This window comes from Xyrauchen texanus, chromosome 38, assembly GCF_025860055.1.
Source record: "Xyrauchen texanus isolate HMW12.3.18 chromosome 38, RBS_HiC_50CHRs, whole genome shotgun sequence".
Classification (NCBI taxonomy): Eukaryota; Metazoa; Chordata; class Actinopteri; order Cypriniformes; family Catostomidae; genus Xyrauchen; species Xyrauchen texanus.
In genome coordinates this window covers 10,370,679-10,621,940 of record NC_068313.1, presented here as the reverse complement: position 1 = coordinate 10,621,940, position 251,262 = coordinate 10,370,679, and the positions used below count along the sequence as shown (strand labels likewise).

Below are 251,262 nucleotides of genomic sequence, written 5' to 3'. Positions count from 1 at the left end.
CGAAAACCTTCTCCAGAGTGCTCTGGACCTCAGACTGGGCCGAAGGTTCACCTTCCAACAAGACAATGACCCTAAGCACACCGCTAAAATAACGAAGGAGTGGCTTCACAACAACTCCGTGACTGTTCTTGAATGGCCCAGCCAGAGCCCTGACTTAAACCCAATTGAGCATCTCTGGAGAGACCTGAAAATGGCTGTCCACCAACGTTTACCATCCAACCTGACAGAACTGGAGAGGATCTGCAAGGAGGAATGGCAGAGGATACCCAAATCCAGATGTGAAAAACTTGTTGCATCTTTCCCAAAAAGACTCAGATTAGAGTCAATTAGATCAAAAGGGTGCTTCTACTAAATACTGAACAAAGGGTCTGAATACTTAGGACCATGTGATATTTCAGTTTTTCTTTTTTAATAAATGTGCAAAAATGTCAACAATTCTGTGTTTTTCTGTCAATATGGGGTGCTGTGTGTACAATAATGAGGAAAAAAAATGAACTTAAATGATTTTAGCAAATGGCTGCAATATAACAAAGAGTGAAAAATTTAAGGGGGTCTGAATACTTTCCGTACCCACTGTATTTATATATGTATATATACAGTATAGCTGCTGTGATTCGGCCGCAGGTAATCACAGCAGTGCTGATGTAGGGCCATATTGCACGATTGCGAGTGTGATATTGCTTATATACAACAGTTCAACAAACAAGAAAATAAAAAAAGAGAGATAAAAAAATGCACTTGTGCATGGAACTACTTTCTTACGCCACAGAGCAGGATGTGCTGTTGCAATTCAATGCAATTTTTGAAAGCTGGCAGCTGGTGACAACAACCTAGTGCGTTTGCTGGTCCTTGGGACCATTGTACACATTTATTTGTACATTCCCGTTAATGGTACATCCTGTGAAGTAGTCATTTGGAGATGGAGTTTTTGTCAATTTGCTGGTATGGTTTCCTCCTGATCTGCTATGACTATTGTCAAGTGATGGTTTCCAATACAACTTAAGCGAGCTTTCTGACCTATACAAATAAACAACTTTTGCTTTAAACCAGAACATTCGTTTTGCATTATGTTAATCAATTAAAGTACATTTAAATAGTAATAATAAGTAAAAACAAACAGCACACAAACCTGTGCCCACTGACGGCCATGATCTCTCTTGCTTCCAAGCCTGCATTGGAAAGTTTCTGAATCGTAGTGGCCCTGATACTGTGGTTCGTGTATGATGAATGCGTCTCGGCTTCTTGACAAATTCTCGGCAGCATTTGACATAGCTGATTTACTCCCAGAGGAACAGCGGTGTACCAGATATTATCATTGGCCTTAAACGTCTTTCTTGGCTGCAGGTAGAGTGCTTTTGTGTCGGGTGGGATTTTGTGGAGATATTTCTCCAGTGAAGAAACTGGACACAAGAGGTTACCAGGCTCTTCAAACATAGCACCCCTCAGATTTTCTCTGTCCATCTCTAGTGGGTTTTTGTGGGTCTTTGTTTCCTCGTTGAAAGTCATTATAAAATATTTTCATCACGTTTTTGAGCAAACGAGTCCAGTTTAAGTTGTCTATTACCCTCCTTCCCCCTTCGTCTAAAGTGTAACTGTATGTCATACCAAATTTTATTTATTAGTCCTTTCAGGTTACCAGGGTCCAATGTAGCCGAATTCTTCAGTATTTGCTGGTCTTTGGGTGAAATTGTAGGGTGGTGTGTTGATTTATCCTTACCGGCTCATCGGATCTGTTTTACAAGGCCATTAAAAACATTGTTGGTTTGTGAATTCGGAGTCTTGCATTAAATTCCATCCACGGCTAAGAGGAGGCTCATTGATGTGCCGATTCAACGCACCCCGCAGACTGAGGTATCTGCTAATGCCGTACATTTCTCCCTTATTCGTCCGAATGGATGCGTAAACATCTCGCAACACCGAGCTTAGTAGTGATTTTTCGATGGTTTTAAGGTCTGTTTTTCATCTAGCCAAGTTTTGAAACAATTCACAGCCCACAGTGTTTGCCGCACAGTGTTAGGTTCATGTCGGGTTTTCTCCAAGTTGTCTAAATCGTTAAATGTGACGGTTATAATTCTTGAAGTTTGTGCTGTTAAAGCCGGGTTTCCTCCTGACGAGCTTTCGTACTTTAGGTCAAATAATATATTCTTTAAAAAAGTATAATTTGCCATGTCCGCTGAGGAAAACTTTGATGTATCAAGTGTTGCTAGCCCCTTGTTTTAAAAGGTTAATTTGGCAGAGTGATACACACACAGTGAAGTGTCTGAGTGCTGATGTTGTCAGACCATTTGTGCTCGTGGAACGTGTCTCGTCCAATCAGATTCGAGGACCGAAACTAACTGTTGTGTGTGTGTGTGTGTATGTATATATATATATATACACACACACACAACCCATATTCTGAAAAAATGATAGAAAAGTATGAAAAATGCTAATAAAAACAAAAAGGAGTGATTTGTAAATTTATACTCACCCTTTGCTATATTGAACGAACTTCAACTGCACCTTATATTATGTTTTTCCTTGTGAATTTCATTGTATTTTGAAAATGTGCAGTAATTTCAAATCAGACAATTGCAACACGCTTCATAAAAGTTGGGACAGTTGAGTGTTTACCACTGTGAAACATCACCATTTCTTCTAATAACACTTATTAAGCATTTAGGCACTGAAGACACAATTTTGTTAAGTTTAGAAAGTGGAATTGTTCCCTATTCATCCATTATGAAAGTCTGTAGCTGCATAGTTGTACGGGGTCTTCGTTGCCATATGGTGTGCTTCATAATGTGCCACACATTCTCAATTGGAGATGGTCAGGACTGCAGGCAGGCCAATCTAGCACCTGCACTCTCCGATTACACAGCCATGCACTTGTAATATGGGCAGTATGTGGTTTGAAGTTGTCCTGCTGGAAAATGCAGGGATGTCCCTGGAAAAGATGGTGCTGGATGGCCGTATATGTTGCTCCAAAATGTTTACATATCTTTCTGTATTCATGGTGTTCTCACAGTTACCCATGCCATGGGCACAGACACACCACTGACATATACAGACACTGGCTTTTGGACCTGATGTTAATAACAGTTTGGATGGCCCTTTTCCTCTTTGGCCCGGATAACACAGCGGCTTTGTTTTTCAAAAACTCTTCTGACCAAAAAAAGTTTTACATTTACGTACCGAGAGGGGGGGGCATGGTCGTGTGTCGGTCTGCGAGAGAGAGAGAGAGAGCGGTAAGGCTTGTCACCTGGTTTGTAATTATCTCTAACACCTGTGTCTTGTTGTAGTGATACGGAGAGAGACATTTAAAGAGACGCCAAGTGTCGAGAGGGAAAGAGAGAGTGGATCCAGAAAGCTTGACAGACTGAGTGTGATATTGTTTGTTTGTTTCCATTTCAACGGCGGTGACCGTCGTATGTACGAGAGAAAAATTAAAGTACTAACCTCAAACCTGCTTCGCTGTCTCCTGACTCCTCCATTGCTCAACGAACCTGTTCACAATAACTTTGTAAATGTATTCAAAAGAAAAAACTGAAGTATTACATTGGCATTAGTATTCAGACCCTTAACTCAGTACTTAGTTGAAGCAACTTTCGCAGCGATTACAGCCTCAATTGTTTTTGGGTACAAGCTTTGCACACTTTTGCAAATACATACAGTTTTGCACATCACACACACACACAGACACACACACACACACACACACACACACACACACACACACACACACACACACAGCCAATTCTGTGGGAGCAGTGCAATGAATAAAATCATGCAGATACGGGTCAGGAGCTTCAGTTAATGTTCACATCAACCATCAGAATGGGGAAAAATGTGATCTCAGTGATTTAGACAGTGGCATGTTTATTGGTGGCAGATGGGTTGGTTTGAGTATTTGTTACTGCTGATCTCCTGGGATTTTCACACACAACAGTCTCTAGAATTTACTCAGAATGCTGCCTAAAACAAAAATACATTCAGTGAGGGGCAGTTCTGTGACAAAGTCTATGGTAACTCAGATAACCATTCTGTACAACTGTGGTGAGAAGAATATAATCTCAGAATGCTATTCTGAGATGTGGGTTGGTGCTGTTTTGGCGGCACTTCTTATATATAAGAAGAAGAAATAGAAAATCCTGCACACAAAACAATTTGGCATTTGTCACACTTGCCATTTTTGGGAGGAAACATGTAAATTATTATAGACATTCCTTATTACACAATACTATTATAATAACCAATAAACCAATGGATGATTGTTATGATGAAAGCAACAGTCAACATCATTGTTTCACAATGCCAGACATAATCTCATGAATGAGTAACCTGACTCCACCCAGTACTACTATCAGCCCTCTGATGTAGTACACAATGTAATCGTGTCTCCGGCCAACAGAGATTATGCTGAATATTTATGACTGAGTTACTGCCTTCCTGACACTCAACAACAAAAACAAGAACAGCAACAGCATCACCTTAAAAACCAAAACAATGGCCCACGCCATAACAACAGCACATGAGTCTGAAGTGGGACTATGTGGAAATTATTTACATGGTTTTGTGAAGGTTCCAGGAATTTGGACATAGTGTGCACATCGGCTAAGCAAACACAATTCTTTGGGGCTGAGAGGAAAAGATCTGCACAAATGAATAGGGCATTGCCAGCATGCTTGGTACTGTAAAAGCATTTTGGGGCACTGTTAGGGGTGTACTGTAAAAAATACACAAGCAAAGTGCATTAACCTAATTGATTCTTCCCTGTTTTAAAGAAACATCTTCGTCTTTGTTTCAAATGTTTCTTCTTAAATTTCTTAGGAGAAATAAACAGACACAAATGAGAGCATAGATATTTAGTATAAGAATTATCTCTGAGCACAGTTTAAGACATCTTCTGAAATTCAAGAAATGTGAGATACCTGGAGACTTTTGCTCAGAAGATATGTTGAAGAAGAGAGGTAGGAGAATGTCTCCATTTGATCTCAATTTAATCTCCCTGCTGCCTAGAAAGATTGAAAGAGATCTCATATGTGATTTGCTTTTCATTTCTTTAACTCTTCATGCATCTGACCCATTTATAAGTGAGGAGTGTGCAAGACAAATGTAATTGTCTTCTTATGCAAGAGTAGTGCATCTATTTTAGCCTTCAAATTAAAGGGGAATTGAAAACTGCAGTATCATATTAACGTGGCATTGAATGGTACAAATTAGTTTGAGGGTGTTATAAAAAGTTTCATTTCTGGCATTTAGTGTCAAAAGCGCTGGCTGGGTTTTTTCTTTTTTTTTCTTTTTTTTTACAGCCCTTTAGAGTTGGTCCAACCATGAGCATCTGGCCCTCTGACAGAGCAATGAATAACCACATGCATGAGAGAACTAAACTAAACTTAACTAAAATCCCTTATTCATGCTCCCTACCATAGGGACGCAATGTTTCTCTGTTTTATGTCACATTAGATATACTCTCACACTTTTTCACAAATATTTTATTCACTCTGGTAATAAAGCTCTAATAATACTTCACTTTGTCTCTCTAAAGTCTCAGCAGAAAAATATCACCATTCTGAGATTGATTTATTAGTGATGTTTGCAATACTACTCATATTTAGGGTTAGGGATTTAAACAAACCCCTAAGCATTAAACTTCATAGCATAATTCGTGTTTTTGCTCCGATACCTGAAATTATGCAGCTTATTGAGGAGTGGTGTGCTTTTACTTTTTAAGAAATCATACTTAATATTCTTGCCTGTTGGATGATAAAACGCACAAAATAATAATAATAATAATAATAATAATAATAATAAAAATACATTTAAAGGAGGAATCCAAGATAAAGTGTAAGGGTTAGGTTAGGGTTAGGTATATTATGGTGTACAATCTTTGTCGGACTGGGTGGGTGCACATTCGGGACCTCAATTTATTTTTCGCTACAATTATTATTATTATTATTATTGCCCCGTGTTACATTTTAATGCTTAACTAAACAACTTAATGACCCTTTTATCAGTGGAGTTGGTAGACCTGTTCATGTATCAAAATATTAGGCTTAATAATTATTGATAAAATGTTATTAAATTATTTTGCATTCATAATTATTTTCCAAAACATGCTAAAATGAAAAAATAAAAAGGTGGGATAAATTAAACTATACAGGAAAATTGACATAAAATTTGTTTTATGCAATTATGAACAAGAGGTAGAAAAAAAGTTTGCGCTGTTTCCTCAGACGCATCTATTGAGAGTGCGCGTTTAATCTGAAAGGACGTTTGTAACACATTGGTTATTATTATTATATTAATTACAATTGATTATTCAATTCTGTAATTGATGCTTTAAAGTTTCAGCATTATATTGATGCATTTTTACACCACTGCATACCATTATTAAGCGTAACAAAAAAAAAAACATGCTTTCATTTTGTGTGGCCTTTGCACACCCTGGCACACCTGTAGCTATGCCACTGCTCCGTTGGAGAGGCACCTCACTAAAAGTACAGGGGCTCAAGCCCATAGAGCCATCCCCTCTGCATGTGCCTGCCTAGCAACCACCCACAACACTTTGGCAATTGCATATTATTAACACTTTAAAAAAACACTTAAAAGACCTTAGAAGCTGAAATGTTAAGCAACATCCAAGAATAACTGTATTATTAAAAATTAGACTCTTGTACTAAAATGATATTGGACAAAACCATCTAAATTTGGTTAGTAGTGAATTTCACAAGTCTCCCAATTATAGTCAGAAAGGCTTATTAGAGGTCACAAATTAGAGGTCACAAATTAGAGGTCACATATGTTAACCAATATCTTTTGAAGCGCCTCAAAAGCAGACCTGTAATTAACTTATATTATCGCTGTCAACCTGTATGTGATGGTCATCAAAATGGGTAGCGTCATAGAACGTTCTGTGAATTATCCTAATTTCCCTCATTAAATGAAGCAGGTGATACCGAGAATGCACATTACATAACCAGCTTTCATTCTAATACGATTAATGCAAAAAGGGGAGCTGGTGAAGAGGATGCAGGTGCCAAGATTAACCGAACAATAGCAAATAGCAATAGTAAATTTGGCTGAGAAGGTGGATTCCTGCAGGAAAAGGTCTCGGACACAAGGCACAAAAGGAGGAAAGCACAAATCTAGTGCTGGAGAATGAACTAACATCACATATCACCTTGGAAAACAGATCGCTGTTATTGACAAACTGATAATCCAATATCCCATTCAGAAATTTGATACATATCCATGTTTTATATATATATATATATATATATATATACACACTCACCTAAAGGATTATTAGGAACACCATACTAATACTGTGTTTGACCCCTTTCGCCTTCAGAACTGCCTTAATTCTACGTGGCATTGATTCAACAAGGTGCTGAAAGCATTCTTTAGAAATGTTGGCCCATATTGATAGGATAGCATCTTGCAGTTGATGGAGATTTGTGGGATGCACATCCAGGGCACGAAGCTCCTGTTCCACCACATCCCAAATATGCTCTATTGGGTTGAGATCTGGTGACTGTGGGGGCCATTTTAGTACAGTGAACTCATTGTCATGTTCAAGAAACCAATTTGAAATGATTCGAGCTTTGTGACATGGTGCATTATCCTGCTGGAAGCAGCCATCAGAGGATGGGTACATGGTGGCCATAAAGGGATGGACATGGTCAGAAACAATGCTCAGGTAGGCCGTGGCATTTAAACGATGCCCAATTGGCACTAAGGGGCCTAAAGTGTGCCAAGAAAACATCCCCCACACCATTACACCACCACCACCAGCCTGCACAGTGGTAACAAGGCATGATGGATCCATGTTCTCATTCTGTTTACGTCAAATTCTGACTCTACCATCTGAATGTCTCAACAGAAATCGAGACTCATCAGACCAGGCAACATTTTTTTTCCTAGTCTTCAACTGTCCAATTTTGGTGAGCTCTTGCAAACTGTAGCCTCTTTTTCCTATTTGTAGTGGAGATGAGTGGTACCCGGTGGGGTCTTCTGCTGTTGTAGCCCATCCGCCTCAAGGTTGTGCGTGTTGTGGCTTCACAAATGCTTTGCTGCATACCTCGGTTGTAACGAGTGGTTATTTCAGGCAAAATTGCTCTTCTATTAGCTTGAATCAGTCGGCCCATTCTCCTCTGACCTCTAGCATCAACAAGGCATTTTCAGCCCACAGGACTGCCGCATACTGGATGTTTTTCCTTTTCACACCATTCTTTGTAAACCCTAGAAATGGTTGTGCGTGAAAATCCCAGTAACTGAGCAGATTGTGAAATACTCAGACCGGCCCGTCTGGCACCAACAACCATGCCACACTCAAAATTGCTTATCACCTTTCTTTCCCATTCTGACATTCAGTTTAGAGTTCAGGAGATTGTCTTGACCAGGACCACACCTCTAAATGCATTGAAGTAACTGCCATGTGATTGGTTGATTAGATAATTGCATTAATGAGAAATTGAACAGGTGTTCCTAATAATCCTTTAGGTGAGTGTATATATATATATATATATATATATATATATATATATATATATATATATATATATATATATATACACACAGTAATATGTAAGACTGCATAGAAACATGTCATATATGTATATTTGACACATTGTGTTAAATATGCAACATATAAAGATTAAGAATAGGTTTCAGTTTCAAGAACATGTCTGACATCATTCTGAGCTCGTGGCAATACTGGCCAAAGTCCCACACTGCTCATTGATTCAACCATTGCTTCCTATTGAAGAGGTTTATCACCTCTCATTGAATTGGCCTTTCAATGCACTTTCAATATCAACTTGTCCAAATCTTGACTTTGGTGCTCTGTATGGCATTCTATTTGCATACTATCCATCCTAAAAAGTATGCAAAATAAGAGTTAGTTCATTCCAAATTATAGTTTATAGTTTTTATAATTTGTATAGCGTCTTTTACAACATCATTTCAAAGCACCTTTAGTAGTTCATATGGAATAGTCAGTCAAAGGAGCCCGTATGATTTTTTTTTACACATGCTTTTCAGCTAATATTGCCAGCAACCCCAAAGCATATTCACTTTCAACTTTTTCAGTTGAACAAACTTTTAAAATTTGTGATGTTTAAATTTTTTTGATTTCATATCAAAGATTAAAGTGTAGAGCAACTACAAGGCCAGAAACATATTTCACGCAAGTTCTGTTTGCATACGAAGATGCGAGTGCTTGGCCAACACATTCTTGCGTTATTGTGGTAGTAACAAAACTCAGTACTCAAAGGGGCAATAGAGTTGCCATCAAACTTTACTATAAATAAAAGCTGCTATGAATATATTGACTTTACATTACTTGCTCAGCAGTATTCTCTTCAAACTGTTGCCTGCCATTATATAGTAGTTAGTAGTTATAGTAGCCATAGTGGAATAATAGATAGTAGTTGACTTGAAAGAGAAAACTCACTGTAGAACTGGACAGTTCACACTAATGTCCCTTCTAGCGCCCCTTGCTGCAACGTTTAGAGTGCAATGCATACTTGAGTCGAGTTATGAATTGCAGTCATTTTGGAATGCACCAACAGACAAAATCAAATGCATGGGGGGGCTTGGGTAGCTCAGTGAGTAAAGACGCTGACTAAAATGCATGGATTGACGGTCTCAGGCAACTGAGATTTGTCCTCCGCCACCCTGATTGAGGTGAGTCATTACGCTACCACGAGGACCTAGAGCACATTGGGAATTGGCCATTCCAAATTGGGGAGAAAAAAAAAAAGACTCAAATGCATGACAGGATGGTATAAAATCAGTAATGTTCTAATACTTGCATCTTACTACACACACAAAATTATATTATTTCCCGTCACCAACAAAGCACATACTTCTAGTATGTAGTAGAAGTATGTAAATTGAGAAACAGTCTGGGGCAAACCATTCCAATAGAAACTTTACAGCTAATCACCTGCAAGAAGAAAAGTTAATATCGAAACAAGCTTCAACACAAAGTAGGTCAAAGGGCCAACGCAAGCCATTTCCACCCTGGTAAATTAAGAGACCACAGACAGCAAAATGGACGGATAGATTAATAGATGGATGGATGGATGGATGGATATATCAGCCATATGCACTGACGTGTTAACTCAGTGTTAATGGTTCCTCTAACACCTGCTCATAGAACACAACATCTGTTGAACATCAGTGAGTCTGCCGTGCATCACATGCTAATGGGAAGTTGTGAGTGTGTGTGTGTGTGTGTGTGTGTGTGTGTGTGTGTGTGTGTGTCTAGTTAAACACAGCCATGTTCCTCATTGCACACTGATACATGCACAAACCCAAACCACCAGCTGGTGCGATACTCATTAACCTAGAACACTTCCACTTACATGAGCAGGTATAAAGGTTTATGGGACACTTACATATCTTTTTACAAACCTTAATGAAGACTTTTGGAGCTAAAGTGTAAAATCATAACTGATAACAAGCGGCCAATCAAAAGAGTCGTGCTTGGGTCAGGAAATACAAACTATCACTATTAAATCCATAGGTGTTAACCAATGTTGATAATCAGAGTTGGAGTCAAGGCCTGACACTCCCAGACCAATACAAGACCCTCCAAACCCAAATAAAAATCAGACCCTTCAAGACTGAGACAGTACTAGACCCTACAAGACCCGGACCAATACCACACCTTCCAAGAACTAGATCAATACCAGACCCTCAAAGAACAAGACAAATAACAGACCCTGCAAGACCGAGTACAATACCAGACACTCCAAGAGCCAGACCAATACCAGACACTCCAAGAGCCAGACCAATGCCAGACCCTCGAAAACCCAGATCAATACCAGACCCTCCAAGACCCATATCAATACCAGACCCCCCCCCAAAACCCAATCACTACCAGATCTCCCAAGACCAAGACTAATACCAGACCCACCAATACCAGACACTCCGATACCCAGAACAATACCAGACCCTCCAAGTCCCAGACCAATACAAGACACTCCAAGATCCTTATCACTACCAGATCAATACCAGACTCACCAAAGCCCAGACCAATAACAGACACTTCAAGACCCAGACAATACCAGAACCTCCAAGAACTAGACCAATACCAGACCCTACAAAACCTAGACCAACACAAGACTCCCCATGATCCAAACCAATATCAACCTTCTAAGATCTAGTTCTAGACCAACTCGCTAAAGCCGCCTTTTCACTCTCTCCAACATTCACATACGACTGTGGTATATCTCCCTCTAGTGGCAGTCCTGCTTAACTATACGCAGTCGTTGAGTTACAATGCTCAAAGTCCAATGCTCTATATGAGTTGAGCTACCAAGCAAGCTGAAGGCATTGGAATAAGTGTGTACAGTAGGTGGGTCTGTAATACAAGCATTCAAATGTTTTGTTTTTCAAATCATGATAACAACGGGGGTGAGTAATACATTTAAAAATATGTTTTAATAAAATCTAAATCAGCAATTGTAGTCGTGGTTTGTGTGACAATGTTTAAACCACATAGTTGTTGTAGCCTTCACAAGGAAACTGCTGCAAAACATAGAAAGCGGCACATAAAGGCATGTTTGCAAAAAAAAAATAGAGAGTAACGTTCAATCTATGAGACCAGGTTGGCTTGATATGTTGGTCAATGATGTCTATTAATTATATATATATATATATATATATATATTGTAAAACAGTTCAATGGAAAGGAAGAGGCGAGAACAGGCTTGAGAATATTAATAATATTTTAATCAAGAACTGAACCAAAAGGACACACACAGGTGTTGGGCAGCTGCCCGTAACTCTCTCTCAGTCGCAATGCCATCTCCGCTAGCCTTTATCCCTCTCAGGCTTCATCAGCCTTATTAGGGGCCGGGTGTGCGGAATCACGACCCAGCCCCACCCTCCGCCCTGCCACATTCCTCCTTTGTTCTCTCAGGCCGGGGAGTCCCTGGCATGACGTCTCCCCCACCACTGGCAGTGGTCCTCCTGCTCCAGGCGGTTGGCCAGGAGCCCCTCCCCGCTCATGGTTGGTGGTCTCAGACCCCGCAGCGTTTCAGCAGCTGGTAGGGGTCATTTACTGCTCCAGGTGGTCGTTTAGGAACTCCTCCTCCCCTTGCGGTCAGTGGCCATTCCACCGCTCTCAGGCGGCCGGGCTCCTCCGTCCCCTGGTGGATGGCCACGGCTGCTCCGTTGGGGGTGGATGGTAGTGGCGAGGACTCTACTACGGCGGATCCCTCCTCTTTCCCGGGTTTTAGACCCAGGGCCGTAGCTAGCAGGGCAAAAGTTGGTAAAAAGGAACGGGGCCCTGAGCAATAGACAGTCAGGGGGCCCAGAATACCTTTCTACGGCCCTGCATACACCTTAGCGAATACATTTCAACTCAGTTTTTCACAATTCCTGACATTTAATGTCCCTGTCTTATTGCATACTGTGGCAACCCAAAACAAACACAAAGACAATGTTAAGCTTAATATAATGAACAAAACAGCTTTCAACTGTGTTCGATATAATGCCATGAGATTTTCTAGTATCAAATTTAGCAATTTAGCATGATTACTCAAGGATAAGGTGTTGGAGTGATGGCTGCTGGAAATGGGGTCTGTCTAGATTTGATCCTTTTATCAAATAGTGATGGTGCTGTTTTTTTTTTTTACAACAGTAATGTCCTGACTATACTTTTTTGATCAGATAAATGTCACTTTGGTGAATTAAAGAAACAGTTTCCTTCCGAAACAGCAAAATCTGTACATTATTCTTAAGTTTTGGCCACCAGTGTAATATATATATATATATATATATATATATATATATATATATATATATACATACATACATATATATATACACCCAACCCAGATGTGTATGACTTTTCTTATTCAGCGAAACTGAAATGAAGATTTTTATAAGCCCATTTCAGCTCTGTTTGTCCATACAATGCAAGGAAATGATTGCTATCAGGCTGCTGGCTGTTTGACGGTCCAAAAGGCATATTTAGGCAGCATAAAAGTAATCCGCACTACAGTTGATCAGTTAATGTCTTCTGAACCAACTCTATACATTGTAAAAAACAAATCAATGATTAAACCTTTACATTTTAAAAATTGCTTCCTGCTAGCAGTCGACGCATCATGTTACCATCACATGACATAAGCACTATGACACATTCACGCGAGAAGTCGGAAGTGAGTGCCTTGTTTACAACAGAGGAATGAATGTCACATGAGATTTAAGTCATTTCAAACAGCAATCCAGAGCTGGCCGGAAGCAACGATTTACTTTCGATTAGCTTCAGTCCACATTCATTGATGTTGGGTCTGAGTTCAAGCATGGTCCTAATGCAGCTCTTGTGGTCAGCATAGAAAATTTGTTGGTTTAATCTTGAGCCAACAAGAAGGTAAAAGTTTCAATATGCTGCACCTTAAAGAACAGGTACTAATAACTGTCTGCTTAGTCAAGTTCCCAAAGAGCTTAGTCTTTGTACTGTATGTGAATGTTTATTATTAGGTAGTCCCCTACATATTTGAGTGTATGTGCCAGTCATATTTAGCAAGCACTCGCATGGCTACAGTCAGCCATGTTATATTTTTAACACTAGGTCTATTATAGTCATGTTCTAAAGCAAATGAATCATTTCACAGTGTTGCAAAAGATAAATATAAAATCTATATTTATGAATGAAGTTTGACTTAAAAATGAAGCTCATTTGTTATGCTTGTTATAGTCCAGATACTATTCAAACACCTGCTTGTTGCAGCTTGACAACAAAATGGCTTGCTGTTAGTTAAATCACGATGACTTTTAAATAAATAGATTTAGCAGTCTTAAGTTTTACCTTTTTACTTAAAGGTTTAGTTCACCCAAAAATGAAGATTCTCTCATGATTTACTTACCTTTAAGATGTGTATGACTTTCTTTCTTCAGCAGAACCGAAGTGAAGATTTTTAAAGCCTATTTCAGCTCTGTTTGTCCATACAATGCAAGTAAACTGGTTCCATCTTGCTGCTGGCTGTTTGACGGTCCAAAAGGCATATTTAGGCAGCATAAAAGTTATCCACATCAATTAATGTCTTCTGAAACAAATCGATTCAAACATTTTTTAACTTTAAATTGTTGCTTCCGGCCAGCTCTGGATTGCTGTTTGAAATGACTTAAATCTCATGTGACATTCATTCCTCTGTTGTAAACAAGGCACTCACTTCTGACTTCTCGAGTGAATGTGTCATAGTGCTTATGTCATGTGATGGTAACATGATGCGCCGACTGTGATTTTTAAAATGTAAAAGTTTTAATTATTGATATGTTTTTTACAATGTATAGAGTTGGTTCAGAAGACATTAACTGATCGACTGGAGTGCGGATTACTTTTATGCTGCCTAAATATGCCTTTTGGACCGTCAAACAGCCAGCAGCCTGATAGCAATCATTTCCTTGCATTGTATGGACAAACAGAGCTGAAATAGGCTTATAAAAATCTTCATTTCAGTTTCGCTGGAGAAGGAAAGTCATACACATCTTAAAGGTAAGTAAATCATGAGAGAATCTTCATTTTTGGGTGAACTAACCCTTTAAGTAAAAAGGTAAAACTTTGGACTGGTAAATCAATTTATTTAAAAGTCAACGTGATTTAACTAACATACAGCAAGCCATTTTGTTGTCAAGCTGCAACAAGCAGGTGTTTGAATAGTATCTGGACTATAACAAGCATAACAAATGAGCTTCATTTTTAAGTCAAACTTCATTCATAAATATAGCTTTTATATTTATCTTTTGCAACACTGTGAAATGATTCATTTGCTTTAGAACATGACTATTATAGACCTAGTGTTAAAAATATAACATGGCTGACTGTAGCCATGCGAGTGCTTGCTAAATATGACTGGCACATACACTCAAATATGTAGGGGACTACCTAATAATAAACACTCACATACAGTACAAAGACTAAGCTCTTTGGGAACTTGACTAAGCAGACAGTTATTAGTACCTGTTCTTTAAGGTGCAGCATATTTAAACTTTTACCTTCTTGTTGGCTCAAGATTAAACCAACAAAGTTTTCAATTCTGATCACAAGAGCTGGATTAGGACCATGCTTGAACTCAGACCCCCCCCCCCCATCCATTACTCCTAACCATTCGTTTGTTGGACTGAAGGTCTGAGCTGATTGTGGGTTTGGAGTGGATGGGGTGGGTGGGTTAGTCTACATAAGCCATGATGTCATCACATAGCAGAGTTAAACACCTCTGTGGTGACCCATCTTAGAAAACGTCTCATGTTGTAACACTTAAAGAGCAAGCAAGGTTAAGATTGGGCATGGCTAGATAATGTGACATCATTGTGCAGCCTTCAAGAAACATAATATTCTAACTGTATATATAATATTTAGTGGTTAAAGAAAAGACCTTGTACATTCTGAAGCAGATGATACACATTGGGAAATCATTTAGACACGTTCACAGACAAGTGTTATATCGTGGCCCCTAAAGTATTTGGACACATAGAACATGCTTCATTTATGAAGTCACTGGTTTAAATATAACATCAAACAAAATGTATTTTAAAAAAGGTAGCATAAGTATACTTTTCAAGCAACTTATTTCATGTTTGTTCAAAATGATTACAAGAAGTATTCGGAAACTTTCTGGATGTTTAACCTAGTGAAACATGCCTATGGTTAATATAAACTACACCTGTGGTTACTCTGCAAAGTACTTTTTAGGGCCACTGTATTTAGAAAAAGGAAATGCTTTCAAAATCTTTCAGACTAACATTGGGCTGCACGCAAACCTTTTCAGTTCAAATGGAGTGTTTCAGGTTTAGATGCCGTCTATAACCCAAATGGGTTTCCGTGGCTTCTGCAAACATGATCTGGTTAAAAATAGCCCTCTAAATTAATAACCCATTTTACAGAACACCACACCAAAGTGTCACTTTTGTACTTCATGGGGAGAGTCCCTTTACTGTGGCCATGTGACACGCTCAAAATGTTACCCCAGATGAGAGGCCATGTGGCCCCTGGCGACTCTCACACACTGAGCTCACTGTAGTCTCTTGCACCCGAACAGCCTTTATCTGTGACCCTAAGTTTCAGCCTTACTATTCTGTCTCTTTCAACTTCAGAACTAGTACAAACCTCTATTAATGGTCAGAGAGTACAACAGTGTTTTTTTATTCACTGTTTTTCAGCATTTCGCTAAATTTAGTTGACAAGCAAGGGCTGACGGGTGTTTTGTTGGCAATTAAAGGGTGGCGTGACTGCCCATTGGGCTGCTAACATGAAAGCACCATTGTCTGAGAGAATGCATTCAACTCACTCCCCATTGGTCTGCTCCTTCGTTGGGTGGCCGCAAAATTTCATTTAACTATCTCTTTCAAAAGAGGCAGAGAGGGAAGAAAACAGCAAGACAGACAAGCCTGTGAACATTTAGGTGTACTTTAATGCACTTAAGAAAGAAAAAAGATTTCATGAGAAGAAAGGGAGAACTGTTTCAGATTACAGACTGTAGCTGAGTCATATCAGGATCTCTATGGCCATGAAAGTGTTTGCGTGTGCAAAAACAAAATCCCTGTGTATGTAATGTAATGACTGTATATATATTTGAGTGCACGTAAATGTGTGCGGCAATGAAATGGTCTGTAGTTTGCTTCGCCAAGCCTGCTAGTGGGGATCTATTTTCATGTGGGGAGGAAAAATAATTAAAAAACAATCTTAGTGGGATTTGTTCTCTCTTCTCTTCTGGCAAACAGCACTGTCCACCGAGTGCCATGCGATCCAGAGATGAGATTGCTGGGAGAAATCCACAAATTCTGTGCACTTGCTGTTGTTTAAGTATCTTTATGTCACATCTTTACAATTAAAAGGTCAAAAGCCCAGTCCCATCACCAGATGATACCACTTGAACACATTCTTGTGGCCAGAATCCACCATTAGTTGCAGCACATTGGGTAATTGTGGCTGGTTACAGTCTGCATTGTGTGTGTGCTTCACATTTAGGACAGCAGGGTTTGTACCTGCTGTGGAGATCTGTGTAGGACAGATTCAGGTTCTTTATATGTGTTCGCAGGGTTGGTGATGGCTTTATATACCTCTCCATATGCACGACACATAAGCTCTGTAGATTGTTTGAAGATTTGCTCCCTGAGAGAGGAAGAGAAGAAGAAAAATATTATTCTGAATATATTACTCTAATTAACACATTTAAATCAAGTACTTATTGATAAAAATAAAATCACAATAAATAAGGTCAGACTTTTCATTACAGTGCCCATGTTATCAAGCAAGTACATATTTACTAAATAATACTAATTAACACCATATATTAAAAATGAATTTTTAATAATGTATTATACTTTTTGTGTGTATTTGTTTATTGTATAATGATTAGGGCTGTCAATCGAGTAAAGAAGAATTAATTGCATGGCATGCAGATTAATAAATAGGATTAATCACGATAAATCGCACACTTCAATATTTGCAGAGAAAGCCCCACTAAATAAAGATAATTCTATAACACTTTATATTTAGGGTCCACAATAATGCACTAGGACAGTAATTAATAATTACTCAAAGTAGTGTAAGGTTACCTTAGCCATAGTTTACAATTTATTAAATGTCTACTAGGAACTACTACACTACTACTACTTTGAGTAATTATGAATTATTGTCCTATGTACTTGCTTGATAACATGGGCACTGTAATGAAAAGTCTGACCTTATTTATTGTGATCTTATATTTAATTTTTTATCAAGTTTCACTTTTAATTGACTATATCACAATTCCAGTGGGTCAGATGTTTACATACACTAGGTTAACTGTGCCATTAAGCAGCTTGGAAAATTCCAGAAAATTATGTCAAGCCTTCAGACAATTAGCCAATTCGCTTCTGATAGGTGGTGTACTGAACTGGATGTATACCTGAGGATGTATTTTAAGGCATATCTTAAAACTCAGTGCATCTTTGCTCGACATCATGGGAAATTCAAAAGAAATCAGACAAGACCTCAGAACATTTCATCCTTTTGGAAGCAATTTCCAAACACCTGAAGGTACACGCTCATCTGTACAAACAATAGTAGGCAAGTATAAACACCATGGGACCCCACAGCCATCATACCGCTCAGGAAGGAGACTCATTCTGTCTCCTAGAGATGAACGTAGTTTGGGGAGAAAAGTGCAAATCAATCCCAGAACAACAGCAAAAGACCTTGTGAAGATGCTGGAGGAAACAGGTAGACAAGTATATATACTTCATAATGATGAACATTATGTTTGGGGGAAAATAGTTGAGGCTTGCAAGCTTAAGAACACCATCCCAACCATTAAGCATGGGGGATACTTTGCTGCAGGAGGGACTGGTGCACTTCACAAAATAGATGGCAAAAAGAAGTAAATTATGTGGATATATTGAAGCAACATCTCAAGACCTCAGCCAGGAAGTTAAAGCTTGGTCGCAAATGGTTCTTCCAAATGAACAATTACCCAAGCATACCTCCCAAGTTGTGGCAAATGGCTTAAGGACAACAAAGTCAAGGTATTGGAGTTGCCATCATAAAGCCCTGACTTCGATAGAAAATTTGTGGGCAGAACTGAAAAAGTGTGTGTGAGCAAGGAGGCCTGCAAACCTGACTCTGTTACACCATTCTGTCTGGAGGAATGGACAAAAATTCCAGCAACTTTTTGTGAGAAGCATGTGGAAGGCTACCCAAAATGTTTGAACCAAGTTAAACAATTTAAAGGCAATACTACCAAATACGAACAAAGTGTATGTAAACTTCTGACCCACTGGGAATGTGATGAAAGGATGGTGAGCAGGGCGTGGCCGAACGAAGACGATGCGTAGTGAGGCTTTTGCAGAGAACTGTATATATATATATATATATATATATATATATATATATACACACTCACCTAAAGGATTATTAGGAACACCATACTAATACTGTGTTTGACCCCCTTTCGCCTTCAGAACTGCCTTAATTCTACGTGGCATTGATTCAACAAGGTGCTCATATTGATAGGATAGCATCTTGCAGTTGATGGAGATTTGTGGGATGCATATCCAGGGCACGAAGCTCCCGTTCCACCACATCCCAAAGATGCTCTATTGGGTTGAGATCTGGTGACTGTGGGGGCCATTTTAGTACAGTGAACTCATTGTCATGTTCAAGAAACCAATTTGAAATGATTCGAGCTTTGTGACATGGTGCATTATCCTGCTGGAAGTAGCCATCAGAGGATGGGTATATGGTGGCCTTAAAGGGATGGACATGGTCAGAAACAATGCTCAGGTAGGCCGTGGCATTTAAAGCCCAATTGGCACTAAGGGGCCTAAAGTGTGCCAAGAAAACATCCCCCACACCATTACACCACCACCACCAGCCTGCACAGTGGTAACAAGGCATGATGGATCCATGTTCTCATTCTGTTTACGCCAAATTCTGACTCTACCATCTGAATGTCTCAACAGAAATCGAGACTCATCAGACCAGGCAACATTTTTCCAGTCTTCAACTGTCCAATTTTGGTGAGCTCTTGCAAATTGTAGCCTCTTTTTCCTATTTGTAGTGGAGACGAGTGGTACCTGGTGGGGTCTTCTGCTGTTGTAGCCCATCCGCCTCAAGGTTGTGCGTGTTGTGGCTTCACAAATGCTTTGCTGCATACCTTGGTTGTAACGAGTGTTTATATCAGGCAAAGTTGCTTCTATCAGCTTGAATCAGTCGGCCCATTCTCCTCTGACCTCTAGCATCAACAAGGCATTTTCGCCCACAGGACTGCCGCATACTGGATGTTTTTCCCTTTTCACACCATTCTTTGTAAACCCTAGAAATGGTTGTGCGTGAAAATCCCAGTAACTGAGCAGATTGTGAAATACTCAGACCGGCCCGTCTGGCACCACCAACCATGCCACGCTCAAAATTGCTTAAATCAACTTTCTTTCCAATTCTGACATTCAGTTTGGAGTTCAGGAGATTGTCTTCACCAGGACCACACCCCTAAATGTATTGAAGCAACTGCCATGTGATTGGTTGATTAGATAATTGCATTAATGAGAAATTGAACAGGTGTTCCTAATAATCCTTTAGGTGAGAGTGTGTATAATATATATATATATATATATATATATATATATATATATATATACAGTTTTCTGCAAAAGTTTTGGAACTTCTTGGAGAATCTGCAACACTTCTATAAATTATATATATATATATATATATATATATATATATATATATATATATATATATATATATATATATTATACAAACCAGTCAAGGGTAATTTTGCAAACACATTTTACATTTTGTGACCAAAAGTACTAAACCAATCAAAACACAATCTACAAAGACTTTGGAAGCCATAACTTCTGCTGTTTTGGTTTTAAGGGTTCTTCTGTTGATGTGCGTTTTTGAAAACACATCACATATACATCAAGTCTAATTGAAAACTACATAAACTGGTCAGAGTGTTGCTGGTCGAGTAAGCACAGACAGTAGAGCCACACACTGCACTGATCTGAGTTCAGTTCAGGACAAACACTGCCCTCTACAGATGCACTGCTACCAGCACAGCTTCATACTGTATGCTGCTCTGCCCCCCTCTGTTGCTGTTAATCCCTCAGGCATGCTTAACAGAACATATCATTGGAATGGGCATTTCTGTGAACAGCACGATTTTCAATAAAAAGTGTTCATAAAGTGGTACAAATGTAATGGATATTACTCTTATGTTGGCTTTAATTAAGTGTGACAATAGACAGCATTTTTATCTGATGTTAAATAATGCTAAATTATGTCGTAACACTATTAAAACTGTTGAGACTGTGAATCAGAATCAAGGCGAATGCTTGTCAAACTGAAATGAAAAGAGATAAGCCTCGTTTTATAGTGATTACAGCTGAAAACAGTGCAAGTGGACAGAACTGTCCCTAATGTTTCAACATACTTAGTATTACTATTATTGCCTCAATTATGACAAAAATCAGTTCATAAATGAGTTAATGTTAAGTGATGTTACATTAATTATCATTGGAGCAAATTTTAGGTACTTTACAGATGTTACTGGGAATGAGGGCTGACACATCCAGTAGTTTTATCCACAACATGCACTTTTTAAATTGTATTTAAAGATTTAGAAGAATACTGTATGTATCCTCTATGGATACCTTGTGTCACAATTATTAGTGCTTCTGCAAAAATATTTTACCAAAAATGTCAATACATTTTGTTTAATACTATCCAAAACACAGGACTTCCACAGACTTGCATTAGAGCCGAGCAAAAGCTTGTCTGATAATCTGGCAGATGTGAACAGTTGCTTAAGTAAGATTGCTAAGTAGTTTTATAAGGCGGGTCAATTTACATGCATGTAAACATTTATCTTGCTTATAAATATGCCTTATGTCTCAGTAAGACTTGGCTTTAAAAAATCAGTTAAAACAAAAATGAAAATAAGGTACTAATATGTACCCTTTAGCAATATATATGGTACAAATACATTTCTGTCTATCATAGGGTCCATGTATGTACTATTTTCCCCAAAAGAGGAACAAAATACTGTTATCAAATGATTTGCCTGGTGGGGGATGTGGTGGTTCAAGGCTGCCAAAGCCAAACACTTCAAGTGAGGTTTGAGATGTGCGCGGACCGACCCTCGTAACATGATGATGGATCTCTGACTGGCGACGGAGGATCTTCTCCTCAATTTAAAACAACCTGGAAGTCACTGAAGAATCACATAAATTCAGAGGTACGTTTTACTTTGAGTTGTTATAATTGGTATTTTGCTTGTATATCATGTATTTTTACAATTGTTGTGTTTGTAGGTAGTAATTTTCTTTGACAGGGCCGTTGACGTTTTCACAAGCTAACCAGATTTGCCCTCTCACCAAAATACGTATTTAATTATACAGGCTTGAGAAAGCCAACACATTGTTTTTCTATTTCAGTTTAGTATGGAATAATTGATGAGGTGCCATCAAATTATTGACAATTATTGGACTCCCCATATTGGTAATCGCATTGCGGCCGTTATGCCTCGGTTTGCATTCATTTTCAATAATTCAACATTCGTGACAATCATTCCACTTATACCAAAGCTACTACAACTCTTTTGTCATGCTTTCTTCATTTATACTGCTTTTTTGTACCATGTATTAAGCATGTAACTGTACGTGTCCACACCCATTCAGTAGGAAAGATACCAGCGTTAATTCAGAATGGAAAAAGTATTAAAAAACATTGTTGATTTACTACATGTACAGCTGTGGCCAAAAGTATTAGAAGTGACATAAATGTTGTGTTTCGCAATGTTTTCTGCTTAAGTTTTCGTGGTGTTGATTCACATTGTTTCCAGATTATTGCGCAGAGTGATCAGATGCATTTTAAATAATTGCAAAAATCTTCATTGGCCAAACAAATTTACTTAATCACAAAAACCCACATTTCACTGTTTTTTGGTCCTGGCATAAAATGACCAGCTAACATAATTTCACTAATCATATCAGCAGCACCTGGGAAAGTGTGAACGAATACTAGTCAAGTAAAATCACTCTACCATTCTGATTGGATTTTAAGAGCAGACTGATTGCTATAAAAGGAGGGAAGAGGTGCTCCAATCATTGTGTTCTTGTTAGCAATGGTTACCTCTAAAGAAAGACGTGCATCGATTTGCAACAAAATAGCCTCACATGCAAGGAAATTGCTGCAAAGAATATTGCACCTGAAAGAACCATTTACCAGATCATCAAGAACTTCCGACTGTTTGGGACGTCTGGAAAATTGATAGTCCGGAGAAGAAAAGGTGAACGCTACCACGAGTCCTGTGTCGTGCCAACAGTGAAGCATCCTGAATCAACATTGCTTTTCATCCAAGGGAGTGGGCTCTCACAATTCTGGCCAAAAACACTGCCATGAAAAAAGAATGGTATCTAACTGTCCTGCAAGAGCAACTTCTCCCAACGATCCAGGAGCAATTTGGTGATGATCTGTGCATTTTCCAGCATGATGGAGCACCATGTAACAAGGCAAGAGTGATAATGAAGTGGCTCGGAGATCATTACATTGAAAATGTGGATTTTGGCCAGGCAAATCCCGGATCTTTATCCCATTGAGAACCTGTGGTCAGTCCTCAAAAGGCTAGTGGACAAGCAGAAGCCCACAAATTGTGATCAACTCCGAGCACTAATAAGGCAAGAATTGATCGGCATCAGTCAGGATTTGGCCCAGAAGCTGATATCCAGCATGCCAGAACGAATTGCAGAGGTTATGAAGAACGAAGGGCCAACACTGTAAATATTGACTTTTTGCATTAATTGAATGTTTTTGCCAATAAAAACCTTTTTGAAATGCGTATCACTGTTTTCCACTATACCATAGAAACATGTGAAAAAATAATCTACAAATACTGAGCAGCAAACTTTGCAAAACACAAAATGTATGTCACTGCCAATACTTTTGGCCACGGCTGTAGAGTATGCTTCCCCACCACAGTATTGTCACAATAAATCCAATTATTATGACATTTATTGCCTGTAATCCTTGATCATGCTTAAAAATGTGTTTCTGTTTTTGTTAGCTTATATGGCGCACTCTCTTGGAGCATGTACCTCTAATTCTACATGTAAATATTTTGCATGTACTGTATGGCAAGATGCTACTAGATACCTTGTTGGTTAAAAACCAGATGCAGCAAACTTTTTAATGGTGGAGAAAGATGGAATGACTGGTGGATTAAAAACTCTCCAGTGTAATATCACAGATAATTTTGTCAATTATCAGCTTAAAATGAATGTATCATTTCAATGTCGCACATGGAACAGTAGGTTAGAACTACATTGTAAAGACTGGGGGGGCATGAAAATGAGAGGGTCAAAGAATATTTCTGTCACTTGGGTATTTTAAAAATGGCAGAAAGGTTGGTGAATATTTTATCAAAAAAGGAAAATTCTGTCTTTTACACACCCTAATGTAATTCCAAACCAACATGACTATTTTCTTCATTGTAAAACAAAAGGTGAATTTCTGGTGGCGGGACATATACCACAGTAAAAGTACTTTAAATCAATGGTGCAATGTATTCCAAGTTTTCTGTAGTGATATGATCACAAGTCCTTTAGGACATCTACTTTGTCCATGACAAAAGTTATTTTTCCAACAATTCTTAACAGATAGATTGTTTCACTTTTAATTGACTATCACAATTCCAGTGGATCAGAAGTTTACTTAACTAAGTTAACTGTGCCTTTAAGCAGATTGGAAAATTCCAGAAAATTATGTCAAACCTTTAGACAATTAGTTTCTGATAGGAGGTGTACCTGTGGATGTATTCTAAGGCCTACCTTCAAACTCAGTGCCTCTTTGAAAATCAAAAGAAATCAGCCAAGACCTCAGAAAATAAAATTGTGGACCTCCACAAGTCTGGTTCATCCTTGGGAGCAATTTCCAAATTCACGTTCATCAGTACAAACAATAGTACGCAAGCATAAATACCATGGGACCCCACAGCCATCATACCGCTCAGGAAGGAGACTCATTCTGTCTCCTAGAGATGAACGTAGTTTGGGGAGAAAAGTGCAAATCAATCCCAGAACAACAGCAAAAGACCTTGTGAAGATGCTGGAGGAAACAGGTAGACAAGTATATATACTTCATAATGATGAACATTATGTTTGGGGGAAAATAGTTGAGGCTTGCAAGCTTAAGAACACCATCCCAACCATTAAGCATGGGGGGTGATTTTCTGCAGGAGGGACAGGTGCACATCACAAAATAGATGGCATCACGAGGAAGATTATGTGGATATATTGAAGTAATATCTCAAGACATCAGCCAGGAAGTTAAAGCTTGGTCACAAATGGGCCTTTCAAATGGACAGTGACCCCAAGCATACCTCCAAAGTTGTGGCAAAATGGCTTAAGGGCAAAAAGTCAAGGTATTGGAGTGGTCATCACAAAGCCCTGACCTCAATCCGATAGAAAATTTGTGGGCAGAACTGAAAAAGCATGTGTGAGCAAGGAGGCCTACAAACCTGACTCAGTTACACCAGTTCTGTCTGGAGGAATGGGCCAAAATTCCAGCAACTTATTGAGAGAAGCTTGTAGAAGGCTACCTGAAATGTTTGAACTAAGTTAAACAATGTAAAGGCAATGCTATCAAATACGAACAAAGTGCATGTAAACTTCTGACCCACTGGAAATGTGATGAAAGGAATAAAAGCTGAAATAAATCATTCTTTCTATTATTATTCTGGCATTTCACATTCTTAAAATAAAGTAGTGATCCTAACTGAGCTAAGACAGGGAATGTTTTCTATGATTAAATGTCAGGAATTGTGAAAAATGTTAATGTTTTTGGCTAAGGTGTATTAAACTTCTGACTTCAACTGTACATGATTGGAGCGACGTAAGGGTTAATTTATAAGGGAAATAATAATTTCCTTTTAGGGTGAACTATTTCTATAAGACTGGTGTGACCAATTTAATGTCAAGTTAATGTGAATGATTAACTTTCCATTACTATAATTCTTTTTCAGTTATGTGATGAAATTGACCGAATCCATTCATCAACTGTCCAGTGCTTCAAGGAGGGCTTCACTAGCTTGCACCAAGAATAATCCTTTTGGCCAAAATATACATTGAAGCAAGAGAGGAGATGTTTGCAGAAAATCTTCCAGGTATTTACTGTGGCATTACTGCAGATTATATGAGTAGTAAATATTGTCAAAAAAAATTTTTGTTTCGTCAGAATGTTGTAACACATGCTTTTAATACTGTTCTAACATTGTTTTCCTCTTACAGTGTGATGCTGATACACCATATGAAAATGGATTTCACCAGGATGGCTCAAGTCCTGATCAACTGTATGGTGTGCAAGGGAATAAGATTCAAGAGGGTAATTACAAACTTCAGTGCATACTTTGTTTTAACATGACTTCTTTTGCCCTATATAAATAATATGCTCACTTCCTGCAGCATGCTATTGCAAAGATATGAGTCAAGAATCAAAGACGTCCTGTGTAGAGACTATTAACACTGAAAAATAAAACAAATATATCATATTTTACTAAACCTCATGATGTTTCAAATCTGTATGATTTTTCTTTTGTGGGGACAGAAAAGGAGATATTTTAATGAATATCACAGCCCACCCATTTAATGCACTGGCAGTGGATAGAGCTTCCACTGAAAGTTTAGAGGGCCCAAAAGTTGTCATAAAAGGCGTCCATGTGACGTGACTTGTGTGTCTATTTCAAGTCGTCTGAGGGCATATGATATTTATTTATTTTTTAAACTTAACCTGAAATGAGAGAAGCTCCTTCGAAGTGGTTTTGTGGTTTTTTAAGCTTTAAAGTGAGGTACTGTCAACTGTTCAACTGGGTTGAAAAGATGTTCATTAAAACCTCTCCTTTTAGGTGCTCCTAAAATGTATTTTTGGGTGAGTATTAAAGGGTACTTAAGGTCAAATGAAATACTGTATATAGTACTATTTTTAAAGCAAAATGGCATATATATATATATATACCTGTATATTCTGTGACATTGTCAAAAAAAATGTGAGAAATGTGAAATAATTGAATGTTTCATATTATTAAATAAATGTGATTAACATCAAGTTGGCAGTTTTTTAAATCTGTTTTAATGAGTACAAATTTGCCATTCATAAGGTACATCATGCTTGCCACTGGGGCAGTACCCTTAATAGGCCAAATTGCACCTTTTCCAAAGGAACATTATAGTACCATATCACTGCGGTCCAAGTTAATCACCAAGGGTACATATTTGCCTCTTAAAAGGTACAAGATGTAAGTGTACACAAATGTACCTTTGAGGGTACTGCCCCAGTGACAAGCCATTGTACCCCTAAAGGTACAAATTTTGCACTTTTTTTCTGACAGTGAAGGTGGACAATCTTACAGGTTTGGAACGACATGAGGGCGAGTAAACGATGGCCAAATTTGAATATTTGGGTGAACTATTCCTTAAACGTGAAATGCATGAGATGTTGTATTGAAGAGTGTTTGCATTTAACAAAAACCATATGTGTGTGTGTGTGTGTGTGTGTGTGTGTGTGCTGATCCATCTCTATTTAGTTACATTTGTTGTACCTCACGCAGAGTTGTGTCACGTGTGGCTAATTTATGTGTGGAAGAGTGTGGTAGGGAGAGAAAGAGAGAGAGAGAGAAATGAACCAGGAGCTAATTAGTTGTGCCAAGCCCATACATGAGTCCATCTCCATTAATAGAGAACATTAACCTGAGGGACAGTGAGTGCTTCTCAAGCCTGATACATTTCCCAGTAACAATGTGACTCAGTGTTGCGTGCCTCTCTACCGCTCAAATAGCAACATCGCACTGATGCGCTGATGTTAAAAGCATGCTCTTACTGAGAGGAAGAATGAAACATGACAAATGCGTGAGAAACCTCTCATGTTCATCGTTCTGTTAATGCGATGGCGCTTGACTTGAAATTATTGGCTAAAACCAATCAGTTGTTTAGGTCTAAGCGAAAAGAATAGTGTGGCTGAACAGGAAAAGCCATCAATGAAAAACTGGTGAAAAAAACAACAAAGTAAAAAAAATGGCAGTGAACCAAAACAAAACACAGAGAGAGAAAAACAAAAAACAAAACAAATCTAAACTAAACAAAGCAAAAAAATGAATCCAAACAAAAACAAAAAAACAAAACAAACTTGTTTGATTGTCAAATTCTATTGGTTTTAAAAATTTTAATTATGATGCAAACTGTGGAAATGTAAATGTTAGAAGTGAAATGCTTAAAAGAGGCCTTATTTTATCATTATTGTGCACACTTCTATAAATGTTATGTAAAATGTATGTATTTTGCATAATAATTATAATTTTTTTTTTTTCAAAATGTAGTTTTACATGGAGGGAAAAAAGTCATACACGATTGGAATGACGTGAGAATTAATTCTGTTTTTATTAAGTTGGGGTAAACTGTGTAGTGAATAGTTCTATTGTTTTGATATGCTTCATGTTTTTTTTAAATCTGTATTAAAGATGAAAGGTGTGCTGACTCATACTTAATAGCAGCGCTGAGCAGGAAGTTGAGCTGCGGCATCACAATCATATCAGGAGAGGCCAAATAACGGTCAAACTGAACCTATAAGTAAAACAGACACAAAAAACACATAAAAAGACAAACAAACAACAAGGCAAAAAAAGCAGAGGTGATATTAAAAAAAGAAATATGCCTCACCATGGCTGTTTTTAAGGATGTGCTGTCCATGCCAGGAAGGTTGGCCAGAGGCCCCTGAGAGAGAGAACACAGCAAAACATGAGTAAAGGACACACATCACATCCCCTGAACTGCAGCAAACAAGAGCTGTGAATTTAAAGAGCCTGCAGCACAGATTTAACATATGAACAAAGACGAGAAGGAATGGGTGGAACAGGACCGCTTGAAATTTAGAATTTATTAACAACAAGAATCATTATTGTTGGTCAATAATCATTTTAAAATGCTAAAAATCTAATTAATCGTGAATCGACAAATCAGTGAACAACCATTTTTAAATATATAAACATTTAATTAGTTACTCACACGATTTAATAGAGATGTGTGGCGTTGTTCTCTAGCCCTGCTTTTCTCTTTAATTATTTGTATTTGACGCCTAATGTTACTTTAATGCTGCCATTTTTGGGGGGCCAGGGTTGCACAGCGAGTAAAGATGCTGACTACCATCCCTGGAGTCACAAGTTCGAATCAGGGCGTGCTGAGTGACTCCAGCCAGATCTCCTATGCAACCAAATTGGCCCGGTTGCTAGGGAAGGTAGAGTCACATGGGGTAACCTCCTTGTGGTCGCTATAATGTGGTTCGCTCTCGGTGGGGCGCGTAGTGAGTTGTGCATGGATGCCACAGAGAATAGAGTGAAGCCTCCACACACAGTATGTCTCCGTGCTAACACGCTCAACAAGTCACGTGATAAGATGCGTGGGTTGACGGTCTCAGACACGGAGGCAGCTGAGATTCATCCTCCTTCACCCGTATTGAGGTGAGTCACTATGCCACCACGAGGACTTGGAGCGCATTGGGAATTGGGCATTCCAAATTGGGGAGGGGAAAAAACAATTTGTTTTGGATTGATATACTCATTTTTTTTTTATTGTGTTTTCAGGCCTGGAAAATTCATGCAAATTAATAAAATATTTAAAAAAAATCATGGTATTTATATAGTGAAATATGGAATACTTTTGTAGTTCTGCTGTATTCCATGAAGCCTGTATGTACATGTATTATATGTGCTTTTGGTGTAATAAACTATCTTGAGTATTCTGTCTTTCTTTTTCTGGAAATCTTTGTAATCCAATTTGATTTAAATTAATTGTGTATTGAATCGAATCGTTCTGAATTAGCAAAAATTCAAATGTTTGAATTGAATCGAGAACTTATGAATCGTCAATCGAACCCAAATATTCACACCCTTAACTATATTCCAAGTCTTCTGAAGTCAGACAATAGCTTTGAATTTGGAAATTTAAGTTGTTATTTGCTGAAAATTGTCCTCTCTTCCACATCTCTCCAATCTCATTCATGCACATAACAATACAGCACAACTGGTTTGCAAATGACATCAAGCGGCATAGGTTCTTATTAATCACGGTCAAATGCAACACTCCAAATAACAAGGTTGAAACATAAACAAGACTGATATTTCCAGTGGAGGGCTAACTTTTGTAACTTTTTGTCTGTTGCTCACATAAAGGAAGACTATTATGGTACTTGTTTGTCCTTTTATGAGCGAAATCGCCCCTTGTCAATGTACGCAAAAAAACAGCATTAACTTTTTTTTATTATTATTTATTTTCTCCCCAATTTGATGCGTAATTCCCAATGCGCTCTAAGTTCTCATGGTGGTGTAGTGACTCAATCCAGGTGGCGGAGGACAAATCTCTGCATTTGAGACCATCAATCCGCGCATCTTATCACGTGGCTTGTCTCCCATGGAGACATAGTGCATGTGGAGGCTTCACGCTATTCCCCGCGGCATCCACGCACAACTCAACGTGCGCCCCAGCAAGAGCGAACCACATTATAGTGACCACAAGGTGGTTACCCCATGTGACTCTACCCTCCCTAGCAAATGGGCCAATTTGGTTGCTTTGGAGACCTAGCTGGAGTCACTCAGCATGCCCTGGATTCGAACTCGCGATTCTAGGGGTGGTAGTCAGCGTCTTTACTCGCTGAGCTACCAAGGCCCCCCTCAAAATGACACCTTTTGAGTTTGGCAGTAAACGTCATATACTGTAGGTTTGCAACATGAGTGTAAATTATGACAGAATTTTTATTTTTGGGTGAACTAATCTTTTACCCGTGGTAATATTATTGAAATGCATGACCTTGAATGGCTTTTTACTTTAATGAATAACAGAGGACAAAGATTTATAAAGACTGGAAACAGGAACTTCAGATGCTGTGTCTAGTGGTATGTCTTGCATACAAACCTTGGAGGGCCATAATATTTTTAAAATGATGCCATTGAAATGAGACACAACGTTGACTTTTGAGGGCCAGCTTCATTTATCATGACTGTTGTGGGCAGCAGGAGCCATATAAAGCAGAAACAGGCTGTAATTAACAGCATGAGTGGACAGTGAAGACATTGATGCCGTAGGCGAGACAGTTGTGTCCTGTGCTGGTGGACAGCAGGTGTCCAGAGACGCTTAGTCACACGCCAGCCTTTTACGGGGGTGTGTGATGAGAACAGGCTTGGAAATGCCCAGATTGCACTGCAGTGCCAAGACCCACACACACAGACACGCGTGCTTACTTTCTGTGCTTTCACATTCACGCCTGTCTTCTGTAACATAACACCTTGCTTAAAGGGCCGGCACGTGTTCCTAAGAGTCACAGAGTTTGCTAGAAACTTCGTAACCTGACAATTACTGAGTTGAATTTAAAAGATTCTGGCTGCTAGGGAATGCAAAACGAGAGAGATGAACTAGATTTTTACATTTTCAGAAGATAATGTAAATGGTGCCTGCTTTTGCAAAACTGGCTGCCACGATGCTAGGGGTGTTGTGCCTATAGATGTTTTGGTTTATATGGTTCAAGTCCCTCCTTAAAGGGGTAGTTCACCCAAAAATCATAATGTCATCATTTACTCGTCCTCATAACATCTCAAACTCATACGACTTTCTTCTGCGGAACACAAACAAAGACATTTTGATTGGACATTTCAGGTATTTCTATCCATTCAATGTAAGTCAATGGGGTCCAAACTTTCAAGCTCCAAAAAGGACAAAGGCAGCATAAAAGTAATCCATTCAGTAATCCCTATTTTTTAAGTTGTGTGATAAGGAGGAGGGCAGGGTCGGGCCATGAGGACACACGCCCGGCCCTGAATTGTGCTTCTCAGCCAAGATAGGGATAAAGACGAGTTGAAGGCGCCAGTTCAGGAGAGAGAGACACACGCGAGCAGCCATTGTGAGTGTGCGTCTGTGTGTTTTAAGTTGTTTTAAGTTCAATTTATGTTATTGAAACTTACGTTGACTGTTCAGATAGTTCTCGCCTCCTTCTTGCCCACCTTACCCCATTACAAGTTGCTATTCGCTGAAAAACTTTATCTCCATCTGAACTGAATGTGAGTGAGAATGAGATTTGACAGCGAGGAGGGGAAGCTCTTAAAGGGATAGTTCATCCAAAAATGTAAATTCTCTCATCATTTATTCACCCTAATACCATCCCGGATGTGTTTGACTTTCTTTCATCTGCTGAACACAAAAGAAGAATTTTTAGAAGAATATCTCAGCTCTGTAGGTCCTCAAAATACGAGTGAATGGGTGCCAACATTTTGAAGCTCCAAAATGCAAATAAACCGAATAAAAGAAATCTATAAGATTCCAGTGGTTCAATCCATACCTTTTGAAGCAATACGAAAGGTGTGGGCGAGAAACAGTTCAATATTTAAGTCCTTCTTCTTTTGTTTTTGGTGATTTTCATTCTTTGTGTACATCACCCCCCACTGGGCAGGGAGGAGAACTTAAATATAGATTTTTTTTCACACTCAAACCCATCATATATCTTCAAAAGATATCTAGTTAACCACTAGAGTCTTATAGATTACATTTATGCTGACTTAATGTGCATTTTGGAGCTTCAAAAATTTGACACCCATTCACTTGCATTTTTATGGACCTAGAGAGCAGAGATATTCTTCAAAAAATCTTCGTTTGTGTTCTGCAGAAATTTCATTTTTGGATAAACTATCACTTTAAGTGAATACAGTTGCAACTTGAATTTAATTTCCTCACACAAATCAATCGTATGGCTTTAGGAGACATGGAAGCACACAGATCGTATGGATTACTTTTATGTTTTTTGTTTTTTTTGCCGTAAACAATGACAGAATTGTCCTATAAACATCTTGATTCAGAAATGAACCATAAATAAAATGGGTGATATGCACCTTATAAAGTGCATGATACAAAAGTTCGAGTTTTGTAAATCCATTTTATACAATAACAAACCAAATGTGGAAAGACAAATTATTTGGTCCATCAAATCTCTAAATACATAGGTTGCTGTATATGTGCAACAGATGTGTACGAGTAAATCATGTTTACATTATACACTCTATTTTGTGTTCTTTTCAATCTCAGGCAATTTCCTGCCATGTGATGAACTTGAGTGAAAATCCACGCTCACCCATTTCATTAATGAGACTCTAACCATAGGGTAACCATGGTAATAAGGTCTAAATAAGGGCCATATAACCAATAGAGACTATTCCTGTAAAATGAGAAAAAGATAATAAGGTAGTAATGTGTGCTATTAGTGTATGTGTGTTAGCTGGAGGTAACAGACAAGAGAAAAAATGGTCAGAAACGGTCACTCTGTAAAACTGAGCTGCAGAAGGACGAACTGTCAGAAGTCAGCCTCACAAACTTTTTAAGTTGCCATTAAAGCAATAAGCAACTTCACTATGCATCATGTGTATAAAATGGGTATAAAATCCTTTGAAGATGAGATGTTATGTTAAGTTGATGGTATAGATATTTTTAGAGAGCTTTGAATACATGCATACATATATATGCGCACTTGCGGCCATAAGTTTGGAATAATGTACAGATTTTGCTGTTTCGGAAGGAAATTGGTACTTTAATTCACCAAAGTGGTGTTCAACTGATCACAAAGTATAGTCATGACATTACTGATGCAAAAAACAGCACCATCACTATTTGAAAAAAGTATTTTTGATCAAATCTAGACCGGCCCCTTTTCCAGCATATATATATAGTATACACACATCGATCTGTCACAACATTAAAACCACCTGCTTAATATTGTGTAGCTCCCCCTCGTGCCGCCAAAATAGCGCCAACCAGCTTCTTAGAATAACATTCTGAAATTATAGTCTTCTCACCACAATTGTACAGAATGGTTATCTGAGTTACTGTAGACTTTGTCAGTTCGAACCAGTCTGGCCATTCTCTGTTAACCTCTCAACAAGACGTTTCCATCCACAGAACTGCCGCTTGCTCCATGTTTTTTGTTTTTTGGCACCATTTTGAGTAAATTCTAGAGACTGTTGTGCATGAAAATCCCAGGAGATCAGCAGATACAGAAATACTCAAACCAGGGTTCTTACAGATGTTTCAGGTTAAATTCAAGGACTTTTCAAATACATTTTTATTTGTTTTCAAGGATTATGCTCGAGATGTCATTAAAATTATTAATTTTTTTGTTCATTTTAAATAAATATATTTTATTCATTCAGTTAATGTATTTTTATAAAAAGTATAATATTACAATTACAACATATCTCAATGAGCATCTTTAACTACATATTCTTAGTAAAAATTATTGGTTTATTCAGGACGAAATTGATGAGAGGCACCAGACTTTCCAACTTACAAAATATTAACATTTTCCATTCAGTTCAGTTTTTGCCTATAAACGCTGAGGGTAAACATTTAGTAACATGTTGACATTCATTTTGTATTCATAAAGGACAACTTGGCTGTTGTTCTTTCTTTTATTATTACATTTTCACAGTTTAACAAATGAAGTTAACACTAATGAGGGTTAAACCTCTGGGGTCTGAGGGTGTTTTGGGCCCTGGAGAAGTTTTGACATGCCTTGACATTTGTGCTTTTTTCAGTTGCTTACAAACACATGAATGGCTAAAGTCTGATAACACTGTATTCAACACAAACTGGGCTACAATAATATGTGAGCAACATGTATGTAAAGGTTTGTATTTTTGAGAAAATAACGTTTATGAAAATAAAAACATTTTAAGTCACTAAAATAAGGCCATATAATACTAAAAATGTGTCCACAAGTGTTTTTGCTACAAAATGATGTGAAAGTCATCCTGATCACTCATTCATACAAAACAATATAGTAATTTAACTTTTGTAAGACACTTTTAGTGTTAGAAAGGTCATATGTGAGGAGGTGTGAACTATGATGAATATTGATGTGTTTCACACTTGAGGAGACAAAGGACTCCTCCCCTGGGCCTATCAATGAGGAATGTGACAGAAAGAGAATGAATGTGAGGAGACTTATTGATCAAAATCAAGATTTAAGTTAAAAGAAGTAATCTGACTATACATTTTCTTTACATAAAGACTTTACTTAATTTTAGACCTACACTACCATTTAAAAGAAGTCTCTTCTGCTCACCAAGGCTGCATTTATTTGATCCAAAATACAGTAAAAACAGTGATATTGTAAATAGTTTTCTATTTGAATATATTGTAAAATGCAATTTGTGATCAAAGCTGAATTTTCAGCATCATTACTGCAGTCTTCAGTGTCACATGATCCATCAGAAATCATTATAATAAACATTATAAATCATTTAACCTGAACACATATTTGCAAGCACAAGCTTCATTGATGATGAGGCAGCATAAACACTAGTTAAAATATAATTTTATACCATATTATATACTTCAGCCGAAACAGCATTTAAATGTAACAAAATCTTGCCTATTATGACACATTTCAAATTTCAATACTCTGAATCCTGGCTGGCAAGTCTGGAAACAGTCCCACTAGTAAAATACTATATGCACATGTTTATATAAAATAGCATGTCAACTAATAGTCCCGCTCTTCTTCTGAGGAAAATGTTAACTCTTCATCACTATCCAGGAGCTTTCTCGTGAATGAACTTTGTTTTTAAGACACTGTCGGGGGCGTTTACCATTTGCATTGATCATCTCAGCACATTACGGAATGAATAGCGCGCTCTGCCCGTAGGTGTGATCACATTAGGGATAATTAGCTGAGCCAGGAGAAAATGTACATCGCTTTGTTTCATACAGATTACACTGCAGGAGAATATTTGTTTTAAATTTGAATTGTTTTATTTAAAAGTAGACATTTTATACTTTTTTTAGACATATGTTTCATGTTTGTGCAATAAGTATTCGCAGAGTTTCAGTTCATTTTTTGAAGTGTTTCAGAAATATGCTCGTGAACATAGAGACTGCTGAAAGCTCACCCTTTTTATTTTCTTTATTTTACAAAAGCACATGGTTTTGTTGTTATTGTGAGTGTACACAAATAAACCTAGACACTTTATAGTCTCAAATGATGTCTTACATTTATCTGTATGCCCCAAAATGATGGAGAATTTTATGTTGTTTCCGCTGTAATGATGAAAAAATCCAACAGGACACGCCGGCGTGTCCGTCAACCCCAGAGGGTTAAATGGGTTACAACACCACATTTTGAAGGTTCAATGGGGTACACCAAATATTTTTATGAAAATATCAGTTAAAACGTGAATTAATAACTTTTTAACATGCTGGGAAAAATCCCTACAAGCATATTTAAACAGCCTCTGAACATGGACCTTAAAATTATTTTCCACAACCTTTGGTATTTTTTAAATATTTTAAAACATAAAAGAAAGGTTTTAACACTGATAACACCAATGACATGAAATCAAGGTAAAACAATCTTTTTAAATAATTTATTATAACATTATTTTGATTTTTTGCACACTTGTTTGGCCTTGCACTAATGCTTGTATTAATATAAGTACAAAATAAACACGTAAATAACTTTAAATGGCATAGAAGTGGTGTACCAGACTGAAAGGGACAATGATTGTTTTCATATTTTAAAATATATTTTCTAAAAAATTTGCAAAACAGTGTCAAGCCATTTCAAATCATTAAAGGTTAGGTTATAGAATGATACCTTTTATTAAAAATGTTTTTTTCGCTATTTGAAAGTTTTTTCATGACTAAAAAAAGTCAAAGGACATGTTTGTCATCATAACTTGATATTGACCCAAATGTCATCAGAAATACCTACTTTGTGAGATGCAAAGCTTTCTCTACACGAGGGGGTGCTAGACAGCTCGCAAAACTGAATCCTCCATCGATCTACTTTCAAATCTCAGAACGTTTTACATCTCATCAAATTTTTTTACTCTGGAGAGTCATTTTTTATTACAACTTAGAGTTGCAAGGACTTAAACTTGTTAAACCCACCACAGCAGTATCTATATAATATATATTTTTTAAATCCTCCAGTAACAATTGATTGTGTTTGGCCCATTCTGAACAGCGCTGCCAAAAGTAACAGGTGCCATGTAACAGCGCCATCCATGCGCTGCCTAGCGTGGTCTTGTGGTCTGTCGTCATGTTTTTCGGAAAATAAATGAATACATTTAATTTATTAAATGATTTAAGCAATGTATTTTATGATTTTCTATAATTCAAGAACTTTTTAAGCACCTCTTGGTAACAATTGCTATTTTCAAGGGTTTTCCAGGACTTCAATTTGAAAAAGCCAAAATCAAGTACTTCAAGCACCTTGTACAAACCCTGTCAAACCAGCCCGTCCGGCACCAACAATCATCTGATTATCTAATCAGTCAATCTTGTGACAGCAGTGCAGTGCATAAAATCACGCAGATACGGGTCAGGAGCTTCAGTTAATGTTTACATCAACCATCAGAATGAGGAAAAATCTGTATCTCAGTGATTTGGACTGTGGCATGATTGTTGGTGCCAGTTGGGCTGGCTTGAGTACTGATTTTCACACACAACAGTCTCTAGAATTTACTAAGAATGGTGCCAATAACAAAAATAAATCCAGTGAGTGGCAGTTCTGCAGATGGAAATGTCTTGTTGATGAGAGAGGTCAGCAGAGAATGGCCAGACTGGTTAGAAATGATAAAGTCTACGGTAACTCAGATAACCACTCTGTACAATTATGGTGAGAAGAATATCGGTTGCCGCTGTTTTGGCGGCACAAGGGGGACCTACACAGTATTAGACAGGTGGTTTTAATGTTGTGGCTGATCGGTGTGTATCTACAGTATATATGTATGTATATACAGTGCCTTGCAGAAGTATTCAGACCCCTGACCAATTATCTCATATTACTGATGTTTTATTTTAAATAGACATTGGTTTTATGTTGGGAAATATAAAAAAATAAATACAAAACTGAAATATCTTGCTTGCATAAGAATTCAAACCCTGTGCTGTGGCATCTACCAGGTTACACCGATGAAAGAAATTGCCCTAATGAGGACACAATTACTTTTACCATTGGCATCCACCTGTGAATCATTAAAGTTGCAATCACATTTTCTGGATAAAAAACCCATTGTTGAAGGATCATTGGTCAAGCTGTGAATCTGAAGGAAAATGAAGACCAAAGAGCATTCCACAGAAGTTAGAGATAAAGTAATAAAAATGGATAGATTAGGGAAAGGGTACATAATATCATGCAAATGTTTGGATATCCCTGTGAGCACAGTTGGATCAATAATCAGGAGGTGGAAGCTGCACCACACCACCCAGGCACTGCCAAGAAATGGCTGTCCCTCAAAACTCAGCGCTCTAACATAGAGGAGAACTTGTGAGAGAAGCCACAGAGAGGCCAACTATCACTTTGAAGGAACTAAAGAGTTCAGTCAACCATATCAAGAGCACAGCATAACGCTGGCCTGTATGGGAGAGTGGCAAGAACGAAGACGTTACTCAAAAAGTACCATCTGAAAGCACCTCTGGAGTTTGCCAGAAAGCATGTGAGTGACCTAGCTGCAATGTAGAAGAAGGTTATGTGGTCAGATGAGACCAAGATGGCCAAAACTCAAAGTGCAATATGTGGCGCAAACCAAACATTCCTATGCCTCAAGACACACAATCCCTACAGTGAAGTATGGTGGTGGCACCATCACGCTGTGGGGATGCTTCTCATCAGCAGGGACTGGGCATCTTGTTAGAATTGAAGGAAGAATGGATTAAGCAAAATATAGGGAAATACTGCAAGAGAACCCTTTTCAGTCTGCTAAAAAACTGAAGCTTGGGAGGAAATTCACCTTTCAGCATGACAATGATCCCAAGCACAAGGCCAAAGCAACATTGGAGTGGCTCAAGAACAAAAAGATAAATGTTTTACAGTGGCCCAGTCAAAGTCCTGATCTCAGTTCTATTGAGAATCTGTGGCACTATTTGAAAATTGCAGTCCACAAGCGTCACCCAACCAACCTGAACAACCTGGAGCAAATCTACCGAGAAGAATGAGCCAAAATCACTTTGTTACTGTGTGCAAAGCTGGTACATATGTACCCCAAAAGACATAAAGCAGTTATTGCAGCAAAAGGAGGCTTGACCAAATATTAATGTGTGGGGGTTGGATATTTATGCAAGCAAGATATTTAAGTTTTTCCCAAAAAACCATGTCAGCTTACAATAATTGATTTTGAGTTTCAGTGTTTCAATGAAATTTCACCATTTGTAATTCGGTAATATGAGAGAATTGGTCAGGGACTTGAATAATTTTGCAAGACACTGTGTGTATAAATATAGTTTTTTTCATACTAACTATAAATACTATTAATACTATTAATAATATAAATAGTTTACCAAAACATCAAAGATAAAATGTTTAATTAAAAACTAATGAAATACTGGACTTTTTTTTAAAAGCGGCATTACATAAGCCAGTTCAAGTTGGCTTCAAGCTCTAATCCAAGAACAGCCGTTTCTTACCTGTATCCTGAGTGCTCTGGAGAACATAGCGAACAGGAACAAGAGAGTTTTCAGTAGTTCTCACCTGCTCTGCTGTGTGCTGCTGAACGCAGCTGTAGATATGACTCAGTCCAGCTCTGGTGAGCACGTATGATGCCTGCTCATTGATTATAGTGTCCAAGTGAGCTTCAATCTACAGCATAAGGCCAATAACAACAATTAAGAAAGATAAATGAGACAGAATCAATAGCATCTCAAAACACAAGCTTATGACTTTATTAGATATTGCAATGTTATATCCCACTAACTTTTTGAACTGTTGCCTTCTGGCCGGCGCTACAGAGCTCTGAGCACCAGAACCATCAGGCACAAGGACAATTTTTTCCCTCAGGCTATTAGTCTCATGAACAGTTAAAACTGCCCAATTGTGCAATAATTACACACAATTCACAGCTTAGTCAATTATATTTATTAAACATATCCTACCTCTTCTGCATTACATTCCCTTGCACTGTTAATAACAGATTTGTATTTGTACATTCTTATAATATATATAAATATATTTTGTCTTATTGTGTGTATTTCTATATATACTTACTATATATTTTCTATTGGCTTTATTATTCTTATTAGTCTTATTATTATTATTATCTCTGTCTTGTTGCTGTATTGTTTGTGCACTGAAAGCTTATGTCACCTTTTATGTGTAAGCATACTTGGCAATAAAGCTCATACTGATTCTGATTCTGAATATGGAGGACGAAATGTAAAGAAAAGCACAGCATTGTCACAATTGTTTTAGGAAAAACAATATTAACAACCAATAATGCAGCAGTCTAACAATCACGATCCGATCAAATCCTGTTGAAAAAATAAAGTCCCATCCTACATTCTTTCCAGCTGAAAAGTCTGTTTCACTTAAATATGTCACATTACGGAAGTACACATTGCCTTTAAACCCTTTACACATTTTAGAGCACTGATACCTGACTCTAATAAAAATCTTGATCTCACTACAAAAATAAGGTTGGTCAGTTGGAGTAACCTACTGTTGTTATTACCCTTTATCATAGAATGAGCAATATACTCAGTTAAAATGTCAACACACCTGAAACTCAAGCATTTCTAAGCGTTTGTCGGTGAACTCAAAGAGAGCCAGTGTTGTCTTCATCATGTAGAGTGAGTTCACCATGTATGTAGCCATATCTGCTGTGCCCAGGTTGCTGGCCGACACAGTGCACAGCTGCAACAATGGGTCGAGGATACAGGACAACACCTAAAAATAAATGTACTGCATAAACAAATATGAACAGCGCTTTGTGTATTATTGGAACAATCTAATAGTGCATAATGGGTTCAGACCGAAGACATTCTTGTGCAAAAAAAAAGCCAGATGCAATTTTAAATGTTTTTAATTTTTAAATGTGGTTCTCCCATGCTAAAATAAAAAAAAAAAAAAAAACAGCAAGGTGCAGAGCAACAGTTCAAGATGTCCATCTGGGACAGGAAAAGTCCCGGTTCTCCCAATGGCCAGTATGCCCTAGACTGATTGAATGGGGTTTAACAATGTTTTCCTTTTTTGATTTAGGCATCCTGAAGTGTGCTTACAGCAGGAATGTTTAAAGAAAAAAAAATATCTTTCCTGGTGTTTTGAAAGGGAAAGAATGTATGAAAATTGGGAAAGAGCACTTGTGCTTATTATACATCGAATTCTGTTATGCCAGTCCTGAAACACTTGGCCATGGGGACAGAGGCCAAATTTAATCAAGCAATTATATAAAGAAGTAACCCTGAAGGTATTTACAGCAGAGGATGCCAGATAACCCATCTTCCCAAGCACAGAAAAATGTGCGAACATGGAAGAAATTGAGATCAAGCAGGGTTGCCACAACAGCCACAGCATTATTATGGTATGGTGTGGGGAGGGGAGGAGGGGAAACAGTGTGTGATGTTTATGAAAGTGTGATTTGTGAACACTTTAGCTTTTTATACATCAAATTCCATTATGCTTGTCACAAGACCCTTGGCTATGGGGACAGAGGCTGAATTCAATCAGGTAAATATAACAAGGGGTCACTCTGAATGTAGCAACAGCAGAGGACCATCGTCCCTAGCATTAGAACAGGGAAACGTGTAAACATGGGAGGAATTGAGAGAAAAGCAGGTTTGTCATAATGGCCCCAGCATTTATTATGGGGGGAACAGTATGTGACATTTAGGAGTGTGTGATTTGTGAACACTTGTTCTTATTATACATTGAATTCCATTATGCCTGTCCCAAGACCATTGGCTATGAGGACAGAGGCAGAATTCAATGGGGCAAGTATAAAAATGGGTCCCTCTGAATGTATTTACAACAGAGCACACCAGATAAACCATCTTCCCTAGAATTAGAATGGGAAAGAATGTGTGAACATGGGAAATAAATAAAAGAAAATGTATAACTTGCTCCCCAGCGTAAGTCGCAGGGGAAAACTGAGCCATAACCTACCTTTGATAGGCAAATTTTTATACCAATTGGCCTCCATTGGAGAATTTGTATTCCAATGTGCCTCCATTGGACAATTTGATAACAAATGGTCTGGCCTCCATAGGAGAATTGTGATACGTATTTGCCTCCATATAAAAAGTATGATCCAATGGTTTATATAGAGCCCGTGACGTGGATCCCTATGGGTGTTGCTTAAGCGCCATCAGCCAATAATTTGGCGTGATTTTATACAGGCTTCAAACCACATGAGACCACTGACTTAGTTCCAATTGCATCATTATGCACCGTTGATGTTTCCTTGAAAGGGAACATCTCCTTTTGTACTCCATGGAATTATTAATTGTGAAAGTTTTAGTAAAATGTTTCTAAATGTGTTTAGGCTATTTGTTGTTCATCACAAATACTGTAGTTTATTTTTTAGAAAGACTATGTACATTAGCCAAACAACAGTAATGTGGAGCCATCCATGGTCTGTCCTGTAATTATGACCTTATTATTACAAATGCCACAGTTAAAAAATGGAAGACCAATGGTAACATTTCTTGAAGGCAAATACCATTTTAAATGGTTAATGGGGTTAAAAGGGGTTCAAATCTGGACTTCTATGGACAAATGGAACAAATTTTGGACAAAGTTTTCCCCCTGTTCTATCCTTGTCCTGATCTAACTGGTCATGTTTGTCTATAGATATTCTAAGAGATTACTTAAAACATTAGGCCTGTGTTCTGCTGAATTTTACTGCTCATTTAACCTAGTTTTGTTTTTGTTGTTGTGGATGAATAATAACCATAACTGGCAACTTCATCTTTTCATTTTGTACATCAGGGGTACTACAATATTCTTGAAAATGTTGAATGATTTTTAGCTTTTGGTACACATCTTTGTTTTGAGTCGATGAAGGTGTACTTGAGCTATACTGATGCTGTCGTGGGTGTACTTACAGGTCTTTAAGAATAAAGTTGTGGCTACATCCACTTTGGGTTTTGTAACAAAAGGTTTAAATTCACCTGGGCAAAGTCAGCTTGACGGGCATCAAGAGGCAGAACTGAGGAATCATGGGAGGCCAAAACATCTCTGAGGAGTGACAGAGTCTTAGTGAGAGAGGCAGTGGGACCCAGATCAGGAGGAGGAAGCTCTACCTGATAGAGAGAATGAATACGTCATAGGGTCAGTCACAATGATGCAGCATTACACACAAGGAAAAGTTTTCCTTTACAGATGCCATTGTAGAAATCCGCAGTGAGTCACGATTAATTTACTCAGCGAGTGAAAGTGTCCAATTGCAGGGAATTATTGAGATAAAGCATATAAAATTTGGCTGGTCATTTGATCTCAACATGCGGCACTCTTGAATGTGCTGCCAGCAACATATGTAGAATAAAGCAGCTTTCACTCTAATGACTGATCATTGTAAACATTTTTTAGGTCTGTCGATTTAATGTGTTAATTTAATATGAATAATTACATGAAAAAAATGAGTAATTGCATAAAAAATTAGGCAATTACTCATTCCCCTGACCTGTATGTATTCCGTATTAATCCGTATTCAATTCCGTAATAAGGAATGTTCTACTATCGTAGCAATTCAAGCTTGATTGGTACCACCTTGATGCAGTAGGGGGCAGTCAGCTCCAGCTGTTCGTACAGACATCATGTCTTATCAAACCAACAAGAGCAAAAGGCAGCACAGACATGCTTTTGCGCTCAAAGACAGCTATACTGAGCTAGGATCTTGAGACACATTTTTCAAAGTTTCAAACACAGTGCTTATGAAAAGAGGCGAGACGCTAGTGAGAAGAAATGACTCAACTCACTTTACTAAACTCATTTGTATTGCCACACAAGTGAAATGATGTCCAGACACTGCAGACATACTTGTAAACAATGTACAATATAACACTATACAGAATAACAATATAACAATATAACACTATACAAAATAACAATACACAGATGTTTACACAGTTTGCATGTTAACAATACACATTAAACAATATACAAACTGAACAGTGGCAGCTGCTCTGAATTGAATTAAGTACAGTATACATAGTATACATAATGTGCAGTGATATGTGGCATATGCAGTACTATTCTGTTACCATTAATTCTCAGATGTGCTTGAAAGGGTAGATATGAATTAATAATAGATGTGATAAATATATACATATTGAGTCCAGTGAAATCCAGTGTATTTATTGTTAAGGTCCTAGGCCCTAGGGTATAGTGTTGTTAGCAGTTCAGCAGTTTGATGGCCTGAGGGAAAAATCTGTCCCACGGCCTGCTGTTGCAGGCTCTGATGCTGCGGTACCATCTGCCAGATGGTAGCAGTGAGAGTAGTCTGTGGCTTGGATGGCTGGAGTCTCTGATGATCCTCCATGCTTTCCTTACACATCGCCTGGTATAGATGTCCTGGAGGGAGGGACACTCACCACCAATGATGTGTTGGGATGTTTGTGCTACTCTCTGCAGCGCTTTGTGTTTGAGAGCAGTACTGTTCCCATTCCAGACGGTGATTCAGCCAGTCAGAATGCTCTCCACAGTGAAAGTGTAGAACGATCTGAGGATGTTGTGACTCATCCCAAACTTCCTCAGTCGTCTCAGGAAGAAGAGCCGCTGGTACGCCTTCTTCATGACAGCCTCTGTGTGGACGGACCATGTGAAGTCATCAGAAATGTGAACTCTGAAGAATTTGAAGCTGCAGACCCTCTCCACTGGTGCTCCGTCAATAATGATGGGGCGGTGTTCTTTGTCCAGTCTCCTGTAGTCCATCACAAGCTCCTTGGTCTTGTTAATGTTGAGAGAGAGGTTGTTCTCCTGGCATTAGTGTGTTAGGGAATGCACCTCCTCTCTGTAAGCATCTCGTTGCCATCTGCGAATGGCCTACCACCGTCGTGACATCTGCAAACTTGACAATGATGTTGGAGCTGTGTGTGGCCACGCAGTCGTGGGTGTGAAGAGAGTACAGGAGTGGGCTGAGAACGCAGCCCTGCGAAGCTCCGGTGTTGAGGGTCAGTGGAGTAGAGATGCTGCTGCCCATTCTGACCACCTGGCGTCTGCCTGATAGGAAGTCCAGGATCTAACTGCCCAGCGAGCGTTTCAAGTCCAGGTGTTGAATGCTGAACTATAGTACTGCATTGTCACATGTGATCCTTTTGTCCAGGTGGGAGAGAGCAGTAAGAAAAGTGAAAGCCATTGCATCATCAGTGGAACAGATGCCACGGTAAGCAAACTGTAATGGATCCATAGAGGCAGGCAGCAAAGAGCATATGTGATCTCTGATTAGTCTCTCAAAGCATTTGTTGATTATGGGAGTCAGAGCAACAGGGCGACAGTCATTCAAGCAGGTGATTTTAGTTTGCTTCAGTACAGACACAATGGTGGACATTTTGAAGCATGTGGGAACTGTAGACATGGAGAGGGAGAGGTTGAGACCACTAGTTGGACCACGCATGTTCTGAGGACGCAACCCGGGATGCGTTCGGACCTGCTGCCTTTCAAATGTTCACGTTTGAGAGATCGGGTTAAATCTGCTACAGAGATGAAGTAGCAAGTGAAGTAACCTCTGCTGTGTCGGTCGTGGGATCTCTCTCCATGAGGGCGTGTTGTTTACCTCAAAGTGAGCGTAGAAGGTGTTAAGCTTGTCCGGAAGAAAGGCGTGGTGTTTTTTTGGGAGTGTCTATTCTGTTTTATGTCCGTGATGTTACTGATTCCCTACCACAATCTTCTCGTGTCGCTGGTGTTAAATTGTAACTCCACTTTGTCCATGTACTGATGTTTTGCTGCTCTAATGGTTTTACAGAGGGAATAACTGGCTTGTTTTTGCTCCTCCTAGTTCCAGGTCTGCGCATTTAGTGCTGCACGGACATTGCCGTTAATCCACGGTTTTCTATTGGAGTAGACCCATATTGTTTTGGTTGGCACCACGTCTTCTATGCACTTCCTGATGAAACACGTTACAGAATCTGCGTAGACCTCGATGTCATCATCTGAGGTGAACCGAAAAACATCTCCCAGTCCATGCGATCAAAACAATCCTTTAGCATAGAATCCGAATGGTCCGACCAGCACTGGATAGTTCTGAGAGCGGGTGATTTCTGTTTCAGATTCTGCCTGTAAGCGGGCAGATCAGAACAGAACAGTGGTTCAATTTGCCGAACGGTGCACGATTTCCTGTCTGCTTATGTTAACGTGCAGTTCCTTGAGACAATATTGTAAGGTATTCCAGATCAGGGGAGCAAAAGGACTTCATAGAGTGCACATTCTTTTGGTTGCACCAAGTGTTGTTGATCAGGAAACATACACCTCCTCCTCTACTTTTCCCTGAAAGATCTTTAGCTCTGTCCGCACGGTGAACCCAGTGGGCATGATAGCCGAGTCTGGAATCTCCGTTGACATCCAGGTCTCTGTGATTATGCAGCAGTCCCAGAGACCTTGATGTTTAATTTAGTTTTCTTGGGGTTATACAATTTGACAGCCCAAACTAACCTTACCATACCTTGAAAGGGGTCTGATATTTTATACAAATGTTAGAGTTATCTGGCAGTAGAATGACCCAGCTGCCTTTTTCCATAAATGATAGTGAATAGTGATCACAGCTGTCTATGGTCCTCATGCACTTTCATTGTATGAAAAGATCAGTTTGGACATTCTGCTAAATGTCACTTTTTGTGTTCCGCTGAAGAAAGTCATTCAGGTTTGGAATGACATGAGGATAAGTAAATGATGACATCTCCCTTTGATCTTAATTTAATAAATGATTATGGATACAAAAACATATGATCATTTCTGAGCAGTTTCAGACAGAGGAGGGATCCTGTTCATTTCAATAACATCTTCTCTTTTAAATCCACCTGCTAACGTTAAGTTTAAAGAGCCGTATTTACCCTTGTAACTCATGATCAAGACACTCAGAATCAAGGCAAACGTGTCTGACAGTGAGACTGACACCTCTCATAACAGACTAATAAACACCCTGCTAGGCGAGCGATATCCTGCTGCCTCTAATAGGGCTCATTAGCTCTGACTTGTGTTCCTGGCACTGGGCTGTGTTAGTGAGCGAGACGTTACGTCCTAAGCCAAAGGTGAATTGATTAGCACACTTCTAAGGCGATAATTCTCTCAGAAGTGTGGAGCGGAGGCCAGCTTGTTCTGGCTATTGATCCACTTGTCGATGAAGTGTTTTTTCAAAGTAACCTGTGCGTGTTCAGGGATATTTTGGGGCTAATTTACAATCCCTGGTGTGAGAATGCTGTTTTTCAGCCTAGTGATAAAACACAAGGAAACAAACTAGCTGATGAGGGACATTTCCATTAGAAGGTGTTGTGTTGACTTCAAGAAAGTGAGAATCTGAATGGCTGCAAAGTATATGAATTGTGCCATACACCTCGGTGGCCGGGGGAGAGGACGTCGTAAGCGGTGTGCGAGAAAGCGGAAGCGCGGCTCGATGGGCTCGCCTCGTTTCATGCCGACAGAAATACAGCTCTCTGCGGTAAGACTCGCGGTGGTGGCTTGTGTGTTTACATCAACACGGAATGGTGCAAGAACTCTATGCTAGTCTCTAGTTACTGTTCATCGCTGTTGGAGCTTGTGACTGTTAGATGCAGACCTTTTTATCTACCACGGGAATTCACCACTGTTTGCATAACCGAGTTTACATTCCCCAGCGCTAACGCTAAGGAAGCGCTCTGTGAACTGTATGGGGCTATGAGCTGAACTGCAGAACGCTCACCCCGACGGACTGTTTATTGTCGCCGGAGATTTAAACCATGCAAATCTCAAGACAGTGCTCCCTAAATTCCATCAGTATGTGGACTTTGCAACGAGAGGGGCGAACACGCTTGATCTTGTTTACACAAACATCCCAGGCGTGCACGGTGGAGCCCCGCCCCCACCTCGGCTACTCAGACCACATCTCTGTTATGTTAATTCCAGCATACAGACCGCTCGTCAGACGCACAAAACCGCTTCAGAAGCAGGTGAAAACCTGGCCAGCAGGAGCCATCTCTGCTCTTCAGGACTGTTTTGAGTGTACTGACTGGCACATGTTCAGGGAGGCTGCAACATATGGCGATTCTACCAACTTGGAGGAATACACAGCATCAGTGACCAGCTACATCAGCAAGTGCATTGATGATGTCACTTTCTCCAAGACCATCACCACACGCTCCAACCAGAAGCCGTGGATGACTGCGGAGGTGCGCACACTGCTGAGGTCCCGAGACTCCGCCTTCAGAGCAGGCGATAAGGCAGCCCTAAGAACAGCTAGGGCCAAACTGTCATGGGTAATCAGAGAGGCAAAGCGTGCACACGCCTAGAGAATCCACAGTCACTTCCAGGACAGCGGTGACACGCGGCGCATGTGGCAGGGCATCCAGGCCATCACCAACTACAGGACAACATCAGTTGCCTGTGACAAAGATGCCTCCCTTCCAGATGCGCTGAACGACTTCTACGCTTGGTTTGAAGTGCAGAACGACGTGATGGCGAGGAAGTCCACCCCTCCTCCCAACGACCAGGTGCTCTGTCTTACCACGGCAGATGTGAGGAAAACTCTACGTAGAGTCAACCCACGGAAGGCTGCTGGACCAGACAACATTCCTGGCAGAGTGCTCAGAGGATGTGCAGACCAGCTAGCAGATGTTCTTACCGACATCTTCAACATCTCTCTGAGCAGCGCCGTCGTTCCAACGTGCTTCAAGGCCACCACCATCATCCCCATGCCAAAGAAGTCTTCAGTGTCCTGCCTCAACGACTACCGTCCCGTCGCACTTACACCCATCATCATGAAGTGCTTCGAGAGGCTCGTCATGAGGCAGATTAAGACCCAGCTGCCCCCCTCACTAGACCCACTGCAGTTTGCGTGATCGTTCAAACCGTTCAACGGACGATGCCATCACCACAACCCTCCATCTGGCCCTCACCCACCTAGACAATAAGGACTCATACGTTCGAATGCTGTTCATAGATTTCAGCTCAGCATTCAACACAATCATTCCCCAGCACCTGATTGGAAAGCTGAACCTGCTGGGCCTGGACACCTCCCTCTGCAACTGGATCCTGGACTTCCTGACTGGGAGACCTCAGTCAGTCCGGATCGGGAACAGCATCTCCACCACCACCACACTGAGCACTGGGGCCCCCAGGGCTGTGTGCTCAGTCCACTGCTGTTCACTCTGCTGACTCACGACTGTGCAGCAATGCACAGCTCGAATCACATCATCAAGTTCGCCGATGACACGACCGTGGTGGGTCTCATCAGCAAGAACGACGAGTCAGCATACAGAGAGGAGGTGCAGCGGCTGACGAACTGGTGTAGAGCCAACAACCTGTCCCTGAATGTCGACAAAACAAAAGAGATGGTTGTTGACTTTAGGAGAGCACAAGGTGAACACACTCCGCTGAACATCGACGGCTCCTCTGTGGAGATCGTCAAAAGCACCAAATTCCTTGGTGTTCACTTGGCGGAGAGCCTCACCTGGTCCCTCAACACCAGTTCTATCACCAAGAAAGCCCAGCAGCGTCTCTACTTTCTTCGAAGGCTGAGGAAAGCACATCTCCCAACCCCCATCCTCACTACATTCTATAGAGGGACTATTGAGAGCATCCTGAGCAGCTGCATCACTGCCTGGTTTGGGACTTGCACCGTTTCGGACCGCAAAGCCCTGCAGAGGATAGTGAGGACAGCTGAGAAGATCATTGGGGTCTCTCTTCCCTCCATCAAAGACATTTACAAAAAACACTGTATCCGCAAAGCAACCAGCATTGTGGACGACCCCACATACCCCTCACACAAACTCTTTACCCTCCTGCTGTCTGGCAAGAGGTACCGAAGCATTCGGGCCCTCACGGCCAGACTTTGTAACAGCTTTTTCCCCCAAGCCATCAGACTCCTCAATACTCAGAGACTGGTTTGACACACACGTGTCCTGAGTTGCACTTTAATTACTGTCACTTTATAACTGTCTGCTACCTCAATAACTGCTATGTGCATAAAACATTATCTCAAAGTATGTTATGTTTACATTTTTAGAAACTGTCATCTTTTTGCACTACTGAGTACTGGTCGGCGCTGCACTGTCTATTGTCCTGTTCATTGTCAGAAATTTGTTGTACTGTCCTGTACTTTTTGCACATGTTTGCACGTGCACTTTATATAGGTATATGTAGGTTTTTTTATATAGGTATTTTATTTCGTTGTGTTGTCTCTTGTGGTCCTGTGTTGGTCCTTTGTTGTTTTTATGTAGCACCATGGTCCTGGAGGAACGTTGTCTCGTTTTGCTGTGTACTGTACTAACTGTATATGGTTGAAACGACAATAAAAACCACTTGACTTGACTTGACTTGACTTGTAGCTCTAAAAATCATATAAAGAAAACATGAAAGTAATCCATTTGACGCCCGTGTTTAAATCCATGCCATCAGAAGTGATATAATAGGTGTGGGTGAGAGACAGAACAATATTTATGTCCTTGTTTACTCTAAATCTCAACTTTCACTTTCAGATGTGCAAGTGAAAGTGGAGATTTAGAGGAAAAAAAGGACTAAACTTTAATCTGTTTCTCTCCCCCACCTATTATATCGCTTCTGACGATATAGGTTTAAACATTGGAGTCGTATGGATTACTTCTATGTTTCCTTTATGTGAATTTTGGAGCTACAAAAGTCTGTGGCTCTGTTGGTAGAGCGGGTCGGCCACTAATCGCAGGGTTGGTGGTTCGAATCCCAGCCCAAAAGACTCCACATGCCGAAGTGTCCTTGGGCAAAACACTGAATCCAAAGTTGCTCCCCATGGCAGGCTAGCACCTTGCATGGCAGCTCTGCCAGCATTAGTGTATGAACGTGCGTGTGAATGGGTGAATGAGTCACAGTGTAAAGTACTTTGAATACCGTTAAGGTTAAAAAGGCGCTATATAAGTGCAGACCGGTTACTTCACAATAAGAGCTTCCCTTTTGCCCATCGGTAAATGGTCATATGCAATCTTAAACAGTCACTTGTTCAACTGCTTATGATATATCCAGCACAGAGGTATCCATATGCATGAATACATTTTTTAATGTCTGTGTAAAGAGATTAATGGTAAAGGAGGCGGCGAGAACCGGCTTAACATTATAAATAATATTTAATTAAATAAAAAGACACACACAAACACATACAGGTGTTGGACAGCTGCCCATAAATCTCTCTCTCTCTCTTGCACTGAAGTTTCCAGTCAGCCTTTATTCCTCTCTGAGGCTTGATTAGCCTGATTAAGGGCCGGGTGTGTAGCATCATGACCCGGCCCTGCCCTGCCCTCCGCCCTATCGCAGTGTGAAACTTAACAGAATGGACATACAGAGCTGAGATATTCTTCTAAAAATCTTTGTTTTCTGCTGAAGAAAGTCATAAACATCTGGGATGGCATGAAGGTGAGTAAATGATGACATAATTTTATTTTACTTTAAGCACTGAACATGAATACAATTTATGTAAGACTGTACTTATAATGACTATGAAATATTATTATATGTCAAGTACTCACTTTATCCATGAGGCGACTGGCGTGGAGACTGAGACTGTTGAAGAACATCTTCTTACTGAGCATGTGCATCTCATCCATGGTCATCAACAGAGAGGACACACTGGTACCCATGATTCCACTGCGAAAACCACAGACACATGCATTCAGTAAAAAAGAGGAGCATCTTGAAACATTGAATGCGAAGGCCAAAACTGGATTTATGTTTTGTTTTTGTTTGAATTCTATACTGTTATGGCTGCTAAACAAAATTTTACATTTCTGGAGCCAAGTAAAAAAACAACACCATGAAAAATAACTGATAACATTTGCCCTTCTGTCAAGTGTAGTGTGACATTAAGACAATAAACTCATTATAAAGGCTATTCACTAAGCTGTGGTTTTTGTACCTGATGGTGTGATGGTAGAACTTGAGAATATTGGAGAGTTTATACAGAAGAACAGCACCTGGCTCAGCAACAATCACCTGTTCAATACGTACCTGATGAAGGGATAAAAAAAACGCAAATCAACAAAACAATTTTGAGGTCCACTTATGCAAGTCAGTGTGAGCATGCTGAAATAAGAATTTTTCAAATATGAAACTGTGGCAGGGCGGAGGGCGGGGCCGGGTCGTGATCATACACACCTGGTCCCTTAACAGGCTAATCAAGCCTCCGAGACGGATAAAGGTCGACTGCGGAGGATTGTGCGAGAGAGAGAGAGAGAGAGAGAGATAGTTTACGGACATCCGCAGTCCGACCTTTATCCTTCTAGGAGGCTTGATTAGCCTGATAAGGGACCGGGTGTGTATGATCACGACCCGGCACCGCCCTCCGCCCTGCCACAGATACATAGGCCTTAGGAGAGTGAAAAACTGCTAAGGGGCCAGCACACTCATGGCGAAGAGCTTTTTCATTATTTGTTCAGAGCCAAAAAAAGATTCAAAACAGCTGAGCAACGGCATGCTGTTTGCGAACATTCAGGTACTGGTCACACCGCTGGGGGAGGCGTTCAGAGGAGCATTTAAATATGAGGATGCTCAAGACTACATGTCAAACCTTAACTATGTGACATATAATCGTGTTATCAATTACTTCATGACTCATTCTATGAGTCAAATGTATACAAGATCAGTAAAAGAAGCTGTTTTAACCACTCGATGATGATTTAAAGTAATATATATGCAGTAGATAATGTGTAATTTGTAATGTTTACCTTTTGCATTCATGGCGCTAATGTGCTAACAAGCTATCAGCGGCCATAAAATGTGCCGATTACACTCTGTTACTGAACTTTGTTGACACTGATACTCCTGCAAAGATGGGTGTATAAAAGAGTGTTAATGGGTGGAATACAATTATTAAAAGAGAGGCCTATCTTCCTCTGGGCAGATGTGTAAATGGCTTTTGGCTGCAGACAGCACAAGTTAAGCAGCATGTAAAACAACAGTGTGAATGGGTACTTAAATATATTTAAGTACATTTTATTTCTTATGTAGACTAATTAAAAAAAAAAATTATAATAATTCTTAAGTCACACATACCGATGACATAGACCAATAGAAGTAAGTAGACGTTTAGCAGCAATTAAGAAGTTTTCCTGAAAGTTTGCACTGACGAGCTGTTACGAACCAATGAAACAAACTAAAACACCTTTGATTTGGCAAGATTTGCATGAAGTGTACATGGGCCTTATGAAATAACTTTTAACCATTCTGACTTCATGAGCTCTTTAAATACAAGTCTTCTTTCTTTTTATTTAGTCCATTTCGCCACATTTGTAGATCAGAGTACTCGAGAACACAGGAAATGATGGAATGGGATTAAGAAATGACACAGACTTGAACTTGAGTTACCCGCATGATTCCGCGGTTCAACTTGTGTAATGGCATGATATCAGTTGATATTCTGAAAGTTTATGTGGCAGTCAGTGGTCATTATTTCCACATCAATCTCACCTTGAGTGGTCTGCACACTCCTTCGGTGATGTGGCCAACTACTTCCTGCATGTTTTCTTCAACCCCTGCACAAACACAACATGACAATTTAACAACCGAACAAGTACATTCAGGAAGTGAGATTTACGGGTCAATGAAGTGACACTATTAAGTTATACAAAAATATATTTTTAACTGCAATTCACACAAAACCATTCCTTAAATACACCTCTATTACGCTGAAACTGTTTTAGATTTTATTTCAGTCATTTTGATCAGGGCTGTCAGTACTTGGACCGTAATATGGAATATTCCTTCCTACCACTGGTGTAATTCAAGATTAAATTTCCACCTTTTTCAGCAGGGGGCAGTAAGCGATCCTCCAGCTGTATAAGCAACAAGCAGCTGTGCAGATAACAAACCACACTCAGGCTTGTTTGACACTAACGACTGCACAAGCTGAGAATGCGTTCTTATGTTCAAAAGCAGCTGGACGGAAAGCAATTCCGAATGCAGGGACTTCTAGATTTCAAACTACATTTAACTTGACACGGCAACTTAAATACCCAGTGTTTATGACACAATGCAACCAAAGTGAGACTCTCCAAAAGTATCCGTATGACGCACGTCCTTTGAAAAACCCTTATAATAAATCTCCGAGAGATTGACAAGTTCAATTGCAAAATTGATTGCTGTGGATGGTCAGCCACTGAATACGGGAGGCAGATTCTGCAAATTTAAAAAAATTAATTAAAGGATAAAAATGTAAACCTGATTAACCATTTCATTATTAAAAAGTGTCTGCAAAATATGTGCCAAAATTTTAAATAAAAAGCAGCAACTATCGGGGATCAAGCAGCATAAGGCCTTTAAGTGCATGTGTCACGATGTTCAAGCATTATTCAGATAGATTGTAAGCACCTAAAATATAGCTTAAGCAATATAATTGTAATTGTTTTTTTTTTATTTATTTTAATATGATATTTATGCTGGTTTGGTCAGCATGAATAAAAATAGCAAGCAGCAATTAAAGGGCCAAGCAAACCATCAGCATGTAAGGAAATATGATTGGACATTTCTGATGATGATTTTGAGAAAAGCTGTAAAAAATTTAATAAATAGAAATGTATATACCAAACATTTCATGATAACTTTTGACCAATAGGTGGCATGTTCACCGAATTTGTGTGGTGCTGTCAGGGTTTGATGCCAATGAGACACACAAAATTCCATGTCATCACAGCAAAGCATCACCAAGAAACAGCCTCTGATGCTTTTTGGCATCTTGCCATCTAATTCAATGAAGTACTGTTAATGAACCATTTAGCCTATCAAAAATATTTTGATTACTTTTTGTTAACTCACCAAAACGGAGAAATGAGCAGCGTGTCATCTAAAGATTAAGCCGCTGTCTTCCACCGGCTGCTCATGGGCACGAACCGCATGAAACAATAGTCGCCATCTTTTAATCACTGTCGCTATGGTTACAACTATTAGAATGTGACTTCGGTTGTTCGTTCATACAGACAGCATTTGAACTGCTAATGTATGCTGTTGTATGAATGGGACATTTCAAGACTCACACCTGTACGATAATACGGTTGATAATCCCAAACACTGACTGTGTGAACGTAGCCTTTTAGTAGCGTGTAAAGGCGGTTATACACAGTATACGGAGGCACCTCTGCTAGTCATGCTCATTCAAAAGAACTAGTTTGCATCTATCACAGAACCCACTGCAATAGATAAAATTTTATATATTTGTGTGTGTGTCATTGGCTAAGATCTGTTCATGGTTAAAATGTTTTATGGAGAAATAACACATTTTATGGGTATAGAAAAGTAATCGGGGAAGAAGTAACAACAATGAATTTTCTAGGGTTAGATGGATGCTAACAGATTTGAATGACATAAAGGCGAACTCAGCAGCATCCGTCCATATTTATCTATGGTTTGTGGTGTGAACACAGCAGCATAAAGCAATAAGCGTTATCTTAAGTTACAAAGCTACATTTTTTGGTGTCTATTGCTGACCAACATTGCTGACAGGTGCTGCGTTTACAGGCTTTTTACCAATGTGTCATTTCGATGGCAATTAAAAGGTTAAATATTACAGGGGAGTTTATAGTAAGTAGATAAAACATTCAGCATTAATATTTTGATATTTATTTTTTTCCCAGCATGGGAATGCACACTCTGTAAAAAGTGAGTGAGTACTGGTATCAGGTTACATCTGCACAAAGCGCTTCTTTGTCAAACATAACCTTCTCATATGCAGATCTAAAACAAATAATTAACTTGAGAAGACAAGGAAATAACTTTGATGATAAATGCATGGGAAATTCTTATGTTATACCCATGCCAAATTGATTACATTTTGCATGTTACCTCAGAATGTTCTTTTGAGCATGCATACTAAGTTTTAAGTATAAAATATGTGCTCACAAAATATGGGTCAATTAGAGGTACTGATGGATTCACAGAAATATAAATTTTTTTTTATCCTATACAGTTTTGGTGTTAATTCAACTGCTTGAATTTAGTATATAGGATTTTATTAATTTATAGTGCCACCTAGCATAAAACATTTTTAAAATCTTGGCCTGTTACCTCAGAGTGTACTCTTGTCTATGTGTACAATGTTTTATTTGAAAATTGCTCAAGATATAGGATAATTAGTCATTATAGGCCACGCCCCTAAACAAGTTTGCTTATATCTTCAGAATGATTTGAAGTATCAAAATTCTTTTGATAATTTATTGTCAGGAGGGTCTGTACATGATGTATACCACGTTTTGTGCGAATTGGGCAAACGGCCTAGGATGAGTTTGAAAAGTAGTTTTTTGAATAAATCAAAATCGTAGAAAACACTTATTGTGGAAATATTAATTCAAGTGACCATATGATTTGGGGACACTGGTGGATTCAGAGAAGATACAAATTGAGTTATTAGCAAAAGGGCAAATTAACAAATTAAAAATCCACCGTGTGGCCGATTGACACCTTGCTTGTGTACAGTCATTTCCATAATCTTTGCCAATTCACAATACGAGTTATAAGGTGCTGAAAATTTATATTTATTTTTAATTGATTCATTGATAATTTTTTTTATATATTTTTTAAGAATATGTTAGCACTTTAACCAAAGTAATTTTAACTGTGTCGCTCAAATGGCTGTTAAGTAATGTCAGTTTTTTTGTTGTAGCACCCCCTAGGGGCAGAATTGTATTAAACTTTCCTGACATCTAAACATCCTGTTGACTATGTAAACCGGGTTTGGTTACATTTGGAGTTTGCTTTGAGCAGATATAGATCAATTACTCAAATTACAATGTTAATATATTCGGAACGTTTGTACGTATCGAAAATCTTTTGCAAATGTTTTGTCAGTGTTCGAAAAATTCGTTTTTTCAAAAAATGTTCAATGAAAATATCAGCTGAGGACATGTGAGGCGTCTATTTCTCAAACTAGAGACTCTGATGTACTTATCCTCTTGTTTAGTTGTACATCTGGTCTTCCACATATCTTTCTGTCCTTGTTAGAGCCAGTTGTCCTTTGTCTTTGAAGACTGTAGAGTATACATTTGTATGAAATCTTCAGTTTTTTGGCGGTTTCAAGCATTGTATAGCCTTCATTCCTCAAAACAATTATTGACTGATGAGTTTCTAGAGAAAGCTGTTTCTTTCTTGCCATTTTTGACCTAATATTGACCTTAAGACATGCCAGTCTATTGCATACTGTGGCAACTCAAAAACAAACAAAGACAATGTTAAGCTTCATTTAACTAATCAAACAGCTTTCAACTGTGTTTGATATAATGGCAAGTGATTTTCTAGCACCAAATTTAGTAATTTAGCATGATTACTCAAGGATAAGGTGTTGGATTGATGGCTGCTGGAAATGAGGTCTGTCTAGATTTGATCAAAATTAACTTTTTTCAAATAGTGATGAGCGGTTTTAACATCAGTAATGTCCTGAAAATACTTTGATCAGTTGAATGCCACTTTGTTGAACTAAAGTACCAATTTTCTTCCAAAACAGCAAAATCTGTACATTATTTCAAACTTCTGGCTGACAGTGCAGCTGCAAGAGACAATTATGAGGGTCCAAGCATTTAAGGCAATAAATATGCAACAGATATTATATATTAATTAGACAGTCTGTTAACACCAAAACATGCTAAAGAGCCTTGATTTTCAGAAACATGGTAGCACTGAGATTTTTTTACATTTCTGACTGTTATAGCGCCACCAAGAGGCATAGGTGCGCAATTATTTATATGTCCTCATATTGACCTCGTACATAAGTGTAAAACATTTGGTGATAATATCTCATTCCATTTATTAGTTATAATCATTTAAGTTAAAGGGGCCACTCCCACCTAGCACGTTTTAGCATAACGTTCCAAGGATGAATCGAAAGTTCGAATTCATTTTGATAATTATTGATATTGGGAATGTCTCTGCACTTGTTTGGTTCCTATCGGGTGAATGGCCTACGAGAAGTTAGAATTTTTTTTTAATAATCTCAAATATTTAATGAACGATTTGATTGACAACAAATGTTCTTGAGACAAAGTTGTTCAGAAAGAGGACATGTATCATATGATATGAATAATGCGTGTCTCTGTGAAACACAGTGGCATATACAACCATTTACTTGCATTTTAAACATGATAGCGCCTTCTGGAGCCAAATATTTTCCAATTTTGCAAAGGCCAAGAGACAAATAGGCGTGCCAAGTTTCATTCCAATCAGCCTTACTTAACCCTATATAAAAGCTGCTGAATGTTGATTGGTTGATAGCGGCCATGTTTGTCAAGATATGCGACTGTCCTCATAGACCTTGATGTCACCTTGGACAAAGAGACTGCATGCAAAATTTCCAAGTCAATCGGACAAACAGTACCACAGTTAAAGCCATGTTTAGATTTTTATTATAATAGCACCACCAAGAGGCAGACGCGTGCAATTTTGTGTGTGTGTGTGTGTGTGTGTCCTCAGAATGACTCCATAAATAAGAGTACCAAATTTGGTGATATCTAATTCCGTTATAACCATTTTAGTAAACGTGGCCATTCCTACTACATCCGTTTTGGCATACCGTTTGACAATGAATGAACATTTCAAAATTTCTTTGATAACTTTTCATATTGGGAATCTACAGAATCTTTGTGCACTGGTTTAGTTCTGATCGGGCGAACGACCAAAGACTAGATCTTTTTAAAACAATTTAAAACAATAAAAAATTGCGGGAAAACAAGGGGGCAGAGCCAAAATTGGACAGAGCTTAATGAGATAATTTTTTTGTGCTCACTATAGCACCACCTATGGGCCGATAAGCCTGATTCCATGCGTATGGCTAGCCAGCCGAAGTACTACCATCCCTGAAAGTTTCAAGTCTCTAGGCCTTACTGTTTGGTCTGCACAGTCAGTTTTAGGGCAGAATAATAATAATAATAATAACAAAAACAATAGGATTTCAACCCCTAATTAAATTATTTGATTTTCATTTAATTTTTCACTATAACAATGCATCATCCGTCAATTAAAAAATAAACATTTTATTAAATTAAATTGAATAGGCAAATGTGAATAAGAAATCGCAAATACATTTTTTCTAAAGCATTTTCTTAATATTCACACAATAATAGTGATAGAATTTCAGTTAAAATGCAAAGTTCAGATTGAATTTTATTTTAAATTTATCTTTTATTTTTCAATTTCAATTTTCATTTTCATGTTTCATCATGTCAATTCTATGTTAATGAGTGGGTGGTGCTCAAGAAAGGATACTTTGCTTCTCACACTAGGGGGCGCAGAGAGGTTGCAAGGGAGATGGTCATTTTATGTGTCCTCCTGTGAAGCCGAAAATCCTTGATACAGTGCTTTTCGGGCTGTGACATCAAGTTCATATTTCAAAATACCAACCAAGCATTACAGAAAAAATGCAGTAATGATTAATGTTTTGCCAGCCAGCTGAATAAATGAACATAGCGTTGGAATCACACTAATAAATATGTGCATCATGCTTGCAGCAGGCTTTATTTTGCAGACGTTACAGGTAAAATAAATACGTTAATTCAGTCTGATTGGATTATTTCCCATCACAGCAAATTAAAACCCCAATATCCCCTTTATCATAGTATCAAATCGAGAGAAGGCATATATGAGTGCTTTGTTTTATTGGCACAAGAGCAAGCTTAATAAGTAATATGCGCTATCTTTCCTAACACAGCAAAATGAAAATGAAACGTTTGATCTGATTGGATCTGACATATGGCATAATCATAAGCGTTCCACACTGACAATGTTATGCCACGATCCAGAAGTGAGAGAGAGTCTCAAACTCATGGAATGTGTCTGATGAATTTATTTTCACCAAAGTCAGTGGTCTCTTTCTATTGGGATGCTTCTAGGCTAAATATGGATGCAGTTATGAAAAAAAGGAAGTTTCAAAATTGGATGAATCAGAATGAACTTTATTGCCAAGGATGCTCTGTACTTTCACGTACACTGTATGGAGACCTTTCCGGTCTGTTTTGACATAGTTTGACAGTATGACACTCATGTGTAAGGCTGGACATGGGCATGATGTCTGTATTAATGAAGATAGGTATCGATAGGAAATTCTGATTTCCATTCCGGGATAACGCTGCTTGTAAATCCTGGTCTAGGATCAAATTTCCCACCACAAATTCAAAACGTAATTACTTGTGAGAACAGAAAATCAGACTCTAGATCAGTGGCTGCAGCGGATTCCTGTTACATAGCTTGAGTGGCAGCGTGCATACAAGTGGTAATGACTTCATTTCTGAAATTATTGAAACTTTTAAAGCAAATATTGAATAGTGTAATTCTCAGATATAAACATATTTATTGCATTATGGTAGTATTGAAAATGAGTTCAATTGCAGGTCTCTCCATAGTGCAAATGTATCTTATATGCAATATCCTAACTCATTTTATTTTGTACATACACTTACCTCTTCTCACATTCATTTTCACATATCAGTATATACCCTACACATGTTATTCTGCCTGTCTTATAGTGTATTTCTATATATTTCTATTATTCATGTTTTGTTTGTCACATTACTTGAGCTCTGGAAGCTGTCACCAAGACAAATTCCTTGTGCGTCCTTGGCAATAAAGTTCATTCTGATTGTGAGTTCATCCAAGTTTGAAACGTCCTTTTTTTCATAACTGCATCCATATTTAGCCTAGAAGCATCCCAATAGAAAGAGACCACTGACTTTGGTGAAAATAAATTCATCAGGCACATTCCATGAGTTTGAGACTCTCTCTCACTTCTGGATCGTGGCATAACATTGTCAGTGTGGAACGCTTATGATTATGCCATATGTCAGATCCAATCAGATCAAACGTTTCATTTTCATTTTGCTGTGTTAGGAAAGATAGCGCTTATTACTTATTAAGCTTGCTCTTGTGCCAATAAAACAAAGCACTCATATATGCCTTCTCTCGATTTGATACTATGATAAAGGGGATATTGGGGTTTTAATTTGCTGTGATGGGAAACAATCCAATCAGACTGAATTAACGTATTTATTTTACCTGTAACGTCTGCAAGCATGATGCACATATGGGGCCGCAACTGGCTAAACTGATGTCCTACGCAAGGGGTCGTGCCAAGGGTGTAGATTTGGCTTGAAAATTGGGGAATTACAGTGTGAAGAATTTACAAGTTTCGATTGATCATGATATAAATATTGGGGTGGGGGGGGGGTTGTACTTGCTTGATTTTATTATTGGGAGGGTTACCTCCCCCCTTCCACCCTGGAATCTAAGCCCCTGTGGAGTGCCATTTTTTATTTTCCTGGTCAATGGCTGTGCCGATCCCTTAAATCGATCCCATGTGCCATAGGTCACATCAAATGAACATCTCCTTTACAACCTCTCTGCGCCCCCTAGTGTGAGAAGCACTGTATTAAAGTATCCTTGAGCACCACCCACTCATTAACATAGAATTTATGAATATGAGAAGATTCAATAAAAAATACAAATTAAACCTGAACTTTGCATTTGAATTTAAATTGAAATTCTGTCACTATTATTGCGTGAATATTAAGAAAAAGCTTAGTAAAAAATGTATTTGCAATTTCTTATTCACATTTGCCTTTTCAATTTAAAATTGGCAGTATTGCCTCGAGATCGTCGTGAAAATTAAATGTCAAATCATCAATTGTATTTTACTATTTAATTTGACAGGGATGATGCATTGTTATAGTGACAATTCAAATGAAAATCAAATCATTTAATGTTATTTTGGCACATATTTTGCAAACACTTTTTAATAATGAAATGGTTAATCTGGCTTTCATTTTCATTTATATCCTTTTATTCATTTATTTAAAACTGGAACAATGTGCTTATGCTCATAAATATGAAAATAAAAAAATCTATCACATTTCGTATTGTCTTATCAATGCTTTACTCGTCAGCCACTATAACAATGTTTTTTAATGATCTGAATTATTTTTTTTATAATATATATTGTATTTAATAATTATTGAATCATTATTTATTGAATTATTGTTAAATTGAGGGGCTTTCTCAGAAAATATGAATAAATGCGATTAAATGTGCTTTTTTCGATAATTAATTTGCATATCTCATGTAAATATTTAAATTAACCCCTAATTTTGACATCTTTTTTATTTTAAATTTCCAAGCCTAACAACAGCAATTCCCTGATACTTTGGGGTTTTCCATGATTATGAGAACCCTGTATTTAAATATTCTGTATAGTAAAGAAGTGGCTAAAATAACAGATTCTTCGATTATATTAGGAACAAACTAGCTGTGTTACAACGCACCACTTGCTTCCAGTGTATAAGCAGGGATTGCTGGGTAGAGTTGAATGGAATGACATGTACCTTGCACAGTAACCTGTTTGAGCAAAGCTTCCAGATGTTCCTTCTCTGAGGCTGTGGCTTGATGGAGCCAAGCCAGCATGTCCCCAACATACCTGGCAGAATGATTATATATGAAAACAGACATATACGCATACATATTGATAAAAACACACAAACGTTAACTAAAACCCACTAAACCAACCCTACATAAAACTATATTGTAATGAGTGATGGATTGAAATTAGATTTACTCAAATCCCTTCTTCAATATAAGTCTATGGGGTTTTTGACACATTTTATCACTCGCCAGGTGAAAATGATTAGTCCGATCACTAAGAAAAATAATAGCACAATTCTGCCCAACAAGTCACATGATTTGAGGTATAAACAGTGCAGGATGGGTTTCAAGTTAAATATTTTGGGTTGGAGCCTTGAGCAATAACCACAAGTATGAACAACAGTGATAGTGATGCTTGCCTTAAAAAACACCACTATTATTATACAGATGGGGCCAAGCCTGCCACAGGTGGAAACTGAATGGCTAGATAATTCATTATTTAGAACATTGCATCTATATATCGAGAATTGGAGTTACATCTAGTTGTGTTATAGATTTTCAGATATCTGAGGCTATCACCCAGTCGGCTATCATTACATTGCCTTTGCAGTATCCTTTAACATGGGACACTGGGTGGAAGTGGCATTCTGAGAACCGCTGTTTCCCACTTTTATTGACGTTCCGCCAAGAACCTCATGTTCTCTCATCGGGTTCCTGACGGGAGGGGGGAGCAGGGCGTTCGAAAGCTTAACAGGGGTTCTGGCCTAGAGCATGTACTGCGATCCATAAATCTCAACAGCCCAACCTTTGTCTGAACTCACGCTAAGTAATTCTCTGAAAGAGGAAGCACTTTCCTGAGAGAATCAAGTAGGGTCTAATGTGCTTACAGGCTGAATTGGATTTGTAGCTTTGGTAGATGTAGCAGTGGCACACACAGGCAGGGTTATTATCATTTAGATTTTTGTTTTTTTTTCACTGAAGTTTTCACCTCGACCACACTAGTTATAAAGATATATGTTTTATCCTTTAATTTAAAAAAGTGCCCACCTAGGCAAGAAGTAGATCTTGCTTATATTGGCATTATATTCATGATATATAGCCAGAGGGGAACTGGCTCCCCCCGTTGAGCCTGGTTTCTCACAATGTTGTTGTTGTTGCTTTCATTAACTAACATCTTATGGAGTTTTGTGTTACTTGCATCAGCACACTTTGGCTTGCTCTCTAGGGGCCTAAAGACAAATCGTTTTAAGGCATTATTTGAAATCAAGTTATTCATTTAAACCACACAATGAGGTTTTACAGACATTACAGAATCATTTTCTGATACAGCATATTTTTTTTTTGAAAAGCGCTATACAAATAAAAATGACTCATTGTCACAATAATCCGTTTTAGTTTTAAACGTCACTGGTTTCCAATGTATGCAGTGGAGAGCATTTTGTTTTTGGTGGATGAAAATGCCATTCTAGTGTGGATGACATGCATAAACATGTTTTCGACACAAAATGTTTTAGTGTGGATGTGGCCATAGTGTTTTAGGGCTGGCAAAGTGTCAATTATTTCCCTTAACATTTGCAATTAATTTCAGTTAATATAACTGACATTAAAATACTTCTTTTGGTGGGGCATTTGCATGCATTTGCTACACATCCAAACAGAGAAATGTGTTTCTCTGAATTGTTGTTTTATACATCAGTGAATAAAAACATTGACTGAATGGACAAGTTCACATTGACCCATTCAGCAACATGAAAAACAAAACTGCTATTCAGACTTTGAACATATCATACACAGAAATTGAGCAACTGAACATGTCTGAGACATGATACTCAACCGCTGCAAAAAGATAAATGAAAATAAAATAAAAAACATGGATATTGACAAGGGATAGTTCACCCAAAAATGAAAATTCTCTCATCATTTACTCACCCTCGTGCCATCCCAGATGTGTATGACTTTCTTTCTTCTGCTGAACACAAACAGAGATTTTAGAAGAATATCTCGTACAATGTTCACACAATGCAAGTGAATGGTGACCAACATTTTTAAGCTCCAAAAAACATGTAAAAGCAGCATAAAAGTAATCCATAAGACTCCAGTGGTTAAATCCATATCTTCCGAAGTGATATGATAAGTATAGGTGAAAAACAGATCAATATTTTAGTCCTTTTTAACTAAGTTCTTCTCCCTGCCCAGTAGGTGGTGATATGCACAAAGAATCAGAATCGCCAAAAACAAAAGAAGAAAGTGAAAGTGGAGATTTATAATAAAAAGACTTAAATATTGATCTGTTTCTCACCCACACCTATCATATCACTTCTGTCAGACCAAATACTTATGGGGAAAATCATGTATTGATGTCAATCTTAACACAAAGTTCTGTTTGTGTGACAGAACTGTATACCTGAAGAACAATAGTGATAGCACCTCCCTGAAAGGCCCCCAATAAAGAAGACACACAAGATATCTCCATATGATCCTCCTGGGAGGAATTGATTGCTCTTGAGTTTCTGGTCCCTTTGGTTCACACCTTTACAGACACAGATGCAACTCTAACAATGTAGACTAAAGATGAATAAAATACACATAATCCTTCACTTCTGAATATATGGATTTAACCACTGGAGTCTTATGGTTTGCTTTTATGCCTTTGTGCTTTTTGAAACTTCATATTTTGGACACTGTTGACTTGCATTGTATGGACCTACAGAGTTGAAATATTCTTCTAAAAATACACATCTGGATGGCATGAGGGTGAGTAAATTATGAGAGAATTTTCATTTTTCATTCAGGCAGGTTATAAAAGTTTAAATTATTTTAAATACTTGATATCAAGAACTGAAATGAATTTGTGGTCATTTTAATTATTTATTTTTTAGTTTTGTAGACTTGAAAACTCCAATGTTTTAGTTAAGTCAAACTTTTTCCAATTATGTTAGGTTTTATTTTCATTTCGGTTAAGGACATTTCATAATTGATGGTTATAACATTGCATAGAGAAAATTAAAGTATGAGCAGCACAGAAACACGGACCCACTCTTTTCTGTGTGTGAGGATGTTATTCAGCGATGGAGAGGCTTTTAGTGGTTAACAACGCTGTGACCTTAAAAATGACCCACAATTATAGCGGCTGCGAAGTGATTATTTTTAACATGGCAAAGTGGAAATGTCATCCATTGTGTTTTCTGCATGCTGTTGAATGGAATGATTGGATGGGAGGGGTAGGATGTGCACTTGTGATGGAGTTTCACCTCATCGGATCGTGAGAGTGCATCTCAATGGGTCTCGGGGTGCCGCAAGGGCCACCACGTGTCAGGGCGTCGATAAACCCTCGAACCACGGCTGATCGTCTGGCTGTCCCAAATTCATCAAGTGTGTACCTGAGAGAAGTAAAACAGGAAGCAAGAGTTAGAGAAAGAAACAAAGGCAGTGAAAAAACGTACAGATATTGGTTCCGATTCCAAGTCCACTGAACGATTCCAGATCCTTAACAAGTCTATTACAGAGTCTATTAAGAAGCATTACATGAATAATTTTGGGATTGAAGAGAGACTGGCTGCAAGCAATTGTGTGAGAAGGCAAAATTTATAGTGGCATTACGTCAACTAATGCTCTGTTTCTATTGGACCAAAATGTAAAAACGAACTTATAAAAATCTATAACTTAAAGGTTATACACATGGTTCACCCAAAAATAAAAATGTTCTCATCATTTACTCACCCTCATGTCATTTCAGATGTGTATGACTTTCTTTTTCTGCAGAACAGAAAACCAAAGATTTTTTTAATAATATTTCAGCAAGTGAATGGTGACCAAAACTTTGAAGAACAAAAAGCATATAAAGGCAGCATAGAAGTAATCCATAAGACTCCAGTGGTTAAATCCATGTCTTCTGAAGTGATATGATAGGTGTGGGTGAGAAAATTATTAACATTTATGTCCTTTTTTAATAAAAATCTCCAATAACACTTTCACTTTCACATTCTTCTTCTTTTGTTTTTTGGCACGTAGAATGCCTACTGGTTGGTGCTGGTCAAAGGTTGAGATTTATAGTAAAAACTTAAATATTGAACTGTTTCTCACCCACATCTATAATATAAATATATATATATATATATATATATATATATATATATATATATATATATATATATATATATATATATATATATATATATATATATATATATATATATATATATATATATATAAACGATATAATATAAACTTCTGAAGACATGGATTTAACAGCTGGAGTCTTATGGATTACTTCTATGCTGTATTTATGGGCTTTTTGGAGCTTCAAAGTTCTGGCAACCATTCACTTGCATTGTATGGACCTTCAGAGCGGAAATACTCACCTAAAAATCAGTACAGTAAGTCATTCATATCTGGGATGGCATGAGGGTGAGTAAATAATGAGAATTAAAAATTTTGGGTGAAACATTCCTTTAATTTTTAAGATCATGCAGAAGAATGTGAAACAAGTGAGTAAAAGATCACAGTATATTATAGTTTTGTATTGTAATACACTATACATAATGAATCACACTATTATTGCATATCAGTATAACATCATATAGCCAGGTTTATGATTCGAAATAGAGACAAAAATGTACAAACAAGATTAAACGCCCAGTCATAGCATAAAAACAGGCACTGTGAGAGCTACAGTCTCTGAGGTCAGTGCGGGGCAAAATACTTCAGGTTAGAGAGACCCAGGGTCACACACACACACACAGACAAAAACAATGGAGGGCCCCGTTTGGAGTTAGGAAACGCGGCTGTGTTTTGATCTATGGGCTGAGAATGACCCTGTGCAGACTAAACAGAAGCGACCACAGCAGCCAGAGAGAAAAGAAGGAGAGGAGGGATGGAGAAATTTGGCATAGATTCCAGGAACTCAGGGGGCCCAGACTTGCTCTTTCTCTCCTCTGCCCTTGGACTCCCACAGATAAAATCACTGCGGGCAAGGGGGTGAGAGCACAGAATAAAAGAGAGGGGGGTGACACAGAGACAAAGAGAGACAGAGAGCAAGAAAGCATTAAAGAGTGTGAGAAAAGATGCTGAATGACAAGAAACCAGTAAATGCACAAGCACATTTGACATTATTGTAGCAACTTGGAAAACTGTATTGTCTATGAAAAGATAAACCAAAGTTTAAGGAAAGATATGTTCAAATATTGGCACCACCGTTACTGTGGTTGAGAGAATGCAGGGGAGGATGTGTGAAAATCTGATTATTTTGGCGAAATGAGCATTTGGCATTGCTTTACAGCGAGAGAGATGCACATGGATGTTTTCACGGATTGACTGGGCAGGAGATGGCGATGGACGAATATATAAAAGATCATGGTCACTATTTAAAGGGATATTTTTTTTAAATACATATACATACATACATACATATATATATATATACATATATATATATATACACACACATTTACAGTATCTCACAAAAGTGAGTACACCCCTCACATTTTTGTAAATAATTGATTATATCTTTTCATGTGACAACACTGAAGAAATGACACTTTACTACAATGTAAAGTAGTGATTGTACAGCTTGTATAACAGAGTAAATTTGCTTTCCCCTCAAAAAATGTCTAAACCGCTGGCAACAAAATTGAGTACACCCCTAAGTGAAAATGTCTAAATTGGGCCCAAAGTGCCAATATGTTTTGTGGCCACCATTATTTTCCAGCACTGCTTTAACCCTCTTGGGCATGGAGTTCACCAGAGCTTCCCAGGTTGCCACTGGAGTCCTCTTCCACACCTCCATGACGACATCACGGAGCTGGTGGATGTTAGAGACCTTATGCTCCTCCACCTTCCGTTTGAGGATGCCCCACAGATGCTCAATAGGGTTTAGGTCTGTAGAAATGCTTGGCCAGTCCATCACCTTCACCCTCAGCTTCTTTAGCAAGGCAGTGGTCGTCTTGGAGGTGTGTTTGGGGTCGTTATCATGCTGGAATACTGCCCTGCGGCCCAGTCTCCGAAGGGAGGGGATCATGCTCTGCTTCAGTATGTCACAGTACATGTTGCCATTCATGGTTCCCTCAATGAACTGTAGTCTCCAGTGCCGGCAGCACTCATGCAGACCCTGACCATGACACTCCCACCACCATGCTTGACTGTAGGCAAGACACATTTGTCTTTGTATTCCTCACCTGGTTGCCGCCACACACGCTTGACACCAACTGAACCAAAAAGTTTATCTTGGTCTCATCAGACCACAGGACATGGTTTCAGTAATCCATGTCCTTAGTCTGCTTGTCTTCAGCAAACTGTTTGCAGGCTTTCTTGTGCATCATCTTTAGAAGAGGCTTCCTTCTGCGACGACTGCCATGCAGACCAATTTGATGCAGTGTGCGGCGTACGGTCTGAGCACTGACAGGCTGACCCCCCACCCTTTCAACCTCTGCATCAATGCTGGCAGCACTCATACATCTATTTCCCAAAGACAACCTCTGGATATGACGCTGTGCACGTGCACTCAACTGCAGCTCAGTGTCAGGGTCTTGGCAATCTTCTTATAGACTAGACCATCTTTATGTAGAGCAACAATTCTTTTTTCAGATCCTCAGAGAGTTCTTTGCCATGAGGTGCCATGTTGAACTTCCAGTGACCAGTATGAGGGAGTGTGAGAGCGATGACACCAAATTTAACACACCTGCTCCCTATTCAAACCTGAGACCTTGTAACACTAATGAGTCACATGACACCGGGAGGGAAAATGGCTAATTGGGCCCAATTTGGACATTTTCACTTAGGGGTGTACTCACTTTTGTTGTCAGCGGTTTAGACATTAATGGCTGTGTGTTGAGTTATTTTGAGGGAACAGCAAATTTACACTGTTATACAAGCTGTACACTCACTACTTTACATTTTAGCAAAGTGTCATTTCTTCAGTGTTGTCACATGAAACAATATAATCAAATACAGTGGGTACGGAAAGTATTCAGACCCCCTTAAATTTTTCACTCTTTGTTATATTGCAGCCATTTGCTAAAATCATTTAAGTTCATTTTTTTTCCCTCATTATTGTACACACAGCACCCCATATTGACAGAAAAACACAGAATTGTTGACATTTTTGCACATTTCTTAAAAAAGAAAAACTGAAATATCGCATGGTCCTAAGTATTCACACCCTTTGTTCAGTATTTAGTAGAAGCACCCTTTTGATCTAATACAGCCATGAGTCTTTTTGGGAAAGATGCAACAAGTTTTTCACATCTGGATTTGGGTATCCTCTGCCATTCCTCCTTGCAGATCCTCTCCAGTTCTGTCAGGTTGGATGGTAAATGTTGGTGGACAGCCATTTTCAGGTCTCTCCAGAGATGCTCAATTGGGTTTAAGTCAGGGCTCTGGCTGGGCCATTCAAGAACAGTCACGGAGTTGTTGTGAAGCCACTCCTTCGTTATTTTAGCGGTGTGCTTAGGGTCATTGTCTTGTTGGTCCAGAGCACTCCGGAGAAGGTTTTCGTCCAGGATATCCCTGTACTTTGCCGCATTCATCTTTCCCTCGATTGCAACCAGTCGTCCTGTCCCTGCAGCTGAAAAACACCCCCACAGCATGATGCTGCCACCACCATGCTTCACTGTTGAGACTGTATTGGACAGGTGATGAGCAGTGCCTGGTTTTCTCCACACATACCGCTTAGAATTAAGGCCAAAAAGTTCTATCTTGGTCTCATCAGACCAGAGAATCTTATTTATCACCATCTTGGAGTCCTTCAGGTGTTTTTTAGCAAACTCCATGCGGGCTTTCATGTGTCTTGCACTGAGGAGAGGCTTCCGTCGGGCCCTTCTGCCATAAAGCCCCAACTGGTGGATGGCTGCAGTGATGGTTGACTTACTACAACTTTCTCCCATCTCCCGACTGCATCTCTGGAGCTCAGCCACAGTGATCTTTGGGTTCTTCTTTACCTCTCTCACCAAGGCTCTTCTCACCCGATAGCTCAGTTTGGCCGGACGGCCAGCTCTAGGAAGGGTTCTGGTCGTCCCAAACGTCTTCCATTTAAGGATTATGGAGGCCACTGTGCTCTTATGAACCTTAAGGGCAGCACAAATGTTTTTGTAACCTTGGCCTGATCTGTGCCTTGCCACAACTCTGTCTCTGAGCTCTTCAGGCAGTTCCTTTGACCTCATGATTCTCATTTGCTCTGACATGCACTGTGAGCTGTAAGGTCTTATATAGACAGGTGTGTGGCTTTCCTAATCAAGTCCAATCAGTATAATCAAACACAGCTGGACTCAATTGAAGGTGTAGAACCCTCTCAAGGATGATCAGAAGAAATGGACAGCACCTGAGTTAAATATATGAGTGTCACAGCAAAGGGTCTGAATACTTAGGACCATGTGATATTTCAGTTTTTCTTTTTTAATAAATGTGCAAAAATGTCAACAATTCTGTGTTTTTCTGTCAATATGGGGTGCTGTGTGTACAATAATGAGGAAAAAAAATTAACTTCAATGATTTTAGCAAATGGCTTCAATATAACATAGAGTGAAAAATTTAAGGGGGTCTGAATACTTTCCAGTATCCACTGTATTTACAAAAATGTGAGGGGTGTACTCACTTTTGTGAGATACTGTATATATATATATATATATATATATATATATATATATATATATAAATGCTGTCGATTTCATGTGTTTGTCACGAACCCCTTTCCTCTGCCCCATCTCAGCTTCCTCACACACGCACACATACACTTCCCGCTCCGCCCCCAGCGTACGCTCTTTTTTCCTCCCTCGAGCACTCACGCTCGTTATGCTATCATGAGCTCTCGCTCAGTAAACCCTCTCCCCTCTGACTCATGTTCGCGACTCGCTATCAGCCTAAACATTATGACCACTTGCACTCACGCGCTTCCTACCTTCACACATTGTTTACACCTGCACTCACGCGCTTCTTGTCCCCACACATTAGTTACACCTGCACTCGTCTCGTCACCTGTCATTGTTTACACCTGCACTCGCCCCTATATATATCACTGCCCTTTCGTCTCACTCTGGTTGGTTATTGTATTTAGATTCCCGTGTTTTGACCCCCGCTAGTCACGTCTAGTTTTGACTTCCCCACTCTTGATTATCCCCTTAGTTTGCCAACTCCCTATTCCTCTCGTTTCCCTGTCTTTGTTCCCGCTAGTCTCGTCTAGTTCATCGCCCTACTTGTTAACTGTTTTTCCCGCTATCGTTCACCTCCCTCATTAGATCTGCCCCCTTGTTCATCTCTTTGATTCCCCGGCTTTTGACCCTACGCTTCCCACGACTACTCTTCCTTGGATTTGCCCCCTTGTTTGTACGTTTGTCTGGACTGCTTTTTTATTTAATAAAGCGGTTTTCAACCAACATTGTGACTGTCTCAACTTGTGTTCGTTACAAAATAACCAACCTCACCGTTGACAGTCACAATGCCCCGCGCTAAGGAGTCGCGCAGCTCACTAGAGCGGAGGTGCACGTCACATTCGGCGCGCGGAGCTACAGTGTGGAGAGATGACCACGCGCTCACGGCCCAGGGGCAGCAGGTATGCGCTATTTCTGATTTTTTTTACCCGGTTTCACCTGTGTCTGCCCCTGAGCCCGTTTATGCATGTCTGAGCGCCGTGAACTCTCCACCCCCGGAGAGGTTTTATGGCTCTTCCGACGCAGACCAAGGGGTTTCTATGCAAGGCAGCGGTTATGTAACTCATAACCCCGCCCTCGACATTATGGACCCAGCGGCCCAACTCGTGGGTTTGCGTCAGGGGAGCCAAACCGTGGAGGCTTATATTATGGATTTTTGTGTCCTGGCGTACCAGGTGAATTTTAATGAGGTGGCTCTGAAGACCATTTTTCAATGTGGTCTGAATGAGCCAACCTCATCATTAATGCCTGGTGGTCGCTGCCCCCTTAACCTGGCTCAGTTTATTGACCTCGCCCTACTGTACTCTGGTTCCTCGTTCACTGTGGGGGAGGCAGACACTGAACCAGCGCTCCACACCAAGACCCCCGTCTTGAAGCCTGACACGGCCCCAGTCACGAGGCCTGACACGGCCCCAGTCCCTAAGCCTGGCACGGCCAGCGAGCCAGTGCCCATGCCCGCCACGGCCAACGAGCCAGCGCCCATGCCCGCCACGGCCAACGAGCCAGCGCCCATGCCCGCCACGGCCAACGAGCCAGCGCCCATGCCCGCCACGGCCAACGAGCCAGCGCCCATGTCTGCCACGGTCAGCGAGCCAGGGCCTGTAGCCTCGACCGTCCCCATGGCCACGTCCCCTGTTGGCCGAAGACGTAAGAGAAGGAAGAGGGCCCCTTCTCCCCAGTCTCGTCTTGTGCTCAAGACCGCAGAGGGTCCCGCAGAGTCTCCCACGGCTCTGCAGACCTCTGCTCCGCCCCCAGAGTCTCCCACGGCTCTGCCGGGTTCTGCTCGCCCCTCTGAGCCCTCCCGGGCTCCGCCTCACGAGTCTCCAAGGGCCCCTCACGAGCCTCCCAGAGCTCTACCCCTCAAGTCCCTCAGGGCTCCACCCTTCAAGCCTCTCACGGCTTCCCCCCTCGAGTCTCTCAAGGCTCCATCCCTCGAGTCTTTCATGGCTCCACCCCTCAAGCCTCTCACGGCTTCGCCTCTCGAGTCTCTCAAGGCTCCATCCCTCGAGTCTTTCATGGCTCCACCCCTCAAGCCCCTCACGGCTCGCCTCTCCGAGTCTCTCAAGGCTCCATCCCTCGAGTCTTTCATGGCTCCACCCCTCAAGCCTCTCACGGCTTCGCCTCTCCGAGTCTCTCAGGGCTCCATCCCTCGAGTCTCTCATGGCTCCACCCCTCAAGCCTCTCACGGCTTCGCCTCTCGAGTCTCTCAGGGCTCCATCCCTCGAGTCTTTCAGGGCTCCACCCCTCAAGCCTCTCACGGCTTCGCCTCTCGAGTCTCTCAGGGCTCCATCCCTCGAGTCTTTCATGGCTCCGCCCCTCAAGCCTCTCACGGCTTCGCCTCTCGAGTCTCTCAGGGCTCCTCCGCCTCTCAGGGCGTCCCCTCTCGAGTCTTTCATGGCTCCACCCCTCAAGCCTCTCACGGCGTCGCCTCTCGAGTCTTTCATGGCTCCGCCCCTCAGGCCTCTCACGGCTCCGCCCCTCGAGTCTTTCAGGGCTCCGCCCCTCGAGTCTTTCATGGCTCCGCCCCTCAAGCCTCTCACGGCTTCGCCTCTCGAGTCTCTTAGGGCTCCATCCCTCAAGCCTCTCACGGCTTCGCCTCTCGAGTCTCTCAGGGCTCCTCCGCCTCTCAGGGCTCCGCCCCTCCGAGTCTCTCAGGGCTCCTCCCCTCTCAAGCCTCTCAGGGCTCCCCCTCTCGAGTCTTTCAGGGCTCCTCCTCCTCTCAAGCCTCTCAGGGCTTCGTCTCTCGAGTCTCTCAGGGCTCCTCCCCCTCTCAAGCCTCTCAGGGCTCCCCCTCTCGAGTCTTTCAAGGCTCCCCCCCTCAAGCCTCTCGAGCCTCCCAGGGCTCTGCCTCCCGAGCCTCCTATGGCTCTGCCTCCCGAGCCTCCTACGGCTCCCCCTCCAGAGCCTCCTACGGCTCCACCTCCCGAGCCTCCCAGGGCTCGGCCACTAGAGGCTCCTATGGCTCTGCCTCCCGAGCCTCCTACGGCTCTGCTCCCTAAGACTCCAGAGTCTTCTAGAGATTCGCCTCCCGAGCCTCCTACGGCGCCACCTCCCACGGCGTCACCTCCCCCGGCTCTGCCTCCAGAGCCTACCAGGGCTTCACTCCTGGAGCCTTCTACGGCGCCACCTCCCATGGCGTCACCTCCCTCGACTCTGCCTCCAGAACCTACCAGGGCTTCACTCCTGGAGCCTTCTACGGTGCCACCTCCCACGGCGTCACCTCCCTCGGCTCTGCCTCCAGACCCTACCAGGGCTTCACTCCTGGAGCCTTCTACGGTGCCACCTCCCACGGCGTCACCTCCCTCGGCTCTGTCTCCAGAGCCTACCAAGGCTTCACTCCTGGAGCCTTCTACGGCGCCACCTCCCACGGCGTCACCTCCCTCGGCTCTGCCTCCAGAGCCTTCCAGGGCTTCACCTCTGGAGCCTCCTACGGCGCCACCTCCATGGGCTCCACTTCCAGAGCCTTCCAGGCCTTCACCCCTAAAGCCCCCCTTGGCTCCACCTCCAGAGCCTTCCAGGCCTTCGCCCCTGGAGCCTCCTTCGGCTCCACCTCCAGAGCCGTCCAGGCCTTCGCCCCTAAAGCCTCCTTCGGCTCCACTTCCAGAGCCTTCCAGGCCTTCGCCCCTAAAGCCTCCTTCGGCTCCACCTCCAGAGCCCACCAGGGCCTCGCCCCTGGAGTCCTCCACGACTCCGCCTTTCACGGCTCCGCCCCCTGAAACCTTTCCTCACTGGGTCTTGCCTGCTCCTCTTGTGACCGTTCCTCTCCCTACCCCCTGGCCTCTTCCCTGGCCTCCTGACCTTGTCCGGTGGCCTCCTGACCAGAGGGAGCCTCTTCCCTGGCCTCTTCCCTCTTCCTCTTCCTTGTGGCCTCTTCCCTGGCCTCCGGACCCTATTCCTGTCCGGTGGTCACCTTCCAGACCTCCGGACCCAGTCCCTGTCCTCCAGTCGCCTTCCAGACCTCCTGACCCAGTCTCTGCCCTATGGCTGTCCCCTAGACCTCCCGACCACCCGCCTGTCCACTATGTTCCCCCTGACCTTGCCTTAAACTGCCCATTGACCCCGATGGACTGTTTCATTCCCTTTGTGCTTTCTGTTCCCCGCGAGATCACACTCTCGTTCTGTTCCCCGCGAGATCACACTCTCGTTCTGTTCCCCGCGAGATCACACTCTCGTTCTGTTCCCCGCGAGCTCACACGCTCGGTCTGTTCCCCGCGAGCTCACACGCTCGTTCTGTTCCCCGCGAGCTCACACGCTCGTTCTGTCCCCTCGAGCTCACACGCTCGTTCGGTCCCCTCGAGCTCACACGCTCGTTCGGTCCCCTCGAGCTCACACGCTCGTTCTGTCCCCTCTCACTCCTCGCAGCCGAGCGCGGCCGTCAGGAGCCGTCCTATTCAGAGGGGGGAGTACTGTCACGAACCCCTTTCCTCTGCCCCATCTCAGCTTCCTCACACACGCACACATACACTTCCCGCTCCGCCCCCAGCGTACGCTCTTTTTTCCTCCCTCGAGCACTCACGCTCGTTATGCTATACTGAGCTCTCGCTCGTAAACCCTCTCCCCCTCTGACTCATGTTCGCACTTCGCTATCAGCCTAAACATTATGACCACTTGCACTCACGCGCTTCCTACCTTCACACATTGTTTACACCTGCACTCACGCGCTTCTTGTCCCCACACATTAGTTACACCTGCACTCGTCTCGTCACCTGTCATTGTTTACACCTGCACTCGCCCCTATATATATCACTGCCCTTTCGTCTCACTCTGGTTGGTTATTGTATTTAGATTCCCGTGTTTTGACCCCCGCTAGTCACGTCTAGTTTTGACTTCCCCACTCTTGATTATCCCCTTAGTTTGCCAACTCCCTATTCCTCTCGTTTCCCTGTCTTTGTTCCCGCTAGTCTCGTCTAGTTCATCGCCCTACTTGTTAACTGTTTTTCCCGCTATCGTTCACCTCCCTCATTAGATCTGCCCCCTTGTTCATCTCTTTGATTCCCCGGCTTTTGACCCTACGCTTCCCACGACTACTCTTCCTTGGATTTGCCCCCTTGTTTGTACGTTTGTCTGGACTGCTTTTTTATTTAATAAAGCGGTTTTCAACCAACATTGTGACTGTCTCAACTTGTGTTCGTTACAGTGTTAATTCAGTGTGATTATTAATTATACATTTATAAAACAAAAATAAACTAATTATAAAAAATTTGAAAGGAATAAAAAAATATTTTAAATATTTTATGTTATTGTAATTATATTTATTATATTACATATAATATTCAATACAAATAAAAATAAATCAATAATATTATTGAATTACCTTTATTTGGGGTGCTTTCTCAGCAAATATCGCTTTGTGCAATTTATCAAGATTAATTTGTTTAATTAATCTGAATACCATGTAATTATTTTGATTTAAAAACAAAAATATTGACAACCCTTAAAGTAATTCTGAAAAAAAATGTCAGTGATGCTTGCTTGTGCAAAAGTTACTGCCACGATGCTAGGGTGTTATGGGTTGTCAGGGCATTGCAATGTGGTTGCTAAGGTGTTCTGAGTGGTAGTTATCATGTTGTTATGCAGTTGTTTTGGGTACATTGAGGTGTTGCTTTCTGGTCAGGGAAAAAGAGCCCACATTTCTGGTCACTAGATATTAATTGGATTCCCTTTCAATGCAACAATGGGATTTTTTTATTTGTTTTTTGGTCTGTTTTTAAGTCTGATTTTAAGTAAAAGCATAACTCCCCTCAACAAGCCACACTATTTGAGGTATCATTCGTGAATGTATCAAACATCATTTGAGTTATGTGTCTACGTGTAATAGTTAGGGGCTGGGGTTTGTTCTAGCTGGTTGTAGCAATAGTAATAGTGACGTTTGCCTTAGCAATATTTAAATAACAGTGTGTTTAAAACTGTGAGGGCTTCACCAAAATAGGTTGTGTAACATATCTTGATGAATTGAAAACATACTGAAGTGAGTTTATTTACTTTGAATCTTGATGTTATTTCATTCAACATTCATCATGCAAACAAAGTTGTTATTGTATTTTATTAACATTGTTCATTAACTCAAACACACTTATCAATCCTGACAGTTGTTTTCCCTTTCGGAAGTCTGACCATTCATAATGTACATTCAGAGAAAGGTAAACACGGTGCTCGTGAAACTGCTTCAACGTGGACGGGTGAGACACTTTGTGGCGCAAAAGTGGAAATGCTACCTGATTCAATGCAGCTTATATGAGAGGACAGGACTAGTTCAGACAAAAAAAGATCCAAAATATTGTCTTCAATAGTTACTTCACATCCCATCCTGGTATTTCTGCACAGATACCAAATGAATGCAAATGGGATTCGTTTTTTTAGCCGTGCATGATATCAGTTCAAATATTGGATGTAACTTAACACAGCTGGTAAATATTTGGTAAATGGTTTAAATTAATTTCATGACCATTTAGTAATGTACGTTTTTTGGTAAGCAGCTGAGTAAAAATTGGGATTATGTACAGACAGTCGGTCATTATGTCAAAGTAAACAACAGGGCGATTAGGAACACAACGTGAAGTGGAGGGGTCTTCTATCACTCTAAAGAGGTTTATTTTGCAAGAGTGACCCCGGCTTATTGCATATTGTCCCATTTATTACACAGCTATTTACCAAATAAATAAAGACAATGACACTCATTGTTTTTGTTTTGTTTTTTGCTGAATCTTTCAAGTTATTAAAAAATACATAAAAAAATGCAATTCAAAGACAACAATAACTTGAATAAACGTCTACTATGATGAAAATCCAAAATCATGTTGCAACAGTATGGAGATATACAAAAAAAATTAAAAATAAATAAATAAAAACATAAGTCATTAAATGCTAAAATAATTTCTTTAAAAAAAAAAACAAGATGGCATAAATAGTTGGATATAATAATAAAACATAATAGTGTTTTCTTCAAAATAATAGTGACAATGTTTTGTTTAAAAATATATTTAATATTCAAAAAAATATTTGCCCAGCAATTCAAAATCATGCAGGTAGCCATTGTGTCATATGTAAAAATAAAAAAATAAATAAATAAAGCGAGGATCCCTTTAGACCGCATGAGAAGTTTAAAATAAAATAAAATAAATGAAATCAGATATTTTGACATTTTAATGAAAAAATAAATTTTGTTCAGGTCAAATGGAATAACCCTAAGAAAACTTATTATTAGTTTGTGATCATTTAAATTTGTTGTATTTATTTTTTTCTTGAAAAATATTAAAACATTGAAAAAATTTTTTGGAAATGAATGATCAAATTTGTGTACACTCATATATATTCAAGGTGCAAGGTATGTATTTTTAACATGTTTACATCTAAACAACTTAAACAATGCTGCGACTGACCAATCAAGTTATCCAGAGAGCCATGTAAGCGATTTTATCCCACCAGTCTGATGCTAAAACGTGTGACGTTTAAGTGTTAAGTGTAACAGTTGCATTAACTTAATAAATAAAAGTAAATATGGATGGATGGATGGATGGATGGATGTTTCTAAGCAGCCACTGCAGCCATTCATTCAGTTCAATGCAGAAGTGCAAAATAAATGATGGAGAGATTGAGAGAGAGAGAGTGTGTGTATGTGCTGTGTGTGTGTGTGTGTGTGTGTGTGTGTGTGTGCTGTGTGGGACAGAACTCACTTATAAAGAACAGGCCGGTCCTGGAGGGCTTCCATTGCCTGACTCAACACTGAAGAAACATCACAAGTTTCCTGAGTCAACCCTCTGCTCTCATCTACAGACAGACAAAGAGAGAGAGATAAAAGAACACAGAGAGGAAAGACAGAGACACAAAGAGAAACATCTATAAGTTATCCTTTAAGTAACAATTTATACAACCATTAGTTCTGGGACGCTTCACTGTTTTGCATCACTCCGATTCCCTGTGTTCTAGTCTTTCAAAATAGTGGTGAGGATTTTGGCTTATCTGTCATTTTGATTCAATGTGCTGATCAATTCAGTGACTAATTCTGGAGATTGCATATTTATGCCAATAAATGGTGACAAATAAGTGTCTTTTATGTTATGAGTGAGTAATTCAATGATTGAGTGAAAGGGATAGTTCACCCAAAAAATGTAATTCTTCTCCTCATTCACTCACCCTCATGCCATACCAAATAAGCATGACTTTCTCTCATTTGCTGAACACAAATAAATATTTTTAGAAGAATATTTTAGCTCTGTAGGTCCATACAATGCAAGCGAATGGATGCCAAAACTTTGAAGCTCCAAAATCCACATTAGGGCAACATAAAAGTAATCCATAAGACTCCAGTGGTTAAATCCACATCTTCTGAAGCGATATGATAGGTGTGGGTGAGAAACAGATCAATAATTAAGTCCTTTTTCATCCTGTTTTTAATGATTCACATTCTTCCTGCATATTTCTCCTTACTGGGCAGGGAGGAGAATTTATGACAAAAAATGACTTAAATATTGCTCTGTTTCACACCCACACCTATCATATTGCTTCTGAAGACATGGATTTAACCACTGGAGTCTAATGGATTACATTTATGCTGCCTTTATGTGGATTTTGGAGCTTCAAAATGTTGGCACCCATTCACTTGCATTGTATGGACCTACAGAGCTGAAGAATTGTATATTATATTAAGTAAAAATGTTCATTTGTGTTCTGTAGAAGAGTCAGTCATCATATCTGGGATGCCAGTAGCTTGAGTAAACCATGAGAGAATTTTTTTTTTTTGGGTGAACTATTCCTTTAACTGATTTATTAAAAATGTATGTATTAAACATCAAAATGATGGAAGAATGAATCATTTACTTAAAAGATTTGTTCAAAAACACTGATTTGTTTACGAACTAAACACCACTGGTTCTAGTTTCAGTGCAAAGCAGAAAGCGAGTTGTGCTTGACACTTTGGTTTCTTCTGGAACTATTTTTTGTTGCCAGAGAAGGACAAACTAACTGGCCTGTTTTTGTCTGAAACGTAAGTTATTTTATGTTATTTACTTGTTTGTTGAACTGTTGAATAAAATCAATGTCACACTCTCAATCGTGCAGTTGTTCCATGTATCAGCCTGTGATTACCTGCGGCAACCTGAGGCTGATACTGATACTCCCTACAAGAGCTCTTCTGCTTGTGTGATATTGTTTAGATAATTATGCAAGAATTGGATAGTGTAACTTTTCAAGTACTGTATTATTATGTCATCATGAATGTAAAGCTGTAGTTTTATAAGTCTGCGAGTCACTTTTCTTTTCCACATTCTCACACGAACTGTGTGTGTGTGTGTGTGTGTGTGTGTGTCTGTGTGTGTGTGTGTGTGTGTGTGTGTGTGTGTGGTCCAGAGCACACACTCACTCTGAGCCCAACGATAGAGCTGCTCATAAGCCGTCTCCTGTAACACAGCCATCTGCTCCATGATCTCCAGCCTACAAATAAACACACAGATATCACTCAGTGTTAAACAGTGGATCAGACACCAAACACATCCACAGAACGTGAACACACTGAAAAATACACACAGACTGATCTAGTCAGAAAGGAACTTCAAGACATTCTCTTTAGACTGTCCATTCTTTTCCATCACTTCCTGATTTTTTTTTTTTGGTGAGTGCAAATGTTTTGTTTTGGTTTTTACTATTAAAAAAACAAAACAAAAAAAGATTTTTTTATTTTTTATTAATGCATATTGTTAAGTTCATTTTTGTCCCCCAAAAGAAAAGCAGTTTGTTGAAGTTACCATATTTTGAAACTTTTCTGGTAATGTTTGTGACTCAAACAGAATTAAAATATCACGTAATGTTATTTTATACTTACATTTTATCTTATGAGTAATGTTAGTGTGTGTAAGAGTACTCGACTACAAAAATACTCTAAAATGCCCATCGCTAGTATTTGGACGCAAATTTTGGTCTCTAGCATTGAAGATAAAAACACCAAGACATGAATACAGTTTCCGAAATGCGCATGAAAACCTATAGGTTAGCTTTAAGTGGAAACATTTAGTTATTTGTTGACATGCGCAAATATTCAAATAGAATTTTCAAATGAATACACAGTAGATGCTCGTCAATAAAATTGATACTTTGCATTGGAGTGGTGTGTGTGTGTGTGTGTGTGGGGTGGGGGGTATATGTGATTCTAAATGAGAACACCCCCAAAGTTGTTGACCGTGGGGTGGGGTGTTCCGATTGTGTTCTCTTAAAAACATGGGCTGGAAATGCTGCTTTAAAAATAGTTTTGTGATATTCTGACTTTTTGCATAATTACATTTTCAACTTTGACAGAAACATTGCTTTTGTTTAATGTTTTCATTTCATTTCATTTCTTTACTTTTCCTTTCTTTCTTTCTTTCTCTCACCCTGCTGTTTGCTGGTTGGTTCTCAGTAGGATCTTCACATCTTCATGGATGTTCTTCACACGATTCAGAGCTCTGAAGAAGTCCTACACAGTAAAACACAATGAGTTTAACACACCAGCATTAAATCACAGCTTAACACATTACTTTTTTAAAAGTCATGTTGTCCCTTTTCTGATACTAAATCGACTGGCCTGATCCTGAGACCAGAGAGGCTTAGTGTGTCTTGTAAATTCATGTTTTTATTGAAAAATATACTTTGATGCCTACAATGGACATGAATTAAAAACGTGGACAGCAGAACTAAACTACAAATGTTGATTCAGGCTGAATGTATTTTTCCATTAGTCTGCAAGAGTTTCATCCACCAGCGAACAGCAAATTTCTCAAAAAATATTTATAATTAAAAAAATGGTGGCATCCCAGCAAATACAGAATGCTCCCCAAACGTTAGTGTATGGTTGACCTTTGTTTTATTTATTTTTTACAATTCCTAACATTCTAGGAACAATCTGTTTAGGTTTTATTTTTTATAACCATAATGTAACATTCCTAGAACATTGCAGGGAGGAGTTGGCATGACAAACTAATAAGAACTTATTCTGAACTTGGTTATTTTTAGGTTTTATTATTTTATTTAACAAAAAGAAAGTTTTGAGAACCAAAAATTGTCAGTTGGGATTACTCATCTACTGTTTGTTTTTTTTGTTCCAGCGAACACTGGAAGATTAAATTAAGAAATGTTTCTGGACAAATATATGGTCAGCTACCCACGCCATCTAACTTGTCGGGACAAGTGGAAGTTAATAAAAATGTATTTATCATCTTTATCTAATGTATCATTTAAGATGGAAATACTGCTGGCCAAAGAAATGTCATGATGTGGCTGATTTTGTGGGAGTTAGAGAGATCTGTTGTATGATGTTGATGTGAGATCACCTCAGTCACAGGACCATCTCGAGCAGTGCGTAATGTGGCCATCTCAGCGGTGGACAGCTGGAACTTTGACAGAAATGCCTGGGCCACCTGACCTCGAACCTCCAACTGATGGCTAGAGAGAGAAACATGCAGTTATAATACAAACTAACTTAATATAGCAATTTCATAATTTCATCAGGAGGAAATTCTGTTTCTTGATGGTCATTCTTTCATTCTTTGACATTGGCAAGTACTTTTTATTTTAAGTAATTACTATGAGTCTACACTAGATGGCAGCATTACTCAACTCAAAAACAAAACCACATGCACGCTTCCAACACTTGACATAAACATATCATAAGACTTTCATCTACATATCAGCTGCAGGTCTTTTTTTAGAAGAGAGAACAATAAGATGAAATCTAAAAAAAAAAACACAAAAAGGTAAATGGTCTCATGGCTACATTGTTTGAACAAGAATACCAGCACATCTATAAGTGTGTCATCAGAACAATAGCACTCCTGATGACTGGGGTGCTTAAAGAGCAAATCACTGCTGATTTAGCTCTCTTGCTTTTTCATATTTTTTCCTCTCAATATCTCCATTTTCAGACATAAATCCTAAAAGGATTCAGTTCAATTACATTACACATACTCACAACACACTATATGGGGTGAGTTGTCACAATTTATACTGCCATTAAACAGCCTATTAAAGTAAATAAATAAGTAATTTTCATTAAACCAGTCAAGAAAATGTCCTGGTCCTATTTTACTCCAAAATAAAAATAAATCATATTTTAAATACAAAAAATTAAGGACCCATTTTAGGACCATTGAGATTTGTTTACATTGTGACATTAGTTTCATGCATGACAACTATGCACATTTAACCACCACTTCTCATGGCCACAATGCGAGAAATAATGGTCAATATGTTATTATCATTACCTCAATGTAAAAAAAATAAAAATCTATCACATAAATTGTAAAGTTTGTATAATGTACGTATGTTTTCACCTCTTTTCCACACCAGGAAAAGAGTTCCCTTAAGATTCAGTTCACTTGAAATTGAGTCACTAAGTTAACTCTATGGGGAGTGTCCTTCTACACAACCTAGTTGAAACCCTTCTACAATAATGCAAATTCTAAAATTGGCTATGGTGTTTAAGCCCATTTAGGCACGAAGCTGTTCGGTATAAAAGAGGGCATGCGAACACCATTCCTCAGAATGATCTTCCTTCAAGACTGCGAGCATCTCTCTCATCTAGAAGCCCTCTACATCTTCGCCATTGACATACACGAGTCAGCAGGTGGGATATTCATGGCAACGAGAAGACTCTCCGCTCCCCTGCAGTGTTCCAGGAGTGTTAACATCTACTCTGCCTCGCCACTTGACGCTTCGCTGGTGAACGGGGCACTTCAGCATCCTGAATCCCTGCAGTGATTCTGCAGGTTTTTTGTAACATTATAAGTTTATTGTTGAGATTGTGGGTATATATATATCACAAAAGGGCTGCTTGCGTGTATGCGTCTTTTTAAAGATCTCATTTCGCAAGTGTGACTGTCACATCCAGTCATCAGACGGTCATGAGAGTTGTGTTTGTTGCTTGGGCTGCGGCCACACCGAAGCAGCTCTTATGGAGACAGATTGGCTCTCACTGTGAGATCATGAGTCTCAAGACGCTTCGCTCTCGAATCGACCTCGTTCTGAGAGACAATCACACTCAAGGTGTGTATATAGAATGCTGTCACCGTCCTGTGTGGTCTGTGACATCCAAATTATTTTAATCCCTCCAAAATTCACTAGGTGGGGAAATTAATCATTACAAATCACACTTGAGGTCTGTATTGGATGCTATCACCACTCTGTGTCAATGCACAGAAATTTTGTTTCAGTGCATTGTGTTCAATAAGAATGTTCTCACAAAAGAGCAAAACATTCATTGCATGAGATGCGCACACAATCGCATTCTGCTAAACAATCTGGACAGGTGCGAAGAAGGCATGGCACATCAACCACCAGGAACTGTAAGCCATCTTTCTAGCCCTGAAGGCTTTTCATTCTGAGATACAGAATCACCATGTGCTGATTCAGTCAAACAACATGACGGTGGTGGTGTACGTAAATCGCCAGGGCGGATTTAATTCAATGACAATGATAAGCCTGCCGAGGCACCTTTTCCTGTGGCTCGAGCGCCATCTCCTCTCCCTACGAGCGACATATGTCCCAGGCTGTTTGAATTACAATGCAGAGCTGTTGTCACACCAAGGAGCGATGCCAGGTGAATGGAGGCTTCATTTGGGAAATATTCTTCAAAATGGAGATCGATTTATTTGCATCCGCGGAGAATGCCCCCCTCTGGTACTCCAAGTACCAAGCTCTGCTAGGAGTGGACACAATGGCCCAAAAATGGCCTGTGAAACACAAATACGCGTTTCCCCCGGTGTGCCACCTTCACTCTGTCATATGCAAAGTTCAAGAGGACTAGGAAACGATTCTATTGGTTGCATCGAAGTGGCCCAATCAGTCCTTGTTTATGGAAATTATAAAGATTCTGGATGGCCCTCCATGGGAAATACCGTTGAGGAGGGATCTCCTCTTACAAGCGCAGGGCACAATCTGGCATCCTCAGCCCAAGCTGTGGAATCTGTGTACAGAGCGCAATAAATGTACCAGAATTGACTTGGTGATGAACACCTTTGTACCAGTTAGAGTGCCATCTACGAGACGCCTTTATGCACTGAAATTGAATATGTTCACTAATTGGTGCTTTTCATGTGGCAAAGACCCAGTGAACTGCCCCATTCCTGAAATTCTTACATTTCTTCAAGAGTGATTGGTTGCAGGGCTCACTCGGTCAACACTCAAAGTTTATGTAGCAACTATCTCTGCATATCATGCACCTGAAACCGGCATCTCTATAGGCAAACATGATTTGATCATAAAGTTCCTTAGGGGAGCGAGGCAGCTAAATCCCCCTTATCCGGCTACAGTCCCGACTTGGGACCTAACTTTGGTCCTACAAGCACTCGCAGGACGCACCCATCGATCTTCTGGACTATGAATTGCGTGTGCTTTGTCTTAATACCGCATTACTACTGGCTCTGGCCTCAGTATAACGGGTTGGTGATTAGCAAGCGCTATCAGTCGACAAGTCATTTCTGGAGTTTGTCTTTCAAAAGCCACCATCAAATCCAGAAAAGGTTTTATCCACACATTTCAGAGCTCAGGTGGTTCACCTTCAAGCCTTTCTCCCTCCTCCATTTCAGTCGGATGAGGAACAGTCCTTGCATTTGTTATGCCCAGTGCGAACGCTACCCACAAACGTTGAGCGCACCAGGCAGTTCAGGGTATCTGACCAGCTCTTTGTGTGCTCTGGAAGGCACACAAAAGGAATGTCCCACTGGATTGTTGATTCGATCGCCCTGGCTAACAACATTATGTTTCCTATCTGGGAGTATTATGTCGTGTAGTGCTGCGTGACGGGACTCTGTTCCACATAGTGTCAGCTTAGTGACGCAATGTCAAGTTAACTGAATCGTAAGGAAATGTCTCAGTTATGTATGTAACCTCGGTTCCCTTAGATGAAGAGAACGAGACATTGCTCAAGTTGGCCACCCAGACTTTTTTTGTGGTGCAATACGCTCTTTGTCACTCAGTTAGAAAATTTGAGGAATGGTGTTTGTGTGCCCGCTTTTATACCAGACAGCTTCAAGACTAAAAGGGTGGGGCTTAAACACCAGAGCCAATCTTAGAATTGGAGTTACTGTAGAAGGGTTTCATCTAGGTCGTGTAGAAGGACACACTCCCCATAGCGTCAGCATAGCGACCAAATGTCTCATTGCCTTCATCTCAGGGAACCGAGGTTACATATGTAACCGAGATGATTTCCTCTGTTGAAAAGTTTGATATTTTTGGGGGGAGTTTAGGAAGTTTTCAAAACTCTCTCTATACTCGAACTTTAAAAAATTACGGCAAGTAAAATAAAAACAATTAAAAACATTTAATTTGAAAACGCATTTATTTTGCTTCTTATCGACACTCTGAAAAAATGTCATCCACTGAAAATGGAGCGTTACCAGAGACTTCCAGTATGAGCGAATGCTGGAGTGTTTGGCTGCCGTTGCTCTCCGGCCTTTTCTAAGTTGGATTTTAAGCTCTGATATGGGCTATTTAAACTTTTATTGAGACGGTCGCTCGTGGAAATAAGTTTTGATCTGGTCATGGATGGTGAACTCTTCCATTGTTTGGGATTTACTTCACTTTTGAACTGAACACTGTATCTATCTGTGCAAAGCCTCTACTAGCCTACCTGGAACCCTCACAGCCCCAGTGCATTATAAAGACTCCGGTGAGTGAATGTACATTTCCCCACTTGTCGCTGGCCATTTGGTGGTTCAGTTATGAGAAGCCTATGGCAGGCTACTTGACCGCTTCCTCAGCTGCATCGGGGTGTGTGTGGGCTTAAGTGGACTGAATTTTGGGTCTTTGAAGGGCCGGTAATGATGGATTATTTTTGGTGGTTTGCTCTGGCCTTCTGGATCTACGCTATCTGGAAATATGCTGCTCTGTAACGGATTCAGGTTCTGATTCTCTTTTCAATATGGTTTTTAATTATTCATCCATGGACATCCACATATCGCCTCTCCGCTGGAATCTACAATCAATGTGCTGCCCTGGAAATCACACACCGACCACGGTATGTCCACAGAGGAACTCGTCATCATTCGAATCGGCTTGTGTCGGCTGTCTCCACTGATGATTTCCGCATACCGGTGATGTGGTCTTTCATTCGCCATCCCTGCCCGGGACATGGATAATCGAGGTGTTAATCCTGTTAATCTCTGTATACTGAAGCATTCTACTCCTATTTCTACATGGACGTGGAGCCTACTACCATTAATATGGCCCTAGTAAATGCAAGGTCAATATTGAATAAATCCTTTGTTATAAATGACTTGTTTATGTCAAATTCTTTAGACTTTTTATTTGTGATGTAGACTTGGCACAGCCCTGGTGACTTCATTACTCTCTGAGAACTGTCTCCCCCAGACAGTGTGTTCTTCAGTTCTCCAAGGACATCTGGACATGGCGGTGGCATTTCCACTATTTTAAAAACAATTTTAGATGTAAAATTCTGCCATCATGGGTCCTGTGCTATGTGCTTTGGTGTACAGACCTCCAAAATATCAAGGACTTCATCCATCAATTTTCTGATTTTCTCTCTGATGTAGTATCTCATAGCGATAGACAGGTGATTCTCTGTGATTTTAACATCCGCCTTTGATGTCCATCCAAACCTCTGGTGAAGGATTTTTTGTGGTACGTTCTGCATAACGTGGCGGCTCATTTTAGCTTATAGAGGCCCTTTCACCCCGTTTCGCAACCGACCCACCGGCCCACTGCCAGTCCACCCCTGATCGGCCCCAAAATGCGTCGGCCCACCAGGAAAATGCCCGGTATGCCAGATTAGCCGTCCAGCTATGGCCACCCTATAATGATAAAAATCAACCCAGTCCTTTTTCTTTTAATCCCCATTAATTATAAGCACTGTCTCAGATCAAGCCGTTAACAGATTCTGTACAATGTAACCTTACTTTGAACAGGTCTTGCCCACGACTGTTGACGAACACTGCCGACAGACATATTTGTTTGTGTTTTGTTTCATTATAGCGCATAGCGAATGTTGTAACAGTATTTGTGTATGTTGCTCATCCATCATTGAAAACTGCTGACAACTCTACAACAAATAAATAAATTTATCAAATAACCATTCAGAAACTTCCTGGTTCATTCTCAAAGTTGTTACTTCTGAGTCTCTCCCTCATGAGTGTCTGACTCCGGTTCAAATATATAGGGCTGAACACCACTATTTCGCTGTCAGTCATATTGCTTGTGATGTCTAGTTATCCGAAGCAGAGATGTCAAAACTCCACCCTATTCTGGATACGAGCCGGGAACACACACACACAAAAACAGCTCTTTATTATCACCACCCAAAAATTGGCATTTTCAACATGGTATAATAAATTATCTGTAGGATATTTTGAGCTGAAACTTCACAGACACATTCTGGGGACACCAACGATTTAAATTACATCTAGTGAAAAGGGGCATAATAGGTGCCCTTTAAATTTTTCACTGAGAAATTCCAAGAAATTAAGGCCTCAATTCAGCCAGCGAAATTCCATTCACCACTGATATTCCAGCCACTCAGCTCTCTAACTTACTTTCAACCAGTCTCTTCAGTGCATCTTGTTGATTTAATTTCTAAGTGTAATGAAGTAGGGTGGGCAAGGAGGAGGCAGGAACCAGCTAAACCGTCACCGTAAAGTTGAAGTAGAACTCAACATAAAACAAACATAAACAAACACAGACACACATGCAAACCGGCCATATGTGTCTCTCTCTCTCCCTCTAACTGGTGCCTCCAGCTACTCTTTATCCCCCTCCCAGCTGATTAGCCTGTTTCAGGGCCGGCAGTGTGTCCTCACGGCCCTGCCCCACCCTTCTCCTCATCACACTAAGATGAAGTTTTCAAGTTGTAAAATGGATATACTGCCTGCTTGTCTTTTCAAAGATGTCTTCGAAATTATGAGCTCTGATGTGACTGCGATTATTAACAGCTCTCTAGCAAATGGGGTAATCCCAGCTAGTTTTAATGCAATTGTGCAGCTTCTGCTTAAAAAAAAGCAACTCGATCCCACTGTTTATACCTAATACAGGCCTATCTCCAAGTTGCCATTAATCTCAAAGCTTATGGAGAAAGTTTTTTATATACAGTTATACTCATACTTGAATTCGTGATAGAATTCGTGATAGAGCTGGTGTTGAGGGACCAGGTGAGGTTCTCCGCCAGGTGAACACCAAGGAATTTGGTGCTCTTGACGATCTCCACAGAGGAGCCGTCGATGTTCAGCGGAGTGTGTTCACCTTGTGCTCTCCTAAAGTCAACAACCATCTCTTTTGTTTTGTCGACATTCAGGGACAGGTTGTTGGCTCTACACCAGTTCGTCAGCCGCTGCACCTCCTCTCTGTATGCTGACTCGTCGTTCTTGCTGATGAGACCCACCACGGTCGTGTCATCGGCGAACTTGACGATGTGATTCGAGCTGTGCATTGCTGCACAGTCGTGAGTCAGCAGAGTGAACAGCAGTGGACTGAGCACACAGCCCTGGGGGCCCCAGTGCTCAGTGTGGTGGTGGTGGAGATGCTGTTCCCGATCCGGACTGACTGAGGTCTCCCAGTCAGGAAGTCCAGGATCCAGTTGCAGAGGGAGGTGTCCAGGCCCAGCAGGTTCAGCTTTCCAATCAGGTGCTGGGGAATGATTGTGTTGAATGCTGAGCTGAAATCTATGAACAGCATTCGAGCGTATGAGTCCTTATTGTCTAGGTGGGTGAGGGCCAGATGGAGGGTTGTGGTGATGGCATCGTCCGTTGAGCGGTTTGAGCGATCACGCAAACTGCAGTGGGTCTAGTGAGGGGGCAGCTGGGTCTTAATCTGCCTCATGGCGAGCCTCTCGAAGCACTTCATGATGATGGGTGTAAGTCGCGACGGGACGGTAGTCGTTGAGGCAGGACACTGAAGACTTCTTTGGCATGGGGATGATGGTGGTGGCCTTGAAGCACGTTGGAACAACGCGCTGCTCAGAGAGATGTTGAAGATGTCGGTAAGAACATCTGCTAGCTGGTCTGCACATCCTCTGAGCACTCTGCCAGGAATGTTGTCTGGTCCAGCAGCCTTCCGTGGGTTGACTCTACGTAGAGTTTTCCTCACATCTGCCGTGGTAAGACAGAGCACCTGGTCGTTGGGAGGAGGGGTGGACTTCCTCGCCATCACGTCGTTCTGCACTTCAAACCGAGCGTAGAAGTCGTTCAGCGCATCTGGAAGGGAGGCATCTTTGTCACAGGCAACTGATGTTGTCCTGTAGTTGGTGATGGCCTGGATGCCCTGCCACATCGCCGCGTGTCACCGCTGTCCTGGAAGTGACTGTGGATTCTCTGGGCGTGTCGGCGCTTTGCCTCTCTGATTGCCCGTGACAGTTTGGCCCTAGCTGTTCTTAGGGCTGCCTTATCGCCTGCTCTGAAGGCGAGTCTCGGGACCTCAGCAGCGTGCGCACCTCCGCAGTCATCCACGGCTTCTGGTTGGAGCGTGTGGTGATGGTCTTGGAGAAAGTGACATCATCAATGCACTTGCTGATGTAGCTGGTCACTGATGCTGTGTATTCCTCCAAGTTGGTAGAATCGCCATATGTTGCAGCCTCCCTGAACATGTGCCAGTCAGTACACTCAAAACAGTCCTGAAGAGCAGAGATGGCTCCTGCTGGCCAGGTTTTCACCTGCTTCTGAAGCGGTTTTGTGCATCTGACGAGCGATCTGTATGCTGGAATTAACATAACAGAGATGTGGTCTGAGTAGCGAGGTGGGGGCGGGGCTCCGCCCGATGCAGCGCCTGGGATGTTTGTGTAAACAAGATCAAGCGCGTTAGCCCCTCTCGTTGCAAAGTCCACATACTGATGGAATTTAGGGAGCACTGTCTTGAGATTTGCATGGTTGAAATCTCCGGCGACAATAAACAGTCCGTCGGGGTGAGCGTTCTGCAGTTAGCTCATAGCCCCATACAGTTCACAGAGCGCTTCCTTAGCGTTAGCGCTGGGGAATGTAAACTCGGTTATGCAAACAGTGGTGAATTCCCGTGGTAGATAAAAAGGTCTGCATCTAACAGTCACAAGCTCCAACAGCGATGAACAGTAACTAGAGACTAGCATAGAGTTCTTGCACCATTCCGTGTTGATGTAAACACACAAGCCTGGTCCCTCAACACCAGCTCTATCACCAAGAAAGCCCAGCAGCGTCTCTACTTTCTTCGAAGGCTGAGGAAAGCACATCTCCCAACCCCCATCCTCACTACATTCTATAGAGGGACTATTGAGAGCATCCTGAGCAGCTGCATCACTGCCTGGTTTGGGACTTGCACCGTTTCGGACCGCAAAGCCCTGCAGAGGATAGTGAGGACAGCTGAGAAGATCATTGGGGTCTCTCTTCCCTCCATCAAAGACATTTACAAAAAACACTGTATCCATAAAGCAACCAGCATTGTGGACTGACCCCACACACCCTCACACAAACTCTTTACCCTCCTCCCGTCTGGCAAGAGGTACCGAAGCATTCGGGCCCTCACGGCCAGACTGTGTAACAGCTTCTTCCCCAAGCCATCAGACTTCTCAATACTCAGAGACTGGTTTGACACACACGTGTCCTGAGTTGCACTTTAATAACTGTCACTTTATAACTGTCTGCTACCTCAATAACTGCTATGTGCATAGAACATTATCTCATAGTATGTTATGTTTACATTTTTAGAAACTGTCATCTTTTTGCACTACTGAGTACTGGTCAGTGCTGCACTGTCTATTGTCCTGTTCATTGTCAGTAATTTGTTGTACTGTCCTGTACTTTTTGCACATGTTTGCACGTGCACTTTATATAGGTATATATAGGTAGTTTATATAGGTATTATTTCGTTGTGTAGTCTCATGTGGTCCTATGTTGGTCCTTTGTTGTTTTTATGTAGCACCATGGTCCTGGAGGAACGTTGTCTCGTTTTGCTGTGTACTGTACTAACTGTATATGGTTGAAACGACAATAAAAACCACTTGACTTGACTTGACTATTATTTAATATCTTTGATAAGTACCAGTCTGGTTTTAGAACCTTACATAGTACTGAATCTGCTCTTCTGAAGCTCACAAATTACACTTTGCACTCACTTGACTCAGGATCAAGTGCTGTTTTGATTTTATTGGATCTGAGTGCAGCATTTGACACGATTGATCACAAAATACTTTTAAACTGGTTGAAGTGTATGGTGTGTATTCAGGGTCTGGCTCTGCTGATGTTTGCCTCCTATCTGAGAGAGAGGACTTTCTCTGTAAATATAGGTAATTTTTCCTCTACAACAGCCACCCTATCATCAAGTTTCGACTTTTATTGGTCACATAGATAACCATACACAGTACGACATGTAGTGAAACTCTTGGTACAACTTTTCTCCCCACATTTTACGATAACATTTTATATATCTATATATATACAGAGATATAGATAAGGAGTAGAAATAGAAGTAAAAACACAATAAACACAATTGACAACACAATAAAATACACAATAAAATAGGAGAAAGAAGAAATATAATGTATGTACAAAATACGCATATGAAATAGTGCATAATGACAGATGCAGAGGTGGTAGCAGCAACAGTTTGACTGGAAATATGTACATTGAACTAATCTTGCGGTGTGCCCCAGGGTTCTATTCTGAGACCATTATTGTTCACTCTCTATATGCTTCCGCTGTGCTCCATTTAAAAAAAATATAATGTCTCCTATCACTGTTACACAATGATTCACAATTTTATTTACCAGTTAGGCCTGAAAGCAGCTGCTCTGTTGGTCCTCTACTTATGTGTTTTGAGGAAATTAAATTCTGGATGTCAAATAAGTTTTTGCAACTGAACGAAAGCAAAACTGAAGTATTGATTTAGGCTCTGCCAGGACTTCATCTGTCAATGAAGCCCAGTTGGTCTGCTCTCCTCCAATATACATATGCATGTCAAAATTCTTGGGGTAATTTCTAACAAATCATTATTGTTTGACAAACAGATTAGTGCCATTACTAAAGGAAGATTATTTCCATTGAGGTCTATTGCTAAATTAAATCATTTTCTTTCTGGTAAAGACCTTGAAACTGTAATTCATGCTCTGATTACTTCACGGCTGGATTATTGTAACTCTCTGAAATCTGATCTGCCTCAGTTTGCTTTATCTCGTTTACAGATGGTTCAAAATACCGCAGCCCGATTTTCAACTGGGACTAAAAAAAGGGATCACATTACCACTGTATTGGTTGCTCTTTATGGTCATCCTGTCAAGGCTAGAATTGATTTAAAAATTCTTATCTGTGTGTACAAGGCCCTATCTGGTCTGGCTCCTCAATATATTACTGAACTTCTGCACCCTTTTTCGCCTCCTACAATTCTTAGATCAGTTCCCCGCTGTCATTGCAAGTCTAAGGGAGATCGAGCATTCTCTGTTGTCGCCACCAAACTCTGGAACAGTCTCCCTTTGAACATAGGGTCTGCCTCATCTTCAGCCATTTTAAAACCTATCTTTACTCAGTATCTTTTGATACTATTTAAGGTCAAGTTCACATGTTTTTATTGGTGCTTAGCTCTGCTTGTTTTTATATTGTTTGATTACTTCTACTTAAAAGAATGGGAGAAATTGGAATGCCCAACCAAGAAGCTCTAGTGCCCAACGGTCAGCGGATGTAGAAAGGAAGTCCCGCTTTACAGCCAATTGCCTTTTAGATACAGACATGTCAATCACCTTGCTAACGTGCATATGCATTACCTATACAAGACGGGAAAATTGTATGTTTTAGCAATGACAACTTCATCTGCTTAAATCATAAAAACTGTTACAGCTGCTTCAAAAACTAGGTTTTCGACCTAGTTGCTCAACTGTTTTAAAATAGCATTTACGCAACACAGCAATCGAGGCCTCATTTCACATATCATTAGCTAACCTGGTTTCATAATAAATCTTATTGCAACTCTTCCAGCAGCTGCATACGAGTAACGATGTCTAACATGACAAAGGAAGCATGTAAGCTTTTACTGGATGTGTTTGGTCGTGTGGGCTTGCTTTGGGATCACATTCCATTTCCGGAGTTAAAGAAGAATATGACACCTGCCTTAAGCCTGACAAAAGAAATCACACCTAGAACATTTTAACAATGGGAACATGTCAGCGTTGCATTAGATAACTATACTTCCCCGCCACCCATGTCACCTCTGCAAGGTTGTATGTGTGTGTGTGGGGGGGGGGGGAGTCGTAAGTGTCAGAAAGGACGTAATTCGCAACTCAAAGACAGTGTGTGTGTGTGTGTGTGTGTGTGTGTGTGTGTGTGTGTGTGTGTGAGTGAGTGAGTGAGTGAGTGAGTGAGTGAGTGAGAGAGAGAGAGAGAGAGAGAGAGAGAGAGAGAGAGAGAGAGAGCATATAGGAGCTTGAAAAAGAAGGCATCTGTTTCAAGACTTCCACCACCCACCAAGAAAAGCACACTCCTTTCACTACAGTATACAGAGGCACTATAGACACATATATCGGTTTTAACGATTAATCCGGGACAATAGCTGCTTTTTGAAACTAGCGGTTATAGGCAAAAATCAATGCAAAATTTTTTTTATTATTCTTACGTGTTCCTGTGGCGAGCCATGGAGGATTCTACAGTTATAATGGCTTGGTTCTAAAGTATTACAGCCACCTCTAGAGGTGAAATTAAAACAATGAAAACTAGTGGGGATTTGCTGTATCTAATCTTTCATGATTGTGAATATTCATCCATACTTTTATTATCACTTCAATGCATATTTTATTTTGAAAGAAATTATCAAATATTCTAAATAGATGTGAGAGCACACAAAGAAAAATGTGACTTTTGAAACCTGCCCAGTCGGCACATGCATCGAGTCCCCAACATATAAAAACCTATTTCCTCATTAAACCTCATCTGGTGAAATACATACAAAACCTTTCATCTTGTGAATATACCAGCTATAAAGTGTAATTTGGTAAATACTTCTATAAAGCATTGTAACAGAGATGTAAGCACAGTGTAGTTCTAGCTGGAAGACTAGCAGCTGTACATCATCGCACCATTAGCTGGGTAACTCATAGCCAATCACATGTAAGCCACTGATTTATAAGTCTGCTCACATTCCATAACATTGCTGTTTCAGTGTGCTAACACAGGAACCTCCACCACCCCACCACCACCAGTTGAGTCCCGTCATGCACGGGAGTAGGCTCCTCGCCACTACCGCCTATCTATGTCATAATTTCCTATTTGTATGAGAACATTAATATAATGACATAAGTGCATAGTGCTTCTAAGACCAGTTTGAAAACATAAGTAAAAAATTTGCTTCATGTCATTGACCCTATAATAGTAAAATCATCAAAAGTATATGAAATACTGTAAGTAATGTTAAATGGATAGTTCACCAAGAATGGTGCCAAACCTGTATTAATTAATATTTTCCATGGAACACTTAAGGATATGCGAGTTAGTTTTTGATTAATTAGGCACATTTTTCTTAATTTTAGTTTGGTAATAATGTTCAAACATGGGCACAATTTACGTTTGTGTACTAAATTAATTTCAAGAATTCAAGTGCAGCTTTTAGATCAAAAGTTTTCAGAACATACATTTAGTCATGTGTCCAAACTTTTGACTGTTCGTGCAACCGTCGTAAAATGTGACTGAAAGATCTACAGACCATATGATCAGTGCCTCCCATGAGCATGAGTGATTTCATGTGTGTGTATTTCCTCAATCACCCTCAAAATCTCTTCATGAGGTCTGCACAGAAATCAATACAGCAGATTTGCCTAATTATTGACATCCATTTACTGTAACGGAGTATGTGGGTGTACGAAAGACAAAGAACATTTGTGTGGATGGGTAATAAGGTCCCAGCCTAATTAGCAGAATGAGATAATGGGCCCTTCTGAATATCAGGATTTACACTAAGAATTCTCCACTCACAACAACATCACTATTAGACAAACAGACATCACATTAAAGACATTGGACCTGAGCGGATTCAATGAATCATTCCAATTTATAATGTCAAACTCACAAACATATTTTAAACTAAATGGATGTAGTTGATTGATTTTAAAACAGTACAACTTTCACATATATGCAAATACAAAGCACAAATAAAGCTGCTAAGTTGCTCTGCGCCTTGTGTAAAGATTTGCTTCTGGTGTTCAGGTAAAAAAATCCTCAATCTTGATGTTAAAGTCAAGATTTTCATCAAATAAGATTCACATGTAGATGTCTAAACCTGCTGGGCATTACTGCCTGCTGCACCTACGCCAGTGTCTTCGGTTGTCCAGCTACAGGGTCACCAGCTGTGACCCAACTTTCACGGATGTTTCGCCCTATTAATCCCGGAAATATCTCCTGCTGGGGCGGCGGTCAGAGACTTAACAACTTACATTTTGGTCTGTTCCAAAAACAAAGATAAGGTATGGCTTCAGACCACTTCAATTACACCAAGGTCTTTTCCAATACTTGATTCTGATTCTGGATGGAATGTGTGCATTAAAACGAATCAAAGCAACCTGGGCTTCCATAGCACCTCAGCAGTACCACAGGCTGATTCCCTCATGCCATGCCGCATTGATGCAGTAATTTGTGCAAAAGAGCCCCGACCAAGTATTGAGTGCATATATTAACATACTTTTCAGAAGGTCAACATTTCGGTATTATAAATTATTTATTCTAATATTTTGAGATACTGGATTTTTGATTTCCATGAGCTGCAAGCCGTAATCATCAAGATTACAACAAAAAAATACTTGAAATATTTCACTTTATGTGTAATGAATCTAGAATATATGAAAGTTCCACTTTTTGAATTAAATTACGAGGGAAAATGAACTTTTCCACGATATTCAAATTTTTTGAGATGCACCTGTATATATGGTATTGGCCCACCTGAAGGATATCACTGGACCCTTTCTAGATCCCCTTCAATTTGATTATCATGCAAACAGGTCCGTGGATGATGCAGTCAACATTGGATTGCATCATATCCTGCAACATCTGGACAGACATATGCAAGTATCATTTTGGTGGACTTCAGTTCGGCTTTCAGCCCCATCATCCAAGCTAATCTCCGGACTATGTTAAACCAACTCCCTGTTCCCATGTCTATCTGTCAGTTGATTCCCAGCTTTCTGACAAACAGGCAGCAGCTTGTGAGACAGGGAAAATTCACTTCCAGCACCTGTACCATCATCACTGGTGCCCCACAGGGATGTGAACTCTCCCCACTACTCTTCTCCCTCTACACCAATGACTGCACCACCAAAGACCCCTCTGTCAAGAACAAGCTGCAGATAAAAATAACTCGCCCACGGTCATCTAAAGCATGGGAGTACTTTAGCCGGAGACCCAACAATGTGGTGCTATGTAAACTATGCAAATTGGAAATGGCTTATCACAGCAGTACAACCGGCATGAACGAACACTTGAAGCGAAAGCATCCCGAAGCGCTTGTCAAGACGGCACCACCGTAAGTCCTGTTTACTTTTTGTCCCCACCCAAGCATGATATATATTAGTATTACAACACATGTTTCTGTTAGTAGTAGTCACTTAAAAAAGTGACAGTGAAGAAAAACACTTCAGTAGGCAGAACAACACAAACATGCATTACGTTCTTGTGTTCAAAACACTTGAAGGAGCGCAAATGCAAACTAATGGATCTCAAGAGGTGTTTAGAAATTGAGTATTAAACTATATTTAACTTGAAACAGTGAACTAAACATTTTATGTTTATGATGTAACGCACTCGAGACGCTACACAAGTATCTGTCTGATGCAGGTGTACATTGACGGGCCCTTAATAATAAATCTAAAACTGATTGACAAATTCACTTGTGTAATGGATTGCTGTGAACTGTATGCCAATGATTGACTTATGATCAATAATAAGGTAGTAAACAATACACTGTATTCTAAAACTGCTTTTTGTATTGTCTTATCAATGATTAATTATTCTGCCACAAGAATGTAATGCCTTTTAATTATCTGAATATTTTTATCTTATATATATATATATATATATATATATATATATAAGTTTTTTCTATTTATTTTGGGTTAATTAATTGTTATATTAATCAAGTAATAATAATAAATCAATTTGGATCCCACTCACCCAGTCCATTACCATTTTGAACTGTTGCCTTCTGGCCAATGCTTCAGAGCTCTGAGCACCAGATCCATCTCATAAACAGTTAAAGCCGCCCCATTGAACAATAATTATGTGCAATACATAGTTTAAGTCTATTTATATTATCTAACATATCCTCTTCTGCCTTATGTTCGAACATAAGTGTACGTGGTACCAGAGCACCCTAGGCCGAAGGTCGATGATCGATTTTGTAATTGTGTCGTCGGATCTGAGGCCATATGTTTTGGACACTCGGGTAAAGAGAGGGGCAGAGCTGTCAACTGATCACCATCTGGTGGTGAGTTGGGTCAGGGGGTGGGGAAAGACTCTGGACAGACCTGGGAAGCCCAAGCGAGTAGTGCGGGTGAACTGGGAACGTTTGGAGAAGGTCCCTGTCCGCGAGATCTTCAACTCACACCTCCGGCGGAGCTTTTCAGGCATCCCTGTGGAGGTTGGGGACATTGAACCGAGTGGGCAATGTTCAAAGCTTCCATTGCCGGCCGCGGTGGAGAGCTGCGGCCTCAAGGTTTTAGGTGCCGCAAGGGGTGGTAACCCTCGAACACCGTGGTGGACACTGGTGGTCAGGAAGCCGTCCGACTGAAGAAAGAGGCCTTCCGGGATTTGTTGTCCCGGAGGTCTCCGGAGGCAGTTGCAAGGTACCGACAGGCCCGAGGGGCTGCGGCCTCGGCCATGAGGGAGGCAAAGCAGTGGGTGTGGGAAAAGTTTGGAGAAGCCATGGAGAAGGACTTTCGGTCCGCACCAAAGTGCTTCTGGAAAACCGTCCGCCACCTTGGGAGGGGGAAACGGGGAACCATCCAAGCTGTATACAGCAAAGATGGGACGCTGTTGACCTCAACCGAGGAGGTTATTGGGCGGTGGAAGGAACACTTTGAAGAACTCCTAAATCCCAACACGCCCTCTATGGTAGAGGCAGAGCCGGAGGATGATGGGGGATCAGATTCTATTTCCTGGGGAGGTCACTGAGGTAGTCAAACAACTCCGCGAGTGGCAAAGCCCCGGGATTGATGAGATCCAACCAGAAATGCTGAAAGCTCTGGATGTGGAGGGGTGTCATGGATGACACGCCTCTTCAACATTAGCGTGGAAATCTGGGACAGTGCCTAAGGAGTGGCAGAGCGGGGTGGTGGTTCCCCTCTTCAAAAGGGGATCAGAGAGTGTGTGCCAACTACAGGGGTATCACACTTCTCAGCACTCCCTGGTAAAGTTTACTCCAAGGTGCTGGAGAGGAGGGTTCGGCCGATTGTCGAACCTCAGATTGAAGAGGAACAATGCGGTTTTCGGTCCTGGCCGTGGAACGACGGACCAGATCTTTACTCTGCAAGGATCCTGGAGGGGGCCTGGGAGTATGCCCATCCGGTCTACATGTGTTTTGTGGATCTGGAGAAGGCGTATGACCGGGTCCCCGGGAGAGACTGTGGGAGGTGCTCGCGAGAGTACGGGGTGGGGGGTCCCTTCTTAGGGCTGATCCAATCCCTGTACGTCCAAAGCGAGGGCTGTGTCCGGGTCCTCGGCACAAAGTCGAGTTCATTCCATGTGGGGTTGGTCTCCGCCAAGGCTGCACTTTGTCACCAATCCTGTTTGTGATATTCATGGACAGGATATCGAGGCGTAGTCGAGGTGGGGAAGGTGTGCGGTTCGGTGGGCTGGGGATCTCATCACTGCTTTTTGCAGATGATGTTGTCTTCATGTCATCATCGGTCCGTGACCTTCAGCTCTCACTGGATCGCTTGGCAGTCGAGTGTGAAGCAGCTGGGATGAGGATTAGTACCTCTAAATCTGAGGCCATGGTTCTCAGCAGGAAACCGATGAAGTGCGTACTCCAGGTAGGGAATGAAGTTTTGCCCCAAGTGAAGGAGTTCAAGTACCTCGGGGTCTTGTTCACGAGTGAGGGGACAATGGAGCGGGAGGTTGGCCGGAGAGTCAGGGCAGCAGGGGCGGTATTGCACTCGCTCTATCGCACCGTTGTCCACGAAAGAGAGCTGAGCCGAAGGCAAAGCTCTCGATCTACCGGTCAATTTTTGTTCCTACCCTCACCTATGGTCATGAAGGTTGGGTCATGACCAGAAAGAACTAGGTCAGCGAGTACAAGCGGCCGAAATGGGCTTCCTCAGAAGGGTGGCGGGCTTCTCCCTTAGAGATAGGGTGAGGAGCTCAGTCATCCGTGAGGAGCTCGGAGTAGAGCAGCTGCTCCTTTGCGTTGAAAGGAGTCAGTTGAGGTGGTTTGGGCATCTGGTAAGGATGCCCCTGGCCGCCTCCCTAGGGAGGTGTTTCAGGCACGTCCAGCTGGGAGGAGGCCTCGGGGAAGACCCAGGAATAGGTGGAGAGATTACATCTCCACACTGGCCTGGGAACGCCTCGGGGTCGCCCAGTCAGAGCTGGTTAATGTGGCTCGGGATAGGGAAGTTTGGGGCCCCCTGCTGGAGCAGCTGCCCCCGCGACCCGACTTCGGATAAGCGGTTGAAGATGGATGGATGGATGGATGGATCCTCTTCTGCCATTACATACAAAGAAAAAAAAAACTTTTTGCACTGTACATAACATATTGTATTTTTGTACTTTATATAATAGATTTGTTTTAGATTTGCACTACGTATACTGTGTATGAAGGTGTATGTCTGTGTGTATGTACGTACACTCACCTAAAGGATTATTAGGAACACCTGTTCAATTTCTCATTAATGCAATTATCTAATCAACCAATCACATGGCAGTTGCTTCAATGCATTTAGAGGTGTGGTCCTGGTCAACACAATCTCCTGAACTCCAAACTGAATGTCAGAATGGGAAAGAAAGGTGATTTAAGCAATTTTGAGCGTGGCATGGTTGTTGGTGCCAGACGGGCCGGTCTGAGTATTTCACAATCTGCTCAGTTACTGGGATTTTCACGCACAACCATTTCTAGGGTTTACAAAGAATGGTGTGAAAAGGGAAAAACATCCAGTATGCGGCAGTCCTGTGGGCTGAAAATGCCTTGTTGATGCTAGAGGTCAGAGGAGAATGGGCCGACTGATTCAAGCTGATAGAAGAGCAACTTTGCCTGAAATAACCACTCGTTACAACCGAGGTATGCAGCAAAGCATTTGTGAAGCCACAACACGCACAACCTTGAGTAGGATGGGCTACAACAGCAGAAGACCCCACCGGTACCACTCATCTCCACTACAAATAGGAAAAAGAGGCTACAATTTGCAAGAGCTCACCAAAATTGGACAGTTGAATACTGGAAAAATGTTGCCTGGTCTGATGAGTCTCGATTTCTGTTGAGACATTCAGATGGTAGAGTCAGAATTTGGCGTAAACAGAATGAGAACATGGATCCATCATGCCTTGTTACCACCGTGCAGGCTGGTGGTGGTGGTGTAATGGTGTGGGGGATGTTTTCTTGGCACACTTTAGGCCCCTTAGTGCCAATTGGGCATCGTTTAAATGCCACGGCCTACCTGAGCATTGTTTCTGACCATGTCCATCCCTTTTTGGCCACCATGTACCCATCCTTTGATGGCTATTTCCAGCAGGATAATGCACCATGTCACAAAGCTCGAATCATTTCAAATTGGTTTCTTGAACATGACAATGAGTTCACTGTACTAAAATGTCCCCCACAGTCACCAGATCTCAACCCAATAGAGCATCTTTGGGATGTGGTGGAGCAGGAGCTTAGTGCCGTGGATGTGCATCCCACAAATCTCCATCAACTGCAAGATGCTATCCTATCAATATGGGCCAACATTTCTAAAGAATGCTTTCAGCACCTTGTTGAATCAATGCCACGTAGAATTAAGGCAGTTCTGAAGGCGAAAGAGGGTCAAACACAGTATTAGTATGGTGTTCCTAATAATCCTTTAGGTGAGTGTATATGTATAATTATATATATGTATTTTTTTTATTATCTATGTCTTGCTGCTGTTTTTGTATTGTTTTTTATATTGTTGTGCACTGGAAGCTCTTGTCACCAAGACAATTCCTTGTATGTGTAAGCATACTTGGCAATAAAAATAAAGCTGATTCTGGTGTGTGTGTGTGTGTGTGTGTGTGTGTGTGTGTGTGTGTGTGTGTGTGTGTGTGTGTGTGTGTGTGTGTGTGTGTGTGTGTGTGTATGTGTTTAGATGCCAAATTTGTCCAATTTGTCCTATTTATGAGTATTTACATACATTTGTAGAACACATGCTAAAACCCAGTACTATCTCTTTAAGGACAGGGACTTTATTGCGAATGTCGAATGTATCAATGACAAATAGATTACATGTATCTCAACTTTGATCACATTACAAGGCAAGCCAAACTTACTCTCAACACGCATTGAAAGGATTCTGAACTGATGAGTGAAATCTGAAATGCTACCAGGCAGTGGCAAATTACAGACATCTCAAGTCTCGTATTTGAGTGATTTTTCACTTATTTCGACAACCTGCTTCATCTTTACTGAACTGCTGGGCCTGATGTGAATACAGAAATAGTTTCATAAAAATATTGATACAGGGGTCTAAAGTATCGATGCAACATTGTGAGGAACAGTATTGCGATATATCGATATTTAATAGTATTGCCACAGCCCTAATTAAAACAGTTTAATGCACAGGTAGTTTCAGTCAGTTTTAATCACCAGTGTGAGAGAATTATGCCTCTTTTGTCTGTTCAAACTACCTCCAGATATAAATATGGTCTCACAGCTACAACTGTCAGGAAGTACCCCCCCCCCCATTTAATTATTTCTGTTTCCCTCCCCATGTCCAGGTAGATGGGGATGACCTGCCGGCAGACGGGGCAAAAGGCACGCTCCTCCCCAGGGAAAGGGGGGTGTACGTCATGCCGGGGGCTCCCCTGCCTGAGAGAACGAGGGCGGAGGGCGGGGCCGGGTCGTGATTATACACACCCGGTCCCTTATCAGGCTAATCAAGCCTCCAAGAGGGATAAAGGCAGACTGTGGAGGATTGTGCGGGAGAGAGAGATAGTTTACGGACATGTCCATCATGTGTGTGTCTTTTAATTTTCTCATTAAAATATTATTTATATTGAAAAGCTGGTTCTCACCTCCTCCTTTCCATTGAACTTCTTTACAGAGCCAAAGAGGAGTTTTAAAAGGTTTGAGCAGTCAGCATCAGCACAACACTGTCTCCACACATTCACAAGCACTAACATTTGAATTACATGTGAACTATATATTTATAATCATTACATCACAGTTTTTGCGGTTAAATAATCTCACTAGAACAAAATGTGATTTTATTTTGAGGGCTGAATGTTTACGTAATGATATTCGTACGCAGATGGTATTGGTATCTGAGAATTTTTACGAGACGAAATGGTAGATTTTCTCCAAATTTTGTGTTAACAGGACATATTTGTCAGAGTCAGAGTTCCGACTGAAAGTTAACAATTATTTGTAGCGGAATCTCTGATTAGAATGCGCGTTTCACATAACCGTGAAATAGACTAAATTTGACATTTCTAACAGTATATCACCCACCCTAGTTCCATGGAAAAATCACAATCACAATTTTGAGTGACACGAGTGAATTGATGATAACAGAATTTTCTTTTATGGATGAACTAGCCAAACATAAACTGACCTTAACAGTTAACATTAAAAACAAAACTAAACACCATTTATCTGTGCATTTATTTAATAAAAAATATTCAGTGTATTTGATTTAATTTTTGATAGCTTGGCAATAAAGTACTTTAACAAGTATTGGCTGGAGGATAAACATGACACCTTCAACTAACAAATTGGTTTTGATCATTTAAACTAGAGATGCACCGATCGACCGGCCAGGGACCGGAATTAGCCGATTTTCCGCATGCTCGGCCCGGACCGGTGATCGGCCGGTCAGCCTCACGTCTGTCCGATTCCAAGCCGGTCCGTTTTGTTGCCAGCGGCGCAGGCAATAACTTCACAGCCGCACGTAAACATGTCATTGGAGTGGAAGATCTTCACTGTGAGTGAATACATAAAGTTCGAAATGTGTTATAATTGTAAGGCCAAAGTAAACCGTGGGGGAACCACCACAATAACTTTCGGATCAACAAACCTAATTAGACATTTATAACACCATCATCCAACTGAAATTGCCCATTTTAAAAAAGAAGCTAAAAAGTGAAAGCGGCTAAAGCTAGCCAGAGCTCAGAGCCAGCCACAAGTCCGCAGCCTCTCCTATCATTCCTTGGAATGAGCAGCGAAAAGACCAAAGCAATTACGAGGAAAATGATGAAATTCATGGCCCTGGATGACCAGCTGTTCTCCATAGTTGAGGACAGAGGGTTCAGATATCAGATACATTTCCTCGATACAGAGTAGGAGGTACTTTCCGACGTCACGTTGCCCGAGTTGTTTAATCTCGTGTCATGTCCCACACGCTGCGTGTTATCTGTCAACATTTGGGTACACAAATCTGGGAGAGGGGAATGGGGGTGCTGGATGGCAGAGGCAGGCTAAATACATACAAATTGTGCCGTTGTGATATAACGTAATTTTTCCCACCGTGTCCGATATTAAAATCAGTGCGACACACATTGCAAAAGGCATGGGCATTGTCGGTATGGCTTCGGGATATTAAATTAAATTCTTTCATCCAGCTGTTATTAAATGTACATGTATATTTAGTTTTTGCACCGGAGCACCAGCTGATTCTTCTCCTCCCATTTACCAGTGATGCTTGATTTAACATCCCGCTTCTACTACCTGCGCAGATATCAACAGTGCAAATGGGTTGTAGGTTGCCAGATTGAGGTCATACATGATTTGTAATTTGTATGATGTGTCGATTGTGTGAGTAGGATGCGTTTCATTCAAGATCTGGCAACTGGACACCTTGGAATAATATATTGATTTGATTATTCATATAACGTGGTTTGGGCCATACAAATTCGTTTTTTTGGGAGAAATAACAAAACGGGAGACTCCAGGGAAAAACGGGAGTGTTGACAGGTTTCCGAAGCAGTGCTCAGTTTTACAACTGATATTTGGACATCTAACGTAAGTTGAGCGTATTGGACACTTCAGTTTTTCAGATCTTTGGAATTGTTTTGTTAGATGAGTAATAAAGAGAAAAAGGTCCATTTATAAAAATAGTGGAAAATGACATATGTTATATAAAGCAACTCATTTGCAGTTAATTGTTATTTCTACCTCTTTCCAGTCACAGAGCACTCTATTTTGAGAGTTGTTTAAGTGAGAGAAGATCCTGTAACTTAGTGCAGTTTGGGGGAAATTGTAATGTTTAATAATTTATTTTATTATGAAAATAAAATTTTGCATTGAAGAAAGGTAGATTTTGTTTGTATATGTGGTCAGTAATAGTTCTTAGAAAGAAAATCGGAAAAAAATCGGTATTGGCAGGTCACACTTGCAAAAAATCGGAAATCGAAATCGGCCAAGAAAATTGCAATCGGTGCATCTCTAATTGAAACATTTTAGGGCTATTATTAACAGGTTACGAATATTGAAAAAAGAAAATGTTTATTCTTTCTCTTTCTTCATGGAATCCCCCTTTCAGCAAGTAAAAATTAGCCTTTTCTTGTCCTGCAAATACTGTGATTTTGCACACTGATTATTTTAAAACTAATTTTTGAGCATTGTTAAACTCTCTGCTCACCTTTGTTGAATTCATCACTGAGAGTTGTTAACTCACCTCTGAGTTATGCGCTGAGAGCACGTTAAAGTAACAAGCTATATGAGGGCATGATCAAAATGATTGACAAATTGGATTTGTCCAAGGCCATGAGTTGAAGAGCTGTGTTTTAGACCACATTTAAAAAGGTCTGGCTTATGGTCTGATCAGACAGCTGATCAGAAAGACTGCACAGAGGCTGAACTGATATAGAACGTTGGTTATGCATAACAGATTAAAAGTAGTATGACAAGTGTGCAACATTTGTATTTTGTTTTATTTACAAGTACTTCTGTGTTTCAGTCACCAATATGTCATGAACATTCACCTACATCCTCTTACTGAATATGTATTTCAACAAAGTCTCCACCGATATGAGAGTAAGAAATAATGAGATAGTGAGATGGAGTTATGGAAAAATTATGCAGGCAGGTCCTTGTCTGTTAACCTGTCCTTGGTCTCCTTTGTTGGAGGTTTCATCACTATCCAGAACTGATATTTGACCAAACAAAATGATTACCAGTACAGGAAGCAAACGACACAATGACAAACATCATCATTCTTCATTCAGAATAAAAGAGTACTCTGCGATGTCAAAGCATGACACTTATATCAAATCCTGTATATTTTGTTCCTAATACAGAAGAGAAAAACATTCTGCTCAACTGATAGAGTGCTGCACTTGCGATGTATAGGATCGGGTACGAGTCTTGAAAATCATGTGAGTTGACATGAAAGCTGAAAGTGTCATAGAAGCACTACAAAATGATGTGGTTGTTTCAGCAATTTATGTCACATTTGATTTTATGACACAATCACTTAGGTTTATGTTTAAGGATTAGGGTAGAAAGAAACCCTCAGAACATTAGAATCCTCATATGTTTGAGAGAACATGTAACTCTCTTTTAGTGCCACACAGTGGACATTTTACCTCAGAACTGCCGCAATGCATGTTTGTTTAATTTTTCAAAAATGCTGCCACAGTCACGTATTTTTGAGAGCTCAGGCTGTTGAGTCTAGGACACGTGTCAAACTCAAGGCCCGCGGGCCAAAACTGGCCCACCACCTTATTTCATGTGGCACGCGAGCGATTTCTAAAATGTATGATGGAAGGTAAATGGAAAGTCCAATCAGTTAGCTCTTTCCCCATGAATATTAATGAGCCTTCCCCTGAAGCGCATTTTACTCTCTCCAAAAGCTAAACAAAACAGCGCTACCAAGAACAACTATCAGCTCTGGTCAAGCGGCGTGAGCACAGAGAAGGTGCGTTTATTCGCCTACCACTCTAAACCATATAGCGCACATCATTATCAACAACGCTAACTGCTGCCTGGATCAATGGAGCAAAATGCAAAGAGGCGCGTGAGCACAGGGGCAGGGCAGATGCATTTTTCCCGGACTCGAACATGCCGTGCAGACCATTATAAACAGCGCTTGTGTCAAGCGTGGTGAGGATAACGAACCACATTTGAATTCTATTGGAAAACTTCAAATGTATCATTGATTAAACTACTTTAAAATCATAATAAACAGCCCAGCCTTTATTAACAGCAACGACAGAGAAATCTTGAAGAAAAAAAAACAAAAACAGCGCACGCATGAATCAGAAGAATTTTCACTCCACATACACATCATATATCTTACAAACATTTACCACAGATTTACTGTAAAAACACTAACTGTATTAATTATGGTATTTTGCCAGTAATAGTTTCTAAATATATTTACATTACTGTTATTCTTTACTGTTCTCCCATCATTTTCATAATTATTATGAACCAAGTTATCAGTATTTCTTCTGTGTAAAATCTGGTCTCTATAATAATGCTGTACGATTGTAGGAAAATTTAACTGGGTTTGTTTTCTTTCATAAATTCTAAGAGATGACTGTACTTTAATACGTAGGAGCCTGATGAAAGACATCTATAGAGGAGATCCATTTTAGTTGCTCTGTCAAAATATTTTAATTTAGCCCTATACAGATTAGGCATTAATTTTCTCACAGATGTTACTGTAAATATAATAATTTACATATACATCCCAACATAAAATTCAATGCTTTATTGACAAATGTGCATTTTAAATGCACAAAATATGCAATATTATTGGATATTGCATGGTTGCTGCCAAATCAGATTTTCAACCGGCCCTTTGTGGGCATATATAATGCTGAAGTGGCCCGGCCTGAAATTGAGTTTGACACCCCTTGTCTAGGGATTTAAAGAGGAGTACATAAAGTGGGGGCTCATCAAATCAGTATAGTTGTTTGTGGACTGAACAGCACAAAACTGCAAGAAATCAGGTTTTTACTAATCCAAAATCACATTCCACATGGAAAACCGATTATAATATTCCTGATTTCCAAGTAGAATATTTTCCATCAATCATGACACAAAATGTCTGTAACATTATAAAATGGGGGCTTGTCCGGGATCACTCAACTATTAATATACAGATAGTATTTTAGTGTCTCAGATTCAAGAAAGGCCTGCAGCACGTAAGCTGCACATATTAATTTTGGTGCTTATACTAACTGGTTGCAGAAGCAGCGCACCTTCTGTGTTACACCACTAAGCCTATTTTTGTATGCTTAAAATACAGCAGACAATGTGTTTAAAATGCAATGCAAACCTATTTATCCACACAATCTTTTTGAATACAGGCTTTTATGAAGCAATATAAAAGTTGTGAATTAAATAATGAATTAAAACTACTCACTCTTTGTTTGAAAAAGATGTCTTCCTATTAAAAAGACCTATAAAGGCATGGGCTCTTATGAATCGGGCCAGTAAGTAACTACGCAACCACACAGAACACCCTAGCAACCAACAAGCAATGATTACAAAATACTCGGAGCACCTTGGTCCTGCATCACACTGTAGCGATGTTATACCCGATAATATTAAAGCTCAATTCAGGCAACAGACAGTATAAATAAACTGCCAAATTATGTCAGAAAGTAAAACCCCACTAAGCATATACATATACAAAAAATTCACACTCCAAGATATTTGAAAAATAAATATTATTATTCAGTTTGTTTTCAAATACAAATGACAACAACAAAAAAACAAATTTAGGGCACTCGAAAACACAAAAAATTGCAACTGCGTATTTGTGACAGAGCTATAAACTTCAGAAAAGAGGAATAATCAAACAAAACAAAAAAAGGAAATCTTTCGGATAAAAAATACTCTATGTTTGTATGTAGTTTTATGTTGGGTGTGTAGACTTTGTGTTAAATGCAATAAATCTCTTTATGAATGGATGGCAGTTCGGGGACACATGAAAAGTGTGGTAAAGGGGGCGATTAATTCACTCATCAAGGTCTACCACTTGTTCTTGCTTTGAATTCTTGTGCAGAATATCCAATAAATACAAAGCGAGATTGTTATGGTATACCCACAAGGAGTGAAGATTAAAATTGCCACGAAGGAGTTCCCACAAGGAGAATTTTATTTATTTTTCTTAAAAATTCTCTGAACTCACCACCACAAGGAATTATAGAGCATTGGTGAATTGGGCTTGTCAAATTGGGGAGAAAAGGGGATTAAGAAAAAAATATATATAATTCTGTCGCTGGGCGTCTCGTCAAGTGGCCAATTATCTTCTTTTCCTGAAGAACTAAAAAGACATCACGTTGATCTGAATGTTTTTATCAGTGATCGCACTCACAGTCGCACACCATCACAAACGCTGATTGTAATTCTGTCATCAAGCATTTTTACTGGGGTTCTCAAACCCTAAAATCAGAAAACGGAGCCAGAACAGTCAGTATATTTTGTTACTTACACTGACGGCCAAAGGTTTGGAATAATTTACAGATTTTGCTCTTATGGAAAGAAATTGGTACTTTTATTGGTACTTACAAAGTTGCATTCAACTGATCACAATGTATAGTCAGGACATTAATAGTCAGGACCTTTCTTTTTGTTTGTCTTTGAAATTCTTCCCATAACTACACCCCTGAGTCTTTACTGTTGTACATGAAACTGGTGTTGAGCGGGTACAATTCAATGAAGCTGTCAGCTGAGGACATGTGAGGTGTCTATTTCTCAAACTAAATCTCTTGTTTAGTTGTACATCTGGCCTTCCACATCTCTTTCTGTCCTTGTTAGAGCCAGTTGTCCTTTGTCTTTGAAGACTGTAGAGTATACATTTGTATGAATTCTTCAGTTTTTTGGCAATTTCAAGCATTGTATAGCCTTCATTCCTCAAAACAATGATTGACTGATGAATTTCTAGAGAAAGCTGTTTCTTTTTTGCCATTTTTGACCTAACATTGACCTTAAGACTTGCCAGTCTATTGCATACTGTGACAACTCAAAAACAAACAATGTTGTTTCAATGTCATTTAATGAACCAAATAGCTTTCAGCTTTGTTTGATATAATGGCAAGTGATTTTCTAGTACCAAATTAGCAATTTAGCATGATTACTCAAGGATAAGGTGCTGGAGTAATAGAAATGGGCCCTTTCTAGATTTGATAAACAATTACTTTTTTCAAAATAGCGATGGTGCTACTTTTTACATCAGTTATGTCATGATTATAGGTTGTGATCAGTTGAATGACACTTTGGTGAATTAAATTACCAATTTCCTTTAAAAACAGCAAACTTTGGCCACCAGTGTAAACTCAATAATCACAATATGACATTTACCCCAAATCGGGCAGCCCTACAGTATGTCATAGCGCATTTGATCAAAGTTCAAATTTGATGCAACATTTCCAGTTTTCGGTACTCTCTTTCCACAATGACAGCTACACTTCTTATACTCTGCAGTATTTTTGGGCTTCTGCCTGAAATGTTTCAGACTCCCAGCTTTACAATGATGTGTAACATTTCATCTTCTATAGATGGGACCAATATTGCTGATGATTTGTTTCTCATACTTTTTCTACCGGAATATGTATTTTGTTCTAAACATTGTTGGCACAACATTGGATTATTCATCCGGGTTTACAGATCAGTGGTCAGCACAGAAAAGAGACGTTTGCAATTTATGCCTTACCAAAATAACATTTCACTTATAATATAGATAAAATAATGCAAACTGTGGTATTATGGCAGCAACAGTATAATCGAATTCTTGAGAATGAGAGCATTAATTTGATATATGCCTTGTCTATTTAAGTGCTATGCGAAGAACTATAATATTCATTTTAATACTTCTGCAATGTAACCTCTAGGTGTGGCCAATTTGCAACATAAATTTTTCCAGGCCTGATTTTGTTATTTTGTGTAACTAAACAGTGATGGGGTTCTCTGAAAAGTTGAGATTCTAAGCTTTCAAATACTACCACATATGCCTAACTTATGCACCCCGGGACTTCAGTGTTTTAACTGTTAAAAACGGCTTGCCATATACTGCCTTCTCAGAGTTTAAGAGGCTATTTGTCTTTTCTGTGGCAACAGATGAAGATATACAGAATATTGACTACAATTGCATCTGACTTCATCACTTGCAATGAGACAGTCAGTCCTAAAGATTGGATTTAAGTGCAGTGTGAACTCCACTATGCCATAGTAAGGTAATTTGGCAGGACAATCTCCAGATTGAACGAGATTGAACATTAGCTGAACACCAGCTGAACACCAGCAGGTGTGTATTAATATTTTAGATCCTGCTTTCTGTCCTCTATGAAAGCATGACAAGCAATGCCCTGACCTGTCCCTTGCACAGCTGTCCCTCTGGGCACAGGCATATTCAGGCAAGGTAAAAAAGCAGCCGGACAAGCAGGCACAATCCCATCTGGCTGATGAAAATGTCAAAAAGATAGGCTGTGTCCCAATAGGACAGCAGGACAACACAAGGCAGAGAAACGCTCTATATTCATAGAGCACTAAATGTGAGTCTGTAAGGGACAATGAGGTAAAATGGATATGACTGGTTATACCCATAAGGGACACTGTTATTATAGGAAGTAATTTTTATTTGTCCCAATCAGACTGAGAATACGCAAAGGACAAATAAAGGACTCTAAAACAACGTTAACCTTTGGATAAAAGTGAAATGAGAGGAATTTCAATTTAAATAATGAGAAATAAAGCAGAGAACTGCAAGTCAGTGGCAAAAACAACTTTAAACATATAATATTATGTCATTGGGTTTTATTATTGAATTATTGCATGTTTGCATTTAGTTCCATGTTTGCACTTTCTGTGTTTTGAGAACATTAAACAAATGCTGATCATAATTTTTTGTCATGAACAAATATATCCTGACAGCATTCCATTACAAGACCTTCTGGATAAATGACCTCATTATAGTCTTAACAGGCTTTCAGAAGCACATCTTTGATGTTTCTCTCTCTCTGTTCGATTTAATCTCCCACCTGTTCAACTCTGTGTGTCTCTCTGTGGATTTAGTCAAACTCTCTCACTGGATGAGTACACAACTGATGGTGACATAGAGATGCCAGCTGTCCATCACTGCTGTCAGTATCTCCTCTGGCCAGTAAAGCCAGAGAAAAAGTGGAGGCTCTTGACTTAAAGAGCTCTATTATGCTTATTTCCTTTAGTGTGTAATATAGCTGTTTGTGCATGTAAAAGTTCTGCAAAGTTACAAAGCACAAAGTCCACACAAAAGGGAGTTATTTTCTCCCACAGAAAACACTGCTCCTGAACTACATGAAACACCAAGTTTGTAGTCCAGCCATTTCTTCCCTAAAGTATCTACGTCACCATGTAACAAATTTGCATAATGCCCGCCTAAGGGCTACTTTGGCCAGCCCACAAACAAAGTTAGCTATAGCCAAGGCCAGGATGAGTTGGGTTAGTGTTGTCGCTACGTCGTGAAGACTGTGTTTTCTTCACTGCGAAAGTAAAACCTCTTTGTTTGGACTTCCAAAGGCAGAAGAATTGAGGAATTAGTGGTTAAAATGGATTTTTACCATTAATCGTCAGCAGTACAATGACAACCAAGACTGTTACTCCTGAAAGATGGTGCAGTTCCCACTTTGTTGGGACAATCTGAAAGTTGGTGCAGTTCTCACTATGTTGGGACAATCTGACGCTTCAGGATCACAACTGTAGGAGTTGTGTGTTGTAGCTACGGTGTACACCAAGTGCACAGCTATAGGCCTCTGCTAAACTGCTAGCTAATGTTATTGTGTTGAAATAGTTTTGCTAATCAGCTGAGGGCCCAATTGTGTAGCATTAAGCAGGTTGTTTGTTGTTCAATTGGGTTGTCACTGGGTGTCAAATAAGAACGGCATCCAAAATGTGTAGTGTTGCAGGTACTCAATGAAAGGATTGAGAAAAACTGAGCTAGACAAACCTGAGAAAATAAATAAATAATGTTATTGGAGCTAAAGAAACTATTTATATTGCATTGTTGATTTTAAATGTTATCGAAGAGTAAGTTTGAGAAAGATTTGAGATTTCAGTCTTTCCCCATTCAAGTCAATTGGAGCTGTACTTGTATCCCCATTACATACATAGAAAATACTGCCCTGGGATGTTTCAAAGAAACAAGCCAAGTAAACTGACTTGCTTCAAAGGGATTTTGGTGTCTCTCTCTGTCGTATTGGCCCAACAGATGGCACGCTGTTACCCAGTGTCACCATCGCGTCAGCCCTCTCTCCTATCAATTACACCCAAATGACTTTCACTGGCAGTCTTTTAATGGCCATAAACAAGCACACTTCACCAGTGAGGGCCATAAAGCTGATATGTGGTGGCAGGAAGTGGGAGATATTCTCAAGCTAGTGCCTCGATATATCAGTCTGTGCCCTCATGTCGAGTCCCAGACCTGCAGCCAAGTTCCCTGATAGCATGTCTTTCAACCAAACATATAGTAACCAAACATGGCATCCTGCCACATATTCCTGAATCCTCTTGGATTGAGGGCAGCTGTCATTATGACTTATTGTGTATCACGTTGTGTCGTTATCAGCAGCTAGCTTGTAATCAGTCGCATTCATATCAAGAAGCAAAACAGATACAGTAAGGGACTATTAACAAGAAACACAACAAACAGAGGTAAAATATTGCAGCAGAAGATGATGGATTCATCAAAAGTTGGACTTCACAGTGCTCAGCTCATCTGTGAACATGTGCACACTCTTTCAGATTTCTCTGATATATAAATGGAAATGGAAATGTGGAGCACAGCAGTGGCATCGTCATCCGTTCAGATAGATAGACTGCCGTGCAGACAGTGCTGTAGGAGAGAACAGTGTCTATTTCTGCTATTCTGCCAAGGATAGTCAAACACTGTGATGTTTACCAGAAATAGATCACTGTGACAGTCTGGAAGGCATGCAAAATTTTCAGCAATTACAGAGAAAAGAGCTTTAAATTAATCTTGCAAATCTGCACGAGTGTCACCAGAAAAGATGAAAAAAACAACAACGGTGTTTTACTCACGTACGGCTAAATGTTGATGTATCAAAAGAGAGTAAAATAAAAATGTGTTGTTTGCATGTTACAAATTACAATTTGCTTACAATTGGTGTAACAATTTTTGCAAATGGTCCAAAATTTGAAAATTGTCAAGCTAAAACAAACACCAAACTGAGTCCGACAGATATGGCAGAATTTCGACATAAAATCAAAACTGACCCTATTCCATTTCTAAATACACATTGCTGGTCTCATTTCTGAACAATTCACAATGCAAATTATTCCCCAAAAAATAAACCAATAAAAGTTGCAGTCGTTTATCAAAATATAATAAGTTGCCCATGCAGTAATGTAATGCAGGTTAACAAAAACATAATAATAGTTATAGCAATTATTGCAAATAATGATATGCTGAGACTTGAGTGTGAACTTGAGCCTTCAGAGCCATTTAAGACTAAAGGCTCTTTTTTCGTGAGCACACAAAGCACATCGCTACACGCAACGACCATTTGCAACGTCTTATCCAATTTTCGTAAAAGCGCTAATTCTAATCACAATTTTCGTGCCAGCGCAAAGCGCAAGTGGGCATGGGTGGGAGTGTTTGCGCTATTGTGGGTGTATGCGTGCAAACTGTTTGTGTATTGTTTGTTAATAAAGTGGCGCAAATCACAATTTTCCTGAGAAACAGGTCAATGCGCTCAAATATTTGAAAACCACTTCGTAACTCATCGCAAAGTTTAAACTCAGTTCCTGCATTTGCAGTTTAGAGATTACACCAGCAGGTGGTAATAAATAACATCAAATTATGTCCCTACCGATCAGAGTTGTAGCCATCTTATATGAAACAAAAATGTATGAGATATGTGTTAAACTATACAGAAGGTCACGGTTTATTTTTCAATTATTATTATTATTATTGTTTAAATGTACAGTTGTTTGTATGATCTAATTTGCAATGGTATTTTTTCACCTGTTGTTGCGGAGTGATTTTTAAGACACTGCAAAACAAAGTGGAAGAAGTTATAGAGAGTAAAATGTTTTTGAATTGGTATGGTATTGACCACTTTGTTATTTTTATTATATTTTTGCTCAGTTTGAAGTGTAATTGCAATTTAGTAATATTTTTGGTTTCATTTATCAATAAATGAATATAACTGTTCCAAATCAAACTTGACCGGTAGAAGTGAAGTGCTTTACAAGTTAGATTTGTGTGTCAGTAGATGTAAATGATTAATAATACATTCGCTGTAATTTTATGGCAGAAACATCCAAATCCTGACGAGAATCACATTTGTCATGCATATAAAAGGAGCGTGTCACAGTCATAGAAATATGCCCGACAATCATCAAAACGCAGTTACAGTTTTTTCCAATTGCTAACACACTAAAATGACATGCACAGCACAATTATTTAAACTGACACACAGAGAGCAAAACTTCTTCTCAAGTCTCCAAAAGTCTAAACACATTTTCTGCTTTACACACATTTAGCATTTCAAAATGGCACTTTTTAAATGCACTGAAAACAGTTCTCTGCATAAGACACAACAATCTGACATAAAGTCACATGTTTGCCATTTCAAAACACTGCCATTCAAAATGACACTACATGAGCTAATTGGCCAATACATGTGCCACCTGGCCAAACACCTCAATGGTTAATTGTTAACACTTCAATCAGGATGTAAGCACTATGAAAAGACCACAGGTGAGCACCTTTTTTTTTTTACAACAACAATGGAAGACGTTGCAGAGAGAGGAAGAGGGAGGTTGAGAATAAGAGGGGAGGTAGGGGTAGAGCAGGTAGAGGAGTTCATGGCCAAAGAAGACAAACACTTTCAAATGAAATCATAGTAGACCTTAGTAGATCATGTCATCAACCATGGGCTGACAATGCGTGAGGCTGAACAGAGAGTGCAGCCAAACTCGAGCCGTTTTACTGTCGCCTCATGTCATCCAGACCTTTAGACTGGAGAACAGGTATGTAACCAAAATTTCATGTAGTACACATGTGTGGCAGCGGGGGCGTGGTCAAGTGCCCGTCCGGGAGAGAAAAGCGGTAAGGGCGCTCACACCTGAGCTAAATGATGACTAACACCTGTGTCTGATTGCAGTAACATGAGGAGAGCGGCATAAAAAGGGCAGGAGCGACGGAGCAAGAGAGAGAGAAAAGAAGAAAAGACTGTCTCTGGATACCCTGAGAGAAAAGATTAAAAGACTGACCCTTTAAGTTGACACTGAAAAGAAAAGATTAAAAGACTTACCCTTTAAGCTGACACCGCTTTCCTTGTATTGTTCTACATTGGTGCAGAAACCCGGGACCATTTATTTTTTTTGTGATGGAACAAGGTCGCCCCATAGAGTCCTCCCAGCTGGCGGAAATCCTCCAGTCCCTCGCTAATCTCCATCAAGGCCACCAACAATCCCTGCTTGAGCTCCGGCAGGATCAAGATCGGCGGTTCTTCGAGATCATGCGGGCTCAGGCAGAGGACCGACTCGCTATCCGGAGCCTCCTCAGCCAGGAGGCTGCGTCAGCCCCAGCCGCGACCCCGGACACCACGCTACGCTGCCCCGCCCATGTTACAGAAGATGGGGGTGGCAGACGATCCTGAGGCCTTCCTCGACCTATTTGAGAGGACGGCTGAAATCTGGGGCTGGCCGCCCGAACAGTGGGCAGCCCGTCTAATTCCTCTCCTGTCCGGGAAGCACAGCTCAGCGGCACAACAACTGCCAGCGACGAACCTCCTGGCTTACTCTGACCTGAAGAGGGCCATTCTGCAGCGGGTTGGTCGGAGCCCGGAAGAGAATCGCCAGCTCTTCCGGAGCATGAAGCTGGAGAAGTCCGACCGCCCGTTTGCGTTTGTTCAATGGCTCCGGGACGCTTGTCGGCGGTGGCTGCTCGCGGGGACAGCGACGTCGAGGAGTCATCGATCAGGTGGTACTGGAGCAATTTACGCAAAGACTGCCCAGGAGAACGGCGGAATGGGTCCAGTGCCACCGCCCGGCGTCGCTGGAGGCAGCTGTTCAGCTCGCGGAGGACCACCTGGCGGCGATGCCGAGGGCAGATGAGCCCTCCCCTCTCTCTCTCTCCCTTCCCCTGTGTCTTCCCCTGTTTTACCCCCCGTTCCCTCTCGCTCTGCTCTCTCCCCAGGGCCCGTTCCTGCCCCCCGCAGGTGTGGAGGATACATCAGACCAACTTCCCGGCTGTGGGAGAACCCGCCTAACCCTTCCCCGTCCTTCAGCCGCTCTCCTCCTCAGGTGGTGGCGCCCGCCAGCACGGGTGCGGCCGTGGCGCCTGGGCCGGTCTGTTGGAGATGCGGAGACCCGGACCACTTCCGGCATCAGTGTCCGCTGATGGAGGTGGGGACGGTGGTGCGGGTCTCCGATGTCCCGCAGGCTGCCCCCGGTCGGGCTGGAGCGTACCGGGTCCCAGTAAGGATCCAGGGGGGTACATACCAAGCATTGATGGATACCGGCTGTAATCAGACCACCATCCACCAACGCTTGGTTCAACCCGGGGCTTTGGGCACAGCTAAACGGGTGAGGGTGAGGTGTGTGCATAGGGATATTCACAAGTACCCCATGGTGACTTTAGCAATCAAATTCCGGGGAGAAAAACATAGTGTGGAGGCAGTGGTTAGTTCCCGCCTCACCCATCCGCTAATCTTGGGTACTGATTGGCCGAATTTTAGAAATGTATTAGAGGGAGTTTGTGCGGATGGGTCCTGCATGAAAGTGAGGAGGTGTGTGATGTGCGATGCTTTGGCAGGGGAGGCGGAGCCGGGGCCGTCCTCAGCTGCTCCGAGTGACGAGGGAAGGGGCGAGGGGTCACCCCTCCTCTCAGGGAGTTCCCTGAGGGGACTTCCCCTTGGAGCAGTCGCGGGATGAAACCCTTAAGCACGCTTTGACCAAGTGAGAGTAATCGATGGTCAACAACTCCGGCCGGGTGTCGCCATTTCATATCCGTGATTTTTCGCTTATTAAAGATCGGTTATATAGAGTGACGCAGGACGCTCAAACAAAGGAGGAGGTGACACAATTGTTGATCCCACGGAGCCGCCGGGAAATGGTTTTCCAGGCGGCTCACTATAATCCTATGGCCGGTCACCTAGGGAACGGAAAACACTTTTCCGTCTAATAGCCCGTTTCTATTGGCCGGGCATTGGCGGCGACGTCCGCAGGTGGTGTGCGGCGTGCGCGAATGTCAGCTGGTAAACCCACCGCCACCCCAAAAGCGCCTTTGCGCCCCTTCCATTGATCGAGGTTCCCTTCGAGAGAATTGGAATAGACCTCGCCGGGCCATTAGAATGGACGTCACGCGGACATCGCTTTGTGTTAGTCCTGGTGGATTACGCAACGCGATATCCGGAAGCAGTGCCTCTGAGCAACATCTCAGCACGCAGTGTTGCCGGGCACTCTTCAAGATAATCTCCGGTGGGGGATCTGAAAGAAATCCTCACCGACCAAGGCACTACGTTTATGTCACGAACACTTCGCGAACTTTATGAATTATTGAGCGTTAAGTCGATTCAGCACCAGCGTGTACCATCCGCAGACGGATGGGCTGGTGGAACGATTTAATAAAACACTCAAAAATATGATTCGTAAATTCGTGCACGAAGACGCTAGGAATTGGGATAAGTGGCTGGACCCCCTGTTATTCGCAGTACGAGAGGTCCCGCAAGCCTCCACGGGATTTTCCTCAACGTCATCCGTGAAACGTGGGAGGAGGGACCTTCTAGTGCCAAAAATGAAATTCAATACGTTCTTGATCTTCGAGCAAAACTCCACACACTGGGGCAATTAACACAGGAGAATTTGCTCCAGGCTCAAGAACGCCAACGCCGGCTGTATGACAGGGGTGCTCAGCTACGGAATTTGCACCGGAGATAAAGTGCTTGTATTACTCCCAACATCGAGCTCAAAATTACTCGCTAAGTGGCAAGGACCCTTTGAGGTCACACGACGAGTAGGGGACCTCGATTATGAAGTTAAACGTACCGATAGAGGGGCGCGTCAAATATATCACCTCAACCTCCTGAAATTGTGGAGGGAAGAGGCGGCCTCTGTGACGTTGGCAACGGTAGTTCCGAGAGGGCGGAGCTCGGACCGGAGGTAAACAAAGCCTGCGACCCTAACATCCCGGTTCCTTGTGGAGACCACCTCTCACCACGCCAACTCGCAGAGGTTTCCGAACTACAAAAGGAGTTTGCAGACGTGTTCTCTCCTCTACCGGGCCGTACAGACATCATACAACACCATATCGAGACCGAGCCGGGCGTAGTGGTACGTTGCCGCCCTTATCGCTTGCCCGAGCATAAAAAGAAAATAGTTCGGGAAGAATTGGACGCGATGATGGACATGGGAGTAATAGAAGAATCTCACAGCGATTGGTCCAGCCCGGTCGTCCTTGTTTCCAAGAGCGACGGGTCTGTACGTTTCTGTGTGGATTATAGAAAAGTCAACGCGGTGTCTAAATTTGACGCGTACCCAATGCCCCGTGTTGATGAACTGCTCAATCGGTTAGGTTCTGCTCGGTTTTATTCGACCTTGGATCTAACGAAGGGTTATTGGCAGATCCCCTTGACACCAATATCCCGTGAAAAAACGGCCTTCACCACGCCGTTCGGATTACACCAATTGCGTGACGCTTCCGCTCGGTTTGTTCGGGCACCAGCCACGTTTCAGCGCCTCATGGATAGGATCCTCAGACCACATACTGCTTACGCCGCTGCTTATCTAGATGATATCATCATTTATAGCAATGATTGGCAGCGGCACTTGCAACATCTGAGGGCCGTCCTGAGATCGCTGCGGCGGCGGGCTCACGGCAAACCCGAAAAGTGCTGCGGTTGAGCGTGTGGAGGTACGGTATCTGGGGTTCCACTTGGGTCATGGCCAGGTGCGACCCCAAATTGACAAGACCGCGGCGATTGCGACTTGCCCTAGACCCAAGACCAAAAAGGGGGTGAGGCAGTTCCTGGGGCTGGCTGGCTATTACAGACGGTTTGTACCTAATTATTCGGATGTCACCAGCCCGCTGACTGACCTTACTAAAAAGGGGGCTCCAGATCCGGTCCAGTGGTCAGAGCAGTGCCAACAGGCGTTTACAGAGATTAAAGCTGCACTTTGTGGGGGCCGCTTTTGCATGCACCTGACTTCTCTCTCCCTTTTGTTTTGCAGACGGACGCTTCAGACAGAGGGTTGGGCGCCGTGCTCTCGCAGTTGGTGGAGGGAGAGGAACGCCCGGTGCTGTACATTAGCCGGAAGCTCTCCTTGAGGGAGACTAAGTACAGCACCGTAGAGAAGGAGTGTTTGGCCATCAAGTGGGCGGTCCTCACCCTCCGATACTACCTGCTGGGGCGAGCCTTCACCCTCTGCTCGGATCACGCCCACTGCAGTGGCTCCACCGCATGAAAGATACTGAACGCCCGGATCACCCGTTGGTATCTGGCCCTCCAGCCTTTTAAGTTCAAGGTGGTCCACAGACCGGGGTGCAGATGGCTGCCGCTGACTTCCTCTCCAGAAATGGGGGAGTGGTAGGCGGGCGGATGACGCCCGGCCTGAGTCGGGCGGTGGGGGTATGTGGCAGCGGGGCGTGGTCAAGCGCCCGTCCGGGAGAAAAGCGGTAAGGGCGCTCACACCTGAGCTAAATGATGACTAACACCTGTGTCTGATTGCAGTAACATGAGGAGAGCGGCATAAAAAGGGCAGGAGCGACGGAGCAAGAGAGAGAGAAAAGAAGAAAAGACTGTCTCTGGATACCCTGAGAGAAAAGATTAAAAGACTGACCCTTTAAGTTGACACTGAAAAGAAAAGATTAAAAGACTTACCCTTTAAGTTGACACCGCTTTCCTTGTATTGTTCTACAACATGTAGTACACCCCATGTCATAGTGTATCAGTTGGGTGACACCTGTTTACTTAGTGTATGACATCAGCCATTCATGAACTGTACAAGTTTCCTGTACAATGTACTCTACTGTGGGGGAAAAATATTTAGGCTGCATTGTCCAAGCCCTATATATTTTTTTATTTTATTTTTTCTAAAGGACTGAGAGACGACACCATGGTGGAGGAAGGGGTCAAATGTTCACCGGGGTACAGGAAGCTGGCATTGTAAACTTGGTTTTGGAACATAATGAAATCAGATTACGAGAAATTCAAAGCCACATCATCCAAGACAACACCTTATTCAACAACATTCAACGAGTCAGTCTGTCCACATTGGCTCGCATTCTCAAGCGAAACCAAATCAGAATGAAACAACTTTATAAGGTGCCGTTTGAGAGAAACTCTCAAAGAAACAAAGAGGTCAGACGAGCATATGTGGATGTAAGTACTATATTGACTGCAGTACACTACACGCAACATTGTTTCCCAGTTTACTGGATAACACCATATTGACTGATTTTTGTTCTTTGTTTTCAGGGAGTACTGGCAATGGATGCTCATGCAATCCCACATGAGTTCATCTTTATAGATGAGGCTGGGATCAACCTAGCAAAGACCAGAAGAAGGGGGAGAAACGTCATTGGACACAGAGCCATTATAGATGTTCCTGGCCAACGTGGTGGGAACATCACAATGTGCGCTGCCATCTCCAGTATGCATGGTGTCCTCCACCGTCATGCCAACCTTGGACCATACAACACAGCCCATATTCTCACATTTCTGGACAGACTTCACAACATTCTCATACCACCGGAGCGTATGAATGATGCAGACCATCAAAGAAACCGGTACGTTGTAGTATGGGACAACGTGAGCTTTCATCGTGCAGCCCCAGTCCAAAACTGGTTTGCTGACCACCCAACATTTCTCGTGCAATACCACCCACCATACTCTCCATTTCTGAACCCCATAGAAGAGTTATTTTCGGCATGGCGGTGGAAGGTATACGACCGGCAGCCCTTTGTGCGCATGCCTCTTGTGCAGGCCATGGAAGAGGCATGTGATGAGATTGATGTGGGTGCAATTCAGGGATGGATAAGGCACTCAAGGCGCTTCTTCCCTCGATGTCTGGCAAGGGAAGATATTGCCTGTGATGTTGACGAGGCGTTGTGGCCAGACCCGGCTGTGCGGTTGTCACGTGGGCCATTTTGCCAAACCTACTTGTGCCTAGACTTGGTGCATGCTTGCACGAAAATACCAAAACCTAATGGCCATGCCTACTAACTTTGCGCTTATGACTTATGGCATAGTGCTGTGCTTAATGCTAGAACTCTAAACTCAGGCGCTGAACACTACATCCCACTCGGATTACATATATATATATATATTTTTTTTGCACATAACTTCTACCTCCTGATGCCTCTTGCACTGTTATGGTCACCGGCCATATAAATACATTTACATATTTATACTTCATTCTGTACAATGCACCTTCAGTTTTATACTTCTTCATTTGCACCTTGTACTGTATTCATAGACATTTGCATTGAGCTGGTCTGATTCTCTACCTCATAACTTTGCACTCTACAGTTTATAAAATATGCATTTCACTTCACTGCAGCCTGTGCAGTTGAAAACAACTTGCTTCACAACTCGCTTTTGGCTCCACACATGCTCATCCGCCCAACAGTACTTTCTGCTTTGGCCACTGGAGGCAGCGTTTCAAATTTCGGTAAGCACAGAAATATTTCAGCTAGAGAAAAGTCAACCTGCTCTTTCCGATTTCACAATGAGAAAATCAGTCTGAAAAGGCCACCCAAACAAGACCTTTAATATGTGCTGTTGACGCGCTTTGGTAAATTCATCATTATGTTCATATCACAGAGCATTATATCAAACTCACTTTTCTCCTTGAAGTTTGTTGGTTTTCACAATCAAGTCCTGGGTTTGTTCTTTGGCCGCCTGTTGACAGGAAGAGAACATGATAGCAAGTATTTGAAAAACAAGCATCTTCATCCTTCAGCTTTATAATTTTTATTTATTGTTAAACAGAATAATAGAAACTATTTGGGTACTTAACATGAAATACTTTTGGAAAGTTGGCATATCCTGCAGTTCTATCTGGCTAATCTCCATCTTTTTAGCAGCTCATGTTGACTGAGAGGCCTTATGGAATTACTGTACGTTTAAAAAATTAATTTGTCACACTGCAGAACCATTTAAAATGAAATAGCGAAGGCGAAAGTGACTAAAATGATGAAAAACTTTAAAGCTATAAAACAGAACTTTTTTGTCAACATCTGTGGTTGAAACCTAAAATTGCAATTAACTTGCAGAGGAACACAATTGTTTTGTTTTGTTTTGTTTTTTTCATCTGTTGTGCTTCGGCACTGCTCTTCCGCGAGGATGAATCTAATGGTTTGCGGTTACCTGTGAACACCAAATAAGTTTTACCTAAAGAATCAGAGTCATGATGTCTTTTGTTATTCCGTTAAGCATTTAAAATCAAGATTTTACTTGCTTTGAGGAAGATTGACAAAATTGACTACCTAGTAGTACCTTGCGCATATAGTGTATAGGACAGGGCTTGGAACACAAATTTATTTACTCGCTCAATAACTGACTTTCGTTCATTTTTAATCCAAAAGTCTTCCGTAATGCAGCTTTAAGATATACAGTTTGCCTTTCTTCTTGTTGATAAAAAATAAAGTCCACTTATGTAATGTGTCAACTACCCATTCAAAGACTTGAAAGTATACAGTAAGCCTATGAAGCACATACAGTAAGTAAAATACAAAAGCAAACCTTTAATCTGTTGGTCATTTCTTCACAGCAGGAGCTCATGGCTTGAACATCTTCATGCACATTTTCTAGTTCCTATAGAAAGACACAGTTGAGAATCAAGACTTTTATACCTGTAGAAGCACCCTCACAGCAGTGTTATTTTGTGTTGTACATGAGAAACAATCTGCAGTGGTGACAGTGACCAGACACTCATGCTGTTTGTAGCTTTATAATACATGCTGGTTGTGATTAAACTATTATCTGTGCAAAACATTTATAGTAATTCTTCATTGGGGATGGTTTATAATAATTTGTTAAAACATGCATTATTTTAGTGGGAATATATATTTACATGCAGAGGAATGTCAGGAATTGTGAAAAACTGAGGTTAAATATATAACCTCATATATTCATATATTTAAGGTGTATGTAAACTTCTGACTTCAACTGTATATATATATATATATATATATATATATATATATATATATATATATATATATATATATATATATACATACACTCACCTAAAGGATTATTAGGAACACCATACTAATACTGTGTTTGACCCCTTTCGCCTTCAGAACTGCCTTAATTCTACGTGGCATTGATTCAACAAGGTGCTGAAAGCATTCTTTAGAAATGTTGGCCCATATTGATAGGATAGCATCTTGCAGTTGATGGAGATTTGTGGGATGCACATCCAGGGCACGAAGCTCCCGTTCCACCACATCCCAAATATGCTCTATTGGGTTGATATCTGGTGACTGTGGGGGCCATTTTAGTACAGTGAACTCATTGTCATGTTCAAGAAACCATTTTGAAATGATTCAAGCTTTGTGACATGGTGCATTATCCTGCTGGAAGTAGCCATCAGAGGATGGGTACATGGTGGCCATAAAGGGATGGACATGGTCAGAAACAATGCTCAGGTAGGCCGTGGCATTTAAACGATGCCCAATTGGCACTAAGGGGCCTAAAGTGTGCCAAGAAAACATCCCCACACCATTACACCACCACCACCAGCCTGCACAGTGGTAACAAGGCATGATGGATCCATGTTCTCATTCTGTTTACGCCAAATTCTGACTCTACCATCTGAATGTCTCAACAGAAATCGAGACTCATCAGACCAGGCAACATTTTTCCAGTCTTCAACTGTCCAATTTTGGTGAGCTCTTGCAAATTGTAGCCTCTTTTTCCTATTTGTAGTGGAGACGAGTGGTACCCGGTGGGGTCTTCTGCTGTTGTAGCCCATCCGCCTCAAGGTTGTGCGTGTTGTGGCTTCACAAATGCTTTGCTGCATACCTTGGTTGTAACGAGTGTTTATATCAGGCAAAGTTGCTCTTCTATCAGCTTGAATCAGTCGGCCCATTCTCCTCTGACCTCTAGCATCAACAAGGCATTTTTGCCCACAGGACTGCCGCATACTGGATGTTTTTCCCTTTTCACATCATTCTTTGTAAACCCTAGAAATGGTTGTGTGTGAAAATCCCAGTAACTGAGCAGATTGTGAAATACTCAGACCGGCCCGTCTGGCACCAACAACCATGCCACGCTCAAAATTGCTTAAATCACCTTTCTTTCCCATTCTGACATTCAGTTTGGAGTTCAGGAGATTGTCTTGACCAGGACCACACCCCTAAATGCACTGAAGCAACTGCCATGTGATTGGTTGATTAGATAATTGCATTAATGAGAAATTGAACAGGTGTTCCTAATAATCCTTTAGGTGAGTGTATATACTCTTCATATCTACAGCTTTCATCCATGTGTGCACCTCTACAGAAATCTCTTCAATCTCAATTTCAACCTGTGATTTACCTCTGTCACTTCTTTAAATATCCGCACAAACTCTTCATTGATGGACAGGCTGCGTTTCTCAATGTCTCCTCGCAGGTTCCTCCTGGTTCTCAGACTGTTCTCATTGAAGATCACGGAGAGAGATTTCAATGCCTCCAGCATCTCCTATAGACACAATTTGAGAAGATGACAACAGGTAATTTAATGCTGATTTTGCATATGCACAATGTTGCACATAGGCATATGATGCTTGAAAATCACAGCTAGAGACATCAGATAACATGTTTATAACAGCAACATTACCATGGTACATGCCAAAAACACAGTATTACCATAGTAAATTTGTGTTTAACAAAAAACATGGTATAATCATGATATCATGACCAAAGAATATATATCAACAAGCATATATCAAGACAATTAACGATTATCTTATTCATGTCCCATGGTAGTTAAATGGTACTCCAGAAGGCACTGTCATGGTACATGTAATAAAAAAACATGACATTACAATTGTACCATGTTCAAAACATTATATTAATATGGTCTATGTCCAATAAAACAGTAATACCATGGTATGTTTTTGGTTAGTGAGCTGCACATACAGTATCTTGTCTAGAACTTTACTCTCTGTTTACGTCACAGATGCAGCATTGATAATTTTAACAAAATAATTGATATCTATAATATAATATGGTATATATATCAGTCTCAGAGACTTTGTTATTTATTTGATTTGATTAATTTTGATTGTAAACTGTATTTAAATGACAGGTGCACTGAATGGCTTAGCGCCGAACTAAAGCTGTCACAGACCCTGTCGTTATCCAGCCTGGTCTCCAGGATCTTGTTGAGTTTTCGGGACAGGGGGTTATTTGGCTGTGAGGGTACATTGCCGCCGCTGTTAGAGATAAGAAGGTTTGATGTGTCTGTTGACAGTTCTGCTGCTTTAGTTTCTGCCATCATCAACATCCACGTCAAACACCAGGAAGCTGTTTTGAGTAGCACATCATTCCTCCCCACTGCAACAAGAGCTCGAATCTTTGGTTCCGCATTTGAAGCGCAATGGTATGACTCAAGATGAGATGACTGAGAATATGACATTCCCCTTTCAGCCGAAAACGGTCACTTAATCACTCCTATAGCCAGTCTTTTCATGCATGCCGATATTTAAGCTTATTGTCATACAATGTTTGCCATTAATGTTAGATTACATGACCAGCCAGGGCCAGGAATTCTGGGCCCCCTGACTCCATCTTGCTTTGGGCCCCTTAGGCTACCTATTAAAAAATACAATTTCAAATTTGAGTCGTTCCCACCTTTCACCCCACTAGCTACGGCCCTGGACATGACATAGCAATGACAGCAGAGTCTTGCAATGTGATATGCTATACTGTAAACTTCATCCAAAACTTTTATAAACAACATTTATCTAATTCTTTTTGTAATAATTATACATGCCGTTTTTAGGAAATCAGACACCTTAAAAGTGGTCATGACATGAGTAATCAAATTCCCCTTGGTTTTTTTTTACATGCATCAAAATGGTCATTGTACTACAGACCATTTCAAAGATATAAACAATAACAAATGAATTAGAACGCTGGTGGCTTAGGAGCTCTTCCGGTATATTTCAAAAAGGTTATGAGCAGGGCTGGACTGGTAATCTGCCATACCGGGCATTTTCCCGGTGGGCCGACACACTTTGGGGCCAATCAGGGGCGGACTGACCATTGGGAGAACCGAGCGGGCCGGTGGGTCGGCCGAGAAACGGGCATATAGGCCGCGATAAGTTAAAATTAGCCGCCGTGTTATGCAGAACGGACCACAAAACGGCCAGTTGCTATGTAAAATCCCGGCCGATTACTCTTCCCAGTCCAGTTCTGGCTATGAGTTAATATATTTTCTAAAAGAATATCAAACAGTTACCTGAAGTAACTTATCCAGATGTGTTGTTGATACTGAGCATCTGCACGAGAGAAGTGATGAAATCGTGTCATAGTTAAGATGCTCACAATTACTTCCTCAGTGGAGAGATCGGGAATCTTGTATCACTGCTATTATAATTAATGAAGCCTTTCAGTGAAACTGTCTGCGTGACCTGCAGACAAGGTAAAGATTTATTTTTTGTGTGTTCCTAATTTGTAACTCGTTATTAATAAAAGCATGTAATGGACTAAATGCAAAATAAATAACTTGCACAGCTTCATTCATTATATTGGGAGAGATCTATAGTCACCTTTAGAGCTCTACCTATCAAACTGGCATAAATGTCGTATGCATGCAGTGATAAGATGTGTACTACAGTTGTTAGTGCTGCATGTATTCAGCTGTCTCGCTTCACTGCAGTGGTCCATGCATCCATTTGCAGTTGCTTTCATTTCCGTTAGTTCTAAGCATCAAGGGAGTATCCAGCCACTGAACATGGTCCACATTTGAATGATGACATTATTTATGACAGTCGTGTTAACAGTAGTAACGTTAAAAGTGTAAAAGTTACTATAATGAAGCGACTCCCGCTGTTGATTTGAATAAGTTTGACAACTAGCCAGAAATATTCAAGGGAAAAAGACGTCACTCCCTTAAACTGACGAACAGTCTTTGAAATAGTCTATAAAAACATACTGTAAGTTTCAGAACTCAAAACTTTCTCCTCACTGCAAAAAGAGCTTTTGCTGAAACCAAGCTGCCAAAAAGGCTCGCTTTCTACTTCCTTTACATTGTGAGCATGTCAGTCAACAGCAGAGAGCCAATCATAGCAGTGGGCATTTACTGTCAAGTCTTAAAGGAGAGGCAGCACCAAAACTGACTGTTTCTGACAGAGGGTCAGAATGAGATTGGAAAATGATAATATTTTATAAATATATTAAAAAAAAATGTAAACATAACATATTATGAGTGAACCTAAAGGAACATATTAAAATAAATAAAAAAAAGTAATGTCATGATCCCTTTAATGCATACCTCTGTACTTTATTGTCCTGTGATCATATTCCACCCCATCGATATTTTGTGCCCACATCTCTTTAGTATTCCTCAACCTTTCTTTTCTGAATAGTGTATCAATCAAAGTGCAATGTAGCACAAAATATATTTTATAACTGCTTAATTACCAAAAGTCTATAAGGTCATTGGAGACCTGAGATATGTTATTTTTATTTTTTTTACATTTCATGAATCATATTTTTATGATTCTTTCATATTTATATAAGTTTACATAGGATATCTATATGAAAAAAGCAATAAAATGTATATCCAAATATATTCTATTCTAATATGTTTTAATTGTCTTGACAATGTTTTAAAAATGTTACACTATCTGGGCATTTTGTAGATCCATTTGTGATAGATACACATGTCGGGTCGCTAAAGATGTGACAATATTTGGCGATACACCCATACATTTAAGAGTTAACATGCAAAACTACAGGACTAATTACTCTAACTGTTAAAAAACGAATAGATAACTATATATATATATATATATATATATATATATATATATATATATATATATATACAGGGCCGGCCCAAGCCTTTATGGGGCCCTAAGCAGAATTTGATTTGGGGGCCCTTCGGTGCCGCCAATATGATTGAATATTGTCAATGCTTGATTATTCGCACACTATAAATCTAACACACCCCTTATCAATTTTATTAGTTGTAGCTGTGTTGCTTACAACATACAAATGTCTGCCTGGCATGATTTCACCCTTCTACGGTTTTAAATGTAACAGTAGCACACCTATATTTACCCAATCCTGTTGATCCTCTGTTACCAGTTTTGTGTACTTCCTAGAGAACAATTTGCAGCAGAAGCTGTAGAAAGTATCATTTCTTTTTGAATAAGTGAGCAGCTCCACTTACATTATTTCCCCATTAATTAACTTTCTGTAGGAAGCTTCGGCCATCAGGTTTTTCAGGGAATGTAAAGATTTCCTTTATAGGTAGTGGCACTCTGCTTACCAGATCAGTCCTTTCTGAGTCAGACAGGATAGATGACCACATCAGTGGATGCACGTGCTGGGAAGTGCTCCTCGCATGCAGAGGATGGACCTGATGAAAGATGAAAATAATAATAATAAAAGCTAGCCATGTTAGATGTCATATTAGAAGGTAATGCAACTGTCTGTCAAAAACAAAGGCATGGTTTATCCATATAAATATATTGATCTGGGATTGTTGAAAAATCATCATCAGCTGTAGCACTGGCACTTGGGGCAGGTGGAGTTGGTTGTGCCCCACGTCCAAAATATTTCAACACTGCTCTTAGGGAAGTTTCATAAGAGTACATATTTGACAGAACAGAATGTTATTTTCTCAACACAAATTATTATACACAGCAGCAAGACATCTGTACACCTAAACAACAACTCTTAATCTATAACAGCTAACTGAGGCATAATGATATTGGAATATAATAGCAAAGACCCCAAAATGGTAGACTAATGTAAATTATGTTAAGTTGTTATCAGTACAAAGTTTATGCAACAGAACATATTTTTATTACAAAAATATATACCCAGGAAAGTTATTTTTACACAGAAGACAAAAACTTAAATCTAAAACTTGCTAAGTAATATGTTGTACTAATAATATATTAAGATGCTATTTACAGATGTTTAATCAAACTTTCCTAAAAAAGAAGATATGCTACCTAGGCTATGTTAACTAACTAGCCAGCTAATGTTAGCTCGTAAGCCTAGCTACTTAACATACCTTTATCGTGCTGTTTTTTCTCTTCCTTTGTTTTCTTCTTTTTCCTTTTCTCTGCACCAGAGGATATGTCCTTTTATGTGACATTGCTGTTTTGCTGTCTGAATGTGCTTGCATCCTGCAGCCCGTTAACATAATATTGCATTTAATATTGCATTTTTGTATAATTACCATTGTCCATTGACAGTATAATCACAAAACAAAAAAACTAAAATCAAGCTGTCATTTCATGTGCTCTTGGGGGCCCCCTAGTGGCCACCGGGGCCCTAAGCAGCCGCTTAGTTCGCTTATGCCTTGGGCCGGCTCTGTATATATATATATATATATAGAGAGAGGGTTGCTGATTTAACACGTTAATTCAGTGTGATTAATTTTATTAAAAATAACGCGTTCAAAAAAATAACGCAATTAATGGCAATGCACTGGATTGTAATAAGGAAGATTCCTGAGAAATGCAAGCATGTAGTACCACCTGTTTACTCCAGAGGGCAGTAATTTAAATTTCAGCTGTGTGGCATCGTGCAGTTTATACAGCGAAGAAAACAACCAGACAGCACAAAACAGACATTTGTTACATTCTTGCGTTCAAAACATTTGATGGAGCACAAATTCGAACTAAGAGATCTCAAGATGTGTTCTAAGTATTAAACTATATTTAACTTGACACAGTGGACACAGTGACCTAAAAAATTTTATGTTTATGACGCAACGCACCCGAGACACTACACAAGCATCTGTCTGATGCAGGTGCACATTGACGGGCTATTAAACAAGCCCTCATAATAAATCTCAAACTGATTAACAAATTCACTTGTGAAATGAATTGCTGTGAACTGTATGCCAATGACTGACTTATGATCAATAATATGGTAATTAAAAAATACATTGTATTCTAAAGCCGTTTTTTGTATTGACATCAAAAATGAACTCTTCTGCCACAAGAATGCAATGCATTTTAATTATCCGAATATATATATATTCAAATAATTAAAATGCAAATGCATATTTTGAGTCGAGGGACAAAGCAGGGAAACCACTTGCCAGATACATAAAATAGAGGGTTTTTTCCACCATTCCTTCAGTGAAGTCTTCTGGAGGCAATGTATTTACTTCTGACACAGATGTTAATAAAGCCTTTAAAGAATTCTATTTCGATCTTTATAGCTCCACGTCTTTGTCTACGGATAAGGATATTAGCAACTTCGTAGAGCCATTAGAACTTCCTAAATTGACAAATTATCAAAAAAGACATGGATATTTCTTTGGAGGAGCTTGTTGAGTTAAAGCTTTGCCAACAGGTAAGGCACCGGGGCCAGATGGTTTTGTTGCAGATTTTAGATATCACAGAACTTTCTCCACTTGTGTTAGAAGTTTATACAGAGTCATTAAAGAAAGGTGAACTACCGCCAACCATGGCACAAGCCCTGATCAGTCTCATTCTTAAAAAAGATAAAGACCCAAATGAGTGTAAAAGTTATTGTCCAATTTCCCTGATCCAGTTAGATGTAAAATTTTGTCTAAAATTCGGACTAATCGATTAAGCAGGCCAACTACATCTATTATACATATAGATCAAGTGGGGTTTATTTGTGGTCCAAGTTCTTCTGATAATATTGGACATTTTATAAATATTATGTAGTCAGTAGCGAATGATCAGACCCGGTTTGCTGCAGTCTCACTTTTGCTGGTCTTCCCAACATGCTCTGAGCTTCAGTAATTAATGAGCTTGTATGGTTTCACTGTTTGCAAGTTCATTTACACAGTTTTTATTGTTAATTTTGTTGTTGTGTTTGGTAACTTCTTGGTTTGTGAAGCTCATTTTCTACTCATAATGAAACATTCAGGATCAAAAAATGATCAGTGGATTGTTACCGTCATCGTGTTTTGAGAACAAGTGTTGGGGTGCCAGATTTTATTGCCAGTAATTCAAGGTAGGGTTGTTTAATAGAACACATTTTCCTTAGGAATGCTTTCACGTGTATGCAGTGAATGCTTAAACATATGTTTGTAACGAATGTTCTAAATGTGGCATGTTTCAATAAAATGTTTAAAAGAAAATATTACTGAACTAAAGATATTCACTAATTTGAATCAATATTATGTCATGAAGAAACGTCCATTTTACTTCATTTTATAGTAATAAAATGTACTTGGAAAAACTGTGTGCAAAAACGTTCTCAGTGTATATTGGTTTTAACATCTAGATCTAACATTAGGACCATTTTTGTAAATTCTGTCATCCAAACTAAATGTCTAATATTTTGAGTTTTGTGGCTAATAAATGTGATGAGTAAGCAAGGGAACATAATGCAACCACACTTGCATACATTAAGCCAAGTGTCAAAACATTAGTTTGGTATTTTCTTATGCTACCTCACAATTCTGCTTTGTGAATTGTTCTGTGTTTCATAATCATTTTACTATATACTGTAGATAAATAACCGAAAAGCCATTCATTTAAAATACATTTTAAGTATGCATATGTTGTAAAAATAATAGATTTTAATAACTTTTAGATACTATTTCATATTTCACAAATAGGTATTCTTCAAAAATGTCAAGTGTCAATTCTCAATGCAACAAATTAGCCCATACAGTGTGACAACATGCCCCATCATAGGTTTATCTTTTTGCCTGGTCAATAATGGTGGAAAAGTCTTTTAGCCAAAACAAATGATTAGTTCACCCCAAAATAAAAAAAAAAAATGATATTATCATTATGACTTTCTTTTGTATGTACTAGCCTACACAAAAGCAGATGTTGGACTATTTTGCATTTAGTTTTACATTCTTCCACAGAAGAAAGTCGGGATGGAACAACATGAAGGTGATTATATGAAGGCAGAATTATTATTAAAGGTGAGTGCTTACAGAAACTGACTTTCAAAAATGAACCTCTGGAAATATTCACTTGAGGAAAGAGTGTGACAACTAGCCCCGACTTCAAAGGCATTAGTAAGGGTGCATGAGCAGCCTGTGGGCGGAGACTAGCGTGAGTGAAAGCGCACAGTCTCACACACATTCACTCACAGTCTGACTGCTGCTGTTCCTGCGCTCTGTACAGGGACACGCACTTTCACGTTTTGCGTCTCCTATTAAACCCGCTGGGATTATTTCACCGCTTTCCCAACAGGAGTGACAGTGGACTACGCAGAAAGACACCAGGGGAACTCAATAGAGGGCATCTGAAGGAATTTAAGGCTTGTTATATGTGCTCACACCCCCAGTGGCGCCCACTTCACCGGACAAAGTTTATTTTTGTCCACGGTCCCATGCAGCTGGACCTGAGTTTGAATTAAAACATCAGATAGGAGATATCGGTGTAAGTTATAGGGTGCTTTTATGGTGATTTTGTTTACGCATTGCATTGCATGACTGCTTGCTTCTCATTTGGAAAGCAAGAGTACGCAGGGCTGTCAAGCATGCATCACTGCCTATTAATAGATGATTAGTCTGTCGGAGATTTGCAAAACAGAATTTCTTTTCTTTGTTTTCAATTTTCTTTCCTTTTCCATCGGTTAGCCTATCTTTAGTGTAAATATGAGGTGTTAGACCCTCTTTCTGTGTCAAACTCAGACAGCATCGTTGAGTTTTTAAGACGGCGCGTGAGGTTCGAACGCGTCTCGAGACTCTTGCGCGCTGTTTTATTCCGTTACGCTCCGTCTTGCGTTTTTTAGTGAGACTCGAGTCTTGTGTAAATAACCTCTATATCGATTTAAACAACTTTAATGCTTTGTAAAAGTGTAAGTCGTATAACCTTAACAAATAATAGCCTTCTGTTGTATTATACAGTATCTTGTCTAACATTAATCAATGTGCATTCAAATTCAGAACAAGTCGGGCAACAACTTTCCCTTTACTGTATTGGCCTACATTACATGAACAAACATGATCAAATTACACTGTAGAGTAATCTACGGCTGCACAATTCTGACAAAAGTCACAATTGTCTTTTATTTCCCTTAATATTGCGATAATTTAAATGAATAGAATTGACTTAAAAATACTTATTTTGTGTGGGGCAAAAGCATGCAATATTCTTTATGTAGGCAATACGTCCAGGAGAAGCAGAGAGCTGTGTTCATGAATTTATTTATTTGCATGAAAGAAAGTGTTATTCAAATGTTGATTCAATTATAAACAAGGTGGGCAACACTTACAGAATACCAGGTTTGCTGTTACTGATTTGCTGATAGACTTCTGTAATCTAAACACTTCTGATTTGTCATTGCATTTTTGCACAGTCAAAACAGCAGACAAAAAACACACGCACACATGCACGCTCGCACACACACACACGTTGGGTTTCCATGTTTTATGGGGACGTAATGATTTTTATACTGTACAAACTTTACATTCTATCCTCTAACCCTACCCCTAAACCTAACCCTCACAGAAAACTTTCTGCATTTTTACATTTTCCAAAAACATAATTTAGTATGATTTATAAGCTGTTTTCCTCATGGGGACCGACAAAATGCCCCCACAAGGTCAAACATTTTGAGTTTTACTATCCTTATGGGGACATTTGTTCCCCACAAAGTGATAAATACACACTCACACACACACACACACACACACACACACACACACACACACACACACACACACACACACACACACACACACACACACACACACACACACACACACACACACATATCAGGAGTAACTTAAATGGAATGATTTAATTGACACTTTACACGATTAATTACAGTAGCCATAATCTCGACTGTTTTTCGAATAATTGTGCAGCCCTAATGTAGATTGCTTAAAATTAATTAATCTTCATTCAAATAATAACATTACTTGAAACTATTGACCTCTTAAATTTCCCTCCAACATATTTGGGCACTTAAGCCACACTTAAAAATGCACAATATAATTAGATAACAAAATATAGTTGCATATATTTGGAATAAATAGCACAAGTACAGTTTTCAAGCAAAACAATTTCACATGCACACACAAAAATTGTTAGGTTTTAAATTACAAAAATATTGATATGCCTACATATCACAATATCACATATCACATATCTGTGTTCATACATACTGAAATCATCTTGTTTTTTATAGCAAAAATGGTTAGAAAAGTGAAGGTATAACTGAGAACACAAATAAAGATTTAGAATAATTAATCTGCTCTTTTGGCCCATACAATGCAAGTGAATGGGTGCCAAATTGTTTAAGCTCCAAAAATCACATAAAGGTAGCATAAAAGTAATATGATAAGTGTAGGAGAGATACAGATCAATATTTAAGTCCTTTTTTACTATCAATCTCCACCTTTGACCAGTCCGACCAGTAGGTGGCAATATGCACAAAGAATGCAAACTTGAGAAAAGGAGAAAAAGAAGAAAACAAAAGAATAAGAATGTGGAAGTGAGAGTGGATTTTTATAGTAAAAAAAAAATATTGATCTGTTTCTCACCCACACCTATCATTTCACTTCTGAGGACATGGATTTAACACTGGAGATTTATGGATTGTTTTTATGCTGACCTTATGTGAGTTTTGGAGATTCAAAGTTTTGGTCACCATTCACTTGCATTGTATGGACCAAAAGAGCTGAGATATTCCTCTAAAATCTTCATTTGTGTTCTGCAGAAGAAAGAAAGTCATACACATCTGGGATGGCATGAGGATGAGTTATTGATGAGAGAATTTTCAATTTTGGGGCACTCTGGGCATTAAATAATATTTGTTAGTATACAGTAACTACATAGATTTAGATAACATTTTTGTTTCTTTCTCAGGTAAAAGGACACAAAACAGTGAACCATGATGAAGACTGTATGGAGATAGACATCCTCTTCCAACAAGGGATTAGGAATTATATTTTGTGCCATCCTCTTTTTACAAGGACTCAGGTGTGTCAAATATCCAAAGCAATTTCTTCAGCATGGCATCCAGCCTGACATGTACAGGAATGATCTGGACTCTGGTGTCCCTGTTGAGTGCGGCAGCCTCCTGTGTGGGCTTTTTCATGCCATACTGGCTGTTAGGCTCTCAGATGGATAAACTGGTGTCTTTTGGCACTTTCCGGCGGTGCTCTTATCCCGTCCGGGACGAAGAGAAGCAGGCCACAGTCATGCTGGAGCAGTGTGGGCGCTATGCAAGCTTTCAGGGCATTCCGAGCATGGAGTGGCGGATCTGTACGATAGTGACAGGGATCGGATGCGGACTGCTTTTGCTGGTGGCACTGACGGCACTCATGGGGTGCTGCATATCAGACCTCATTTCCAGAACCATTGGACGTGCAGCCGGGGGTTTACAGTTTGTTGGAGGTAAGTGATGCACTGTCAACCTGAAAGTGTTATATTTATATGCAATAGGGTGAATGGAGCCACTTCCACAGCTTTATAACACCTTTATAACAGCTTTACAAGCATAAAAGTGTAGTGCAAGCATTGGCTTTTCAAAGTGTATAGATCTTCATCTAAATAGTATATTTACTATAACTGCCTCAACTTGAAATGTTATAAAAGCTTTATTACACTGTTATAGCAGCTTTTTAAACAGATTTACAAGTGTGCAGAATGTAGTATCAAGTGTGAGAATGTAGTATAAAATGTGCTTTTAAAAAACTGTATAAGTCTCCAGTTAAATTATACCATTATAATACCTGCATTTAACCTGAAATGTTAGAACAGCTTTACAACACCTTTATACTACCTTTATAACAGCTTTACAACACCTTTATATTACCTTTATATTACCTTTACAAATGTGAAAGTGTAGTGCAAATATGTGCTTTTTAAAGTATATAGGTTTTAGCTAAATTATGTCATTACAATTACTACTTTATAACTTGAAATGTTATAAATGCTTTGTTACACATGTATAACACCTTTATAACAGCTTCACAAGTATGGTAGTGTAGTGCGAACATGTACTTTATAAAGAATATAGGTCTTCAAATAATTTATGTCTAACTGTATCAGTTCACCTGAAGATTTATAACAGATTTATAACAGATTTATAACAGTACTGCAGTGTAAGCATATTGCAAACATTTTATGATTGTTATAAAATGTATAAAAAGTAATATAAAATAATAGTATGAAGGTCAGAAGTTTATTGGAGGTATGTAATTGGCAACCTGAAGTGTTATATTTTGTCATGTGTAGGCTTAAGTATTTATATGAGCTTTATAACATATGCATTCTTTGTAGTATGTTGCCTTATAAGTCTCTAACTAAATTATGCAATTACTATAATTGCATAAAGGTCATCATAAGTGTTATATTTAAATGAAATCCATTTGCAAGAGTATTGCAACCATTATGTGCTTGCTATGTAGTATGTATATACGTTTACAATATAGCTAGATTATTAAAATAATTACATTGTTGTTATCATTAAGAAGTGTGTAATAGCAGATGGCTTTAAATGTTATATTTTAATGCTTCATGTTGACTCAAGTGTATTGAGACGTATTATACCTGCAATATAGTGTACAAACTACAGTATGTCATAAAATGGACTGCATTCAGATCAACAAGCATATGTCAAGTTTATTATTGATTGTAATATTATGTCACACATTGACTATTCTCACATTACCAGAATTAATTGTGTCTATTATAATGAAGAGTCGTCAAGTTCAAGCCCTTTTCCCCTTTTCTCTCTAGTTCAGTGAACAATGATTCCAGACAGTGTGATTCAGGGTGCCTTTGCTTCAATAAAGAGAAAGTGAAGGGAACTTGATTGAGTTTAGACTGAGGCAGGGAGGCTGTAATTCCAAACTCAGTGTGTCTAGTTCTTGCCTGCAAGGTGCCTTTTATTAGCTGCTCTGAGTGCCTTGTGGGTGAAGTGAGAAAGTGAAACAATTCCTGCATGGGGTTTTTGAGAAAAATAAGTTTCATAACTTTGCTGTGGTTCTTAATGTGAAAAGTCTTGGATTCCTGATCTTTTACACTTATCTTCATTTGCTGAACACATTATTTCCTATCACATCAGTCTAAGAGGCACAAGCTCATCTTTATTCTCATTAGTTTGAGGTATGTGCAAACCCCCATGCATACTGCTGATTAGGCTTTTTTGAAGTCAACATGAAATCAAAATTGACCCCAAATTGATTTGGTTTGCACATTCATGGTCTTATTATAAATGCACAAAGCACAATTATTTGATGCAAGTTATTCAAGAAAAAACATGTTTATTTCTTTAAAGGGGTCATGTCATGAGGAATCAAATTACCATGTTAGAGGTCATTGTATTATAAAAACATACGGTAAGTTTCAGGACTCAAAACTCCCTCCTCACTGCAAAGAGAGCATTTGTTGAAACCAAGCTGCCAAAAAGACTTGTTTACTACTTCCACTACATTGTGATGTCACATATGCATGGCAGACATTTGAATCTGAACGCCTCCACAACAACACATCATCATCTACTTTTCTTTATCACTTCTGTAGCCCCGCCCAGTAGGTGTGAGCAGTGAGATGGCAATAAGTGAGCATGTCAGTCAAAAGCAGAGAGCCAATCATAGCAGTGGGCGTTTACTGTCAAGTCGTAAAGGAGAAGCAGCACCAAAAGGGAACATATTAAAACAACAAAAAAGGCATGTCATGACCCCTTTAATTATAAAAAAAATAAAATAAAAAATCATAATTTCTTCATCAAAATTTAATAACATTCCCCACCTCTAAAATGACTATTATTTTTAGCTTAAGTTAACAATCCCTCTTACATTTTGACCCATCCTCTCCGTTTTGGAATGTAACGCCCCTTTTTCACAATCCACTCAATTCCTAATGGACAAAATCATCTAAACAAAACATTTTTCGATGTTGTCCTCGTGTATCAATCAATTCAAATGTGTCCTCATAACAGACCTGACATCAGATTTGCCCCAAAGCCAACTATGTCAGGGTCGATTCTACCTGATCTGCAGTCAGCTGTCCAGGTGTGTCATCATTTGTTCATGGCAGCTGTATACAGTTGAGGTGTCCATTGTCACTTTTAGCTAAGAGACAGTGTCTTAAGAGAGAGAGACACAAGGAGGTTACAGGGCTGCAGGGCTGCTGAACGCATCACTTCCTGTTATGTTTGATACAGTGCTGCCTTTATCTAACAGTGTAGAGGAGACAGTCTTACTAATGCTGTGGCTGATGTAAGCAAACGTCATGCTTCCTATCAGCAGTTTTTCACTTACAATCAATAGAAGTTGAAAGTTAGTCATATTTATTTCTTCTGAAACTGGCGTAGTGGTATTTGTTGTCACTTAGAGTAACTGAGGTAGACCTAGCAACCACTTTACTGTTATTTAGATATCTCTGACTCTCTCTCTTGGTTTCTCTGGGGATTTTTTAATGCATATTTTAACAGACTGAGAAAGTCTGAAATGGGATGCTTTAATCTAATAGTAATACGAAGGGTTTTAATGTTCTAGGTGGGTGATTCAGAGGCATGTAAGTGATGGATGTACCATGTCTTATCTGTGTTGCATTACTATAATGCAAACCACTGAAAAAAGTACTGTGGCGGTAGTGTTGGACGGTGATGGTATCAGATGGTAATGCTATGGTGCAGAATGAAAAGTTATTCAAATAATACCATGATACATGTAAAAAGAAAGAAAAGTATTTTGATGTATTCCAAAGTACTACAAAGAATACCATGGAATTTTCCTGGATTTTTTGTAAATTAAAAGGTACTTCATGTAATATTGTGGTATTACTATAATTTGAATAGATTAAGGACTTTAAGGACTACCATGGTAAAAACCAAGATATTTAGGTAATAATGAAAGGTGTGTCAAAGAATACCATGATACATGTCCAAAAAACATTACCATTGGAGTATTTAAATAGCATTTCAAAGAAACCAAAAGAATACCATGTTTTTTTTAATGATTTTTTGTTCAAATTTTAAAAGGTATTTCAAAGAATACCATGGTATTACTATGATTTTTAGATGCAAATAAAAATACCTTATGCACCACCAGGGTAAAGGCATAGTACCTGTCCTAAAACATGGTATTACCATGGTATTGTTATGCTTGTAGGTGAGCAGGAAAGCAGACGAGGGGCGAGGATCTAAATGCAGCGGGACTTTATTGAAATACAAGGGCAATACGGAAAAACACGAACAAATGAAACATCCACAATGGGAAAAAGTAAAACAAAAACACGAAAGGCACACAAGGAGTTAACAGGTGGGGAAACCAACGACGGAAAACACGGGAACCAGGCATCTACATACATCAAAGACCGACAGGGGAATGGAGAAACAAACAGGGTTAAATACACAGACACAATGAAGACTAAACGAGACACAGTTGAGAACAATGATGAGTGCAGGCAGTGAGGGAGGTCGGGAATTGTGGGAAATGTAGTTTATAGAAGGGCAGTGAAACACGGGCGGACAACAAGGAAAATGTGACATGGAACGTGATCAGTGGAGAGTGAAACAGAGAACACGGGTCAGACAACACGGGATCATAACAGGTATTTAGATGGTAATGAAAGGTATGTTAAAATAATTCTATGATACATGTCTAAACAACATGGTGATGCTTTTGTATTTAGATTAATTAAAAAGCATTTCAAAGAATACCATGGTATTACAGTGGTTTTTAGATTAATTAAAACATATTTGAAAGGATAACATGGCAAAAGCTTGGTAAAAGCATGGTACATATCCTAAAAAATATGGTATTGCCATGGTATTTAGATGGTAATAAAACGTACTTCAAATAATAGAATTGTTGGGTTGCACTTTATTTTATTATACTTACTTACAGTGCACTTACCCAAGAAAGTAACATTAGGTGACTATATGTACTTAATATGGGTTAAGGTTAGGTTTAGGGTTAGTACCTAGTAATTACTGTAGTTGTTGTAATTATATAGTACATACATATAGAACAGTACTGTAAATATAGTGCTGTCCATTTTTGGTATGCAGAGAGGATACAGCGTGATCTGAATTTCTAAATGCAGGATTATCAAATAATGTTTTGTGAGTTTCAGAAAGTTAAAAGAGCATTTGAGAGCTGCAGTTAAACTCTTGACATTGAAATAGCTGTGTGATTTGAAGCATAGTGTGAAATTGTGGGACAGAACGATAGTGGAAGAGGGGCCGACAGAAGTGAAAAGCAACAGATACTGGTTAAGAGAAAGATGGCGAGGGACCCAGAGCGAAAGAGAAAGCGAACAGTGCCCTGATGTTAAATCACCGGACCGCGGCTGTCCCCGCCAATTGAGTCCCTTTCATTTCTATTGTGGAGTGTTAATGAGTGCTGTCTGGCAGGTATATGCTCTGAGGAACGGGGCTTTGGCACAGACAGCACCTCCCTGCGGTTCACGTTGATTCATCTCATGCCCGTTTCACTGATAATGAGTATGATAAGCCCTTTATGTTTCACCAAAAACATCTTTGATTAGAACCCCCCTCTTGCCCTCTTTTTCAAAAGTCTGTCTTTGTTCCTTCAAACATGAATGATGTTTTCCCCTTATAATTGCAAGGAGAATACAATTCATTGCAATGCCCTTCCAGAATAAGGCAATTTAATTTCACCTTTATTAAAAAATTAATCAAAGGGTCCTTGTCATGGTGGTCAGAAATGCCTTGAAGTTATTTTATAAATTGAAACAATGGAGGACGAGAAGGATCACTTGAAAAAAATTGAATCCATTATACATTTATTAACAGCATTTGCCTTTGCAGAAGGCCATTGTGTGTCAAAATGTTGTGTTTTAAAATTCAGTCAAAAGTTAATTTGAAGTAAAGATGACGCTTTTTAACTCCATTGGCAAATGGAAAACAAAATTCAATTAATAAATGCTCTTTTAAAGGTGTAATTTACCAAAAGTTTCATTATTATTTAAATTGTATTTTTCATATTTAAAATGCAATTTAAAAGTCATTGGGAAAAGTCATGAGTAAATTGTTCACATAGTGTAAAAAGGCTGATATTATCCGAATCTTTCACTTTCCTGGAGTTTTCTTGACTAGATTTGTCTGTCTGTCTGTCAGACATCCCATATGACGCTTTCTGAACTTGTCGGGCTGAATAACATCAGATGATTCATTGTTGTGCGCTTTTGTGATTCAAACAATGATGAATTGCTCACTGTTTATTCTTTGAATGGTGCCGAGTAACTTGTATTGAATGGTTGATTTGTTTGGAGCACGTTTTTTTATTTATTTTTTGTTACCATAAATCTCCATCTTTGACCAGCCAGTAGGTGGCGATATGCACGAAGAATGCGGATCGCCAAAAAGCAAAAGAAGAACGTGGATGTAAAAGTGGAGATTTCTTGTAAAAAAGGACTTAAATATTGAGCTATTTTTCACCCACACCACTTATAGATATGAATTAAACCACTGGAGTCGTATGGATTACTAATATGCTGATGTTAGGTGATTTTTGGAGAGTTAAAGTTCTGGTCACCATTCACTTGCATTGTAAGGACCTAATGAGCTGAGATATTCTTCTAAAAATCAGCAGAAGACACATATGGAATGGCATGAGAGTGAGTAAATGATGAGAGAATTTTCATTTTTGGGTGAACTATCCCTTTAAAAGCCTTTTAATGTGATATCTTTATTGCTCTTGGTTTATATGCTCCCTGTAATTTCATACTGTTATGTGGCAATTTGAGCAACAGTTCCCAAACAAACTCAATAAATCCTTCATCTGAGCCTGCTGTTTCTTAGTTTAGACTCTTAGTTTAGCCATTGATGGAGGAGCCTTGACATTGAGAAATAGTCAAACTTGAATAGGTTTGTATCTAAAACTGCATCAAATATCCCATTAAACCTAAATCTAGTCCAGATATTGTGGATAAAGTGATGAGGTATCACATATCAGGACATATTATATGAAATCAATGAAGCTTGACCTTGTTTAAAATGCTGAGAATTGCATTGCGAGCGCAGTGTTTTGATCACATCCTCGTCATGTTTGAACCAGATAGGTTTATCCATATTATTATCAGACTTCTCTATAAACTATTTAAATTAGACTGAAGATGCCCACAGGTAATGCTAAAAAATTAATTAGCTTGATATAAGCTACATCAAAAATACTGAAGAAACCAGTAATAATGATTAAAAAAAATGTCTTCTGAGTGTTATATTGTTGAACATAAAGCAGACTACCGCAATCTGGCATATTTTACTGGTATTGTACAGCATCACTGCACCACTGTGATCCTTACATCTTTGAGCTTTACAGCACATCTGGATTATTCTCTACTTCATCATTTGATCAACATTTGATGAACGTCTGCTGCTATGACCCATAGAAAATGAACACAAATATTTATTTGAAATAAAATTCTGTTTACTGCCCGCACTCTGCACTAACTGCATCAAAGGAGGTGTGTTTGCACTGAAAAGAACTTCAAATTCTCAAGGCGCAGCGCTATTTTAGCACATTTAGCAACAGGTTAAACTGGATTGCGGGTGGGTGGTGAATAAAATGCAGGCTTTTGTGCTGAAATACTGCACCCAAACATTGTGCAATTGTTTAATATATTTGCTCCAGAGATGATACAAAATAATAGAAATGGAGGAAGAGAAAGCTTGTGAATTCAGAGAGAGAGAGAGAAACACAGGAAACACAGAGAAAGAGGTGGCTTGTGTTGGAATGTCCAGCTTCAGCAGAGATTTGTTTTAGTCAAACAGGAAGTCTGCTCTGCTAAAGGACAGACAGGAAGTGTTATTTCAGCTCTATGGTTTGTTAAGTCCTTGATTTCAGCAGCACTGGGACAAACAGGCCACACCACTGTATGACCTCACAATCAGCACTCCACAAAAAGCAGCACGCTGACATAGGGGGTTGTTATTGCACAGCCAAGCTTAAAATGAAAGAAGCAGCAGTGGAGAAAATTTGTTTCTGATTTATGACGCATGTTTTCAGGTTTCTCTTAAATGGAACTTAACTGCATGGGTTAGAGAAAATGGGAATGTTTGAGGTAAAGGTGAATCATTAAAACAATTCATAGCTCTTTCAGCTGATGTATAGAAGTTTTTCACCTGTAATTGAAATGTTTACTGTGCAATCACAGTGGGCTCAGAGTCGATGGGAGTGTTTTAAAGCAGTAAGCCACAAGAAACAATGCACTGCAATGACTTTACCATATGTAAGGGCTGTTCTGAAGCACAATATGATTTGTTTTTGTAAAAGCTGAATGCAATATGATAAAAGACACTCATATTCAGTATATAATACAATTTATCTGTAACAATAATCACAATAATATATTCTCCCACCATTATGTCGTTGCAAACTGTTTCTTCTATGGAACACAAAAGGAATGATTTTGTCTGCTCTTTTCGTCACAATAAAAGTGAATGGTGAATGAGACTTCCAAGCTCCAAAAATGAAAAAAAAAGTAAATAAAAAAAAAATCTATATTTTACTGGTGTGATGCACTTAAAGGGATAGTACACCCTAAAATAAAATAAAAATCTTTCATCATTTACTCACTCTCAAGACATCCCAGATGTGTGACTTTCTTTCTTAAGCGGAACACAAGCAAACATATTTAGAAGTTTATCTCAGCTCTTTGGGTCCTAACTATGCAAGTGAATGATGATCAGACCTTTTATAGCTCCAAAAATCACTTAAAAGAAACATCAATGTAATCCAGATGACTCCAGTGGTTAAATCCATATCTTCATAAGCGATATAATAGGTGTGGGAGAGAAACAGAACAAAATTTAAGTCCTTTTTTACTCTAAATCTCCACTTTCACTTTTACATAGGAAAGTCACATGTAGTTCCAGTTTAGTTTCAATTTCACATCTGAAAGTGAAGGTTCAAGTGGAGATTTAGATTAAAAATAACTTAAATATTGTTCTGTTTCTCACCCATACCTATTATATCACTTCTGAAGATTTGGATTTAACCACTGGAGTCATATGGATTACGTTTATGTTCCCATTATGTGATTTTTGGAGCTACAAAATCTGATCACCATATACTTGCATTGTATGGACCTACAGAGATGAGAAGTTTTTCTACAAATCTTTGTTTGTGTTCTGCTGAAGAAAGAAAGTCATACACATCTGGGATGGCATGAGGGTGAATAAATGATAAAAGAGAACTTTCCCTTTAATTAGGTATTTTCCGAACTTAAAGCTGTCTTATGGCTTCAAAATATTTGGTAAATAGCACACAGGTTATATGATCATTTATGGTATTTTTACTTATTGACTTTTGTCATTTTGGGGGCTCGACAGCAGCACACTTCCCCATTCACTTTCACTGTATGGAAAAGAACAGTGCAAACATTCTGAAAAATATATCCTTTCATGGACAAAAGAAAGTCAAACATCTTTGAACACATGAGTGTAAGTTGATGATGACAGAAATCTCATTTTAGGATGAAATATTATTTTAATATTGCCCTTACGCTGCTCTAAAATAACTCTATGCACCAGGGTCACACAAACTGAATGTATTGCGCTGTGTAAGATGACAGAAGCTCTACAGTACACACAGCTCTGGTGAAATACAGTCCTGTCAGCAGCCGTCCGGCAGAGAGCCCCGACAGCTTAGTCATCTGTCACACCACAGTGTGGGAGAGGAAGACACTTCACCCAACACACTCCCTCCCTCAGTTTACACACATCCTATCTCTAACACAGCCCCCTCACAGCAGTAGAACACAGTCGTATGATCAAACACAATGGTACAGCTCTTTAAACAACCCTCTATTGCCACAGAGAGGGCGTTTGGTCTCAAAAAGCTTTACAGTGACAAAGCTTTTTTAAAGCAACTTTGTTTACAGCATGGACTTACAATAGGTGTATAGGCGTATATAGGGCAAGGCGTTCTGGCAGGTTTAAAAGAAATGTGCATCCCGGACTCCTTTAGCAGTTAAAATGATCACAGAGGAACTTACGTTAAGTTAAAGTCATGTGAATGTGATGTATTTCTGAGGAAATACACGTACGCGTACCCCAGTTTTGGAAACACTGACATATAAAATATAACTAAGGCTGTCGATTCAGTTTGTTAATTCAGATTGATTAATGATCTAAAAAAATTATGCAATTAATCACACCACCATAATAAGAAATATTCAGACAAATGGAGATATTCAACCTCGTGGTGCCACTTTTTTTTTTTTTTTTTCTAATTCAGCAGAGGGCAGTAAGTGCAACTCCAGCTGTACAGAAAACAACCACTGCTGAGCAAAGACAGCTGGAGAGAGCAGAGTGCAGAGGACTTTTTTCACTTAATTCAATAGGAATAAAACTCCTTGACTTTGTTCACATATGGTATCTGAAAACACAATTTACATTTTATTGGTTTTATTTCACTTTGTTACACTTGTCGTGTTCCCAGTCAAAATTGACCGGCCATTGGAAATGAATGGATCAGACAACAAATACAGAAATATTAAGTGTTCAGGAGCATCCAAATCCTTTATATGAGCACATATGTGGATGTGTGTTTGCATGCGCAAAGTCCTCAGACATGTGCACACACACACAAATGCACGCACATGCACATGTTGAGCGCCCTTTTGTGCATCGTTTTCCATGTACACTATTTGAGGAATATTGCAAGATCTGCATATCATTTATGTTGTGTTTGGGCTCGTTTGAATCGGAATAGTCTGTTGTAAGTTATGTTATGTCATTGTCTATGTTATATGTATGTTTCAGGAATTATTAAGGAAAAAGTAACAAAAAGCTAATTCTGTTTATTATATTTATGTGTGTCTGTGGAAATTTCATACACTAATACTCACTGCAGTTTGGCCTCTGAGTGAACACATTTTGTCATTGCATTCTACTTTACAACAATATATAACACATGGGTATCTCATCTTTTTTTGTGTTTTTACCAATTCTGAATAAAAAGATCTAATGTTATATATGCAATATGAGAGATTTATAAACAATCTTATTGGAACGGTCATTTTTGACTGGCAACACAAAATATGTTGGCACAAAATGAACACAACACAAGGGTTAACCAATCAAATGGCTAAAAAACTAGTGAAATGTGATGCATCAACAGCGAGAAGCATGTACAAACTGGCCTGTAAGAACATAACATAAGTCTACCTCAGACAGATTCATTTCTGTGGACTGAAGGCCAGTTCAATGTCCAGTTCAGGCTTATGTTTAATGATATGGAATGAAATCAAACAATATATTGCTGGTCTTTGAATATACTGTATACAGTAACCAGTTCATATTTATGGATGTGTTGTGGCATAACTTGTCAGTTTTGTGTGGAAGAAAGTCTGAGAGGAATGTGTTTTGAGCTATGCTGTAAGACATCTGTCATGAAATCATGGTGCATATGACTATATAAAACATTAATGTTTTTTTTTTTTTTTGTATTTATGTAACGATAGTGTACAGAAAATAACAGAATAATGTAATCCTAGTGACAAAAAGATATTTTAGATTTTTTTTCCAATAAAGAGTGTAACTTTTCATTATTCAGCAAAACGTGAAAACTGAACGGACACATTTCATTGTTTTTTAAACTCATTTTTTTTTTTTTGTGAAATTAAGTTACATTTCAGCCCTTCGAGAGTTCATGCAGATTTGCCGCAAACTCGCCACTGATAATTTTCACATTCAAATGAGGTTTGCGACAAACTTGTGGCAAATTGCCCATTGATGCCAAAGGTTTGCCAGAAGTTTACCACTACCGGTGAAGAGCTGCAAACTTCTGGCAAACATTTTCAGTGAACTAAAAGCTAATTTGCATGTGAAAATATCGAGCTGCGAATTTAATTTAATTTTATAGTTACTAATTTTTATAAGGGAGTTGATGCAGTTAATGCAGTTAATCTTTTAAAAGCATTTGTATATAAAAAAAAACGTGAAACTATTTTGATCAGATTATGGGGTGGGGAGGCGCTGAAGATTTTCTAGTTTCAAACAGGGGCATGATCAAACAAAACTGTTATACTGTTGTTATACTCCATCTTAAAATGATTTAAACAGTGTTTTGCTAAGTCCATGGACATGTTATTCGTCAACTATCCAAATAGTGCTTTTCACCTGAAACTGTCAAGATACTTGACATTCACCGTTGATTTAAAAAGAGTTTAGCATTAGCATGTTGCTAAGCTAATAACGTGACAATCTAATAAGAACAAAAACATACAAAGAACATTGTAAAAGTAGTACATTTTCAATTAAAGTGAACTATATTATTGATACTTTACAGTAGTAGATGAAATATATTTGAATGATTTGTTTCATTGAGATTGTTTTGTATGCTGCCTTAGCATACCTAGCACCGTGATGTTAAAATGCCAGTTCACTAAGTTTTGGAACAGAGCTTTAAAGTTTGTTGTTTACACGTAAAAAATACTCTGTCCTCTTAAGCAAATACTTGTAATGATAAAGGTTTATGCTTTAAGATGATACTGAAGAAATACTGTCTTGATATCGGATTGGCTGAAGACAAAGTCTAAACTAGACATAAACAAAACTTATGGTTATGTTCAGAAATGCAGTTTTTATTTATTGCCCTTGACAATATGTTGACAGTTTTTATTTATTGCCCTTGACAATACGTTATAATCGAACCAAATCATTTATACATAAACTCTAATTTTGAATCATATTTCTGTTTCTTTATTCTAATGCAGGATTTATGTCTAAATCTTTCCTTAAAACCCCCCAGTTTTGTACTTGGGGGGGGGGTTGTACTTGGGTTACTTCCCACCCAATCCCCTCAGAATCTACGCCCCTGCAAAAATACCAACATCCTAGGAATATTAAAATAAAACTGCATAAAAATACTTTAAGTAGGCTATACGAAAACACTTCTCTTGACATCTGATCCTGTGTGTATGGGATACTTTATTTGGTTGGTATTAGCAACGCCACAGAAAAGTCTTTATAAGTCATCTAAAATATTCCCAGTACTACAGACTGACCCAGCCCTCACCATCCACAGTGGGGGAACATGGGGATATTTAAAACCTCAAACATGACCTATCAAGACTCATGAACTTGTAACACAACACTTTGGGAGTCCTTCGTGAGAACTTCAGCTGATGATATGTTCAGTAAATGGTCCTAAAGGCTGCTTTGCATAATTAATGTGTTGTTTACATCAGACTGCTTATGCAGATTTAACTACTTTTTGAACTCTTTATGAACACCTGTTATAAACAGAAGATCTGTGTGGTTCAAGATGCATGGAGAACTACTATATAGGAAATAAATATCACAAATGAGATCTCTGCAATATCTACATTTATTCTAGAGAGAAATTAGATTAAATGAAGTGCAGATTGAGTGTTTTGCATAAAGAATCTTTTCTGGTTTCTCTTGAGAAAACGGCACCAGTAATCTCACAGTAATGGTGTCTGGGAAGACCATGTACTGAGGAAAGATATTGAAATTCAGCAGTACAAAACTTTTTCATTTTTAAGATGTTCTTTATATCCAATCTATTGTGTTCAGTTCAGAAGAAAAAAAAAACAGTCAGTGCTTTTGTCCCAAAGTTCAGTCAGTGATATGTAGGCATGGTTTTCATTTCAGTTACTCAATGTACTGAACTTTAGCTGCTAGTTTTGCAGAATTACCTTTATTTATAGTTTGGGTGAAATCTGAGATGCAGGAACTCTTGCTTCCTTTCTTCCCTGTCTTTCACCTGTCTACACTGACCAGCCCTAAACAGTGTTTCATTTCTCCCTCTTTTACTGTTTTGTTTTTTACGCAATCCATATTTAATCCCTATTTTCCACATCAGTTCAAGTACTCTGAGCACTGCCAAGTGGGACAGTTTTTGACCACAAGTAAATGGCATTTGACTTCAACAATTGCATGCAGCAGGTAAAATTACCATCCATACCTTTAACCCAATGTTTGAGCAGCTCAGTAAACACTCTACCAGTTGGAGCTTTTGGATCTGACTTTTCTATGATCTGTCAATCAAACCAAAATGCCCCAAGATTGCTTGTGGCAACCAATTGTTAGCAAGATGCTGTACATGCCAGATATATGACAGCAACAAACTGACAGTCATATTTGATGCACTATGTGACAAGCTTCTTGTAATCTAATCAAGGAGAAAGTAGGGGCCAGGTCAATGGTTTTCGTAATTCTTTATTTTTTATCCTGCTGATCACACGCACGGTCAGGCTCATATGCCTCTCTTTCCTCCCGTGGTCTGGATAGCCCTTTAAATACCTCTCCACTCTCACTGCAAACACAAAACAGCTGTTAGAGATGATTTCCCACAGGTGTCAATCCTTACCGTACTCACTCTCTCGGCCTCGCTGTCCACAGACGTTGCTCTGCCATGCCCCATCACCACACACTAAAACCAGGCAATTTATTCATGACAGAAAGAAACTGATGGTCATATTTTTCACAAAAACACGTGTTGAAAAAAAAACGATTAAATATTTCAGTTTTCAGGGTTGTTATGCCTGTTTATTCACCTGCAACTGTAAAACCTTAATTACTGAGTTACTCAACTTTTAATGAAACAGCTTGTGGCTATATTGTAAGTATTGCTGAGATTATGCAAACTGTAGAACTTAATCAATGTGCAGGTTTCGGATACTTGCTGAAACATGTTGATTTAGAATTTTCAAAACATTTTTTACTCCTACTCCAGTTCAGAAGTGTCCAAACCCTGCAGGAAAATCCATCTTAAGCTGGTAGCTGTGATTTGGGATATGGTAATTGATTTCTAGCAGGTCCAATCTGGTCATGAGCTGGTCCAAGCTGGTCTTTAGATGGTCCAAGCTGATCTTTAGCTGGTCCAAGCTGGGAGACCATCTTAGACCAGTTACCAACTGGACATATCAGCTCAAGATGGTCAAGCTGGTTTTTGGAACATGGTAGCTGGTCAACTAGCTAAGGGCCAGCTTGGACCAGCAAAAGAAAATCCTGGACCAGCTCGTGACCAGCTTGGAACAGCTACCATGTTGCAAAACACACCTACCTGTTTATGCTGTATTTGTGTTTACTGCCTACATAGGCAGCTGTTTTCTGAGACAGCAGATTAATTTAACTGGAACGTTATATGTAGTAGTCGACCACTATGGGTTTTTTAATGGCTGATGCCGATATCCAGAGAGCAGGGTGGCCGACAGTCTGATACCAATATATCACACGATTTAATATATTAAATAACAAAAATGTAATTGCTAAAATAATAAACTCTTATTTAGCACTATATTTACAAAATTAAATATAATAATAATAATATTAATGTATTTTAAATGGTAGATAGCAGTTTCTTCAGATTTATTAGTCATCAAATTTTAGCAATTTATTTGTACATGAAGAAATTGTTAATATATTAGGAAGAAGGAAATGACAGTACACACAGTAGTCCAGCAACCATGGATGGCATGTCCACTTTAGCAATTGCATTTACTCAAAAAATACTGAATCAAACCAATTGCACATACTGTGCATAGTGAATAAGACATTTACTTACAGCACACATGAAGCATTTTACTTTGGGCTGCATCCGAAAACGCTGGCAGCTGACTTTCTACCATGCCTCCTAATCAGTTAATGGCTTAACTGATATCAGTTTTGAATGAATGAAACTCTTAAGGAAACTGGTCTCCGAACAGTTTGAAAAGCACCTTAATTTCATTGTACCTCCGTATACAGCCTCCGGAGGCAGCATTTTCTTGGTTTCGGACGCAGCCTTGAAATTGCACTCATGCGGTCGTGCGGATCCAGTGCGAGAAGCAATCTTCTCCTGACATTTTAAACAGCCTGGATTGCCTACTTGGATTGTCTCGGAGTTACTGTCATTATTTGTGTATCAGAGGAACTTTTGATCCTGATCCTGAAGTCTTTGATTCTGGCTGACGGAATATGTGCTTCAGAGGATGATTTTAAGTGAGCGCTCAACAGGAAGAAAACACTGGATTTTCGTGAGGTTCATGAATTATATCTGTTTAAATGAGATATCTGATTATTTGCAGATGGTAAATAATAGAAATATTATTGATATTTTTCATTAGAAAGGTGACAGGGATCTGTTGAGAGGCTGATAGAATACATGCTTTAGAGGTAAATAAATGAGCGCTCCATAGGATGCTGGATCTGCTGAAGTTGTGTGAGGTTGGTTTATTCTGTTTAAAGGAGATATGCACATATTTGCAGACTGTATATGATATTAGTTTTAATTATATTTGACTTTTATCGTCAGAAAAGATAAATGTGACAGAGAACTGCTGAGGAGAGAGAGGGAGAATGAAACATGTGAGCACTTTATCATTATGAGTTGAAACATGTCTGCCGATGCTCTGATATGCAGACAGTGACTGGTTATTAACATACCAGCAAGCGATTTTCGGCACCCTCAAGAAAAAAAATTGGACAATGGGAATATTTATCGACTGAAGCCGATAATGAGAAAAGTCAGATTATCGTCTGATTTATCGGCCTCCCATTGGTCGTCCATTGGTCATATGTGACATATTTCGAATGTTCAAGATTGCCAATAACACTAAGTTCCACACAAATAGCAATCCTTGCCTGAAACTCACAGGAGACTCGACTCACAATTGATTCCAGTAGTCTGTTGTTAGCATGTTGCTAAGCTAATGACTCTATGCCTTTTAATAAGCATTTAAATAAAGAGCACACACAATTATTGGATTATTTTTTGCTCAATTTTAATTAGATCAGTCTATTTATCTCAATACTGTTCAGTTCACCCCACTGCACCTAGCGTTTTTAGCGCAAGAATATGTTCGGCCTGAATGTCCACTTAGAATGCAGCATAATTATACCTTTTGGAACAACCTTTGTATGTGGAGCATATAATGCTTTAAAATGCTGTCTAGGTAGGAACTGCCTTCGTAGACAGCCTTTTAAGGCATCATAGGCATACTATCTGAGCTGAACTGTTGAGTTAAGGTGTTTGCATTGCCAAATTCATGTCAGGAAAAGAACCACTTTTGACATACAAACCTCAGACAAGTAAGCTGGAGTGTTTTGTTCTGTTATAATTTAGTGCTTGTGGTCTTCATAGCTTGTGGTACATGAAGAAAAACATCAGTACTTAGCCTCGGTTTGTTGTCGCTGATGAAACAAACCACTGCAGTTTTTCATCATCTCTCACACATCTTGTGCAACTGCAGACAACTCTACTGGTATTACACATTTGAACATGAAATTATGAGGGATGCCTTTGATATTTAAATGACTTCTGTGATCTACTGAATCTAAAATATTCAACACTAAAGGCTTTATGAGGTAGATGAATCAGCAAATGCTAGCCACTCTACATATTAAAGGAATTGTAGATAAAGAAGTCATTAATTTAGTTGTCATAACCTCCAGAGAGACGTCCACTTGTCAGCCTGAGCTGACATGTTAGAAGCCCTGGGTTTTTGAGCAGGGGGATTGCCAAACTGGATCACGCAACCTTGAAGCCCAGGGCCCCCTAAGGCAGTCAAGGGCCCCTGGTAGTCAAGGGCCCCTGGGCACTGGCCCCATTGGCCTTGTCGGTAATCCATCCCTGCCTCTCATACGAGTGAAGATATGATCATTAGCTAGTCTGTCACTCTGAAGAGAACTTCATTAGTGTTACTTAGCATGCTAACCTTTCCGCTCACCCCGCAACACGGTCCTCACCCTCCTAAACCCTGAAACTACATATCATCCATCATCTGACAAAGGGCTTGACATTCCAGAATAGGAGTCAGGATTGAAACATGAAACGTTAAACCTAAATGATCTGGATTGGACAGGTCAAGATCAGTCCACAACAAATGGGAATGGTTTAAATAAAAACTTTTCACAATAAAAATCGATTATTGATGGTTAAAAAGTATTAAATATGTATATTTTTCGCACCAAAAGTGATCATGTCGTTTTAGAAGACATTCATATAACCACTGAGTTGTATCGTTTACTTTATGCTGACTATCTGTGGTTTTTGAAGTTTCAAAATTCGGATCACCGTCCACTTGCATTGAACCTGCTGAGCTGCAAAAGGGTAGGTAAATGATAAGAGCAATTTCATTTTTGGGTGCACTATCCCTTTAAAGGAAAAGTTTTCCCAAAAATTTAAAATCTGTAATAATGTACTCATATCCCAAATCCTCTTAAGACAAACAGTAGGTTTTGGTGAAAAACAACACAAAATGTAAGTCATGTTTTGTAAAACAAAATAATAACCTTGTTTTTATGAGAGCTTTGTGAGAAGCTGCGTTCTGTTCTAAAAAATATAAATATATTGTCTTGTAGTCTATTAGTTATAAAAAATTACTATTAAAATATATGGTAAAGATTTATTATTTCTGATCAGTTTTACCAGAGACGAGCTGCTGAATATTTGGTAGCACACGGCAGACAATCTTGTACTCTTTTTTGAGTACACAGACATTCTGTTGGACATTTAGTCAGAGGAGTAGCTGTGCAGTATTAGCTTGCTAAAAGACACAAGCGAGGGAAGCAAGCTTGCGTTCTGGTCAGGCTCTGTCAGCACGGCCTTTGAACTGCGCTGCCAAGTATCTATCTTGCGAATCTCCACTCTCTTCCTAACAAATCTGACAAATTACTTCTCCTCACCCACAAAAATAAGGACTTTGCTAATTCTGCTGCCTTGTGTTTCATGGAAACCTGGCTGAGTGAAGCATTCCAGACAGCGCATTACATCTACCGGGCTTCCAGCAGTTCAGAGCAGATCGTGGAGTTAATGGGAAAAAAACAAGGGGTGGTGGAACATGTTTTTTCACAAATGTTGGTGAAGAAGTTGTGCTGTCCTAATTTAGAGGCACTCAAAATGTTCCTCGTGCATTCTTGTGAGTGTTTATATTCCTCCATAAGCGTGTGTGAGTGCAGCGCTGCAACAGCTAGCTGATCATCACAGACATGGAACAACAATACCCTGACTCATTTATTATTATTCTTGGAGATTTTAACAAGGCATATCTCACTCATGAACTGTCAAAATATTGACATCACATTACATGCCCCAACAGAGACAGCAATATACTGGATCACTGCTACAAAACATTAAAGGATGCATATCGCTCTGTCCCTTGAGCAGCTTTGGGACACTCTGATCACTGTCTGGTTCATCTTCTTCCGACCTACAGGCAGAAACTAAAATCAGCTACATCTGTAGTAAAGACTGTAAAAAGAGGGACCAATGAAGCAGAGCTGGAACTACAAGCCTTTTTTGACCTCACTGATTGGAGTGTTTTTGAGGCTGCAGCCACCGACCTGGACAAGCTCACAGATACTATAACATCATACATCAGTTTCTGTGGGGATATGTGCAATCTTCAAAGGACTTACTTAAAATGACAAACCATGGTTTACAGCAGGACTCAGGCAGCTTCATCAGGCAAAGAGGATGCTTACATAATTGGGGATAAAATCTTGCACAATCAAGCCAATAATAGACTGACAAAGGAGATTAGAGTGGCACCCCACACCTCCTCCGACCTTCACATCACACAAACATTTACATCTCCTGCAACCCCTTCCTCTCCCCTCCTGCTACTCAACCTGCACTTACGATCTGTGAAGAGGATGTGTGTTGGATCTTCCTGAAACAGAAGACAAGGAAAGCACAGGGCCCAGATGGTGTTTCATCCACTTGTCTAAATTCATGTGCTGACCAGCTGGCTCCCATCTTCTCACAGATCTTCAACAGATCACTGGAGCAGTGTGAAGATCCCTGCTGCTTCAAATTCTCCACCATCAGGTGGACAATATAAGGACAACAGACCTGTTGCTCTGACATATGTGGTCATGAAGTCATTAGAGAGACTGGTGTTATCCCACCTGAAGGACATCACTGGACCCTTTTTGGATCTCTTGCAGTTTGCTTATCGAGCTAAAAGGTCTGTGGATGATGCAGTCAATATGGGACAGCATTACATACATTATATAATATCTAGACAGATCCTTTTTGTGGACTTCAGTTCGGCTTATAACATCAGCAACCCCAATCTCCTATGGACTAAATTAACCCAGCTCTCTGTTCCCACCTCTATCTGTCAGTGGATCACTAGCTTTCTGACAGCAGCTAGTGAGAATGGGGAAATTCACTTCCAGCACATGTACAATCAGCTCTGGCGCCCCTCAGGGATGTCTACTCTCCCCACTACTCTTCCCACTACTCTTCTCCCTGTACAAAAAAGACTGCACCATCAAGGACCCCTCTGTTAAGCTCATTAAGTTTGCAGACAACAATACTGTCATGAGTCTGCATACAGAAGGGAGGTTGAACAGCTGGCCGTCTGGTGCCGTCAAAACAACCCAGAGCTGAACATGCTCAAAACAGTGGACTTTAGGAGGAATACACCAGCAATAAGCCCGCTCACCATTCTAAACAGCACTGTGGCTTAAGTGGAGTCATTCAGGTTCCTGGGCACTACCATCTCACAGAACTTGAAGTAGGAGACTTACATAGACTTAGTTTTGAAAAAGGCGCAGCAGAGGTTGTACTTCCTTTGCCAGGTGAGGAAGTTCAACCTGCTACATGCGCTGCTGATACAGTTCTGCTCAGCAATCATTGAGTCAGTCCTCTGCACTTCTGTAACTGTCTGGTTTGGTTGAGCTACTAAGTCAGACATCAATAGATTTCAAAGGATTGTTTGGACTGCTGAGAGGATTATTGGAGCTCCCCTACCCACCCTGCTAGAACTGTACACATCCAGAGTAAAGAAAAGTGATGGTAAAATCACTCTTGACCCCATTCACCCAGCATACTTCCTTTTCAAACTGTTGCCCTCTGGATGGTGCTACAGAGCACTGTGCACCAGAACAGCCAGGCACAGTAACAGTTTTTTCCCTCAGGCCATTCACCTCATGAACAGTTAAAGAGCAACATGCAGGCTGGACACCCCTATATAGCATAGTGTATGTTGATGATAAAACAACTAGATTTTCTGAACTGGAGTAATATATATTTAGCCATTAACGATATTTTGAGATAAATTGTGATAAAATAACTTCCGCGTCTATAAAGCACTAAGTGCACTAAGTGACGATGGGCGAGGGAGTCTGGTCAAGTTCAAGCTCAGGTTACAATGGATGCGAATGAAGAAACCGAGTTCTCCGGTGTGGCCGAACATGCCTATGATGGCCCACAGGCCTATAATTATGAGCAAATTAAGAGTTAAAATAATTAAAAGTAAGACTTACTCTGCTAAGTCCTCGTTTTCGTTGCACAGAATGTCTGCTAACGTTAGCACTTTGTCCTCCAGTCCAGCCCGCGCCAAAATCCGGTGTACACTTTGACGGTGGACTTGATTCCATCGAGTGCACCGAGGGAACAGCATCAGTAATCAGCCTCACGTGGTCCTTACTCCGAAATCCCATCCGAGACTCCAACAAATCTCCAGGTCGATAATTCTCCGGAGTGAAATGTGCGCCACAAACGACCGAGTGTGTGGTAACAGACGCGGCAGTGAAGTCTGCTCTCTTCACCTGCACAAAACTCACTCAAGACCGAAAAGCCTTATTTTTCTAGAAGGAAAATGATGGACACGATGTCCTGACAGGCTGGAATTCGTGCAACCAGCACAAACACAATAATTTACCATTATGGCTTCTCTAAAACTTTCTGTCTCTCACTACTGCTCTAACTACATCAACACCCACAATGAGAGCTGACCGCGAGCTCTTTTGTTTGCCTCGCCCTACGTCATATGACACGTTGATAGCGGGAAAGGCGTATTCCAGAGCCTAGCACATTTTCATCAAAATCTCTACATCAAATGAGATTTCATTAGTAATTTCTACATATGTGTTTTTAAAAGACCTCTGCAGACAATATAAAGTATTAATTCAGTTATAAATTCAACCTGCATGTTGCTCTTTAAAACTGCCCCAATATTTTTCTTTTAGTCAACACAACCAAGTGCAATATTCAATCCATCCATTCCTACTTATATCTGAAATTATTTTTTTAACATATCCTACCTCTTCCTCAATACATTACACTACCTACACATAACTGTATATCTGGAAGTAAAATATTTGAACAATAGTATTGCTCTATTGTATATTTCTCTTTTTATTTATGTTATATCATATATTTTTTTATGTCACTATGTGCATATATGTTTAAATGTATATGTTTGTATGTATGTATGTATATACTGTATGGTTGCATTCTCTTTGCACTGGAAGCTTCTGTCACCATGACAAATTCCTTGTGTGTGTAAGCATACTTGGCAATAAAGCTCATTCTGAATCTGATTATAATAACAGCTTTGTGTTGTTATAGTCAATTTTCACCTATTAAGTAAAGTTTTTATAAAATGGATAGTTCCGGTCCTGGATGCTGATACAATACAGTGTTACGCTATAAAATACACATTATATTAACAGATATGATGCGGAACACCTATTCACTTAATCAATGCACAGAATCAATAAAGACCAACTATTATTCACCTAATGCACCAAACACTGGTCTTCAGCCAGCATTGAATATCTTTGTAAATTAAATTTGACCTAAGGTTTGGAAAATAAAATGTAACTGTGCGGTTTTTTACGTAGACTTTTTAACGCATAATACGCTGGTTTCAAAAAATACCCAGAGAGCAATCACCCATTCTGTGACACAAAGCAGTATCAATGCAGAGTAAAGTTACTAAATGCAACTTCAGAGTTTTCTCTTTCTTCTTTAACTTTTAGAAAAAAAAATGTTTAAATTTTTTTTAAAGGCTGCTTTCTTTTTACACCCCAAAATGAGCTGATTTATCCCCGCGGACCATAACAGTAAACCTTTTCCCAGCATAATAGGTAATCTACACTGCTGTGGCTCTGGAATTGGCCTTTGTGATAATGGTTCCTTTTCTGAGACAGAGAGATAACCATGTGGTGGGCTATGGGTGAGGAGGGGGTCGACTCAAAAGTAGGGTTCTTTTAGAAGGGCCACGACACTCAATCACGGCAGGCTACTGATGCCTTAATGGGAAGTTTGGTGCTAAGAGGCATATAATACGAGAAGAGGACACACTCAGAGTCCTGGAGCCCATGATAATGCTGGGGGGTGGCCCTTCGGCTATTGTAGAGGCAAATCTCCCATCATTATGGCCTTTGCGATTCATTGAGCCATATTTCATTCATTTCCAGCCATTCAATTCCTCTATTGACAGCGTTCACGAAGGCCACAGCTCGGGTCAGTTTCTCATAGGCAGAGGGGTTAGATATAACATTAGAAAATGGAGTCAATATGCTGTCGGTATTTGCATGCTGACTTCAGTGCTTTTGGCACATGCATTTTAATGCTTTTTGTACTAGCATTGGTTACTGTTGGACATCTTGCTTTAGTTATCATGTAGTGCTTGAAAATAAGTATATTTTGCACCCAGGAGTCATTCACAAGACTTTTCAGCAAGTCAAAGGCCAAAAATTTATGGAGGGGATCATTTAAGTGGAGATTTTGTGTAGTTGGCAGCCAAGCAGGATGACCTTACCTGAATCTCATCTTTATGAGCCTGTCAACATACTATATGTTATTCAATCTTTCAGAGATCACAGAAGAGCAGAGTCCACCAGTCCAGCTCTGAATATATTTTATCGCAGCATGTGCTCATTGACAACTGTATGTATTTTGCACCATCTAAGATAAAGTGATTTACAAATGATATATAGGTGATTATATAAACAATGGTGGACATGATTTGTAGGTTGCATTTTCTTTATAATATTACATATTATTCCAATGACAGTTAGGTTTAGGGTTGGGATTTGGGTTAGGAGGTAGAGTTAATAAAATATGCATTTCTGTTGACTGAATTACATCATTTACAACGACAAATACAACTCTCTTTTAGTGCCACTCTGTGGACATTTCACACAGAAATTTGAGCTTGTACATGTCCATTCATTCAACATCACTTTCAGCTTCAGCCACTGGGGGGGCAGTGATTTGAAAGTTGAAATTCGAATTTTCAGCAGCAGAACTTTCAACCTCCTGTCATCAAATTCACAGTGTGATCAGTTTGCATCATTTGAATTTCTGAGAGAGGTTCGCAGATACCCCAGCCAAGCACTTACCGAGCTGTGTCCATGTTGGTGGAAAAGGGCTATCAGTTACCAGCTTAGATCTTTAATCACTCTGACACACCCTCCCTAAACTTTGGGCTAAACAGGTATTTGAACCTGGGACCTCATACACACAAAATAACACCCTACTCCAACGAGCAATAACAAACATCATCCACAAGTCAAACTTATCACTTTCACCATTGATCTTTTACTCACGTGCCACCTGGAAGACTCGCCAACCTTCAGATTTACATAGATAAGAGTCTGATTAATGAAAGAGCGATGTTTAAATGACAGAGTTAAGCATCGCTATGACCTTTCAAAGCCTTGAGATTCACGTCTGCCGTGAGGTATCCCATCTAATGAGTGAATAAGTCTTCAGCCACAGCAACAAAAGCAAATGAAATGTCAAAGGCTTATTTGAAAGTCTGGCAGCTTATTACTTAGCCCTGCAGCCTTGTCTAAATCCTGCACAATGCTGTGTTTGGATTTGGGATTCCTGTCATTCTTATGACTTGAGAAAGTGTACATATAATGAGCACCGACTGAGCCAGAGTGCCAAATATGCTTTTGGTGATTGTGTGAACTACACATTCCCCCTAACTCTCACAGAAGTTCATGGACTATGTTTGGCAGACATGCTCACAGTCCAAGCCTTTGTCTGATCTGCTACACTTGCCGTGAATAAAGTCATCCCTGCTAGAAAATCCACCTTAAAGAGTTTTACACCCAAAATGTAAAATTTGACCCCATTTACTCAAACTCATGTGGGTTCAAATTTGATTCAAATGTAAAAAGTCAAATAATAAAAAAAATAACAATGAAAGTGAGTGATGACTGAGGCTTAACATTCTGACTAAGATCACCTTTTGAGTTTCAAAGAAGAAAGTTCAACAGGTTAATAACAACATGAGAATTTTAATTTTGGGGTAAACCATTGCTTCATGGCAGTTGGATTCTAGCAGGTGTAAGCAGGCTATTGGCTGGTTCAAGCTGGTCATCTGCTTTTCGGCCAGCCACCTTGTTCAAAGGAACAGTTTAATCATCACATGATTGTTTGACCAGTTTGTCTGCCAGCTTGGATTAGCTAATGTATACTTTGGACCAGCTAAAGACCAGCTTTCACCAACTAAAGATTAGCTTGGACTACCAACCACTTGGAAAAGCCAATGTCCATCTTGAACCAAATAAAGACCAGCTAATATCCACATTGGAACAGCTAAAGATCATCTTGGACCAGCTAAATGACTAGCTTGGACCAGCTTATATCAACCTTGGACTGCCAATGTCCACCTTGGACTAACTAAACATCAGCTTAGACCAGAAAATATCCACCTTGGACAAACAAATGTCCAACTTGAACCATCTAAATATCAGCTTAGATCAATTAATGTCCACCTTAGACTAGCTAAAGACTACCTTGGACCAGCTAATGTTCACCTTGGACTAGCTAAAGACTAGCATGGACCATCTAAAGACTAGCTTGGATCAGCTAATGTCCAGCTTGGACAAGCTAATCTCCACCTTGGACCTGCTAAAAACTAGCTTGGACCAGCTAATGTCCAGCTAGGACCAGCTTAAGACTAGCTTGACCAGTTTATGTCCAGCTTAAACAAGCTGATATCCAACATGGACCAGCTAATGTCCAGCTTAAACCAGCTAATGTCCACATTGGGCCAGCTCATGTCCAGCTTGGTGCACCTAATGTAAACTTTGGTAAAGCTGAAGACCAGCTTGGATCAGTTAATGACCAGCTTGGAGATAGGTGTACCTTTCACGAGCAAGATCTCCCCAAATCTTTGTAAAATAGAGACAGCATTGAGACAATAAAAATTGGCCAGGCTTACTGTCATTTTAATTTCACAAAAAATTGCAATAATAGGAACTATAAGAAGACAATGTTGAAATGGAGTTGTTTTATGCGACAAGGCCTAAGGTTCTGGGAGAGACCACGCAGAGACATCGGCATTCTGGGAGCTTGTGGAGAAGAGACACTTCACAGAAAGTCTCTGGCTGCGACATTTTAGGATGTCACAGCTGGCATTTGAGATGCTGTGCCATTTTATTGGTCCTGATGTTGTGCCCATTGCTGGTTGCCGCTGGATACCGGTTTCCAACATAAAAATGGATTGCCATCACCCTGTTCAAGCTGGCAACCTACACTGAGTACAGCGTAGTGGGGGAAACATTTGGGGTTTGTTAAACGACTGTCCATCAATGTGTAAATGCTTTTTGCACAGATATTAGAAAATAATTGATGCAACATTATATCCGGCTGCCAAATGTAGCGGTGGCTAATGAAATTGCGCACCGCAATTCCTTGGCAGAACTTGTGCCACTGGTTTACATTGCGTTGCATGGCACACACATCCCAATTCTTTTGTTTAAATCCATTTTTCTCAACAAAATTGTTTTCAAACTAGTTTTTCCAAAGAGTTGAAGTATTTCACAAGATCATGAACATTACAAAGCTCTTCTGAAGAAATGGTTAAAAAACTATGTTAAGTAATTGAATCAACATTAGAATCTGATGTTGATTCTAGAATTATTTTGTCGAAACAAGCAATTATTTATATTTATATTAACAACTTTCTCATAGTATCTTCAAAAAAGAAGAGAGAGAGAGAGAGAGAGAGAGAGAGAGAGATCAAACTCAATGGAACAAAATAATAATGTGGGTTGAAAATTATGGGGATAAAAATGAAGAGAAACGCTGGTTCAAATGTTCATTTTAATACTGTCACCCTTAATTGTTTAATGTCATCCTAATTAAATGTATACCTAGCAGGTGATATTAATTATATCTGCAACTGCTTGATGTTATCAAATGTTTTATTCTTTAAATATATTTAATGCAGCTGGGTACGTTTAGTTAGTAACTTGTAGTGTAATGTAGCTACTTAGTTAATAAAGGTGGGAAAAAAATATTGATATGTTTAAGTAACGTGCTTTTATCCCTCGTGATATTGTATCGATATTTGCACGACAAAGATCAATATTATTATTTACATTTTTACACATTAATATTGTGGTGATGGGAAACTTTTTTCTCTTTCCCAAATCGATCTAGGGATTCAACAACAGTCCCTTAGGAGGTGCAGTTATCATGCTTTACACATAATAACCCTCCCTTAATAAAATGTATTACGATTTTAAATTAGCAACAGTCACTTGGGTATTTTGCCCAAAAAAATTTGTTTCATATTAAATAGGCTAACATTTTAGGTGAAATCAATTATGCTTTTGTGTATTGAAACAATTGTAATAAATAATGTTTTTAAAGTGTTTAGGTTACTATTGAATTCATAAATACTCATAATTTATTTTTAGAAAGTCTAGCTACATAAATAGGGAGCCATTATGGACTTATATGCTTATAGCTTTGCATTGTACATAGATATTACTGAAATAAATTGGCCTTGTTTTGTAAACATTTATGTTAATTTAACAATGCATTTCACGATCTGGAAACCATTCTTTTAAGTGTTATGAAGACGAACGAGAAACATTGTGTGAAATATCGCAATATTTTGTAGTGTTGAATCGCAATACACCAAAACTAAAGAACTGCAATCATTTTGTTTCGCGACCTAAATATTGATATTATATAGTATTGTTAGTTACCTTTTGATTCCTTCACCTAGTAGTTAACTACTTGAAGTTATGAGTAGCTTGTAGCTTGGGAAGCTACACTTACAAAGCTCTTGGTATGATCCATTCAGGGGTGTATTAATGTACCACTGGGGCTCCCTGCCAGTTGTCCAACAATCTGTTATTTTATGAACATACACTACACGGACGGCTTTCACTGTTTCACACCATCTCCATGTTTATATTAGCATCTCCCGCTGAATGCATTTTGATGTGCTCCTTCGCAAACGTCAACAGAGAATAGGGTGGAGAATGGGGCGCCCTGGGAATTGAGTGTCCCAAGAGTTTAGAGTGAGTTTTCTAAGTGACTTTTCTTGAAAATTTGCTTTTTTCCTATCTGTAGGTTGGAGTTGTATGTTTTTTCAGTAACAAGGCAATTAACTTTCATACCAGCACATTGCTGAGGTCATGGTCCTCTTCTGGCCTCCTAATTGGAAGCCCCTCCCACACTGACATAGAGCCATTAAGAGATCACAACTTGTGATCAGGTCAAGGATGATAGAGAGCCTCATTTGTTCTCTCTTTTACAATGTAAATCAGTTAGTCTTGAAGTAGGAATATTAATTGTTTTGGGTCAAGTGCAGACTGACGATCTAGCATCTTGGTTTACAGGTATAACGGTGGGTTCCTACCAGGGCTGGACTGGTAATCTGGCATTCAGGGCATTTTCCCATTGGGCCGACGCACTTTGGGGCCGATCAGGGGCGGACTGGCCATCGGCAGAACCAAGCGGGCTGGTGGGTCAACCACGAAACAAAATGTGATAAGCTAAAATGAGCTGGCGCATTATGTAGAACGTACCACAAAACGGTGCTGCGATATGCAGAAAAGGACAGCGCACCCTCCCTTCCCCGCTCATCAACCTTGGGCTCAACCCCCCCCCCCCCCAAAAAAAACATTTGGGCCTGTAGCTAAGTAAAATCTGATTTCTCTTCCCAGTCCAGCCTGGTTCATACCCATTCATGCACAGGAACAGGGCAGAAGAATTATCTCATGGAAACAAACTCTCCTACACTTGAGTGACTTCTAAAATGCTCTCGTCTGAGGTTTTGTGTGCACCGAGTGTCACTTGACATAAGTAGACGTGTGAAATCCCATGGTAAATTAAATATGCTATATGTGCAAAAAAAAAATCCAATTCAGGGATGTTGACTCCCCTTTCTGACTGTGATTGAGCATCAACATTTTCAAATCACCTGAGTCTCAAATACCTGATTACGGTGAAGCTGTTCTCTCGGTTGGGTGCAGTCAGTAGTCCACCTCTAGGGCTCCAACCCTCCCGTGGGTGTCAATACTGATCCATGCTTAATCCAACAACCTATTGCCCTGATCCCTGGAGGTTCAGAGAAGCCCCAGACTGAACCTTATTGCCACATCTGTCTTCAGCAGCAGGCCATGAAGCAAGTCAGAGGGCAGGCTGTTCACCTGACTGTGACTGCTGGGCATGGGTTTGTTTTGACTTTAGATTCTAAAAAAATGATTGTGTCTCTGTCCTAAACTTGTTTTCTTTGCTTTTGATTAATCTAATTCTCTAAAATGTGCACTCTACTAGATTGCATTATGTAGGGTGAATGTGAACCAATCAAGTATGTTCAACAACATGGACAAGGGGATTTTGGCAGGGGATTTGTAGTTGCCAGCATGCCTTGCATTGGACTTTAAGTGACTTGATACAGGTACACAAACAACATGCTGTGTGTTGCCTTACTCAAACAGCAATTACTACTTAACATTTAGCATGCTAACAGTTAGCTAATGTTTGAGAAATGTGATAAAAAAAAATATTATGTAAAACTGAAGCAATAAATCATGTTAGGGACAAATATAAAATAACTTTGACGCTACTTAACTGACCGCTCACTAAGCTCCGCCCCCCTTGGTTATGGTTGCCTACTCTGCAGAAGTCCCCTATGGAATGAAGGGGAGATTGCTGTGAGAGAAATGTTTTTTTGCAAAGTATTCTCATAAACGGAATGGATAATATTTTTACATTGTAATGCATATTTATCTGAAGTTTTTTGTAAAATAAATTGTTAAATTATTTAAAAACTGTGGAGACTGTGAATCAGAATCAAGGAAAATATTATTACAGTCACTTGAAAAGAGAGAAACTTCATTTAATAGCGATTACACATCTATTAACATTAGCGTAAGTGAACAGAGCCATTTATAACGTCTCACAACACATTCATTTTGATGCTGTGAACTGTTTATTTACTATCGCTTTTACTATGATTTGAATCAATACATTCATAAATTATCTTTCAGTTATTAGCATTCATTTACCTTGGAGCAAATGTAGATGTCATTGCAGATATTATATGTTCATTTGGGAATGAGGACTGAAACAATTCACCCATAACATGCACTTCTCCAGATCTATTTAAAGATACATTTTTAAAAAAAGAAAGAAAACACTGCAGGAATCTACTCTGGGTAATTTGTGTCACTACTTACAATTTTTTTTATTATAATTATTTGTATTTTTATAAAATCCTGCTTAAAAGTACTCAGACACACGTTACTTCCATAGGCTGTCATTGGAAAATAGCAAACACGTGCCAGTGTAATGGCAGCAGGGCAACAGTTGCTATGACAGGATTGGTCAGAAATGCTTTTAAGGCGGGGCTGAGCGAAGGGTCTATTAACTTTATCTCATTATATTGAAATAACATGAACACATTATGTTTTCTGGCAAAGAATTATTGAAATAAACCAAGAGGAACAATATGTTGATGTACTGTAACTTAATTGATTAATGTGCAACTGATGAAGATGATTAAATCATGTAAATTCAAAGTATATCTTTCTGCAGTGTTTGGAGTTACATGTAATTACAGTTGTATATGAAAATGGTAATCATTTGATACCATGATATATATCATTGCACACTGGTGTCATCACGATACTTTTTGTAATGATGATGTTTTAAGAGAACGTTCTAGATATTTTTACAGCACAACTAATATGTTCCCTTATATACCTCATATTCTCATAATACATTATCCCTTATAATGTTTCCTGTACAATGCACTTACCCATCTGAATTGAGGTAGCTATAGGATGTGTCTCATCTTTTGCAACTTGATTCTGTACTCTCAACATGCTGAAACAGAAAGCTGGACATGTGTGGTATGTGTGTGTGTTGACACACTTGGGTGCAAACAACAGCTGACCTTATCAGTCTCAGAGCCGCACTGTTAGTTTGGACTATGTGGTGCTTAGCTTGAGTGTTTACTCTTATTTTTAGCCTTTGTCTTTCATAAATTGATCTCAAGGGCCAGAATACATGATCAGTAATAAGTGGATAAACTACGAACCTTGTTCAAATAAGCCAGTGTATTGATGAAAATGGACAAAGTTGGACTTTTCTTGTCATTTTCTATTTATAACAGGCCTTTGTGAGGTATATGCAGTCATGCATTTCTTCAGCAGCCTGAAAGTAAATTTGAACCAATCAGTTCTGTTTTATTTCTTGTACAATTTTCTGCCTGGATTGACAATATTAATGTATTTCTATTCAGTTGCTCTGAGAATGGCCTTTCACAGCGGTATTCTTGGAACCTCTATGACACTGTATTATCAGTGTGAGAGAAAGAGCCCAGCATTTGGAGTTTTGCCATGCAAGAACTCGTCTTCAGTCCTGAGTCATCGACAAGTGAGTGACAAGTTTTTTTTCCTGAGGCTGTGCAGTCATCTGTTTGTTACTGTAGAGCAGATTTATGTCAAGTGTAGGGCGGTACACATCAACTGACAGAAGATACAGACAGACAGACAGACAGACAGACAGACATGTACCAGTGTAACGGTTACCCTGTCTTGTCTCACTGTTGCCCTTTGTTTGTAATTTTGTCACTTTTGTTATTCCTTAGTTTTCACTTTTGTCACCCTTGTACCTCCATAGTCTTGTTTTCCCTCGTGTTCACTGTTCATTGTTTTCACCTGCCCTTGTTAATTTGCCTTTGGTTTCTGTTAATCACCTTGTCACCTAGTTTGTGTTCTGTTTGTTCATTGGCCCCTTTTTCCCATGTTTTTGTATTTATATCCTGGTTTTTGGTTTAGTCCTTGTCTGTCGTTGAATGCTGTTGTACGTAGTTTGTGCTCGCTCCCATGCCTGTGTTCCCGGGTTGCAGTTCCTGTGTTTTCGTGTTTTGTTTTCATTTGCCCATCGTGGTAGTTTTGTTTATTCATGCCTGTTTGTTTCCTTCAATCAAATAAACCCGCATTTGGATCCTCATCCCTTGTCTGACTCCGACCTCATTCGTTACAGAATGACAGACCACACAATGGATCCAGCGGTTATTCGGGCCAACTGCCGGTTGCTCAGCCTCAAACAAGAGGACCACCCTGTTGAAGACCACATCAGCGACTTCCTTGCACTGGCGAAGTTCACGGACTTCCCGGACTCAGCCCTGGTGGTTTTCTTCAGGGACACTTTACACGTTTCGCTCCGGGAGCGTTTGCCGCCGGCTACGCGTGATTGGACTCTCCACGACTTCCTAGAGGCGACCTTACTGGTCTGTGGCTCGCCGTACACCGTGGTCTTCGCCGAGAAGGACCCTACCTCTCCACCCACTGTGGAGACCCTTCAGCCGTCCGGGGCTCCTCCTGTCACGCCTACCCCGGTCTGCAAGCCAGAGCCTACGCTTGACCTGGCCAGCGAGCCTGAAGTCACGTCGACCAGGAACAGCGTTCCAGCGTCGCCAGTCGCCTTCCATGAGCCAGCACGGCCCACTTCGTCTGCCCGGAGGAGGGAGAGAAGACGGGCTTCCGCCTCCCGGCCCGCGCCAGCCCCGGTCTGCAAGCCTGAGTCCTCGTCAGCCACGGTGAGCGAGCTAGAGCCCTCGCATGTCACTGTGAGCGAGCCTGAGCCCTCGACCGTCCCCGAGCCAGTGCCTGTAGCCTCAGACATCAGTGAGCCAGTGCCTGTAGCCTCAGACGTCAATGAGCCAGCGCCTGTGGCCTCGACCGTCCCTGAGCCAGCGCCTGTGGCCTCGACCGTCCCTGAGCCAGCGCCTGTGGCCTCGACCGTCCCTGAGCCAGCGCCTGTGGCCTCGACCGTCCCTGAGCCAGCGCCTGTAGCCTCGACCGTCCCTGAGCCAGCGCCTGTGGCCTCGACCGTCCCTGAGCCAGCGCCTGTAGCCTCGACCGTCCCTGAGCCAGCGCCTGTAGCCTCGACCGTCCCTGAGCCAGCGCCTGTAGCCTCGACCGTCCCTGAGCCAGCGCCTGTAGCCTCGACCGTCCCTGAGCCAGCGCCTGTGGCCTCGACCGTCCCTGAGCCAGCGCCTGTGGCCTCGACCGTCCCTGAGCCAGCGCCTGTGGCCTCGACCGTCCCTGAGCCAGCGCCTGTGGCCTCGACCGTCCCTGAGCCAGCGCCTGTGGCCTCGACCGTCCCTGAGCCAGCGCCTGTAGCCTCGACCGTCCCTGAGCCAGCGCCTGTGGCCTCGACCGTCCCTGAGCCAGCGCCTGTGGCCTCGACCGTCCCTGAGCCAGCGCCTGTGGCCTCGACCGTCCCTGAGCCAGCGCCTGTGGCCGTGACCGTCCAAGAGCCAGCGCCAGTGGTCGTGCCCATCCTAGAGCCAGCACCTCTCGAGCCTTCAAGGGCTCCTCCTCCAGAGTCTTCCAGGGCTCCGCCTCCCAAGTCTCTCAAGTCTCTCGAGTCTTCTAGGGCTCCTCCTCCCGAGCTTTCCAGAGCTCCACCTTCCGAGTTTCCTGAGCTTTCCGGAGCTCCGCCTTCTGAGCTTTCCGGAGCTCCGCCTTCCGAGTTTCCCGAGCTTTCCGGAGCTCCGCCTTCCGAGTTTCCCGAGCTTTCCGGAGCTCCGCCTTCCGAGTTTCCCGAGCTTTCCGGAGCTCCGCCTTCCAGAGCTCCGCCTTCTGAGCTTTCCAGAGCTCCGCCTTCTGAGCTTTCCAGAGCTCCGCCTTCTGAGCTTTCCAGAGCTCCGCCTCCTGGGCTTTCCAGAGCCCCGCCTTCCGAGCTTCCTGAGCTTTCCAGAGCTCCGCCCTCTGAGCTTCCCAGAGCTCCACCTCTCTTTCCATGGGTCCGCCTCCTTTGGCTCCGCCTCTTGGGCCTCCAGAACCTCCCACCGCTTCGTCTCCAGAGCCCCTCTCAGCTCCGCCTCCGGGACCTGCCCCTGTCCTGAGGTTGCCTCCCAGGCCTCCTGGACCTGTCCCTGTCCGATGGCCACCTCCCAGGTCCCCTGAACCGGCCCTTGCCTTGTGGCCAGCTCCCAGGCCATCCAAACCGGCCTCTGTCCTGTGGCCACCTCCCAGGCCCCCCGAACCGGCCCCTGCTCTGCGGCCATCTCCCAGTCCACCTAAACCCGCCCCTACCCGGTGGAAGCTTCCCAGGCCACCCGACCTGGTTCCCAGCACACACCCCAGAGACTGCTAATCTGCCCTCTCGCCCTCCTTTGTCTGTCTCCGTGTCCCTTGTGCCCCCCTTGGCCTGCCTGTCCGCCCCTCGTTGCTCCCTGGACTGCCTGCCTGCCCCTCGTCGCCCCGGACTGCCGGTCTGCCTCTCGTTGCCCCCTGGACTGCCTGTCTGCCCTTTGTGCCCCCTGTCATTTGTCAGTTGTTCTTCCTGTTTTTTTGTTTTGTTGATCGTCTGGTATCCGATCCTTGAGGGGGGCTATGTAACGGTTACCCTGTCTTGTCTCACTGTTGCCCTTTGTTTGTAATTTTGTCACTTTTGTTATTCCTTAGTTTTCACTTTTGTCACCCTTGTACCTCCATAGTCTTGTTTTCCCTCGTGTTCACTGTTCATTGTTTTCACCTGCCCTTGTTAATTTGCCTTTGGTTTCTGTTAATCACCTTGTCACCTAGTTTGTGTTCTGTTTGTTCATTGGCCCCTTTTTCCCATGTTTTTGTATTTATATCCTGGTTTTTGGTTTAGTCCTTGTCTGTCGTTGAATGCTGTTGTACGTAGTTTGTGCTCGCTCCCATGCCTGTGTTCCCGGGTTCCAGTTCCTGTGTTTTGTTTTCATTTGCCCATCGTGGTAGTTTTGTTTATTCATGCCTGTTTGTTTCCTTCAATCAAATAAACCTGCATTTGGATCCTCATCCCTTGTCTGACTCCGACCTCATTCGTTACAACCAGACATGGCTGTACAGTTTTGTGACCATTTAAAACCATCACTGTTTACTAGCATAAACCAAATTTTGTGCACTTTGATCCTGGTTTTGAATGGTCACCCATCATGGCTATGCTGTTCAAGCTGGTCTACATGCAACAACAATGAGCTCAGCTTGTATCAATAGAACAACATTGCCCATATAAAACCAGTAGAACATTCAGGCTGGTTCATATTTTTTCTCCAGTGGAGCCATGGCTTAGCAGTTGACACTAGATTAATTTCACTGACATTTAAATGTAAATTTTATAGTCGACTTGTCGACTAGTCTAAGAAGTAAGAAACCCTCAGAAAAGGGAAAAAAACACATTGTATGTTTTTTTTTGACTCATTTAAAATACGTAAAGGAATAGTCTGATAACTATTCATTTGCATTGTATGGACCTACAGAGCTGAGATATTTTTCTCAAAATCTTCGTTTGTGGTCTGCTGAAGAAAGAAAGTCATACACATCTGGAATGGAATGAGGCTGAGTAGCTTAAATGATGAGAGAATTTCATTTTTGGGTGAACTATCCCTTTAATCTATTTCAACAGTCAAATCCGACACTAAATTCAGCTGAAAAGGGGCATTTCTTTGCGACATGCTCACTTTGCATTATGATCATTGTACATTAAATATTGAACATGACACACATTCACTGAATCACCGTTAGCGAATAAAGGCATATTTATTGGAAACAGTTGAATGAATAGTGCGGGACCAATACGATTAACCTTAATAGCCTGTTCTAAACAGAATAAATCTAAATCATCCAAGTAAATGTTACTTAACATTTTAAAACACAAAAGATATTGTTGAAAATAACAAAGAGCAGAGCCAAATGTACGAGAGAAAAAATGCGCTGAAAAATTGCATGTATTTCACAACCTGCATTATGATCTAATACGACGTTAATCAATTACATGAAAAATAGGCCTGTCATAAATGTACAATAAACCAAATTAATTGGTCTAAACATATCATGCCCACAAAATAAAAGACAATCAGTTAAGCAGTCGGAACATACTTGATCAGTAGGGTAACAAAAATAATGAATATTGGCATACCTAGCCTAAAATAGTCATTTTCTAGGCTACATACTCAAAGTATACTCTACATTTTTGATGAGCAAAATTAACGTGAACATGGTCCGGTGAAAGATGGGACCTGACTCACCAGAGGCGATTGTCCTGCACTTGAAAAGCCCCTTCAAAATAAGTCAGAAAATAACTTGCAAGGACGCACAGATTTTAAGAAGACTCAAATGTAAACCATCCATAGCGACTTGCAAGCCAACGTTTCGGAAATCCGCTTCCCGTACCACCACCGAAGTGATTTCATAGCTACTTTGCTTGTGAGGATGTTTTCCTGTGCGGAGTGAGATAATGCTTCCTTATGAGCTGCTTGGTATTATGGTCTGCTTTTGTAAAGTGTCTCACCTCTAAAAAATTAGAGCCCCATGAAATCAAGTTTTGAGGCTATATCAACTAAAAGTTGACCAAATAAACTGAAACAAAATGTGTTTTCCAAACCATTCCATGGGTTCTTTAAACTGTAATTACAGAATAGATGATACTAGGCTTTCTCATGTAGTTATTATGTGAGCAATACCATTTTCCTGGCCTGTTTAGTGTTTCATGTAATATATAATTAAAAAAAGGATGCATTAAGCACTACGAGCATGAGAAATATGAGAGTGTAGCCTTTGCAATAGTTTCCAATAATGCTCTGTGTGTCGGAAGTAAACTATGTGAATTAGATTTATGAGGAATGGAGAAAGAGTTTAATTGAGATGTGGAAGCAGAGGGAACATATAAAGGGACCGTAGTGTGCAACAAACCCCTCATACACTGCCCTTCTCTCTGTAAACTCAGCAAGAAATGTTCTAACCACCATGTGTCAAGAGAGGAATGCCAAGCTATAATCCTGTGGTATTTAAGTGTGGAAGAGCAAATCAGGGCTATTCTAAATGGATTTACTCCTCACTCCTCACTTTTGTTGTATTTCCAGTTTCCATTCTCCTGGAACATCTTTTTAAATTTGCCATTATATTGACACTAGATTTTTACATTTTGCCATGTGAATGGTTCTTGGTGACATGCCAGGGCATTGCTAAGCAGTTGTTAAGGTATTTTGATTGTTTTTTAGGGTTGTGGTATGGTTGTGGTTTGGTTGCTAGGATGGTCTGAGTGGTTACTAGGTGGTAGCATTCTGGCCCAAGTACAAAAACTAGTTGATTAGATAAGTGGGGTAATAAAGAACTATATGTAATTAGGACTATGTAATCAAAATTATTAAATTACTTATAATTAGATTACATTATATTTTAAATGTGCATAATCAGATTACAGATACTTTTATGAATTACATGATTACCAAATTGATAACATTACCTATCAATCATTGCCTACTGTTTTTGTTTGATTTTATGTTTACAAATGTTTATTGAAATTAAACCGATAAATTGGAACTTAAAATGCTTAAAACACTAGATTTTCATCATAACATGCAATAAGTAATCCAAAGTAATCAATTAGATTACCTAAAAAGTTTGATCTACAGTCTACATTGTTGTTTACAATTTTCAGAAATTGTAATTAGTACCAGATTACATTTCAGAGGTATAATCTACCCAAAACTGTCTTTAGAGAGTTAGACTAGTTTATCCAGATTTTTTCCTATGTGTTTATTATTTATATATTTTTAGTCATAGTGCTTTAATTGATGTGCTGTGCTTTAGCGTAAATGCGTAAAAGTTTAAATATATCCCCTTTAACCTCATGCGACCCTGCGTCCTCCTGCATGCACTGTTTGTTTTGTCTTCACTAGATGCTATGAGTAATTAATTTAATTTAATCTGACTGATTTTAGTTCAGGACACTCTGGGCTGATCACAGCAGGGTTTGTCTTTGGGTGAAATGCCAACAAAACTACATCTGTTAAAAAAACCTCATTAAGTTTTTACATTAAAACCCATTAGAGTCTCTAGTTTCATCTGATAGCTAATTTGAAAATGTCAGCGATTTGTCACGCTGATAAACACCGTGACCATTGATGCGGACTATAGGGCTATTTTCCTTTAGAAAGCCTGTATTCACTGTGCATTATCACATTGAGCATCAATGGGTTCATCCAAAAGCTGAAAAATTTGCTTTCAGGGGATTTATATGGAGTTAGGATGAAAATAAGGTGCATTTTGAGCAGTTATGAGACAAGTGAAGACAGACAGCACACTGGTGGTTAAGTAATTCAATAATTAGGGAGCAAGGGAGCATCCTATAGCTTTCCTATGCAGCCAAGTACATTCACTCCTAACATCCGACCAAGAGTTCAGTTTCAGTCTGCAGATGATGTTTGCACCACTCAGCATGGTTGGCTGACATGGGACAATTGTAATCAGAACAGGGATTTAGAATTCATAATGCTACATTTTATTCTAACATGGTTGACAGTGATTGGATGAGCTGGCCATTACTTTGAATCAGAAAAAATTAAGCACATTTATGATTGGTCAATTGCTTCAGCACTGTCACTTGTTTGTAAGTGCAAAGAGAGAACATTGAGATTTTGTTGCCAAAGTAGAAAAAAACATTGTAACATAAAAGTCAAATCAAGTCAAATATTTTTTATTTGAATAGGTTTTTCATTTGTGCTTTTCCCAATACACATTGTTTCAAATCAGCTTTACAGAAAATCAGCTGTAATGTCCGTAATATCTACTTCGTGGTGCGTAAACCAACACTCATGGGAACATAAAAAACATTTGATAAACAAAAAAACTGACTTTCTTTTGTTTGGTCACAACTTAGTCCCGCTGTCCCCACATTTACATTTATATTTATGCATTTGTCAGATGCTTTTATCCAAAGTGACTTACAGTGCAATTATTACAGGGACAATCCCCCGGAGCAACCTGGAGTTAAGTGCCTTGCTCAAGGACACAATGGTGGTGGCTGTGGGGATCGAACCAGCAACCTTCTGATTAACAGTTATGTGCTTTAGCCCAATAAGCCTTATTTTTTTGCCTGTTTATTTGGGCCACTCATAAGAAATCATTAAGGGAATGGAAAATGTACACAGCAGTCATGCTTGGGTCTCAGGAGGCGCCACAGCTATACACATTGAAACTGTTGTGTTGCTTCTTGCACTGTTTTTTTTAGCATCCTTTTAGGGGCGTTGTGTTTTTTAAGATGGTTTTTCTAGTTAAAAATGTTTACAAATGCATTTTGAGACCCCTGCATTCTGCTTATTCATTGCACTTTGTCTAGCTGGGTTTTGTTTTTTATGCAACAATGCATTCAATGCATTATGTAAACACCCTCTCAGAAACTTGTCCAGTTGAGGTCCGGTGACCCAAAGCTAGCCTAACTATACAAGCCTTCCTTAAGGCAGATTAGTTGACTAGTCATTTAGGCAGCTCACTAACTAGCAGTATTTCAAATCCCTACCCGGAAGTCCTCATGGCATTATCTACTGTTATACGAGTGTCCGTTTATCCTTCCAAGCTCCTTCCAGATAGCAAACTATTCTGAGCCTTTGTTTTAAGCTCCAGCACTCATAAACAAACATTAAGATCTGCTTGTTTTCTCCTGTTTATGGTAGAGGGACAATATACTGCACCCTCACCCAATATACTGCCCTCTCACCCTCTACCCTTTAAATAAAAACTAAAGTAGAAATGCCGTTCCGTCAGAGAGAGAGGGACAGACTGCACACATCCCTAAAGCGACAGACCAGATGGAGAATCTAAATCAGGCGATGGGGTTATAAATACGTTGGAAAAAGCAAACAGATGCATTCCACTGTTCGTGACACTTATTTTTGCTTTTACCACAGTACTGCATGCTGTTGTATAGCCACTGCATATTTATAGCAATGCTAAGTCTACAATGATTAGATTCCATGTTCCATGAATGCAATACATTGTTATACATTGTCAGGGCAATATCTAATAATCTGGGAAAGTAATATAAAGATGCAAGCTCCAATAGTCACTGGTATATTCCATCTCTCTCTGGTAGATTTATTTCTCTCTGACAGATGGAGGATTGAATGTGAAATTGGGGTGGTCTGGACATTCCCTTATCATATGCCGCAGTCTTTCAGAGAACGGCTCGTTTTTCACGTTTCGATAAAGGTGCTGCCCCATGGGTTTTGGTCACATTGAGGCCAACATGAGAATCTTAGAGGATCAATTAAGACATCAGTGAGCAAGTGGTAATAAGAGGTGTAAAGGAGGGATTGGATCCCAAAGGGAATGTGATTTACCACCCTGCTAACATCTACAGTATCATGCTACATTAAATACAGGCTATCAGTCACACCTTGCTACACAACAAAGCCTGGGGCCATGGCAGGGCAGACACTTACACACACACACACACACACACACACACACACACACACACACACACACACACACACACACGTACACTTTCACTTGTGCTAAAACTCCCGAAAACCTACACAATGACTCAATAATGAATGTAAGCTACTTGATAGCATACATTTCATCACAGAGGGGTCTATTTAATTTTCAAATGTAATTTTTAGGTTCTTTTGTCTACAATACAGGACATTGCTAAAAAAATTAATTAAAAAAAATGAAATTCAGCTGATATTTTCACATTGTTCATAATTAATGCTTAAATTAATGCATTTATATTTTCATTTAAGAATAGGTCTGTCAATCAATTACAATTTGTAATCGAATTAATTACATAATTTGCCGCTTAGTTCATATGATTAATCACAATCATATACACTCACCAAGCACTTTTATTAGGAGCACTGTGGTCCTAATAATGTGCCCAACGTGTTCTCATCCACCTCAAGGTTTCATGTGTTGTGCATTCTGAGATGATGTTCTTCTCACCAGAATTGTACAGAGCGGTTATCTGAGTTACAATAGTATTTCTGTCAGTTCGAACCAGTCTGGCCATTCTCTCTCATCAACAAGGCGTTTCCGTCGACATAACCGCCGCCAACTGAAGTTTTTTTTTTTTTTTTGGCATCATCCTGAGTAAACTCTACTTGACTGTTGTGCGTGAAAATTCCAGGAGATCAGCAGTTACAAAAATACCCAAACCAGCCTGTCTGGCACCAAAAATCACTGAGATCAATTTTTTTTCTCTATTCTAATGGTTGATGTGATCATTACCTGAAGCTCCTGACCCATATCTCGCCTGTACAGCTCAAGCTGAGGCTGCGCTTACTGCCCCATGCTGACTGCAGAACACAAACACATTCTTGCTTATTACGGAATTTATGTATGGGTCAGGGAATTTATGTATGTTTGTTTTTTATACGTTATTTTTCACATGGTTAATTGGACACAATTAAATGTAAAATCAACAGCCCTAGTTAAGTGTGAAGGATGTGCCTAGAATCAAATAAAGGGTTCCCAATGCTGGACATCTTTCCAAATGGTGCATCTGTCCCTTGTTTAGACTGTCAAAAAACCTTTAATGAGAGAACCAAGAGAAGAACTGGGATGGCGAGAGAAAATTCCGACGCGTGACTCCTGTGCCCAGACTACAACATATGGTGATACAGTTGAAACCAGGGCCTATGGGGTTGTTAGCTGTACGGTGACACAGTTAGACCCAATGCACCATCAGACAGAAGACAATAATAACTCAATCTTCAGGATCTTAGAACAGACAGAAAGGAACAGACTTGAAGTAGAAACTTTGAAGTTGTGTTAAGGAGAAGCTAACTAAAAGTAAGAATGCCACTGACTTGAATACATTTTTACATAGTGTGACAGTAGCTTAGCTGTTTTCAAAACAAGCTACTGTTTCCAACGAGTAGCATGTGGCACAAACAAAATGCTACATTGCTATTTTTTGTCACATTGCTTTGTTGCTTAACTGTAGTTGAACTACTTTAAATCACGCATAGCTTGTAACATGGCAAACAAGAGTTTCAAAGTAGCTTCTTGTTTCAAAGTAGCTTCTTTTATACTGATCCGAAAACAAAAGACAAAGGCACTGATAACATCTATTTTATTTCCCTCGCCTGCACAAGTGTCTTATTGATTTGCCCCTGCGAGCCTGCATCTCTGGGAAAGACATCACTTTTCCTAAAAGGGCGTATTTTCAATGTGTTGGCTTTGTTCAATAGATAACATATACTGCATGCTCTTCCTTTAGAAGTTAAAAGAATAGATCACCTAAAAATGACGATTCTGTCATTATTTAATCACCCTCATGTTGTTTCAAACCTGTTTGACTTTTTATATGGAAGTCAATAGGAGATGTTAGACAGATCGTTAGCCTCAGTCACCATTCACTTTCATTGCATCATCTTTCCTGTGAAAAACTGTCATTCTGCCTAACATATTTTTTGTTATATGGAAGAACCAAAGTTATAAAGGTTTAGAATAACACAAGGGTGAGTAAATTACATAATTGTCATTTCTGGGTGAACTATCCTTTTCAATAATAATTGCTGCTCAAGAAAAGGAAGGATGAAAACTCATTGGGAGGCTGTCTTTGAGAAGATGTGAAATGATCTTGTGTGAATTATGAATAGCCTGGAGGTGCTCTAGAGGTTATTGTATAGCGGGTGACCTTTGAATGGGACCCATAAGACTTCAGTGCCATGATTCTGTGCCCGCTAGGTATCTCTAATCCCTCTGCCACCACCCTCAGCAGTAATTGGTATCCACGCGTTGGCATTGTGCCCACTCACTTGATTACTTCTCTACAACTCGCTCTATCCATCTCTCTATCTATCTCATTCGCCCTTTTAAAAACATCAATGTAGTTTTCCATGCCTCTTTCTATTGTTTAATTGATGCTTTTGCTTTGTACCGTGTTACCTGGGAATGTGGGAGATGACAGACTCTTTTTCTTACTGTAAAAGTGAATGTGGACGGATCTCTTCAAGCTTGTCAACAGCACCATAAAAACACTATAAAAGTAGTTCTTATGACTTGTGTGCAATATTTCAAGATTTATTTATTTTTTTGCTCCCCCTTTCTCCCAAATGTGGAATGCCCAATTCCCAATGTGCTCAATCTGGGTGGTGGAGGATGAATCTCAGCTGCCTCTGCGTCTGAGACTGTCAATCCGTACATCTTATCACGCGGCTTGAGCGAATACCACGTAGATATAGCATGTGTGGAGGCTTCACACTATTCTCTGCAGTATGCACGCACAACTCACCACGCGTCCCACTGAGAGCAAGAACCACATTATAGCGACCACGAGGAGGTTACCCCATGTGACTCTACCCTCCCTAGCAACCGGGCCAATTTGGTTGCTTAGGAGACCTAGCTGGAGTCATTCAGCACACCCTGGATTCGAACGCGTCTTTACTCGCTGAGCTACACAGGCCCCCATATTTCAAGTTTTCTTAAGCCAGCTTTGTGTAGCTAACAGATCGAAGTCATATAGACTACTTTTGTTACACTTCTGTGGTTCTTTATGGAGCTAAAAGGGATAGTACACTCAAAAAATACTCACAATCATGCCATCCCAGATGTGAATGACTTTCTTTCTTCAGCAAAACACAAACAATGATTTTTAGAAGAATATTTCAGCTCTGTTGGTCCATACAATGCAAGTGAATGGTGACCAAAACTTTGAAGCTCCAAAAGCAACCCATACAGCTCTAGTGGTTAAATCCATGTCTTCAGATGTGATATGATAGGTGTGGGTGAGAAACAGGTCAATATTTATTTTCTTTTTACTATAAATCTCCACTTTCACTTTATTCTTCTTTTGTTTTTGCTGATTCACAGTCTTCAATTATATTGCCACCTACTGGTTAGGGAGGAGAATTTATAGTAAAAAAATTGAATTAAATATTGATCTGTTTCTCACCCACACGTATCATATCACATCTGAAGACATGGATTTAACCACTGCAGTCTTGTGGATTACTTTTATACTGCCTGCATGTGCTTTTTGGAGCATCAAATATTTGATACCGCCAATATTTTTGGTACAGCCACTGGTCAACATTTACATTGTTCCTCTTCTACTAAAAATAAAGTCATCTTTTTGGTTTAACTGCTCCTTTAATGTTACAATGCACCATGTATAACAATGGTCAGCGTGTTCTCCCCCTTTGCCTTGAATCCCATCTCTTGTCAGATGTATTTGAAGACTTCTGAAGCTATCGTGGCCCTCAGATGCTCACATGCCTACAGGATTTGTTTGTTTACTTGTTCTTTAAACCATTGTGTTGCATTGCCATGCCTGGCATCAAACGTCACCTGCTTTTAAAGTCAAAAGCCCCCTGCCATGAGAAATCCTATTTTACAGTTGACTGCACAACAAAAGAGAAATGCAGCCCAGATATGAAAGCTCCATAGGCAGATGTGGAAGAATTACTGTCAGATTCGCACTGATACTTAATCACACCATTTATTTCCTGTCAGAGTTGACCTTGGACACCACAGACACGTCTATGGACATTTAGTCCTTTCGTTTTTCACTCAGGAGAGCTCCAGTTGTGCAGTTTATGTACTCTGCACTGACATTTCTAGGAGATTCTCACAAAATCTTCAAAGGATCATATTTAAACCCAAAATAAAAGAAAATAAATAAATTAATTAAACTAGTTAATTTAAAGATTTAAGAATTTATCATTATTAGACATTGTGGTATAATAAGAATTTCATGTTGTCCATGTTTTCTTCGCATTGTGGTAATGAGATAGCGGGTGGATCATGAAAATAATCTCAATAAAATCAATAAAAATAAAAACAAATGTTGGCATATTAAACATGTTAATTGAAGTATAATGACACATGAAATTAAATTTTGTTTAAAGAAAATGTTTTTAAGCTTGAACTTAAGCACATTTTACCACCCAATTGTCATGGCACGTCCAGACATTTGTCTTTTACTATTACTATTGTTTTCAATGATGATTCTCATTACCGTAACTCTTTTTTATTTATTTTTTACTGTATTACAGTTAAAATGCAGTTGTTTCAGGATTTTTTAACAAATAAAATCTGAAAATGTAAAGCAGTAGCAAGGGAGTACTGTGATGATGTATAGATATTTACGATTTAAATAATACATTTACACATTGTGGTAATAAGAAAATCATATTGCTAATTTTTTTATTTCGCATTGTGGTAATGAGTTTTTGGCATAAACTGTGCATAACTGTCATGAAAATAATCTCACAAAATATCTCAGTAATAAGAATATCTCATTGACCATCTTTGTTCACATTGCGGTAATGACATGTACAAAATCTTAAAAGGAGAATTCACCCAAAAAAGAACATTCTCTCATTTACTCGCCCTCATGCCATCCCAGATTTGTATCCCTTTAATGTTCCTAAAAATAGGTTTCATTTTCTATTTGCAAAACATAATAGACTCTACTTGACATTTAAATCGGTGTAAGTACTGACTGGTTGTGCATGTGACCACGTGTAGTTGAAGATACACATTCAGAACAAGGTGATGTTGTAATAAATGTTATTTGAATTTTAAAGTACTTTTTGATTAACAAACATCATGACATTTATATTCTACTAACCTAACATACAGTATAATTCATCAGCTAGTAAGGATTTTTTTTTGTTATAAGAAAAGTACTAAAAGAACCGTTAATGGAATCATTAAGGAATCGAATCAGAGCTAGAATTGTTAAATTCTACTATTTTCCTCCCCACATATTTGTTATACTTGGATTCATCAGCATATATTGACATCACAATAGAAGCAAATCTAAAAAATCTTTTTTTTGTCATTCTTTGCTAGGATGCCTACTACAGTAAAGATGAAGTTAAGATGATTTTTGAGTAAAATAGGAGCAGGAAACTTTCTTGACAGATTTTGTGAGGATTACCCTTCTCTTCTCTTCTCTCTCTCTTTTTTTTTCAAATACGGTCTGGTATATGTTTTGATTTAAAGCATTTTGCACATGTTTCTCTGTGTTTATCTCCAACAGTGTGTTATCTATTCCAGTCATGCTTTTCTTGCAACGCTTTGTCCTACTTTCTTCTCCCTTCTGCACATTATTTTCTCGTTCATCTCTTTTTGCCGCTTTCTGGAATCTCTTCTTACCCTTTTGTGCTCTCAGCTGTAGAAAAGTTCCACTCGATGATCAAAGCGTTTTCTCCCACATTCTGATGGTGGAAACAAAAAGACAAAGTCTGCTGAAGTCTGTAAGGGGATGCACTGCTCAGATAACTCTTTTTCCTGCTCAGGCTAGATTGGAGGAAATGAGCTTTATCATTTTCTAACAGTATCCACCACTGCCTAGTACCTTTAAAAAATCAATAGCGGTTACGCCACACTTGACAGAGGAAAACAAGGATTCATCGTTGGTGGTCTTATCATGATCCTATGAATGATACATCCATGATTGTCTCAGACTTTATTTTCAGCCCACTCTTTCATGGTTTCATCTCTTCATCTACTTCTTCTAAGGACCTTCTTATTTGAAATGCAAACAGTTAGATGTTTTCCTGCACAGCTAGTGTCAGTTCCTGAAGCCCTTGCTGGAGTCTTGACTTGGAAAGCCGGGGTTGCATCTCCACTCATCCACTATCCATGATTTTCACAGGCAGCAAAATTACCCATTATGCTTAGCGCATACTCCCAATGAGGATGCTATACAGACTTCCGTTTTGCAACTTATTCACATTTCTAAGCATTGAAATAATCACTAACGATAGTCAAAAACGATGGAACACTCCCTGTTAACTTAACGTAATTCCCTTTCTAATTAAAATCTGTGTATGGACGCTTTTGGCGGCAATCGCTGAATAAATAAGTCAATCACACACATTAACATGGCAAAGTTAAAACTCTGGGCTCTCACACATTCTGCACATGCCCTGTGTGTGTGTGTTGCGCGGATGTAAAAGTGAGAGAATTTACATCTATGGTGCCCTAGATTTCACCGGGTTTCTTGTTGCACACACAATGTATGATGATGATGATGATGATGATAGAAAGCACTTCAATATGAAAATGGACAAATCTGGGAATCTGAATCCAACTGGACACTTTTTAAGGTCCAAAAAAGAAAAGAGGATGTATGGTCTCCCTAGGTTTCATTTAAAAATCAGCAGAGTTTAGATTGATTTATCATTTGTAATTATCCGTCATTGTTTTAAAAAACAATAACAGAGAATTATGTTAATGCAACCTCTGCTTATTGCATCTGGTGCGACTCAAGGTTTCAGGCACTGACAGCTTTTGTGTGGGTTTATTGTCGTAACATTAATTTTCCAGAATTTTTTAAAGCCACCTTTAGTTGTTATAATATCCTCTAACAGCACATATTCCTCAAGAGCCTCTGATGATCAGCATCACCAGTAATGTTTGTCTAGTTCTAGTGTACAATAACAACATTTAAGTGGAAAGCAGAGCATCTGAGAGGATGTAGCTCACTGTAATGGCGCCATGGAGAAGTCAGGAAGAAGGTCGATATTGCAAAATATAGTTTTCTTTTAAAACAATTTTTATCTTGTTGTCTAGTAAAAATATTGAAACATCATTCAAACAAAAACACTTTTTGTGTTGTATTAAGAGAAATCTTGCAAAATGATTTTCCCTTTCAATTCAATTTATATACTGGTAGTAATGTATCCTCATAAGGATGTTTATATATTTGTAACTGGAAAACAAGACCAGTAAAATGGCTGGCTAATCTAGAAAAGCCAACCAGGGGTGCGTTTTCCTACAACGATGTAACTCACTGCTTAAACACAATAGTAAGATGCATCGTTAGAGAAACTAACTAGCAAGTCATGACTATTTCCCAAAACCCTAGTAACTATGCCGTATATCCAGTGTTTGAACCATGTTGTTTCAACAATGTAGAGCTGTTTTTAATGACGTTACTCAGGGGGTGGAGTAATAATATCTGCAGAGATCAAATGGATATCAAATGATAACAGCTCATATACATGGACTTTAAGAATGCTTAATACACGAAATAGACATTTACATTTGCACTTTGTAATATGCACTTTGTAAGTGGTGTACTCTTTACTACAGTATACAAGTGGTTCGGTCAGTAAGCAGCTCCATAGCAATGTTATTTCCCCACAATGCTGCTGTAAATAACAAACATGGCATCTGAGGACTACTTCTGTTATTTTCTGTTCTCCATTGTTTCGCTTTATTTTCACATGCCCCTCTTTTGCTGGTGTGTTTGGTTTCATTATGACCTTTCGCAGCATTGAGCTGCAATAGTGGGGCTTCCCTCTTTCCTCACTTTAGAGCACTTGAGCAAATACATATGCACACTTTTCAAAAACCAATAAGAATGCCACTTTTATTCTTGACACATCGAAAGATATAGAATTAAATATATATGGAGTGAAAGATACAGACTGGGTCTGGCAAATGGGGCTCTGGTGAAGCTGTGTGGTGCTGCATGGCTACAAACATACGATTTTCAAGTTGCTTTTCAGTGACAAAGAAGTTAACACCCTTCACCATCTGTATTTTAATACAAAATATAATATTCCATTTGATGACCAAAAATACTCTGTAATTTTTAACATGTGTTTTGAGTTAGTGCTTTTCTAATACACTGGGAATTCATACAGTAGTTTAACATGTAGAAATGAGCACATAATAGGTGATATTGTGACTTGGTGTGCATCACAGTATTATTGGAATGCTAGATCAAATGTAAACAGTTATTGTGTGAATCATGTCATGCAAAGTCATTTCTTCATGGACTACCAGAACAATGTCATTAATAAATTATATACTGTTAGTGTGATTAAGAATCCAATGTATGGAATGAAATTCAAACCTTTATTGTTTTGCAGTGGTGATGACCCACCATCACATACACTACAACAGTCAAGTAACTAAAGCTGGCTATGGAAAGATTTTCTCAATTCACAAGATAATAGCCATGATCATATAAGCCAAATGACACAAAACACATCCAAATTTAAATCCTCAGACAATTCTAAAGAGATGCCTTCTCATTTTTCCCAAGTCACAGCATGAAAACTGTGAAGAAAGAAAAAAACAGCATGAAAACAGCCTATTTTCAAACCAAAAACCCATTAACAGGTGAATGCTTTCATTTGATAATCAAATTAAGCTGTGCCCTATTACTGTCAAATCATTGATGAAACATTCACATTTAAACAGTTAACTTAGATGATCATTAGCCACCAATGTGTTACTATCCATTCCTCAGGTGCATCAGTAGCAGATGTACAAATACAGTGTCTATGTGTGTGTATCAAATGCTCAACAATGGCAGCTTTACAAAGAATCCTACAGCTTGACAACAGAAGGCAACTCTAAAGTCAGGTAGTGTATATAAATGACTAAAAAAGGACAAATTTCTCCCCACTTGACCCTCTATCTGATGATGACATCACAAGATCATTGAATTGCTGCAGGTTGTGAAACCACACATTCAGAGGGCCACAAAATGAAACTACGTCTTAAGTCCAGCAGTGCAGGTCTTAGCTGCTGTGAAAGCAGTAACACCTTTGCTGTAACAGCTTATGAACTCCCAAAACTCCTCAAAAAATCCAGTCACAACATTGCAGTCATGGAAATGTGTTCAACTTCCTGAGGAGGAAGATGGGGTCATGCTGGTGCGGATGAAGATGATGATGAAGATGCTGCTGATACTGATGATCCACTGAACCCACATCAAGGCAGAATGCATTTAGAATTCAGAGAACGTTTAATTTAGAAACAATTTTCTTTTTTCATTTTTAAATTCAACACTTTGGTTACTGTTTTTTCTATTATTTCATCTGACTGACATAACCTTTTGTGTAATTTCCTACCTTGGTCTATGTTTTTCCGCCCTGCAAACATGAATTGAAAAACTACTGCTAACAAGAAGTATACATTTGTTTTCTACAACAAAGCCTATTGAGAATATTCCAGATTATATTATATTCTACTTCTGTGAACACCTCACAATAAACACAAAATCTCTTACACAGACATGTTTTTCCAAACAGAAATCAGATATATGGCCATACATTAATATTTCTACAATTATTGTTCATTTATTTGGGCATATTGGCTATATAAAATGACACTGTGATTTGGGAAATTATGTTTTACTTATATGAAAGTATAATATTTTGTAAGAATGAATTTTACAATTACTTAGCGCTTTTCTGACAACATACGCAAAGTTCTGCAGATATGTTGCATATGCTGTATGTACAGTACAGATAACTTTTATATCAGTGAAAACCATTAACATGCATATTGTGTTTTACATACATAGCCATATGTGAAATTTCTCTTATATATTCGCTTGTAATTAATCAAATAACTCACCTTTTCTACATGAAAACAAAGCCAATCCTGCGTTCCAAATGGCATAAATAATGCCTTCGAAGGGAGAACAATTGTGACAGTCACGCTGGAAGATGAATTTCCAATAATAATAGCTTTGAGTACCTCAACTTCAAGCCTTTCAAAGCTCTCAGAGTGGATGGTGAAGTCTTTGAAAGCAATAGGTCATAGTGGTGATAAGTCTGAATAGAACGCACCCCAGTTGCGGTGAAATCAATGACGTCGACAACGCAAACTAAAAGGGAACTATGCTTCTAACCACAGGTGGAGAGCTGTAGTTCCAATTACACAACTTTGCGACGCAGTTTGTGAATGTTCGTTGGAACTATGGTTTTGGGAAACAACTATGTTGGTAACAATGGAACTTGCGACCATAGTTGGCTAACGATAGTTTTGGGAAACGAACCCCAAAGTAGCGATGTACGTTTTGGTTATTTTGATTGCTCAAGTACTTGACAGATAAATCAGACTGCAAGGTGCCGCTATCATAACCAGTCAAGATTCATGAACACTGATTGTCTTTTACCGTAATACTAAGGAAAAATGAAAAGGTAGTACCAAGCGAGTACTACTACACTATCATGTCTAAAATTTGCACCTTGCATTAATGCAGTAATATATAATTTGTATATATATTTATTTGCATCGTGATGACAACTTTGGGGTAAAATGTACATAACTGTTATTAAATATATCTCAATGGTGCTAAAAATAGATACATACTTCCTCAGTATGTACATACTTCCTTACCACATATCACAATTGTAGCTGTTGGATTTGTCACTGCCACTGCAGTGATCTCACACATTTTTAGCAGCAACATCAGGCAATGAATCAATGTATATGGATAACATCAGACCTTGTATTTGCATGGGAGATTACAATTGTCTACCTCATCCAAGCCCTCATTCAGCTGCTTCAGAACCAACCATGCCATGTGTTTATCTGATGGCCACTGCCCTTCACCATTCCAGCAGTATGCACTGCTTCTTACAGTCTCAGTAGTATCCATAACAGTTCAAGAACTGTTGGGCACCTCTTATACAACCTATAAGGTATCCTGTTCTGGCTTTTTCTACCACTTTCCTGATCTCACTCAACTTGGATGGAGCTTTATCAAATCCCACAACTGGCTCCACTGGCAATGGGACATATTTGGGTGAGCCTAGCAGGCTGTCTTAATGGGGATCCCCTAGATGTTCTTTCGTGTGATCTTCTAGATCTTGCTTAAGTATAACCAGCTTTCCACTTCTCTTCTCTTCAAGAAGATTTTTGGCTAATTTAAAAGGATCGTTGATGAATTTCATCCTCTCATGCTCCTTCCTTATCCGCTGTTGAATTCTCTCTGCCCTCCTCCTCAAAACCGACAGCCTAGCCCTTATGACATCCCACAATACCTTCAAGCCCTCTTTCTCATACTCATGCTAGCGAAGCTGCCTTCACACTTTCACCAGCTAAAGTATTTCCTTTTCTCTCATACCCATCATCATGGGACTGACTCTTCCCTAAATCTACCTACACATTTTTCATTAACAATGTCATTAAACATATTAAGCTTGGCCTCCACCATTCTGATGAGTGCATTCTTCAAGGTGGAGACAATTCATTAGTTTCCTTCTCCCTGGCTCCTTTTCATTGTTTTGCACTCCCTGTCTTGTCTGTTTTGGTCCTAGATACAGTATATACAGTGTATGTATATACATATATATATATTTACAGTGAGGAAAATAAGTATTTGAACACCCTGCTATTTTGCAAGTTCTCCCACTTAGAAATCATGGAGGGGTCTGAAATTGTCATCGTAGGTGCATGTCCACTGTGAGAGACATAATCAAAAAAAAAAAAATCCAGAAATCACAATGTATGATTTTTTAACTATTTATTTGTATGATACAGCTGCAAATAAGTATTTGAACACCTGAGAAAATCAATGTTAATATTTGGTACAGTAGCAATTACAGAGGTCAAACGTTTCCTGTAGTTTTTCAACAGGTTTGCACACACTGCAGGAGGGATTTTGGCCCACTCCTCCACACAGATCTTCTCTAGATCAGTCAGGTTTCTGGGCTGTCGCTGAGAAACACGGAGTTTGAGCTCCCTCAAAAGATTCTCTATTGGGTTTAGGTCTGGAGACTGGCTAGTCCACGCCAGAACCTTGATATGCTTCTTACAGAGCCATTCCTTGGTTATCCTGGCTGTGTGCTTCGGGTCATTGTCATGTTGGAAGACCCAGCCTCGACCCATCTTCAATGCTCTAACTGAGGGAAGGAGGTTGTTCCCCAAAATCTCGCAATACATGGGCCCGGTCATCCTCTCCTTAATACAGTGCAGTCGCCCTGTCCCATGTGCAGAAAAACACCCCCAAAGCATGATGCTACCACCCCCATGCTTCACAGTAGGGATGGTGTTCTTGGGATGGTACTCATCATTCTTCTTCCTCCAAACACGGTTAGTGGAATTATGACCAAAAAGTTCTATTTTGGTCTCATCTGACCACATGACTTTCTCCCATGACTCCTCTGGATCATCCAAATGGTCATTGGCAACTTAAGACGGGCCTTGACATGTGCTGGTTTAAGCAGGGGAACCTTCCGTGCCATGCATGATTTCAAACCATGACGTCTTCGTGTATTACCAACAGTAACTTTGGAAACGGTGGTCCCAGCTCTTTTCAGGTCATTGACCAGCTCCTCCCGTGTAGTTCTGGGCTGATTTCTCACCTTTCTTAGGATCATTGAGACCCCACGAGGTGAGATCTTGCATGGAGCCCCAGTCCGAGGGAGATTGACAGTCATGTTTAGCTTCTTCCATTTTCTAATGATTGCTCCAACAGTGGACCTTTTTTCACCAAGCTGCTTGGCAATTTCCCGTAGCCCTTTCCAGCCTTGTGGAGGTGTGCAATTTTGTCTCTAGTGTCTTTGGACAGCTCTTTGGTCTTGGCCATGTTAGTAGTTGGATTCTTACTGATTGTATGGGGTGGACAGGTGTCTTTATGCAGCTAAACAGGTGCATCTAATTTAGGATAATAAATGGAGTGGAGGTGGACATTTTAAAGGCAGACTAACAGGTCTTTGAGGGTCAGAATTCTAGCTGATAGACAGGTGTTCAAATACTTATTTGCAGCTGTATCATACAAATAAATAGTTAAAAAATCCTATATTGTGATTTCTGGATTTTTTTTTTTTAGATTATGTCTCTCACAGTGGACATGCACCTACGATGACAATTTCAGACCCCTCCATGATTTCCAAGTGGGAGAACTTGCAAAATAGCAATATTCAAATACTGTTCAAATACTTATTTTCCTCACTGTATATGATTTTGTTTAAGTAGTTAATAGGATGTGCATTTTGGTCATTTTTATTGCTCAAGTACTTGACAAATTAATCTGACTGCAAGGTACCGCCCAAAATGTCACCATAACCAATCAAAATGCAGATTAATGCAGAAAACAAGAAGATACAGAAGACAATGCAATCTCCATTGTCAGATTCATGCTGTATATATATATATACATATTTCATAAACAATGTCATTAAGCATATTAGGCTTGGCCTCCACCCCTCTGATGAGTGTGTTATATATATATATATAGTACAAAATATTGATACAAAATAACATTATGAAAAATAATAATAATAAAGAAATAAAAGTTTTGAAAAAAGTAAGAAAAAAATGCGTCGTTCTCACTTTGTTTCTTTCATTCTGTGCAACACTTTTCAAGAAGTTTGTAAGATATTTGGCTTGTACAGTATGTGAAAACACCAATTGAAATGAGACAATCTTAGAAGTGTTTTATGAATGCTAAGTGTTCCAATTTGACTTTATTTTCAAATTTTCGTGATTCCAAATATATTTGGCCATCACAGGTTACTATACAAAAACAATCACATGTATATTCACAGGAAGCAATTTGGACACAATTTTCCTCCTGCTATCAGCTTAGATAACGAGTGCAACAGATAAAGTCATGTGATCCACAACTAGTTGACCCAGGGTGAACTAATCAACCTATTGTAAAAAGTATAAACGAATCCTCTTTGCCGGTTTGATTTATTGGGGTAAGGGCAGTATTTCAGTGGATTTCATTAAAATAGCTGAAGTGCGTGCCTCCGTACGAGGTGATTCATTGTGCATTACAGCGTAAGCAGTCTGCTCACACACCGTAATTTATGAATCGTTAGAGCAGCCATCAGGATTTTCGAACAAGGCGTCTTTCCTGCCAACAGTTATTCACTCTTCTCCTTTGAGATGTTGAGATTGTTCTTGAAGATTGGAACATGGATCTCACTTGTTATTTTTATGACTTGCATGGAAAAGGGGTCTATAACAGAGTGCAAGGTGCGTCAAGTATGACAGATTGACTCAGTGAACACTATGGCAACGGGGGAAAGATGCAGTCGCATTGAATGCTATTTCACAGAATTAGTCGAGGATTCTATGTTGCTTTCTTATCTTATTCTTATTACATGCTCACAGCTATGATTCAAATAAAACAAGGAAGCATTCAAATTCATAGGAATTCATATTAATAGTTGAAGTCATGGTGTGTTATGGTTATTTAACCACGGTATATAATATTACAGTATTATGATCCATTTTATAGCATTTTTCCATCAAACAATGCCGTTTGGCTCTTTCTGTCACATTTCTGTCATTTACTCACTCTTATATTGTTCCAAACCTGCATAACTTTCTTTCTTCTGCACTTTGAAATTGTGATTTAATAATGTAAATATTAAAAACTCCACATTCAGATTAATTTAATATGGCCTCTAATCTAATACAATGCTTTTATAAAGCATAAATGAAAAATATGTTGAACACTGATTCTGTTGCACCATCTCAGACTATGAAATAATATATGGAGCTGGTTAGAACAGACTGACAATAAGCTTTAGAGGGCAGTGGGGTGTGTTTGTGTGTGAATGTGTGTGTGTGGGAGATTAAGGGACTGGTGTGGTACTCATTGTTCGTGCAGGGGAGAAAAGAGGGCTGGTCTTGGATTTTTCTTGGTGGGTTTGGTAAGGTTGCATATTCCCACAGATGTGTGAGCATGGAATACTAATGAGCAGTCTGGGACAGATGGGGGTTGCTCTGGGACACACACAGACATACACATCCAAACCAGTAGAGGAATTTGCCTCTTACTCTACTTTAAGAGATAAAGACTGTTTTTTGATTTAGGAACAAAAGTGAAGACACATTCATCATATATATTATATATATATATATATATATATATATAATATATATATATTATTATATATGTATATTATTCAGGTATTTATATACAGTATATATTGCATTATTGTGGCAGAGGAGTAAAGCATTGATTAGTGACTTTAATTGTTAACATATTGTTTAATAGCAATCAGTCTGATCTGTTTTTACAGGACATATTCTTGAATTTTGAATCATTTTGTCGGCCTATTTAGATATGATTCAGACTGATGCTTTTGGCACATCACTGCTTTTCAGCATAATAAACTGCATTTTTACAAGTATTGTCTCAAGATACCTGCGTTTACTTATGCTTTGTGCAGCTGTCAAGAATGCATCCTATGGCATTATTTTTGTGCCACAATTGGGCGCAAAAATGTTCTGCGCAAAATTTTTACTTAAGTAATAGAGCATGTCAGTAGTAGCCAGCTAGACAGCATTAAGGCCTTTAGACACTGAAGGCAACGTGATTATAAGAGGCGAATCGCCGACGAATGACCTTTGCACATAGAAAGCCGTGAATGACCGCCGTTAGCACATTCACATCTTTACAATAGGTGGTGCTAATCCACAAGCATTTTTACATTTACATTTATGCATTTGGCAGATGCTTTTATCAAAGCGACTTATAGTGCATTTATTACAGGGACAATCCCCCCGGAGCAACCTGGAGTTAAGTGCCTTGCTCAAGGACACAATGGTGGTGACTGTGGGGATCGAACCAGCAACCTTCTGATTAACAGTTATGTGGTTTAGCCCACTATGCCACCACCACTCCATTTTTACCCTGTTAAAGTCAGTGGCACAAAGCATCTTTCAGCTGGTCTGCCCTCCGCCTATGACAGTCCATGAGAAGAAGTACTTGATGAGCAAATTGAAAAAAGAAATCATATTTCTCAACAAGCTGCAGCAGTGATGAAGGGTTTGTTGCTGATTTGCTCAATGAGAAAGAAAACATTTCTGACACTTTACAAACTATTTCAGTTGACCTGCTGGACAAGTTTAGCAGCAGTATAATCATGTGTACACAGTCTGAGGGGTGATTCAAAATTGGGTGTACAATTTGTTTGCAATTTGGCACAAAATTTTGCTCCAGGTGAGAATGGATAGGAGATATCCATTGTTATGATTCAAAATGTTAATCGTGGTGAGAAGATTTGCCTTTGTTGTGCAAAGGCCTTTAGTATCAGCCAGTTTCATTGGATTGAACAGAGTTGTTTGTATATTCTACTAAACAACCGCTTTTATGTTCCACAGAAAAAAAATATCTCATCAGTGAATGCATGTTTACAGAGTTTGCACTTTGGGTGAACTATCCCTTTAACATCAAGATTCCATACAGTGTTAAATGGACTCTATGCACGTAACGTAGCAAACATACGTAGCATTCCGGTCAAATCTCAAGGGGCTAACAATCTACCGGTATCATATCCTGCTAACGTAAAAGTGTCAAGAGTTGTAGCATACTACTGTACTTTCTAAAATAAAGAGATTTATTACAACAAATGTGATTTTATTTAATAGAAGTATAAAGAAAAGTCCCTTATCAGGCTAATCAAGCCTCCGAGAGGGATAAAGGCCGACTGCGGATGGTGGTGCGACAGAGAGTGAATGTTTATGGGCGGCTCTCCATCCTATGTGTGTGTTTGTGTCTTTTTGGTTTATTTCTTCATTAAACTATTATTTATATTGTCAAGCCAGTTCTCCGATACGCTGTGGTCCTCAGACCTCGGCCACTCCTCCACGGAAGATGGCCGCGGCTGCTCCGTTGGGGTGGATGGTAGTGGCGAGAACTCTACTACAGCGTATCCCTCCTCCTTCCCGGGTTTTCGGCACCAGTGTAAAGGAGTTCAATGGATAGGCGAGAACCGGCTTGACAATATAAATAATAGTTTGATGAAGAAATAAACAAAAAGACACAAACACACACATGGGACAGAGAGCTGCCCGTAAACGTTCACTCTTTGTCGCACCACCATCCGTAGTCGGCCTTTATCCCTCTCGGAGGCTTGATTAGCCTGATAATGGACCGGGTGTGTAAAATCATGACCCGGCCCCGCCCTCCGCCCTGTCACAATTAGTAAAAACTGTAAAAATATATTGTTAATTGTTTGATCATGATAGCCATTGTATGAAAGCATGTTAATGAATGGAACCTTACTGTAAAGTGCTAACACACAATTTCATCTATATTTAGGCTATTATGTCAAATTACTGCATCAATTAACATAAATGATACTGAAAGTGAAAATTATATTATACTGCAAATAGAATAGATGAAACTAATATTTACCACTATTAGACAAATTGTATGTTTAAAGTAAGAGTCACTATGTTAAGAAATGTATGATCATTCTCTCCAGCATTAGATGTGAACCTGGAGTATCATCAATAGTATTATTATATTAACTTATAATATCATAGAGGGCTATACTTCATCTAAACTGTAAACAAATCCTGTTTTTTTACAACAACAAAAAAAAGAAAAACTGGCAGCTGTGGTTGTAAACGACTTGACAGAACAACCTGCACATTTTACTGTTTAAAACGGATGTAATTTGCATGACGACGCTGGCACTGTAAAAAAAAAAAAAAATTCATCTTTTAAATTTACAGTAAAAAAAAATTGGAAACTTGATAGTAACCTTCTGACACTGTAAAAATCTGCTTTTTACTTTACTAGGTATTGTTAATAACCATGAAAATTACAGAAGAGCATATAATGACATGAAGTTCATCAATAGTGGCTCTTCCGGGTGCATTGACCAATAAACATGTAGAAACATGCTCAGTGTCACTCACACAAACACTAAACAAACACCATCAGAGTAACACATGTGAGATATAAATAATGCAGTAAACATTAACTAAACTACATCAAATATAAAACAGAACACCCCAATGTACGTAACTGATATTAAAAATAGGAATAAACATAACTATTCCCATAAAATATGATGGGTCATTTAGGGAATTGTGGGAACAACCGATAATATATATATATATATATATATATATATATATATATATATATATATATATATTTTTTTTTTTACTGTCATTTTAATAATAATTTACTATAAAAAAGTACATGTACTCTCTTGTTAAACATAATGTAAATTTTTACCATTAATTATACAGGACAATCATACTTTTTACATAAAAAAAATTATAAAACAACATTTTATTGTAAAAACTACTATATTGTCTTTTAAAATATATTTAAAACTTTTTACTGTATATTTTACAGTTAATACTCGTTAATCAATTACCGTTAAAATTACAGACATTATTTACAGTGTAGCAAAATGAATCAAAGTAATTACTTGTGTAATACAGTCTGAAACAGGAACCTTGCTAAGCCAGTGCTGGTCTATGGCTTGTGAATATTCACCCTCATTGTGGTCGATGTAATGTAAAATACACATTGTTAAACCCCTTCTTCCTTTTACTAGATGGAGCAACAGCTTTGTGTCTCAATGTGCGATGGATATTGTTCAATGTCATCTGCAGAAACTTCTGTAAATAAAGAGTGAAAAGTAATTTTTCCATCTAACATTACACTTTTACGCCACTGATGGTTAGTTTTTGGTTTGGGGTTTGGGTTGGGAGTAACAGTTTATAAAATATGCATTCCTCTTCACTGTATTACATCCTGTACAGCTGAAAACAATTCCCTTCACAACACACTTTGGAGTTCACACATGCCCATACACTCAACACCACTTACAACATTGGACACTGGTGGCAATGTTTTTAAATTCAGTAAGCACAGACCGATTTTAGCTAAAGAAAAGTCAACCTACTGTTTCACTTTCAGATTAGTCTGGATAACGTGTCGGTACGTTTAACTTCATAATCGAGATCCCCTACCCGTCGTGTGACCTCAAAGGGTCCTTGCCACTTGGCGAGTAATTTAGAGCTCGATGTTGGGAGTAATACGAGTACCTTATCTCCCGGTGCAAATTCCCGTAGCCGAGCACCCCTGTCATACAGCCGGCGTTGCGTTCTTGAGCTTGGAGCAAATTCTCCTGTGTTAGTCGCCCCAGTGTGTGGAGTTTTGCTCTAAGATCGAGAACGAACTGAATTTCATTTTTGCTATTAGAAGGTCCCTCCTCCCACGCTTCGCGGATGACGTCAAGGACACCGCGGGGGCGTCGCCCGTACAGTAGCTCAAACGGGGAGAACCCTGTGGAGGCTTGTGGGACCTCTCGTACCGCAAACAACAGGGGGTCTAGCCACTTATCCCAATTTCTAGCGTCATCGTGTACGAATTTACGAATCATGTTCTTGAGCGTTTTATTAAATCGCTCCACTAGGCCATCAGTCTGCGGGTGGCAAACGCTAGTGCGAATCGATTTAATGCCCAAGAGCTCGTAAAGTTCGCGAAGTGTTCGTGACATAAAAGTCGTGCCTTGATCGGTGAGGATTTCTTTCGGAATCCCCACCCGGGAGATTATCTTGAAGAGTGCCCCTGCAACACTACGTGCTGAGATGTTGCTCAGAGGCACTGCTTCCGGATATCGCGTCGCGTAATCCACTAGGACTAACACGAAGCGATGTCCGCGTGCTGACCGTTCTAATGTCCCGACGAGGTCCATCCCAATTCTTTCGAAGGGGACCTCGATTAATGGTAGAGGGTGCAATGGCGCTTTTGGGGTGGCCGGTGGGTTTACCAGCTGACATTCACGGCACGCCGCACACCACCTGCGGACGTCACCGCCAATGCCCGGCCAATAGAAACGGGCTATTAGACGGAGAAGTGTTTTCCGTTCCCCTAGGTGACCGGCCATAGGATTATAATGAGCCGCCTGGAAGACCATTTCCCGGCGGCTCTGTGGAACCAACAATTGCGTTACTTCCTCCTTTGTTTGAGCGTCCTGCGTCACTCTATATAACCGATCTCTAATCATGGCAAAATATGGGTATGAAATGGCGATGCCCGGCCGGAGCTGTTGACCATCAATTACTCTCACTTGGTCAAGAGCATGTTTGAGGGATTCGTCCCGCGACTGCTCCAGAGGAAAGTCCCCCTCAGGGAATTCCCTGAGAGGAGGGGCGGCCACCTCACCCCTTCCCTCATCATTCAGAGCAGCCGAGGACGGCCCCAGCTCCGCCTCCCCTGCCAAAGCATCGCACACCGCACACCTCTTTATGCAGGACCCATCCGCACAAATACCCTCTAAAATATCTTTAAAATTCGGCCAATCGGTACCCAAGATTAGCGGATGGGTGAGGCGGGGACTAACCGCTGCCTCCACACTATGGTTTTTTCCCCTGAATTTAATCGCCAAGGTCACCATGGGATACTTGTGAACATCCCCATGCACACACCTCACCCTCACCAGTTTAGCTACACCCAAAGCCCCGGGTTGAACCAAGCGTTGGTGGATGGTGGTCTGGTTACAGCCGGTATCCAACAATGCTTGGTATGTACCCCCCTGGATCCTTACCGGAACACGGTACGCTCCAGCCCGATCGGGGGCAGCCTGCGGGAAGTCGGAGACCCGCACCACCGTCCCTATTTCCATCAGCGGACACTGATCCCGGAAGTGGTCCAGGTCTCCGCACCTCCAGCAGACCGGCCCAGGCGCCACGGCCACACCCGTGCTGGCGGGCGCCCCCACCTGAGGAGAGCGGCTGAAGGATGGGGAAGGGGTAGGCGGGTTTTCCCACGGCCGGGAAGCTGGTCTCGTGAATCCTCCGCGCCTGCGGGGGGCAGGAACGGACCCTGGGGAGAGAGCAGAACGAGAGGGAAGAGGGGAGGGGAGAAAAACAGGGGAAGACACAGGGGAAGGGGAGAGAGAGAGAGAGGGCTCATCCGCCCTGGGAATCGCCACCATGTGGTCCTCCGCGAGCCGTACGGCTTCCTCCAGCGACGCCGGGCGGTGGCACTGGACCCACTCCGCCCTTTTCCGGGGCACGCTGGACAAACTGCTCCAGTACCACCCGATCGACCAACTCCTCGACGTCGCGGTCCTCCACAAACAGCCACCTCCGACAGGCATCACGGAGCCGCTGGGAGAACGCAAACGAGCGGTCGGATTTATCCAGTTTCAAGGCCCGGAAGAGCTGGCGACTTTCTTCCGGACTCCGACCAACCCGTTGCAGGATGGCTCTCCTCAGGTCGGTATAAGCCAGGAGGCTTGCTGCCGGAAGCTGTTGTGCCGCGAGCTGTGCTTCCCCGGACAAGAGAGGGACGAGGCGGGCTGCCCACCGGTCACGCGGCCAACCCCAAATTTCCGCCGTGCGTTCAAAGAGGTCCAGGAACGCCTCTGGATCATCTGCCGGCCCCATCTTCTGTAGCGAGGGTGGGGGCAGTGTGGCGCGGGGGTCCGGGGTCGCGGCTGCGTCTGGAGCAGCCTCCTGGCTGAGGAGGCTCCGGATGGCAAGCCGGTCTTCTGCTTGAGCCCGCATTATTTCAAAGAACCGGCGATCCTGGTCCTGTCGGAGCTCCACCAGAGCCTGTTGGTGTCCCTGATGGAGAGTAGCGAGGGACTGGAGGACTTCCGCCAGCTGGGAGGACTCTATGGGGCGACTCTGCTCCATAACTTGGGAAAAAAGATGTTCCTTCTAGTCCCGGGTTTCGGCACCAGTGTGACGTGGACCAAGGAAGGGACGGAAACAGATGTCAGCTAAAGGGGTAAGCTTTATTATTACAGTTAATTTACTTAATTTAGTTTACAACTATTCTTTGCTTCGTGTCAGGCTCTCTCCCCATGCTCTGTGGCTGCTGGCTTTTTATCCGCTCTCCTCACGCTACTGCAATTAGAGACAGGTGTTAGACATAATTTAGCTCAGGTGTGGGCGCCCTTACCGCTTTTCTCTCCCGGACGGGCGCTTAACCACGCCCCCGCTGCCACAACTGGTAATATTTCTTTGTTTGACCTGTCTTCATCAAAGATTAATTTCCAAGAATCTTGTAAACTTCTAGAAATCCAATGACAAGTTCGTACTTGGAACATCTCAGTGTAGCCACCTGGTACTTTATAAATGTGACTTCGTTTTCTGAATTCCAGAAGTTGCGTAAAGGTCAGTCAATCAAATCAGAGATTGCGATTTTGTTGAACTCTTGCCATTTTTCATGGGATATGCATTAGATGTTTTTAAAAACAGACTGTAGGCATGCCATCAGAGGTTAAAACATAAGTACGTGAGATATAATTCAATTTCCATATATTCCATAAAGTAATATGGTTCATATGAGGACTCGTAAAACTCTAGTGGAGACTAATTCACTATATGAAAGTATAGTAATATGCAGTAATATGTAATGCTCTGGTTTTAGAGCAACAGTATGCACTCTGATGTCATAAAGCCTGCTAAAGTGATTAAGGAGCACAGGGAGGCTGTAAAAGAATGTGGTGTAATGGAATCCTGATCCCTGTAGAACCTGAGTCCTTGTGTTCATCAAGGGTTGAGAACAGAGTGAAGCAGAGTGAGGGAAGGGCTCTATCAGGCCTCTCTTTGCAGCGGGATTAATTAGCTGCTTAAATGAGCGGTTTTGTCACAAAACGAGAGCGAGACAGAGACCCACGAGCAGAGGAACAGTTCAAAGGATTTATTTGCAATTCAAAATAATAACTTCAGCAGAGTTATAAGGAACCTCTGATGAGTGCTTCCGCAGGTGATCGCACACCTTGTGACAGTGAGGAGCAGAGCCATGTGGAAACCTCTGCTGAAGAACAGCTGACACGCAGCAAACCGGAAGGCAACCACACTCCCGACATGTGGGCAGAGATGAGTAATCCTCCGTTGAAGATTCGTGAGCACAGAGAACACACTCCCAGCAAACTGGAAGGCAACCACACATCAGACACGCAGTTAGAGATGGGCAACCAAACAGATATACGAGACAAGACCAACTAGGCAGAGAGAGTGAGGTAAGTTACTTCACATCAAACAGCTTTCTCTAACACTACATCACACTACATTCAACAATCCAACAAAGAACATGAGGGGATTAAAATAAGCAGGAACAAACAAGGGACAGGTGCAGCTCATCTGCTGAAAGTTGGCATGATCAGCGTTCCCATGGAAACAATCAGGGTCCCACGGCACCTGAAACACATGTGGGAGAAATGTCAACACAATTAGACCAAAGCAAACAGAACATGGAGGATGAGTGTCTGCATCCTTACAAAGACCGAAACGGAACCATACAGGAAGTCAGGATCCAGACACCATGCTCTGAAAAACAAGACAAAGTGTTTTTTAGACTGGTAGTGGTAAGGGAACGACCTCCATGGTCGTGAATGGTAGCAGGGCACGGGGAATGGCCTTTGTGGCCCTGGGTGCTGGCAGGAGTAGGGGAACGGCTCCCATGGCCGTGGGTGCTGGCAGCAACAGGGGAACAGCCTCCGTGGCTGTGGACACTGGCAGCGGCAGGGGAATGACTTCCGTGGGAGTGAGCGCTAGCAGGGAAGGTGGAACGACCTGAGGAGCAGGCGTCTGGCTCCTCCTCCGCCTCCTCCGGGCAGTGATAGGTTCGTCAAACTGGACCAACGGAACCAGCAGAGGGCTGCAATGAGAAGTAACATAACAATGTTTAAGGAAGGTGCAACAAGAGTCCGCCTTACCTGAGAATAGGGCTGGAGGATTGGGGCAGGGCTTGGAGCGTGCAGAAACATGGGGAATCATGGAGAGCCAGTGAGGGCGCTTTCTGGGTGAGGCTGGTATCAGGAGACTGGCGGAGTTGATGTATGACAGAGGTGAGCTCAGCGAGCTGCAACGCCATCATCTCCAGAGCCTGGAAAATATGACATCAATGTCCCAGTAAAGCTCCCTGCTCCCTGGCGAAACTGAGCCCGTCATTATCCCCAAATCGCCTTCATCACCTGCCCCAATCCTGTAGGAAGGAGATGAGGCGCAGGGGGGGCGGCTGAAGTGAACTCGCACTGAGAACATGAACCATTGGAGAGAAATCACTCATCCCGAGCTCGGACGGAAGCAAGCAAGCGTGCTGGGGAGGCGGGTGGTTCGAGGGGATTTACCCAGCGAACAGAGAACATGAACCATTCATAAAACGCTGCCTGCGCATGATCGCAGCCCAGGCATCGCGAAAAGACGTCTTTAAAAAGACGCGTCCTGAAAAGGATGTGCAACGCCAGCTGTGTATTTGCTCTTTTATAGAAACTAACTCTTTTAGTTTGCCAGGGGCAAACTGCACTGCTGTGCAGAGAAGGAGAAAGCCACTGAAGTGTGCTGTAGATCCAACAGCAGGCAAGCGTCAGAGGAACAGGAATGGGTGTGTAACTCACAGCTGACTGCATACACGACCATCGGCTCCGAAGAAAATTTCTGAATGAACTCGACATATTTCCCCGCTTTTATACCGTATGTCCAGAGGCGGGGTATGCAAATATTGTCTGCCTAATTCTCATTGGCCTTTTTCATAGATCAGAGGCATATTCGGTGTTCAAGAGAGACCCCTAGTGTCGCTTCTTTGACACAACGTCGAAGTAAGTGACAGACGGGGAACTAATCTGATTGAATGGTGTTGACTGACAAAGGTTTACAGAAGTATTCCTGAGCCAATGTCATGGGATCAATTACAGACAAATGGCGATATTTAACACAGTGACGTCTGAAGGATTGGAGATCATGCTCATTCAGAATTGTTGTCCTGTTGGGAAACCATTTCTGAATGCGCACCAAAGCACACACTGCCTGATTACATGTGCATGGATGCATAAGGAGAAAGTGCGGGTTCTAGATTGGCCTGCCTACATTTCTGACCTGTCTCTAATTGATAATGTGTGGTATATTATGAAGAGCAAAATACAGTAACAATTAAATCACAAGGTAAAGCATAAAATAGAACAGGGTGAATAGAATTTTTTTATTAGCATTTTCCCAACATTTTTGGAATTTGGGTTGTATATTTCAGCTCTCTTAACGTCTAACAGTTCCACTTTAAACACTATGAATGGCTCTTTTTCCAGCGTTTCAATAAAGTTTAAGAGTGTCATTTCTGTGCAATTAGTGCTGAAAACTCTCCCCATCCTCCATTGGTTGTATGCACAAATAGCCCCACCCCAAACTCACACCATTGGTGAAAATAATGTTGCTGTTTTGTGCCACTCAAATGAACAAGAATGTTTTAATATGTGAAACCAGCCTACGAATGGCTTATTTATAGTTGAGTCTGATATGAATCTAGGATATGAGAAAGAATAATTCAAAATAATCACACCTATTAGCTTTATAATTACTTAACCCACAATTAGCGTGCCTTTGAGGTCTTATCCCCGTCCCCCCATGCTACAAGTTTTCCTATATTAATAGAAGTCAGAGAACTGAGGGGTCATGTAAACTGTGGGGAACCAACAGCAGGATGCACCCCAGAGGCAGGATCATGACTTTTAGATGGAGTTACTGCTCCTCTCAGCATTATATCTGAGTGCATTTTGAGCTGAGGAATAATTGAGCATTTACATTACTTTACTAGCATTCTCCATGATAACACTGTCGATCAAAATCGTAAGGAAGCTAACATATTCCTTTTGAAAATCCTCAAGCTTCAAGAAGCTCCCACTGGCTTAATAGCTTAGTCACTCACACTTTGTTTGAGTTCACATGGACTTATGTGGTGTCTGAGCTGTACCGTGCCAAGGATTTTAACAGCAGTTTAGTAAAGAAGACAGAAAGACGTCTCCATTTTTTAAAGGAGAGTTTGAAAACTGGAACATTTCACAAGCTTTAATGCATTCCTAAGCACTCCTTTTTAATTTCTTTAAGCCTCCTCCTCCAAATATATTTTGGACGTGACTAAATTGAGGCTTAAGAAAGAGCCATTCGGTTTGCAATCATAAAAAGTGAGACATGGATTGGCCTTAAATGTACAGTAGGTGGTAATATTCTTCAGCTGTGGACACTATTGTTCCTGTGGAATTTTAGAAATAATTTTTCTTAAAACAATTACATTTACTGTAAAATAAATAATAATAAATACATGGAAGCTATGGCTGTTATTTAAAATAGTTAGAGACCTCTCCAATTTTTTCTTAAATCAGCATCTCAACATGTATGGCTGCCATTCCATTCCGGTGTCTGTTGAATTCCAACACAAGCACACCTCATTCTACTTAATGACATACTGATGCGGAGATCACCTGAATCAAATCTTATGTAATGAGGAAAATAATAAAAACCACTGCTGTGGTCATCGCTATCCTCTTGCATTAGGACCAGCTGGATGGGAAAAACAGTGCTAGAATCACCTCAAAAGTAATTGGAATAAAAAAATTACTATTGACCATGCAAAAGAGTTGCAAAAGAGGAAAAGAAGGGTTCAATTCTGGCTTTACTGGCAGATGGATACAGTGGGTGTCAGGTTGAGTCCATCCTTAAAATTTCAAAGACGGCAGTTCATAAGAACAAGGTCAATCAGCAAACATTGGGGAAAACAAAGCTACAGAGGGCAAAAACAACTCTCCACTGACCGTGATGACCTCCAACTCGAACTTCGAATGTCACTCAACTACTGTAGGATGAAATTCAGTGACCTACAAAATAAATGGCAAACGGCAGCTGGGGTGTAGTTCATGGTGAGGGCGGTTTGAAACAGGCTCCTAGGAGCAGGACTGAAGTCAAGCAAAGCTAGAAAAAAAGCCCTTCATCGATGTGAATCAAAGAAGAGCCAGGCTGAGATTTGCAAAAGACCATAAGGATTGGACCATAGAGGACTGGAGTAAGGTCGTCTTCCCTGATGAGTCCAATTTTCAGCTTTTCCCAACACTTCATCTTCATCATCTAATAGTTAGACGGAGACCTGGAGAGGTCACAGGATCTCGCACCCACTGTGAAATTTGGTGGAGGATCAGTGATGATCTGGGGGTGCTTCAGCAAGGATGGAATCAGGCAGATTCATCTTTGTGAAGGACACATGAATCATGCCACATACAAGGTTATCCTGGAAGAAATCCTTCTGCTCTGACAATGTTCCCCAACTCTGATGATTGTTTTTTTTTTCCAGAAAAACAATGCTTAATGCCACACAGCCATGTCAGTGAAGGTGTGAATGGAGGAGCACCAGATCAATACCCTGTCATGGCCAGCTCAATCTCCAGACCTGAACTCCATTGAAAGCCTCTGGAATTTTATCAAGAGGAAGATGGATGGTCACAAACCATCAAGCAAAGCCGATCTGCTTGAATTTTTGCACCAGGATTGGCATAAAGTCACCCAACAGCAATGTGAAAAACTGGTAGAGGGCATGCCAAGACGAATGAAAGCTTTGATTGAAAATTAGGGTTATTCCACCAAGTATAGATTTCTGAACTCTTCCTAAGTTAAAACATTTGTATTGTGTTGTTTAAAAATGAATATGAACTTGTTTTCTTTGCATTATTCCAGGTCTGAAAACACTGCATCTTTTTTTATTTTTACCAGTTGTCATTTTCTGCAAATAAATGCTCTAAATGACTTGAATATATATATATATATATATATATATATATATATATATATATATATATATATATATATATAGAAAAGTTAGTTCCGGACCTCGAATCTGATTGGACGAGAGACGTTCCATGAGCACCGATGGTCTGACACCATCAGAACTCCAACGCTTCACTGTGTGTATCACTCCGCTCGTGTCCGTGCTGTTCTAAACTAAACTTCAGCATTACGGCTCATCACAGCTGAGAGAAACAACAGACTGATTAATTACATAATGGGTGCTGTTTAAAATGGCGGAGGAGATTGCGGTTTCTTTAGGGAATGACTCTTGCGCACCGTCTACCACGAAATAGGGAGAAATACCCACGCATGGATGCTATTTTTCCACTGAGAAAGCTGATCTTCAGAAAGCTGACAGCAACTCTGCTTGGGAGTTTCAACATGTGATCGCACATGCTCCATCTCTCTCTCTCTCTCTCTCTCTCTCTCTCTCTCTCTACCAGCAATGGCAGATTCTAATCTGTCACGTAAGAAAGTAGTTCCATGCACAAATGCGTTTTTTATGACCATACTCAGTTTTTCCTAATTTAAAAAATGTACGTGTTCATTGAACTGTTGTTTATAAGAAATATCACACTTGCAATCGTGCTATATGGCCCTAAATCAGCACTTCTGTGATTTGCTTAAATATACACATGTATGTGTTTTCTTTATACATCATGTCTCATATTTTATCTCAAGCATGTTTTTTAAAGACACATTTGTATACTTGGTAACCAAGTACACAAACTTTAGACAAACATTTATATGTGACAAAATTGTTGCTTGTGATGGAAATGACAGTAAGGGAGTAAATTGTGTAAAAAATGTATATAAATAACAAAGTTCAGGCATGAAACTCTGAATGGCGCTAACTTATAAGTTCTTTGAACTTGTTTACTGTTAGTAAATCAGATTTCTCACATGTGTTATGTTAAGCCAATCAGCTCACATGGCGTAAGCTGACAGGTCCTTTGACATGTCCATCGGGTAGCCAATCAACGTGCATACTCTCTCTTTGTCTAACATTTAAATTAGCTCAGTTTGCAAGTAAGCAGGTTTCACTGCATGCCATACAAGAGTTTTCTCTGAAACCCTCCTCCTCCCCAGCTCCACTGGTCTAGATCTGCTGCATGAGGACAGCATTTATGTCTTATTGTGCAGCAGCATGTCATACATGCTTTATGCAGCATGTCTTGTGTTTTTCTCATTGTGAAGTAGCTGCAGCTTGTCCACATGCTTACTCAGTATGCCTTTGTTTGTTCTAGCAGTTGCAAGTCTCATACTTGCTCTGCAGTGGCCTATAAAAATGTCATACACACATTAACATGCTAAATTTTTCAGAGTTATAATGGCTGAAATCATTTTCACACAATAAATACTGAAATCGTTTTAGTTTCTCTCTTTCTCTTTGTTTAGATGATCAATAATTCATATTTTTACACTGGATTGTCATATTTTAAGATTCAAAGTTTAGGTCTGGGACAAGGGTAAACAATAAAATCTACAATTTACATAAAAGGCATTTCAAAAGTAGCAAAACTATTGAAATCTGTTAGTTTTATTAAAATTCAACCAACCACTAGGATATAAGTCCCCATCATTGTTGAAACCACCATTTCTTTAAAGTTTTTTTTTTTTCACCTTTATCTAGCTACATCTCAGTGGCTTTTCTCATCTCAAGTCTGTTTGTTAAATCTGAGTTGCGAGCTTTTGATATCAATCTTAAAGTAATTTACAGCAAACCTGCAGTTTAACATCATCGCACACAGCGTATTAAATCTGCTCTCTGCTTTCACTATGAAAAGCAGAATAAAGTTTAATTTAAATTGGATTTAGCTTGGTGACATCTCAAAATGGTGAATCTGAGTTTAGTTCTCAGCTCTCATTTAAATGTGAGTTTATACAGAAACTTAACAGTGCCTGATTTACCAAGTGTTTAATTAGATCACTCCGGCTATTGACTGAAGACCTCTGACACGTTCAATAGACAACAGCTCAATGGAGATGAAGCAGGGATTGCTAACAGGGCTATCAGCTCTGTTGGTCAATTCAATGCAAGTGAAGGGTGGCCAGACATTTCAAGCTACAAAATGCCCATTAAGGGAGCATACATTTTCCATATTACTACAGTGGTTAAATCCATGTCCTCTGAAGCGATTCAGTTGGTTTTGGGTGAGAACAAACCAAATTGTAACTCATTTTCACAGTGTATCTTGCCATTGCAATCTGTAGGCATGATCGTGATTTCAAGCTTGATTGCACATTCTTGTGCTTGACGCTTGTGCAGAGCCTTAGATGGCACTATAGGAAGTGTAATCGAGTTTGAAATCCTTATCGCCAAGGAGACCACTAATGTCAAGATTTATAGTTGAAAAAGGAGTTATATTTTGGTCTATTCTCACCTAAAACCAATTGGATCCGTTCAGAAGACATTTGTGAAACCACTGGAGTTTTATGGAGTACTCATATGCTGCATTTTGTGCTTTCTGGAGCTTCAAAGGTCTGGCCACCATTCACTTACATTGAATTGACCTACATAACAGCGATATTCTTCTGAAAATCTTTTTTTTGTTTGTGTTGTGCAGAGAAAAAAATGAAAGTCATACACATCGTTGATCGAATGAGGGTGAGAAAATTATGAAAGAATTGTAATTTTTAAAAGAACTATCCCTTTAATTTCATATTCACATCAGAATGATCATATACATGGGATGAGTGTAAATGAATACCACATGAATACCACAGTCCATAAAAATTGGAACATTGAAGGAGGAAGAACAGAGAATTGTGGTGGTGGGCTCCTTTCATTTGGGCCAATAAGCAACCACCCAACAACCACCCAGAACACCCTGGCAACTGCATAGCAATGTGCTGAAACACAGTTAAAAAAAACAACAAGAGCATAGCAACAACCTGACAACCACCTAGAACACCCTGTCAATGTGCAAAAAACACAGAAAACCACTTAGCAACAGTATATTAACAACCTAACAACCACATACTGTAGCAATGCACCAAACACACAGCAGAGATCACCTTGACAGCTGCATAGCATGCCCTAGCAACCATCCAGAAAACAGTAGTTACCACATACTGTAGCATAAATGTGCTGCAACATAAAAATAACACTTTAGCAACCACCAGAAAACTAGTTTTGATTAAGCAAAGACCATTCTCATCTTCATAAAATATAGAAATAAATATTATTGGACATTTTCATGAGTGCTGGTAATTATTCATACACGTCATACCTTGTTTAAATGTAAAATGTAAATGCATGTGATTGACTTTTATATGAACAGGTCTCCTGGAAAGGTGGGAGACTGATCGCACATAACTTCCATAATGTTTAAAGCTAGGGTGTGTAATCCAGAGAGGCTAGCTTTGAAAGCATAGAGCCCGGCCTCACTTCAGAGGTGACTCCAAAGCCACGCCTACCCTATCACACATGAACACATACACACACACACAGAGCAGAGTCTAAGCACTAGGAGGACAGACGTGTTGGTGGAATTGATCATAACAGTTTTAGATTACCTCATGTCTCATTCACAGTTTAGACATTACAATTATAACAAATGTAATTCTCGCGCTCACTCTGCACAGCATCAAGGAACCCTCGCTGATGACGTGTGATTGTCTGTGCGAACAAGTTGCACAGCATTATGCAAATATAGACTGACAGACAGGAAGGACATCCTATCATTACTTTTGGACCAAATGCAATGATTCATTTTTTAGCCCTGTCCCTTCCATAGCAGATATATATATATATATATATATATATATATATATATATATATATATATATATATATATATTAGTATTAAATAGCAATATATAGTTATATATAATAGTAGTATATAATAGTATAATTATTAGTAATAATAGTATAATAGTATTTGTTACTATGCACCTCTAAATAGCCATGTGGACACATAACGGATTGAGCTTCTGTCACAGAACTGTAGAGGTCTCGCTCTCAGGAACTAGCATTGACTTCTGTCCATTCTGCTGGAACGATTACCAATCTGACAAGAATTTGATTAAGATACTATTGTTTTTTCTGGGGTTTAATTTGGATAATGCTGTCCTTACTTGTTTGCAAGCCACTAATAACTCCAACAGAAAAAGCTTGTCAAGTCATGTTCCCAATGTGAATGGAATTCTAATTGCTGAATTTCAAAGTTTAAATGAATATATGATCTAAATCATACGAGTTTCAATATGAGGTATATTATAGGATTTTTAGTTGAACTATCACTTTGAGATTTGGTTGTTCATATGTATATACTTTGACCTGTGTTTTTATTGGGTCAATGCCTGCTGAGATAATGTAGTCTGACCTGACCTCGTAGTTCTTCAGAGGAAGAATGGCTAGTGTGTTGTTCCCATGGGTTGACAGCTAACTCTCTCTCTTCCTTACAACGATCAGATTTTCTCTCATGTGAACTGATGACACTAATGAAAAATAATGGCTTGTTTTTAGAGATTTGACCTTTGACTTTCTTCAAATCTCTGGCTAATGCCCTGAAGCCAGTGCTACATTCCCAGACAGCCTCAGATGGTAGATATAATCAGAATTAAAACACATCTGATCCACTTGAATTCAGACATCTAATAGCATAAGAGCTATAACTCTCCAGACATTAACACAGTCAGTCAAGCCTCCACTTAATGCACTCCCAGGAAGTAACCCACCTCAGTTCCCTCCAAATACAGACTGTGGTATATGTTCTTTCTCTGGCCAACAGGAATCCATAGTGCACTCTCACAATATTGTGGAAAAGCTTTCTCAATTGATAAGTTCACCAAGTTCACCACAGTACAAAGCTAATCTGGACAGTAAAAGGAGATGAATTGTTACTGGAGCTGCAAGGGAGTGACAAAGCACCAGATCACAACAAACCTGACAAAGGGAACTGGCTACTTTGTGGGAAATATGATCCTAATTGTGTAAAGACATTCACATTACACAAGACTATTTAACATACTGAGTTTTAAGGGAGTGTATGTGTAATGGTTTCTTGAAATATTGCAAAAGTAACGATAATTTGGTTTGCAGGTATGAACAGGCTCTTTATTACCTGTGGGTGCGGTAACCTAAGCTAACATTTTCCTGAAAATTTTTGTGGGGTGGCAGCCACAATACTTAATGTGAACGGTAACAATACACCATGGAAATAATTGGTGTTTGCTATTCATCATGCTTAAATATATTTTACTATTTATTTTTGTTGCCTGTAATTAAGTGTTATTAACATAAAATTTTAAATTAAACATAAAATATTTTTATTTATATTGTTCAATATATATTACAATAAGATACAATATATGATATTAAATCAAATATATAGATATTTACTATTTAATATCACATCTAGTATTTTTAGTTTATAATAAAATACATGATAAAATTATAATAATGTAATAGTTAAATAACACATGTATTCATGTGTTATACTCTAACATATAGTAATATTTAGTTTATAATAAAATTGTAATAAATGTATTCAATTATTTTGCAGTATATATATCTATTATGTAATTTTACTAAAAACAACATCAGAAATATAATAATTATAATACAAATAATAATTATATGTATAATAATAATAATAAATAATCAAATAAAATAATTTATATAGTTTTATAAAAAATTATTTGATATAATATATTTGTATTTATGTGCATTTTATATATATATATATATATATATATATATATATATATATATATATATATATATATATATGTATATATACATATATGCAATGCCCCGGACCATAATAAGGAAGATTCCTGAGAAATGAAAGCTTGCAGTACCACCTGTTTACTCCAGAGGGCAGTAAGTGAAACTTCAGCAGTACGGGAAATGCACAGATTATACAGTGAACAAAACAACCCTTCAGCAGGCAGCACAACACAAACATGCGTTACGTTCTTGCGTTCAAAACACGTTATGGAGCGCAAATTCGAACTAAGGGATCTCAAGATGTGTTCTAAGTATTAAACTATATTTAACTTGACACAGTGACCTAAAAATGTTATGTTTATGACGCAACGCACCCGAGACACTACACAAGCATCTGTCTGACGCTTGTTGAAATTGACGTGTTCTTAAACAAGCCCTCATAATGAATCTCAAACTGATTGACAAATTCACTTGTGAAATGGATTACTGTGAACTGTATGCCAACTGTATGATCAATAATATGGTAGTAAACAATACATTGTATTCTAAAGCCGCTTTTTGTATTGTTTTATTAATGATTAACTCTTCTGCCACAAGAATGTAATGCATTTTAATTATCTGAATATTTATATATATATATATATAATTTTTTTAATTTAAAATAAACTATGTATAATTATTTCATAATTATATATTGAATTATTGTTATATGAGGGGCTTTCTCAGCAAATATTTGTATATGCGATTAAATGCGATTATTCACGATTAATTAATCGGGACACCATGTAATTAATTCGATATGTGTGTTTATTTATAATATCATTATAATATTTATTCATATTATAAAATAATAATATTGTAAAATATTGAAACAATTATTATTTATAATTAAATCAAATAAAGATTAATACAATTAGGTAAGTGCTATTATAAAATTGCAAAATATAAAATACCTCATAACATAATTATAATATTATTATGAGGTGCAATAGTGTGGGGTAGAACATTCTGAAAGCCTTTATTGAGACAGTAGCCATAATTTATAAACCTTGTAATTTAAATATTATTTATTTTATTTATCATAAAAATATAATTTAAAGGCAATATAAAAATAAATTTTATATATAATATAACATGTTTACTTTATAGTAAAATGTAATTATGTTTTTTTGTAATATTATTATTTAAAATAATATTATTTATCATTTAGTTTTTAAGATCAATTTCATAGCATTTATCCATCAAATTGAATTGTGTAATCTTTAACTAAATTAAAGGAATAAGGCTACAATTTGATGGAAATTTGTTCTGATATTGATATATAAATATAAAAAATAGAGTCTTCTGTTGGTTTTCTCATCCATCTTCATGTCTTCTTTTCTGTCTACTGGTCCTTGTACTTCCTCACATATTCTTTTTCCTGCTTATTCTCATTCCTCTACTCCCATTTGTCCCTTTCTTTCACCTCTTCATCCCTTTTTAAGTGTCTGAGGGAGAGGCAGGTCCCGTCCTGATGGTTCATTTACCTCGGCAGCCACCGCTCTGCCCTCAGCCCTCGGCGGCCCATTTTTCACTACACTCCTTTTTTTAAACCCCTCCTCCTCTGACAGCAGCTCTTTAAAACCTGCTCCGATGTGACCTATTCATTGCTCCCATTCTGCTCTCTCCCTAAAACTCAACTGGGCTTATTTCTTTTCGCCCTGCCCTCTCCTTTTTGCCCTTTTGAATGCTGAACGTGAAAGGCATTGTATGGACCAGAGAGCAGGGGGCACAGAATTCCTGAGGCGCCATTGAAGAAGACCAGGGAGGGAAGACAAAGGTACAAGCAATTCCGTGACAGCGGACTGGCAGACAGATGAAAGGGAAAGCCTTGTTCTTACTCCAAAAGAGATTTTCTGCAGAGAATGTAAACCTCTGATGGTTGGATTAAGAATCCACTTTCCACCTTTATTACGTGGATAAAAATAGAGCAACTTTTCATAAAGCAATGTGCTTGTGCTGCACAACGTGAAAGCAAATATTCATGTCTACATCCCTGCGACATTCAGAAACAAGTGCTTTGGTTTCATTTCATAAACAGCTTTAATGTTTGCTGAGTTTTGTGATTGGAAATGCGATCAAAATGTGTATATAATAACAACTGGCCTGCAAAAACCTATGCCTAATGCAATATATACATTTGTAGTATAATATTCTCGAAAGTTCAATTGGCTATAAAATATCTTACAACATACAATTGTTTTAATATTTTTTTTTTTTTATGGAAAAGTGGTCCAAAAGAATATCGAGCCAAATGACTCTAAATTAAATAACTCTAAATTAATATTTAAATAAATCATTAAATATATAATGAAATCATTAGAAATATATGAAATCGTTAAATCAATAAATAAATCAATAAATATCGTTTATTTTTCATTTTAGCACTAGTTTGCATTCATTTTCATTTTAGTATGATCTTTGGGTTGACTTTTCATTTAAGCACAAGCTTTGTGCCTTTTCATTTTCATGGATACGGTAACACCACGTCACTCAACGACTTTTAAATTGGATTTCTTTTGACTTTTTGGTTGTGAGTTTAGGCGCATTTTAATATTTATGTTTATTTTTATATGTATATTATATTATATTTATACTATAGTTGAGCTGGTTACAATAAGAGCATTTTGATATCTCTTGCAGATGAAGTTGCCAACCAAAACAGTTACTTAATTTTTTAATCCATATATAAAATGTTGGGCAAATTACATTCTGCAGAGCTGGACAGAGAAGAGAAAACATCCCTGGATTTTACATAGCAACTGGCCATGAGTGGGTGTGGGGGGCTGTCCTTTTCTGCATATTGCAGCACCGTTTTGCGGCTCATTTTAGCTTATCACAGCCCATTCGGCACGTTTCGTGGCTGACCCACCAGACCCCTCGGTTCTCCCGGTGGCCAGTCCTACCCTGATCAGCCCCAAAGTGTGCCAGCTCACCGGGAAAATGCCCAGTATGCCAGATTACCAGTCCAGCCCTGACATTCAGTAAATAACAGTAACATTGACATCTTAACAGCATGGAGGAGTAAGTTTGACTGGAAAATGCACAAAAAATTATATTGATTCTGTGAGGAAAGGTAATTATGGAAGAGGACGTCCTGCTCTGAAAGGTGTCGTCGATTAGCATGTTGATAACCGTAACCCTAAAAATGAAAAGACACAAATGATATTGCTTAAATAAATGAATCAACTAAAGAATAATGATGAAATTAAAATGCATGCAAACTAGAGCTAAAATGGAATACAAGGAATATTATTGATATATTTAGTGATTTAATGATTAATTTAACGATTTCATAAGTCTTTAAATTATTTCTTTATCTATCTAATGATTTATTTAAATATTTATGTACTGATTGAATTTTGAGCAGTTTTGCCCAACATACAAAAGTATTTTAGACCAAAGTAAAAACATTTTAATTTATTTTTGTTTTATTGTGTGGATTATTTGTTTGTTTGTTTAGTGAAGCAAACCTCTCGATTATGCAGTATTTTACCCAATTTTGTATTTTGGATGCTGGAGACCTACATACTGAGACCTTTCTGGAAACTAGATATGATTTATAGATATAAATAAAAATCTATGTTATAGTACTTTTTCTCATCCCTGCTTAATGTGCAAATACAATAATAAATAAGCCATTTGTTAGTTGATTATTCTGAAACGTATGAACACTGTGGCTCTGTTTGTGTTCATTCTGAAACATCATCCTGACACAGCAACATTGGGTCACCCAATGGCAAAAATTTAGGACAGGACTCTCTGATTTTCTGTCCAATATCAGAAGGAGGGGAAACCTTTGAAATCATTTTCGCATTTCCGTATTGTGACTCTGGTGAAGCCAAAATCACACACGCCACCTTTAATCCAAATACTGTTTAATAATTCCTGAGATAATTCACTCAATCCTTGCGAAGGTTTTTACTGGTTGACGTATTTGAGTATATCGTCCACAACTAAGTTCAACCAACTGACCAAAAGTCTCCAATGGCATCCTGGAAGGGGATCTAATCTCTTTGTTAAAACCCTCCTTCCTGTTCAGTATTCTGGTCATGTGGCTTAAATATTTAATTACCTGTAGGGATGTGAGAGGTAGAGCAGCTCTCAGGCCAGTGTGAATGAATGGCACTTAGAGAGATAATCACAGTGCGTGCGCGGGCATTAACTGCAGGCTCATTATGAACCACTCACGGGTGGATATTGAATGCTTCTTTAATGGACGACACTAATGGAAACCTGTAATGGACTGGTTTTACACTCCCACCAATCGATGTCTTCTGAAATGCAAGCATCTGATCTTAATAGAACATAAGAGTTTGTCGTAGATTTAGGAAATCTCTGCAAAAGCAAGACATGTGGACGTATAAGCGTGTTGTATCTAATACTTTAGCAATATTACACAAGCAAGAGTGTGATATGGCCCTACATCAGCACTGCTGTGATCGGCCGCAGGCACGAGGCTGCAGGCCAAGTGCCGTAGGTAATCACATCAGTACTGATATAGGGCCATATAGCACGATTGCGAGTTTGTGCCTTTAGTTTGTGTAATTAATTAGTCTGTTGTGCCTCTCAGCTGCGATGACCCTTAATGCTGAAGTTGTTTAAAGCTATTGCCCAGCTTTAGTGTAGTAGTAATCAGAGTAATCACAGAGTGCCGATGAATGAAAATACTGACAGTGTTGACACTGGCTAAATGCACGTCACCTCAGCTGGCTCATTTACACATGAATGGTCTTGTCACCACCTGCTGGCTAAAATCTGCAATGTCACAAAAATATATGTAAAGAGACACATCTAGCTTTTTACACATTCTACTGCTATTACACTTTAGTTTAGATCAGCAAAAACACAAGCGGAGTGATACAAATAGTGAAGCGTCCAAGTGCGGATTTTCTGACATCAGTACTCATGGAACGTCTCTCATCCAATCAGATTCAAGGACCAGAACTAACTGTGTATTGTGTAATCACCCACATCTACCTGTTTGAATGGTAGCATTATGTTCTGAATATGCTATGTTCACATAAAGTGCTTTATTTGTTTTGCATATTCATGCATACATATTCTGTATGCATTCAAGTTTGTGCAAATTTACCAACACTTTAATTCACATTATCATATCATTAATGAATAAATTGTACCTTCGAGAAGTCAGAATTCATTACGCCACATTTTCAGCGGTTTAGAATGCGTGACTTTTCACATCAAATGAGTAATTGCACTCACATCTTGGATGTTTACGTGAAGTTAATCGAAGGGGTTTGTTTGCATCTCTTTTTGAAGATGAAAACAGACATAAAGAGGTAAAAAAGTTTGCTGCATCAGAAAGATAAGACACAAAACAGTAACATCAAGAACTGTAGCCTAGATTTTTGAGAACAACTTAGGAGGCCCATGAACAAGAGCTTCTGCGAGCTCCTCCAGCTCCCTGTGGTTTCTTGGCACATCAATAAAGGTGCTGTTTCCATTCTTGGTAATCTCCACCTACTCCCTATCTCTCCTCTACTCATCTCACCCGTCTTTCAATAACCCACATAGGAAGTGTAGTGGATGGGATACAACTTATTTTTGGAAAAAAAACCTTAATGAAATGCAATGAAATTAACATAGAAAATTGACAGACTGCATGGGGTAAGCACAAGGTGTTATAGTGACTCTGATTAAGTGTTCAGCTGATACTACAGCTTGGCGACTTGAAATTTACTTGACTTTAAATCTAGTTATACATTTTAGGACATTGCATAATGTTGCAATTTGGTCCTGCCCTCCGCCCTGCCACAACAGTTAATGTCACAAATTTGCTTATTTGATTTCTTATCATGAAATTGCATGGAATCTTAAATATTTCTTAAATTATGTCATACATTTTTCAAAATCATAAAGAGTACCCCTCTTTGTGATCACAAGCACGCAAGCAACAGCGAGAGAGGACCTGAACATATGTTTATGACCAAAACAAAACCATTCACCATTACAACACGTGGAATGGAACATTTTGTTTATATTTAAAAAACAAAACAAAAAAGAATCAAATGAAGCCTATGCTATTCGGGGCACTAATTTTAAAATTTACATTACTTTTACTTTATTTAGGTCAAGCACGGCCATATGCAATGAACCGCAGATAGAAAGTAAACATGCCGTTGTAATTACGACATTGCACCCATTTTGCTGGAGGCTATAGCTTACTGTCTCAGATCTTGAGGTGATTAGCCGTGTTCCCGCACCTCCAACTCCTCCATGGAAAGTATGTACAGGAACACCATCATTATTTGTCACACGTTCCCATTTGAATCAATAAGTAATGTGCCTCATTAACATCTTAGCGATAGAAGAATATTCCTGACTGAATTTTTCAGCAAATCAAATGTGTGAACAAAGAGAAGAAAATTAGAAGATAAAAGACAGGAGCAATTATTTGGTCTAAAGAATAGAAGATGGAACTGTTTCTCCATTTCTCAGGAATAAAATAGAACTCTCTTTTGTTGATCTGTGTTTTCTGTTTTCGTTTAGTCATTACTGTTTTATATATATATATATAAAACTCAGCAAAAAAGAAATGTCCCTTTTTCAGGACACTGTATTTTAAAGACAATAATGTAAAAATCCAGATAACTTTACAGATCTTAATTGTAAAGGGTTTAAACAATGTTTTCCATGCTTGTTCAATGAACCATAAACAATTAACGAACATGCACCTGTGGAATGGTCGATAAGACACTAACAGCTTACAGACGGTAGGCAGTTAAGGTCACAGTTATAAAAACTTAGGACACTAAAGAGACCTTTCTACTGACTCTGAAAAACACCAAAAGAAAGATGCCCAGGGTCCTGCTCATCTGCATGAAAGTGCCTTAGGCATGCTGCATGGAGGCATGAGGACTGCAGATGTGGCCAGGGCAATAAATTGCAAAGTCCGTACTGTGATATGACTAAGACAGGGAAATAGGAAGCACATCTGATCATCCTCACAGTGGCAGACCATGTGTAACAACACCTGCACAGGATCAGTACATCAGAATATCACACATGCGGGACAGGTACAGGATGGCAACAACGGCCCAAGTTACATCAGGAACATACAAATCCTCCATCAGTTCTCAGACTGTCTGCAATAGGTTGATAGAGGCTGGACTGAGGGCTTGTAGGCCTGTTGTAAGGCAGGTCCTTACAGACATCACCAGCTACAATGTTGCCTATGGACACAAACCCACCTTCGCTGGACCAGACAGGACTGTCTAGGTTTTGTCTCACCAAGGGTGATGGTCAGACTCGCTTTTATCGTCGAAGGAATGTGCATTACACTGAGGCCTGTACTCTGGAGCGGGATCGATTTGGGGGTGGAGGGACTGTCATGGTCTGGGGCGGTGTGTCACTGCATCATCGGACTGAGCTTGTTGTCATTGCAGGCAATCTCAATCTCAAACCCTTCATGCAGGGTCATCCTGACATGACCCTCCAGCATGACAATGCCACCAGCCATACTGCTCGTTCTGTGTGTGAGTTTAATGCAACTGTCGGCCACACCAGATACTGACTGTTAATTTTGATTTAAAACTCTGTACCATCTATATTAAAACATGATTTTGACATCATGTATTATGGTGTGGGTTTTTGATATTGTGTGCGATGGTATTGACCTGTGACAGTAATGACATCTTTCTCTTTTTGGAGAAAGGTGGACAAGCCTTTTACTTAATTTAACAAAGGTTCTGGTGAACTCTCCTCTACATAAATGGATGTCACACTTGTTTATATGTTCTGAAACACTTACCGATTTAGACTCTAGGGGCAGTATTTAAAAATTTGGTGAACTTATGCCGATTTTTACGTGAGATCAGGCTCCCCGTCTTACCTGCAAACAAATGAGGCATTGGGTGAGTTTGGAATTCTATACTACCCATACTACTCCTTTTTCTTTTGCCATGTCTGTCTAGGGCAGAGTAGTATGATAGTATGCCATTATGAACTATGCCAATTTTAATGCTGGACAATGTATGAAGTATGAAGTTGATTGGCTAACAGATTACATGACAAACGACCTATAAGTTCTGTCATGTAGAGTTTCATGACTGACTGGATCATTTTAGGGACACTAAAAAGTCAAGGAAGGGGAAAGTCCAAAGTAAAGAAAATGGAACCTTTCGACAATCGTAAAAATGAGGAAAGAGTGAATTACGAGACACAAAAAGATGCAAAATGTATTGTACATAACTATAAAGAGCTATATTTCAAAGCTATATCCTAGGGGAATAAAAGTACCCCTACATGAAGAACGCAACATTTCTAAATTAAATGAAGAATGGATAACAGAAAATGGACAACAGTCATCAAACTGGTATTTTGTATGTCTCTTGATGCTAAAATGAGGACAGTATACACTACGATTAATGAAAACAAAAAACAGCCTCATCCTTCATTCCTTTAATTTTTTAGGATCAAGGAGGCTGTACCGCTTTTGTTTTTACTTCTCCGTGCTGTGGGGCATTTCAAGCTGATTACACGGCTCTTTATCTCTTGACATTACTGACGGCTTGAAAGAGAATTCATGATTTTGTTTAATATTCAGCATGAATACATTAGAGTCACTACAGGGCTGGGCTGCTGGCAAACACATCCGTGCCTCTGCTGCATCAAAGAAAGAAGATTATTTAAACCCAAACTTCCCAAATACAGATTTCAGAGGCATGACAGTTTTAGTGGCACTTAACGGGAAGACTAGAAGCTCTTTTGGTGCATCTTCAGCATTTGGTCTTTTTGTTGATTTGGCATTGTGAAAACTCTTAAGAAGAACTATGTTTTTCTAGTCTTAAGAAAATGTGACTTATATCTTTTACTTATGCATATTTATATAATGGCGCATACATTTCAGCACGATTGGTACCTCATATAAACTTGCAGTTGTTTAGATAAGACTTATGTAATGTTATATAAATGTGATGAATGTGTATTTACAGAAACTAGATTTGTACATTTTCTGAATATACGTGAGTGGTGCTTTGCCATGCCAAAAATTGGCTGCCATGATGCTATGGTTGTTATGCAGTTGCTAAGGTGTTCTGAGTACTGTTTACCATGTTGCCATGTGGTTGCTAGGGCTGTTCTAGATGGTTGCAAGGGTGTTCTGGGTGGTTGCTAGGTGTTTGCTTACTGGCCCAAGTTAAAAAGATCCCAATCTTAAATCTCTATGATAATCTGGTCCTTAATGACGCTTTTTCTTTGGGGGGGCTTAATTAACAGGGACAGTGCACATTAATAAACATTGCTGTAAATGTGCCAGAGTTAGACAAAAGACTATTTTTAATCTGTAGTTCTTGGGCAGATGTTACAGAGTCACCCTAAAAACTGAATATAAGATTGAAATTGCACAGTTATTGAGATAATTTGACTCAATAAAAGCAAAACCACAATAAGACATGAATGCAGATACATAAGGGCAGACTGGCAATAGCAAGATAGTGACTGATGACAGTAGACATCCAAGAAAGTTTGACACAGAAAGACTGAGGACAATAAGGTGCGATTGAGTTTTAGTGCTGACAGAGCTGAGTTCTAAATTACCATTTCTTTAATGAGCTCTAAATTAACCGTATGTGTTTAGTTCTCTAATAGTTGCTGGGATAGAGTTCCATTCATGTGCAGCTTTAACAGAGAATGCAGACTGACTGAAAGGAGGAGAAGTCAAGCCATATATAATCTTGTACATAAGACAAACATCTACATATTTAATGATGTTTTCCCAACTCAGCTATTTATATTTTTTAAGTATTGGACAATGATGAAATTGTACCGATTTCTTGTGAAGGATTTTAAGTGTCCCTTTATACAAAGACTCTAATGGTTTTAGAGTAGTCAGACAAGCCTGTGACCAGATCGTTAAACAGTAAGTAATATGGGAAATAACCATAAAATGTATGTACATTTTAGCCGCCTCTGTTGACATGTAATCTCGAATTAACCTAAAATTTGAAAGATTAAATTTGACCTGGTTAAAGACCTTTTTAACCTGAGCCTTGAAAGAACATTTTGAATCAATGAGAACTCCAAGGTACCTGTGTTCAGATGCAGCCTTTAGCCTCTCCCCTGATACAAAGACATCTGGCTCTACACTAGAACTGTTTGTCTTGGTGAAAAAAATGCATACTGTTTTTGACAAATTTTTTGCAAACATCATTGCTTTAGCCATGCTGTTTCATGAACCATGGAGTTTGTGAGTTCATTAGCCACTTGTGTCATACTGCTAACATGTATATAAATTACAGTGTCATACTCATACATTTGGATGTTGGTATCAGGACATACAGATGGAAAAACATTTATATATAATGTAAATAGCAATGGACCCAGTATAGATACTTGTGGAACACCTGTGGACATTCGGAAGGCAGTTGATTGATAATTCTGTACTCAGACATATTGAGATAGATTTAACAATTAAGATTCTATTCTATAAAGATACATTGAAGCTAGATAACTTAGACATGAGAATTCTATTATTAACAGTGTCAAAAGCCTCAAGAAACACAGCTCCGACAACACCACCTTTATCCAATGGAGATTTTGTTTATTCTGTGAAAAAGCAGTTTGCTGTCTCAGTTGAATAATTTGCTCTGTAGCCAAATTGAAGTTGGTGCAGGGCAAATGGACTAGTATTCAGATGGCAGATGATTTGCTGAGCAACCGATTTCTCTGCAACCTTTGACACTGTAGGTAGGATGCTGATAGGCCTGTAGAAAAAGGATCTCCACTTTTGAATATTGGAACAACAATAGCTGACTTCCAAACATTTGAAAACATTACCTGAGAAATCAAAAAATTATTTTGGTAATAGGATTGGTTAGTGTTGAACTAAGCTCTTTGAGCATTACTACAGCCATACCTAAAATATCCTTTGCTTTGGATGGTTTAAGAGATCTAATCGTTCTCGCAACATCTGATTCAGTGACAGTCCTTATGGTGAAGGCTGGCAAAGTCATTACTCACACATACAGTGCCCAAAAGGTCCAGCATTTTTTATTGAAGACCTGTTTAATACCTGTTTTAATTCCTGTGCAAATTATATTATCAGCATAATTTTTTTTTTAATATTTTGCATTTGAAAGCTGATATGAATTTTAGAATTTCTTAATTATTTTTTTTGTGTCCCCCTTTTGCTTTTATGATAGCATGCACTAAAGCTGCCATGGACTCCAGTTTGTGTAAATGTCACAAATTTGCTTATAATTGTATTTGTGACTTAGAAATAGTGCAGAAATGTTAATAATGTTTTTAAATAAATTTTCAATGTTGTTTTAGACTTTTTAACCCCACTGTATTAAATAAACGAGACAAAAGACACTTGTTTTGTGGAATGACCAGGTTATTCCTGTCTCAATCTGTTAAGCACTTCTCTTTCCATGCTTAGACTCTGTGTACAACATAAGTATATTGATTAATTCCTTTCTACTATCTCATCCCAGCACTATCCAAGTCCACTATGTGTGATGGGGTTAATTGACTCACCTCAAAGTGTCTATCCCCACTGTCTCCAGCCCTGCTAAAACTGATAGGCAAGCAAGGGGCAAATTGGAAAGGATTAAGCTAATGTGATAGAAAAGCCCATTTGCTGAGGACTTGCAGGCAGGTATATATCCGCAGACAGAACTGCCAGAGTCGGTGGGGCTCTGTGTCAAGACCCTGACTCACAGAAATCCACAAGAGTGGTGCTATCTTTTTGCAACACTGCAGGACCCGGACTCGCCCTGCTAGTTCCTTTACGGATTCAACTAATGCCTTCTCAGTTTTTTTGCTGTGATACTTTTAGGCTAATCTTTTGTCGCTAAGAGGCTTTGCTTAGGTGACTGACCTCAATTTTGGATTGATGTAGGTTTCTGGTACATGTTAGATGTCTTGTTGGGGATTTTTTTTTAAAGGATGATTGTTTCCATGCAAAAGCAAAGGGAAATGACTTATATTATTTCAGACACTTTAGAGAGAATGGATTGTTGACAATGGACTCTCTGTTCAGTAGACTTTGAATTTACATAACAGTATGAATTGTGAATTTCAATATTAGATTTGCTATATTGAGTGGTGCTTGCTCATTCAGGGCATGCAAACTCCATACACTGGTTTCCAGGGTGATGCTATGCCGTTTCTAAGGTGTTCTGAGTGGTTTTTAGTGTGTTACTATGTGTTTACTTGGGTGGTCTGAGTGTTTTTAGTGCATTGCTATGCATTTGCACAGGTGTTCAAAAGTGTTTTTTAGCAAGCTGCTATGCTTTTTATAGGGTGTTCTTTTAGCATGTTTTTATGCGTTTGCTGAGGTGTTCTGAGTGGGTTTTTTGGGGGATTTGTTTTTTAGCATTATGCGTTTGCTGAGGTGTTCTAAATGGATTTTAGCATGTTGCTATGCTTTTACTGAGGTGTTCTGAGTGGTTTTCTGTGCATTATGTGTTTGCTGAGGTTTTCTGGTTGGTTTTGAGCATGTTGCTATGCGTTTTCTAGGGTGGTCTGAGTAGTTTTTAGCACATTATGCATTTGCCGAGGTATTCTGAGTGTTTTTTTAGCGCATTATACGTTTGCTGAGGTGGTCTGAGTGGTTTTTAGCGCCTTGCTATGCATTTGCTAGTGCGTTCTGTGTGGTTTCAAAGTGTCTTTCAAGGCAAGTCCACGAGCAGCCCACCCGGGCAGCTATTGTCTATGGCCATAAGGTGCATGAAAGTACAGATTATATCTACTTCAATGTGGAAAGCCCAAAATTTCCAAAAAGTTTGGTCAAGATTACAAGAAAAGCACATATTTGAAATAAGCAGTGAAATCTAAAAATAGTATCATAAATTGTGCTTCTTTAGTTCACATCATGCAAGAAAACCCCTATTTTTCAGACTGGCCCAGCTTATGCATATAGTATGAGTGTTCTCTCGAGTTGACTGACAGGAGACCTGTATCTAAAAGGTGTAACATTGGGTACGTGGAAAGGGAGGAGACGCAGGACTAGATACTTTAAATCTTTTAATAATAAATGCTGGATTGGAACAAACAATAAAGCTAAACATAACAACTGAATAATTCAACGAAACACTTCAAGGACTGACAATTGAACAAACAAAATTAGAGGGTATTTATACACAAGTGCTAATGAAGGAATGGAGGACAGGTGAGGAGGATTGTTAGCAGATGAAAGTGATGAGGGCAGTGAATACTGAGAGATGTAGTCCGGGGAAACATTTCAAAATAAGAATCCTAGGAAACATGAGGGAGACAGACTGTGACAAAAGGTAATTGTCTTTTTTTTACCTGTAAGGCGGGACTTTAATACAAGTGCTTTTTCACTGATGGTTTTTAATGTGATGTGGTTACTTTCTGGCCCAAGTTCCTATGATATCCTTATGCTTAAAAATACCCATATATAATGTGTCTATGTTTTTATTTTTACCTATATATATATATATAAGTATGTTTCATCACTAAGATGTAATAGCACACCTCCTCAGTAAGCTCTATGATTTGAGGTATTATTCATGTCTGTAAAACAAACAGTGCAGGATGAGTTACAGGCCAAAATCTTAATACTTAGTGTTAGGAGTTTGTTTAAGTATGGTTTATATGGTCCTAAGTGAAATTGTGTCATTCTCTCCATCTGTTTCTCCAGGTCTGCTCATTGGTTCAGGATGTGCTCTGTATCCTCTCGGCTGGGACAGTGAGGAGGTCCGACAGACATGCAACAATAGTTCAGACCAGTTTGAACTCGGTATGTCTTCAGATCACTTTCACTCAATCTTCAAACATCTCAATCCGTTTTGTTCAACAGTTTTTTTTTTCTTAACAGGTTTTCCAAACACCATTCCATTGGCCTGATATATATGTAGTCCCGCCTCACACTCAAGTTTTTTGTCAAAAATATTTTAAAAATACTTATTTAGAGATCCTACTTACACACTATCAACTACTGTCGAAGTGTTTTGCAAGGTCCATGCCTTGGTATGGATTGTAGAAAATGAAAAATGGCAAACTGTAAATACACACTTATTTATTTATTTTATTCTGTCATATTCATAAAATATGATGTAACATTATAGAATAATGCTTTTCCATTTCAGTTGTCCATGAGAAAAACGTGCCGCATCTGTCAAAGCAAAGTTGCTCTGCAGTGTGCGTGTGCAGATATGCCATCCAGTAGTCACGCATGCGATAGGCAGAGCAAAAGGCATTTACACTTAACGCAGATAGGCACTGATATATTTCAGTACTGATATAAAAATGCATACATAGAAACTGATGTCATAAGAGCCCATGGTACAGAATCACCATTTAAATGACCTTCACTACAACACAGATAAGCTCACATTATCACAATCGCCAAAACTCACCGCAACAAGTTTTCTTAAATTGGAGCTGCAATTCTAATCTTGAAATATCCACATGTCTTTGTGTAAAATGAAGGCATTGCATGACGAAAGTGTTTGTTTTGAGGGCTTGCTGCTGCAGTCATGAACTCGACTCGAGTGACAAAGTGCAACCTTAAAGTTCCGCTGTTGTAAAAGTCCCATTAAAAAATGTCTCAATAAATTAAGCATTTATTAAAATGTATTTATTTAAACCCAGTAATTTAACGAAAGGATGTTGGTCATTTTAAAGAATTTAAAGTAAAAAAAAATCTTTAGAAATTAAAATACCCGCTATTAAACCTACTCTGATAAGTACAATTTCTCCAAAATTTTACTGAAGTAAATGTGACAGAGTAAATATAGCACGTTAATACCCACGTTAATACCCACCTCTGTAACTAATACGCCATCAATGCAGAGCTGTCTGGAGTCCAATCTCAAAGATGATTTTGATAACCTGTATGGCTAATTCACTGAAACAAATGTACCCAAAAGAATGATTAATTTGTGAATTGGGCATCAGTAGCATGGATTCTGCACAGCCAACGCATCTAAATCGCTGATTTTGTCAGTCATAGAGATGTTTTTCAGATAAGTCAGAGCACTCATGGTATATGACGGGACTCAACTGGTCTTGGGGTAAATTTTGAGTCCACACTTGTTCGAGTCCAAATGTTCCCGTGTCCATGACAAGACAAAAGCCTTAAATATATGGTCTCAAGCCTGCAGTCTGGTCTTGAGTACTACAAAACTGACAAGAGCCAAACACATCACACTATGCAAGAACAAGAGGGCTTATATAGACCATTTCAAGCACTGTTCGTCGGTTTAAGGAAGTGACGTCTTTGTCCCTTGAACATTTCCTACTAGTTGTTGAACTCATTCAAAACAACAGCGGGAGGTGCTTTGTTCATAGTGACTTTAACGCGATTATCGTTACTAACGTTAACACAATCGTCATAAAATATCATTATTAAAATATGCACTATGTTGTTTGGTGACTGGATACTCCCTGGATGTCTGAAACCAACAATAAATAAAGTTGCCGAGCTAGGCCTCAGAGCATATCCGATGAGACTCGCACTTTCACTTCGGGGGTGGGCGACAAACACGAGGAAGAATCCGATGTTCGTTCGCACTCAATCCAATCTCAAATGGCTCCCGCACATGCAGTTCCAAATCTGGAGGCCATGGAACTGGAACAAGTGGGGATAACACCTGGTGGTGAGAAGTTGCGAGCCTCGAAAAGTGCTGCTGTCCTCGTCGGACCCTTGTAATATTTGGAAAACCCAATAAAAATGACTCTGAAATTTGAAGAACTGAAGAACTTAAATCTGACTTGATGGCGCGAAAGCGAGTGCTTTTATGGAGCACGTGACGCAGCTCCCTAGGGAGCAATAAATTGGCGTGATTGTATAAGAGCTTCGGACCACGTGACACTCGGTGTCCCATAGAATATGCAGCTCAAGTTCCTACGAAAGGGAACTATATGTTTTGTTTTGTTTTGTTTTGTTTTGTTTTGTTTTGTTTTGTTTTGTTTTGTTTTGTTTTGTTTTGGAATGCCCAATTCCCACTACTTAGTAGGTCCTCATGGTGGAGCGGTTACTCACCTCAATCCAGATGGTGCAGGACAAGTCTCAGTTGCCTCCACTTCTGAGACCGTCAATCCGCACGTCTTATCACGTGGCTCGCTGTGCATGAAACCACGCAGACTCCGCATGTGGAGGCTCATGCTACTCTCCGTGATCCACGCACAACTTACCACCCGCCCCATTGAGAGCAAGATCCACTTGCTCTCAATGGAGGTTACCCCATGTGACTCTACCCTCCTTAGCAACTGGGACAATTTGGTTGCTTAGGAGGTTCCTGGCTGGAGTCACATCCTGGATTCAAACTTGCGACTTCAGGGGTGGTAGTCAGCATCAATTCTCGCTGAGCTACCCAGGCCCCAGGGAACTATATGTTTATCTAAAATGTAAACGATTTTACATTAATTTAAATAGATATATTTGTTGTTGTGGAAAGCCTTGTCACACAATAAATCTTTCTTTAAAGTGTGAGAATAACCTTATGAACACTTCTGCGAGCAGTATTATTATTATTATTTTTTTTTTCGAGTTTCTCAGCATCACATATTGCATACAGGTACAATATGTAAAGAAATGCAAAGAAACTCATTTTTATGTGTGCTGCTCAAAAGACAAAAGATACAGGGGAAGTGACTTCATTGCATCAGAGATGTCACTTTGCTCACAGCTGATTGGCTTAGTTTCAGTTTGAGATCTGTAACCGAGAATAAAACCTGCTATGGAGCAGGTTAGCCATGTAGTTTAAGTTGCCATGACGATGAACACCGGTAAAAACCGACCCACCTTCTTGAGCCCGAAGAACCAGAGATTGCTCAAACTAAACTCAAACTTACATGGTAGCCAATGAAACTGGCTTTGTGCAACAGGTGCATCAGCATTCTAATTACTTTGTTATTGTTTACATCCTTGAAATGGTCTATACACTGAAACTAACAAGGATAGCAAGACTAATTAAAAAGACACACCTGGGACTAATCAAAGGAGGGAACAGGAAACAACAGGACTTCAAAATATAAGACACAGAAGACTAGCAGCCTCTACTGGCCACTAGTGGAAAGTCCCAAACATAACAGGATTACTTTTCTATGGTACTCAAAAGGAGATGTTAGTGCTTAATTCAGTGTGAGGACTTTTATAAAAATAACACGTTCAATCACATTCAATCAGAAGTAGAGGGCAGTCAGCACAGCCTCATCTGTACAGGCAATAAACCACACTTACCAAAGCAAGCAGCATAAAAAGGGTACAGTGTTCTTTCACATTCTTTAGGCTTAAGAAGCTGAAAACCAGTGACACGCAATACACACACTCCAAAAGTGTCTGTCTGACGCATGTGAACCTACACACACACAAAAAATATCACAGACTGGCTTTTATATTGTCTGGAAACAAATATCGAGAAAATATTTACTTAGTGAATTAAGACTAATTAAGACTTGAATATCTTTGTTTCTAACTACTATTAGAATAACAATATAAATATAAACCTAAAAAAAAACATTTTCAAAGAAAATGTGAAAGCACAGTAAATAGTAACAATGTCAAATTCTGTAAATGTTTACCTTTTATTTTCCTTTTTGACCCTTTTATTTTTTACTCTATGTTTCTCTGAAGTTTCCGCACATCCCAGTTTCACATGTCTCAGCAAAGTACAAGCACATATGACCAGTTTATTTTGTAAAGTATGAGGCTCTCATGAGTTATGAATTGTTCATGCACTTATGTCAGCTCTCTATGTTTCTTACTTGTCCTCAGGCTCCTGTCAGATCGGATGGGCGTATTACTGCACCGGGGCAGGTGCCGCCTCCGCCATGTTATTGTGCACTTGGCTTGCATGTTTCGCTGGGAAAAAACAAAAGCAATATCCATACTAGAAGAACCAGCCTCAGCTACAGCTCACACCGCCACCATAGCAGGAAAGATGCCTGAGACTCAGTGGAGATCACCTCTGCTGCCCAAGGCATGACAGTTTTCTTCTGCAATCCAGCTACAACTCCAGTTCTGAAGCTTTCTGCGGTCATAAAGACATGTATGGCTCATATGGACATTTATGTGATAAACATGAGCATGAACTACTCAAAGAGACATGTCTATTGACAGTACTTATCATGATATTTTAAAAGCCACAGACTGTTTAACTTTAAAAGGACCAATTATTGATTTTTATAACCACCTTTGTGACATTTACAAGTGTGCTTGTTTCTTTTTTGCTTTCTCTTGAATTGGTATTGTAAAAGAGAGCTGTTGTTCAGATATGAGAAAAATAGATAGCAGTTTACTTGAAATCTGCATAATGCATTAAAAAGGTATTTTTAAATTCTTATAATCAGTTGTATGTTCTTTTGAAGACCTTTAATGCATTCAAACACATCAATTTAATGTGTAAGATTGTGTTATAGTACATTCAACACTTTAAAGGTGTAACCGTAAAAAGACAAACAAATTTACTGTATTATGTATTAACAATGGTTGCAATTATTTATAAAAAAAAGATATCATGATTTCAGTTTGTGTTATAAATGATTATGAATGCGTTATAATGCATTGTATATATTAGATTTCAAACAAAGTTTTGGTAACACTTATTTTTTTGATGGTCCCAAGTAGATTTTTAACTGATAAGTGACTTGTCAACTGGCTTGCTATAGCTAGTAAACCGTGTTGCAACAAACATTCAGTAGACTTTCAGTAGCCTGTATAACAGCAGCAAAATACAGCTTAGCGACTGACTTGCTATAGCTAGTAAACAGTGTTTCAACAAACATTCAGTAGACTTTCAGTAGCCTGTATATAGATCTCTATTAATTACCTTTTAATGAACTGATGCTCTCAACAATAATGTAATTAGGTCATTAATAGAGATCTATATACAGGCTACTGAGAGTCTACTGAATGTTTGTTGAAACACTGTTTACTAGCTATAGCAATCAGCCGATAAGCTGTTATTTTGCTGCTGTTATACAAGCTATTGATAGTCTACTGAAAGTTTGTTGAAATACTGTTACTAGCTATAGCAAGCCAGTTGATAAGTCACTTATAGTCAGTTAAATATCTACTTGGGACCATCAAAATAAAGTGTTAACAAAGTTTTTTATTATCGTTATTGTGGAGTGTTTATATTTACATATCCATTGTGAAATGCAATAATATTCATGGTTATTATCTCTGTATTGCTGTTTCGTTTTGAAGCTTAATAATTTTTACATTCATGTATGTTAGAAATAGAAAGTAAAATATATAATCTGGTAAATATGGTTTTGTCTTATTGACATTGTGTTTCAAATACAACAAAGAGGGGGAAAAGATTTAATAAAATCTGTTCATCAACACTATTTTTTTGTAATGTTATATTGGGCTGTTATGGTCAGTTGCTACAGTGCTCACCCACTTTAACAGCCATTCCAGAATTGTTTTTCCCACTAATTTTTCCACATTAAAAATCGGTCATAAAAGAGTTCTAAGCCAAGAACAAAACCAACCAGATACAAGGTAAATAATTGTGTCATTGTAAACATTACAAACTTTGATTTGAACAAGGCTGTGTACTTCACATCTGCAATGAGGAAATGAACAACTATCCCGTGAAGCAATGCAAATGAAGAAATCTAATTAAATTCTCCATTGCGTGTTTTTCGGCCCCTGGTCGTTTTCATGGTTTTATTGCAGATGGCCTGTACTTACAGTATGCTACTGTCCCAATTCTTATATTGCATAATAGTTTGATTGGATATGTAAATGGGATGCACTGGGAGGGAGGCCTACAGAGGCCATTATTATTGTGTCTTGTTTTCTCAAGATGATCTGGACAAAAAGTAATTTCAAGTCCGAAATCAAGTTATATTGAGAAAACAAGACAATAATTTAGCAAAGCCTCTTTGTTTGGACACAGGCATTTTTTATTTTTTTTTGTCATTTTGTTTGTTGCCGCTAGTGTGACAGAAATTACACGCTTCCTCTTTAAATCTAGTTTTTGTCTTTAACATGCCACTTGTTCTGACTGATTTTGAACATGACTACAGGACACACTTACTCAATCTTTATTATTGTAAATATTTGGAAATAATAGCCATGTAAACGATAAAGTAACAGTAGTGAACAAAAACTTGGGCATTCTCTCCATCAACTTCATGATTTAAACAGTATCAAAGGAGTTTCCATTAATGTTGGACACTTCTTAACTGATTTTCCCTCACTCTCTAGTCTAACTTAGTTTTGTAAAGATATTCATATATAGGCACGAATTATTGTTGTCCCCAAAACCATTAACAAGCATTTAAAGGAATAGTTCACCTCAAAATGATTTTTAAGAGAATACCTCAGCTCTGTTGGTCCATACAATGCAAGTGAATGGTGACCAGAAATTTGAAGCTCCAAAAAGCACATTAAGGCAGCATAAACATAATCCATACAACACCAGTGCTTTAAATCCATATCTTCTAAAGCTATATAATAGGTGTGGGTGAGAAACAGATAAATATTTAAATACATTTTTACTATAAAGCTCAACTTTCACTTCCACTTTTATTTTTTGGCGTTTCGCATTCATGCACCTCACTGCCTACTGGTCGGGCAGTCTAAGGTGGAGATTTATGGTAAAAAGGACATCACATCAGAAGACATAGATTTAACTAATGGATTACATTTATGCTGCCTTTATGTGCTTTTTAGAGCTTCAAAGTTCTGGCCACCATTCACTTGCATTGTATGGACCAACAGAGCTGAAATATTCTTCTGCAAATCTTCATTTGTGTTCTGCAGAAGAAAGAAACTCATACACATCTGGGATGTCTTGAGGGTGAGTAAATGGTGTGAGAATTTAAATTTTTTGGGTGAACTTTTCCTTTAACAATAAGTCTTTAGATCAGGAGGTTTTTAAGATAATTAGAAACATAAATTCAGTCAAGCGTGTCTAAACTTTTGACTGGTGAATCTGTATTGAAGACTGAGATGGTTTTGTTAAAATTACCCACTTACATTTAATTAGTCCATAGATGTAGCAGCATTAGTTCTTTTGAAGATCTGGGTGGCACTTTGAACTTCAAGTGCAGCTCGTTTCATTTACATTTATGCATTTGGCAGACGCTTTTATCCAAAGCAACTTACAGTGCACTTATTACAGAGACAGTCCCCCTGGAGCAACCTGGAGTTAAGTGCTTTGCTCAAGGACACAATGTGGTGGCTGTGGGGATCGAACCAGCGATCTTCTGATTAACAGTACTGTGCTTTAGCCCACTATGCAACCACCACTCCTATAACATGTCTACACTTAGGATGAAAACAGTTCTTCAGTCAGAATTCATAACTTTGCTCTGTATAGACCAGAGGCACCTTCTGGCATATTACAGTTAACAATACTGCATTTCTGTGATGTGATGAGTGAATCATAACATTCAACATGAACAAAATGTACAATAGCAACTTGATTGCATTGTGAAAAATGGGCATTCTATACCAGAATGATGCCAGATCTGAATGTGAGTCAAGCACGTTATGAACACAAACTTTTGTATTGTTTGGAATAACACGCACTGTTGTATTGTACTCAGAAAGACTAGGAACGCATATCATGAAAGCAAATAGGGTCGGTTTTGATGTATGTGATGCATATATAATTAATTCTGTGAGCTGACTCACTCATTAGTGGGATGTAAAGCTGCTCTTGCGATCTGTTCCCATAATGAGAATACCCATGATACCTCAGTAAAACTGCAGAAACCTCTCTCTCTCTCTCTCTCTCTCTCTCTCTCTCTCTCTCTCTCTCTTTCTTCTAAGAGATGCCGGTCTCTTGTGTCAGATCTTTTTCTCCCATTGATATTGCTCGGGATTGTTGGATGTTTGAGGTGTGCAGCATGACACATTGGGGTCAAATGAACAGAGCGTCTCTCCTCCATTATCGCAGCTTGACATCTCACGCTGGCAGTCACAGATGATACCATTATAAGAGTGTTTCATATTGTCACAGCCATTATATGCAACAGTTTTATTGAGCACTTTACTCTGTACTGGCATCAATGACATGAGTAAAAGTGATTTCTGAAGCTAATATGTTGATAATATGTCACATTCATCAGGCCTATGGCATATACATATACAAAGTAACTAGACTTTGTATACAAAGAAGTGATTGCTCCTTACCCAGGCAAAACTGCTGCCAAAATGGGTGTTGTGGGTGTTCATAGTTGTTTTTAGCACGTTGCTAGGTGGTTTCTTACTGGCCAGAGTGAAAAGAGACAACTCCTAAGTCTTTAAGATATACTGGTTCATAAATGTTGCTCAGATTCCTTGTTCAGTTTTAGTATATTAGGTTTTTTGCCTGTTAATTGTCCACTAGGAGAAAATCTTAAAGGGATAGTTCACCCAAAAATTTTAATTCTTTTATATTTTACTCACCTTCATGCCATTCCAGATATGTGTATGACTTTCTTTCTCCTGCTGAACCTAAATGATGATTTTTAGAAGAAAAACTGTATACAATGCAAGTTAACAGGGTTTAAAATGTACTGTTATGCTAGTTGAACATTACCAGAGACTGTTTCTCCCGAGACGGAGCACTTGTATTAACATTAATGGGAGAAATTGGATACCCAAATATGGCAGATGTGGAAAAGAAGGTCCTGTCTTACAGGTAAAAGAGTCAATCACTTTTTAGATACATAACATCACCTGCCAGTCAACTCCAGAAAGCATATACGCATTAGCCGAACATTTACTTTTTTGTGTGTGATCTGAGATAAAGCACAATTTATCCTATTATTGTGGTCATATTTTAATGCAGATTTGAAAGGTGTTATTTGATCATAATCTTGACCAACCATTTTACATTTACATTTATGCATTTGGTAGACACTTTTATCCAAAGCAACTTACAGTGCAATTATTACAGGGACAATCCCCCCGGAACAACCTGGAGTTAAGTGCCTTGCTCAAGGGCACAATGGTGGTGGCCGTGGGGTTCAAACCAACAACCTTCTGATTAACAGCCCTGTGCTTTAGCCACAACGCCACCACCACTCACTCATTTTGGAGATTTTGGTCCCTTTCCCCATTCAAGTAGATAGCAAGAGCACTTTTATGATGCTTGTTGAAAATAGCTGCCCGGGCGCGTTACAAAGATGGTGGCTGAGAGAACTGAATTGCCTTGAATTGGTTTGAACGCACAGTCTCTACAAAGGCAAAACTGCTGTGGTTGTTTTATCAGTATAAAAGATCTCTGTTACGCTCTTTCCTACAGTGGAGCCGTATCTTAGTAATAAGGAATCTCTGATGATATTTGGCTGGTCACATGACCTCAATAAAGGGTTGGATTGGCCATCGGCAGGGGTGGGACTCCTCCCGGTTGGCCACTAGCAATAAATAAAAAATAAATTAAAATTGCAAACAAAATAAAAATAAATTAATTATATATATATATATATATATATATATATATATATATATATATATATATATATATATATAATTAATTTATTTTTATTTTGTTTGCAATTTTAATTTATTTTTATTTTTATATATTATATATTTTTATATATTATATATTTTTATATATATATATATATATATATATATATATATATATATATATATTATATCTTCATTGAAAAATAATCATTAAAAAACTTAAAATTCAGCTTGTTGGATGTTTGACAAATATGAATTTAAAGACAACACAGCAGTCATTGTATTGAAAGTTCTCCCAAAAAGGAAAATTCTCTTTATTTATTCCCTCTCATGCGATCCTAAATGTGTTTTTTTTTTTGCTGAACACAAATGAAGAACCTCCCTGCAGAGGTTGGGGACATTGAACCGGAGTGGGCAATGTTCAAAGCTTCCATTGCCGAAGCCGCGGTGGAGAGCTGCGGCCTAAAGGTTTTAGGTGCCTCAAGGGGTGGTAACCCTCAAACACCGTGGTGGACACTGGTGGTCAGGGAAGCCGTCCGAATGAAGAAAGAGGCCTTCCGGGATTTGTTGTCCCGGAGGTCTCCGGAGGCAGTTGCAAGGTACCGACAGGCCCGAAGAGCTGCGGCCTAGGCCGCGAGGGAGGCAAAGCAGTGGGTGCGGGAAAAGTTCGGAGAAGCCATGGAGAAGGACTTTCGGTCCGCACCAAAGTGCTTCTGGAAAACCGTCCGCCAACTTAGGAGGGGGAAACGGGGAACCATCCAAGCTGTATACAGCAAAGATGGGACGCTGTTGACCTCAACCGAGGAGGTTATTGGGCAGTGGAAGGAACACTTTGAAGAACTCCTAAATCCCAACACGCCCTCTATGCTAGAGGCAGAGCTGGAGGCTGATGGGGGATGAGATTCTATTTCCCTGGGGGAGGTCACTGAGGTAGTCAAACAACTCCACAGTGGCAAAGCCCGGGGATTGATGAGATCCGACCAGAAATGCTGAAAGCTTTGGATGTGGAGGGGGTGTCATGGATGACACGCCTCTTCAACATTGCGTGGAAATCTGGGACAGTGCCTAAGGAGTGGCAGAACGGGGTGATTCCCCTCTTCAAAAAGGGGGATCAGAGAGTGTGTGCCAACTACAGGGGTATCACACTTCTCCCTGGTAAAGTTTACTCCAAGGTGCTGGAGAGGAAGGTTCGGCTGATTGTCGAACCTCGGATTGAAGAGGAACAATGCGGTTTTCGTCCTGGCCGTTGAACGACGGACCAGATCTTTACTCTCGCAAGGATCCTGGAGGGGGCCTGGGAGTATGCCCATCCGGTCTACATGTGTTTTGTGGATCTGGAGAAGGCGTATGACCGGGTCCCCCGGGAGAGACTGTGGGAGGTGCTGCTGGAGATGCGGGGTGGGGGGTCCCTTCTTAGGGCGATCCAATCCCTGTACGTACAAAGCGAGAGCTGTGTCCGGGTCCTCGGCACAAAGTCGAGTTCATTCCATGTGGGGGTTGGGCTCCACCAAGGCTGCGCTTTGTCACCAATCCTGTTTGTGATATTCATGGACAGGATATCGAGGTGTAGTCGGGGTGGGGAAGGTGTGCGGTTCGGTGGGCTGGGGATCTCATCGCTGCTTTTTGCAGATGATGTTGTCTTCATGTCATCATCGGTCCGTGACCTTCAGCTCTCACTGGATCGCTTGGCAGTCGAGTGTGAAGCAGCTGGGATGAGGATTAGCACCTCTAAATCTGAGGCCATGGTTCTCAGCAGGAAACCGATGGAGTGTGTACTCCAGGTAGGGAAGGAGGTATTGCCCCAAGTGAAGGAGTTCAAGTACCTCGGGGTCTTGTTCACGAGTGAGGGGACAATGGAGTGGGAGGTTGGCCGGAGAATCGGGGCAGCGGGGGCAGTATTGCACTCACTCTATCGCACCGTTGTCACGAAAAGAGAGCTGAGCCGAAAGGCAAAGCTCTCGATCTACCGGTCAATTTTTGTTCCTACCCTCACCTATGGTCATGAAGGCTGGGTCATGACCGAAAGAACTAGGTCGTGAGTACAAGTGGCCGAAATGGGCTTCCTCAGAAGGGTGGCGGGCTTCTCCCTTAGAGATAGGGTGAGGAGCTCAGTCATCCATGAGGAGCTCGGAGTAGAGCCGCTGCTCCTTTGCGTCGAAAGGAGTCAGTTGAGGTGGTTTGGGCATCTGGTAAGGATGCCCCCTGGCCACCTCCCTAGGGAGGTGTTTCAGGCACGTCCAGCTGGGAGGAGGCCTCGGGGAAGACCCAGGATTAGGTGGAGAGATTACCTCTCCAAACTGGCCTGGGAACGCCACGGGGTCCCCCAGTCAGAGCTGGTTAATGTGGCTCGGGATAGGGAAGTTTGGGGCCCCCTGCTGGAGTAGCTGCCCCCGCGACCTGACTTCGGATAAGCGGTTGAAGATGGATGGAGATGGATGGACAAATTAAGATTTTTAGAAGAATATTTCAGCTCTGTAGATCCATATAATGCAAGTGAATAGGTGCCAACATTTTTAACCTCCAAAATCCACATATAGGCACCATAGAAGTAATCCATATGACTCCAGTTGTTAAATCCATGTGTTCAGACAAGATATGATGGAGTGGGTGAGAAAAAGATCAATATTTAAACAATTCCCTGTCCAGTAGGGGGCGATATGCACGAAGAACGTGAATCAGCAATAACAGAAGGAGAAAGTAAAAGTGAAGGAAAAAGGACATAAATATTTAGTCATCAGGGGTACTTTTATATTGCCCTTATGTGGATTTTGGAGCTTCCGAATTTTGGCACCCATTTACTTGCATTGTATGGACCTACAGAGCAGAGAAATTCTACTCAAAACCTTCGATTGTGTTCAGCAGGAGAAAGAAAGTCATACACATCTGGAATGGCATGAGGGAGATGAGAGAATTTAAATTTTTGGGTGAACTATTCCTTTAACTGCTATTTAACCTCTGTTTCAGCTCACTGCTGTTTCACAGCCCTGAAGTGTCATCAACACATGTGGATGATAAACACAGCAGTACAGAGCCACTCTGAGAGTGAGAAGAGCTACATTTCCACTCTGTATTTACAAGTGTCACGCCACAACCTGGTTAAAGGATTAACCAATCAGAGATTATCTGAATAGACTCACTTATGTAAATCAAACGTTCTACTGTAACATTTATTATTGGATTTCCGAGCCCTTTATGTTAAAGGTGCACTCATTCATTTTTCCCTCATTTAAATAGTTTTACTTCTAAAGAAATGAACAGTAATTTTGAAACATATGTATAAAATCATGACCACTCATGTGAGATGAAGAGTTCAGTCATATCAGTATCCTTATAAATGCTCTTTTATTCTACATGAGGCAGGGTCTCCTCATGGGGGGCAGCCATGTTAGCATCACTCAGTAACTGCCCTGTTATTGGACACTCATTCATGGATTAAATTATTTCTGGTTTACTGTGCATAGTGAATTTCTACAATGGCACTTGTAACTGAAAACTACTGTGTTTGAACTGTGCTGCATCCAGGCCACTAGGTGTCACTGTAAGCAAATCAAAAATGTCTGAGTGCACCTTTAATTACGTTCTCAACTAGAAGTGTTATTAGTCTGTCCTGCTGTCTCATGTAATGATGTCCAATAAAGCCAACTGAAAATGACTTATTGTCACATTTAAACCTAAAGAACCTTCCCAGTTGGACTCTACTGCTAGCCAGTAAACTAATGAATCAATTATGACATTAATGCTGTATGATAATGACTACACAGCAGCTGAATGAACATCTCACACCATAAAATAAATGTGTGGGTGGATGAGATTGAAAATAATTAGAAAATTGGGGGTTAACTGAAAGACACTGAAGTTAATTGCAGAGTGGCTGGAATTAATGTTATAATGTTCATAGTGGTTAGGGGTCTAGTGTGACCATAAAGAGCACTGGTGTGGATGGGTTTGTAATCAAATTATAATAATTGTTTGGACATTTTGTGTTTGGAGGTCTTTGGGGTATTTTGTCTTTTCCCTCGGTTCAGTATTTTTTATGGCATGGGTTTTTTTTCATCATACTTTTTAAGGGGAGGCACAGCTGGAATCATTTATGGGTTTGGTTAACAATTTTGATTTTACGCAACTTCTACTTCCAATATAAAAAAACTTTGTAATTTGTGATTTGTAAACATTACATTTTTGTGATTTTATATCATTTTACCTATTATAGCACTGGTGTGCATCTTTTATAAGGAACATTTTGCTTATGCTGATATAGTACACTGAATATCTCATTATTTACAGAAACCCTAAATTGAGACATTGCCTCTAAAATGATATTATTCATGCTTGTCAGACTTTACTCATTTAATGGGTCATTTTTAGCTTTAAAAATGGCAAAAAGCCAGTTCGTTTACATATGACGTGTAATTTTAGTTGTTGATCACATAAAAGCAAAAAATAATATGCAACATTTTCTATTTTCATCATCTGTATTTGTCTGTACAGTATCTGTTATTATTAGCCAAATATGCAAATATGTGCATGTATAATAACATTTCTAATTTGCATATTTGATCATACTTTAAATGAGTAAAGTCACAATACAAAAATGTGTACTTAAAAACAAGACAAAGTTTTTGCTTATTAAAGGATAGGGACAATTCGCCCAGCCTATTTACCTGTTAGTCTACATCCCTTTGAAAGAATAAAGTATGTTTTTATATCTTTACACATTTCTTGTCATGGTCTATGTGCCAGAATGCTGAAGAAAGACAGGCTGCTATCTTTGAATGTAATGAGGTTTAGCATACAATTCGCTACAATTTCTGAAAACTGCCTGCACAAATATCAAACAACTCCTCTGCCATCTAGTGACAAAAGGGCTTAACTGCATAACTGCAACCTACACGATCGAGCGGCCACTGTTACCAGCTGTTCTTCCTCCAGGGGGCGCCGGTTGACCAGAACGTCAGCCATTTTTATACTAAAAGGTTAAATATTTTAAACTTATCGGTTAGTAGATGATAAATAGAAAAGCCACCCCAGCGATTTTTGTATATATATATATATATATATATATCATATATATATATATATATATATATATATATATATATATATATATATATATATATATATATATATATATATATATATATATATATATATATATATACTTTAACCACAAACGACTGATTGATTAATGTTGACCAGCGCTGAGAAAAGTAACAAGTTCTACTTGATTTGCGCCGTTAAGCCACGTCTTTTTCATTTAAATGACCATTCTACCTGCTGTCAAACGACTATATTTATTGATTATGGGGAGTATATTCAATATTAACCTCTTAAAATTCTTAAATTCTAATATTTTTTTTGTATGGAAATGTATGGATCCTTCATATTTTACAGCATTTTATCTGGTTATTTTATAATAATAATAATAATAATATGCTGCTTCAAACGCACAATTATTATCCCTGTCCCTAAGAAACCAAAAATCACAGGACTTAATGATTACAGACCTGTCGCCCTGACTTCTGTGGACATGAAATAATTTGAGAGACTGATGTTGGCCCACCTGAAGGACATCACTGGACCATTTCTAGATCCCTTTCAATTTGCTTATCATGCAAACAGCTCTGTGGATGATGCAGTCATCATGGGATTGCATCATATCCTGCAACATCTGGTAGGCTATCCTTTTTGTGGATTTCAGTTCAGCTTTCAACACCATCATTCCCAACTAATCTGCGGACTAAGTTAAACCAACTCCCTGTTCCCATGTCTATCTGTCAGTTGATTCCCAGCTTTCTGACAAACAGGCAGCAGCTTGTGAGACAGAGAAAATTCACTTCCAGCACCTGTACCATCATCACTGGTGCCCCACAGGGATGTGAACTCTCCCCACTACTCTTCTCCCTCTACACCAATGACTGCACCATCAAGGACCCCTCTGTCAAGCTCCTGAAGTTTACAGACGACACCACTGTCATCGGCCTCATCCGAGATGATGATGAGTCTGCATATAGAAAGGAGGTTGAACGGCTGGCTTTCTGGTGCAGTCAAAACAACCTGGAGCTGAACCCGCTCAAAACAGTGGAGATGATTGTGGACTTTAGGAGGAAAACCCCAACATTGTCCCCCTCACCATTTTAAACAGCACTGTGGAGTCATTCAGGTTACTGGGCACTTCCATCTCACAGGACCTGAAGTGGGACACACACATTGACTCCATCGTGAAAAAGGCCCAGCAGAGGTTGTACCTCCTTCGCCAGCTGTGGATGTTCAACCTGCCACAGGTGCTGCTGATACAGTTCTACTCAGCAGTCATTGAGTCTGTCCTCTGCACTTCAATAACTGTCTGGTTTGGTGCAGCTACGAAATCAGACATCAGAAGACTGCAGAGGACAGTTCGGACTGCTGAGCGGATTATTGGTTGCCACCCTTTAAGAACTATACATTTCCAGAGTGAAGAACTAGGCTGTAAATACACAGTTTAAGTCTATTTATTTTATCTAACATAAAATAACTTCTGCTATTGCATACAAAGGGAAAAAATAAAATAAAAAATGTTGCACTGTACATAACAAACTGTAATTTTGTAATTTGTATAACGGATTTGTTTTAGATTTGCACTACGTATGTGTGTGTATGTATGAAGGTGTGTGTGTCTGTGTGTATGTATGTATATATATTAAATTATTATTATTTTTTATTATCTATGTCTTACTGCTGTTTTTGTATTGTTTATTATATTGTTGTTGACTGGAAGCTCCTGTCACCAAGACAATTCCTTGTATGTGTAAGCATACTTGGCAATAAACTGATTCTGATTCTGAATAATAATAATAATAATTATTATTATTATTATTATTATTGTATATGTATATGTATAGGATTGTACCAGAGACCTGTACCATGAAAGTTGCTGAACGAACTCAGACAAATTAACTGACAAATTCAAACCAATCCAATCAGGTTTAATTGGTACCATGATACAGCTCATCGACTTTCTGTCATCTCAGGTTTTGATACAAATACACAATACAAGGGATAACTGTAAAATTATGATGCAATGAAAGATATTTACACAACAAGCAGAAACAGCGGCTGCTATGAGAGCTCAAGAGGACTGCTGCAAATGAATTCTTAATGTGATTTTTTGTTTTTTAAAGTAAAACAGCTATAGTATATCCATGCGTAAGTGAATTCATACTGTATATGCCCACAACAAAAACACACAGGCTTATTCATTTTAAAGCTTAAATTTATTTAAAAAATAAAAGCTTCTAAAAAGAATCTAAAGTAAAATGGAGGAAGATGGAAATGTATTGAATAGGGGAATAGTAATATATTCCTGTTCCTGCCCAAACAAAGCAACATGTTTAAATCATAATCAATTATTATTTAAATTAATAATTAAATTAATAGTATTTTTAGAAGTTATTAAAAAAAAATTAAATAAAAAAAAAGAACAATTAAGAAAGATATAGTTCATTTACAAGAAATTTCTAAAGATCCTGATTTCATGTCAAATAGATGAAATAAAACATTTAAGTTTTGGGCAGATGGAGGTCTGAATAGAGATCAGCAGTTGTTCACTGATAAAGGAATGGACACCGTTTCAAACCGAGCCAAAAATATGAGCTTCCAAATTCACAATTAATTATTTACAGGTAATATATTTATTAACAGAAGTTAAAGTAAAAGAAATAAAAAAGGAAATTCATCCATTAAGAAATGATATAGTTGATTCAAACAATACAACTAATCCAATAAAAATGTTATGAATTTTATAGAAATATACAGGAGACACTGAATAAAATGATATGTAGGGAGGATGAAATAAAAATAAAATACAAATATATTCCTTACTATTCAATTCAGTGTTTGGGGGAATCTGCTTGGAAGATACAAATGAGATTTTTTATAACACTTGTTATTCAATAAATACAATATCTGATAAAAGGGATTGTTGGAAAAATGCTCATTACAGTCAAATTCTATACGACTGCTCTAAATTGACAAATTATTGGAAGTGATTTGACAGGTTAATTTATTATTTAACTGTACAATAGAAATACATCCAGAAACCTTATTTGGGGTAAAATGCCATAATCCTTAAGAAATAAAACTGAACAAAATATATTCAGGGTAATCAGAATAGCAGCTTTGAAACCTGGTTTAAACCAGAACCCCCACAATCTCAAAGATGAAGAGTAATTATTTCGGAAATATACCAAATAACATTTAGAATTAATAATAAAATTTTTCATGTGAAATGGGATTTGCTTAAAAATATTATAAAGTCATTTAGATTTTGCGAGGTATGATTGATGTCCCATCTCATTTAATATTTAAAAAGATGATGCCTTAAATATCCACTTCAATTGATATATAAAAAATATCATTTAAATGAATGAATTGCACATGTTATTTATCAAATATGTTGTGAATAGTTGATATGGTTATTCAAAAAAAGACAAAAAATGTTATAAAGATATAACGTAGTGTTTTTTTTAATTTCTTTTTCTTGATGTACAATTTGTACATTGTCTTTAGTAAAAAAAAATGCAAAAATAAAAAGCATAAAAAGGCTATTATTGATTAATTAAAAAGTGAGCACTTGAAATATATGGTATGCAATACCAGTCTGCATGGAAGTTCAGATTCTGCACAATATTATACTTTTATAGCAATATCACGGTAAACTGCAATCTTTACTTTACCTCACAAAATTTCTTCCAGCATTTCCGGTCTCACACTGCAGATTTGCATTCAAAAGGGATCAAACTGTGTACATTGAATAAAAATGTTATAGCGCCTACATTCTATTTAAAGTTTCTTCAGTCAATGAAAATTATAAAATTACATTCCATAGTATCAACATGTAGGTAATGTCTGCCAATTAAAAGCTTAAGCAATTAATCACTCATTCTTCTTCTTCACTAACTAGATAATATGTGATAATTTCACAGACCACAGATTTGAGATTTTATTTCTTATTACTCTAATTCATGTAGACTACGGTACATATAAATGCACACATTTCCAGCCTTGAACATTACTCTATTATCTGAAAATATAAATGAGACATGCTGTCATTTAGAGTCACCCACAGTATCCTCATTAGCTGGTGGTCAGGCGATTCAATGAAAAGATGTATCTTTCTGATGCTCAGCCTCCTCTACTCCATCAGAAGCTGTACATGGTCCATCTCTAAATTACATTTTTGTTCTGCCTTTCAATAGGAACCTTTTGCAGCCACCTATTAACAAGGAAGAGATGAGTTACTTTTCCCTAATGCTGAGATCATGAACATCTATAATGTTTAGTCAGACACATGTTCTTCAATTAAAACAACATTTTACCAAGTTGCTGGAGGCAGATGGACCCTACTGTACATGACAACATGACATGACAAGTTTTAATGCTACATCAAATGAGAAAAGAACACAATGGACACCCGCCCCCCCAGCATGTTCGTTGACTTCCGTCCTGGCTCAGGGTGACAGTGGCTGCTGGGGCATATGGCATCCTCTGCGGCGGTCGCGCCACTGGTGTTGATGCATATGAGACCGCTTCAGCACTGGCTCCAGACTCGAGTCCCAAGATGGGCATGGCGCCGCGGTACGCACCATGTGTTCATCAACCCGCCTGCCACCAGACTTTCAACCCCTGGACAGACCTCTGTTTTCTGCAGACAGGAGTCCCCTTACAGCAGGTGTCCCAATGCGTTCTGGTCACCACAGACACCTACAAATAGGGTTGGGGTGCCGTGTGCAACGGGCACGCAGCCGCTGGCTCCTGGAAAGGGCCCCCACTGCATTGGCACATCAACTGCCTCGAGTTGCTGACTGTATTCCTGCGGAGGTTTCTGATGCTAATTCGGGGCAAGCACGTCTTGATCCGCTCAGACAGCACCACGACGGTAGTGTACATAAGTTGGGAAGGCGGAGTGTGCTCTCATCATATGTCACAACTCGCCCATCATCTCCTCCTTTGGAGCCAGCAGTTACTCAGATCGCTGCGTGCCACTCACATCCCTGGCAACCTCAACACGGCAGCATACGCGCTTCTTGCAAGGGTGCTGTGCAAGGTCAGGGAGGACGAGGAACAAGTCACTCTGGTGGCCCCCTACTGGCCCACTAAGACTTGTTTCTCGGATCTCGTGCTCCTCGCGACAGCCCCTCCCTGGCAAATTCCCCTGAGGAAGAACCTTCTTTCTCAGGGACGGGGCACCCTCTGTCATCCGTGCCAGACCTCTGGAACCTCCACGTCTGACCCCTGGACAGGATGTGGAAGATCAAAGTGGCCTACCATCTGCCATCGTAGACATGATCAACCAAGCCAGAGCTCCCTCTACCAGACAACTTTACACCCTAATGTGGCACTTGTTCACAAATTGGTGTTGTTCCCTGTCTGAAAACCTGCAGATGTGCGCAGTCGGTCGGTGCTCTCATTTCTGCAGGAGAGGTTGGAGGGGAGGCTGTCCCCCTCCACCTTGAAGGTGTATGTAGCCGCCACCACAACGCAGTGGACGGCAAGTCCTTGGGTAAGCACGACTTGATTATCAGGTTCCTTAGAGACGCCTGGAGGTTGAACCCTCCCCGGCCAAGCCTGTTCTCCTCCTGGGATCTCTCAGTGGTCCTCTCGTGCCTTCAGTGACCCTCCTTCGAGCCGCTAGAATCAGTCGAGCTCAAAGCCCTCTCCTTGAAAATGGCCTTCCTGATCGGGCTCACTTCCATCAAGAGGGTTGGGGACATGCAAGCTTTCTCTGTCAGTGACACGTGCCTGGAGTTTGGTCCAGCAGATACTCATGTCATCCTAAGACCTCGACCGGGCTACGTGCCCAATGTTCCTATGACTCCCTTCAGGGACCAAGTAGTGAACCTGCAAGCATTGCCCTGGGAGGAGGCAGACCCAGCCTTTTCGTTGCTGTGTACGGTGCGTGCTTTGCGTACTTATGTGGACTGCACGCAGAGCATTAGATGTTCTGAGCAGCTCTTTGTCTGCTTTGTGGACAGTGGAAAGGGAACGCTGTCTCCAAACAGAGGCTTTCCCACTGGGTTGTTGATGCCATAGCATTGGCCTATCACACCCAGGCTGGGCCCGCCCCCTTGCGGGTTCGAGCCCACTCGAAGAGAAGTGTGGCATCCTCATGGGCACTGGCCAATGGCACCTCCCATATGCAGACATATGCAGAGCAGCGTGCTGGGCAACACCCAATACCTTTACGAGATTTTACAATCTCAGGGTTGAGTCGGTCTCGTCCCGTGTTTTCTCAGGTCCGAGCCGGTATAACTCGGTAACGCAGAACAACTGACCGGGTGTACCGATTGCACCTAGCGCCTTTCCCCTCCACTGTGGCGATCACATGCGCTCTTATCACAGGAGACCCCACTAACTCGGCTCCCTGCATGACTCCTCCCTAGCCCTCTGGTCCAGGAATTCCCTGACCAGACCCACAACGGGTACTTAAACTACTCTGTACTGGAATAGGTGCTCCACAGGAGGACCCGCATTTCCCCGCTGCCCCCCGGTCACCGTGTTGTAGCAACTCTTCCCTTGCAGCAGTTAGGATCTACCACCGCTCCATTCCCACATGTGGCCTGAAAACCCATGTGATGTATCTCGCCACTCTTTACCTCCCCCCAGCCTGGACAGGTGGTGGTCTCCATGGGGTCTTTTCCCTCTGAAAGAATAGGAGTTGGAAAAGAACGCCTTCCTCTATGCGTGTGATAGCATTATGATGGCCCCAGTCGCTTTGACTCTATGCGACAAACATAGAGAGAGAAAAGGCGCAGCTGGCATGGCCTGCTCCCATGCTTGGCATGTCGCTTTGTTCCCCCCTTTGGGGTTCTGGGAACCTAAAAGGTTTATTGACGATTTTATGGGGCGTTGGGGAAGGGTACGTGCAGTCTGACGCAGCCTGTCGCTTTGGCACGCAACTGCCTGCCCGCACCTGCATCAGCAGCGCACGTATGTCCGGAGGAGGGACATGCAAATTCTGTCTGTCAATTTCTCATTGGTCCCTCAAGAGAGACCCCTAGTGTCACTTCTTTGACACAACGTCTCGTTCCCTCCATCAGGGAATGGAGGTTACAACAGTAACCTAGACTTTCTGGAACCCACATACCACGAGTAAGCAAATTTTGGGTTAATCAACCAAGAGTTCAGGGTTTATGTCAACCCTTTAAGTTAGGTAAGTTAACCTTGCTTTCTGGAATACCCCTCTGACACAGCTTTCATGATAGCTAAAACCTGGAGTTTTAAATTTTTTCTAAAATATAAACATGTAATTTATCTGTGCTTTCCATGTCATGCTGGTAACAATGCGTCATTACTACATCATACAAAAATACGGGGATTTCGCTTGTAACATGAGAAAAAAAATGATTAAACTTTACTTGCATGACCACTGTCTTGTCCTGACAAAAAAAAAATAAATCTTTGTTCTTTGGGGATTAAATGAGCCAGTCCGTAACTGCAGTTAATGTATTTATGCATTGTCGGTCCACACACAAAGAATAAAAAAAAAATTATTATGGATCAATATTCAGTGCTGGGTGTCATTGGTGAGGCATCTTTCGGTCATACTCTTTTGGTTCAACGAACAAATGAGGAAGAAAAAAAATGTAATGAAGGAAATTCGACTACCAAAGGTAATAAACAATAATCTGCATTAAAGAAATGCCAGTCTGTAATTCTAATAATAATTACATGCATGGAAGAGATTCTTTTCTAGAGTCTATAGTAATGATGTTATACTAATATCATACATTGGATGCAGCCTGAAACTGAAATTGGAATGATGAACAGCAGAATAGAAGCTCTACACTCCAGAATGAAACATCCAAACATTGTGGCATTTAGAGACTCGTTTGAAAGTATGTCTAAAAGCTATATTTATTTTATTTATTTATTTTCATTTAGATATCTCGCGCTCTCTCTCTCTCTCTCTCTCTCTCTCTCTCTCTCTCTCTCTTCAGATGATGGTCATCTGTATATTGTCTTGGAGTTCTGCAGTGGTCAAGATCTTCTGCAAAGGATACATACGCCAGCAAAAACAAAATCTGTTCACCGAGAATATGGTGTGACTGTCCTTTTCTTGAAGTTTTTCATTGTTTTATGGGTAAATACAATTTTAAAAACACTGACCGCATGGCTTTATAATTTTTAAGAATTACTCATTGATAATTACATAACTAACTATATACACGTTACATTGTAAATTGGACCCAAAGAATACACACAATCTTTCTTTGTTGATGTACGATGTGTGTATCTGCTATCAAGAATATTGAAATGATGCATATTTTTGATCCTGAAGTGGTTTGCACAGATGTGTCTAGGCACCACACACATTCATGACAAGAGAGTACTTCACAGGGACACAAATATTGTACATAATACATCATATTATATATATACTGTATGTTTTAATGTTTAAATTATTTGCAAAAAGAACATGGAGCACAAACAATGGAAGCACTAGAACCACTAGTACATTGTCTTCCAAAAGTATAGCAGGCAACGTCTCTCGCTCAAGGGAAAGGAGTTGGCGGGAATCGGATTAACATTCACAAAGACTTTTAATTAAACTCAACACAACATTAAACTGCTTTTCAGCATAACAAAACACATGTCGACACACACACAGCTCCGTGTGTGTCTCTCTCTCTCTCCCTCTCTCTCTGGCGTCTCCGGCCCCGCCTTATCTCTCTCTCTCCCACTGATTGGGGCACGGCCTAGCCATACCCTCGTCCTCGTCACACACACATAAAAATGTCATTGTATTTGATAACAAAAAAAACAATTATGTTAAATAAAAAGAACACTTTTCATGATAACCTGTTAAACACTGATACATTTTTGGACTGATGCCAGTGATTCGTTTACACTCAAATTTAAAAGGTGTGGACTACTGTGGACTAAATGCAAAAAAAATATTATTTATTTTCAGAAATCACCCCAAATAAAAAAAAAGTCTCCAACTGTTTTTTATTTTATCCTCTTTTCTACTAATTTGGAATGCCCAATTTCCCATGTGACTCTACCCTTCCTAGCAACCGGGCCATTTTGGTTGCTTGGGAGACCTGGCTGGAGTCACTCAGCATGGCCAGAATTTGAACTTGGGACTCCAAGGGTAGTTGTCAGCGTCAATACTACCCAGGCCCCAAATTCTGTATTTTTAAAATGACATATTTTAGTTTTAGGATCTTTACAAATAGGACAGTCTCTCACAGAGAGTAACAGTGCTGACCCAACTACTCATAGGTCCTAGGAAAGTAGCTTAGCAACTGAGAAAGGGGCTCAGCCTGTGCCAACTTTTAAACCTAGAGAAATTGAATCGTACCTTTGTATACATTTTTTAAATGATGTACACTCACATGAGACAAAGATTCCAGTCATATCAGTATCCTGTGCAGTTCGACTGAAATAATGAACACAAACTCCAGACAAATGAACTTCAAATGAGAATGTCAATTTGAGCAGCAGTCAACCTGCGTTAAGGGGCGATCACAAACTTGACACTCCATTCACTTCCATTCAAACCAGGGGCAGACTGGGACGAGAAATCGGCCTGGGATTTTACATAGAAACTGGCCCGAAAGATGTTGGGGGTGGGGGGGGTGCCGCTGTCTTTCTCTGCACATCGCTGCCCCGTTGGACATATCACGGCCGGCCCACTCGGAAAAGTCCCGGTTCTCCCGATGGCCAGTCCACCCCTGATTCAAACGCATCCGAACGCAGGACACTGGAAACGCAGCGTGATACTTTTTCCTATCACAGCTTAATATGCAGGGACAATTAAAAGAAAGCCATTTATATGTTAATTTTCTTGAAAACTGTAAACACTTTGTCTCTGTGGCACCATATAAATATTCCTGTGTTTGTTTAGAGCGACCCGCCACAACAATATTACTCAACTAATGGCGTTAATTGAGGGGGAGGGTATTTGTTTGTTCTATCAACGAACAGTTGTGATTTATTATTTATTTACACCAGAAGCCCTCCAGCGGGACATGATATCCTGGTCTGATGCATTGTCCGAAAAATTTGCACACTTAATGTGACAGCCCCTTTAACACCACACCACCACAACGGCTGCTCCAGAGCTGGTGGGGGCAGCTTAGAGGCTAATACTGACACATCAGTTGTTACGCAAAATAAAAGGGTAAAATTTGTCAAGGCAAATGGGGGCTCCCCAGCCTGAGAGAACGAGGGAGGAATGTAACAGGGCGGAGGGAGGGCCGGGTTGTGATTATCCACACCCGGTCCCTTATCAGGCTAATTAAGCCTCCGAGAGGGATAAAGGCCGATGGCAGATGGTGCTGCGACGAGAGAGAGATCGTTTACGGACATGTCCGTCATGTGGGTGTTGTTGTCTTTTGTTTAAGTTCATCATTAAAATATTATTTATATTGCCACTCCTTTCCATCGAACCATGGAAACATCTTTTTGTTAAACAATAGAAATCAATCGAGGGGGCCTGGGTAGCTCAGTGAGTTTTGACGCTGACTACCACCCCTGGAGTCGCGAGTTCGAATCCAGGGTGTGCTGAGTGACTCCAGCCAGGTCTCCTAAGCAACCAAATTGGCCCGATGGGGCAGTGGTAAGTTGTGAGTGGATCGCGGAGAGTAGCACGAGCCTCGGCATGCAGAGTCACCGTGGTGTCATGCACATCGAGCCACGTGATAAGGTGCGTAGGTTGGTAGTAGGTTGACTTTTCTTTAGCTAAAATTGGTCTTGTGCTAACCAGAATTCAAAACATTGCCCCCAGTGGCCAAAGCAGTAAGTGTAGTTGGCCATATGGGCACTTGTGTAACCATTTTCAGGGTGAAATGTCCATGAAGGGGTGCCAAATGCAAGTTGTAAAGCAAGTTGTTTTTCAGCTCTACAGGCTGTAATACAGTGAAAGGAATGCATACATTTTTTTAAACGTACTCTCCAAAGTTAACCCCAAACCTGAACCTTACCATCAGTGGAGTTAAAAAGTTAAAGGAGAAAATGCAACATACGAATCGCACTCGTGGCTGATTATGCAAAAGCGTTTACTTCCTGGTTTCAGTGCAAACTCTGAACCCGGGTCTCGCACCACTAGAGAAGGTAAATATGCTGGAGCCAATGCAAAAATGTCTAATGGGATATGCCGCTTTTCAGAGAGTCAACATAATGTGGCCGATCCATGGGTACTGGAAATCTCTGTAAAAACATGTTGACTTCCTGTTTGATAGTTAAGCCAAACTATTTTGTCACAGGACAGATCACAGTCTAAGAGACCCGATAACTCAGTTTTGACAAAACCTGTAATACATTTTACCTTTGCATGACATAGAGGCTTTATATATATATATAAAGAAATCAACACAGTGATTTTACCTTAAATTGTTTTAGATCTAATAATCACAAACAACTGGGAATGTCATGGAAAAAACATGGAAACTCATTGTTCAAAAAGGTTGGGAACCCTTTTATACAATAGCAGGTGTTTAGCATTTCTGTACCCCTTCTCTGTCTGTTTTTACCACATTATGAGCACTTATGTAACAACAGCTGTAGAAGCAATCACATCTGCAAACACTATCATTCTTGGCACTCATGATGTGCTACAGTTTGTTTTGGATTTGGACTAGAATGTTGGATTGGAGATGTGTTTCTGTTTATAACCGCTAGGTGGAATCAAGATTTTGCAGATGAAAGCTGCTGCATTGAATTTAAGGATCTTGTGAAAGCTTCTAGAACAGATCAGATTTTGTGTTCAACATGCGGAAATAACCACACCCAACAACCTTATGAGAGATGTTGCAGTAAACTGATTTATCTGCAGATCTTGTGAGGAAACCCTTATCTCGGAATGAGTTCACTCATTCTTTGTGGTTCTTATTAGTTGTGTTTGCTAAGGCAAGCATCACTATTTCTAATGCTCATACCAACAAACCATTAATATAATGCATTAAACGTAAGTATGTAACTTTTCCAGCACCTCTTGTGCCACAGATAACAAATATTATTTCTCAAATTATGCTACTTGTTGAGAAGAGGTGTTCTATTACTTTTCTAAGTGATCAAACTTTATGATGTTTTGCCTATAAAATGGAAAAATTTGCAACAATGAAGTGAGTCAAGCTATATGTAGGGACTAGAAATTCATAGAGTATTGGCTGTGGTTTCTGGTGACTTGGTTGAGTAAGCATACAGCAACAGAAGAAAAACACCTAGACCACCATAGCAACCGCATAGCCACTCAGAACACTATGGCAACCACATGACACCACGCACTTTTGCACTATTCTACATAATTTTGTTGTATAAGTAGTGCAAGAATTATGTTAACATGACACTAACACTATTGAATGTGAAAAAAGAAGTGTTCTAAAATGTAACAATTTTGTCAGTTTTGAAAAAAGCACCCAATCATCATACTTGAGTAAAAGATATGGAAATAACAGAAAGAAATCTAAGTAAAAGAACTCAAGTAACTGATATTACATAAAATTATCAAAAGCAGGGACAAAAAACTAAAGTTTTTTGCAGAAAACAGGAACCAAGTAATTTTCAATTGTTCCAGGTTATAACCGGTTAATTTTGTTCCAATATTTGTTTCATGACACCAAAGGCCAAAGGGTTTTTGGAACATTTTTGGAACTACACCACTTCATGTTGCCCAAAAAAATTTTACATTATTTGATCCTGTAGGAAACTGCTGCATCACACATTTCTTTGCCTAATTGCTCGTTGTGGATTTCGCACTATGTATAATTACTACATATATTGCACATGCACGGCTAATCCAGCTTCAGAATTGGACATCACTGTAACATATAATGCCACAAGAGGGTCTGGAGAAATGTATCAGAGTAAATGTTTTTTTGTTAAAATTAAGTGAATTAAAAAAAAAGTATTTACACTCAGGTAAAGTAGAAATATTTAATAACAGTATATAATTACAGTAACCAAGTATATTGTACTTCAATACTATACACCTCTGAATTTAGTTTCTTATATTTTTTTGTTAGGTAGACCAACAGTACATCAAGTGTTGATATTAGATGGCAAAATACTCAAATTCCTGTTTGAACTTGTGCAGAAATCCTGGTTAAAGTTAAATATTGCCTCTTATGAAAGGAATGCAGCAATTCTTCTGCCAAGACGAGAGGGCTCAAAGTTATTTTGAAGTTTTACCACCCTTGCTTGAATTATGAGTGGTCTCGGGCTGACTGTTGGGGTGTTTGGTGTGCTGATAAATGCCCCCAGTTGTGCTATTGCGGAAATGGAGGGCTAGCATAGAAGCCTTATCTATAAGCCACATGGTGTGCCTCAAGGACCCGTTCTAGGCCCTCTAGCCATTTTCAATTTTCCTCATTTACCTCAGCTGAAGCATGATGACTTATGAAGGACATAGATAAACGTGTAAGGATATGCTGTAGATATACTGTTCACATGACAGTAAGCCAAACACACACTCTGTATTACACCAGTTCCTGTTTATGTGGTTTGGGGCTGCTCTATTTTCACTTAGCTGAGTCAATGAAGAGCGAGAAGAAAGAATAAAAAGCCTTTCATTTACGATTTCAGACAATGACCTCGGCTGTTCCTGAAGGGGATCAATTATATTCAGTCTTATTTAGACTTTATTGTAAGTAAGTTACTGTGAAACAGAAAATGTCTAACTGACTGATGATTCAATCAGAGCTGTGTCAGAAAAGTAGAACCCACAGAAGCTGTGCAAGATCACCAGTTTTACCAATATCAACCACATCTACTGTGAAACAGGGGCAGTGGTGGCTC

The 251,262-nt window shown here is 39.8% G+C and overlaps 2 protein-coding genes across 2 annotated transcripts; one reads left to right on the top strand and one right to left on the bottom strand.

The window, feature by feature from the left end:
- Window positions 1-16,407: 16,407 nt before the first annotated feature.
- On the bottom strand, window positions 16,408-126,013 carry LOC127631479 (conserved oligomeric Golgi complex subunit 6-like). The gene is made up of 19 exons (XM_052109610.1): window positions 125,817-126,013; window positions 125,022-125,165; window positions 123,219-123,290; window positions 122,317-122,375; window positions 81,750-81,861; window positions 80,814-80,896; window positions 79,811-79,881; window positions 78,126-78,219; window positions 65,065-65,193; window positions 61,777-61,868; window positions 52,898-52,962; window positions 51,348-51,439; window positions 50,962-51,079; window positions 42,451-42,582; window positions 40,061-40,228; window positions 39,038-39,145; window positions 28,195-28,248; window positions 28,019-28,098; window positions 16,408-17,113 (listed from the first exon to the last, which is right to left on the bottom strand). The coding sequence occupies exons 1-19, from the start codon at window positions 125,970-125,972 to the stop codon at window positions 16,966-16,968; spliced, it is 1,977 nt and encodes a 658-aa protein (XP_051965570.1). The 5' UTR covers window positions 125,973-126,013; the 3' UTR covers window positions 16,408-16,965.
- Window positions 126,014-132,753: 6,740 nt separating this feature from the next.
- On the top strand, window positions 132,754-227,788 carry LOC127631496 (LHFPL tetraspan subfamily member 6 protein). The gene is made up of 4 exons (XM_052109633.1): window positions 132,754-133,038; window positions 135,475-136,005; window positions 222,763-222,861; window positions 226,843-227,788. The coding sequence occupies exons 2-4, from the start codon at window positions 135,621-135,623 to the stop codon at window positions 226,959-226,961; spliced, it is 603 nt and encodes a 200-aa protein (XP_051965593.1). The 5' UTR covers window positions 132,754-133,038; window positions 135,475-135,620; the 3' UTR covers window positions 226,962-227,788.
- Window positions 227,789-251,262: the final 23,474 nt, after the last annotated feature.

What these genes read in the sequence shown, in the direction of transcription:
- LOC127631496 (XM_052109633.1), top strand. Translation starts at nt 135,621, where the DNA reads ATGGCATCCAGCCTGACATGTACAGGAATGATCTGGACTCTGGTGTCC. An exon ending in GGGTTTACAGTTTGTTGGAG is followed by an intron (nt 136,006 to 222,762) that starts GTAAGTGATGCA and finishes CTGTTTCTCCAG; the next exon opens with GTCTGCTCATTGGTTCAGGA. An exon ending in TTCAGACCAGTTTGAACTCG is followed by an intron (nt 222,862 to 226,842) that starts GTATGTCTTCAG and finishes ACTTGTCCTCAG; the next exon opens with GCTCCTGTCAGATCGGATGG.
- LOC127631479 (XM_052109610.1), bottom strand. Translation starts at nt 125,972, where the DNA reads ATGTTGATGATGGCAGAAACTAAAGCAGCAGAACTGTCAACAGACACA. An exon ending in CACTCTCACGATCCGATGAG is followed by an intron (nt 61,869 to 65,064) that starts GTGAAACTCCAT and finishes TCATTCTGCCAG; the next exon opens with GTATGTTGGGGACATGCTGG. An exon ending in CCAGTCGCCTCATGGATAAA is followed by an intron (nt 42,583 to 50,961) that starts GTGAGTACTTGA and finishes TCTCTCTATCAG; the next exon opens with GTAGAGCTTCCTCCTCCTGA.